A 257,721-nucleotide genomic window follows, 5' to 3' on the forward strand; every position below is an offset into this window, starting at 1 on the left:
CTGGCTTTTGGGGGCATTTTAAAAGTTTAAAACAGAATTTTGTTTTGTTTCTCAGATTCAAGGATCCACCCGGGATCCAGCATAGAGACCCACCGCCCTTGAGCTGTGAGAAGAGCGAGACGGCCTCCTCTGCATGAGTGTGGGGGAGAGCAGGTGGTGGGTTTTGCGTTGGTAAATTGCATTTCTCTGTTTGAGGAACTCCGCCGTAGCACTGTGGCCTGAGAGGCTCCAGCGCCCCGTCAACCTGCCGCCCAGGGCCTCTGCCCTCGCGGCTCCTGCCAGGTTCCCGGTGCCGGACGCCGGCGGGAGCCGCGCACAGTTATCTCCTTCTAAATTAAAATTGTAACTCGTTCGGTCCCATTTACACAAGCCCGGGCTTTGACACAAGCAATTACTAGGAACACAGGGGCGACATGATTGCTAAGGGCTCCGGAAAGGGAGTTTAATCAGAAAACACGGAGCTGTTCCAGCCGATTTATAATTCCACTGCTTGCTATTCCTTTATGTCCCTGCGTGTTCAGATAATTAGATACACTAGTTCTTGCTTCCCGAGAGGCCAGAAAGGGCAAAATTCCTATTCTCTTTACATTAAAAAGATTAAATTATAATATAGAAAATCTGTAACTTTGGGTAGAAATGACAAATTCACACTACATTAATTTCAGTGCTTACAAAATGTTACAAATAATTTGTGCGTTCTTTCCTCTCTTGTAGGTGCGTGCGAATTAATTACCTACCCAATTTCAATGTCTTTGAAGTCAGCTTTCCACAGACAACTCTGAAATTAAAAGAAAATAAGGTTTGATTTCCATTCTCCGAGTATATTGGTTTTAGATGTTTAACCGTTTAGGCCTCTGTACTCAGGCACCAGAACACAGACGTTAACAGATGTGCTCACAAACGCTACGCCGTGGGAACAGCAGCGACCTGGGGACTGGTAATTATGAAACAAAAGGGACAAATTTCAATCCAGATACATTCAAATAGGAGCATCTCGCTGTAACCCAAGAGGAGAGGCGGCTGAGGCCCCTGAGCCAGCAGACTGTAAAGGGGGCTCCTTGCCCAGGGCCCAAACTAGTGTGCCACACATCGGGGAGAGGGGTCCAGCTCCATTTATTTGTCCAAACCACAACCGATTGAGGGCCCAGCCGTGCCGGGCTCCACAGCAAGTGCTGGGAAGCAGCTCCCAGCAGACAGACGTGTGGACGCCCAGGTCCCCGTGGAATCCAGGGCACTGAGACACGATGACCCCTCCACCATGAGGGGAGCTCCCCTCTGGGGCAGGTGCCATACAGGCGACACAGGCAGCACGGCAGACGGCAGCTGGAGGGAGCCTGTGCCGGGCTGAATAGCGTCCCCCAAATTCATGTCTACCCAGAACCTGTGAATGTGACCCCACCTGGAAATAGGGTCCTTCAGATGTAGTCAAGCTAAGACGGGGTCCTACTGCCCTCCGCCAGGAGGACTGGTGTTCGTGCAAGAAGGCCATGTGAAGACACTGCTGAGGAGAGGGCCACGTGGCAACGGAGGAGAGACGGGATGGCTGCAGCTACGAGCCGGGAACGCCAAGGATGGCCGGCAGTGCCAGAGCTGGAAGAGGCAGGGCCGTCCTGCCCGGGTCCTGCAGAGGGACGGTGGCCCTACCAGCACCATGGTCCTGGACAATTCCTGTTGCTGGAAGCCACCGCCTCTGGTGCTCCCTCCGGCAGCCCCAGCAAACTAACGCAGCTGGTGCCCGAAATGAGGCGAGTGAACAGAGACAGCGACGCGCAGGGAAGGCGGACGAGGTGGAGAGATCAGGGACGACAGCCACATGGAAACAGAGGCAGAGACGGGAGGGACGAGGACACAGCGAGGAACTCCACCAACTGTCTGCAGCCACCAACGGCTACGGGAGGGGCCGGCATCCCGAGGTCGGGCTTCGGGCCTCGGGATCGGGGAGAGGGCACATACCTGTGGGTTTAAGCCTCAGTGTGCGGTGCTCCGTTATCGTCACAGGAAACAGACTTAACTCAGGTCTGGGGACTCAAGAAGGCCCCTCCCAGGACAGACACCGAAGCTGAGACCTGAGATGAGTGAGAGGTGCCCGGCGAAGGACCAGAGCGTGGCGCTGTGGGGGGCACATCCCATGCACAGTTGTCAGGCCCCCCCCCCACCGCAGTCCCTTCCCACATAAGAAGCACCTTAAAGCTTTATTTTTGACCGTGTCAATCTAAAGACAGACACGTTAATACGGCATATTAAAACCTTGTTTTGACGTAACAGCTCTTTTTTTTTCCTTATTCTAAAACAAATTAAAGCATTTTGGAGGTGGCCCTAAAAGTACCATGGGCCCCCTACCCTGGGCCCAGGGTTCCTCATGGTGAGCCGGTCTGCGCCAAAGCCAAGGCGTGCGAAGGACTGACTAGTTTGGGGAGAGAAAAGGCGACCCCAAGGGGACCCAGGGGATATAAGGAAGGGTTTCAAGAGGCGGGCAGACGCCTGAGTGCCCCGGACCTGCAGGCTGGGTGAGAGGTGATGGAACTGCAGTGGGAATCCCGTGAGGATTTTGTTTTCTTTTTAGGGTAACGTTATGTGTAGCACAGAAGATGGATTCGCCTGATGGTTTGTTCTTAAAAACACATGGTTCCAAAACACCAAATTGAAGTGAATTTTCACAGAAATATAAAAAAATGGACATAAGCCCCAGGAGATTTAAAGATGTCAGAAAAATGGGGGAAGGACCTGAACAGACGCTTGAGAAGAGAGGCCGTCCAAACAGACAGCAGATGCACAAGTCGCTCTCCTTCACAGCATCAGGGATGTGCGAGGGGACAGCCCCGGCACAGCAAGGGCGGCGTGGAGAGGCCGGGAGAAGCCTCGGCACTCACACCCCATAACCGTGGGGGAAACCGCCTGGCAGATCCGACAAGAGCTGACCATGCCCGGACCCGAGACCCAGCAATTGCACGCGCAGGGCCCCAGCTTGCGTTCATTTCCTGGGGCTGTTGTAACAAGTGACCCCAAACCTGGGCGCTTCGAAGGACACCAATTAGAGTTCTGGGCCCGGAAGTCTGGAATCAGGCTCACGGGGCTAAGTCAGGGTGTTGGTGAGGCGGCTCCCTCCCGAGGCTCCAGGGGAGAACCCATCCATGCTTTTCCAGCTTCTCGAGGCATCCACATTCCTTGGCTCGCGGCCTCTTCCTCCATCTTCAAAGCTGGCAGTGTGGCATCTTCCAGTCTCTCTGCTCCATCGTCACAGTGCCTTTGGCATCCTCTGCTCCCCTCTAAGGACACCTGGGACTGCCTCCCAGGCTGTATCAGCTCCCTGTGGCTGCCGTAGCGGTTATCACAACCGTGTGCCTTAAAGCTACAGGAATTCATCTTCTCACGGTTTCAGAGGCCAGAGTTCTGACATCTGTAAGTATCGACAGAGTCGGTCCCCTTGAAGCTGTGAGGGACACTGTCGCAGGCCTCTCCCAGCTTCTGGTGGTTCCTGGTCCTCTGGGCCATCCCTCGGCATGTGGACACATCACCCCAGTCTCCGCCTCCAGCTGCCCACAACCTTCCTCTCTGTGTTTCTGTATCTGTGCCTTCACGTGGCATCTCCTCTCTGGGTCTTCTTACAATATTGTGTTTAGGGTCCACTCTGCTCCAGTATGACCCCCTCTTAATTATTTACATCTGCAAGGACATTATTTCCAAATAAGGTCACATTCTGAAGTTTGGGAAGGACATGAATTTGGGGGACACTATTCGGGGGCCATTGCGATGAGCCAGGGCAAGCTTCCCATCTCCAGAGCCTTTCCTTAGTCCCAGCTGCGAAGTCCCTTTGCCGCGTGAGGAAACGCACTCACAGGTTTCAGGACCCGGACCGCTTTGGGGTCATTATCCAGACGGCCACCGTATGTGCCAGCAAACATGTGCACGTCTCCACAGCAGACACATGCTGGCAGCTCAGCGCAGCACCACTCTTCACAGCTGAGAGAGAGGCTCCCCAGTGCTCAGCAGCAGCAGCGGTTTGTTCACGTGGCTTGAAGGAAAGATGCCATGAGCTGGATGCCACGCGGAAGGCAGACACCCAGGAGCATGTGCAAAAGAAAGGGTCTTTATTTGCAAAATAAGCCCCAAACTGTCAGCCATGTGCCATCGTGCCAGAGACGGTGCTGGCCTTCAGCTGTGGGCACCTCACTCCCCTTCCTTCATCCCCAGGGTCCCCGCTTGGCTCCAGGCTGCCCTCACTGAGGTTCTCATGTGGCCGAGCTGCATCTGGGCCCTGGGTCTTTATGTGGGGACTTTGGGGACAGCACTTGATGGTCCCCGGTCACAATTCCTGAGCCCACAAAATGTCATCTCCCAGGGCCACGGGACCAGGAAGTCACTCGATACTGCACAAGGGCAGGAACCTGTGGACAGGCTCTGTGGGGAAGGTGGCCCAGGTCCAGAGGCCACAGCTCAGCCCTGGGGGCAGGGTGGGTGTGGGCAGCGGACACGGACGTGGGAGGGTGGATGGGGTGGGGGGTGCATGAAGCTGGAGAACGCTCTCTGAGCCGACAATGTCTGCAGGGAGCAAAGGACAAGGATGGAGGTGAGAGCCGAACCCTCTCAACCTCTCTCTCTCCCTCTCCCATCCCTCCCCCTCCCTCCCTCCCTCTAACTCTCTTTCTCTCTCCCTCCCTCCTCCCATATCTTTGGGGCCCTAAGTAAGGAGCTCATAAATGAGGTGTGTGTTGGGTCCAATCCTCTTTAGGAGGGATGGTCTATGATCCTGTTACTGGAGGGAAACCCCCCAACCCCCCCCCCTCGTTCCCACAGAGCCAGCCGGGCCGTGGGCAGAGCGGCCACGGGCTGCCCACTGGCTGCCCAGATGGTCTCTCCTTTGCCCTCCAGGGGCCACAGCAGGTGGTGGGGCCCCCTGAAGGGAGCACAGGGTGGCAGGGCCCTCTGAAGGGACACAGAGCCTGTTTCTGCGGACGGGGCAGGAGCGGTCAGGGGTCAGCCTTGTTCTGGGTCAGTTCTTCTGGCCTCCATCGTGGGAGCAGGCAGGAGGGAAGGGGGACGTTAGTGACAGTGCACATGGCCATTTGCACATCCTGGCCGGGACGGCACTCGCTGCAGTTAACCAAGCCAGTCTTATCGCTCTGTGGTCAGGGCTGGGCAGCCCATCACACATTGGGACTTGCTGGTCAGGGCAGCCTCTGGCCAGTCCTCCCAGGGGCCGCTGTGCTGCCCTGCAGGCCCGATGTCTGGGAGGCCGAGAGAAACCCAGCTGGAATTCTCTTAGGCAACCGAAGAACTTATTTGTTGATAACTCTAGCTACTGATCTGCCTCTTGCTGCCTCGGTGGGTCAGTCTGTTTCCCTTCTGGGGGCGTCTCTAAGTGCATGCGTGTTCCTCTCCTCCCCTCTTGGCCTCCGACGCAGATAAGCTGCTTCCTCCAGCTCTGTTGTCTGGCTGGGCTCTGAGAAGGCAGCAGCCTCCGTGCGCAGAAGTGAAGCGGCACCAGAGGGCGCCGTGGGCTCAGTCACAGCCAGCGCTGACCGGGAACTGGGAACTGAAGCCAGAGCAGAGGGCGCGTCAGAAATCCAGGAACCGCGCAGTCTGTGCCTGGGGGGCAGCCTCTGCACTGCACCTGGGCTGCCCGGCACCAGCACTGCTCACTCTCTCCACTCTGGGAGACCTCCCAGGGCCTAACAAGAGCCTCAGCTGAACACAGAGCCTACTGTGGTCCCCGTGCCTCACACACACGCCGTCCCGGTCCCGTGTGTTCACACCCTGTCCCCCCGTACCTCAGGGTTGGCCTTCCCGAGTCCTGTCCACGGAAGATGGGTGGAGGGCAGACACATGGGAAAACATCATCTCTCTCCTCTGTGTTCCTCTCTCCAACACACAGGCATGCAGATACACACACCTGTGAATACACGTGCACACATGCACACACATGTGCATGCACAGACGAGTCACACATGTTCTTGCACACATGTATGCACAGGCATGTGCACACTGCCTCACACCCCCACCCGTTCTCTCATACAAACACCCTCCAAGGGCAGACACCCTCACCCTGGAGGACTGGGCTCTGGTGGAGGGACAAAGGCTGAGCCAGGAAAGCCAGCAGAGGCAGCCCCACACCCCACCCCAGGGCCTGTCCCTGTCCCTGTCCCCTTGGGGCTGGCATCAGCTTCAGGGCAGCCTTTCCTGGAGCCTGAGGAAGGAAGATCAGAGACTGCACTCCCTCTGCGCTGACTGGCGTCTTCACAGGGAGGGTGGGCAGCAGCCCCCAGGAATGTCCTGCACGCTGGGGCACCTCAGTCCTCCCCACTGCCCCCCCTCTCCCCCCGCCCTCCGGAGAGCCAGCCTGGACGCCGGAGCGCAGACACTGTCCACTAGAGGGGGGTGTTGGCTGCGGCACGGGGCCCGGGTCCAAGGCCAGGCTTCTGGCTGGGCACAGAGTCACTGCCTGCTCTGTGGCTGTCCGAACTAGGGAAACAGAACCTGCCTTTCGTGGCAGGACAGCCACCATCCTGCCTGGGAAGGTTGGTGCACCAGGCCTTGCCCCCCATAGCAGCCTAATTCTCTGTTATTGGAAGGGTGGTCCCTGCACATCCCACCAGGGTCCCTGGGCCTGGTTAAAACCCAGCTTCCTGGGCCCGCGCTGACTGAATGGGACTCAGGGACGGGGCTGGGAACCTGCCTTGACCACAGGAAGCCTGGGTGGGCCTTGGGGGTGGGCTTGGCACAGGGGGCTCCCTTCCCTGTCCTGGCACCACCCCCTCCACCTCCTGCTGGCAGGCTCCTCATCCTGAGGACGGGTGTCTGACCTCCGATGGCACAGTCCCCAGCCGTGGACACAGGAAAGAGGCCGGGGTGAGAGGTTCCCTGGTCAGGGTCCCCAGGCTTGCTGTCCCCCGGCTTCTGCCCTGGTCCCCTCTGGGCCTGTGTCTGTCCCAGCCAGACCACAGAGTATGGGAGGTGGCCTCCTCTCCTCCTGCAGGAAAAGCTGGGGCCTTGACAGCCTCCCTTACGGGCCCTCCAAGCCCGTGAGAACAAACAGTTAACACGCCCCCAGGAGCCAACAGGGAAGCGGCTGGCCCGGGACGATTGAGCAGTGGCTGCCGCAGGTCATAACGCCCGTCAGGATGGGCTTTGCAGGAGGTCAGGGCACGTGGCCTCAAAACACGCTGCTCTGGTCTAAGGACTGTTTTGAACTGAAGGCAATTGGGAAAAGCAGACACAGAGGATCTCCCTGCGTCCTGTCTGCCAGATGGCAAATCATCAATTCCCCTGTGAAGGTGCCCCCACTTCAGGCACCAGGCAGAGGAGAGCGACCTGGGCATGGAGGCAACGGAGGGTCTTCTGATGCGCCTGGCCCCTCGCCCGCGCCCTCCGCCAGTTCCCCGCACCCACTAGCCCACAATTCGCCATCCCTTTCCTCGTCTCCTAAAATCCCGGAAATTTATCCTCCTTTGTCCAAATGGAAAAAAATCCTGCAAACCTGGCCGTTACTTTGGGGGTTTCTCTTCTTTCCATGATGTGCTCGCCCCCAGCCTGGTAAAGCTAACGCAAACAAACGTGTGAGCCTGTTCTCCTGGGAATCTGTCTGTGCTCACTTTATCTTGCAGACCCAGCGGGGGACCCAAGAGGACAGAGGAAAGTCTCCCTCCCCTATGGCTTCAAGAAGGGGGCTCCCGGCCGGGCCTCGAGCAAGGAAGGCCGTGGACAGAGGGCACTGCGGCCCTAGCAGAGTCAGGATTGACAGGCGGCCCCTGGGAGAGTGGACGGGGACATCCTGGAGAGGTGGGGGCTGACTCCAGGGGTGCACCGATGAGGACACTGAGGCGGCAAAGACAAGACTCCCCGAGGAATCCCAGGACCAGGCCGAGAAAGGCCCAGCCTCCCATTCCAGCCCTGACACATTCCACGATCTGGTCTGTGCTGGGTAGTGTGGCTTTTTAAGTTATTGGCACTCATCTAAGTGGGGAAGAGTACTAATGCCAGGTGAGGTGCATCACCAGGAAGGGAGGGACGGATGGAAGGAGACAAGGATGGAGGCAGGAGAGAGAAGGAAAGCCCTCTGAGATTATTGCTTGTTAGAAAAAAACTATTTTATTGCATTTTTCCGAAATGAAACAAGCACTATAGACACATTGTAACCAGCCAAGCAATTCAGAGCCACATTTGAGCGAGGCACCCTCAGCGCCACCCAGCTGAGGCATCTGTGCAGATGGCTGTGTCCCACCTCATCTTTCTCTAGATCTGTGCAAACACGCGCTCACACGTATGTCAGCACGACACCTCACATCCCAGTGTCACACCCTGCCCACCACACCCCGACTCGGCTGTACACAGATGTCTCTGGGACGTCATGGTGGCATGTTTGGGGGGGCAAGGGACACGGGGACTGCTAGTCGGGGAGGGGTGGGCAAGGTCCGTCTGTGCTGCAGTTACAACATGGCTGACAACACTCGGAAGCAAAAGGGTAGTCTTTTCAACACAGGGCCTGGTCTGATTTGCAATAACGCTGCTCAGAGTTATTGTGTCAACGTTCATATCAGAATTATTTAGAATTTTTGCTTCTACAGTCATAAACAAAACAAATCTCACTCTTTTTTGTGGTCTCATAGTTGGGTTTTATTGCACAGAGTGGGCGTCCTCTGGGAACAGGGTCTTGTGGGCCCAGCCGTGCATGGCTGTGTGTGCGGGGAGCTTCTCCTTAGACAAGGAAGGGGCGCTGAGAAAGCTCGTGTATTTCACTTTGGGGGAAAAATAGAAAGTTTTAAAGAGAGTTCCAGAAAGCTGGCTGGCACTGTTACAGAGGGATCACTGTTGGTACTGCGGGGTTGGGGTGGGGGAGTGGGCTGGGTTAAATATGTATTTCTCATTTGACACCAGGGCAACTTCTGAGGCTGGATTTGCAAAATCATGCCTGTGCCAGAAGGAGAACAGGTAAAGAGAAGGCGGGGCCTTACCAGATCTCCACAAGGACACAATGGAGACCACAAGGGTTTGCTCCACAAGGGGACGGTGGACAGCGCTGCGGGAGGCCACTCGACCAGTCGGATCCTAACCCTCTTCCTTCTGGGGGATGGCGTTACTGGTAACTTTTATTCTTTTCTGTCCACATTCATATGCATCCCAAAATCCCAAAGACTGCCTTTATTAATTTTATAATTAGGACAAGAGGCGAAAGCAGCAAGACTTCCTTTCAAGGAATGGAGGAAAGAGTCATGCTGGCCCCAAAGAGGCAGCCGGGCAGGGCACTGTCCTGGAGCCAGAGGCCAGGACAACAGCCCCTGAGGCTGCTACCAGCCCAAACACAGGGTCCTTTACCTCCACGCAGGAGGGCCAGTAAAGAAAAAGCGGAAACACCAGGCTTGTGGCAAGGCAAGAGGCCTACAGTCATAAGGAACAAAGAGATGGGAGTTTGAACTCAGATCCACCTGCCCAAGGGAAGGAAGTAGGGGTTTTTATCTGGGGTCGTAGGTGGGGGAGGGGAGTGTGTGCATGCTGGTAGGTGGAGGGGAGCTTGTGCGTGGTTGTAGGGTTTGGGGAGCATGTGGCCTTGCTGGGGGCACCACTCCCCTGGCCAGCACTGCCCAGGCCGCATTTCCTTTTCCTCTGCTGTCTGGATTAACCGGTAGTTCTCGTCTTCAGCCTTTCTTTGGCCTTGTGAGGCTGAATCTTGACGTCTGGACCTTGACTTCCCGGGGAACGGCTCCCTCACACAAGAGGAAGGACAGAAAACCTGGCTCGTGTAAACAACAGCTATTGTGCACAGCTGCGTTAGCAAAGCTCGTCTCAGAGTTCTTTTCTTTTCCAAGCCCAGGAGAGATTTTTAACGTCTTCGTTCCTGGTTTCAAGGGGACCCCTTTGTGTACAGCCAGGATGGAAGGGTCTCTGTCACACGCTCCTCTTTATTTGTTGGCTTGTTTCTGCAATTTAAAGCTGTGCACACCCTGCCCTCCCAGCTCCCAGGAACCGGCTGCGGCTGCATTTTGGTGACTGGCCAATAGCTTGCCCCGTCCATCCCTCCCCACAGAGAGTCCTAAAGTGGAATTATTCTAGGCCGGAAGGTATGCACTTTTAAAACTTTTGATACATATTCCCAAATTCCTCTCTAGAAAAATTATACTAATTCATGCTAATTCTGATTCGCCCCCAGGCCAGAGCAGGAGGCCAGCAGGGGGAGACGGGGCGGGAGGTGCCCTGGCGCCAGCGGTGGTGCAATTCATTCCTGTACGTTCAAGGATCCTTCCGGCTGTTGGAGAGAGAGGAACAAACCAATTAAAATCTCAAACACCCGTTTCCCATCAAAACTCCAGGGTCAGAAGTTGCCTTGTTTTTTTACATGATTTCCTGTAAAATCTACGTTCAACCAAACGTGATGTGGGGACACTGACACAAACCCGAGCTAAGTGGCCCCTCGATCTGCACCCCAACGCTGGGCTTCCTCCTGCTATCCGGTGTAGCCTGTCGGCGGGCGTGAGAAACGGTCTCCTTCAGTCATTTCCCGACCACGGCGGGTGAGCAGTTTTGCCTATCGGTCACACTTCCCCTTCTGTGGGTTGTCTTCTCTTTTGCCAGCGGTTCTGGAAGATTCCGCAGAAGCTCTTGCTCTGCCCACCGTCCCAGGGTTCTCTTCAGCCGCTAAGCACTCACCTAGTCATTTTATCCTCCCTCTGCTCGACCCAGGAGCTGAGCTTTGAGGGCCTCTGCACCCACCCCGGGGGGTTGTTTGCTGGTCCTTGTGATGCAGGCTGAGCCGAGGGAACAGAGACTCACAGAGGAGATGGGGGGGCGCACCCAAGACTCGCCCAGACGGCAGGCTTTCAGCAACCAGCATATTGAAAATCAAGCCCCCAGGTAATATCAGCTCCTTGTTGGGACCACAGGAGGGAACAAGCTCGGGGTACAGGTGGCTACTGGTCCTGGCCACGCTGTTGACTGGTTTTCTAGAAACCAGCAGACCCAAGCTTACTTCTCATCCTTGACTCCACATGCCACGCGGTGGCGCTGCGAGCAGGGTTTTCCCCAAGATTTCAAGGTGCATTCCGGGCAGGTTTCTTTCTCAGACATGGTTTCAAGTGGAGATCAGTTAGGACGTGTTGACCCCCCAACAGAGAAAAAGGAAAATCAAAGAGTGAGGACCAGTAACGACAGTTGAAGCTCTGTCTCAAATCGTGAGCTTCATTTCCAGCACCATGTTGTAAAGCTGCCCGTAAACGCCGTGTGCAGACCCGCGTTTGACGGCCCGGAGAGACGCTCTCATTCATCTTGGGGAGGAAACTGCAAGTTGGAAAGTAGAATGGACAGCAGGATCCTGTTCAAAGATTTTACTTAAAAACCAGTAAAATCGGTGGCTGGCAGTGTTCTCTGGGTGGAGGAATATGGCTTGGTTTATTTTATTATTTTTGGAAATTTGCATGTATGTTCTCCAGGGTTTTTTACGATGACTGATTTTAGCAAAACCACTCTCCTCTGAGTCATGGACCCCCAGGCGTGGGCCAAGGGGACATCCCCAGGGAGGCTGTCCCTTGCCAGGGTTGACTGTCCCATAGGGGTCCTCTGGTGGGCGGCTGGGAACCCCGGTGTCTTACTGGAGGCCATGTGTTTCCTCTCCACTCGTGGCTGATTTGCCTGGGCTGCCTGGACCCCCCAACCCCAGTGTCACCGAGGAGTGTTGAGGTTGACAAGCCCCAGTACCTGACCTGTGAGCTTTGTCCCCAGGAGCCTGGGGAAAGGCCCACATCGGCTCACCCCACAAGGGCTGAGTCAGAACCCGAATTCTAGCATGGCCCCTGTTGACTCAGGGCCACGTGGACGCTGGGAAGGGGCCCTGGCTGGGGTACTCCTCAGAGGGCCAAGTGACACATCCCCTCCCTGTGAACTGGTGGCAGCTTCCTGACTGGAGGCCTCTGTGGACCAGACCTCACACCCCACCCAGCCCCCTGCTTCCTGCTCCCTGCAGCATCTGAAAGATGCTGAGTTCACGGCTATTTTGAAGTGAGATCCAACCAGGAACCCAGAAGTTCAGGGCCCCCACCTTGACCTTTCTGCCTGACACCGCCGCCCTCATCCCTCCCTTGGAGGCATCAGTTCCAGGCCTCAGGGCCAAGGGGTGTGGAGGGCCTGAGAGAAATCGCCCTGGCTGGTCTGCTCCCCTGGGTGCCATTCCCATGTCCTCGGGGCAGCATGACCAGCCTGTGAGGGCTGGTCAGGCGTGTTCCAGCGCGACCTGGGGAAGTCGCCTGTGGGGACACTGGGGGCGGCGAGACACCCCGGCCTCAGGAACTCCTTGATGGCACTCAGGCCACTGGAGGCCGCCCCCAGGTCTGCCAGCGCTGACCGTCTGCTCCTCAGGCCTGCCCCCCATGACTCACCCTAGAGCCTCCTTCTCTGTTTCCTCACCAGCTGGGTCAGGGGTTGGATGGTGTCCCCCAAACTTGTATGTCAGAGTCCTAACCCCAGTTCCTATGAATGTGACTGTGTTCAGAGATGGGTCTTTCCAGAGGTCGAGTTACGAGGAGGTCATTAGGGTGGCCCTAAAGCTATAGGACGGGTGTCCCTATAGAAAGAACGTCACGTGAAGAGAGAAGGGTGCACAGAGGCAAGGGGATGTGAAGACACAGGAGACGGCCGTCCTCACGCCAAGGAGAGAGGCTGGCACAGTCTCCCACACCTCCTCCGAGGAGCCTGGCGCCCGACAACTGAGCTTGGACTCCAGCCCCAGAGCCGTGCATCGGCGGACGCCAGGTGACTAGCGTCCAGTCCAAGGGGCCAGCACCATGGCCCCGGCCCACTGACCTGCCCGCCTCCTATGCGAGCCCTCACAGGAGGGCACTTGGCACAGCAGCGTTAGTACCATGCTCGCGCTCCTGCCGCCCTGCGAGACCCCGGCTCCCCGAGGACAGGGACCAAGCCGTGCCCACCTGGGCACCAGGTCTGTATGCTGGAGCGAAGGCGTAGGGTGGGGCTCAAATGCCCCACTGGCCGCCAGGGTCGTGTTTCCGTGGCTGTGGCCGGACACTCCCAGCCTTATTCATCCTCCCGGAAACACAGGAGCAGCAGACAGCGGAGCCGGGAGCGCAGAGGCGTCCCGGAGGCGCAGGCCCAGGGCGGCGTTCTCTTCCCCGACGGCCTTGGCCCAGGGCCTTTCCTCCCGTCTCAAGCTTCTTGACTCTGGGGAGTCAGGCTCAGCCACAGGGAATGGGCACGCTGCCACTGAGCCAGCTCCTGACCTCCAGACCTGGCCCAGAGCCTGCACAGAGAGCCTTGCCGTGAATGCCCCACCTGGGGCTTGACAGGGAACCAGCTGGTGGCAGGTGGGCACACTGAGAGCACGTTCATCTGCTCTCCGCCCTCTGCGAGGGTCTGCCCTGAGACTCTGCACCCGGTCCTGTCCACTGCAGGAGCATGGACACCCCCCTGGGTCTCTCTCTTGCACACTGGAGTGGGCAGCAGACCTGCACATGTGGGCACATTGTGGCCGCCTTTCCATCAGCATCCTGTCATGGGGCCCAACCCCACCGAGTGTTCGAGGTTCCTGACTCCTGTTCAGGTTTCTGATATCCGGCAGGAATCCAGGGGGCAGCACCCCCAGCTCCCCAAGATGTGAGCGTGGTTTGAGTCCCAGCCTCACCCCTCGTTAGGGATTGTCGGCCTCCACGGAGGGCTGGGACGGTGGTGGTGGAGACGCCTCGCTGGCCTGCACACAGACGCTGGTGGCGTGCTCCCCTGGTGAGGGGCTCCTGGCAGCCGGCTCCGTGACCCACGAGGCTGTGATCATGGCCCCCGGCAGTGGGCACGTCCAATGGCTGGCCTGAAGAACTTTGCCAGTGTGGATGTCCCCTGCGTGGGGGTCTCCATCCTCTGTGAGATGCTGACTCGCACCTGGAGCAGGAGCACAGCCCTGAGGAACAACCATGCAGACGGAGCACGTTGTCCTGTGGATGTCTGAGCCCACTGTGGGGAGAGAGCACATTGAAATGCCGGCACCTTCTCCTTCCCACTGCAGCTCTCCAGGGTCCAACACGGCAGCAGGTCCTCGGTCTTCCCGGGAAGGACACTGATGTCCCCCAGGTGCTGTGAGGAAATTCACGTGGGAACAGCAACCACGTTGTCTGCACACTCACCAGAAGCCTGCCCACATCCCCCTGAGCACGTAAGATGCCATGGGTACCCCGTGAATCCCCACTACAGCTCTGGAGATCAGAGCCATGGGGTACCCCTCTTACGAAGAGGAAATGATGGAGAGTTTACACAGCCCGCCATGGCCGCCCGCTAGGACAGAGGCCCAGGAGGATGGAGCCTGGCTGACCCAGGCCGGAGCTGCAGCGGGACCCTGGGGGGTATGGGGTGAGCCTGTGGGCCGTGGGGAGAATGCAGAGGGGCGGCGCGGCTTCCCCACGTGCTGTGCAGCTGACCTCAAGCATATTCCCCGCCCGTCGAGTGCTTGAACCTGCCCATCCGGCCAGACTGAAGGACCACACCTGAGGTAGGGCCTGGCTGACCGGCCTCTCAGATCAGCTCCTTTCTGCACATGGGAAGAGGCTACTCCAGGCCCTCTGCACGGAGAGGCTGGTCTGCAGCTCCAGAGACCCACCCACTGCGTGGCGTCCCCCTTGCAGTGCCCACCCTCGCCCATGTGGCCCCATGTGGCCACACTCCATCACCAGCAGCTTCCTTCCTCCCTGAGCTGCAGGCTCCTGCCACTGAGGCCCAGGCACCTCTCCTGGGCTGCCCCCACTCAGGGCATGGCGCAGGGTGCCGTGTGCTCGCCCTAGGACCTTGTACTCGGGCAGCCCCTGCTCTGCTTCCGCGCTCCGCCCGAGTGCCTTAAGGATGCTCTCACGGTGACGCAGCCCTTCAGGAGCCTCTTCGAGGAGGGGTCACCACTCCTGTTCTTTCCTTCTTCCGGAAGTCATTCAGGAAGGGGGAGCAGGGACCTTTTGCAGGCGAAGCCCGGGGTGGGGTGGGAGCTGGGGAGACAACACCAGGGCTGGCAGCTGAGGGGTCGTCCCATCGCCTGAGTCCTGCCTCGGCTCCCTGCTGTGTCTGTGTCAGGAAGCCTGGCTCCTGTCTGGTAAGAGGCAGAGGCCAGAGAGAACACATTCCACATGAGGGCCACCCCACAGCCCCATTGCTTCCCTCACTTCCCTCTGCTGAGCCGTTTCTGCAGCTGTGCTCCCCTCCTGGGGCTGTGACGCATGACAGTGCCTGGCGATGGTCGGCAGAGGCGATGCCATCTTTCACCCATGTGACGGTCCCCTCGCTCAGCGCTGTGGGGGGACCAGCCGGCAGCAGGGAAGCTGGCGTGTGGCCACATTTGCGGAGGACGGTCAGCGCCAAGTGCCCTCAACCTGGCCTAAGTAAACAAAGGGGCTGTCCACTCACAGCTGAGTCCCCAGACGCCGTGCCTGCACCCCCTATGCCCCGGGGGTCCGCTGCTCTGAGGGGCCGCTCCTGAGCCAGAGTCAGGCCAGAGCAGGAAGAAACCAACACCAATGGCCACACCGACCAACGGGGCCTGCATCAGGCCTGAGGCCTGTGAGCCATCTGCCAGGTCCAGGGGTCCCTGCTGGCTCTGCGTCCTCAAGCCCAGGGAGCAGGTGACAGAAGAGGGAAGAATGGGCCCTGGCCAGAGTGATGGGAGAATAAGCATTCAGAACCACCAGACCTTATCCTCCTTGACCTCCTACTGTGCGCCAGGCCTTTACAGTTAGTCAGCAAAGGTCTGTGAGGCGCCTCCTGTTTGCCGGCCCTCCTGGAGGTGCTGGAGACCCAGCAGGCAGCAAGTCGCATCCTCACCTTCGTGGGGACTCCATTCCCCGTGACTCGGTTGGCGTGAGGTGGGCAGAGCCCCGTCCACAGACACGTGGCCCAGTGGCGGGGGAGCCACACCTCTCTGCTGCCTGCTGGATGGCTCACCTCCTCTTATTTATTTTGGGAAAAGCTTGCTCAGGAAGGGCCTTCAGACCTCAGACACGTCAGGGACACAAACGCCCAGAGCAGCTCCAGGGGCGGATTCGTCACAGGTCCTTCATGGGAAGAACGACCTCAGTGCCAGGAGGCCAGAGGACGCCGGGTCAGCTCCCGTGCACCCAGGGGAGGGCCGAGGGCCAGGGCACAGCCAGTGAGTCCAGAAGCCCCTTCGCAGCGGCTCCCGTTGACTACGGAGGTAAGAAGAGGTGACCGTGGACGTGAGCTACCCTGAAGCTCCAGGGGAGGAAGGTCCTGATGACAAAGTGGCCAGTGGGGCAGAGAACACTGGTACCAGGAGCTTCCGAGGCCAGGGGCTGGGTGGAGACGGGGGCCGCATCAGCCTCTCTGATAGCGCCATCCCGCCCCTCTGGACCTCCGGGGGACCCTCAGCATCTCGGGGTCCCTGCTGCCCCCATCCCAGGAGCGATTCCCCCAGCAGCAGGGGCCCTGGGCTGTGGGCGGGGTCTCATGACTTTGAGACAGAACAGTGGCTCTGGGTCCTGGGCTGGAGACCGTGGCCCAGTCGGTCATCTTCACTCCAGCCGTGGGCTCCCCGTCTTAGACCCACCACTAGCAGAAGCTGCTTCACCAAGGATGCGTGTGGCCAAGGAGCCGATGCGAGAGCACAGACCTGCATTCACATCTGTGGGGGCTGGGCTCCACCCAGGTGCTCCAGGTGAGATGTCCCCGGGACACCCTGTGCCTCCCTTTGGTGGTGGCGTTTGGGTTCCCATATGCAGCTGCTCCCCGACAGCATCCTCACAGCCTCCTTGTCGAGCTGACAGATGCACGTGGCATGTTAGGGCCCCGTTCCCAGCGCCCATTCCCTCTGCATCCCCAGTGCTGCAGGGGCGGCACAAAGTCTCGGGGTTGCCTCCGTGCTGCCCAGACATCCCCTGCCCCCTCTGGGGAGGCATGCACAGCCTCGGGGGAGCGGGCGGTGGTGGGCATCACTGGTCACTCAGGATCCAGGTGGGACGTGCACAGAGGGCACTGGGAGTCTGGGCTCTGGGAAGTGGAGTGGACCAGTCACACAGGGGGCTTCCAGGGGGCTGGTATCCCCTCCCTCATGCTCATTCTGCCCCATGGTCACGGCTGAGCCCCTCCCAGCAGGGAGATCATGTGCCACTACCACAGTCACTGCTGGTCTGAGATGGTACAGCAGAGTGGGACCAACCTGGAGGCAGGTTTGCAGCTGGGAACAGGAGAGACGGACAGGGACCTCTGGCTGGGGGGCGGGCGGGTCAGCTCAGGGGAGCGGTGGTGCCTCCCCCAGCAGGTGAGGCTGGTTCCCCAGGGCCTGGGGCTGACTCCCAAGGCCTCCCATCCCCCCCTCACTCTGGTTATCTATAGAGCGCAGAGCAGGCTCCCGTCTGGCTGTGAACTTCTTGGGGCCTGTCGCCCCTCCCTGGTTTGGTTTCTCAAAGGTCAGCAATCTCCCCAAGCAGAACCAGAAGTGTTTTCTCACAGATTTAAGAACTATGAAAAGAAAATGAAAAAGCCCATAAAAAGTGACTGAATTTAACTACATCTGAAGATCAAAAAAAAATATGGCACAGCAAAAGGAAAGAAAATCAAAATTAGAGACAAGTGAGAGACTGGAAACAATACCTACGGAGCATGGGAAGGGGCGATGTCAGTAATACCTATTTTTTACAACTCTTACAAACCAGTGAAAACACTTCAAACTCAAGACAAGATATAAATATGTAATTCAAAGAAGGAAATGCAAGTGGCCAACAAGCAGATGAAAAATTGCCTGACGTCACTGGCAACGGGAAATGCAAACCGAAAGGGAGGCCAACCTGACAATCAGGTGGGCACACACCAGGTGGTCCATCCCCAGGACGGTTCTGGTCCCAGCAGAGAGGTCCGGGGTGTGAAGGCCTTGATGCAGCTCAGTGGCCCCCTCTCTCTTTTCCGTACACTTCTGTGTGCTGCCTTAAAAGTCTTTGTGTGTGTGTGTGTGTGTGTGTGTGAGGAAGATTGGCCCTGAGCTGACATCTGTGCCCATCTTCCTCTCCGTTATGTGGGACTCCGCCACAGCACAGCTTGATGAGTGGTGCTAGGTCTGCACCCGGGATCCGAACCTGCGAACGCCAGGCCACTGAAGCAGAGCAAGCAAAATTAACCAGTACACCACCAGGCCAGCCCCTTAAAAGTCTGTTTTGAGTTGACTTTGAGTCTGGTTTCCAGGGACAAACGATCAGAATCCATAACTTCATGACAACGGGTCCCTAGGAGGCCCAGGTGGCAGGGTCCTCCTTCTCCCACTCTTTAAACAAAATCCTCAACAGGGGTGTGGCAGAGAGTGCCGGCTGCTCAAAAAGCCAACGTGACCATAACTCAGAGGGATCCAAAAACAATAAAAGTCAACAAGGATACGCCATGGGACAGAATGGGAAGTGGGAAGTCCCACCTTCTGCTTCCTGGGGGCACGGAAGGGGTTTCAAGGGGCAGGAAACACTGAGTCAGATGCCCCCAAATCATGGGAGTCCCTACACTGCCGAGACTCTGGAAGTGGGGTCAGGCGAGGACTAGTGTCTAGACCCCACGGAATGAAACGACAGGGCAGTCATTGGGAAGACGCAGCGGACGGTGTCGGACTCTCGCTCCAAGTGTAAGACGGAGTCTGTGACTGCACGTGGATTCCTTCTCAGTTTGGGGGAAAATAGCCCTTGGGGGCCTTGGCAGAGCCAAGAGCCAAGGTGTCCAGATGTGAGGACACAGACCAGGAGCCCGGCTCAGCCCATGAACTGGGACCCAGAGGGGGAGCTGGGAAGTCTGAGGCCTCGCAGGCCCTCGTGGAGGGGTCAGGAGACGCCCCGGGAGCCGTCTCTGGGGTCCCGTGACATCAGGAGGGGCTCCCCATGTCATGAAGAACAGATGGGTCTGCCGCGGTCTGTCCACGGTGGGCTGTTTCCTCCTTCTCTGCCCCTTCCTAGAAGGCAGGGAGCAAAGCTGTGTAATGTTTACAATTCTGCAAGAACGTCTTATTGGTGTAGAAATCCTGCCTTCTTGTTTTTTAACTGTTTCAGTTAAAAAATAGAAAAAACTGCTTACCTCATATCAGCCTAGAGGGTCTGGTGCCCAGAGGACCCAACGACCTTTCTCCTCCAAAGGGTCACGGCCCAGCCAGTAGAGGTCCCGTTGCAGGGCACAGGGACCCAGAGGACGGGGCATCTCCCCCGAGGAGGAGAGGAGGATGAGGGAGCAGAGCTGCCAACAGCCGGATTTGGTGGCCCGCATTTTGCAGGAGACGAAGGTTTGCCCCCTTGTCTGGAAGCCCTGTGTCTTTACAGAACCAACCCTGAGCCGGCAGCAAAGGTTAGGCAGGCACAGGTGCGTCCCTCACACAGCCTGCCGTTTCTCACTGCTCTGCTATGTGAACGCCCCCATCTGCCCACCTGCCCCCACCTCCAGTCGGGTCACCGACCCTCACAAAATGGTGTGTGTGTGAGCTCCTGGGCATGGAGAAGTTGTGGCGCCGGGTTTGGGGTCTGGGCCTTCGTGGAGCAGAACCGACCCAGGGGAAGAGACAGGGGCCTGGGATCAGGACGGCATGGAGTCCTCCAACTTCCTGAGGTCACAGGAGCCAGAGGGGAGTTGGGGGTGTCTAGCCAGCGTGGGAACCTCAGGGAACCCCGTGGCAGCCAGATGGGAGGTGTCAACGAAAATAATCCATAACCAAACTATAAATGAAAATTTAGGGGAGTTTATTCTGAGCTTAAATCTGAGGATTATAACCCGGGAGAGTCTTTCCACAAAGGAACAGAGCACTCCAAAGAAGTGGGGGGGTATACAGGGTGGTTATATACCCTCAAAGAGGATGTTTCACATATGATTGAAATGTCCCTTTTACAATAGTCTCGAGGCTGCTCTGTCAGCACAGCAATTGATGGAAACAGCAGATAGGCCTGCAGTCTCGGTGAACCCCGCAGGGTGGCAAGTCTGTTGCCTCGAGCTGGGCGGTCACAGATGAGTGGTGCAATCAGTTCCCAGCCAAAAGAAAGATGCTTAATCTTTAAGGAGATACCAACGTTGGGAGGGGGAGGGAAGTTGCACCTTTAAATCAAAATGTCTAAGCAGATATACAATGCATGCTCAATGGCCACAGTCAGGCCCTTTTGGAAAAACAAAGTCAGGCCGAATTAGGTTTATACCAAATGGCTTCCTCATATACTCCAATATATCCTATTGCTTGCCATTTTTACTTGTCAGCCTGTTGAGGAAGATTAAACGGCAGAGTGGAAAAGCCCGATGCCCATCCTTCCAGCACGTGCCCCGAGGTCCAGGAGTGGTGGGGAGTGGGGCTTAAACTCAGGAGGAGCAGGTGGGGGACATAGAGAGAAGAAAAGTACCTGGAGTGATGAGGATTTTTAGGCTGCTTAATTTTAAAATGGTTTATGATGAGGATTTTAGGCTGGTTACTTTTAAAACTACAGATGAGAAGCAGGCTCCGAGGACTGGAATTTTGCCTCCCCTTCTGAGAGACATTTGCGTTTGTGAAGGAAGGGGGGTGACCTTGTAGGGACCGGAAATTGGCCACCCCAGGATATGTCTCTTTGGCATCAGGATTGTTTTGGGCTGATTGCTTTCGATAAACTGGGACAGGGAAGGAGGCTCTGGGGAATGGAACTTGCCCTTGTTGGGACACATTTACATTTGTAAGGTAAATCTCTATCTGTAAAAGGTGCCTCCCTCTCTGTACCAGGAAGAAGAGGAGAGATGACCTTGTCCCTAGAAGCTCTTAATGGGGAAGGCAAGAACTTAAGTTGGTTGCTGTCTGGCAATCTCATGTAACTGATTTAGGGTGGTGGCATCTAACCTTTCTAACCTTTACTTAATCCGATTTGATTCTTGTCTAAAAGTCATGGGATCACCCAATGACCAGACCCCACCTGCACTGATACCATTTTAACTTTTTTTCATGTTCTTTCCTTTGTCTTGTAAAGAGATGAATCATATACCTATGCCTTAAATTTAGCCCTAACCCTCAACTCGGGGCAGCAGCAGGAGCTCTGACTGCCCATGGGTCCTGTCCCCATGCTACACTATTCTCTAAATAAAAGAGCACTACTGCCAGATCTTAAGAGTCTAAGAAATCTTTCTTTCGACTCGACTCCTCGGCTCACCGACCCCGCATCATGGAGGACCTTGGCCAAGCCCCCCCGAGGCGAGAGGGGGCAGAGCAGCAGAGCAGGGAGTGATCCAGGAGAGGGGCGGGGCAGGGCTCAAGACACCCCAGAGGGGCAGCACGGGCTCTGACTCCTGCTAAAGAACCGAGTCTCATTGGTGGCAGACTTCCACATCCACAGCCCTCATGGCTCTCACAGTCCCAGGTGTGGGACCCCCCCGAAATAAACATCTGTCAGGGAACGTTGAGAAAGAACTCAAAACGGTGTAAAACAGGTTACTGGTGCCCTGTCTAACTTCCCTCCGGAGTTCTCCTTGTATTTGAGCAATTTTGCATCCCTTTGCTTGTAGAAACTGATAGTGATGCAAATGCCTCTCATCTGTAGAAATGCAAAAGAATTTGTCTGGCGAAGATGCAGTGATCCTTGCCCTCTGGGTGCCAATCGACCAGTCTTTCATCTTTTAATGAATGTATTTCAACATCCCTGATTGGATTCTCCTTCAAGCCAGTTTTCAATACCTTAATGGCTCTCTTATTAATCAAAGAGTTAAATAAATTCTTTGATACTTTATACTTTTTTGAGAAACATCTTTTAATACATGCTTTTCTGCACATGGTTCTGGACAAATTAGAAACAAGTCGTAGATGGAACCGGGACAGCACGTCCGTCACTGACAAAGCAGAGTTGAAGGAGGTGGCTCCGCATCCAACAGACTCACCTTCCAGGACGCCTGTGCTGATCCAGCTGCCCTCCTAGGAGAGGGGTCTGGGAGCTCACTTTCCCTGGAGAAGGGCCCCTCCCAAGAGCACGAGGTGCAGAGGCCAGATGAGCAGGCACCATTTCCAAACCCACCCGCCAGCTAAGCCTCTCCTGGTCTCCAGGGGGAGGAAGTAAGTGGCAAGAGATTGTCACAAGTTGAGGCATGTGGGGTAACTATTTGGATTCAAAACTGATTCAGCTTGAACGAAAAAGGTTGACTTACAGCCTGTCAAACACACGTTTGATATCTGCTTAACCACTAAAGTAAAGAATCCTCTCCGAGGATGAGAATGCAGACTTCCCCTCCTACGCCCTATTGGTAACACCCTATTCCTGATGCCCTATTCATGACTCCTGGATTAGTCTCTCTCCTGGCATCAGGGTCACGTTGATATGCTAATTTGCAACTGAATACGTCTTTGAAAATGCTTCCTGGGTGTGTTTAATGTATGTTCTTTGTTCTAAAAAGACGTAAGCCTGTAGTGAAACTCCTGCTTCTCTGGAGGCCTTCTAAGGCCTTCCAGGGTTATGATCCTCACTCTGGCTCATGATAAACTCACCCCAATTTTGATTTATAGCTTGGTTATGGATTATTTGCATGGACGTAAGAGGCCAGGGTGGGGGAGCCTGCAAGATGGGGCTCCACCCACCTGGAAGCAATCAGGAGTGGGAAAAAATTTCCCTCCAGACAAAGGACGCTCACTACCTGCAGCATCCGAGGTGGAGATGAGGGCTAAGTGGCCACTTGTGACAGTGGGTGATGAGGATTATTTTGGGCTGGTTACTTTTAAAAACTAAAGACAGGAAGGAGGCTCTGAGGAGTGGAATTTGCTTGCCCTTTGATGAGAGACAGTTGCATTTGTGAAGGAATTCTCCATGCCTCCCTCTCTGCACCAGGAGGAAGGGGGATGGCCTTATCTCAGGAAACTCTTAATGGGGAAGGCAAGGACTTAAGTTGCTTCCTGTCTGGTAACCTCATGTAACTAACACCCACCCCTCTCCCCCCTCACCCGGCAACATCTTCCTTTGTCTTTAGCTGAGGATAATATTTAAGGTGGTGGCTTTAGCCATTTACTTAATCTGGTTTGATTCTTATCTAAAAGTTATAGGACCACCCAGTAACCAGACCCCACCTACCCTGATACCATTTTAACAACTCTTTTTATGTATTCTTTATTTTGTCTCATAAAGAGATAACTCACATACCTATGCCTTAAATTTAGCCCTACCCTCAACCCATGTTTGCAGCAGCTCTGCCTGCCCATGGGTCCTGTCCCCATGCTATTCTATACTATTCTCTAAATAAAAGAGCACTACTGCCAGATCTTGAGAGTCTAAGAAATCTTTCTTTCGACTCCTCGGCTCACCGACCCCGCATCAGACAGGACCCATGGGCAGTCAGAGCTTCTGCTGCCGCCGCTTCTGCTGCCCCCAATGGCATGGGGACAGAGCCCATGGGCAGGCAGAGCCGCTACTGCTGCCCCCACTGGCATGGGGACAGGACCCATGGGCAGGCAGAGCTGGTGTGTGGGGACAGGACCCACGGGCAGGCAGAGCCGCTGCTGCTGCCCCCGCTGGCATGGGGACAGGACCCATGGGCAGGCAGAGCTGGTGCGTGGGGACAAGACCCACGGGCAGTCAGAGCTCCTGCTGCTGCCCCGAGTTGAGGGTTAGGGCTAAATTTAAGGCATAGGTATATGATTCATCTCTTTACAAGACAAAGGAAAGAACATGAAAAAAAAGTTAGAATGGTATCAGTGCAGGTGGGGTCTGGTCATTGGGTGATCCCATGACTTTTAGACAAGAATCAAATCGGATTAAGTAAAGGTTAGAAAGGTTAGATGCCACCACCCTAAACCAGTTACATGAGATTGCCAGACAGCAACCAACTTAAGTTCTTGCCTCTGGCATTGATTAAGAGCTTCTAGAGATAAGACCATCCCCCCTTCTTCCTGGCACAGAGAGGGAGGCATCTTCACAGATAGAGGTTTCCCTTAGAAATGTAAATGTTTCCCAACAAAGGGGCAAACAAATTCCACTCCTTGGAGCCTGAATCTCATCTGTAGTTTTAAAACTAACCAGCCTAAAAATCCTCATCATAAGCCATTTTAAAATTAAGCAGCCTAAAAATCCTCATCAATACCAGTGGAAGACAGAGCAGGTCCAGCGCTGTTGCAGGTTGGGTAGGTTAGCAGGAGGAGATATAGTAAATGTTGTTCTACCTTGCATCTAGATGAAGCCTAGGGAGCATCGTACAATCCATCCAGATGGCAGCCAAGGCCATAAGTTGGAGCCACATAACCACTGAGTGCCATTAGGGGCTAACCAACGTATGCTGGGCCATCTATCCCAGTCAGTCCCAAACCAATCAGTATTTTTAAGGCTATGATATGAGAACACATGTAAGGGGAAGTTTGTCCCATAGGTCGGGTGCTATTAGGCCACGTATCACAGGTGTGATCGCTTTGTTCCCCAACATGGAGTGGCCTTTTGACTGAGTTGACCACTAGTAAGAGTGAGCCAAATATATTCATCCCAAATTTTATATAGTCCATCTGGTGTGTATTGATATGTTGGGGACTTTACCTTTGGAACTTGTTGTTTACGATCCACCTGTGACAAGGCAAATCTAGTTGTTATTTGGGAAATAAAGTTGAAGGAAAAGCTTTGATTGCAGCCAGGGAGCTCCCAGGTGTCAGAGACAGATGGCCACAAGGAGACATTATTATTAGTAATAAATGAATCTTGTAGAAGAGAAGAGCTAGAATCTAATATCCATGAATGTGTACTATAGTTTCCACTGAGACATAATTTTTCTCTCTAAAATCACCCTCGTTTTTATAAAGATAGTCAAATTAAGATTAACTGGTTTGCAAGATAAGTGTAGTTTCAATAAAACTTGGTCCAATTATTTACGTAAGTGCAGCAAGAATAACAATTGATCATACACGCTCTTTTAAATCTGCTTTGCTGAAATCTTTTTGTGAGGAATCTCAGATGGAACTTGAAAGCCTCTTGAGGCCAGAAAAGCCAAGCCAAGGACTTGCCATCAGATTCTGCCTGCAGTACCTCCAGATTTGGGTGGATTCCTCTCTTCTCAAGGTCCCCCAAAATATTTCGAGGTTCCTTGCACCTGCCAGATAAGCAAGCTTCCTTACTTACCAGGTAAGATTGGCAGAATCTCTGTAAACAAGGTACCAGGCCCATATTTCCAAGTGGCTTTATTCCGGAGAGTCCAATCTTTGTTCCTGAAAGTCTGTCTTGTCATATCTGAGCCTGTATGTTTCTCTCAAATATGACATTCCAGTCAAAGCCTTGGTAGGATAACCAATGTGTCCTGTTATAAGGAGAACAGATTCTTATTGAACTTATGCAAATAACTAGATTGCCACAAAATAACCGTACTCACTCACAAAGAGTTTCCAAATTTTGGAAGGATCAGGTAGGGAGAAAAAGATAAATGTTTCAGTTCTGCTCACAAAGGTATAATTTCACCAAATTGCTATAAGTCGTAGTTAGCATAAGAGAAAAGAGAAAAAGATTTCCTTAAATCTGAGAAAACAAAACAAAACATCAAAAAATCAACACTATTTCAAACAAAAGTCATAAAAATTATAAGCATCCTCATCAGTTAATACAGTCCTGTGTAATTGGTTCTTGATCTTAATCTTCTGTTAGCAGTTTTATGATCAGTTTCTCCATTAGCATTCTGTAATTTCTTACCCAGTTCAGTTTTATCATCTGAAAGTTTATCAGAAACCTGTATTCTAGAATCCTGTGTCAGAATTCTTTCCATGAATTTCTCTGAAGATGAAACATATTTGCAAAAGCAAAAAGCATCAGAGTAAAACACCAACTATCTGCAAATGACAAAAGACTCAAAAGGGCAATTGACAAAGAAACTTGGGTACTTCTGCAACATACAACACCTCTAGACAATAACTAAAATTATGGTTGACAACCAGGACAGATCAGAATTTTAGGAATGCTATATAATTTTAAAACATTTATATCAATAGCATTCACCCACATAATACCACCTAAGAAAGTTTATCACCACTTATTTGACAATGCTTCCCATGTAAGTTAATAGACCAAATAAGCCTAATTAGTTTAGTATTTTCCTCCTTATAGGAAGAGAGAGCAAATTTCTCTGAGAGGTCTCAGTGTCCCTCTGAAAATCCTCAGAGAAATTTTCTTCCTTCTACCAGGTCAAAAGAAAGTCTTCATTCAGGATTTGAATTTTTTTTTTGGAGGGAGAAGTTTGTCAAAAATATCAAAAGCTTTTAAAACACTCGTTCAAATAGGAAACAATGCTCACTGTGAAACACTGCTCAGGTATCTATTCAAAATGACAACAGAACCAGTCAAGAGCAGTTAAAATGGTAAAAAAGTCTTAAGAGACCTCTTTCTTTCTGAATCTAGGAAATTATTTTAGCAAAACACAGGTTTTCTGTGTTTTAGGTAGACTTAGAGCAGGCCAAAAGCTCAAGAAAATTATCCTTTTGAGAGAGCACTAAATTTTAATTTTTGCACCAGCTTATTTTTAATATTAAAACTCATTTAAGGGCCAGCCCTGTGGCCGAGTGGTTAAGTTCATGCACTCCACTTTGGCGGCCCAGGGTTTCACTGGCTCGGATCCTGGGCGCGGACATGGCACTGCTCTTCAGGCCATGTTGAGGCAGCGTCCCATATGCCACAACTAGAAGGACCCACAACTAAAAAATATACAACTATGTACCAGGGGGCTTTGGGGAGAAAAAGGAAAATTAAAATCCTTTTTTAAAAAACTCATTTATTTAATTGGATTTACTTTAATCTTAGCCAACTTGACCAGGCATAACTTGACCTTTCTGAATTTCTCTTTCACAAACCTTCTACTACTTTCTTTTTGCATTCAGAATTTTTCCCCTGATTTCTTTCTTCCCTTCTAGTACTTTAAGACAAATTTATCTTTTCTAACCCAGCAAACAAAAATACTTTCATTCTTTATACCCTTTTTACTGAAAACATACATTCTTACTTTCCTTGAATACAGAGCTGTTTTCCTTATTAATTTCCAGTAGCTTTAATTACATATATTAATTGGAATTTTTAAACCCTTACAGACCCTAGTAAAAACTTAAAAACTAAGCAATTATGAACCACCTTTTATATCAGCATTCTAAACTTTTTTCATAATTTCTAGGAAACATGCTACATCACAGTAATAAAACACAGGCATGTTTGCTAATAGACCCAGACAACCATTAGCCTCTCTGCAATAAAAAGCCAAAAGTAGATAAACTTAGATACACTTAGCAATATTGTTTCAGTGTTCCATCCTATCAAAAAATGATCCAGATACTCAACAGATTTTTATCATTTAACTTAACTTGGCAAAATTCTAAAGTTTTAAGTTACCGAAAAGTATTTGGAAGCTGTTTTTTCCCCAAGTATACAGACCATAAAACATAATTATTGTACCCACAAACTCTTACCCATTCTCATCTATCTAAATCATTTGTTTCCAGCAATTATCTTCATATTACCCACGAAAACTTCACAAGAGGTTAGACAAAATTAGCCATGATTTAAAGCTATTATTTTGCTGATGAATTTCTAACAGACAACGTAAGCTTATTTGACTAGTAAACCCAGGCTGCACGTCTGCATCATGTCCAAATACCGACAACTCTGAGGACAAGACTATTTCAATCAAACCAACAATTTAAACAAGCTTTCATTTATCAAAGGTTAGCTCACATTCACGTTAACTTAAAAGACATTGGGTTAATTTTTATCACATTTAGAATTTACCTAAGTGTTTACTTTAGGCCAATTAAACAGAGCTCTTGATTTTGGCCACACCATCCAGAGGTAAAATATCACACACATATAACATACCTACAGACTCACATACACAGAATCTCCAGAGCTGTTGTTTTAAAATTACTGCCATGAATCAAGCACAGTGATACAAAGCTCACTAGTTATGAATCCAAATTTTGCTTTGAGCCTTTTACTGATATTTGTGGAGAAGACACTCAAGATGGTAGATTTTTGGTGCAGATACTCTTATGGCCGTTTTTTTGGCTTTTTCTCCCCACCCCCCCCCCCCCCCCCAGTCTTAGGAATTAGTGATGGGCTAGATATTGCCCAGAAGGTTTGCAAGCTCTTTGAGATGAGGGAAATGGGTGGAACCTGAACGGCCTCCAGAGCTGCTTTTCCAGTCTTATGAGGATTTCCCAAGGACAGTTGCTCTTGGTTTCTCAGAAACTGGGTTATGACTCGAATGACATTATAGGTCCAACTGCATCATAAAGGCACAGAGAAACCCCTCAAGTTTTCTCCAAGATGGAGTTTCCGGGGCATAACCCATCCAGTTGAAAGTGTTTCCAATTAATTAAAATGCACCCCAGGGGTGAGCCTTCGCGGATGCTTGGGGCGTTCCCCATACCAGTAAAGCCAGTGCCTGCCTGACAGCAGCTGGAGAAGGGTTCAGAGCCTGACTGAGGGCATCAATACCGTTACAAGATTTAGTCAAGTCCCGCTCAGCTGGGGCACTCAGTCCCTGAGCCAGCACAAGGCGAGCCAGGAAGCAGGAGGCAAAGGCCTGGAGCTGGCTGGGGGCCAGGGCTCCTAATGCTGGAGCTGAGAGTTAAGTCCATGGCAAAAGGTTTAAGCTTTCGGTTTTACAGAAGGTCCAGGTTCTGCTCAGGTCCAGTCTGAACTTAACCCCGACTTGGTGAGAACAGAGGAGGTGATGAACTAGAGAGACAAAGAAAGGAGAAGAAGAGATCAAGCCTCGCCCTCACAGCCTCTTCCCGAGGGTGATCAAGACGAGGGTCACACAACAGTTCCCATGCCAGGGCACACACCCCTGGCAGGACAGTTCACAGAATGAGTCACAGGTCTCCTACCCTCATAACCGACTCAGTAGGGGCCTCAAATACTCAATAAGTCAACGGCCAAGAGCGGGTACCCCACTTGTGGTCGCCAGGATGATCAGGCCCAGAAACCAGAGTGGAGGGGTTCCCAGGGGTGGAGGTTTTGACTCTTTAAAGATTTCTCTGTTTCTTGGTTGCAAAGCTCAAATGGAGCCCAAAATGGCCACTGTAACATGAAGAGAGATGAAAGAAAAGGGTCCATTACCTTGAAAATCCCCCCTGAACCTAGGGCAGCGTCCTACCCATTGTTCCTCCTGTTGGGTTCCTATAGCAAGGGGTGATGGGGGCGTCCCCCTGCATTGCATCCCTTGTATACCTTCCCTGTTATGCCTGGCAGTAACAGGTGCCTGATGAATGGTTCCAGAGATAAAAGAATAGAGAAAAACAGTGAGGAATTTTCCGCCAGTCTGGGGGACATTCTACCCAATTGTGTCCTGGAGCCGTTCTCCCAAGAAGGGGTTCCCCTACTCTACCAAAGTTTAGAGTTTCGTACTTTCCTTGAACCGGAGTCCAAATTGGGACTTTCCCGAGGTTCAGAGTGTGGTCAGGAGCCATAGGGAGGGATTCCAAGCCAGTCTTAGGAAAAGAAACCTGTCACGGGAGTCTTGGAGTTTGGCGACCGTGCTAATGACTTAAGTGGTCAACCAGCGCCCATGTAAAATTTATATATTAGAGCTAGGATAGGAAGGAATGGATTAATTCGTTCTCTATCACCCTCAGGCTTAAGGTACTGATTCTCTTCAGGGTGAATGCCATGGTTTGCCCCATAGAGTAGCCATGGGCAGCAAATGTGGATTCATACACCTGTCCGAGAAGGTTCCCAATGAAGAAGTGAATTTAGATCTATCCTTGAAAAAGGGGAAGCACAAGGAAGAAAAGGGCACTTGCCAGAACTTCAGCACACAAGCTGGTGAAGCAAGATCCCCGTATGTGGCCACCAGAAGAAATGATGCGGGCTCGGCAAGCCGAGGAGTTGAAAGAAAGATTTCTTGGACTCTCAAGGTCTGGTAGTAGTGCTCCTTTATTCAGAGACTAGCATGGGGACAGGACCCACGGGCAGTAAGAACTGCAATGGGTTGAGGGCAGGGCTAAATTTATAAGGCATAGGTATGTGAGTTATTTCTTTACAAGACAAAGGAAAGATCATGAAAAAAATTGCTAAAATGGTATCATTGCAGGTTGGATCTGGTTATTGGGTGGTCATATAACTTTGGATAGGAATCAGGTCGGATCAGATCAGGATGTCCTATGCTTCCAGGAGGGTGATGTAGATCGGTATGTAGGGCAGGATGCCTTGGGGTTTTCTCCCTGGGGCAGGCTTGATCCTCATCAGAGACCACTGGCATTCAGTGGGTGGGGCCAGAGTCTGCTGGACAGCACCCAAAAGGCCAATATGGTCCCTTGAGAAAGGCTATGATATGGTCACATACAGGGAACCCTGAATCTAAGAGCCTTCTCAGTGAGTCCTGGTACCTTGCGCTCCGGATTGTCTTCTCAGGGAGGGTGTGGCTCAGACAAAAGCCAACAGCGAGGCTGGTGGAATTAACGTGGATTTAGTTTTGATGACCTCAGTATGTGCCCTGGATGCACCACCTACTGCGGGGCCACCGAGTCTGTTTACTCCTGAGAAAACAGTGGGGACAATAACAGCAGCCGTGGAAGGTGCACCAGGCACGTTACAAACGGCAGATTCTGCAGAAATGCCACCACCTCCTTTCTTTTAATGATGGACGTATACACCTGTCCCGTTGACAACTAGAGGTTTTCAGGAATGCAGCTGAGCATCTCTGCAAATTCCCTTCATCAACTGTGCCTGAATAACCATGAGGTCGTTTATCCCCAAGGAAAAAATAACCTCTCCGGGGTCAGCCTTTGACTCCCGGAATTCTTATCAGACACAATCATCCAAGCTCCCGTCCTCCTAGGACCTGGAAAAGAGGCCAGGCCCAGGTGAGGTGTGTGAGCCCATCCGATGCCCCACCTCACCTCCTCCCTCCTCTCATCCCCAAACAGGAGTCCCTTGACGCCCCTCAGTCACATGCAAGGGAACCAGTTCCCACACGGAGTCAAACAGGGGTGTCTTCCGTCCCCATATTTGCTCAGACGCGGCCTCAAGCATCTTAGGCCAACCGAAGAGCAGGAACAAGCAGATCCAGCGACTGCTACGAACCACACAGGGCACAGGGTTGCAGGCAGTTTTCGTGACAGAAACACCACTTATAGCGAATCTGCAGCTGAGTATCAACCACATCCATGTGGAGTGAAGCAGGAGCTTCATCACGTCACCAAGTGCCATGTCAACGAGCACCAGTCACACAACACTCAGTGCTGTGTTTCTTGCTCCCAAAGAACACCAGATCTTTAGATGATTGCCTCGGTCTGTTGGGGCTGCTTTAACAGATTACCACAGACTGGGCCACTCATAAATGACAGACATTTATTTCTCTCCATGCCCGAGGCTGAAGTCCAAGGCCAGGGTGCTGGCCTGGGGCTGTAAGGACCCTTCCTGCTTGCTGGCCTCTGCGTGTGTCCTCACATGGCAGAAGGGCCGCCTTTATAGGGACACTAATCACTAACCCCATCCACGGGGCTCCACCCTCACAACCTAATCACCTTTCCAAGCCCCACCTCCAACACCACCACCCTGGGTGCAGGCTTCAAAATATGAGTTTGAGGGGACACAAACATTCAGTCCATAGCAATTATTACCAGTAAAAATAAGGACAGACACACAGAGGACGATGGCTTTCTCCAGCCCTTCCCTTTCCTACCAGAGAGCTGGGATTCCTCACCAGGGATGGTGACCACAGAGGGTGGGGTGCAGGAGAAACAAGGACCCATCACCAACCGGAGCGAGGAGCCAGCTTCCCACCCTTCTCTCTTCAAAGACCAACGTTGCCTGTCCTCTTCTCTCTTTCTAGAGCTCCAATGGCTCGTGTGTTGCATTTTCTCCTCATTGCCTCTGTCTCTTCCTTATTTTTCCTCCTTATGTCCCCATGATTCACTTCGGATATTTTCTTCTAACCTATTTTCCAGTTCATCAATTCTTTTTTCAGCTATGTCTAAGTGATTGCTAAAGCCATTCGCTGAGTTTTAAAATTTTGCTTATTGCAAATTTTTTTGGTTTTGAGATTTCTTTTTCTTGTCATTTTTAATTCCTTGTTGAAATTCTTAATCTTGACTTGTGGCGTTTTTTGTCCTTGCACGATGTCACAATGTTCTTTTGAAACCCACCTCCAGGAAGTCCTGTATCTGGACTCTTGTGTGGAAGGTTTCTCACTGTCGTTTCTCCTTCTACTCTCACACTGCCATCCCCCCACGTGTGCCTGGTTATTTTTTATTTTTTGCCTGTCATTCTATTTGCAATGTTTTGGAAGGGGAATTCGAGGCCAGAATGATGTCATGCTCCTCCAGAGAAAACAGGAGCATGAGTGAGCTGACAGCCCAAAAAGACAGAAGCCAATGGGGGCCCCGATGTGATCGTTACTGACTTTCTCTCCGCTTGTTATGTTTACTGAGAGACAGCATCGCAGGTGTGAATTCTCAGGGGCAGGCAGGCTTCTCTTTTGACAGTTTAATAGAGAACGTCAATTGCTTTGGTCTAGAAACATCAGATCAACAGCCATGTCTCCATAAGAGAAAGCGTTAGGGGAGGACACACTGACCTGTGAAACGGTTCAGATCCCTGACACCTGGTGTTCTGGGGTCACATGTGCCTGGGGCCACTTCCTGTGGACAGAGCAGCCCAGGGGAAGGTGAGCATCACACACCAGGCCCCAGCGAAAATGAAGAAAGAGGTGTTTCTCCTCTTCATGACATCCTGGGGGAGAGCGTTGAGGGTGGGGGTTATTTGCCCTGAGAAAGGAGCCGCCTGTGGCCGACTGCCCGGTCTAGGAGAGGAAGAGCTCCCTTCCCTCAGAGGAAGTGGGGAGCGTCCCCAGCGAGGCAGCCGGCTTCCAGAGAATGTGACCCATTGCACAATGCCCACCTGGTTTCAGCTGAATTAAAAGCCTTCAGCTCCGGTTCTGGACTTCCTCCTCTCCAAGACTTCCTGGAACACGCAGCCCGTCATCTCAACCTCCCGCTCTTGAGGCTGGTGAGCCTTAGGGCAGAGCACCTGCCACCAGAGGAAACGATGCTTTTCTCACCCCTGGAACCAGGGGCTGAGCTGGTGGGGCCAACCATCCCAGTGTGCTGGGACAGAGCGGTTTCCCGGGACACAGGACTTTCCTGCAGAAACCAGGACAGCCCTGAGCAGAAGGGGCCACCCTGTGTCTGTGAAGAACAGCTGGGTCCTGTGGGATCATCATCGGGCCCCGGGTTCTGGCCTTGCCTTCCAGGGCACGCCAGGGGGCTGTGGTTCCCACGTCCTCTCCAACCTGCTCTGTGTCTCTGTCACCTGCCTTTTCACTGATGAACACCACATTTCTCATCCCAGGGATTCTCAGAACAGAATTCTCTCTGCGCTTCTCTATCCTTTAGAAATTACTCCCTTGTGCGGGAAAATATCCCACCACGCTGGGCTAGGTCTGCAGCCCAAAGTCTCAAAAAGCCACCAAATGGCTCCAAATTGCTCTAAGAAAAATCAGAAACAGGCGAAGAGCAAGCTGGCAGCAGGGACCGGAGGCGTGGGGGTGGAGGCTCAGGAACAGTGGGCAGCTCCTGTCTTGCAGATAGATTGCCATCAATTTTCAAATTTACATTCAAAAGCTTCATGATTTCCTGACACCCTGAGTAACTCTAGCCTAAAATGCGTGGATGGTCTCAGACCAGCTGCTCAGCAAAATTGTATCCATGTGTAAATGGACCGTTCCTTGACACTTCCCATCTGCGAGTGGGAAGAAAGGTGAAGATTTTCAGGGGCGGACATCGCTGCCCTCCCGCTGCAGAGCATCTGGTCTCCGGCCAGCTCTGAAGCGTGCATCGTGGGCAGAACCCACACGACATTGTCCGCAAGGACGAGGATTCAGAACCGTCTGGCCTTGCTATTGTCTACTTGCTCGGTGAAAGACTCGTCTCCCAGTCAGAGCCTCAGGGACCCTGACGCGAGGGGCTCGGCTGGAAGGACTCAGCTGACACGTCTCTGTGAAGAACTTTCTGAGACACGATCATCTCCTTTCTTTAAAAATACAGACTGTAATTTATAAAAACACCCCTATTTCAAAAGCCCTGGATGTTATACCCTCTAATTTATTATCGTTTCTTCTGATTTATCTTAGAAATAATCAGAAGTGCCCACTAGGTTTACATAGAAAGATGTTTATTGCAGACTTCTTTAAAATAAAGAAAACTTGTAAATACTCTAAGTGCCTATCTGCAACACTGTAATAAGATGAGCACAGTGAAATATCACACAGCTATATTTAGCGCTTATGAAGCTTCATAGACATCGTAAATGCCTCATCGACAATTTATGCAGAACTTTTCTCTTTGTTTTGTATATATGGTAATGATTAAATGAGTGCAAGTAATGAAGAAAATGACCAGATAATTTAAAGTAATTTCTTTCCTATTATATTAATTCTCACTAAAGGCAATACTTCTTCCCCTCCCTTCCTTGGAGACAATTCTTTCTTTAATTGGCCCATCAGTGCTCATTGTAATGTTACAAAGTGCTCTCAGCTGCTGCTACAAATTAAGGCAGCCCCAGCACCAGCACCGGGTATTCTGTTCTCCACACGCCCCCTTGCCTTCAAGCTGCACCCTACAGAGGAGGGGCGGTGAGACGGGAACCGTTTCCTCCTGTCCCCAAGGAGACCCTGAGGACCAAGGCCCCACTGTGCCCCATGCCCTACTCCACTTAACATCCCACCCCTGCCTAACTCCTGTCTTCCCAGCTCTTTCTCTGGGGGCCCCCACCCCTATGATCCTTCAACCCCATCACGACCCCAATGCACCGAGAGGACAACTGTCCTACTGTCCCACATGCTCCCCAAAGGCATCCACCTGGCAGGCCCAGTGGGGCATTTCAGGTTCAAGCCCGGCAGGGGTCCTGGGGCGGGGCTGGTTGAGCATCTCTGGCGGGCGGAGAGGGGCTCCCCACAGCCCCCTCCCCAGTGCGGCCCTGACATGCACCACACAGAATGGCTGATAGTCAAAGGACTGACAACACCAAAAGTGGATGATTTCCACCTAATGGAAACCCACATTGATGGTGGGGACAGAAAATGGTGCATCCTCTTCAAGAAGTAATCTGTTGGTTTCTTATAAAATGAAAGGTACACCGGCCCCGTGACCCAGCGAGTCTACTCCTAGGCATTCGCCCAACGGGGAGGAGAGCATGTCTGCACAAAGGCAACAGAAGAATGTTCATAGCAGCTTTATCTGCAATAGGCAAAAATGGAAGCTACAAGTGCCCATCAAAAGTAGGATGGATGAGAGGCTGACCCAGTGGCACAGCGGTTAAGTTCGTGCACTCCACTTCAGCAGCCCGGGGTTCACCAGTTGGGATCCCAGGCATGGACCTACACACTGCTTATCAAGCCATGCCGTGGCAGGTGTCCCACATACAAAGTAGAGGAAGATGGGCATGGATGTTAGCTTGGGGCCAGTCTTCCTCAGGAAAAAAAGGAGGATTGGTGGCAGATGTTAGCTCAGGGCTGATCCTCCTCAAAAAAAACAAATAAATAAGAATAAAAAATGAAGTAGGATGGATGAACAAAGTGTAGTTTATTCCCACAGTGGAAGATGCACAGCAACAGAAAGAACGGACCACTGATGCGCGCAGCCGCAGAGAGGCGTCACACACATGGTGTTCAGTACTGGATTAGGTATTGATTTGCTGTGTAACTAATTACCCCAAAACTCAGTGGCTTAGAACAACAAACACTTAATCTCACGTACTTTCTGGCGGGTCAGGAATTTGGGAGTGGCCCAGCTTGTTGGTTCCAGTTTGGTGACCCTCATGAGGCTACGGTCCAGATGTCAGCCAGGGCTGTGGTCACCTGACGTCCTGAGTGCACTGGAGGACACACTGTGGGCAGGGACCTAGGTTCCTCATCAAGGAAAACTCTGGGCTCTTCAGTCACTTCCATTTGGTACAAGGGCCAGCTGGCTCAGTGTGGGAGAGACTTCAGGGCGTGAATACCGGGGACAGGGTCACTGGCGCCACCAGGGAGGCTGGCTGCAAGCACAGGTCATGAGACTGTTCTATGAGTTCAAGATCATGCAGAACTGAGCTACGGGGACAGAGTTGACAACCAGGGCTGCTCGTGAGGGTGGCGTTTGACTGGGTTGGGGTGGAAATTCTCTGCATCTGGACTGGGTGGTGAGTGGGTGGGTCCACATCTACCGGTGAAAACTGGGCTGAACACTTACGATTTGTGCACTTCACTGGCTGCAAGTTGGTTACACTTTGATAAAAACATAACAATCAGAACATTCAGTGTGATAATATTGGGACATTATATAAGGAATTTGGAATATTGGAAGAGCTAGGAGGGTTTGTCCACATCTGTGGAGAGACTGGACACCAGGCTGTGGGCTCAGCGACCCTCCTGGCAGGCGGCACTTGGGGAGACCACATGAGGAGGCCCTGAGACCATATAAAGAAACTGAGATGCCTGCCAGGCCCTGAGGCCCCACTCCCCACACCCTGACCCTCCCAGCTCAGCCAACATCTGACCCTGAGCCACGTGAGGCCCTGAGCCAGAACTGCCCGGAACCTTCTGGGATTCCAGACTCACAAATCCATGAGTGACATCACATGGTTGTCAAAAGCCACCAAGCTTGAGGGGCTGGCCCAGTGGCACAGTCGTTAAGTGCGTGCTCTCCTTCAGCAGCCCGGGGTTTGCTGGTCCACATCCTGGGCACAGACCTACACACAGCTCATCAAGCCATGCTGTGGTGGCATCCCACATACAAAATAGAGGAAGATGGGCACAGATGTGAGCTCAGGGACAATCTTCCTCACCAAAAAAGCCACTGAGTTTGGGAAGCTCCCTGGAGCTCCCACCCTCCTCCTCCTCAGCCTCCATCACTCTCCTTTGACAGCGCAGTTGGAGCCCACACAGTCGAAGGCATCCTCTGCTGGGAGAAATATGGCGATCTGACCTTTTGAACCCACTTTAAGTGTATCAGGACCGTCTTTAAATGCTCAAAATGAGAAGAACGCTTCCTGCGTGCACCTGTCAGAAAGTTAGGCTGTGGAACCTGAGTCTCGCTGGAGTTGTCAGCCATCCCTATCTTATCTTGAGAAGTGAGAGGCCTCCGGGAAGAAGGGAGGCGTCTGGTCTGGCTGCCAGGAAGCTCTGCCGATTGCAGGAGCGGGGCTGGCCGGCCGCTGGGCCCGCGTGCTGCTGTCTGTCCCTCCAGCTCTTAGTGAGCCCGTTTTCACCCCCAAATCAGCGTGCTCAAAAAGCAGGCCCTGGTCCCCTCTGAGCAAGGACCCTTTGGGGTGCGCAGCAGGCACGGCTCTGAGCTCACACCAGGACCAGCCCCTGGCCTCCCAGACAGGCACGAGGACAAGGATGCAGATGGGAGTGAGGAAGTGGCCAGTCGGGTGGCTCCTGAGCCCGGAGCAGAGGAGTTAGAGGAGGCCTGGGGACAGGCAGGCCAACACCTGCATTTGGCTTTGTCATTCTCAGGATGACAGCATGTCGTCACCCACGTCCACAGGGAATTGCATTGAAAAGCTGCCAGGCTGACTGGCATGCAGGACCTTGCAGGCTCGTTCACCTCGAGGGGGCCCTGAGCAGTCACCGCCTGCTGTGTGCCGGGCAGGCTCTCCAAAGGCTGAGGTCTGAGTGTCCTGGGGCCGCTGTGACAAATAACCACGCACGGGCAGCTTAAAACAGCAGAAATTTATCCTCTCACGGGTTCTGGAGGCTGGAAGTCCAACATCCAGATCCCACTCCCTCCAGAGGCTCCAGGGGGCGTCCCTTCCTGTCCCTTCCAGCTCCTGGTGCCCCAGGTGTCCCTGGGCTTGTGGCCGCGTCCCTCCAACCTCTGCCTCCATCTCCGTGTGGCCTCTCCCCACATGTGTCTAATCTCCTCTCTCTCTTCCTCCTAAGGACACCTGTGATGCATTTAGGGCCAACCCATTACCCCAGGACAATCTCAAGATCTTTGACTCAATCACCCCCCCTGGGTCCCCTTTCTCCTGAAGAAAGGTTACAGTCGTAGTTCCAAGTGGATACGGCAGCCCATGGCAGGGAAGGTGTGCCAGCTTTCAGAACAGCGTGCCTGTCGGTTCCCCGTGTGAACAGTGGGAAGACAGCTCTGCCCCAGCTCAGTGCTCGGGCCTTGGGGAGAACACCAGGTGTCTCCAGTTTTCCAGGGAGTCTCAGAAAGTGGGCACCAAGGGAAGGCAGGAGACCAGAAACCAGCCAAGGTCTGGGCCCAGGAGCAGCTTGGGCAGGGGGATTGCCTCAGCCACTGGACCCTGAGAGCCCCCAGTCACCTGGCCACCCTTCCCTGGGATGGATTCTGCTCTGCACCTGACTGTCGGTGTGTGTGGTGGGCCCAGCAGCCTGATGCCTGGGGAGCATCAGGTGGGATGTGGTGGGAAGCCCCAGATGGGGGCTTCCTGGGCCCTGTGAGTGTGCAGCCCAGACAGTAGGAGACGTGGGAGTACACAGGTCAGGGGTAAGTTGTTGATGACGCAGCATCCCTCGATGTAAGGAATAAAAGCCCAAGGATATGAAGACCCAGGGACACCTCCCCTGCGGGACCCCAGCCATGAAGGAGGAAAGCAGCTAGAGAGGGAGAGAGGGCTCCAGGGAGTGGACCCTCCTGGCCACTGCTGGGTCCTGCCCCTGGTTTGCCTGGCTTTATCCTTTCCCAGAGTTCATGTCTGCGTGTTTCTCTCCTGCTGACTGCTGACCCACAGGAGTCTGAACGGCAGGGTCCTGGGCGGTGAGGTCCAGGACCAGCGCCCCAGGGTGCGCAGAGCACGTGTCTGTCGTCCTGGTTTCCCCGGGGCCGGGATCCCCAAGTGCAGGATGCAGATCAGATGCAAGAAAGCCAAAATGACAGAACCATCTTCTGCAGGTGTCGCGGCTCCACCTCCAGGCTCCCACGGAGATAGGAGGAACCCGCGCGTGAGGAAAGTGTGCCCTCCTCTGTGGCTCCCGCGTCACACACCCCTAGTGGTTGCCATCGTTTCGTTATGATAGTCTCAAAACTCTTGTCCCTTTCTCTTCGTGTCCCTGGGTATTACCACCTTGAGGCCTTGGAAGTAAAGGACACCTGTGTGACAGGACTGAGCCGGGACCCGAGACTCTGGGCAGCCCCAAATCACAAGGGACAAGGGACAACAGACACGTGGACCGTGGGCAATTGTCACCTTGTGTGAAGGGGCCGCTGTTCTGTCGAGTTCGCCTCCACAGTCCCTTTGCCAAACACAAGTCACTCTTTAATTTCAGTTCATGTTTTTTCTGTCTGTTAGTGAAACGTGACAGAGCAGTGAAGCTCCAGGACACAAGAAACACTTAAATAACTGGAGGAACAGACTGCATTCATGGATGGAAATACTCAATTTTGTAAAGTGTTAATCCTGTAAACTTATTGTGATCCTAATCAGAATTCCGATGGAATCAGACCTCAAAAATTTACGAAGAAGAATAAACTACAAAAGTAACCAGGAGATAAATAGTTGACCAAAGGAAAAAAAAGGAGAATGATGAGGGCATATTCCCTGCCTAGGATTAAGAAATATTATGCAATTATAGCAAAGACAGTGAGCTCTCAGCACAGGCTTAGTCACATACAACGACAGAGCAGATCCACGGACTTACGAGAAGTTGTTATACGATTTATGTGGTTTCCACATCCATGGAGAAAAGATAAGTTGTTCAATAAGTTGTATTTGGACAAATGAGTGTCCATTTGGAAAAAACATGAAATTCTACCCCAAAGACAAATTCCAAACACTGAAAGACGTGAACACTGAAAAATGCAAATGACGAGAAACAAACGTAAGACGACGGACTTATGATCCTTGGGAATTCGGACCTTCCTAAACCAAATGCTAAAAGCAAAATGGCTGGTTAAGATGACCACACCAAAATTTGAAACTTCTAAGTTAAGAGACAGTAAGTATACGGACTAGGAAAACTTACGACGTGTGCTGCAATCAGAACCACTGTCCAGCATATACAAAAAGCTGAGAAGATCCAACAGCAGACAGACATGCAACAGGAAAAGAGGCCACAAGCAGGCAGTCCTCAGGGGAAATTCTGAGTAACAACTGAGAAAACACTCAAACTCTATTAAATAAGAGAATGCAAAATTGAAATAATTTTCATGGCTCAGAGTGCAGTCTTTAAGGTTGGGTCTTTTCTCGAGGGAAGGAGGGGGGGCGTCTGTGGCACACCCTCAGTGGTCCAGCAACACGTCTATCCCGGCATCTACACAGCCATGTAGAGTCTCCTGAGCGGGAAGGGAGGACGTGCATCTCCAGGCGAGTGACCTAAACGAGGGGACGCGCATCTTCCTTCTTATCAGCCGGTTTCTGGTGGGACGTGAGAGCCAGAGCTCAAACACAGAGATGGACCCACCAACTGAGGACGGCCACAGAGTGAAGGAGTCGGGGCCCTGCCTGACCTGAGCCTTCACTGCAGCCTGGATTTTGTTTTTACATCCCTGCTCTTGTCGGTTCTCTGCCCACTGCAGCTGAAGCTGGTCCTCAGCGCTGCGGGTTCTCCCGTCGCTGTTGGCAGGAGCGTACATTTGTTAGCCACTTGGCAGAGTCGCCCAGGAGACAAGCAGACCTGACCATGGTCCAAACGCCTGTGGTCAATTAGGCAACAGCGCTGGCCGGATGGGAGCCTAGGACCCGGCTTGCACACCCTCCACATCAACACCTTCCTTTGGCTGCGGTCAGTGGCAATGGCGGGTGTTGAGTTGGTTTTCATTTTAAATGGTCACTGGAGTATTGCACAGTGCCTTCAAAGCAGCGCCCGTGTGTGGTCAGCGGATGGGCTGGGTTGAGCTGTGTCAACCCAGAGCACAGGGAGGGGTTGCAACGAGGGGTGCTCCCACCCATGCGGCCCCCACGGAGATCACATGAGGGAGCCAAGCCGGGTCATCCTCTCCCAACTGGAGCAGACCAGCCTCGGATCAGGGCGCCTCTGGCATCCCCCTAGCCTGCTTCCACAAGGAGGGTGTGCAGACAAATGGGTCTGTACTTGTTCCCGTGCCCACCCTGGGCATTGGTGACCAGCACTGACCTCACTGAAGCGGGGAGAAAGCTGGTCCAGGTCTGTGTTGCCGGGTGTATTTTGAGGCAGGACAACTGGATAATTTTCCGCTGAACTAACGCTTGAGATAGTTCAGGTCAAAGGGGCTCTTCTCCTATACAGAGCGAATTGCTGACACCTTGTTAATTATGGCGGAGTTCAGGGGCCAGGACCAGCCCCAACAGTGGGACACAGGTCTGAGGCCTGGCTGGCTGCCGTCTGTGCTGACTCCACGTGGTCCAGCACCAGGCCACTCATGGGCACCATCACCTGCGGGGCCCACGCCTCCGGGGTTTTGGCAGGAGCAGGCCAGACAGTGACTCAGCTGCCGAAGCCTGAACCATTTGCTCCATGGACCGGCACCGTGTTCAAGAGGAAGCCAGAGCCAGCGCCGAGGCCTCGCCAGAGAAGTGGGCGTCGATGGGAAAGGCAGCTGCAGGAGGCCGAACAACCTAGCAGCTGGAGTGGCAGCCGGAGCGAATGCTCACCAAAGGGCGGCACACCGGCTGCGTTAGCTTCTTAGATTCTGGCCCCTCTTTTGGAAAGATTACCAGATCCAAATAAAACACTCAATGCCACTAAAAATTCCTACAGGACTTCTCTTGGGACCAAAAAAAATCTCCCTGCGTCCTCTCTCCTCCCTTTTCTTCCTGTTCTCATCCAGTCCCTCCGGCCCCAGCGCCGCCCCAGGTGCGGGGATAGCATCAGCAGTCAGCTGTGTCTGCACAGAGCTCCAGGTCTCGGGGCCAAGCCGACACATCACAGCCGAGGCACATGGGGACAAGGCCAGAAGAGAGGGGGTTAGAGGGCGCGGACGGCTCAGGAGAGGGGACAGTCCCTTCCATTTGGGACAGGGGCTTCCTGGAGGGAGCTGCATTGTGAGACACCAGTGGGTTCTGAGGGCCCGGCCATTGGTCGGCGTGGCTCTCTCGTGGCTCCCAAGTGGAGTGGATGTGTATGTGACGAGGTCGAACAGGTCGGGTCAGAGACCGGTCACGAGGACCCCACGTGCCCAACGATACATATGCACTGAGCGTTCCACCTGCAATCTGAGCCCAGGCTTGTAAAGACCTTTCCAGCAGCACAATGAGCACGTCTCCCACTGAGTCAGTGACGGTGACAACCAGGCAGGAGTCGGGGGCGGGAGACGGAGGGGAGGTCAGAGTGAGGGGGTGGGAGACTGGATGGCCCTGGAACCTGCACGTGTGGTGGTCCAGGTTGTCCAGGCGGTGGCTGCAATGCCCTGAGGCGCTCATCAGATGCACTGGACGGTCTCGGATCTCTCCCGAGACGACATTTGAGGGCTTCTACAGAGGCGTCTTTCCTCCAGGTCACAGAGACCAGCAGCACGCTAATTGTTTCACACTAAGCAGTGATTCCACGCGTGTGTGAATTTACAACTCGACTCCTCTCTCTCCTCCCAGGATAGTAATAGGGGCTCGCACATCCTCCTTCCACCGGGGACGAGAGGCTGTGACGAGTCTGTGCCGTCACAGGGACAGAAGTCACGTGCACACCCAGTTCTGTCCTGAGTTCTCCAATTTGCGTGACTAGTTGTAACTGAAAGACTGAGAACCAGGAAAAATAATTCCCCCTGAGTATTTTGCCCATTGGCGCCGTGGCTCTGCTCCAGGCCACGGCAACCTGGGGATGACTCGACCCTCATCGGGAGAGATTGCAAAGCCATCTCGCAACTGAGCCTTGTCGGAGCTCTGGCCGGGAAGCGGGCAGCGGTTAGAAAACAAAGTGATTCGACAGCTGTATTTTCAGGGACTCTGGGTGATTCAGGTTCTATGGAAAATGAGGGTGAAATTGCCAAAAATTCACAGAGGCCTCCGTGAGTGGGGTGGAGGGGCCTCAGTGTGAGCAGACACCGTCCTGGAGTGTCACATGGGAAGGTGCTTGCCAGCCGAGCCTCAAGGCATCTGCCCTTGACACACAGAAGCTTGTTCAAGCAAAGAGAAAACACTGGTTCAGAGCTTAGCAGATAATGCAGACAGCTTTACTTTCTCCAAGAGTCCTTTGAAAGCACGGTGATTTTAAATTACCGGTTGGTTTTGAAATGCTTATTTAGTTGTTATGAGTGCATTTAAGTGCAACTGTTTTCAAAACGTTATCGGGTTTGTAAGAAAACTTTTACGACGTGCGACAAAGAGTACAGAATTCCATACATTTTGTGACCACGGTAATACAATCAGGACGCAGATCCAGACCAGAACACTGGTAGCCTCCACTGTCTAGCCAGTACTCGACCCTAAAGGGACCCCTGTGCCCACTCAGACACGCCCATTGGCTTTGCCCAGTTTTGACTTCCGTGCCCTCGGCAGAACCCAGAGTGCAGGCTCCAGTCTGGCTTTGTCCTCCCTGTGTCCTGCTTGGGAGAGTCTTCCTGGCTGTCGAGCGCATTTACAGTCTGTTTATCCTCATGCTTGACTGGATCTGCTGTGTGGACACCACTGTGTCTTTATCCGCTCTGCAGTCAATGGCACTTGGGTTGTGTCCAGCTTGGGGCTGGGAACACAGCGCTATGAGCGTTCACACTCGTGTGTTCGGTGAATACACGTCTGCATTTCTGTCGGGTCTGGGCCACGATGCTCCCTCCACATCCTCGCCAGTGTCTGTTGCTGTCGGTGTTGGGGTTTTATCCATCCTCAGGGGTGTGCAGTGGCGTATCACTGTTGTTACAGTTGATTTTTTCTTTTTAACTTTTTTTTTTTAAAGATTTTATTTTTTCCTTTGTCTCCCCAAAGCCCCCCGGTACATAGTTGTGTATTCTTCGTTGTGGGTTCTTCTAGTTGTGGCATGTGAGACGCTGCCTCAGCGTGGTCTGATGAGCAGTGCCATGTCCGCGCCCAGGATTCGAACTAACGAAACTCTGGGCCGCCTGCAGCGGAGCGCGTGAACTTAACCACTCGGCCACGGGGCCAGCCCCACAGTTGATTTTTTACATTAACTTTGGATCCAGTGAACTGCAAAATGTTTGGGGTTTTCTTCTTACACAATTATATCATCCACTAGTACTGGGAGTTTTCTTTCTTCCTTACTAACTCGTCTAACTGGTTCCTTTTTCTCTCTCCTAATTACACTACCTAGTGTAACCCTGAACAGACATTTCGCACAGTCTTGGGTGGGAGGATGTCATGATTTCACAACTGAAGAGGAAGTGCGCTGAAGATGTTTGAACGTAACCTTATCAGACGGAGAAAGTTCCTTTCTCTTCCTAATCTTTCAGAAGTTTTTAAAAATCTTTTTTAGCCTAAAAGTTACTGAAATTTATCAAATTCTTCTTCAGCGTTTATTAAGATATGACTTTTCCCTTTTTCCTGTTAATGTAACACCTTACACTGATTTATTTACTCCCATCTTGCATTTTTGGAATAAACTTGACCTGCATATGGTATGTGTCTCTTTTTTTATGTATCATTGTGTTCAGTTTGCTAAGACTTGGTTTTCATTTTTTGCATCTTTGTTCATGAGAGAAATTTTCCTCTCATCATATTTCCGTCAATTCTACGATTAACATTATGTGGGTGGAAAAAGACAATCCTGTAAGTTGCCTGTCCTTTCGCATTCTCTGGAAGAGTTTCTCTAATATGTGTGTTCTTTCTTTCTTAAGTATTTGGCGGATCATACCAGTGCACTCCCGTGGGCATGTCGTTTCCTTTTTAAATATAGATTCAATTTCTCTAACAAACACAGGATCATCCAGATTTTCTCTTTCTTCTTATGTCAGCTTTGCTTAATTGTGCTTCTCTGGATATTTGCCCAGTTCAGCTACGTTTCCAAACCGTAAAACCTCTTCTTCTATTTTCAATGTTGAATACTGCCTGTGCTTTCCATTTTATTGATTTCTGCTCTGTTCTTACACTTTACTTCCTTCTATTTTCTTTGAGTTTTCTTTTCATCTTTCCAACTTCTTCAGATGGATACTCAGACTATTGGTTTTCAACCTCTCTTATTTTCTGTTGCTTTTAAGGATATAAATTTCCCTCTAAGCTTTAGGTGAACCCCACAATTTTGTTGTTATTTCCTGTATCACTCAGTTCCAAATAGTTTTAAATTTCAATTGTGATTTCTTCTTTGATGCATAGGTTATTTAGAAAAATATTGCTTGATTTCCAAATATTTAGAGGTTTGGGGGTTTTTTGGCCATTTATTTTTAGCTTAATTCTATTGTAGTCAGAAAACATTTTGTGATTTTAATTTTTCTAAATATATTGAAACATGTTTTACGGGTCAGCATCCTATCAATGTTAGTAAATGTCTAAAATGCAATTGAAAAGAGTGCATATTCTGCAGTTTGGGGAGCAACATCCCGTAGATGTCGGTTGGGTGGGCTTCAATAATTGAGTTACTCTGCCACCGAGAAAAGTGTATTAAAATGTCCAACTCTGTTTGTGGATTGATCTGTTTAGCTGGTTTTGTCGAGTTTTGCTTTATGTACATCTGAGGTGAAGGTGTTAGAATTCACGATCGCTGTGTCACCCTCGGATGGGTCCCCGTCATCGGGCACCATTCCTCTGCGTCTCTGGTGGTGTTTCTGGCCTCGACACCTACTTAGCCTGGTTTTATTCCAGCTGCACCTGCTTTCTTGGGTTGAAGTTTGCTTGGTACAGCTTTTTCCATCCTTTATAACCGTCTCAAGTCTGACAAGCCCAGCGTTGATCCAGTTCGCCTTCGTGTGGTAAAGTCACTGACGGAATCCTGTCCACGTCCACTCTTGGGCTCAGCTTTCTCCCTACACCCCTGGCACCTGTTTCTTCACTTTCTCTTTACTGCTTCTTTGGGGTTAATCAAGTATTTTCATCATTTTACTTCTCTTCTGTAGCCTGTTAGTCGACGGACTGCCTTACATAACGACTGCTCAGTAACAATTTTGTCCACTGGCTCTTGAAAGTGTTATTACTGTTTTGATGGTAATTTTCTCAGGTTGACTTTGGTTAACTGTGTTTTTTGTTGTTGTTGTTTTTTTTTTAAAGATTTTATTTTTTCCTTTTTTCTCCCCAAAGCCCCCCGGTACGTAGTTGTGTATTCTTCGTTGTGGGTTCTTCTAGTTGTGGCATGTGGGACGCTGCCTCAGCGTGGTCTGATGAGCAGTGCCATGTCCGCGCCCAGGATTCGAACTAATGAAACACTGGGCCGCCTGCAGCGGAGCGCGCGAACTTAACCACTCGGCCACGGGGCCAGCCCCTGGTTAACTGTGTTTTTCTATTTGTCCATCTCATCTACATTTTCAAATCATTATGTCCTCAAATTATCTTGCAGTTATTGTTTTGTTGTTGTTTTGTTTTGTTTTGTTTTGCTGAGGAAGATTGGCCCTGAGCTGACATCTGTGCCATCTTCCTCTATTTTGTACGTGGGACGCCGCCACGGCATGGCTGATGAGTGGAGTATGTGAATGCCCAGGATCCGAAGCCGTGAATCTGGGTAGCCAAAGCGGAGTGTGCCTGACTTAACCACTGCGCTACAGGGCCAGCCCCCGGTTATTGTTTTATTGCTTGGTTAACAACTTCTTCACCAAAAAGTGCTCTAAATAAATATGAGAGAAGAGGTGACATTTTGACTTGGTTTCAGTAAAAACTTGGTCACTGATTTCTCAACACGACAGCTATTACTCAGGAGACACACGGGGAACAAGGGAACAGGACCCTGTGTTTTGATGAGCCGTGCTTTTCACTTTGTGAACACACATCAAGCGGGGGAAGGGGGCAGCAGCCATTGTGGACCCTTGTCCGCAGGTGTTCATGTCGTCTGTCCACCAGGTGTGTAGATGCACCGTTTCCAAGCACAGCCTGTGACCTCGTGTGTTCTCTCTGCCACGGCCTTATTTTCAAGTGCACTTTAACTGCACAATAACCATGAGCTCCAAAAAGAAGGAACGACTGGTGAAGAAAATAGTGCAGGAAGAAAAAGAAAGAATGAAAAAGCTTTGACCATTGAGCGATGGTGCGATGAGCAGCTTTGGGAAGAGAGCCGGCAGGATAGAGTAAGATCTTCCCGCAGCACTAAGTGTGCAAACCTCGAGAAGGTGAGCAAGGGCTCCGAGTCCTGTGGGTCTGGAAGGGGGCGGCACCAGGATGCCGGGGGGTGTGTGAGGAAAGTCAGCCTGTCGTATCTCACCCAGTGGACAGAGAACCAAAGTGACTGTGGATGACCATTGTCAACTCTGATGAGGCAGCCGAGGGCCCATCGATGTTCAAAGAACTGAAGAAGGCGGGCGAGACGCCCGGCACAGCCAATCTCAGTGCGTGGGTGGTTTCAGAAGCGCCCGTGTGCGGGGGACAGGATCACGGGAGATGCAGCCTCTGCTGCTCTGGAGGAGCCCCGGTGCTGGAGCCTGCTGGATGCTGCCAGTCACGTCTCCCCTGAAGTCAGCGTAGGGCCGTGCTCCCCACCTGGCAGCTCCTCCACCAGCTCCAAGTCCACACCTTTTTTTTTTTTTTTTAAAGATTTTATTTTTTCCTTTTTCTCCCCAAAGCCCCCCAGTACATAGTTGTATATTCTTCGTTGTGGGTCCTTCTAGTTGTAGCATGTGGGACGCTGCCTCAGCGTGGTTTGATGAGCAGTGCCATGTCTGCACCCAGGATTAGAACCAACGAAACACTGGGCCGCCTGCAGCGGAGCACATGGACTTAACCACTCAGCCACGGGGCCAGCCCCCAAGTCCACACCTTTGTACCCGTCGTCCGCTGTGCCCTGAGTAACTCAAAGCTTCTGCAAAGTCTGTGTATTAAAGTGCTTGCAATTCACCAGGATTTGGGCTCAAGCTGTGATGCCCCCCAAGTGGTGTAAGCCCCTCCCAAGCAGTCCCCCAAGAATGGCCTGGGGATGACTTTACAATGCAGACCCCCAACCCCACCCGCAATTGGAGAAGGTGGTCAGCAGGGCCAGAAACCATCTCCCAAACGCAGCTGCTCCGGGGCTGCCCCTGAGAACGATGGGTCAGAAACCCCGTGTTGAATAGAGTATCGGGTTGGGCAGCAGAGCAGGAGCCCATGAGCCCCACTCACCGGAGCAAACGGCTCTCGAGTTTTAAAGCTTTTGTTTTTTGCATGAATAATTTGTATTATAAAATAAATGACCCACGAAGCTCTTCACTGAAACCGACCCCACAGGAATCCTCCTTGGACGCACTTGGTGACTTCTCGACGCCGTCCGCTCCGTGATGTGGAGACGCTGACCTGTAGCTCCTCGCACGGACTGTCCGATTCAGACTCTTCAACCATGAAAGCCGTTCCCCAGTCCTCCCCAGAGCAAGGCTTTAGGGCAGCTTACAGCAGCATCAATCGTGCGTAGTCAGCGTGTCTGAATCCCTCCTCGTCTCTGAACACTCGCTCGCAGACTCAGCTTTCCTGACTCTGAGCCGGGCAGGATCCTGGGACAAACCACATCCCGCCATCGGGGAATGAATACCCTGGGCAACAAGAAAAACAGCGAGAGACTGAGCACACTCAGGATGCTCAAGACAGGTTGTGCCAGGGAGTGTGTGCCAGCTGTGGTGTGCAGCAGGGCGGGGGGGGGGGGGTACACTGCCGGGTGCAGGCCCTCAACTGATTTGTCAGTGTCCCATCACACTGGGGCGGGCCCTCTGCTTTACTGAGCCTGTGGATTCAAATACTAATCTCATCCAGATACACCCTCACAGACACACCCAGCAATGATGTTTGACCACAGGTCTGGCCCATGATCCAGCCAAATTGACCCATAACACTGACTGATGTTTCACGGGGAGCTCTGGCTTCCGTCTTGAGGATACGCTGTCAGACGGGGCAGGAGTGGAAGCTGGAGACACTTGGGGCCGCTGCAGTAACCCAGGCCGGGACCAGCCGCCCCGTGTGTCTCAGGCTTCAGCCAGTGTCATGGGCCGACCAGCTTCCTGGTTTTGGCGCCTCCCCGCTGGGTACCCACCTGCAGGATCTGGTGGGGGCTCCCAGAGGGGAGGATTTGGGGCCTCTGATGCTACAGTCTCCTGGAGGGCCCTCCCCATCCAGGCAGGACCAGGCTCCCCTGGGTGGCTGCAGGGGTGATCATCTGTGCTCTGCCGTCCCACTGTCTTCCCCATGCTCGTCAGGCAATGCCTGGAGTGCTAGTCAGAATCTGGTGCCCCCATCCACATGGCTGTTAGGAAAAAGGAGCAACCCAAATGGGTCACAGGAAAAGTGGAGTTTTCAGAGCACCTGTGGCTTTGAAATGCAGGCCCCAGGGCAGGGGCAGGGCAGGGGGGTGGTGGTGCGAGGTGGGGGGGGGGGGTGGCGCGCTGCTTGTAAACGTTAGCGGAGGCTCCCAGACGCTTGGTGGGAAAGATCAGCCTCAGGAGCAGTCAGCCGAGGCCCACGCTTTCCCTGCTTTGGAAACTGATGCTCAACTTGCTCATTCGAGTGGTTTTACAGAGGAAGGAAACGTTGTTCCTGTGAAAACCTTCAGTGCTTGCTTCCAACAGTACGGTCGGTTCTCGTTATGCGCAGTAGCTATGTTCTGCGAAGCCACCCGAACGCTGAGTCAGCCAGCACTGAGCCGCTGCTCCTGGAGGAAGCACAGGGCCAGGTTCCCACAGCCTCTGGTCCCGACATTTCCCTCCGCCCATTGGCACACGACCTCGGTTAGTGTGTGCTTCTGTTTACAGACGCCTTATTGAATACTTACAGTTGGTTCACTGACATTGACCTCTGGGCACAGAACTCGGGCTGAGTGAAGATTCTCTCACACACTTTTTCTCTGTGAGGCAGATCACAGCCTCCCTGAAGGCTGCAGGCCACACATCCATCCAGCTCTGTGTGCTGGAGATAGCCATGCCTGCAACCCACCTTCAGGACAGCACTTCAGCACTATGCTTAGGGGCATTTTAAGCAGCAAAATCACCTAAAAGGAAAAACCACAAAAGTGCAAAAAAATATGGCTTTTATAGACCTTGAAAAGGCCACGTGTCCCCAATACAAGCTGAGACAGACAGGAAGGCACAACCTCAGTTGGAAACATGCATGTTGGGTGACTCAGAAATTTCACCACACTGGCATGTCCATAAAAGACGGTGAGGGTGCCACAAATATTCATTTAAGGTTACAAATGAATTTTCATAAACAGGTGGACTGAAGTGAGGAACCCGGGAACAATGAGGACCGGCTGTCACTGCGCTGTGTTCCTCCCACCGTCCAGGACCAGTCCTGCACCCGGCAGCTTCCAGGCTGTGACAGGATGGCACCTCTCAGTCAACGCATCCCAGCTGTAAACACTCCCAGGCCGGTGCGCGAGTCACTTAGCACAAAGGGATGTGGATGGGGAACAAGAGGTCACCAGGGGGCACACGAGGCAGGGCCAGGACCTGACACCCCGTCTTCCAGGGGCCACACAAGACAGCCAGGGGCACATCTATACAAAGCTTTGCAAACCAGACAGACGTCCAACCTGGCCCGGTGCCTGGTGTTGCGTGGTGACAAACAAATGGCAAGCAATAGGATGGAGTACACGAGGAATCCATCGGTGGAAAGCTAATTCGGCCTGACCTTGTCTTTCCAAAAGGGCCTGACGTGGCCCTTGAGCATACACTGTGTGTCTGCTTTAAGCGTTTGCTGTGTCCCAGAGGCAAGAACAAATGGCCTTAAGATAAAGATGCAACTCCCCCCCCCACCCCCCCCCCCCCGAAGCTGGCATTTCCTTAGGGATAAGCATCTCTCCCTAGGCTAGGAACTGATTGCTGTGCTCACCTGTGACCACCCAGCTCCAAACAACAGATCTGCCACCCTGCTGTGTCCACCAAGACAGCAGACCTACTACCCGCTGTGTCCGTCAATCGCTGTGCCGACAGAGCAGTCTCATGATATTGTAAAAGGGGCATTTCAGTCATATGTGGAACATGCTCTTTGAGGGCATGTAACCACTCTGTGCACCCCACTTCTTTGGAACGCTCCATTCCTCTATGGAAGGACTCTCCTGGGCTGTATGGTCCTCACATCTGGCTCAAAATAAACTCACCCCAATTTTGATTTATAGATTGATTATGGCTCATTTGCATCGATGGTGGGCATTCTGTAAATAGTTGTGACCTGACCATGAACCCCAAGGGGCCTGGGAAGAGGAGCTCTCATCCTGGCCTCGTGGCACTGCTGGCAAGAGACCCATGGACGTGGAGCCTGGCACACAGTGTGTCACCATCCGGCAGCAGGGCCACGGGAAAATGGGCAGTGAGGGTGACACGAGCGCACATGCCGCCCTGCTCACCCAGGTGAGCAGTGCAGCCGGGATTCATCTGGACTGTGGGTGCTGGGGAAAGCCATGTCTGCAACCCGCTTGTGTGGCAGTCATACGGTCCCTGCAGAGGAAGCTGGAGAGGAAAACAGAGGGGCTGAATAGGGCTTGGGGGGAAGGCCCACCGAGGTGTGGAGGAGGGTACCAGCCAGGGTCCTGCCTGGGGGCAGACCCCCTTCCCTCTGTTCCTTTCAGCAAGTGGACACATCAGGCTTTCTGGGTTTCCAGGTGTGATAGTTTTGTAGAGTATTTTCCTTCTGCCAAGGAACTTTCAACCTTAATTTGCTAGAGATGTCTTACAGCCTCGTCTCCATCCATTCACATATTTTAGGGGAATTAAGATAAAACTTTCCACTTTCTGTCCTCTTCTAAGGGATTTATTCAAAGGCTTCGATATTCCAAGCACTGTTTTGATTTTATAATTCACCTTACTGGGCAAGTTGGCTTAAGGAGAATTTCTGAAATAGACCAGGAGATGGGCCTGGCCACACCACCTCTGAGCGCCACATGACGCCCTTCAGATCCCAGCTCCTTGGCCTGAGCTGGGAGCCACTGCGGGTTTCCCCTCCAAGAGCCAAGCCCCCTCACCTGTGAAGCAGGTGACACCCCTCCCCATCCCGCACTGTTGGGGGCCAACAAAAAAGATCACTTGCAAACTCTGACCCGTTGATTGTCATGGCATCATTGTTGCCATTGTGTTACAGGTAAAGCTCTAATAAAACAGAACAGACTAAGTGGAGAGCCTGCGGTATTGTAAAGGTAGGAGTAAAAAGCAGCCATCTAAAATGGTCAAAATATAGGAGGTACCAGAGTTTTCTAAATTCTAATATTTAAAAAATCTATTTTGTCTCGGAAATTACTTCTCCGGATTGTCGTGTATTTCACATTCATCTTCAGCCGGGAGTAAGGATATTCAGCTCTCCAAACTTCCGGCATGAGCTTTGGGGAACTGGCCATGGCCAGGCTGCCAGGGACAGGAGGGTCACCCCGATGCCAGCCTGCTCAGGCCAGTGTCTCAGAGGAGAGCGTGGCTGGGCAGACACAGTGGAGGGATGGGGTTTGCCCGGCCAGCCCCCCTGCCCGTCCTTGTGTCCTTGCTCCCTTTGAGTGGAAGAGACTGGAGGGAAGCCCCACCCCAGAAAGCCAGGGCCTCCTGGGAAGCTGGGTGAGCAGAGAGGGGGCTGGGTCCTGAGACCCAACCCCAGGCCATGGGAACAGGCGTGAGTCAGCTCCGGGCAGCTAGGCAGGTGCCAGACACATCTCGTGACTTCCACTGCAGCCTTGGAAAAGGAACTGAAGTGGAGGGACTCACTCCCAGCCCCTCTGCAAGGAGGGAGGGAGCCAGGACGGGGAGGGTGGGAGCTGGCAGCTGGAGGTCTGCCCTGAACCCTGTCTCTGAGTCCCCTTGTCTGGAGAGGCCCCCAGGGGTGGGAGAAGTCAGGAGGGGCTTCTGGGATGGAGTGTCTGCCACTTGGCCTGGGTGCTGGTTTCCACCGGGACTGACCCACCTCAGTGCACCGATGCTGGGTGAGGTTGTGCAGGGGCACCCCTGGCATGGGGTGGACAGCGAGAACTGTGTGAGCTCCCAGCCAGGAGTGCACGCCCGGCTCTCTCATGGGGCCCGTGTGTCCTCGAGGTCGCCGAGCCCTGACCTGCATGTCAAGCCTGGTGTCTCAAGGGGAGAGAAGAAACCCAGACAAGGAGGGGGTCTGGCCAGAGTGCCAGGACTGGGAGCAGAGCTGTGGCCCTAGCTTAAGCCAAGAAAGCCCTAAAAACTGGCTTTCATGGTGATTAATGCCAGGGAACTGGGTACATGGTCCAGTTGGATGAGCCGGAAGCTGAAGAAGCCGACAGACAGACAGATCTGTGTCCCAGACTTTCTTGTAAGTTTGTTGGTTGGTATCCACCGTCACGGGAGAATAAGGATGCTGCTGGACAGAGGGCCCTAGACATTCAGGCCGCTTTTCCATGGGCTCCACAGGCAGGTCTGGAAAGCCCCCTCGGCCCGCACCTCAGCCGGCAGGGCCCCCAGACTCTGCTGCTCCAAGAGCCAGCCGGTCCTTCCCTCTGCTCAGGGGTCTGCCCAATTCCTCCAAAGCCCCGTCACACACAGCCCCACCCCAAAGTCCAGAGTCTTATGATTCTCCAGCCAGACGGGGACACCCAGGCGTGTCCGGGGTGTGAGAGACTCCTCGGGGACATGGAGTCCCCGAGAGTCGGCTCAAGCAGAACTCCCAGACACCTACGGTGCATTGTCCCCGAGCAGATGGGTGAGCCTGGGAGGGTGGAGTGGGCCAGCAGACGGCCCCCGTCTCCATGCCCCACCAGGCTCATGGTGTCCTAGAAGCTGGGCCCTGCTGCCTCACGCACCCATGAGCTGCTCACGTGGAGGAGTCGGCCGACGTGTCATGGGGAAAGAAGTCCCTGTCTGCAGTGACCCCAGGACTCAATGCCCAAGACACAGGAGGGGAGAGAGCGGCAGGGACGTCCCCTCCCACTGCGGCCCCGCAGACCCCCACAAGCTAGAACGGCCAGTCACGGTGGCCGGGCACCGTCCCCTGCTCAGCTTCAGTCCCCCTGAGGAAAGCCTGTGGTTGTGAAGAGCTCCCACCCAGAAAGGGGCTGTCTGTGGAAACACTGATTCTGGGGGCTTCATCCAGAAGTACCCTCAGCACCCAGAGGGGCCCCTTGCCGGGCAGAGCCTCAGTGCTGTGCTCCCCACTCTGAGGGTCACAGGCGCCTTGGGAGGCCCCACAGAGATGAGACCTTCCTTCCTCCTGAGAGTAGGGCACAGACACACACGCCCCAGCTTCAACGGCAGGATGGGGCGTCACGGACACTCATTGGTCTGGGGTGTCCCAAAGCTTCTGCACATGAGGGGCTTTCCCACCCCCACGGAAGAGGAAGAAACGGGGGAAGGGGTCCGTCTGCCTGCTATGAATTGATTGATGGATTCATCGATCGCCTGCAGCCTGCTGCCTGCGTTCCTGCCCGAAGCTCAGAGTCTAAAGCTCCCACTGGGTCCCTCAGCTTCAGGAAGGGGCAGAACTTGAACTCTGATCTTAACTGGCCAGGTCACTCTCCCACCATTAGCAACCATCACAATGATGACGTTACAAACATGATTCTGTAAGATCATCCAGATTATAAACCAAACCGGCTGCTCTCTGCTCCCATCTGGGGAACTCAAGGTCATAGCCTTCAACTCTGGCCCCAGCACGGCCCTCCTGGCAGGCTTCCTGGCCCCTGGGTCTGAGTTCACAGCTGACACTTGTACAAAGAAACCGGCCTCTTTCCATTTAGCCCAGGGCCACTGTCTCCCGCACGTTCCATGCCACACCCTCGAGGACACCTCCCCCAGAGGATTACAGACCTCCTGAGGCCTGACGTGCCCAAAACACACGTCCACTGTCCTGTGGTTCGGCAGCCTGGGGCCTCGGGAAGCGCCGGCTTCAACGTCCCCATGCTCTCCGAGCGTGGCCGGGCAGCAGGCAGCCTCCCTGGGACCTTGTCAGAGAGGCAAACCCCGTACCTCTGCCCCCACCACTCCCACCTGTGCATCCATCCGAGCTCAGGCTCAGAACCACAGCCCCAGGCAACCTGCATCTCGCCACCACCTTTGCCACATCAGGGCAGGTGGCACACGATTTGTCCTCGTGGCCGAGATCTGGGCCTGCTGCCCATCCCGGCACGCTGTCCTCTGTGCCCCTCACAGCCCCAGCGCTCAGTTCCCATGGAACGCCAGCCTGGTGCCCCGGGGGCGTCAGGGTGCGCATGGGTTCTGCAGGGTCCTCAGGAGGCCGAGACCACTGAGCAGCGTTCACGAGGGTCCTGTGCGTCTCCCCGGCTAGCTCGCACGCCCTTGCACGCTGGAGGGACGTGCGATGAGCCCCCACTAGCATCAGGGGGAGTCAGCACCCTGTGCCTGTGGCTGGCGGCCTGCCTGCAAGACGCTCCTGCCGTCCCGGGAGCTGGTCCAGAGTCACTGCTAAAACCCTCAAGACGGAGGACAAAGATGGTTTCTTCTCCAGCAGAGAGGGTGGCTGCGCAGAGAGAGACGAGGGAGACGGCCGCCTCTCCAGGGTGCTCTGCACATCCCTGGCAGCCCCCAGCAGAGCGGCACGGGATGCTCAGGCTGGAGGCCGTGGGTGTGTGCCTCCCACAGAGACTGGGTGAGGTGGCCTCTTCCAACCAGCTTCCATGTCCGAGCGGCTCTCCTCTTGCGGCTACTGCAGGCTGCCCCCGCAGGTCTCTCCAAGCTTTCCCCTCTCATCCCCACTGAGCACGGACATCCCAGGGGAGATTAAATGGGCATTCTGCAAATAGCAAATTGATGGTGGAAATTTCCTTTTTTGCTAAAATTTTAAATATACCTTGGAAAAAAGCTAAACACGTGTCCATAGTCACACCCCTTGTCACGAGAGTTGGTGTGGGGCAGGTCAGGAAAGGTCAGGAAGGAGACACTCGAACAGGGTTCTGAGGGATGAGTAGGAGTTCCTAGGGGGGAGGAAAGTCGTTCCAGAACAGGAAGGTACAAAAGCATTTGGGAAGGGGTGGGAGCCAGCCACCTACTGCCTTCGGGAGGTCCTCACCCACCGACCTGCAGGGCCAGGCAGGTGGGCAGCGTCCTGTCTAGCGCAGGTGGCTGTGACTCACCTCCCACCAGGTGGGGCCTGTAGAAAATGCAGCCAAACCTTTTGAGTTCTTTCGAGAAAAGCAAAAATACAGTTTTTCATGTGAAATCTGCTTTAAATGTTTATCTTAAGAAGGAAAATTCCCCTCCACCTGATGTTTCCTTAAATTTGAAAGTGCTCAGTAGATGCAACGGGAAGCCCCTCTGAGCCCCATTTCTTATGCCACACAGATTACATAGCAGTCAACGTTGGGGCAGGACAGGCATGTCTGCCCCCTGCAGACTCTGCCCAGTGGATGGAGGCTGTTCCTCCCCCCGGCAGACCCTGCCCCACGGCGGCCTGGCAGGGTCAGCCTGCCCGGGGCCAGGGCTCCCCTGGGCCCTCACCGAGACAGTCCTGCACCCCACCAGCTGGCTCGGGCCCCCTGTCCCCCACTGGCACCAGCTCTCACCTGCGAGCCGACTCTATGGTTCAGGGGCCCCTGTCCCCTCCCTCCTGCGGTTTCTGGTGAGGGGCTGCCACCATCTGCCAGCCAGGACCCCCCTTGTCATAATGGATCCCCAACTGAGGCCGCCAAACTTGGTCTGTGCAGGGCTGGACCCCGATAATTTGAGGCTCCACAGAGCCTTGGGTCTGGGCCGCAGCTGCTCATCCTGATGCTGCATCGAGACGACAGCCACAGCTACTGCGTAAACAGTTGGGCACAGCCGTGTCCAGTAAAGCTGTGTCCACAGACACCTGCCCCTGGGCCGCAGTGACCTATCCCGGCCCCGGGTCCTGCTCACACCTGTGAGATGGGACCTGTGGGCATCCTTCCCCACGGAGTCCTGGCTGCTCGGACGACCAGGCCCCCAGAGCCCTCGCCTGGTGCCAAGTGGAATGTGAGGCTGCAAATGGGCTCCTGGCAGCCGTAACAGGCTTGTCCTGGGTCTGGATAGCACAAGGGGCGTCCTGACCTGGCCAGGTGCACAGGCCCCGTGACACCAATGGGTGTCTGCGGCTGGTTGCTGGCTTCTGTGGCCTGCAGGCCACCCTACCTTTGGGGCTTGGCCAGTGCCTGTGGCTTTGTCCACAGGAGGAGGCTATTTCCACAGAGCCCCTCCGCCCGGTGGGCCTTCACCAACCCCAGGGAGCCTTGGGATTGGGGCTCCTCAGCGGAGAAGGGGGGTCTCTCTGATGGGAGGGGCTCTCTTTGCACAGCCCAGGTCGGGGCTGTGGCTCCATTGAGTGCCCAGTGGGGTGTGAGCAGCGGTCCCTGAGCTCAGGGACTCGCTGCCCCTCAGAAGGGCCGAGCCTGGTGGCTCCACATGTTCCTGCCTTCAGGGCGGAGGAGAGGGGCACAGGGAGCAGGCCTTGGACTCACATGACGTTTCCACAGGCTCAGGAGAACTGCCTGGCCCCTGGTAAGCTCCAGACTAGACACGTCCCAAGCCGGCCGGGCGCCTGGGCCCTGGAACAGGAAGCCAGCATCACGGGATCACCTACGGGGAGGCGGGTCCACCGTGTGTCCTCCGGGGAGGCACGTGGACAGAAACCTGGAGAGAAGGCAGCGGCCCTCGAAGACTTCCCACGAGGACCCCGTGTGCCTAGGGCATCCCCCCTTGTGTGTGTTAGGGGCCACACTGTGTCCCCCAAGGATGTTAGAGTCCTGACCCCAGGACCTCAGAATGCGACTTTATTTGGAGACAGAGTCCCTACAGAGGTCATAAAGCTAAAGAGACATCACTGGGGTGGGCCCTGATCCAGTAGGACTTGTGTTCCCCCATAAAGGGGAATCTGTACGCAGATGCAGACATGGGGAGCAGAAGGCCGCGTGAGGAGGAAGGCAGAGATGGGGAACACGGCCAAAAGTCGGGGAATGCCAACGATAGCCAGGGGCCGCCAGAAGCTGGTGAGGAGCGTGGACAGATGCTCCCTCGGCCTCAGGAGGAACCAGCCAGCGGCATCTTGACCTCGTGCTTCCTGCCTCCAGAACCAGGAGAGAACGCACGCTGTGGCTCCTTGTTCCCGAGCCCCGGGGCCTGCCCACCTGGGCCCAGGCCCATCCTGACAGGAGGTGCCTCCCACTGCAGGTGAGTGCCCACCCTGGAACCCGGCACCCGTGTGGGCTGGTGGCCGCTGGACGGGCTCAGCCAGAGTTTTTCCAGAAGTTGAGCGCAGGACCCAGAGCTCAGAGCAGCTCCCATCCGACTCACAGTGGCTTTTGCCTCGTTGCTGCTCAAGAACGACTCTCACACCCAGGTCTCCCCCGTTTGCAGACTGAGTAACCTCGGCCCACCCGGACGGGGCCGTGAGAAACCTTAGGAAAAGAGTCACTGAAACAGGTTCAAAGTCAAACAAATACCTAGAGGAGATCTTAAAACTCTGAACCTGCACTCTATGACGAACATGATTTATTTCTTATTTTCGAAAGCAACATCTGCTCACCTAGAAAAGTTGGAACAGGCAGAGAAGTAAAAAAGAAAATTTAAATTTCTGCCACCAACCTTCCAGGGCTTTTTAAAAATCTGTATTCACACATATTCAGGGTTTAGGTCATAAGTTTTCGTCATAGCGTGTCTCATCATTTCCATGTAGTAATATTTTCTTAAGACTTCTTCATTTCATGAAAGTTCTGCAGAAGCATAGTTTTGAAGGAGTGCACAGCATTTCTTCACATTGGATTTCCTTCATTTATTCAACTGTCATCCTTGCTGGCCAGGTTCTTGCTCAATGCAGGGTGTGTAGCTTCCATCCTGGAGCCATGGGACTGCCTCCTCACTCTTCAACCTCACCTCAGGGCGGCCTCCCCTGAGCAGGTCACCCCCCTGGGCATCTCCAGAGATGCCCGTGGTCCCCTCCACCCATCAGTGGTGTCCAGGCCTGGTCAGGAGGAGCTAGGTAGGGAAGCCACATCCCCCATTAACGGTGCCCACAGCTGGGGCCCCCATCCGACACGGGCTTGGCTCCCTGCACAGCGTGGATGAGATTCTCCAGTGGCTGGTGGAGAGCGGGCACATGCATGTGTTCAGGATCAGCCACACGCAAGGAAGCACAATGCTGCCTGCATGTACAAGGGCCATGCTCTCCGGCTGCCTCCAGCCAAAGGGCAGCAAGTTGGAAAAATGCTCTCCTTACAGCTGGATTTTGGTCAGGAGTCGTGTCATGAGTTCCTCGAGAGCACAGCCCTCGGTCTGGAGAGGGTGGGTCCCAGGGGTCACTGGAGGGCGGGGGGAAGGCTCTGGTCTGCAAGGTGGCCTCTCAGACTCCAGCAACAATTCTGCCTCCTCCAGTGGCTTCCTTGGGATGACCAGGTCACCTCCCTGAGCCTCGGGCTTCTCATCCTGGAAGGTGCTGGAAACGTGCCCCTGGACCCTGGTGGGCCGTTCTGAGGTTACACAAGACCCTGTTGGAAAGCGGGTTGCAAGCGGACCCTTGTGCAAATCGCCGTTGAAGCCGTGCTTGTGTCAGCGAGAAGGACGAGCTGGTGTGACTTCTGGACAAAGTCACTGTCTGCACCCCCTCATCAAATGTTCTGTCCCCAGCTCACCCCACGGGTGGCTGCTCGCTCATCGCAGGCCGCACCTGGGTCACAGCTTGGCAGTGGAAATATGCCTTTTCCACCATGCGGTGGCGGTCCAGTCGGATGGCCGCAGTCCAGACCTGTCCCCTACATGTGAATTCCTCAGGGTCCCAAGTCACCCAGAGCTTGAGCGTGTCCTTGCAGTGCCGTGACCCTCCAGTGCTTTTCTTCACTTCATTATGAAAACACAGGTGAGGCGGTGATTTGCACAGTTCATCATAAACCGCTGGTTGACTAACGGACAGCGCTTGTCCGTAAGAGCTATCCTGACGTGATGTGGACCCGTGGGGCTGGCACACGCAGCTCCTCACGACTGACCTGGCCTCTGCCTCCTCCTCCGTCTCCAGAGGCTGGGCCAGCCCTCGTGCTCCCCACAGGCGGACGCGAAAGCTGGGCAACAATGGGGGGGACAATAAGGGCCGGAAAGTTCTATCTGGAGCAGGGGAAGTTTTGTGGGAAACTGAAGGAGGAATCGGAAGCTTGGTGGTGTTTACACAGAGAGGGAAGTGGGAGACGAGGGGAGATCTTGACGTGCTCTTACGCAGTTAAACACCTGAGAGATGTTTTCAGGAAGGAATCTAAATTCAACAGCTTAGCAAACAGTGCACAGGAGACAACACCCTGAGGGCTGGATGCGGAGCTGGACACCAGCCAATTGTGGACTAGGTTCTGCCAAGGTCAGCCTGCGCGGAGGTGGGGGGAGGGCACCCGCCCACAGGCAGAGCCTCAGGGACCCCCAGCAGCACCTCGCCACAGGGTCCCAGGCAGCCCCAGCCTCGGCCTCCTCAGCGGGCCCCCTGGAGGCAGGACCACCGTGTGCACTGGCGGGCTCCAGGTCCATGCTGTCTCTGGTGAGTCAGGGAGCAAAGGAGCCCTTCATCAGGCCTGCTGAGAACCCAGACGCTGCCGCCCACATCCTCGGGCCGTGTGTAATTGGAACCACTGAAATTGTGCAGAAAGACAAACGCCGCACAGCAGCTGCTTCCCACGCCTAACGGAGGAGGTCTTGCCGTCCAGACGCGGCCAGACACTTAAAGGGAGCACTCACTCAAAAAAAGAAGCTTTAAAACTAAGGAATCGTTCCTGTGAGGCTGAATAATCCTCATGTTAATAGAAAAATCGGTTTCCAAATTAATCTGTCTTATATTTGAAATCTTTATGTATCGAAATGTCTTGGAGCAAAGTGCACCCACCGTGGCCCCCATGGCCATGTGATCAGGACACCGGGACATGGTTAATCGGCAGCCACAACAGCCCCGGGCTTTCTGGGTCCGTTCCCAGCGCCCAGTTTTATGGGATGCTTTACCAGGGGTCTGGGTGAGCCTCAGGGTAAGACTTGGATGAATGTGTGTTTACTGTAGCCTTGAAAACACAGTTAAAATTCTGAAAACTTGTCATCCCACAGAGGAGGAGGCAGAGGGCCCGAGTGCCCAGCCTCGACCAAGGACACGCAGTGACCCGGGATCGGCCTCCAGACCTGCCCGCTCCCACCCGCCTCACGTGCCGCCGGCTCTGGAGTTTCTGTTTGGCCCACGGACCCTGCATCCGTCTCCTGCCTCCAGAGCCTCCTGCCCTTTCCCTGCCTCGTGCTGCAGAGTGCAACCCCGCCTGCTCCCAGAGCACCGCGTAAAATGTGTGCGCGCGTGAAAGTGTTTGAAAACCGCACAGAGCAGCACCACACGCGGGCGCGTTCCGGAATCGGGGCATGCTCGCCTCCTGCCGCACATGAGCTCCTCCGTCCCCGTGAGAGACAGGTGGCCCCTCGAAGCCCCAAGCTGCCCTGTGGGATGTGGCCCAGGTTGCCCACACGGCACCCGTTCCTTCTGCTCTCTCCTCCCTGCGTGTCCAGAGGGCTCATCAGAAAATGGAGGGATGGGGGCAGAGGGGCCGATGCATAAAAAGATCAGAGGGCGTCGTTGCACCCGCCGTCTGGACATTACATCCCTGGGGCCAGCGTTCGAGGCCAGAGGCCTGAAAGTGTGAAAGCAGCTTCAGAAGCTTGGCTGCAGAGAGGAGAAGGGGGCCAGTGGGGTGGGGACCACCGTGGGGAGCCACTGGGTGGCAGTGGGTCTGTCCAGACCCAGGCTGGAACCCTTGACCTCCCCTGCTCTCTTGGCTGACTTCCAGTGGGGGTTTCAGCCTGTCTTCTGCTCCCAGGGGTCTGGCCAAGTGTCGCTTTAAGGATGGTGCCCAAAACGGGGAGGGAAATGTGTCGTCTTCGCTCATTCTGTCTGCTGGTTTCTGGAAAGGGAGTCCAGTGGCTTCCGGATGCTGAGATTTAGGGCTGTCACTTAATGGGAACCTCAGTGCTCGAGTTGAACACTGAGCCGACTTAAAAGGACCACACTGTGGCCGGCAAGACCCCTGAACCCCAAGCCCTGAAATGTCAGATGCCCCCTCCACATCTCAGAGTCTCAGGAGCATCTCCAGGCCCGACCCTGAGGCCCCGCCCTCTCCAGATGCTCCCCTCGCAGCGGGAAAGGCTCCCACCAGCCAGTTCCCCCACCAGCAGACCAGCTGCAGCCCACCTGGGGCTCAGGCTAATGGGTTTCAGGTCCCTGCCAGGCCGCAGAATTATTCAGCCAAGCTCGTCACACCCTCCCACCCTGGGAACAGCGGTCGCCTGCCCACGCTCGCCACAAAGCCTGGCCCGCAGCCCCTGCGTTTCCTGCCATTCCTGGCGCAGCCTTGTGTGGCCCTGTGCTGTGCGGGGTCCTCCTCGCAGCTGTGAGCACCCGGGATGGGTCACCTGCCGGCAGTCTCACCCATCCAGGTCACTGCATACCGCTTAGGGTGGGGTCCTCCCCAACAGGGAGAGAGCAGGTGATCAGAGCGGCCTCTTTGGCTGCGTTGACCCAGCATCCAGGCCCAGGGAGAGCGCCCCAGGACCCCCATCTCCTCGGTCACCAGGCGTCAGGGAACCCCTCCCCCTTCCTGGAACCATCCACACAGCTCAGGTTTCAAAGCCAAAAAAAAAAAAAAAAACAGGACTGAGAACTGAGTACACAACCCCACAAAATCTGCATGAAGGGAGGTCTCCTTCCCGGAACCCGGAACCGGCTCCAGTTTCTGAGTCGTGGGGCCTCTCACTGACGGCAGGAGGGTGCTGACGGCCAATGTCCACGCCCCAAAAGCTAAAAACAGGATCCTTGCACGTTAGGAAGCAAAGAAAAGGTGGCCATGAGCGTCAGCAAACTCTTAAAGTTGCCCGAGAAACTCGTGGGATGGGGTTTCCTCCAGGTTCACCCACTGAGCTGGAATCGGGGGGCCCTCTGATCCTCCTGGCCTAATTACAGAGCCCTCCCTCGGGCGCCCATCTGTGGGACCCTCTCTGTTCACAGCCCGTCGTGAATGGAACAGAGGCCTTTTGTTGTGCTGAGATTTCCAGGGCTGAGCTGGCTCCGTGTGCTGAGTGATCCTGTCCTGTAGAGGGGGGACGCCTGGCCTGCGTCCAGCGGGGGACAGAAGGGATCTGTGTCATGCTGGGTCCACATCACAGCGCAGTGACGGTGGGAAAGCGGGGCGTCCGTTCACAACTGCTGGACTTGCGTGAATGAGCTTCACTTTTCCCAAGCAGCCAAACTGTCGCTGCGTGACGAAAGTTCCCTGCCTGCCAGGGTCATCGCATTTAGGTTTAAATAAAAGTATGAAAGAACCAGAAGGGATGGCAAATTCTTTTTTCTTACTCTCCTTCAGCAAAGCTGAATGGAATAACTGAGAGCAAATCCTGCTCTTCAAAACCGCGTTTGGCTGAGCACTGCCTGTGCCGCGCGCCAGCCTGGATTAATCCTCCCATTATGAGCCCCGTGAAAGACCGGCCGCCGCAGAGGTGCTGATGCCGCCAGAGCACAGCAGGCGGGTGAGACGCGAGCTCTAATTTTATTCTGAGAGCGTACGGGCTTGGCTGCCGAGCTGCGTCTAAAATCCAGAGGCATGTAAGTGATGTCAGCAATAAAACGAACGACTGTTAGGACAACAGTTACGCTCTCAAACGAAAAACAAAATTCAAACCTGAAATTAAAAATATAAAATGTCATCCTTTCATGATCAAATCAAATGAAACTGAACACCTAAATGCAAACTCGCAATCAGGCACCTGTCGGCCTTCTCAGCGTCAGCCCCGCTCCTCCGTCCAGTTCCCGCTTCCCGGGCCTGAGACTCCACCTGGACTCAGGCGCCACATTGTTCCCCACACTGCCCGGCTCTGTGCCCACTCTCAGCCACAGTGGGTTTATTTATGGGGCTGCTTCAACCCTCCAGATGGCGTTTCGTCACCTGCCGTCTCTGCTTGTAGAGATCCCCTCCTTCTCTTAGAAGATCCTGAGTCCCCATCAGGCGATGCCGTGGACTCCGCCTCTCGCTCTGTGTCTCTTCTTGTCCCACATTGTGATTATTTCAGGGCTTCTAAAAAGTCCCCACTCAACCAGGGGCTCGGGGCTGTGCCTCAATGTGACTAATCCTCGTGGGTGCATGTGGTTCCGGTTACTAACTCGATGCAGTTTGGCACTCCCCACACGCCTACGAACACTTTACTGTTGCTTCCCTCCATGATGGGCATTTTCAGTTTCTCACAATCCCCAAGTATAAATGATTCTCACATTGAGATTTCTCGGGGATCTATTCCGAGGAGCGAGGTTCCAGGATCACAGGGCATTGCTTCTTGACTCAGCGCATGTTCGAGGGCTGCTCAGCATCACCACGTGTCTCCCAACGCTCGGCCCCATCAGACCCCCTCGCACGGCGGGGGGGCTCAGGAGCCCAGGTGCAGCTCTCTGGGCTGTGAGCGTGTTTCCAGCATAGAGTGAGCACCTGCATCTTTCCCTCTGTTTTTCTGTGTGCGGGTGGGTTTCCTCCTCTGAGAATTGCTTCTTCATGCACTTTGCCCATTATTTGGTTGTTCTGCTTTCTTAGAGCCACGTAGAAGCCTTTTTTGTTGCACAGAGGCTGATCTTTTCCTCAGGACATTCTTTGTAACTATTTTTTGCCCCGTTTGTGGCTTATATTTTCAGTCGGTTTATAGAGAAACATTTACAGTGTTATCTTACTAAATGCATCACGTTTTTCTCTATGGCTTGTGATTTTGGTGGGCTTATGAGGAAATCCTTTCCCATCCCGAGGTCATGAAGGTAATCTAGTATTTTTTTAAGCTTAAGTTTACACTTTCCACATTTAATCACTCATTCTTTAGCAGTATTTTTTATTGTGGTAAAATATACATAACATAAAATTTGCCATTTAAACCATTTTTAAGTGTACGATCCAGTGGCATCAATGTCTTGCCTCCATCAGCCAAGCTCACTCCTCGCCCCAAACAGACTCACTCATGTTTTAATTGATTTCTTCCACAGATCCTCACTGAGCACACACCACACGCAGCTCTGAGGCAAGGGAACAGAGTCGACACAGTTCCCCATCTGCAGGGCCGGCCTCGAGTGTGGGGGGCTGACAGACACAAGGGCACCACAGACAAGTGGTAAGAAACGTGGACTGGCCAAGGAGAGCCAAGGCGGCTTTTCCCAGGGACCAAGATTTGTCCCCTGGGGTCAGAACCCACCACCACCTGTGAGGTGACGTGTGGCACCCTGGCCCCGGCCATGTGATCGGCCCAATCACACAGGATGCCGCTGCACGTCCAAGGACTTTCCTCAAGAGAGAGGATTAGAGTGCTCAGCTCTGTGGGCTGGGGTCTGTGCAGGCAGGTGCCGAAGCCCCTTAGTGTGAGGATTTTGTTCTTCCAGGTGTGGACAGGAGGCCACAGCTCAAGCAGGACACAATGGCCTGGCAGCCACGATGGCCCTGGTGTGAGCTCCCAAGGCACCCAAGGGCAGCCATGAGACCAGGTGTCTGGAGAAGGGGCAGATGGCTCGGCAGAGAGGTGCTTTCGGGGTGTGGATGGACGAGGTGCCAAGCCCTGGGGTGGGGCAGTAGGAGGGGTGGAGGAAGGCCCCATCCTCGGGGTCCCGGGGGCTCATGTCCCACTGGGGCTCAGCAGCGGGCTCCTGGCAGCCTCTTCACAGGTGCAGCTGGAAGGGACAGGGATGAGCTCAACTCTGGCTCCCTCGGGATTTGTTGTGGGGGAAACCCTGGCTCAGAACTCACCCCTGGATGAACGAGCAGGACGGCAGGGTTAGGGCCACACTCACGGCCCTTGGTGGGGCATCTCAGGGCCAACTCATGGTGCTAGAGAAGACCCACAGGCTGGACCAGCCATGGCAGCAAGTCAGCGCCTGTGCCCAGCCCTGGCGGAGCCCAGACCAGACGGGCTCCCCGGCTCCAGGTGCTGCTTCTCTCACACTGGCCTAGAGCCCACGTCCAGCCTTGTCCTGACTCTTGTCACCCAGGCCACCCCCGTCACCGCCATTTTTAACATGCCTTCTCCCCAGGAGTGAGCCACCTTGGACCTTGGTGACAAAGCTGTCAGGGAGACGTCCCCAGAATGGGTGGCCGAGGCAGGCAGGTCCCACAGGGAGAAAGCATGGGGGTCTCCTCGGGCACCTGCAGAACTCGCCTGGGGCGTCCTCCTCCAGGCGACAGTTAGAAGGTGGCCTTGCCTGTGGGGCTGGAGCTTATACAATCAGAGGTGCTTTCTCTGGGAAAAATATACAAAATTGCCACAACAGACCGACCTGTGACTCTGAGTATCCATTTAGAATGTGGAAAGAAGAGGCAGCATATTACCAGCGTTTTAAAGCCGTGTGTCGAGATGCAGAAGGTTGTCAAGTGCAGAGGCCCGGCTGGCACCGCTCTGCCCGGGGGCCACTCCGTGGATGGAGAGGACGGGCCCCAGCTCAGCCTCAGGCCACGGGCGGCAGCGTTCACTGGCAGTTTGGGGAAGTTTCTTTCCGCTTTGCAGTTACTCACCCTAGGTTGGGGGCCCCCTGGAGAAGTCCTGCCCTTTGACCTCACTGGTGCCATCGTTGCAGACCCTGCATAGCCTCTGAGCCCCTTGGCCAGGCCCCGGGTGCCCCTCGGAGAGCTTGCCATGTGTGGCTCCTTCCCCTTGGGATCACAGGGGCCCATGTGAGTGCTGGGCCTAGGCTCCCGGGGCGGGGAGTGGCCAGGCGCCACCCAGGACCTCACCCGGGGAGGGGCACCCCCCTCCCCGCCTCCTGCACCTGCTGGAGCCGCCATTTCCCCCCACAGGTCCCGGAGGACCCTCTGGAAGGGTCACGGAAGGAGGGTGCGGGGGCTCGAGGGGGAGGCACCCCAGTTCCTGGGTGAGGCCGAGGGTCGTTCTCCACAGAGTGGGTGCCTGTGGCTGATGGGCAGGAGCGCTTCCACGGCACAGGCTGTCAGCCAGCCCTCCCTGACAGACGGACGGACGGACACGTCACTGCAGGAGCATCTCCAGTGCGGTGGACGCCGCCATGGTCAGAGTGTCCTGGCAGAAAGAGGGAGGACGAGGACGTATTTTCAGGACAGGTTGACTTTGTTACGGTCGTTCTCATGTGTGAACAGTGGCCACAGGGCAGCATTGGGCCCTCCAATGCCTGTGGACTGTGGACGACCCCGACGCCGTAGCTATCATCACCTCTACAATGGTCTTGGGCCCCTCTTGCTGCCCCCTCATCCTGCTCTGTGGCTCCCTCCCTCTGCTCACTCTAACGGGACCTGGGGGCCGCCCCAACCCCTGTCACTTCCCTCTGTCACTGTGATCCCCTGAATTCTGATCCAGTGACCTCCAGTGACCTACCCCATCACCCCGCCATGGCCTTCTCTCCCTCTCTTTCTCTCTGGGGCTGCGTCTCCTCCATGAAGGCTGCCGTCAGCGTTGCTCCACTCGTATTCCCTCCCCAAGCAGTGCCAGCACATCTGGGCATCCCTTACATGCTTGGTGGACAGAAAACAAATCAGCTTTGAGGATCTGAGAGGGAATTCAGCCCAACAGTTACAAAGAAAATGGTTGGATGACCCCCAGACAACAAAGATTCGAACATAAGGAACATGTGGATCCCAAAGATGCTGCTGGTTGTTCGACGATCAATACAATAAGAATTGGCAATGCTAATCAAATGATAGCTCGTCCACAGATTTTATTTTCTACTGAATCTCCTGCCACCAGAAACTTTCTTCACTACTGAGCTAAAACATTAAAAGGATTCTGAGAAAAAGATTAAGTTGGAGCTTAAGAAACTTGTCACATACAGCTTGAGGGATTAACCAAAAAAAAGAAGAGGTCATTGCAAAAATGTGACAAGTGTAACTACGCAAGTCTGTCTGCCCCCAGATTTCACGAGAGTTTTCTGTCTTAAAGCTCTGGATGCACCTTCTGAGAAACGTTTGCCTCACGTTGGGTCATGGTGTGTCTTTACATTTGACTGGATAAAGTAGATGATACTGTTTCACATGGCACCTGGTCCCGAGGATCCTGTAACAGGCAAGTGGCCTGACTGGGGATTCGGCCTCCCAACCCATCGACTGCAGAAAGCCCCCCGCCCCCGACACCAGGCGTCCCGTCCTGTCCTCTCTGAGCCCCAACCCTGAGAACATAACAAACTAGACAGCAGGGCGAGCAAATACCTGCCTTACATCAGGGAAATTTAAACTTACTCTGCACCCTTTAGGGCTGATCCATCCAATTTCCCAATGCGGGTTCCTACGCAAGGAACTCATCTCCACATTTCACCCCCTTACATGCAACCAGAGTAACCGGGGGAGCAGACGCAGGGGCTACACGCATGTTCCTGCAGACTCCGCCGCACCTGCTTCAGAGAATCAGGTCTCTCCTCACCTCCCGCCTGCTGGGGACCTGCAGGAATTCTTCGTGACGTGTCCTGGCTGCCACGAGCCAGGAAGCTCCTGACACCATTTTATTGACGTGATTTATGAGCCATAGTAACAGCGTACAACAATAAGCAACATCGTAAATACTTTATGAGTTCCCCTAAAATCAGACTGTTTTGCTGTATGCAGCATTTTCCCATGTTTCTTTTTTTTAGATGAAAAGATGGTTTCCTTAAATCATAGTGCCTATTGATGCATGATTTAACGTCGTTGGTTTGATATGGGCGAGCCGGGGTCTCCTGGTCTTGTGTCAGTGGCTCTTGAACTCCTGCCCATCCCCGCTGACTTCCCTGGGCAACAGGCCAACATAGAAGTGGGACAATTCACTTAGTTATTTTCTTTGTAAACCTCTTTGGACAATGATCACGGAAGAAACAAGATCTGGAGGCAGTTCTGGGAGGGCCCACAGAGCTCCAGGGAGCAACCCGCAGACGTAGCACTCAGATTTAGACCCGAATTGCCTTCAGGGCCTGGTTGACTAACTCTCCACCAGAGCACAGCATCCCTGAGGTGGTCAACGTGTGAGTTAACACTCTCTAATAAGAGGAAGCAGGAAACCAGCTGAAAAACATTCTCTGATTTGGAATAATAATAATAATTAATAATATAAAAAGACAGCAGAGCATCAGCTCAGCTTCTCCCCAAGAGAGTACGGGGTGGACGTGGACCCACCGGTCATGAACACTGAGCAGACCCCCGAACCAAAAAAAGGCCACAGTCTTACACCTCATGGAGGAAGAAGAGGACAGTCCATTCAGTTGGCACAGCGAGTGAGAAGCTGCAGAATTTTCCATTTAGGGGAGCGAAGGTGGTGCACTCTTTTCGTGCTAAAACTGACAGCTACGGTTTGTCCAGAGCTCTCCACAGGCCCGGCTTGGCACTAAGGTTTCACAGCAGGGTGCTATTTGCACTGACCCTTGAGATGCTGGTCTCATCAGCCCCTTTTCATAGATGAAAAAGCCAAGGCTTAAAAGTGGTAATATTGGGCCGGCCCCGTGGCCGAGTGGTTAAGTTTTCGTACTCCCCTCTGGCGGCCCAGGGTTTTGCCAGTTTGTATCCTGGGCACGGACATGGCATCACTCATCAGGCCATGCTGAGGTGGCGTCCCACATGCCACAACTAGAAGGATTTACAACTAGAATGTACAACTATGTGCTGGGGGGTTTTGGGGAGAAGAAGAAGAAAACAAAGAGGATTGGCAACAGATGTTGGCTCAGGTGCCAATCTGTAAAAAAAAAAAAAAGGTGGAAATAACCCTCTAAAGTTCCCCTTAGGGTCCACGTTGGTGCCAGGTCCTAATGCACCCGCCATCCCCAGCTAGGGAGGTCTATCCAGAGAAATGTGTGTGTTTTAAGCAGTTACCAACTCAAACTGTCAAAATGAAGAACGGAGGACACACCGTCAAAGTTGGACCCACGTGACCGTCCATGAATGTTAAGAAATCATTTGTTCAACGAGAAGGTGGTGAGTTGCCCCAGACACAACTGCCGTCTCTTTCTCGAGGAATCAGAAATACTCAAACCTGGAGTTCTACAGAAATAAACTGACTCGGTGGCCCTCTTTCATCCTGGTAGTCTAGTTGGTAGCTGAAATCACAGTAGCTTTTTACAAAATCCCGTTTGCAATCCAGGATCCAGCTCTCAAGGAACTGTGAGTAATTCCCAACTTTCACAAAAGTCAACATTGTCCATCCCCCCGCTCATGAAATCAGACTCTGCTGAGAATTCGGGGGTTGCTCTTGTCCACCCCAACTGCCCCCTTGTTGGTGGAAAGACTGCAGACCCCAGAAGATGAACGCCAAGCACTGGGTAAGACAGCAAGGGCTTAGGGAGCGGCTGTCGGGTGCCACGCCGACCCGGGCACCCCACCTGCATTCACTCTCTGAAGTTCACAGGATCCCTCGGGGGAGGTGCAACTCTATCCTGATTTTACAGATGAGGAAGGAAATCAGGGCAGAGAGAAGCCATCCCCCACCCCCCACCGAGGTCGCCGGTGCTGTAGCTCTGCCCTGTGGCTCTGTGGGGTGTCACTCACACAACAAAACCAGACTCGAGACCTGGGTCAACCCGCCCCAGCGGCAGCATCGCTGTTGGTTGACACTGGATTTTTAGGATAATGCTGTTGCTCTGAGCAGGGAGGACGGAGAACACTGTTGGAAACGACATTGCCTCCTCGAAGCTCTGTCTAAAAGAATGGCTGAGCCAGATTGAAACCAAGCGTTTCCACGTCAGATGGGGTTGGGCAACTGAACAGTTTGCAAGGAAATATTTCATTTTCAGCTTGAAGAATAGCACTGCCAAGGAAATTCGGTTCATTCGGGGTTATCAACGGGCATGTTCTAAATGGGGATCCTTCTAAAAATGCACGATGAAGTGAAACGTGCCATTCAGTTCTGACTAATCCAGCATTCCGGGACTCAAGGACGCACATCTAGCCCTGCTCAGAACGTCCTTCCTCAAATACAAATGCTAGTTCCCCTCTTCGCTGTAAGACATACGCACAGTTTATGGAGTCTTTAAAATCAAACCACTTATAAAAAGGCCTTTGATCCAATAAGAGTTCCTGGCCTGGCCTCATCAATTCAAGTACCAAAAATATGTACAAGGATCCTCTTACCACAAATATCCCGAAGCCAAAGAGCCGGGTCACGTGACTCTAGCACCTGTTACCAGACACGAGCTTCCACTCAGGAGGACTTCCCTGTTTGCTGAAGCGAGAACTGCTTGTGCAAAGCAAAGCCCTGGGCCACCACAGCTGGGGCATCAGCACAAGTGTGCGGTGACACGGAGAGGGCAGGTGTGCGTGGAGAGCAGGTGTGTATGTAGGGGCAGGTGTGCATGTAGGGCAGGTGTGCATGTAGGGCAGGTGTACATGGGGGCAGGTGTGCTTGGAGGGGCAGGTGTGCATGTAGGGGCAAGTGTGCATGTAGCGGCAGGTGTGCATGGTGGAGCAGGTGTGCGTGTAGGACAGGTGTGCATGGAGGGGCCGATGTGTGGTTAGGGGCTGGTGTGCATGCAGGGCAGTTGTGCACGTAGGGCAGGTGTGCATGCGGGGGCAGGCTGTGAGCAGACACTCAGGGTCACCTATGGCTCCACGGCCCAACTATGCACACTCGCTGAACACACCTCCAGGGGTGAGTGAGGGATGTGAAAACACCCAACTGTGTGAGAGGCGCTGCCCAGGAGCCGGTGCCCAGCAGCTACACCCCTGAGAGAGAAAGAAGGGAGAGGAGCAGGCTCAGTAACCTCCCCCTCACAACGTGAACAAGGTGCTTCCACCCAGCTGGGCCTCCACTGCAGGGGACCGCATGTTCGCCTCCTCACTCACTGCTTTCAGGGGCCTCTTTCCAGACCTCCTCAAACGCCCCCTGCTCCTCAGAGGCCTTCCTGGTGTCCCAGCAGGCGGTACCCCTCTCCTCCTGAAGCCCTGGACCTGTCCTGGTCCCCCTTGCCCTACATGCCTCCCACAGGGCTCACCTGTGGGAGCAGAGCGCCCTTCCCTCTGCGTGTCCCTCTCCCAGCCAGAGCGTAGGACGTCCTCAGGGCTGTTAGATGGTGAATAGGGGGATTCCTGCCATGACATCCTTCTGGAATTACACATTTTGATTCTCCAGATGAGTTTATTCTCTTTCCTTTTTCAGACAGTGAATATCATACAACTAAAATGTCTCAGGAGTTTAGAGCCAAACTGGCCCCTTGAGAAGCTTGTCCTGATGCCCTGAGATGTCCTCGGGCTTCAAGAAGATGAAGAAGAAGGTGCCGAGGGTGGCACTAGAAGTGAAACAACCCTGGAATGGAGGATGAAGCCACAGAGGTGAGTCAGAGGCATTTAAAGGGCTTTCTAACCCTGCCTCCAGGCACGAAAACCAGCTCAACATCGCCTCGCCTTTGCTCTTTCATTCCTAGTGGCTTGCATATTCATTAGGATTATGTTCACTTGTAAGTAACAGAAAAACCCTAAACAACAACAGCTTAAACAAGATAGAAGTTTACTTCTTCCCTGCCATCAGGAAGGCCAGAGGTAGCCAGCCCAGGGTTGGGAGTACCCTCCATGGGGACCAGGACTCGGGCCCCTTCTCTCTGATTGCTCTGCTGGCATTGCTGTCATTCCCAAAGTTGTTTCACGGTCCAAGATAGATGCTGTAGCTCCAGCCATTGCGTTCACCTTCCAGCCGGCAGGAAGGCACCCTCTCCTTAAGGCACTTCCCAGAAGTTCCACAAATCATGTGCTTGTGTCCCCTTTGCTGCCAGAACTTAGATGACCGCGGCTAGCTGGCAGGCAGGCTGGGGAAAGCAGTCTGTACCCCAGATGGCCGTACTTCCTGCTGAACATGTGGTTCTATCACTGAGGAAGTGAAGACAGATGTGGGGAGAGCCAGCGGGCTCCCTTTGCCCTGGCCACTGCTCCCTTCCCTCCGTGCATCTCCACCTTCAAGAACTTGCCCTGCTCTGGGAGAGCGAGGGCTCTGTCTTCACAACTTTGCAAAAACAATTTGACACAGTGTTTCTCAAAGCCAGTTGGAAAGAATTACTGTAGCAATCTTTCTATAACGCATCACTCCTTTGAGAATAATTGTTTTTATATTTGTGCTTTTTTCGACGTTTTAGGAAGCAAAATTACATGCAAACATTTGTTCTGCAAACCCAAAGTGTGAAGAAAGTTGGGCTCAAATACTAGAAACAAGCTCCCTGCCTCTGAATTTCAAAATCTTCTTCGTTTGCATAAAGGCTCACAGAAGAGATCGGCCTCTCAGCTGGTCTTCTCCCTTAAGGATCGGCTTCTCACGTCAAGGAAAATGACACAGACGACTCTAGTAAGGTGGGTGCTGTGTTGGTGACCTGTATTTCTGTGACAGCGGCTTCAGACTGCTGGCTTTGTGGTCAACATTACTGTCATATGTGTTCTAAATACTTACTTAAATGGTAGTGATATCATTAAATATTAAATGATAGTCGAAATTTATAAATAATAGATAAAATAATGTCAAGTCTCTAGATCCTTATTTGATGTCAAATGTCTGCATATTTGAGGAAAATGGTTTTAAGGGAAACCAAGTGTTGTGAAAATAGGACCTCCCCCTGCAAGGCCACTTGCAGAAGTGGATGACCATGGGGCGACGTCCAGCAGGAAATCCTGACACGTGAGCAGAAAGAAAGACCCCCGGAAACGAGGCCACAGCCTCACTGGCCCTGGCTACCATCTCGGTCACAGTCCTTGTGCCTCATTTTCCCCATCTACAAGATGATGGTACTTCACCCACGCAAAGTAGAAAGTCTTCCGACGAGGTGGGTGTTGCAGGGCGGCCCAGGGAGGGCGGAGCCTGACCCATTCCTCTGACCTCCCCAGGCTCCCTTGGGCCGCAGCCAGGAGAGCAGCCAGGCAGAACCTGGAAGACCAGCCCGGCCACCGGAGCTCATGGGTGGGGTGCAGGGCTGGGACCAGGGTCACGGCAGTGGGTGGCAGGAGAACCAAGTCCTCGATGTGCCCTGAAGCTCTGTGTCAAGCTCGTCCTTCTCTTCTGATGTTTTGACACCCGGGGCATTGCAGACCCTGGAGGACAGCCACCCACAGAGAGCCAGCAACTCACCCGAGAGCACGCCTTCCATGGGCCCCCACCCAAGCCAGGGCCCACGCCGGCCACCTCCCCCACGCTCCTGCCTGCAGCCCCTGTCCCCACCCTAACTCCCACAGCAGGGACAGCCCCACCCCCAGAGCGGCTGACTGCTCACAGCGCCATCCTCAGCCTGCTCACCTGGCTACTCCATCCCTCCCGAGGAGACCACAGAAAGCTCAGCCCTCCCTGTCCTGATTCCTCCTGGGGAGCTCGTGGGATGTGCCAGGCCCTCCTCTGGGAGCTGTGAGGAGCAAACCACCTTTCAAGGACAGTCGTCTCCTGATCTGCTGGCCTCACTCCACCTGAATAATAAAACCTACACTTTGAAACAAGCTCTCACCTTCAGAAAATGCTGATGGATGTGAGGGGTGGGACAGAGAGGGGCCAGGATGACACCCAGGTCTCAGCCTGAGCAACCAGAGGGTGGGCTGTGGACAGGCACCTGTGGATGAATGCCCGTGGACGGGCGTGGGGCACAGGTGTGGGAGGAACTCGGAAGCTCAGCCATGGACTGGACAGGTTGAAGTATGTGTCCGACCCTGCTGTGGGCTGAACTGTGCCCCCGCATTCACATGTCGCAGCCTGACCCCAAGGGGAAGTGGTCTTTGGGAGGTGCTTAAGGTGAAACGAGATCACGATGGGGGTCCTCAAGATAGGATCCACACCCTCCTGAGCCCCCACAGGGGCCATCTCTCGCCTCCCGCATGGGAGGACCAGCGCCAGGGCGGCTGGCTGGCTGCAGGCCGGAGGAGGCTCTCCCCAGAACCCAGGGCCAGTACCCTGCTCCCAGACTTGCAGCCTCCGGAGCCATGAGAAGTCAGTCCCTTGGTTAAGGCCCCATCTGTGGTGTTTTCTGTGGCCGCTGGAGCTAACTAACGCAGACCCCCAAGTGGCACTGACGTCGGACGTGTGAATGTGGAGCTCAGGAACGAGGTCCAGCTGCAGACACAAGTCCAGCATCACCCATGTGGAGCTGCTCGTAAAAGCCCAGGACCGAGGAGAGCGGGGTGGGGCCAGGGGGCACTGTGGAAAGCACATTCGGAGGTGGATCAGGCCAGGAGACACCACCGGCCAGGACAGGGGCTGGACAGGAAGCCTGAGGGAGAGCAAGGTGACCGTGGCATCTGGAAGCCCAAGGAGAAAGGTTTCTCTCAGGTCTCACTCACGTGTCACCTTGAGGGCCTGTCTGCTGGGTGGGGATGGCCGTGCCATCACAGGCACGGCATGATGCTGTGCAGACTCACGTGTCGCCGCCACGGCCGTCTACAGCGGAGGTGCTAGGAAGAATCAGCGCCCTACGTGGAACTGGTCGCCTGTAACAGGGACTTCTCACAGGTGGTGTCCTGGCCCCTGCGAGCTCGGGGAAGGGGACAGGCCCTGGAAGTCACCCTGGTGCCCTAGAATGGCCTCCGTGTTCTGTTAGCCGGGGAAGCCGAGAAGCACGGTCCCAGCCAACATGCTGATGTTCGGGCCTGTGAACGATCCACAGAAGAGAGAGCTCCTCTGGGGGCCGATAAACACCAAGAGCCTGCAAGTCTCATTAAGAAGCCACATAATGCCAACTCTTTAGGGTATAAAAGCAACATTTTCTTCATGTTTCCACATTTGATAGGGCACTTAAAACGAAGTTGAGCACAGGGAAAATGACCCTTCCCTGTGTTCTAGATAAAACCCGCCCAGATGTGTAATAACTTTCAGCTGGCTGACATTTATCAGTGTTGTATTTTGACACGTTGAAGTATCCAAGTAGGTGCTTTCTGTCTCCAAATTGGCTCAGTGTTGAGCCGACTGAGGAAGCAACACGGGCACCCTTCATGGCGCTCACTCTGCTTTCTCCTGCAGACGCGTCCGCCCGCACGACCCCCTCTTGCCCAGGTACGCGGCTGTTCCCTGCTCTGGGGGGTAACCCGGTGAAGGACATGGACACCGCAGCCCAGACTCCTCCCTCGGCAGAGCCTCTGAAGACGGGGTGACAGCAAGTGACCAGAGCTGCTGCACTCCCCGCCGGGGTGTTGCTGCCACAGTGGGCAAGACAGACCCCGAAGGGGCAGAAATGGGTCTGGGCAGCACCCCAAACTCTCCTAAACCACGGTTTTGGGGGGACTCCTGAGAACAGAAAGCATGGGCGGCAAAGTGGCCTTTTTATGACAAATTTGTACAGAAGGCTCATCGAGGCTCATCAAGCAGGAGCAACAAGAGTGAAGAGGCCACGGTAAGACCAGGTTGGCATCAGCGATGCCGCCAGAGCCACCGCAGGGCCGGGAACAGAGCACCCGTGGGGCGGGCCTTCCTCCGGAAGCCGTCCGTCCTTCGCAGAGGCGGGCCAGGCGGCTCTCTGGAAGTGTGCGTTTTGGCCCAGCTCCTCCTTCAGGATGATCAGAGAGCTGCTGCCACCAAGGCAATGACCGCTCAGCCACCTGGACGGGAGCCCTGAGCACCAGCCTCCGTGGCAGGGTGGAGCGAGGCCAGGGGCGCACATGAAGCTCACACAGGCTGCATGCGATCTTTAACACCTATTCATGGATTTTGCAGAAATTGCCCAAGATTAGCTGGCTGTAGTGGGCTGGGTTGTGTCCCCAAAAAACACGTGTCCAAGTCCTGAGCCCTGGAACCTGTGACTGTGACCTTATCTGAAGACGTGGTCTTTGCAGAGGTGATTAAGGTAAGAGCTGCAGACGGGGTCATCCTGAATTAGAGAGGCCTTAAATCCAGGGACTGATGTCCTCACAAGAGAGAGAAGAGGGTGGTTGGAGGCCCCCAGACGCTGCTCTATGTCTATTAAAGAAATCTAATTTAAGTTAAAAACACTCCCAGAAAGAAAACCACACACCCAGATGGCTTCACGGGAAATACCACCAAACATTTAAAGAAGAAATAATTCAATTCTACACAAACCCTTCCAGAAATTTCCAGTGAAGAGAGTGATCCTGGCTTATTCTGCAAGGCTAATATTGCTGAGAGCAAAACCAAACACAGATGTTACAAGAAAAGAAACTACCAGGCTAGACTCCTCGTGAGCACAGAGGCAAACACTCTTTAAAAATGTTTGCGAATAGAATCCAACATGTGAAGAAAGGATCATCCGTCACACCCACGTGTCAAAGACAGGTGTGTCCTTCCCGCCTCTTCTCTTTAAAAGTTTCCCCAAGATGCTAGCTGGTAAAATCAGGCAAGAAAAGAAACAAAGGACCCCAGATCTGAAAGGAAGAAGTAAAACTCGCATTGCAGACAGCATGGTTTTCTACCCAGGAAATACAGAACCTATGAGAAAGCCGTTAGAACTTGCAAGTGAATCTAGTAAGATGTCAGGACAGGAAATCTATACTAGAAATAGTTTACATTTGTATATACCAGCAACGAACCATCCAAAATGGACATGTCTGAAAGTACCATGTACAATAGCACCAAAATATTCATTTAATTAATTAAGTCTGACAAAAGATGTACAAGATTTGTACACTGAAAACTATAGAACATTGTTGAGAGAAAGCAAAGAAAACCTAAATAAATGGAGAGATGTACCCTATTTGTGGATCAAAAGACTTAACACTGTTAACATGTTATTTCTTCCATCCCAACAAAATGGCAGAAGGATTTTTCCCGTGGAAATTCACAAGCTGATTCTAAGATCCATATAGAAACGGAAAGGATCGAGAATAGTTGCAAAAACTTTCAAAAAGAAAAACTAACTTTGAGGACCAATGCTGTCTGATTTCAAGACATATTATGAAGTTATAGTAATCAGGTTGGGGGAGAACTGGCATCCAAGTGGATAAATCGGTCAATGGGACAGAACAGACAGTGGAGACAGAAGGACACATATGCAGTCCATCAATTTTTGACAAGGGTACAGAGGTAATCTGTGGAGAAAGGATAGTCTTTACAACAAACGGTCTGGAACAACTGTATATCCATAGGCAAAAAATAAAAAGCCTTTCATCTATACCTAACATCATATAAAAAATTAGCTCCCAAGAATAATAGACCTAAATGTAAAATATGAAATTATAAAACTTCTAGGAGAAAATGTTTGTTGGGGCCAGCCAGGTGGCATAGTGGTTAAGTTCCCTCCCTCTGCTTCGGTGGTTTGGGGTTTGTGGGTTTGGTTCCTGGGTGCACATCTACACACCACTCATCAAGCCATGCTGTGGTGGCGTCCCACATACAAAATAGATGAAGACTGGCACAGATGTTAGCTCAGAGACAATCTTTCTCAAGCAAAAGGAGGAAGATTAGCTACAGATGTTACGTCAGGGCCAATCTTTCTCACCAAAAGAAACAGAAAAAAAGGAAGAAGAAGAAAATATTTGTGACCTTGAATTAAGCAAGGATTTTTAAGATATAACTCTAAAAGCACAATTCATTTTAAAAATGATAGATTAAAAACAACCATAAAAGGCAGAACTAAAAGTAAATATCCTGCTATACGATCAAGTGGGGGCTTGTCCAGAAAAACAAGGTTGGTATAAGATTGGAATATCAATCAGTTCAATTCAACATATTAACAGGATTAAGGAGAAAAACTATATGACAGGTTTTTGACAAAATAACAAAAATTCCCAGCAAACTAAGAATAGAAGGGAACTTCCCCAACCTTATTAAAGATGTCTATGAGAAACCCAGCACCATTTACCACAGCACTGAAACAAAATACTTAGGGACAGAATTTTTAAAAACATAGGTAAGACCTATAAATTACAAGTAGATACTTCTACAACAGGATATAGGAAGCATGATCCATAAAAGAAATATGTTGATAAATTGGACTTCATCAAAATTTAAAACATCTGCCCCTTGAAAAGATGCTATTGATGCTTAACAAACCATGACAACACTTAGTGACTGAAAATCACAACGATTTATTGTTTCTCATGATTTTGTTGGTTTCCTAGAAGGTTTGTCCACTGCACCTGCTGGGGACCCTCATTCCACTGCATCCAACCTGAGGGTGGAACATCCACCTTGCGCAGGAACGGCCAACACGGCCTGTCATCCCCCACACTCTGTCTTCACACAACCTCCACAAGATCAACACGGCCAACAGCGCTCCTCCATATGAGCCATGAACAATTAGAAAAAGTAACAAAAATGTAAGATTATTTTACCATGGCAAAAGTATAACCTCTCCAGGAATTAATCTAATAATAACGTGGAATCATTATGTAGAACAATTTTAAACACTTTCAAAGAATGTAAAACAAGACCTAATAAATAGAAGAATAACTATGTTGGTGAAAAACAATGCTCAAAATTCCCAAGTTTCTGTGTTTTCTATATGAATCATGCTTTTGATTTCCTGTATTTTCTGGTGCTGTGACATTTTGGGGCCTCGTCCCTCCCAGGGATCCTTACTGGGCAGTAAGTCTTTCAAATGCAAACCAGCCTATGCAGAGCCAACCCCCCCCCCCCGTCCCCCCTCCCCTTCCTCCACCAGCTCTCACACTCAGGGCCATGGTCCCCATTTCCTGATCACCCCAGAGCCAGGTGCCAGACAATCAGGGACAGCGCCTAGGCCCCAGAGCACCCTGAGATTAATCAAACTGGCCAATTCTAAGCCTGCTGACCCTGCCTGGCCAGTTCGCTCCTGTGGAAATCACCATAAAGGATCCTGCCCAATTTCCCCTGGCTCCCATGCTTCCCTGTACGGCCCCCGTGGCACAGCATGACTCCTGTTTCTAGGGATCTGTGAGCAAAACTTCCTCCTTCAGGACAGTCATGGCCGTGACTCTGTCTCATCAGACCACATCAAAGCAAATCCTGGGGACCCTGACAGCCACTCTTCCTAAAGTCACCTGCACATTTAACGTAATTTGAAACAAAACCTCCAGTGGGAATTTTTAGCAACTGGACAAACTGATTCTACGAATTGATTCTATAATTTGGAAAAACGAAGTTCTCTGCCTCGCTAAGACAATCCTTGAAAAGAAGCGCCAACCGGAATTCACCCTACTGGTTGCCACGGTGCGTTTACTCCAAAGGCATCGAAGTGAGAGCAGTGTGGGACCAGCACAGGAGCAAACAAGCCAGTGGAACAAAACAGAGCATCCAGAAATAGCTTTATAAATACTTCTGTTCCTGCCGAAGAGGAACCACAAATGGGAGAGAGAGATTGATAAGTGGGGGCGAGAATATTGGGTCACTATGAGGAGAAAAAAAAATCTTTACCTGCATTACAAACAACCCTGAAAGGCAGAACTAAAAATAAATATTAGGAGAAAATGAAGGACAACATCTCTTTCTCTCCTGTAAATAACTCTAAAATGCAAAAAATAGACAAACCAAAAATACGCAGCCCCACCGGAATAAGCAGATACCTTGTGTTCTCAGTTCATTTGGAGTTCATTTGGAGTTCAGAAACATTTCTCTCTAGATCTATCCTCTTAGCACAGGAGCAGAATGAGAGCAAGGAGCCGCGGACACGGGGCACGCACCCCAGCACGGAGGATCTGTGTTCCGGGAGGGTCCAGGGACCGGGGCCCAGGTAGAGGTCTCTCCAAAACCAAGAAACTAAGTCCTGGAGATGAAAGGAAGTCCTTCCGCCTCTACTGAAAGAAACTGCTTATAACCCTGGGCCCCAGACCAATGTCTCTGAATCAAGCTTCCAGAACCCTCTGGGACTTCCAGAACATTCCATCGCTGCATTAAAACTGAAGCCTGCGTGAAGGGCCAGGGCAAACCCACGAACTTCCCAGCCTCTCCTCCCACCCGCCAGCCCCCGACGAGTTCCTCTCAGGCCTCAGGAGAAGACAGACCCCCTCACAAACCAGGGGCCTTCATCCCCAGCCGTTAACTGTCCAGCTTTGCAGCCGGAGCAGGGAGGGGGCCCCGCCCCTGGTCCCAGCACACCCCTTCCCCTGAGGTCCAGGTCCCTCAGGGCTGAGATCCGGCCACCGCCACCCCTCTCTCAGGGGGTTTCCACTAATCCCGTGAGGCAGCGCTCTGCCACCTAAGGACAGGCCCTGGGTCCCCTCCCTAAAGCAACTGTCCTGGATCCTACCATCCCTCGCGAGCCTCCATTGTGGCTCTGGACGGCCTCCCAGTTCTCTCCCGGCCGGTCCTCCCAGTGGGCAACTCCACAGACTGCCCCTTCTGGCCCCTCGGCCCTGCTCTCCTGGCCATCTTCTGCCTCGTCACCTCTGAAGGTGCACCACAGCTCTGCTGGTCGTGAATGAGTGGAGCACCCCTCCCGCTGGCTCCCTCCTCTCTCTCTCTTTCCCCTCACTCCACGCTGCCCCTCACACTGACCCACCAGCTCTCCCAGCTGGCCTCACGTGTCTGCGGTCAGAGCAATTGGCAACTGAGTGCCCAGGAGGTGAGCTGTGGGCTGAAGGCCTCAAAGGCGAGGGAAACAGAACCCACGCACGTCCACCAGCAAATAAGCTGCACCACAGTCACGAGGACTTCCATGTCATCACGGCACAGCCGAGAGGGCTGGCACCGTGCCCGTTGCCTTTTACAGGCGTGACAACCAAGGGTCTGAGGAGATGTCACTTGCTCAGGTCAAGCATAAGGTTCTGAAGTGTGTGGGACCCGCCCTGCATGTCCCTTTCTGTAAGGACCACACCGCATAGGAAGTCGTAGACTGAGTGGAACCACCGGCCTTTCTTTTGTCCCCCGGAACACCCCCCCCCCCCCCCATTTCTCTTTCTCCATGTAATACAGAAGGGCTCTCTGCACATAGCAACATTGCCGTGTCAGCCAGCCAGGGTATCCGCTGGGCGATCAGAGGGCCAGCACTCCCTGGCCTGCTGCCCAGGCAGGGAGGAGGCTGGGGATCCCCAGGAGCCCAGGGCTTTAGAGAGGTCCACTCCCAGCCCCAGAGCAATTCAGGGAGGGCTGCCCTGCGGCTCCCCAGGGCTCCACTGCAGCTGGGGTGCTGGACCCTGTGGGTTGTCCTTCCTCACACCCGGGGGCCACTGCCTGCTGGCGTCCTCCACCTCCTGCCTGTGGGGCCAGAGGAGACCTGCAGAGCACTCGGCTGTTCTCGCTACAAAACGCTTGTGGTGAATTTCTGAAACTCACACATTTTGACAAGGGAACTATTTTGCCCTTGCCCAGTTAATACTGCGTCACAAACTAGGGATCCCGCGTGTCCCCTTCCCCGCAGGAGTAACGCCAGAACTACGCAACTAGGGAGTGAGAAAGCATCGTAGGATTCACAAACCGCTGGCCCGGCCCACAAATGCCCGGTCTCACCATCTGGGTGGGCCCTCTGGTCTGAGCGGACCCCATGCGTCCGGGGCGGGGTCCGCCCACACCTCGGTGGGCACAGCCCACAGCCGGGACTGCACCGACTAGACCAAGGAGCAGCGTAGCGAGGACCCCTGCCCCCACCGGCCGCCTTCCAGGGTCCCCAGTCTGAGCGAGGACCCGCGAGAGGGAAGAAAAGCAGAAGGAGAGCCGCGGGGAGCTGGGTCCCGGGCGGGGTCCTAGTGCAACCGGGACCGAGTCCGCAATGGCCTCTCACACGTGCGGCCTGGCTGGCCCAGCTCCTCGTGTCCCTCGGGATTTGGGCGGGCGGGCAGCGTGGCGCCGGGATGCCCAGCGGGCTCAGCATCCGCGCCCCGGGGTGCGCGCGTGCTGGGCGCGTGCCCGCGCCTTCCCCTGTCCGCGTGTCGCTCAGGGCTGGCCGCCGCGAGCCGCGTCCCCCGCGCGCGCCGAACGGCGGAAAGGGGCTACGTGGCGGGCCTGCCCGCGCTGGTGACAGGACCTCCCTTCTCCGGGAACTAAGCCCGGCCAGAGGTCCCTGGGCCCTGCCTCTGCGGGAGGGGCTCAGCCAAGCCTCGGCGCCCCTCCGTCCTCCGGGCCCCCCACGGACCACTGACTCCTCCGGCCCCCCAGTCCTCCGGCGCCCCGGCCCCCCAACGCCCGGGGCCCCCCACAGGCTCCCACGGCCCCCTGCTGCCCTCCCCGACTCCCCTGGTCCTCGGAGTCCGTGGGTCCCCCAAGGCCCGTGCTGGCCCCCCAACTCCGGCCCCCAGCGCGAGCCTACACCCGCGGGGGCGCGGGAGGCGGGGCTCGCGCGGACGCCCCGCCCTGGCCCCGCCCCGCGGGCCCCGCCCCGCCCACGTCACGCCGCCGCCCCTCCGGCGCCTGCGCGGCCGCGCGCCAGGCCCGCTCTGCCGCCGCGCATCCTCTGCCCGCGCCCGGCTCGGCGCCCCGCTCCCCGCACCCGCGCCCCGCGCCCTGTGCCCCTCGCGGCGGGCGGCGCGGCCATGAGGCTGCGGGGACGCGGTCCCCGGGCCGCCCCCGCCTCCAGTGCCGCCTCCAGCGCGGGGGCCGGCGACGCGCGGCTGCTGGCTCCCCCGGGGCGGAACCCCTTCGTGCACGAGCTGCGCCTCAGCGCCCTGCGAAAGGCCCAGGTGGGTAGCCCCGCGCCTGGACCGCCGCGGTGCCCTGCGGCCAGCAGCCCTCAGCCATCCTGCGTCCCGTAACCCTGGTTCCCGCCGCCTGTGCCCTGAACCGGCCCCTCATCCCGTTACCCCCGCACCCGGAGCCTGGCCCCACCCCCTTTCCCTGGATCCCCGCACCCCCTTTCCCTGGATCCCCGCATCCCCTTTCCCTGGATCCCCGCACCCCAGGCGCCGCCCCACCCCCTTTCCCTGATCCCTGGCCCCCCGCAGCCCGTCGTTCCGCGCCAATGGGTCCCCTGGTCCGGGTGTCGGCTCCCGCCGCGTGCAGGCCCCGCCCGGAGCGGCTTCCCTGGATGTGACTTTGTCACCTGATGAGCTTCGTCTGTGGGGACCTGGCTGGTCATTTGAGTCAGCGCCGGCCACAGTGGGGCGCGGGCTGTTGGGGGGGCTCCCCTGAAGATAAAGGGCAGGAGGATTTCCGCCTCTGGGTTTGCGAGTTGTTTTCCGGGGGGCGTGCAGGGGTTGGCCTGCGGCAGATGCAGGTTTGTGCAGCCTCGGTTCCAGCGCGGAGGGAGCAGTGTGCGCCCGGCTTCCGTCACGTTTTGTTCGTGGGGTGGTCTGGTCCTGGCTGAGGGAGGGGCGGCCGCAGGCAGCAGCGCGGCCTCCACACTTGCCCCTTTCCTTCCCTCGCGTGGCTTCCGACCCGGCGGGATCCGTCCAGGGCGGTGTGCGGTCTGTGGTTGGCAGCCTCTGGTTGTGTGTTGTGTTTGCGTTTCTGTAAGATCCCGCGCAAGATGGCCTTTCTTTTCACCCCGGAAGGGTCCAGAGCGGAGGCGCAGCTTCAGGACTTGGTGGTTGTCCAGTTGGTGGGGAGTGTTTTTCCTACTGTGACAAAACTTTTTGCCTGGAGACGGACATCTTTTCACGCGTAAAGTAATGATGATGTTAAAGAGAAAAGTTCTTGGAGTCAATCTGAAGTCCTCACTTTCCCGGTCGCCTGCTTTTTCTCTAAGCGCCTTCTGGGTGGGTTTGGTTCTCATGGATGGGAGAGGAAGTTGTGGGCAGAAAGTTGAGAAGAGGGGAGAGAATGGAGCGTGGCATCCCTTCTGGTGACAGGAAAGGGCAGGGCCGTCCCCAGTTGGCTCCTGGGCCTTGTCCCTTGTCTCTGTGCTGTCCCAGCCAGACGCTGGCATCCTCCTGCCCAATGGTCTGCTGTGTTCATTTACTTGAAGACTCACTGTGCCAAGTGCCATAGGGTTGAGACGCACAGTCGCTTCCTCTGGGCTCCTGAATGGGCCCCCAGCCCCCAGCACCCCTCCCCTCACTCATGTGGTCCAGGGGGCCTTCCTCCCCCCTGCTCGCTGCTCAGAACCCTCAGGGTACCCCTGGGTCAGGTGGTTTCCAAGACCCTCCTTGGCCCTGCCCTACCCCCAGACTTGGTGCCCTTGGCTCCAGCTGCCTGGGGGCTGTCCTTCTTCCTGCCCCTGCCCACTCTCTCCTGGCCTCTCTGCTCCTCCCTCAGATCTCGGGTGAAATATCACCTCCAGGAGGAAGACTCCTCTTCTTGGAGGTCCTTGGAGAGCCTCCTCTGCATCCCTGTCACATTCGCAGCCCCTTGTTACTGTGGGTGCCTGGGGGCCAGGCCTGTCCTGCCCGGGTGAGACCCACCCAAGAGACTTGGCTAATTGTTGAGCGAATAAACAAGTGAAAGGGATGAATGTCAGAGTCCGAAACCCCCAGCCCCCTGGAGCAGGGGTCACGTGATTGGAAACTGGAGCTTCGGAGCAGCTTCTGCGGGTTGTTTGCGGGTTGTTTCTCAGTGAACGGTTGATGGGAGTCCGAGATTTTGGTTTTAGATGTTGGCCTGCGCACCTGGATGGCATTCAGAAAAAGAACAGGTGGGTGGGATGTTTTAGCCTCCCAGAAAGGAAGAGATTCTTTGTATCCACCTCGTTGCAGTGTTTCAGAGGCCATGTCAGAATAAGGGTAGTGTATTTGTAACAAAGTGGTCATTACTGCTCTGATGTCTGCAGTGTGTGGTCGCGGATGTGTTGCTTGTGAATTCTCTCCAAGTTGTGAGTCCACTCTGCAGAAACATTTTGTTTTTCACCAAGCAGTGCTCTGCAAAGCTTTCCACCTTTACGTAATGTACTATGGTAAAGTTTCTACAGACTGAACTAACCCTACCCAAGCAGAGAAGCCTGCCTGGCCAAATCAGTAAGTGAATGGACCCAGCAATGACTGAGACACCTGAGGGACACTCAGAAACTCGCCTAAATTCTGAGTTCACCTCAACCAGCAAGGGTGCCTGCTTTTTCCTGTTAGCATCTGCTGCCCGGGAGGGGCTGCCACGTGTCTGCGGATTAATGACCAGTCCATCTGTCATTTAACTGCAGATTTAGCAAGGAGCTTAAGCATCTCTTGGACAGAAAACAACACGTTAAGATCTGAAAACCGTGAATAGTATAATACTGGGTAGTCTCATGGAGATTTGTTGCTTTCGGAGTCAAGAGATGGATTTCTATCACCTGGGTTTTTTTGGTGCTTCCAGTTGGAACTCACAGGGGTGAGCACATCTCACCTCCAGCTCCGATGTTTCCCCATTTCTGAGCTCCCTGTGGCCGGTGCCAGTGAGAGTTTACTTCCTGGAAGGTAGGCTGGCCTCCTGTACACCTTGGAACTGAGTCCTTGGAGGAAGGAGCTGCTGCGTGCACCCCTCCCCCAGCCTAATCCTCGGAGGATTACCATGAGGGTTGAAGCCAGGGACAGACTCCAACCCACCAGTGTGTGCTGTGCTGTGGCCTTCGTGGAATTTAATCACCCAAAAGTGTGGGGGGAGGGGAGGCGATCTTCTTCTCAAAGTTCTTATCCCAATGCCCGAGTTTTGATAAAAAAGCAACAGCGGGCACAACCCAACTCGGCCTGGATCCTGAGTTAGGTGTGGCCATTCTGGCGCGGGGAATCCCACCGCCTGGTGCTTCCAGGCCACAAGTGGGGAAGGCTGCTGACTGCGTCCTGGTCTCGTGCACTGCCCGCTGGCCTCAGTGTCTCCCACCATGCACGCACACAGACCAGGCTTGGCTTCTCTCCTTCTGCTCTGACCTGCCAGACTCCTGGGGCGTGCTCTGGCCCCTCACACCCCATCCACTCCCTCTGCCCTTGTGTCTGGTGTTCCATGCATGAGGCTTCATAGTGAGCAGTTCTTTACCCAGCCCCTTCTGTGACCCCAGCACTCTGCCAGGGGGTGGGGGAGGATGGATAAACAGGGAGGTGTCCTGACCTGAAGCTGATGGGAAGCCTGAGGATGGAGGATTTCCCAGAAACCGTGCAACCCGTAGGAGGGCACAAAAGGCTGAGGCCCCAGGTGGATGCCAGGCCCCATGTCTGGCCACCTCTATGACCTGGGAGCCTAATGGTCCTGCCTCTGTTGGTGCGTCTGTAGCCCAGCAAAGTCCAGGGGTAATCCTCAGTGTCCTTGCCACGGTCACTCAGCACGGCCCTGGGAGGCAGGCGGGCGGGAGGTCAGGTACCGTATCCTTGCATTCCAGGTGAGGAGACCGAAGCCCAGGCACTGTGCCATCCCCAGAGTCCTGGGCAGAGTGAGCTGGCTCAGTGCGGACATCTGACCCAGCCTCACAGGGAGCCCGGCCCTTAGGAGGTCGCCTTCCCCTCGAGCTCAGCCAGAGCCTCCTGTAACCCCATTCTGATTCCCTGAAGGGCCACGTGGGACTTAGCTGTGGCCGATGCTGAGGGGTGGGGAGGGGTCCAGAGGGGAGAGACTTGGCTTCTCAGTTTTTATGCTCTTCTGTTCTGAAATAGGGGTTTTCAACATGTGTTTATATGTTTTATATATGTGTATATGTACACAGACTCATGCATATACACATAAGTATATACACACTTATTACACATATGCATGTACACGTAAGTATATACACACTCATACACATATATACATACACGTAAGGAAATGCGTACGCATATATACACATAAGTATATACATATACATATATATACACTCACACATACACATGTATACACACATAAACATAAGTATATGCATACACACATACACACATGCTATGTAAGAATATATACACATGTACACATAAGTATAGCACATGTATATACACACACAAACGTGTACACCCATACACACATGTATATACACAGACATATATACACACATATACACATAAGTATATGCACACATGTATTTACATTCACACACATATGCATAAGTATATACACACATAAGTATATACACACCTGTATGTACACTCACACACACACATGTATATACACACATATACACATATTCTACATAAGTGTATACACACGTATATACACACACATAGGTATATACACATGCACTCACACACATATACTATGTAAGTATATACACACATACATATAAGTATACACACACGTATCCTACATAAGTATATACACACATACACATAAGTTCACACATATACTATGTAAGTATATACACACATACACATAAGTATACACATATACTATGTAAGTATATACACACATACACATAAGTATATACACACACACATATACTATGTAAGTATATACACACATACACATACGTATATACACACACACATATACTATGTAAGTATATACGCACATACACATACGTATACACACACTCACACACATATACTATGTAAGTATATACACACATACACATAAGTATATACACACACACATACTACATAAGTATATACACACGTATATACACATACACATAAGTATATTCACACACTCACATACACACATATACTACATAAGTATATACACATATATACATACATACACATAAGTATGTTCACACTCTCATACACACGTTACTACATAAATATATACACACATGTATATACACACATACACATAAGTATATACACACACATATACTATGTAAGTATATACACACACGTATACTACGTAAGTATGTACACATGTATATACACATATCCACACAAGTATATACACACACATATACTACGTATGTATATGCACTCAGTTTTGTTTCACAACATCTTTAATTTCTTAGTACTGAGTAAAGCACAGTCAGTCTTAAGTCTCATTTTAAAAAATCAGGATTTTGTCCCTGAAACAGAAGCCGTTCAAGAGCCGTGCTGCAGGAGCCAGGTCCTGCCCGTCCCGCCCGTCCCCATGGCAGTGGGCCCTGGGAGGGCGCCCCAATGGGGAGGGTGTCTAAGCGGGGCCTGGGCTGCGCTGCCTGGGAGCGTCTGAGCAAGGCTCCCACACTGGGTGTCAGGAATTCTCGCCCCGGCCTGCTGACCACTCCGCTTCTCAGTCTGCCTCAGTCTGCCGCTTCTCAGTCTGCCGGCTCTTCATCTAACACAGCCAGATGGCCCGAGGCTGTGGCATGCTGGGGCCACCTGACCTTTCCCGAGTTAGCGTTGTCCCGTAAACCTGTAGTCTGGTTGGGAATTAGTTTGAAAATGAGCCCAGAGGAACATGTGTGTTTGGAAATAACGTTATATTTCAGTGTGATTGTTGGGTTTGTCCTTCCAAGGTACAAGTCACCACATGCCCTCAGTGCCGTGTTTTGCAGTGTTAAAACTAATCCACAGGTTCTGTGGCCTTTTAACCATGGTGCAGCCTCTGAGCTTGGGTGTTTCAACGTTGTCAAGTGCTGTTCATACTCGCACACAGGACAGCCGGCTCCTGTCCTCCTCCAGGCACAGCCTGTCCTCGGCTCCTCCACAGCTGCCACGGACTCCCGTGTGCTAGAGCCGGGACATGCCGCAGGTGCCTGAGGACCACGGCCTGTTCCCAGCACAGATTTTATTGTGAAAAGTTGTATTTCCATCTTAGAGCCAGAGGAGTGATTTATTTTCCCCAAAAAGTTATTTGCAACATAAAGCTTTTTAAAAAACATCTTCCAAAATGTTAGTATGTCAAACCCCTAGGATAGGGACACAGAGCTGGGCTTTGCTGTGCTGTGTCTCACGTAGGGTCCCTGAGATCCGGAGGGTGCAGACCAGCCTTTGCCACCAGTGGGCCCTGCTGCCTTGCCCTGGGGCCCAAGCACACTCAGAAGTGACCTTGGTGCCCGAAACAGCCACCCCAGCTGGGGGGTCTTTTATATCAGGGTCCACTTTCTCCCAGGCCACCCCTGGAGAGAGGATGGCTGTCCCACGTAGAGAGCAGGTGACAGAGCCCCCACTGGCTGCCCTGCCCTGGGCCCTCCCATTCCATCCTGGCTGCACCTGAGCTGTGGTTCTCAGGAGCAACCAGATGGGTCACCTTCATCCTTCCCTACTGTGCTCAGAGAATTGACCACCCTGGCCAGGGGGACAGACCACTCCAGGCTCCTCTCCACGCCTGCTCCTTTGACAGGCACCACAGGCCTGGGGGCAGGCCTATCCTGGCTCCACAAATGTTACTGGTGGGCAGGGGCTCCCTGTACCTGTGGGACAGAGCCAGGATGCTCTGGGAGAGGTCCCTGCAGCTGGAGGCAGAGCCAGGATGTTCTAGGGGAGCTCCCTGCAGCTGGGGGCAGAGTCAGGATGCTTTGGGGGAGCTCCCTGCAGCTGGGGGCAGAGTCAGGATGCTCTGGGGGAGGTCCATGCAGCTGGGGGCAGAGTCAGGATGCTCTGGGGGAGGTCCATGCAGCTGGGGTCAGAGTCAGGTTGCTCTGGGGGAGCTCCCTGCAGCTGGGACAGAGTCAGGATGCTCTGGGGGATCTCCCTGCAGCTGGGGGGGCAGAGCCAGGATGCTCTGGGGGAGCTCCCTGCAGCTGGGGGCAGAGCCAGGATGTTCTAGGGGAGCTCCCTGCAGCTGGGGGCAGTCAGGATGCCTTGGGGGAGCTCCCTGCAGCTGGGACAGAGTCAGGATGCTCTGGGGGATCTCCCTGCAGCTGGGACAGAGTCAGGATGCTCTGGGGGAGGTCCATGCAGCTGGGGTCAGAGTCAGGTTGCTCTGGGGGAGCTCCCTGCAGCTGGGACAGAGTCAGGATGCTCTGGGGGATCTCCCTGCAGCTGGGGGGGCAGAGCCAGGATGCTCTGGGGGAGCTCCCTGCAGCTGGGGGCAGAGCCAGGATGTTCTAGGGGAGCTCCCTGCAGCTGGGGGCAGTCAGGATGCCTTGGGGGAGCTCCCTGCAGCTGGGACAGAGTCAGGATGCTCTGGGGGATCTCCCTGCAGCTGGGACAGAGTCAGGATGCTCTGGGGGATCTCCCTGCAGCTGGGGGGCAGAGCCAGGTTGCTCTGGGGGAGCTCCCTGCAGCTGGGGGCAGAGCCAGGATGTTCTAGGGGAGCTCCCTGCAGCTGGGGGCAGAGTCAGGATGTTCTAGGGAAGCTCCATGCAGTTGGAAGTACAGGATGTGGCCATGGGTGTCCTTGCAGCTGGAGGAGGACTCCTTGCAGCTGGGGTTTGGGGGGCGGTGTCGGCAGATGGTGGCCTAGACCCAGAATTTCAGTGGGGGGCCTCCTCTAGTTAGGGGTGGGGACTGAGCCTGATGTTCTTTCTGTAATACTCTCTGTATCTGAGGGGGTTGGGGTAGGAGGTACCCAGGTTGGGGTGCTGCCCCAGCTGGAGGTCTTCCCCCAAAGCTGGTGAGCCCTGGACAGCCCAGGATGGCCCAGGGAGGACTCCTCCCACAGGGGGACTCAGGCTGAGCTCTCCTCAGGCCCTGCTGGCTCTTTGCAGATATTTGCTGAACAAATAGAAGCAGCTAGAAATGCGACAGTTCTTGAATGTCGAGATTCTTTTCTTCAGACTATGCAGCCAGGCCCTGGAGGTAAGGAATTTCCTTGGGCCACAAGACCAGAGTGAGTCTATCTCCAGGACGTGCCCTGAGCTGCGGGGGCCTATCTGTGCACACGTGAGCTGTTATTGTTGGGGTTCTCACGGTCTCCTTGGTCCATACCCCCCACACTCCTGCCCCTGCTGACTGTCCCCATCGGCTGAGGTGCACCCCTGGCGCAAGACACCAATGAAAACAGAATGCTGCCGGCGAACCCAGAGTCTGCCGCCGTGGTGGGCTGCACCCCGGCTCCATACAGAGTGGAATGGTGTGCACTCAGCAGCAGGGCTGGCCGGCCTGGACCCTCCCTGCTTTCTCACCAACTGCCTGGGCGCCGAGCCCTGAGGGCAGGCACGGCCCTGTCCTGTGCTCAACCTGGGCTAGTAGGGGCCGCTGGATGAGTGGTCAGTGAGCAGACGGCCACTTGACCCCCTAGTGCTTGCAGCAGCCCCTATTCAGACAGTCCCTCTGGGTGCCGCCTGGCACCACTTGCCTTCTGGCCCTGTGGGTGGTGTCACTTGCTCAGTAGATCAGCACACGGCCTTCTCTGTGCCTGGCCTCTGCCCCCTGCCCCCCCTTCCTCCTGAGTTTCTCACCCCCTTGGATGTGGATGTTCCCAAGGACAAGCCAGTGCCTCCTGGGGTGGCCGTCACATCCCTGCCCCTCCCCAGGCTGCCTGTGGTGAGGGCCTGCTCCCCTGGACTGCCCGTCCAGCCTCACTCGGGGTCTGAGCTTCTCCACCCATCTGTGGGACTCGCAGCCTCCTGGGTCCGTCTCTGCAAGTGGGAGCTCCGTGCCCTGCAAGCCGCCTCTCCGTGGGCGTGTTCTATAGGGTGTTCTGCGTGCAGGGGGACGGCTGTGGGAGTGGGTCAGGTGACCTTCTGCAGCCTGGGAACAGGGGCCTGGAGCCAGCTCCTGCTTCTGAGCCTCATCCCCAAGTGGGACGTCCAGCCCTGAAAGCTGCTGCTTTCCAGTGTTTCTGTTCTTCCTCCCCACTGCCCTGCCCCGGTCCCTTCTCCTGCCCCCCTGCCCAGAGCTGGGCCCTGCTGGGTGCTGAGTTCTTGGGGGTGACTGGGCAGCCGCGGAAGGGCCCAAGGTTTGGTTTGTTGTGGAATTTTCCTCTGGAGGCTGCAGGTCGCAATCACAGGGGCCTCAGGGACAGAGCCCCGGTCTCCAGCTGTGGGGCCCTGGACCCCTGGGGAGATGAGGTTCTATAGGAAACTGAGTGAGGAGAGAGTGCAGGCAGGACCCGGGGGCCAGCCCAGCGTGCCAGCGATCGTCCAGAAGCCATGTGCATCCCCCGGCGCCCTCTCTGCCCTTGCCGCCTCTGTGTGTGGGATGCCCCCCCAAGCTCCCGGTGTCCCCTTCAGTCTTTGCTTAAACCCCACCAGTTACTATAGAGACCTTTCTGAACTTCCCTGGAGAACAGGTGTCCCCCGCCCAGACGTGCCCTCCTCACCGGGACACCTGTCGCCTGCCCCAGGTGGTCTAAGCCAGAGGTGCTGCGCTGTCCATCAGGCTGGGGCTTCGCTGTTCTCGGCTGCTCCCCAAGTCCGGAGCAGAGCTGGCCCATCCAAGCTCTCGGTGCCTGTTTGTGGAATGGATGCGCTTGCTCTTTCTCACACGCCTTTCGTCCAGCTCCTCACAGACGAGAGTGGTGTGCGAGCCCCGAGCTGTTTGCCGGGCGTCGTGCTCTGTGCTCGCATGATGTGAGTCTGGGCTTTGGGGACCCCCAGTCCAGCCAGCGCCCACCCTGATGTGGGGCGGGCAGGAACTGGGGAAGAGCCGGGGATTGGGGGAACCACATCTGGCTGGGGGGCTGGGAGCAGCCGGCACCCCTGGGGCTGCCAGGAATCTGTCACTTTGGGAGTTAAAGGTCGAAGATGTGGCACTCCCTGGACATCCAGCAAGCTGCGTCTCTGGAAATGACCGGGAGGGTCTTGACCAGAATGCGGGGCTCCGGGTCCTGGACGCCCAGGGCGTTGAGACTGTGAGTTAAGGTGACAGATGTAGGAAAGGGGTCTTTTATCGAAGGTGCGTCGTGCAGCCCCCCCCCCCGACTGTGTGCTCTTGGGGTCCATACCCTGTGACCCTCTGCGTGCCTGCAGGGGGAACATTGCAGCTGAGGTGACTGTGTCTCCACAGAGAGAGAAAGGTGTCCGGGCGGTGGCCCCCGGCAGAGACTAGCAGGGATGCGGAGTCCTCCTGGCTCTGCCCCGATCCTGTCCTCCCACAGCACCCTCGTTCACTTCTGTCTGTGATCCTGGGCAGGCGCCGCCCTGAGCCTTCCCACACCCGACCTGCCTCTTCTCCAGCTGCGCTGGGCCCCCTGCCCCTCCCCTGTCTTGGGGCCCAGCCTCTGGCTGGAGGGCGCTGTGGTCGGTGTCTCCCTGGTAGTTTTCCCTGGGGACCCAGAGTCCACATGGCAGGTGGCTCCTGATGTCCCCAAGGGTCCGCCCCCCTGGCCCTCAGGTGGATGCTCTTTTGTTTTTTAAGGTATGCCTTTTTTGATGAGGAGGTTTGGTCTGTTGCCAATCTTCCTTTTTTTCCCCTCCCCAACGCCCCCATACATAGCTGTATATCCTGGTTGTAGGTCATTCTAGTTCTTCTATGTGATGTGTCGCTGCAGCGTGGCCTGACCAGTGGTGTGTAGGTCTGTGCCCAAGATCAGAACTGGCGAACCCTGGGCCACGGAAGTACAGTGTGAACCTAAGCACGTGACCACAGGGCTGGACCCGGGTGGAGGCTCCTTTGCTCGTCTGCTGGCGCGTGCCCTCAGGCCCCAGCGCCCTTGAACATGGACGGAGAGCTCAGGCCGGCCACCGGGGCCCCCAGTGCTGGGGTCTCTGCTGAGTCCACCTGGAGGCCCCAAGCTGCTCCTTCGTGCTGAGCGCTGACCGTGTGGTTGGCTTCACACCTCCTTCCCCAGCTGGACCGTGGGCCCTGCTGCCTCAGGCTGCCTGGTGCCTGTGACCCGTCAGCACTGAGGGACGGAGCTGGACACTGAGCCGGGCAGGGTCAGCCAGTGTGGCGGGCTCCAACCTCCCACTGGAACCTCGGGCACGGCTCCAGGGCAGGCAGGAAGGACTGTCTGGTATTGGTGGGTTTCCCTGTGGTCCCCCTGGTTGTAGGACGTCAGGTGTAGGGTTGCCTTAGACCAGAGGGGTTCTGGTCCCGTAAAGAACTGCATAGATGCTTGTCGTTGCCTCACAAACCTTTACACACCAACCAGGGTGTGTTGACAGTGGGAAATACGGTCGTCTGGGGGAATCCCTCTGCCGCTGGGCCACGGGACAGGTTTGTAAATTCAGAGAGAATTACTGAAAGACACGCTCAGTTTGCAGAAGCCTGCAGATTGGGCGACACATTGAGTTGAAAGCCCTGGAATAGAGAAGACGGGGACGGTGAGGAAGTTGGGGCTGCCTGCGGGTTTGAAAGAAAAACATCGCTGTTTTAGAAAAGCTATATTTAATTTTAGACTCGAGTGGGAGAGCTGAGAAGAAATAGCTTATCTCTAGCAGTGAGCGTGGCTCTGGAAGGACCCTTTCTTCGAGTGGAGGTGCCGTTATCCTTCTGTCACCCAGGAGGACAGAGAGTGTCAGGATTGATACAGCTGAAGCCTAAGGTCAGGACCACCAACATTCACATGTTAGTAAGAAGACCTGTGAGTCCTGTGTGAGTTTGGGCGCAGGGTGGCCGGTCACACAGAAGCCAGCTGCCTGATAAAACGCTCATGAACAGAAAGATGCTCCTCTGGCCTGACCTGCACTCCCCCGTCCCCAGCCCCTCACTGAGGATACCGTGGAGGCTAGCCACGCCGCGTCTCTTCTGTCCATCAGAGCAGCTGCGTGTGCGACAGGACAGAGTGACAGCGACGTTCAGAATGACACATTTTCCTGTTTCACTTTTGCTTTGCAGCAATTTCACCGTTCAAGTTAGTTGTGAAACAACTTTATTCCACATTAAGCACAGCACATGATTTGGACCAGAAGGCATTTCATGTTTAAGGAAGGTGTTGGCCGATGGGGGGGAGCAGAGAGGACGCGTCTTCTCCGGTTCATTTGCTGGTTTGCCTCTGGGAGATGGCGGGCCCCGGCCGATGCTCTCTGCCGTGCTTGGCAGCTGTTGGCCCACTGGTTCTGTGCTGGGGGTGTTCCAAACGGAAGCACCTGGTTGTGCCAGCTGAGGGGACCCGTGTGAGAATCGCTGTGCTTTTTCTAAGTTGCTCTCTCTTTGAAAAGAAAATATAATAAAATTAGATGTATCCTTTTCCTCTCGCTACGTCAGGAGAGACTGGCCCCGGCAAACGTCAGCCGTCTCCACGTGGCTCTGTGGAACCACCTCCTGTCTCAGGTGTTGGGGCCACACACTGCCCCAGGGCATCAGGTGTTGACCTCCCAGTTTTAGAGTCTTCTGTCTATCCTAAATCAGGATTCTCAAAAACAGCTTGTTTTATTTATTTTTTTTATAAGTAACAGCAAAAACAACAAAAAAAGGATTGGCTTCCTGGGCCAGATTCTTCCCCTCCCACCGTTGATCCCACGGTGCCCTGGAGATCGCTCGGCAGAATTCGTGCAGTCATCTCTCATTCGCTCCTCACAGGACAAGCTTGGAGGTGACCAGGACCAGCCACCCAGGGTGGTGTTTGAGGGCTGCACAAGACCCCGCCCCAGAAACCGCTGCTCCCTGTGCTTCTGAACCCTGGTGCCTGCTTCTTTTCGAAAGATGCGCCCTTACTCTCCCCACCCTGGACTCCGGCTGATCTGCCAGGTGCACGTTCGTGCTCCTGTCTCAGAAATGCTCCTGCATGGGGGAAGGGTCGGTGCACCTGTCTGCCTCCATGACTTCTCACCCCTCTGCAAGTTGGGCGTGGGCCCTTCTCTCTGGCTGCGGGGTGAGCGAGGGTTCTGGAGCCAGCCCTGCAGAGAGTTGGGAGGGACCCGCCTGCAGAGGAGCTGGGGCAGGGTGCGGTATGGTAAGAGACCAGAGGGAGGCCGGGGTGTCTAGCACAGGCCGGGCCTGGGGACCTGGGGTCGCGGGGTGACCCTGTAGCCATGCAGAACTCTGAGCACCAAGGTGTCTAGTCTGGCTGTGCCTGGAGGGCCAGGGTGGGAGCTCCCATGTTGCCCCTCAGAGGGAAGGGGGCGCAGACTCTGGACTTTTTTTGGAGAGGGAGGCAGTAGGAGTTGGTAAGAAAGGGAGGCAGCAAATTTGATTCCAAATTGTGTGTCCATGGACCAGAGGGACGGAGCTGCCCCTGAGCGGAGCGGGGCGGGACGGGCCAGGGGCTCAGCGTGGGTGTTGGTTGTGCCTGATGGTGGATCGGCTGTTGATGGTATGTGTCTGGGGCCCCAGGCAGCAGCCCCAGCTGGGACGGCAAGGTAGGAGGCATGTCCCCGTGTCAGGCCGATGCCCAAGGGCGTGAGGTGCACAAAGGAGGGACGGGCTTCCCCCCCACACTTCTCTCCCAGGGCAGCCCCTTCTCATCTCAGCTGCCCCTCAAACCTTGGCTTTTGCTCTGACCAGCCAGCTGACCTTGGGAAGCTGCCCTCCCTCCCTCGCTGGGCCTCAGTTTCCCCCGATCCAAGCCCATCCACAGTGGGTGTTTCCTCTCTGGGGTGTGGACTGCACTTGCATCCCTGGCAGGATCGTCTCTGCCTCCCCCACCACGGCTTCATGTGCAGGGTGGGCAGCCAGACCCTGCTGTCTGCATCTCGCTCAGCCATGTCTAGCGCTTGGTGCACATGCCGCTTGCGTGGGTTGGCTGATTCAGGGTAGTTGATGCGTCTGTCATGTTCTTCCTGGAACCACTTCCTTGCAGCCCCATGGACCCTTCCTTCTGAGAGGCATTCGTTCCCTTGAGCTGGTGAGCAGTTCCCGTTAGTTCCTGCTTATGTTTTGGGTCCCTCTGCCCCTCCCGGCCTCTGGCACTTCCTATCAGTGGCTGGCAGGTTGGCCCCCGCACCACTGTGCCCGGGGGTCCTGTCCTCATGGGTGTGGGAAGACCCACCGGTAAGAACAGCTTCTGTCCTTTGCATTTTGGATCTGAGGGCCCTCTGTGCCAGCTCAGTGACCCCCGAAGCCCCTGTGGGTGCTGTGGTTGCAGCACCCCCCTGATGCAGACCCCACCTGCCCCCCGGGCCCACACCCGCTAGTGATCTGCCCGCTGTCCCCATGCTTACCTGGGTCTGCCTGCCCCGAAGAACACCTCCACGGATGTCATAAAGTGACCTGACAGCATGCAAATGTGAGTCTGGCTTGTTTCTTATCTTTTTCACTGATCGTCTCCTGGGATTGTCTTCGGTGACCCCTGTAACTCACTCTCCTCCCTCTGCTGACCCCTGGCATCTGACTGTCATGCAGGCGACCTTCATCTCTCTGGTCCCCTGCTGGTCCCCCTTTGGTGGCGTCCAGCTCTGCTGCCACCACGACGCTGCCATCAGCAGTCTCTCAGTGCCTGCCCATGGGAGCAGCTCCCCATGGGGCCAGGCCTGGGCCTGCCAGCTGGCCAGGTGCACACGCCCAGGCTCAACCTGAGTCCTCACCTGCCGCCAGAGGCTCCAGCACCGGAGCTTGAACCATGGGAATTCATCATCTTCTAGTCCTGGAGGCAGGAGGTCTGAGATCCAGGTGGCCTCCTGAAGCCTCTCCTCTGGGCCTGTAGATGGCCGTCGTCTCCCTGTGTACTCACGCAGTCCTCCCTCTGTGTGTCTGTGTCCTCATCTCCTCTTCTAAGGACACCCATCCTATTGTATGAGGGCTCGCCCACGTGACCTCATTTTACCTTAATCACCTCTTTTAAAGACCCTATTTCCCAATGTAGTCGCATGCTGAGGTCCTGGGGGTTGGGATTCTAACATATGAATTTAGGGAGACCACTTCAGCGGCTGACACCAAAGCAGAGAAAGTGGAATGAGCCCCGTGCCCCCGGCCCCGGCCATCACCAGCCTGTGGCCAGTCTGGTCTCATCTACCCCTCTCTCCCCCCGCCCCGGGGACTTGGAGGCAGAGCTAGCCTCCATCAGTGCACTCGGAAACATGCTGGCGTGCATCTCAAGGGGAAGGGCTCTGAGTAGCCCCAGCGCAGGCCATGTCATACCTGAAGGCACCAGCAGCCCCGTGTGGTGGTGTTCATGGGAGGTGGTTAAGCAGGCACCCCGCTGGCCCTCGCCCGTGTGCATCTGCCCCGAGCCCACATGGTGCCACACTCCGCACACATGCTTTCCTCCGAGCTCCCCTTCTAGCTCCTTGTTTTGACTTCTTTCTTACCGTGTGTCTGGGGCATTTGTCCCAGAGCGTTTCCTGGTCTGCATTTTGCAGATTGCATGCCCCGTCGTCACTGGCTGTGTTCCTCTGTCTTCGTGTTTTCCGGAAGCTGGTGGCTTGACCTAGAACTCCGTTTCTGCTGGGTCGTCGTGTGGCTCCTCCACGCAGGGCCCAGCACACCTGCTCGCCTCCATCTGGGCAGGACCCTTTGTCACATGGGCATCTCGAATGGCGCGGTTCTGGAAGCTGGTGTTGATCCCTGGTTGGCACGTCCGGGGGGGCACGCCCTGCTCCACCGCTTGGCTGCCTGAAGGATCATCTCATGGGACGGGCAGCACCAGGCCTGGTTCTTCCCGCGCTGGCCAGCTTCACAGTCAGGAGCTGGTTTCCTAGTGTCTCTGGAGGCAACCAGGGAGGTTGGGGTGTGTGCGTATGACTGCATGTGAGTGAGTGTAGATGCACGCGTGTGACGGGGACTCGGGGCGCTGATCGACTCATGGTGGTCAGCACATCTGAAGTTCCAATTGTCTCATTGACTGTTCTCACTGATGCTGAAATCGCTCCATCTGCCCCGGGGGCTCCTGAGTCCAGGACCTTCGCCAGCTTTCCTGATTTGGGCTGATCCATGATGTTCCTGGTTCATCGTCTACGCCTCTACCCCTGACCTGGAACTGGCTTCGCCCAGGAGCCCTGGGTCCCATTAGCAGGAAGTGTTTAGAGCTGTGGGCAGCTGCCCAGTTCTCCTTGTACCTGGCGGGTCACCACCTGGACCTGCTCTGCCGGTGACTCCTGATAAGCGTGCCAGTTAGATTGGGAAATTCAGCTTCAAGCCAAGTGTAAAGCGACTGCTTGACGGCACGGTGTGCTGGGGTTTGCCGTGTCCCTGTCTGCCATGTTCAGTCCCTTTGGTGGGAGAGTTTACTGCAGCCAACTTGCAACCACTTTAAACCATGTGCCTCGGCTGGGCACTCTCAGCGTGGGTCCTCGCAGGACTGCGTCATACACCCCCTTTAGATCCCAGGGCAGCAACTCCGGAGTTCATTTGACCTGGCACTTTCGAGGGTGGCTGGGACTCCTGACAAGGATGGGCGGGCTGCAGCTGTTGGCAGCTTCTCGGGAAGGACACAGGTCCTAGCATTTCCAGACTTTTCCGTCCCTGGTCCATAGCCTTCTCCACAATATGCTACTGCTTCCTCCTCCTTTGTCCCTGGACCCAGACCATTCATCACCTGGGACTTCGGACAACATTCTCTCCGAGGCGTCCCTCTCCCACTGACCCGGTCTCCAGCCCATGCCTGCCCGAGCCCTGATGCCTCATGCCTGCCCCCATCTCCAGGGCTGTCTCCCCACCCACACCCCACCAGTCTCGTCCATCCCTGCCTGCTGCCTGTACGGGTGTCATCTGCCGGCTGCCTCACCACTTCAGGGAGCGTGGCAGCTCTGAGAGGGCCTTTGGTGGGAGTGGGTTCTGGGTGCCTCCCCTGCTGCTTCCCTGTGCTGGGTCTCTGAGGCAGTGTCTCATTCGGGGCAAGGGGAGTGGAGACCGACCCTCTCCCCAGGAACCTCCCTGCCTTCCTGTGTGCTCCTGATGGGGGACAAAGCCCGAGGACCCCTCGAGCCACGGGCTCACCCTCTAGGCTGGCTGAAGAGAGCAGCACAGACGGAAGTGCCTGTGGCTGCCCAGGGAAGGAGTTACCACGTCCAGCCTGCCACTGGTTCCAGCACATTCCACGTGTGCAGCCAGAACTGCATAGAGACAGCACATCCGCTCACTTTCCCCAGATGCTCTTTGTTCTGTTGGTTTTCTAGTCCAGCTGGGACTTCCTAGGAACGTCTTTGTGGTGACACCTCCCTTTTCTCAGCGCCCACCAGAGTTAGGAGTGTCCACGTGGCTGTCATGGCTGCTCCAGTCATCTTCCCTGTGGCTTCCCACAAAAGCACCGAGTCTGCTCAGGCGCTGGCCGGGCTACAGTGAGGGTGCAGGAGTGGGGTGGCCGGGCCTGGGATACGCATAGGCGATGGGGCCTGTGGAGAAGAGAGGTGGGTCAGAAGGTGCAGGAGGATGGCAGGGTCTGACCAGGGGGCAGCCTGGAGCTCAGGACAAGTCATCAGAGCCCACAGAAGGTTCTAGAAGGAGCTGCAGAAGGCCTTCCAAGTCCTGCCCCCCCAAGGATGGTTTCTGCCTCCTATGGGACTGGTCTGGGCCTGGCACAGAGCACACAGGCGCAGCGGTGTGCCAAGGTGAAGGCAGGGCTGTGGGGACCTGGCCAAGGAGCCCTGAAAACATGTGGGCTTTCAGCCCAGGAAGCCAGATCCCTCTTGCACCCAGCGGCTCCCAAAGGTACCTGCCCTCTTGAAGCAGCTTACACAACACTGCATGCACACACGCACACACATGCGCACATGTGCACAGGGGCACACGTGCACACACACACACACCCCCCCACATGCATGCACACCCCCACATGCCCCCATAGACACCTCTCTCCCTGTCCTCCAGGCAGAGCCAGAGTGGCTCACCGTGGGCCAGTGGCGCTCTATCCCAGACCACAGTGTGTCTCCACCCGCACCCTCCTCTCAGTGGAGGCTTGTCTGTGTGCTGACCTGCAGCCTTTCCCTGTTTGCTGCAAAACACGGATGCCAGGACCGTGTTCGCCACGCTGCACACAAGAGCCGGCGTGAATACATCATCCAAGGTTTAAGTGCGATCACACATGGCGTCCCGCGGGAGGTGGCCAAGTGCATCCCGTGGCCGCTGGCCAGCCCACAGGAGCATATGTTGCTAATTAGCCCAGCAACTTGAACAGCAGACTCTGAGCCCTGACTTTGGCGGTGGGCAGGCTCCACCACCCATCCAGCTCCCCTCAGCACCTCCCCGTTGGTCTGACGGAAAGGGGTGTTCCTCCCCGGAGCGCCTCGAGCCCCTGTCCTGGTCTGCAGGTCTCAGATACACCTCGTGGGGTGTGGAAACCGTGTGCTCTTTCTGGAACCCCGTGAGAGACTATTGTCATTCCACTGTTTGTGGCAGAAGCCATCCTGAGAACGGAATGTGGCTTGAGAGTAGCTGTGTGGTGCAGACACACATTGGAGAGGGACACCCTCCAAGCCACGCCGTCTGCGTGGGGTCGACTTTCTGAGCTTTCCTGTTAACGCTCTTTGCTGCCTCTTCCTTTCCTCCACGGTACAGCCACCAGGCCTTAAGCTCGATTTAGGGGATCAAACAGTCAAGTGTCCAGTGGCTTCACTTCTCTGCAAATTGGGAAGATTTTAACAGGAGCAGGAATGTGGAGCTCCCGGGGCAGTCTCTTCGGAGCCGGGAGCCCCAGACAGTGGGGGCCGCCTGAGGGGTGGCCGAGAAGAGCACCACGGTGGGCGACACATTGGGACCCAGAGGCAGCCTCGTCTACAACTGCCGTCTTCCCTCCGCAGCAAAGTCACAAGATAATCACAAAGGATGGACAAGAACGTAATGTGCTGACTGGGTTTTAAAAGGAAAGGAAAGGCTACATTTTAAACTTGTGGGGTTAAGGTGGTGCTTAGAGAAAGCTGCGCGCTCTCAGTGTGAATATTGGGGAAATAAAGCCTTTCTGAAAATAATGCTCCAGGCTTTCACCACAAGAAGTTAAAAAGAGTGTTGGAGTGAACTTGGAGTAGAAGACAGAGACTCCCTAAGAGCCAAAGTTAATATGATTGAACAGCAATGACAGAGGCAATGAACAAATCCAAAACTGGTTCTAGAAACAGATTAATAAAAGAGAAAAACATCTGGCACTATAGGCCAAAAAGTTTTAGAAGGCACAAATAATATTAGCACTGCAAATATAAATCAGGGCAGGGTTGGTGTCAATTCTGAGAGGATGTGACGGGTGCTCACTCAGTTATCACAGAAACACACACGCTGGGCATTTGGTGTGGAAGGAACATCTGCTGAGGGTGCCCAGAGAATTCCTCACTGACGAACACTGAAATGAACTCAAGAAAAAAGAGAAAATTGAGGTGAACGGTCTTAGAAACGCTGAGAAAGCACTGAGCAATCTCCGTAGAAATCGCTCTGAAGAGGCACTGGCTGGCGCCTGACGTGGCTGCAGGATCCGTCCAGAGAAAGGCAGCGCGAGGGAAGCTGCGGGTCCCGCTCCCCCGAGAACCGGCCGAGACTGGGTCCCAGACACGTGTTAGCAAACAGACCAAGCGATTCCCTAAAAATAGCGTGACAGGAGGCTCCCAGCGCTGGGCCCAGGGTGTGACGTTAGAAAAGCCGTGAACGCTCCACATTCACAGGCTGGGAACAGCGCATGATTATCTCACTACATACGGGAAAGACGTTGGCTAAAATGAGGATCCAGTCATGATTTCAAGCAAATCAAAACTCGTAGGAGCCCGGGGGTGGCCAGGTATGTTCTCCTCAATAAAGGATGTTTACTGACAGCTGAGAGCAAGTGCCGTCTCACAGGAAGCCTCGTCACCACGTCAGCCACAGGACAGCGCATCTGTTGTCGCTGCCTCTGTTCAACCTCTTGTGAAACTGGAGGTTCCAGCCAGCGCGATAGCCAGTCCCGGAAAGAGGAGGAGAGAGAGAGGCAATTAAAATTGCTGTCATTTGCAAAGCACACAGTTATCTAGATCCACGCTGTCCAACAGGCAGCAACAGGCCGCACATGGTTTTTGGGCGCTTAAAATGTGGCAAATTTGAATTGAGATGTGCTGTACGTGTAAAACACACATTGGATTTACAAGACCTTATGAAAAAACTGTGAAGTGTCTCATTCATAGTTTTGTACTGAATACATACTGAAATGATAATGCTTCAGATATAATGTGGCCACTAGAAAATTTAAAATTACACATGTGGCTTGCATTGTGTTCCCATCGAGCGGTGCTGGTGTTGATAGAGACCCCAAGAGAACCTACGGAGAGACCATGGGGACAGGCAGGGGCACCCAGTCGCAGGTAGCAGACACCCGACAAGGAGAGTTGGGGGTGGGGCCACCCAGGCTCCGTCAGCCGGGAAGCTTGGAGATGGCACTGCAGACGTGGGTCTCTTTTCCTGTCTTTTCTGTTCCTATGCACCAAAACCAGAATGTTTGAGATGTGTATTATTGGAAATAATGAAAAACTGCATCTACTGGTTGTAAAGCTTTTTGTAAGTCTTAAGTCTAAGCCCTGTGTTCTAATTGACCACCGAGGTCAGGTTCCTCCCAAGACTCATTGCTGAGTGTCTGCCCTCAGGTGCAGAACCAGTACGTCTGACTTGTGCATAAAACCGCTTCGATTTTAGTTCCAGCTGCCCGTCCTCCTGCGCCTCTCCCTCGCTCAGCTGCTCTGCTGAGCCCCACGTGTCCATCCTCGCCCCACCCCGTGTTAGTGGCTGTGCTGTTTCACCTGCAGGGCCTGCCCCTCCCCATGGAGCCCCAGCCCACCTTCCACAGTGTCCTCTCCACCAGACCTGTGGCGGCATTCGATGCCCCACCCAGTGCTGCTCCTTTTAAGGCCAGACTGAGCTGCAGCGCCCCCACCCCCACCTTGTTCTCTGCTGGGCTCCCACCCTGTGGCTTCCTTGGGCTGAAAGTCACCTGACTTCCCAGTCTTCCTTGTGGTCCAAGGTCCAGGCTCGTGAGCACCGTGCCTGCTCCTCACTGCTTCACAGATGGCAGCTTAGCCCCCGAAAGCATCCTCTCATTGCGTAAGGACTTGGGGGAGCTAGGAAGAGCAGGACTGCCTGGTGGGGACGCTGGGGCTTGGGGCAGAGCACTGTTGACTCCAGGAGGGAGTCCCCCACCCCGTTCCTAGGCCGCCCTCAGGGGTGACTTAAGGACAGAGTGGGAAGAGGGTCTAGTGACCAGTGACCCTGGGGATGGCGTCCTGGCTGCTTGTCCCACCCAACTGTCCATGGGAGGACAGCGCCAGGCTGCGGCAGGTCCAGTGCCGTCTGCTGGGCAGCTTCCCACTCCAGGCCCGAGGAGCCGAGACTCGTGGCAGTGCTTCTGGAGTGACCGCCCCTGTCTCCCCAGGTCACCCTCATGACGCTGACGCTCTTCCCCCTCCGGCTGCTGGTTGCCACCTTCATGATGCTCCTTGCCTGGCCCATTGTGCTCGTGGCGTCACTGGGATCTGCAGAGCAGGAACCCACGCAGCCCCCCGCCTTGTGGAGGAGGTAAGTGGCTGGTCCGCGGGCTCTCTGACGTGGGGGCTCACAAGCATCCTGAGCTGCCTTCGTTCTCATGGTTTCTCGTGTCCACCCAGTGTGGCAGGCTACCTTCCCCTTCCTGCCCAGGGCGCCCAGGGCTGCCCTCCGCTGGGACACTGCTGCCTCCTGCTCTGTCCTCCTTTGACGACGGCTGGTTCCTCCCCAGACACAGTCCTGCTCTGACGCTCTTTCTAGAGTTCTGCCAGCCACACAGTGGCTGATTCCCTGTCCCGAGCACAGAGATTCCCCATGATTCTGTGTACCCAGCACACGGATCCCGCATGATTCCTTGTCCCGAGCACTCGGATCCCCTGTGATCCCATGTGCTCCGAGCACGTGCATCCCCGTGATTCCATGCCCTGAGCACGTGGATCCCCCATGATTCCCTGTGCTGAGCACACAGATCCCCCCGTGTTTCCGTGTCCCGAGCACACAGATCCCCTGTGATTCCATCTCCTGAGCACGTGGATCCCCCGTGAGCCCATGTCCTGAGCACTGAGATCCCCCACATTTTGTGTCTCCAGCCCTCCGAGGCTGCATGTCAACGTCTGTCCCACTTGCTGCCCCTGGTCTGGCCTCCGTAGGGTCGAATGTCCTCTTGCTTTTACACCTTGAATATTAATAAACCACAGCGATCTGTAAGTAGACGTGTTACGAATACATTTTAACTGCAGATCCAGCATGAACCTCCAGGAGTTAAATTGAATCACAGCATTTCTTATTTATTTAAATACCTAAAGCTATTCTTTAGCTCAGTGTATACGTTAGTTAACGGTGATGTGGAGATGTCCGAAGGATTTGATATGTACTTCAGCGTCTTAGGAGTTATCATTCTTATCATAAAACCAAAGTGCTGACAACCTCTGTCTCAACATCTCTCTCGATCATGAGGGGTCCTTGAATGGTTTAGTCAGAATAGAAACAGTATTAGTTTAGTGTGGTTGTTGGCGAAAGGGCCCACAGGCCAAATCCAGCTGCCACCTGTTTTATAAATAAAGCTTTATTGGAACCCGGGCATGCCTGCTTATTTGGATGCCTCAGGGCTGCTTTCACGGAGGGTGGATGGTGGCAGAGGCCACACGGCCCACAAAGCCTGAAATATTTGCCACCTGGTCCTTTACGGGTTCGAGGGATGGGCTCAGTCCTCCTCTTTCCTTTGGAAAGCGTCTGAGCTACAGGCACATCTGTGATGCCTGTGAGAGGCATATGGGGACGGGCATGTGTCCTGAACACATGTTCTCCCCGATGCCCACGTGCCATGGTCAGACACAGCATCCATGCGGGGGGAGGATGGCCAGTGAGGTCCAGGGGTTTCCTGAGCGTGGCATGGCCAGGCGCCCTCTCACGGGTCTTCATGCTCCCCTCCTCACGGTAGTTCACATTCTCTGTTTCAAATGAACCTTGGTCTCCTCTTCCCCAGTAGACACGAGGGCAGGCCCGTCTGTCCCCACCACAGCACCTGGCCAGGGTGTGCTGGGAAGCACTCCTGAGTGAGGGGCTGGGTGAGTGAGGGGATGGGTGAGTCAGGGGATGAGTGAGTGAGTAAAAGGGCAAGTGGATGTGTAAGAGAATCAGTGAATAAATGGTGAGAGTGAATGAATTAATGAGTGAGTGGGTGGGTGAATGAGTGAGGGAGGGAAGGAGTGAATGAGTGAATGAGTGGGTGAATGAGTGAATGAGTGGGTGAGTGAGTGGGTGAGTGGATGAGTGGAGGACTCAGTTGGTGCTGCCAGACAGGGGTGGCCTGTGGTCACCTGGGCCCTGGGCACCACTGGCTTTGGGTCTTTCATTTCCCCCTGTTGGATTTTCTAGTTTATCCTTGAAAAGCGCTCTTTACTGTGACGGTTTTTTATCTTTAACTGTGAAATATGAGTTAGTATCAAATATGTAATCAAACAAAATGCATCTAGACCAAACAGGAGTCAGGATTTCAGTTTTGCTGGGTTCAGAAGCCGCAGTGAGAAAGCGGAGGGTTGGTGTCTGATAGATTGCGAGGGATTTGATCAGAGTTTGGGGCTTTAGCGCTGGCGGGTTTGTGACCCTTCCTGGCAGGTGTCATCTCAGTCCCTACTTCCGCTCTGACCTTGGCCTGGACTCCCGCCCTCCTCCGTTCTCTCCCCCGACGTGGGAGTCCTCACACAGCTGCAGATTCTGTCTTCAGAATCGACCACCCCAGGCCAGTTCCCCTTCTCCGGGCCAACTCCACCTGGCTTTTCCTGTCCCTGAATATCTTACTCGGCCTCATTGGGTAACAAATGGACCGCAGCAAACTGCAGTTCCTGCAGCCCGCTTCACACGTGCCTCAGATGCATGTGACATGCATGCAAAGCGTCTGCACAGGGAAGGGCAGGGTTCTTACGAGTCCCAAGCGCTCAGGTGTCTGGGTCCACGGAGGATGACTGCGTGTCGTTCTGTGTGTATGCGCACATGTGAGAGAGTGTGTGTGTACATGTGTGAGTGTGGCATGCGTGAGAGTGTGTATATGTGTGCTACACATGATGTGTGTGTGTGGTGTGTGTGTTCATGTGCATGTGTATGTATGAATGTATGTGTGTGTACATACATGTGCAAGCATATAGGTGTGTATGTATGTGCGATGTGTGTGTAAATGTATAAAGACAAGTGTGTATTCGTATATGCAAGTATGTGTGTATGTGTGTGAGTGCGTGTATGAGCACTGTGTATGTGTGAAGCACGTGTGTGTACATGTGCATGCATGTACCATGTGTGCTCGAGCTGCACACAGCCCCCGGGGTCTCCACACAGCAGTGTTGATGGAGAGCTGGCTCAGTGCACAGCCCTGGGCTGGGTCTGGTGCTTGAGGGGAAACGAAGGGTGGGGACCTGGACACCCCGAAGGATGCACAGTGACAGGAGCGCCTGATCTGGGGACACGGGAGATGGAGGAGGCGGGACTCAGCGTGTGCCACACTTTCTGCTCAGGGTCGGCGTGGAGTCAGCTGGGAGCGACTGTTCCAGGCTCTGCACAGCCCGGGTTTTGAGTAGGTTGACGTTAAAGAGGACTTTTGATGTACATATGTTAGTGTCATTCAAACCTTCCTAAAATAAAAACCCTGGGTTTTCAATGAAGAGGAATGACAACTTCACAAAAGACACTTATTCTCAGTTACTTTCAAAACGGTGTCATAAGAACCAGAGCATCTTACAGACCCGAGCAGGGGCTGAGGCCAGAGCCGGGCCAGGCGGGCAAACGGTGACGGTTGGTCCTCTGGCTGCTGCTCCTCGGCCAACTCGCGTGGTTTGGAAAGCGGGTGTGTTGGGCCACTCGGGCGCCTTCACTAAGTACACAGATGGGGCTCAGCCGCAGACACTCAGTTCTCATGATCCTGGAGGCTGGATGTCCGAGCGCAGGTGCCCGCACGGCCGCAGGCGGCGCCTTCTGTGTGCTCGTGGGCGGTGAGCTCAGGTCTCCCCTCCTCTTCCAAGAGCTCGAGTCCTGTGGGCTCAGAGCCCCACCCCTGTGACCTCATTTCCCCTTATCTCCAAACACAGTCACTTTGGGGGTTGGGGCTTCAACACGGCAATCTGGGGGGACAGGATGCGGCCGCCGCAGACGGACCCTTTCCTGAGGGCTCCGTGTGGGGACTTCGTTCCCATCTCTGTGATGACTCTGGGTGCCGTGTGTACACTTGGGGTCGGAGCCTGAAGTCAAACTTGGCTTTAGCTTCTCTCCTCTGTCCTGGAAGCCGCACTCCCACCCACACCCCAGCCCGGATCAGCCGGGCAGCCTCCACGCCCCTCGGCGTCTGCAGCCTGGCGTTGCCTCCACCTGCTGCCCGGGGATGGCCCCTGCTCCCAGCCAGCCTGTCCCAGCTGTGAGCACGCCGCTCCTCACGGCTGCATCCCCAGGACCCTCGTCTGCACCATCAGGGGTCGATGCTCAGCCCCGGAGGGTCCCAAGAGTGCACAGGCTGTCTGTCACCTCTGCCATTTCCAGCTCCCACCCACCTCTGGGCTCCCTCGCACGGCAGAACCATCAGAAACTGCAGATCCGTGCTCTCTGCACTCTCCCAAAGACCCGGGCAGATCCAGCTCTCGCCCCTGCCTCACGGGCCTGGGTGTTCAGGGTGCCAAGGCCTCGGCGGTCCGTTCCAGGGTTGGGTCAGGATGTCCCCTCAACTGGACGTGCCGTACCCCCTCCTGGTGGCCTCTTCCCCTGTGTGCCCTTCTCGGCCCCTTCTTGCCCCGACCCCGACTCCCTCCATGGTCCTTGAGCCCTTCCATGAGCTCATCTCATTCTGGGGCGTTGACGACTGTCCACAAGCCTGCGGCTCCCAGACCTGTCCTCCAGCCCGAGCCCCAGAGCTTGCCGTCAGTAAGTGGTGTCCAGCTCCACACACCCAAACAGGACCTCTGGGCTCCCATCTCCCCACCCGTTCTAGCCGCAGCCCCCTCGTCTGTGGATGGCGACCATCATCCTTTGTGGCCTGGGCCAGGCCCTGGGAGTCAGCGCCACCCTTCCACTTGCTCACACCTCCCATCCATACCAGCAGGAAATGTGCTGGCTCCACCTTCAGGACACACTTGACCCCTCCACCTGGTCCCCCTTCCCTGGGGCCCTCGCCATCAACGCTCCCCTGGTCCTGGGGATAGCCTGTCACCTGCTCTCCTGCTTCTGCGTCTCAACACGGCAGCCACAGGGTCCCCTACAAATGGAAGTCAGAGCACAGCTCTCTGCTCTCAGCCCTGCAGGAGCTCCCATGTCTGCGTCCCCCGGAGTAAATGTCTCGTCCTTTCAACCCCTACAAGGTCCTCATCATCTGCCGTCCCTCCCCCATCCTCCTCCTCCCTCCTCTCCAGCCACCCAGCCTCCTCACCACCTCCCCAACACTCAAGCACCCTCTTGCCTCAGGGCCTTTGCACAGGCTGTCCTCCCCAGAGTATGCATCACCCAGATGTACACGGGGTTGACTCTTCTTCCCATCTTGCCTTCACTCATCGCTTCCTCCTCTGCTGCTCCTGACCTTCCTCACTTTGCCCTCCTTTTATTTTTATTTTTCATGGATGATATCCCTTTCTGATTTACTCCATAATTCACTAATTTTTTAAAAATCCTTATTTCCCCTGCTAGAGACTGAACTCCAGCAGGCGGGGATCCTGGCAGTGTTCGCTGATGTGTCCCCAGTGCTTTCTAAACCCGTGCCTGGCAAAGCGGGTACTCGGGAAGCGGCGGACGAATGGGTGGATTTTCCTCGCGTCCATTTTCTTGGTTTTATCCCAGTAATACGCGTGTGGCATGAAAACAAAGCCATGAAGGAGAGCGGCTGCTGGAAAGCTCGTCTGCAGGCCCGCCCCGCCCTCCCGCTCTGCTGCAGGGTCCGCGGTCCCCGTCTGCCTGTGGCTTCCCGCTGTGGGCTCCGTGGTCCTAAGGAACGAGCTGTCCATCATGCACAGACCCCAACTGCCACCCGGTGCACCTGCACACCGCAGGGCCTCCTGGTGGAGCACGCTCGTCATGGGCACGGACGTCCTCACCCCACGATTTCCCATGTTCTGTGCCCCCAGCGTGCCTCATGTTTCAACTGCACTTCCTAATGTTTTTTCCTTCTTTACACAATTTCTAAATACCTCTCATGTTGCTGTTACAAAAAGAAGGGTGACCCTGAGTGTCACCTCAAGACGCTCCACCCTCTTGGTCACGCAGCCACTGGATGGGGTTGCATTCTGCTCCCAGAGGGTCCTGGAGCCCCTACTCCACATCCCGCAGCCGCGCTGTCTGCCAGGTTCAGTGCCTTCCCGCTGCACTGGGGCATGGTCTGCAATTTCCTGGGCCCGTTTTGTTGTGGTTTTTTCCCCTTGTTTTTTGCCCAAGACTTCCTGGAATTTCGGGTTCTTTTCTCGGCAAGAGGATGTGCAAGAGGAACATGGGCTCACTTTGTGTCTGAAATGTCTTTGCTCTCCCCACACAGTTGATGGATAGCTTGACTGTGCAGCAGCCTCCAGGCCCAGAGGTTCCACAGCCCACGTCGTCTGAGCTCTGCAAGTGCGAGTGCGTTGCCTGCCGACAGCCGCGACTTTGATGCTGGAGTAATTGTTCGTTCCTCTCTGGGAGGGCTGAGGGTCTTCTCTTTGTCCCTGGTAATCTGGAAAATTCTCCAAAGAAATTTCTCAGGATGAGACCTTTTTTTAAATTCATTCTGCTCAGCAGCTTGACATGGTGCTGAAGATCTGTGTCTATCCCAGGACACTGCCTTCTTCGAAGAGCGCATGGTTCTGTCCTTTCTTCTGTGTGTTCTGGGAGATTTCCTGCCCCTCCCTCCTAGCCTGTCCAGGGGCCTGGTCATTTCTGCAGTGCAAGATTCGATTTCCAAGAGCATTTTCTTTTTCTTACTCTCTGTACCTTTTCAGAGCAGCTGCTCTTCCCGACTCTGACCGCACTGAAGCGGGGGATGTCCAGCCCCCCGGTGCATGCACTGTGGGTCTCCTCACCCCGCAGTCTGCTTTCTCCCAGGGCTGGTTCTGCTCACACATCTCAGATCCTCAGGTGTCGTCCCCAGTGACGAGTGGAGGATGGTTCTCATGGACGTGGATCTGTCTTCAACTCACTTTCTCTAGGAAAGCTCCGGGGCCTCAGGCTGGCCGCCAGCTGCCTTTGCCTTGGGGTGAATGGTGTTGGGCCCCAACTTTGCACAGTGAGCAGGGCTTTGCTCTGACCGTGCGCCCATGCAGCCTTCCCAGTGGGTCGTTTGACTTAGGATGGCCTCTCTCCAAGGTCTTTAGGGAATTGTCAGGGTTAGTTTGTTCCCTCCTGGTACAGATCTGTTGAGTACTGTTTGGACTTTTGACCTGAGGGGTGGGTTGTGTCTCTAATAGAAAGGTCAAGATTATATCCTCATTTTTTACCATCTCTCCTCTTCCTCCTGCCTCTGGACCTGCCTTCCCGGGGCCAGCTCCTCTTCCCCGTGCCACCTCCCTCGCAGCCTCCTTTCTTCTTCTCCACAGCCTCCTTTCTTCTTCCTTATGCATTAGTGGGCATCTGTTGGCTTTTATTTTTGTACATGTTTTTATTGTGAAAAATAACATGCCTGCAGAAAAGCGCATGTAAAAATGTGCAGTTGAACAGATAATTAAAAAGTGTGTAGCTGTGTAACGACACCCAGCTCCAGAAATGGAGCATCAGAGTTTGGTCCCCGGCATCTCAGTGTGGACCTGGCAGTCCCTCTCTGCCGTCCAGACAGCGGTCTTTGCAAGGTGCTCCTTCAGGGCCTCCCTGCTCCTCCAGCCGCTGGCTGCTGCTCAGATCTGTCGGGACTCAGCTTCTGGAATTCTCTTGAGAGGGTTTTTAAATCCCTTGGGAAGTCAAGCTGGTTAGGTTTGAGGCTCCTGTGTTTCTAGGTGGTGATTTTACCCAGTGATTACCCACGAAACCCAGCAGCCGAGTGAGAGGGAGGTGGCTCTTTGTACAGGTGCCTCCTTCTCCCCCGGGGGCCGGCGCGTGCGGCCATGCACCCCGTGTGGCTTCAGGGACGTGTTAAATCGTGATGCAGTGTGGAGCTGTCAGAGATTCCCATGAAAGGGCATGTGTAGGTTTAAATGCTTAAATTCCCTCATATTTTAAAAGAATAAATAGGAAACAAGTTCAGTTAATCTTGGCTGACTTACTTTATTTTTCCGATTTACTGCCCATCTAATTTCATCCAGAAGAGGCTCATTTTCGTAACGTGACGTCTGACTTGGGAAACCTCAGGCACCTGGGGGAGGTGAGACGGGAGGGGGGCGGGGGGCCTTTTGCACAGCTGTCTCTGCTGCTGAGCTCAGGTCTGGATTTCACTCTGGATTTCAGTATGGATTGTTGGTGTTTGACTTTTTATTTATTTTAAACGTATGTACTTAGAATGCTAATAAATCATTTCCTAGCATGAAGGTACCGGCGTCTTTAATTTTGCACGTGAGCCTTCTTCTATTATATTTGGGGTCCCGTGCTATCTTCATACTGCTGTGTAATGTGGCAGAGCCGGCCCCTCGGTTTTCTCGAGGAGACAAATGGACAGGCACCCACTGCACGTTGCAAGGGAAGGAAGAGAGCACGGCGTCCTTTTCCTTTCCCCGTCGCACGTCTCTGTCACCCGTTGCAGGTGTGTCAGCTTGGGCTGCACGGAGGTCACAGAGCTTGGGCTGGGATCCCAGTGGCGGTGTCCATGCACTGGCAGTGCCCTCGTGAGGCGTGGAGAGTGCAGGCTGTGACCGCCAGCTCAGCTCCATTTGACCCCAGCGTCCTCTTTTGCAGGGTCGTGGACTTCCTGCTCAGGGCCATCTTGCGCACCATGTGGTTTGCTGGCGGCTTCCACCGGGTGATTGTGAAGGGGCGGCAGGCCCTGCCCACCGAGGCAGCCATCCTCACCCTGGCACCGCACTCGTCCTATTTCGATGCCATCCCCATCACCATGACGATGTCCTCCATCGTGATGAAGGCAGAGAGCAGAGACATCCCAATATGGGGAAGTAAGTGTCCACCCCAAACCCCTGGACTGAGTGAGCCCCACTGCTGGGAGTGTGTGAGCCCCCCAATTCCATGGGACTGAGTGAGCCCTCCCTGCTTTGAGTGAGCCCCCCAATCCCATGGGACTGAATGAGACCCCCCCCTGCTGGGAGTGAGACCCCCCAATTCCATGGGACTGAGTGAGCCCCCACTGCTGGGAGTGAGTGAGTCCCCAACCCCATGGGGCTGAGTGATCCCCCACCGCAGGGATGGAGTGAGCCCCCTGTCCTACTAGGAGTGGGTGAGCCCCCAGCTGGCCAGTGCAGGTCTCGCCCACGTGCACTAGGCACCTGGCCCTGCGTCCCTGACTTTCCCTGTTGTAATTTCCTCCGTGATGTTAACTGTGCTGACCTCCATGTTTTGTTAGCACACAGTGCCCTCAAATATCATCACTGGCTCAAGTGCTTCTTCAAGTTCTGTCCAGCATCACACAGGATGCTGGCGGTCTGGGGCACTCAGTCACTCTGTCCCGGGGCGTTCGTTGCTGTTCCCCACACCCAGGTTTATGAATGTCTGACTCCCTAGGACGGATTGCAAGACTGGTATCTTACAACGGCAGAAATTTGCGCTCTCGCTGTTCCCGAGCCAGGTGTTGACATCAGGTGTGGCAGGGCTTCACCCTCCAAGGTTCTAGCGCAGGATTGTTCCTGATCTTTCCAGCTTCTGGTGGCTCCCGCGTCCCTGGGCTCGTGGCCACATCACTGCAGCCTCTGCCTCGGTCGTCACACAGCCTCCTCCCTGTGTGTCTCTTCTTCTCCTCTGTGTGTCTCTAAGGACCCTTGTTATAACCAGGGTGATCCCATCTCAAGATTTTAACTAACTTCGTCTGCAAAGACCCTTTTCTCTAAATGTTGCCTTCATGGGTTCCAGGGTTAGGACATGGGCACATCTTTTTGGGGTCACCACTGAGGGCGCTGCACCGTTGCTGTCAGATAATCCTGTAAGGAATCCTGGGCAGTCTGCCCCATCCCCTCGCTTTAAGGATGAAAACGCCTTCCCACACCCAGCCTGGCCAGCCCAGCCGAGCACAGTCCAGGCGCCCTCCCGGGCTGGTTCTCAGTGGTTCTCAGCCCCATGGTTCTGTCTCTAGCGATCACCACCTGGCCCCGCTCCTACTCCGGCAGCTCCGCCCTGGCCCCGTGTCTGCTGCTCACCTCCTCACCCACCAGCCTCTCCACCTTTCCAGCTGAACCATCTCGGATCACCCGTGCTTCATGCTGAGCACATCTGCGGCGGATTCTGGAGCAGGGCCGGTCCAGGCAGGAGGTGGGCGGGGCTGGGGCAAGAGCTACGGGGTGGAGGGTCCCCACTCCATCCACCTTCTCTGAGTTTCCACCTGGCACCTGACAGTGTTCACATACAGAGAACGTTGTGTATGTTTTATTCTGTCCTTCTGATAAGAGGAATGTTATGAGAGAGGGTGTAAGGATTGTGCGCTGTTGGCGACGTGGATGCTGACCAATGTTTCCTTGGTTGCATGTGGACCACGTGGCGTCTGTCACAAAGTAACGCAGACCAGCAGCTTCTACACAACAGACGTTATTGCTCGCAGTTTGGAGGCTGAGTCTGAGCTCAGAGTGCCGGTGTGGTCGGGTTCTGGCAAGAACCCCCCTCCGCCCTCTTGCCGTGTCCTCACGTGGTGGAGGAGAGAACGGTGGAGGTCTGGTCCCTGGGAGTGGTGTCACATCCTTCACAGACATAATGGCCTCATCCGAGGTGGTTTCAGTGACGTTGGTTAGAAAACAAAAGTGGAGAGAAGGCAGGCCCGTGGGGCAGGCAGGGGCAGCCCGCTCACCCAGCTTCCTGCAAAGGTTCGCAGAAGCTCAGGACGGCCGTGGCCATGGCGGCCCAGCAGCTGAGCCTGGATTTCCAAAGAAAGGGCTTATACACCATGTACCTGAATAGTCGGGTTAAACTCCAAGAGTTTCTGAAAGCCAGGCAGAGACCGTGACATTGGCAAGTTTGTGGCTCACTTTCATGCCTCTGGAGGTCTCCACAGATCCCTACTGTGAAGGAGCCTGGTCCCTGGTGAGGGCCCGGGGAGCCCTTTGGGGTTTTGCAGACATGATGCTTGTTCTGGTGTTCTGTTTTCTGTGGTGTTCTGAAGTTTTAAGCTTCAGGCTGTGGCGTGTCGCATTCTGGGGAAGTTCTGGGCTTGGGGAGGGTGGCATCTCACTGTGCTTCACGGACAAATTACACAGAACCCTCTGGAAACCTCGGCTTCCATCACAGCTCAAGTCACACCCGTCCGTCCACATCCCAAGTTCAGGGTGTCTGAAGCTCCTCAGCTGGAAGTGCTGGGGCTCCGAGGTCAGAGCTGGGCCCCAGGCCCCCACCTGCTGACCCTAGTCTCGGGGTCAGCAGGGAGGGTCACCAGCACATCCTCTGTGCCGGGGTCCTTCATACAGACTGTAGATTTCTCAGACCTTTTATGGATAATTGACAAGTGAGCGGAAAGGGATGATGACACACCATTTTATTACAAATTTTGATTATAATTCAGAAACAGCACATCCCAAACTATGCTCCCTATTTTCCTGGTTTTGAAGGTAAATATGCAGCTCACAGCCCATCTCTTCGGGCAGAGCAGAAGGGAGCTGAGAGGCCGTCAGGATCGCTGACGTCGCTGTCGCCTCGTCCTTCTAGGCAGCTCCCTCGTTCCTCCCTTTCCTTCCCGTTGTCCTTTTGAGCAGAGTCAGGAAGCACCGGAGAGGAAGGCTGGAACGGGTCCCAGAATGGTGGAAAAGCAAAACGTTTCAAGGCAAAGGAAGAAATCTCGCTGAGATCCACGTGCATCTTAGACCTTCGAGTCCCAGGGACCCAAGTGGATAGAAGTTTTTTAAAATAAATTTGCTCTTTGCTCTTCGGAACCCCTCCAAGAACTCATGAAATATTATTCCTCACAAGCAGTAAAAATGCTCAGAAAAGAAGCTCGAAGCTCATCTCGGGTCCCGCGGGGACTGACCTTGGGGCAGAGCAGGTGGTGCCGCAGACTTGCCCGACTCTCGGGGTGATGGGCTGTCAGGGCTCCGGCCACCGTTTCCAAGAAAGGAAGTTCCTGCTGAGGGCAGTCTATTCTGAAGTGGATTCTCACTTCTCCCTTCTAAGGAGTTCTCCCTTCTCTTCCACCTTTAAATCGTCCTGCGAGAGCACCACCGTCTGGTCGAGGGAGCCCTGAGCGTCCATGCCTAACAGGAGGCCGTGCTGCCCAGTGGTTAGAGTCGGCACTTATGAGTGTCCTGGGGCCACCATGGCAAAGTACCACAAATTGGGGGCTTGAAACAACAGAAGTGTGCTCTCTCACTGTTCCGGGGCCAGAAGTCCAGCATCAAGGTGTCGGCAGGGCCAGTTCTGAGGGAGAATCCACTCCATCCTCTCTCTAGCCTCTGGTGGCCCCCACAGTCCTTGGCGCCCCTTGGCTGAGGCCACAGCACCCATTCTCTCCCTCCATCACCACTGGCATCCTCTCCACCTGCATTTGCTCCCCCTTGTCTTGCAAGAACACCTGTCATTGGTTAGGGCCCAGCCCAAAGCAGCACCAACTCGTCTTAACTTGATTATGTCTGCAAACACCCTGTTCCCGAATGAGGTCACAGCCACAGGGCCCAGGGTCGGGACGTCAACCTGCCTTTGAGGGACACAGTTCAATCCACAGCAGGGGCTGGTGGGGTCCGAGCCATGTGCCCCAGGCCCTTCTGACCTGGGTCCTTTGACCCCTGCCCCCTCAGCTGTTAGCAGTGGTGACTGAAGGCTCTGCTCCATGGATGGGTCAGCCCCCCCGTTCCCTTTCTCGGCTTTGTCATCCATGGACACCCGGTGTGGTTACTTTGGGTCTTGAAGGTTGTGGGGCTTTCCGCTGACATCTAAGTTCCCCAGAAGCTTTAGTAATTTTCCTGATTCCCTCGTGGTCAGGCTTTGACTCACCACCCACCCTATGGCTCAGCTCTCGGGGCGACTCTAGGGGGCTCACCACCAGCCGGGCGCCGTGGGGCAGCCCCTGTTGGCCCCCGCCCCCCAGTCCTGCCCACAGCAACGCCCCCTCTCTTTCAGCTCTGATGCAGCACATCCGGCCACTGTTGGTGTCGCGGTCGGACAAGGACTCCCGCAGGAAGACGGTGGAAGAGATCAAGAGGCGCGCCCAGTCGAACGGAAAGTGGCCGCAGGTAACTCGGTCCCCCCCTGCGTTTTGAGTGGATTTATTCCAAAAGATGCTAACTTAGAGATGGAGTTGGGGCAACAGAGCGTCCCGAGCTCACCTCCCTGGGGCTGGATTGTTTCGTTTCATTTTATCTTTGATGAGTTTGCAAGTCCAAGAATGTGCTGAGTATCAGGTACTTTTGGTTCTGGAGTCTTAAAGTGAAAAGAAATAAGGAGAGGCCGGCCCGGTGGCTCAGTGGTTGAGTTCGGCGTGCTCCACTTCTGTGGCCTGGGTTCCTGGGTTTGGATTCCAGGCGTGGACCACTTGTCAGCCATGCTGTGGCAGCGACCACATATAAAGTGGAGGAAGACTGGCACAGATGTTAGCTCAGGCTGAGTCTTCCTCAGCCAAAAAAAAAAAAAGAAAGAAAGAAGGCAAAACAATTCTTATATGCATCTCGAGTCATCTTTATTGAAAATGAATTTTTTCGAAGTTCTAGGTCAGAAAGAGCTGCTGACCTGCCCTCAGGGGTCAGCACAGTCTCGTGTCTGAATAGTGCGTTAGTCTATGGGGTGTCTCCTTGCTTCTAAAAACCCTGGACTGGGCATGCTTGCACGTTTGTGGTTCCTGGGATGTGAGGAAGGCCTGGCCCAGGCTGTGAGGTGGGGGCCTCGCCCATGTTGGCCGTGGATGTGTTTGACCCACGCTGCATGTTTTTCTTTTCAACTGAGCTGACACTGAGAAGCTGGACATCCCACAGGACTCCCTGGGTTCTGGCAGCTCAGGAAACACTAGAATGTCTGGCCCACAGCACCCATGCCCTCAGGGTGCCCTGGTTGCCACCCCCACAGCCAGGGGCACCCCCCTCTCTGTTCAGCTAACCTGCCTGGTCCTTAGGTGCCAGGGTTGGACCCACACTGGTGCAGCGCTGGTGGAGTTGAAAGCAACCACACGGGCTGTGTTTCCAACAATGGGGGAGGTTCAGGTCACACTTTCTGGCTGGAAGTCAGTGAACTCAGAGTCACTGCGGTCCCAGTGGGGAAGGCATTTCTCTGGCAGCCCTCACCAAGCCGCCCAGCCTGGGGCCCTCCGTCTGTGCCGTGTCCTGCCCCGTGCACAGTGCGTCCTGTGCGCTGTGCCTGGTCCTCACGGCAGAGGGTGGGCACCAGCAATTGCCCGTTTACAAACCCGCTGTCTAGGAGGCATGCTGATTGCATCCTTGTGTTGCTTCCAGCTTTTAGGGAACCCACTGTTAGAGAGGGAGTCAGCAAACCTTCCATGGTGCGTCTTAACCCTTCCGCTGAGTATGGTTCAAGGGTCCACGTGACCTCAGAGCAGAGAGGATAGACTGACAGCTGCCATGTCCCTTTAATGCCAGCCTTTTCATTTTTCCATTTCAAGATAATGATTTTCCCCGAGGGCACGTGCACCAACAGGACTTGCCTGATTACCTTCAAGCCTGGTAGGTAGTTTTCTTAGTTATTTCTTTTTCTTCTCGAGAAATCAGGAGAGACCTGCACTCCCACCTGTGCCCTCGGCCTGCAGACGCTCCTGTCTGTCCCCTGCTGGGCAGGGCCACGACCTGGCATTTTCTGTGCATGTTCAAGGGCAGCACAGAGGTTGGGAAACCCTCCAGGCACTGAATGACCATTAGCCAGGAGGGCCTGGCAGAAAAGCCCGTTTTATTCTGAGGCTGGCATGAGGTGCGCAGGCTGAGAACCTGCTGCCTCGGAAATGAGTTGCGTCCTTTTCTCTGCAGGAGCCTTTATTCCGGGAGTCCCTGTCCAGCCGGTGGTTTTACGGTACCCAAACAAGCTGGTGAGTGTGTTTTCCTGGGGGCTCATGTTAAGGTGAATTACCTGGGAATGAGGAGTGTGGGGTGTTTTAATGTACTGTTTCTAATCGACGCCAGTATTCCAAAATATTCCTTAGAATTCACCCACAAAGCCCCTCTGTCGTAGGTCGTGAACTTGCAGCCCTTCCTCACGTGGGATCCATCCACATTTTGGTGTGAGACCCCTCCCGCCCACATCCTCAGCAGCTCTCACGACCCCGTTCAGACTCCAGGAAATTTTTAAATTAGGAATATTTGAGTTCTGGAAGCCTGGAGGCAGCAGGAGAGAAAGGAATTAAGTGACTTTACGGTTGATGCGCCTTTCTCGTGCCCACTTCAGGTGCAGAGGTTTTGTTTGTTCTAAAAGAGCAAAATAAAAGAGGTCCTGGGTGATGTTGACAGACCCCTGGCTCAGAGGGGCTGGACAAGGCGTCAGCAGGTTCTGCCAGGTCCCGCCGTGGCCTCGGCCTCCGAGTCTGTGAGGCAACCATGGCTGGCCTTCCTCCCACGCGCCCTGAGGATGCCCTGCCCCCTCAGACACAGTCAGCCCACCTGCTCAGGGCGGGTGCCAGGCTCCCGTGTGCCTGCTGCACCTCACTTCTGCTGGAACCCCGTCCTGGTGGGCGTCCTTGCATGGTGGTAGATGAAGGACTCTTGCAGCTGAGAGAGGTCTACAGGGACCTGTGTCCCCTGGCCCTGCCTGGGTGCTGGGCGCACTGGACTATTTCTCGATGGAGGACACAGGAGGCAGATTCATTCATGACACTGAGCTTTCTCCCTGTTGCAGCATCTTTATGACACAAAACAAGACACTGGCAGGTCATGACACGGTGGGGTCTGGAGTCGCTGGTCCAGATGGCAGAATTACGTGTGACATCTGTGAGCATGAGGGCTGCCAGGCCAGGCCTGCAGGCTCCAAGGTTTGCACACTGGACTCTGTGCCTGCAGGTGTGGACAGGCCCAGCAGAGGCTCTCTGAGTGGCCAGTAAATAAGTGTCAGTCAGAACCAGTAGCCACGCAAACTCACAGATAACATTGCTCTTACGGTACGTAACTGAAACTCTGAGGAGTGGTGTTCGTTAGCCAGTTTCTAAGAATAAGAGAATCTGTCATCGGTGTGTAGAGCTCTAGATTTTCCAGTTTTTAAGTTGATTCCGTCAGCTTATCTTAAGCAGGGTGCCCCTACTGGGTTCTTAGATCCAGCTTAGTTGTCAGAGAAGCAGAACGTCTGCCTTGTGCTCGTGTTTCATCAGCTGCAGGGAGAACAGAGCCACGCAGGGGAGGGAGCTGGGGGGGGGGGGGGGACGGGCTGAGGGAGGCCGTGTGGCAGGTGGGTTTTTAGGAGCCCCTGAGCGGGGTGCAGGTGGGTGTCAGGACTGCAGAGGAGAGAAGCCCATGTGAGTGACCAGGGTCAGGGTAGAATCAGGGCTTGTGTCCCCACCTAGGTGGCTCATGCAGCTGCTGATGCTGAGGCTGGAGCGCGTCTGAGATCCCCCCATAGGTGGGGCCCTGGGCACACAGTGGGCGGAGAGGCAGCCCCGACAGTGGTTTGTTCTGCCCCTCCCGAGCCTGGGGCTGACCTGCTGGAATGTGTCTCTGACCAAGAGTCAAGCCGAGGACCTTTAGGGGTACAGGCGGGTGTGGAGTTGGAATGAGGCTGCCAACAGCACCATGTGGCTAGGTGACGGTGACGGGCAGGGCAGGTCTTACAGGCCCTGCTTGAGCACATCTGAGGGAGCCAACAGATAGAGCAGGTGCCCACATGGGGGACTGAAGTTGCCAGGGGCACCTGGAGGGGGGAGGGCAGAAAAATGGAACAGGGACGAGGTCTTAGGCAGACACTGGAGTTGGTAACCGTGGAGCTGTGGGAAGATGGATGAGCCTTCCTGGGGAATCTGGGTCCCCAGGGAGCACCCACCTTCTCCCTGCCCTAGAGGGAACTTGAGAGGAAGGGGAGGCTAGCGTCCGGGGTCAGAGGTGGGCTGGGATGGGGGTGAGGGCAAGAGCCTGGAGCGGGGCCAGGACAGGCAGGCACGGCTGTGGAGGGAAGAGCCTTTCGGCACATGTAGGGACTTGTGGCACCAGATGTCCAGTTGTGGCTCATTCTCTCCTTCTTGCCCCCAGGACACCATCACATGGACGTGGCAAGGCCCCGGAGCGTAAGTCAGACGCCGTGTTGTCTTGTTTGTCCTGTCCTCCTGGGAAAGCCCGGGGGCCGCTCAAGAGACATGTGTACTCCAGTTCCTTTAGCAAGTGTGAAAACTCTGAACCCTCACCTGGGGCCCTTTGACAGCTGCTGGCCTCAGCCCATTGTGGAAACTCGATATACAAATCGGGCAGTCCTCACTCGTGGATTCGGGACTTAATGTCTCCACCCAACGGGAAGGTACCCGCAAGAACTCCTCTCTTCCCACCCGTGTCTGTCAGCTCAGGGGTTCCAGCACGTCATTGACCTGGGGTCCCTGGTAGAGAAGGAGGCAGCTCCCGGGGCGACCTCCCCTTGCACAGCTACAAGGGGGGCATGGGGTTCCAGGCACACTGGGCCTGCAGGGCCAGCATTGAGCTGGTATTTGGAGGTGGAACAGAGTGGTGAGGCCAGGCAGAGCCCCCCCAGCACCCCCAGGCCTTGCCAGGGGGCTTGGAACAGGGCTCTGGGGAGGTGCCATGAGGGGCAGCACATCTGAGGAGAGGCGATAATATTCCCAAGGCTGGAGTGCAGAGGGTGGATGGCAAGAAGTGAGGTGGAAGCTGGGAGGAGGCCCAGGAAGGGCTCCTTCAGGGTCCTGTGGCCTGAGCTTGGAGCTGGCAGTGATGAGGCAGAAACAAATGGGTGCATACAAAGAGAATTAAGAGGGAGACTATCCATCTGGGGGAGTGAGTGAGGGCCCAAGAACAGGGGACCCAAATGGCTCCCCGTTTCCGACTCCTGCAAATAGAAGGATGGCAATGCTGGTTCTGAGGTGAGGAACTCCAGGAGCCAGGCTTGGGGATGGTATAACTTAGGGCCTGTCCAGTGAGTGCTCCCAGGGGACAGCCAGGGTGGGGACAGGTGTCAGGTAAATGAGGTTTCCTGAGCTGGAGGACAGACTTGGGAAATGGTAGCTTGCAGGGCAGACCAAAGCTACAGGCGTGGGTGTCTTTAATGAGAACAGTGAAGACTACTATTTAATAAAATTAGCCTTGTCAGTCATCACTGTGTTTTAAGGTTCGGATTTAGGCTGAGGAAGGCTAAGTGTCTGCTCCTGAAGGAGAATTAACTGCCTGCTGGTGCCCTGTGCAAGGAAAGGGGTCTGGAGACTTGGCTCCAGAAGTGGAAGTGATTTAACTAAAAGGAATTGAGAATCTTTTAACCAATGCTGTAAATCTGTTGGTTTTTAAGGTTGAAAATCCTGTGGCTCACGCTGTGTCAGTTTCACAATCAAGTGGAAATTGAGGTTTGTATAGATATAGTGTCACAGAGTTACATTGGGGTCTACATAGATACAATGTTATACAGTGTTGTATTAAGATCTGTGTAGATGACATTTTATGCAGTGTTATATTGGGATCTGTATAAATACAATGTTATATTGTCAGTGTAGATACAATGTTATACAGTGTTGCAGGTACAGACACAATGTTGTGTTTTCTATATAGATACAATGTTATATTAAGGCTTGTACAGACATAGTGTTATACAATGTTATGTTGGGGGTCTAAATAGGTACAATGGTATACAAGGTCACATTGATGTCTGTACAGATACAATGTTATATGTTGTCTGTCTTGCTTTGAACTCTCCATTTCTCAGGGCTCCTTAGAGATGCTTCCGGTGGTTTTTGCATCAATGGCTTTGTGTCTCTTGCATGATTTTGAATCCATTCAGATAGGATTTTTTTTAAAGTCAACAAGGAAGCTAAACCCCTCATTCTTTTATTATGATTAGCATAGCTTAAGGGCATATAGAATTGGCACATATACAATGAATTGGTTTTTGGGCTTTTATTTTTACCTGATTCTAATACTGCTAAATTTGTCATGCTGTTATCCTCTGTTTAATACTTGGTTAGAGCTGTAGGCTGCCTCCCAGTTTTCAGCCCATTTATGTCTCTAAAGTCCCAACACCCATCCTCTCAGCTAAATCAAATACAAGTCACATTTGTGCAGCCTGTAAATTTTATCTGAGTGGATGAAGAATAGAGTTTATTTTCTTCAAAAGGGAATTAATGTGCTACTCCCGCACCTGAAAATTAAAGATGAGTCATGGGCAACTTAAATTATTTAATGAAACAATTAGCTACCCTCTGATAAATTTTACAGAGTAACACTGAATTTACAAATGAGCCCAGCTTTCAGCCAGGATTTTCACTTCGGTAGAATATAAGCCACTTAATTACAAAGAACTGAGCTGAAAGAGCCCTGGCCTGGGCCGAGGGTGGCAGGCCTACCACTTAGGATGTTTCACGTGGCTCGTCTGCAGGTAGCCAGGAAGCCCCAGGGGAGTGAGGCTCTCAAGAGGACATGCCGGTGCTGCCCAGGCCTCCCAGTGTGAACGGCTCCATTTCAGACCTGGTTTCTAACTCTAAGAGTTGAGAAGAAACCGTATGGCTTTGTGAAGTCACTCTAAATGTCTTTACTCATGTTACTCCTACAAGATACCAAAGCTAATGTGAGAAACGGTTGCAATTAACATAGTTTTTAAAAATGTAGCAGTAAGTGACAGATTAGAATTATACGATGAGAATTGATAGGGTTTCAGGATGTTCCTGTATTCCCAAATACCCATTTTAAAGAAAAAGGGCTGGGTGATGGTCTTCTCTGCACAGTGAGGTTGGCACCCAAGTGTGGGACTTAGTCACTTAAAACGCTGTGTAAGCATTGCCCACGCAAAGATGTGTGTTCATGGGTCACCATATTGTAATCTCAAAATGCAGTAGATGTCAATAAGCTAAAAAGTCTATCTTTCAAGTAGAAAAAATTGGTTGTGCTTTCTACAACACAAAGCTGAGACCTTTAGAAATGGAAGCTCACAGGTAGTTCTTTGCATCTAAACATTAAGCCCCTGTGTGAAGTTGGAAATACAGTGCACAGGAAAGCAACACCTTCTGTCTCGGTGGAGCAGGCCCTGCGGGTGAGGAATGCTGGGTTGTGAGTTTTCACACAGGTGTGTGTATGTGTGCATGTATGTGCACATGTGTGCATGCATGTGGGTGCAGTGCATGCATTTTGTGTGTGTGCGTGTGCCTGTGACAACTTCAAAGACAATTCTAATAGAAAGTGCTTCGACAGATCTTAATTTTGTCAGACTCAGGGTTGTCACCTGTGGTGGCCTGGGTAAGGTAGGTGTCTTGTGATGCTCATGGAAGTAACGCATCCTTCTCTGTGCTCAGTTCCTCCCCGTGTACAGCCCTTCAGAGGCGGAGAAGAAGGATCCTGTGCTGTACGCCAGCAACGTGCGGCGCGTCATGGCAGCGTGAGTGAGCACCCTCCTTCCTCTGTGGCTGGGATGCCTAGGACCTGGACTTCCCTAAGTATTGCTCAGGACTCTTGCTTGCCTCCTGTTTTCCGCCTTAGGGCACTGCCAATAAAAAGAAGCCAGTAGTGTTAGGAAACTGGGCTTTTGCAAAAGCGAATGAGCCAGTGTTGACTTGCATAGTAGCAGCTGTGTGCTTGGCCCTGTGCTTTGCATCTCCTGTCTCTGTCAGGTGACATTTCTGCTTGCTCAACAATGGGAAGGTGTTTCATTGCCACTTAGTTTTACAAAGTTCGGACGTGACCATAGTCATCAGTCACCTGAGTGCCATGTCCGTGTGCGCCCAATGGAGACAGGCAGTGGAGCTGTGGGCAAGAGCGCCGGCCCCAGGCAGACGAGGGGATTGGGTTGGCGTGTCCTGGAGCTTGATTTTGTCCTCTCCCCATATAGTGTTTGTTAATGTTCTTGTTCCGTCTTACCGAGTTAAGTATGGTATTTGCACACTCACTCTGGTGTATGACTTGTGCTGCGTATTCAGTGAGCGTGTGCACTTGGCAACAGTCTTGCTTCCCACTTGCACACGATTCCGGTTGCCTCAGCGAGCAGTAGTGTCAGCCCGCACCCCTCCCCTCTGCCCGCCTTCCTCCCTCCGGGTCCCATCCTCTCCCCTCTTCTCCTGCTTACAGGCTGCAGGGGCTGCCTCTGAGTTTGGCCACTGCGGTGCCAGGAGGGGGTCTCAGGGCTCAGCGGCTCTGGGATTGAGCGTCCCTGTGGGGGCGTCTGCGTGGCTGCAGAGGGGTTCTGATGGTGCTGTTGCTGACCTGGTGTGACCGAGGCTCCTGAAATGAGCTCCGTCTGGACACGTGTCATGACCCCACTTCACTGGGTTCTATGGGACCATGTTGAGCAAAATCATGCATTCACCTCAACACTAGTGAGCTAAACTCAGCCCGGTTTAGGCTGTCCACATGCTCCTCAGAAAGTTAGGCACTAGGAACAGTCCATGGACACTCCCCTCTCCTCTTGGGCACCCACCCTCTGGACTTCCATCTCCCTCTTCTCGGAATCACGCCTGGGGACCGTATGGAGCTGCCAGTGCTCAGGATGCACTTCATCCTCTCAACCTTTGGGAGGTCTGGGTGCTCAGTGACATCCTCGTCCAAACTCTTGATAAAGAAATAATATCCACAGAATTGCAGGCTTCACAGGTTAGGTGTAATTTTTTTTAGTATGCATTCAAATAAATTAACTTTTTTTTTTTTTGGTGAGGAAGATTGTCCCTGGGCACACATCTGTGCCAGTCTTCCTCTATTTTGTGCGTGGGATGCTGTCGCAGCATGGCTGATGAGTGGTATGTAGGTCCGTGCCTTGGATCTGAACCCAGGAACCCCGGACCGCGAACTGGATTGCGCAAACTTAACCCCTACGCCACCAGGCCAGCCCCAAATAAATGAACTATTAAAATTTTTAAAAATGTGTGTCCTAAAGAGACTTTCGTGACGTCAGCTACTCCCCGCGTTGGTGGAGGAGGAGCACCATATATTTGATGGAGAAGGGCAGCTGTTCATTAGGCGCCCCCTTGCCTCAGCAGCCACAGTGGGATTCTGGAAGCCTGGAGGTGGGCGGTTACCTCCCTGACCCCTAGTCCCCCTAAGTGCCTGGGAGGGGCCAGGACCCCCGGGAGCTTTGCAGGCAGTCCCTGAGCTGGCCTTGTCCCACCTCTCCATGGACCAGTCTGAGACACTGCTGGTGCACTGCTGACTTCTCTCCCCACATGTTTATCCCCAAGTTTTCTGAGGGGGATTCTGAAAGCCAAGAAAGACGTCTGCAAGTGCCTGTTTCCTCGTTCCGGTTGCACCCAGTGTTGCTGTGGCAACAGGGAGCTGCTGTGGAAGTGACTGGCAGCCCAGGCAGTTCCGGAGGCTGGGGGCGGGCTCCATTTCTCTCCTTGGCAAATCTCCTGCCATGAATGTGTGTTCTGTAACAGTCAGGACGGGGCTATTTTTTATGGCATATGACGCAGCTGTGTAGAGGAGCGCCCGGCTGGGGCTGGGGCTTCGGGGCCGCATCGCCCCTCCTGCCTCCAGATTTCCTGGCCAGTCCGTCCTGTCCTGCAGGCCCCGCAGATGCCCATTCCTGAGGGGCAGACTTCCTGTTGTCACTGGCAGGTGGGCGCAGCTCAGGGAACCATGCCTGCCCTCCTCCAGTTAGGAGGGGGAGAGGCTGTGAGCCTTTAACCCAGCGGGCATTGAAGGTGGGTTCACCCTGCTGTCCTCGGCCTGTTCCTCCCGTTGTCCCGGGCACTTTTCCCTCGCCCGGCATGTTCTCTCGAAACACTGGAAACCCCTTTGCTATGAGGACAGGAGTCTGAAGGGGTGACTCTCGGCTGCATGATGAGCCCTGAGATCTGGAGTCTGGAAGGCTTCACCTGTTCCTCAGGTCTCTTCACGTATTTGGATGTTTTAGTCCAGTTTTTAAAGGTTTTAGACATTGGCTTCATTCTGCTGCCACTGGCCTGTTCTGCTTCCCCGGGCTCTTTCTCTGGCCGAGCACTATGGCCGCACCGGGGGCTTCCGTGGCGAGCCGCTCACTTCTCCAGCCGCCCAGCACACGTCAGCGGAGTGACGCCGTTTCTCCAGAAACAACTTCTTTCCCTGACTTTCACTTCCACCTTTGACACCACCTGTGCTCAGATCAGTTTCTCCTTTTAATATTTAGCTGAAGTCAGTTTTACAGGGGCTCCAAAACTAAACACTGACACCTCAGGACAGCGTCATTTACCTGAGACAGAGGATGTCTCAGACCCCACGCGGGAGGGATCCCTTTAACACACGTGTTCTCGTGGACAGATGGCCACGTGGTGCGCACCCCACTGGGCTCCCAGAGCAGGACGCTGGACTTGCAGGAGCACAGATTTCTGCCATCGTCGCTGACTCTGGCGAGACCCCCGGGAAGGGCCTGTGCAGGGGCCTGTGTTGTTCAACGGCCTTCGCCGGCTCCTGCTGCACCCCAGTGGTCCTCTGTCATCCCGAGGGACTGGGCTGATGGCGTGCGCCCTCCTCCCTCTCTTGCAGGGCCCTGGGCGTCCCCGTAACCGACTACACATATGAGGACTGCCAGCTGGCCCTGGCGGAAGGACAGCTTCGTCTCCCCGCCGATACCTGCCTTCTGGAATTCGCCAGGCTGGTGAGGGGCCTGGGGTGAGTTCTCTGGTTTTTCTTACTCACGAGCCTTGTGACGGGTGTGAGGCTGTGGGTGCCAGTGACAAAGGTGACAGACACCGAAGCGCGGTTTGTTGACAACATGGGGAGTCCTGAGGTGCGCAGCTGAGACGCATCTTGCAGATGGAGGAGCTCTGGCCCTCTCGGGTGTCCGCCCTGCACCTGTTGGCGAGTGGGCTGGAGGTGGCGGGCGCCGAGGGCCGCCTGCAGAGGGTCACAGTGCTCATCCTCAGCGTGCTGGGGTTTCCAAATGCCAGCGTCAGTCCACACGGAGCTATCCTAGAAGCCTCATGCTTGGCGCCACCTGTCTCTCTGGATGCCCCGGGAGGACCCCCCGGCCCTCAGACTGACCTGCTCGAGGGTGGGGTTCCACACGTGCAGGGGCGTAAATGGTGGCAAAGATACTTAGACAAACACACCGTGCACGTCCCAAGAATGAGAGCACCTCTTCCTGACAGTGAACTGGCTGCTTGTTCGATGAGCGAGTTTAGTATTTCGTTGGGTCTTCAGACAGGAACACCCTCCTGTTGTTCGCATCCCGTCATCGTGTGGAAGAACCGTTCCTCTTTTTTTGTTTAGCCTAAAACCAGAAAAACTCGAGCAGGATCTGGATAGATACGCAGAAAGTGCGAAGACAAGGCGAGGAGAGAAGATCCGTCTGGCGGAGTTCGCGGCCTTCCTGCAGGTCCCGGCCTCGGCCGCAGTGGAAGACTTGTTCTCCCTGTTTGACGAGGTAGGGCTGTCGCCCCCGAGGGCACTGGGGGGAAACCTGCGACTTGTCCAGGGTTACGTGGTTTTCACTAGAACGTAGGTGGAGAAGTAGAGTGGCCCTCACTGCCCGGCCCGCCCGGCCCCGTCGCTCGGGGCATTTTCTCCCACGCCTTCAAGTGCACATACAACTCGACATTGAGGTTAAGCTTTGCTGATGAATGTGCCTGGCGCTTGGGGTGTTTGTAAAGCGAATTGCTCGAAGGCCCACTGATCCCACACTGCGATGCTGGCCTGGCCCGTGGCCCCTTCCACAGTGGCCTCCGCGACCCCGCTCAGCCAGGCCTCGCTCAGCCATCAGCCTGGAGGCCCTCCGCGGCCTCTGTCTGTGTGGGGGGTTTCTCCCTGGTGTAGCACCCGCCCCCTCTTCCCTCCACCCCTGTGATGAGGTCAGACGTCTGGCTGCACGAGGAGTCCACGTTCACGTCACCACAGCCCTGGAAATGCAGGGTGGCCTTACGGGGCCCGGGGAGGGTGGGAGGCAGAGCACGGGGCAGGGCGGGTGCCCCTGTTGGCCAGAAAGCCCTGACACTGCTCCCTCCTGGGGGTTTGTGTCGCAACGTGGACGCCTGTGCGGGGGGCCGGCAGGTGCCGGTCACACCGCAGGGCTTGTTGAGGGCGCTCTCAGCCACGAACATGTGTGTTCTCTGTGCACCACATCCTGTGTTTCGTGTGGACAGCATAGCGTGTTCCATGTGAACAACACAGTGTGTTCCGTGTGACAACGCTGAGTGTTCTGTGTAACAACATAACGTGTTCTGTGGGACAATATAGCGTGTTCGGTGTGGCAGTGAGGAGCAGCCTGTCTGGCCTGTGCCAGAACTGGGAGGATGGAGTGAGTCACGCGGGCGCTGACATTGTGCGTGACGAGCTGTGAGCGAACCCTCGCTGAGCACTGGCACCTCACCACCATGTGCGGCTGGTTGTCATTTTCTGCTGGTTCGAGGGCACAGTGGTTTTCTGTGGGAGGAACTTCTCTGCTTCACGGAGGACCTCTGACCCCAGAGCAGAACGGGCAGGCCTGGGGCCTCATGGGACACGCCCTCTGTGGCACCCGCGCTCCTGCCTGAGACCACTGCCCATGCCCACACCTCAAGCATGGGGTCTGGGGCAGCTGTGGGGAGGCTGGCATTTCCCCTCAGGAGACACTGGGTGCCTCCCCCACCCCAGCCCCATAACCTGTGGCCTGTGGTTGACACGGAGCTAGACAACTGACCAGAATCTTCTCTCTGACCAGGGGTCCTGCCTCTGCCGAGGTCCTCCCCACCTCCTCCTCTCTGACCAGGGGTCCTCCCTCGCCCCAGGTCCTCCCCACCTCCTCCTCTCTGACCAGGGGTCCTCCCTCTGCCGAGGTCCTCCCCACCTCCTCCTCTCTGACCAGGGGTCCTCCCTCTGCCGAGGTCCTCCCCACCTCCTCCTCTCTGACCAGGGGTCCTCCCTCTGCCGAGGTCCTCCCCACCTCCTCCTCTCTGACCAGGGGTCCTCCCTCACCCCAGGTCCTCCCCACCTCCTCCTCTCTGACCAGGGGTCCTCCCTCTGCCGAGGTCCTCCCCACCTCCTCCTCTCTGACCAGGGGTCCTGCCTCTGCCGAGGTCCTCCCCACCTCCTCCTCTCTGACCAGGGGTCCTCCCTCGCCCCAGGTCCTCCCCACCTCCTCCTCTCTGACCAGGGGTCCTCCCTCACCCCAGGTCCTCCCCACCTCCTCCTCTCTGACCAGGGGTCCTGCCTCTGCCGAGGTCCTCCCCACCTCCTCCTCTCTGACCAGGGGTCCTCCCTCACCCCAGGTCCTCCCCACCTCCTCCTCTCTGACCAGGGGTCCTCCCTCGCCCCAGGTCCTCCCCACCTCCTCCTCTCTGACCAGGGGTCCTCCCTCGCCCCAGGTCCTCCCCACCTCCTCCTCTCTGACCAGGGGTCCTCCCTCGCCCCAGGTCCCCCTCACCTCCTCTACCAGGAGTCCTCCCTCTGCCCCTGTGACCTCGCCCTCCCCCTCCACCCCACTGGCTCGCCCCTGTCAGTACAGCTGCCTGCTTATTCAGAGCCACTGCCTGTCCCAGGCTGACCACCTGCCCCACTGAGAACCCTCACATGGTGCACGCTGGGTCTGCAGCTAGCCTGGTGCTGGGGGTTCTGCACGCACAGCCTGGACTCACCTTACTCTGCTTGCTGGTTGTTGACTGCTAGCAGGCGAGGTTCCTGGAGCCCTGATAGGAGCATTGCAGTTTGCTGCTCTGTCTTAGCAAAGCCTTGGCCGGTGGTGGCTGTGACCTCACCTGCACTTTCTCGAGAAACCTCCGGGGCAGGTCATCCCCATGGAGGTTAATTATAACAATCTCAGAGGCGCACGTGGTGCAGTTACCTTGGAGAAACCCGTGGCTTGTCAGTGTTCTTCCAGAGTGCTCTTCACGTCGGCGGGCCGTATCGAGTCCGGGCGGAGCTCAGCTGCAGCTCCCGGCGGAGTGGAACCCCGTGCTCCACTCTCGGGGCTGGGCTGTCCCCTGAGATGTCTCTGTTCTCTTCGGCAGAGCGGAGGTGGCGAGATGGACCTGCGGGAGTACGTGGTCGCCTTGTCTGTCGTCTGCCGGCCATCCCAGACCCTGGACACCATGCAGCTGGCGTTCAAGGCAAGTGTAGAGCGGGCGTAGGTTGACTTGTGGGATAGCACGACCCGGCTGCCATCAGACCTCTGCCAGGATCAGTCTCCCTTGTCGTGCCGGTAAACTCCCTCTGCCTCACGGTACTTTCACTTTGGTTCCTATCGTAAGAAGGGCATGGGGTAGGGTCTGGCTCTGTCCTGGGCCGCCTGAGCAGGGCTGCCGACCCCGTGCTTATCGGCGCTCCCAGCATGGCCTCCGCATCAGCCTCCTGACCTGGGACAGCCGGGCTTACAGCGTTGCCCAAAGCTGGGCCATCCACCACGGGTGCAGAGAGTCTGGGGAAGGCCCATGATGGGGTCCCAGCCCACCTGCAGATTCACCCGGCTGTACTCAGGGCTGGCCTCACCAGGACACTGTCACTGAGGATGGAGCTGGACAGGCTTTGCCCACCTAGAGATGATTTTGTCAGAGTCTCAGAGAGGGTGTGTCTCACAGGTGCAACTCACATTAGCCAGACTCATGAGAACCTGATGTAGAAGTCAGGAGGCCACTAGTCTGACTGCTTGGAGAACCCCCTTCTTGCTTCTGACCCCAGCAGACCCTCTCCACAGCAACACCAGGGAATCCTCCCAGTGCAGGGTGGCGTCTGTGGTCATGCTGGGGGATTCACAGGTGATGGTGATACCTGACCCCCCTGTCTAGGAAAGCCTGGCCCCTTCCTCCAGGCCTGGGCAGGCCGTATCGTGGGCTCCTTCCCCACACGCTGTTCCTGTGGGCCCCCACAGGCAGCTTCTCTGAGGACACGCTGTCCAAGCTGGGACAGAACGACCAGGGGGGAGGCGCTCGGCTTGCTTCTCAGCGTGAACAGCCGAGCCCGGAGCAGGACGTGCTCTGATGGCCCTGCCGAGACTCTCACCCAAGGGGCAGACATAACGGGTGCAGGAGGAGGGGCCGCCAGAGGGAGGTTGGCCCCCACCTGTGCCCACCTTGCCGTAGCGCCTGCTGGATATAGGGCACGTGGCCCACTCGTCTCGGGCAGCCCTCCCTCTCGGGGGCGCACGCAGGGGTTACAGCTCTGCGGCCTGCAGGGACCACACCATCTCTCCACAGGTGCCCTGGTGAAGTGGGCGGCCGGCACCCTGCACCCCCAGTGCCGCGTGTGCTGCCTCGAGCCGACGTCCCAACCTCAGGTTTGAGGTCTCCAGGTGACTGGCCTCGCTCTCACCTGGCAGGGCACGTCCCTGGTGTTCCTGCCACAGCCCTGAGGCACCTCCCCGAGCCCACGGGGCACGGCCAGGGCACAGCCGCTCAGCAGGCAGCCCAGACCCGGTGGGTGGCAGATATGCCACGCTTCCTTGTCCGCAGCCGGACCTCGTCCTGGCTGGTGGTCTGGCACAGACTGAGTTTACAGTGGCACAGACACACGAGGACACGCACAGGCCACTGCACCCCCTGAGGGCGCTCGCGCACGTCCGTGCTGGTCCTCTCGAGTCCCTTGTTTCTGCTTTCTTTACCATTGTTACGATTCCATCAAACCTCAAGGTGTGGTCGTGGCACAACTCTTGGCGGCTCCGACGGGGAGAACGGACTCGCAGGTCTCCGCCCGCCCCGTCGTGAGCCCGGCCTCCAGGCAGGTTCTCACGCAGCCTTGGAAATAGTTTTCTGAATGTAGAAACACATGGTCCTGTCCGTTGTCAGTGTCACGGCTTCCGACTCTGAAGCCAGGTGCTCACACCTGTCGGCTGCCGGGTGGGAGGTGCCCGCGGGCATGAGCGGGAGGTGGGGAGGCCGGCTGGGGTTTGGCTCAGCCTGACTGTGAGGCTTCCCCGGCGCCAAGGGGATTAGTCTGCAGATGCTGGAGTCAGCGAGTCTGGAGGTAGGAGGGAGACGAGGCCAAGAGGAGACTCAGAAGTGTCGGCGACGACGGGCGCTGGCTGCAGCCAGGCATGCGGGGGAGGGAGGGCGGGGGGACAGACACCTGGAGGGAATGGCCCAGGCAGCCCCCCAACACGGGAAACCAAACAGAGGCCATCAGAGAGAGGATGTGGTCCGGTGGGTCACCGCCTCCCGAAGGTCAAGCAAGGTGGCAGCGCATTCGTCCCACTGACAAAGGCCCGTGAGCACCCACGTGTGCCGGGTGAGGCCAGGGCAGGCAGCGGCCCTGAGCGGGCAGGTGAGCGTCCCACATGGAGCCCCTCCGGGTGGAGGCAGGGTGAACATTGGGAACAGTTTTGGGGTCGGGGGCAGGTCTGGGGTCCGGGTCACAGAGTCTGCGTGAAGCAGGAGCTGCGGAGTTGGGGGGAGCCCACAGATGGGCCGGCTGGAGCTCAGGGGCCCCCCGCTCTCCTGCAGCCCCGTCTGCACATCCACGAGGCCGCAGGCTGTAAGGGGTTGTGTGCCCGCCTAGCCTGTGGGCAGCCGCGCTGTGGCTGGACCGGCCCCTGTGGGTCGTCCTCTGCAGGACGCCAGGGAGATTTGACAAGATGAGGTTTGTCACTCGCAGTCCTGGGGGGACACGGACTCCTGGGCCACACAGCGAGGTCGCGGGAGAGACGGCGCATGGGGTTCTGCCTTTGTTGGGTCAAGGGCGGGGGCCCGGGGTTTCATGAGCTCACTTTGTTGGTGAATTTAAAATGTAAGAGTGGGAATGGGGGCGCAGGAAGGGAGAGGGGGCCACTCAGGCCTTTCTGAGGGGGCTTTGTGGGTGGGCTGCCTGGTCCTTTATCCGGGGGTCTTGCTAGTGGCCGTGTTGTACGGCGGGTGGCGTGTCCATTCCAGGTGGACGCCTGGGCAGTCAGAGGCTTTGAGTCAGGCACTGACAGAACGATGTGTGTGCCCCTCTTTCCTGGTGAATTTGAAAGAGAAGAGCAGGCTTTAGAGCTTCCATGACCCGTGAGCTCCCCCTAAGGATGGTTTGGCGCCAGTGGCGGCAGCTCTGAGCAGTGGGATCAGGGCCTGCTGGAGAGCCGGGGTCGCCAAGGAGGAGCCGGCCACCCTGGGCGTGGGGGCTGGCGGGGGCGAGGACAGAGGGCTGGCTGCAGGGTGACGTGGGCCTCTGGTTTGCAGATGTACGGGTCTGAGGAGGACGGCAGCATAGACGAAGACGCCCTGTCCAGCATCCTCAAGACCGCCTTAGGGGTGGCCGAGCTGACCGTGACCGACCTTTTCCGGGCGATCGACCAGGAGGAGAAGGAGAAGATCACGTTTGGTAAGTGGGCCCAGCTGTGCAGGGAGGTGTCCCCAGGAGATGAGCAGCAGCCACAAGTGGAGTCCCTGCCCACAGGGCTCACCAGGCCGCCCTGCCCTCGTGGGGCACAGACAGACGTTCTGGGGAGGAGGGTTCCTCCCGGAGCCTGGCGGGGGTGAGTGGGAGCCTCAGGTCTCATTTCTGCACAATTCCTAGAAGCGGATCCCAAGCCTGGCTGTGGAGCTCAGGGCCCCACGAGAGATGCTGTCCCTGGGGCTGCAGGCGGCCTGTGCGAGGCCGGGCTGGAATGGGTGGCCCACAAGCGTCCACGATCAGGGTCCTTGAGGAGGAGCAGACCTGACCCCATCAGGACTGGCCTCTGCAGGGGTCTCCTCTCCCAGGGATGTTCTGGCTTCCTCACCTGTAGCCACACAAGGCAGGTGGCCGAGATCCCCAGGGACTCAGACCTGAACCCTGGCTGCGGGCAAAGGAGGAGGGGCTGGGGCAGTGGGACCCCAGGAGGCGGCCCCCTCGCCCACCAGCAGGCACGCACATTTCAGAACCAACACGTGTCCTCGCTAAAAACAGAGCCGACGTTTGCTCAGGAAAGGTCACTGCTCACGTCTTGCTTGAACGTGTTTTTAAAATTGCGCCCAAATGTCAGACACGGGTGTGTGTGTTGGAACAGCTGTGTGCGCGTGTGTCTGCCTCGGAAGCCAGCAGTGCGCCTGCTGCCTTGGGCTTGTGGCTAACCCGCTGCAGACCTCCTCCTGATTCCTCCTGGCGGAGCTCAGCGTGTCTCCCACGGCCACCGGAGTCCACAGTCTCTGTGCCCAGGCCCTGAGTGTCACCAAGCTCTGGGGCCCTGAGCGCTCTCCACCCCAAGGCCACCGGGGACGCACAGGCACAAAGCCAGTCAGGCCCCACAACCAGCTCGGAGGTGGCGCCCATGCGTGCCTCGTCTCCCCTGAGCATGGCCGTGTCCATCACTAGTGTCTCAGAGAGTCTCAGGTCACTGCCTGGGTGCTTCATCCAGCCCCTAAAGCAGCTCCTTTGATGAACGGCACCTCCCCCCCTCACGTGCCGAGTACCCGGATCAGACCCGTGAGTTCAAAATCCCGCTGTTTCTTTCCATTTCCCCAAAGCGGGAATTGCTGAAGTGCGCAGCAGCCGCTCCTCTGTCTGCACAGCGATTCCGTGCACAGCAGAGCTGAAGTGCAGGTGCCCCCTGCCCTCCAACAGCATCCGCAGAGTCCAGTCCCCCTGGAGCGGGTGAGGCGACACCCACACGGTCCGGGGAAAGAGCCCACGAATTCCAGACGGGGCCCCCGATGTCCCAGTAACCAAAGGTGCCTTTGTCTTTCCAGCTGACTTCAACAGGCTGGCAGAGACATCCCCCAACTTTGCAGAGGAGTACCTGTACCCCAGCCAGACGCGCCCTGACAGCCCCGCCCAGCCCCCGCCGGCTCCAGCCCCCAACGGCTTCTGCGTTGACTTCAGCCCTAAAAGCTCGGACGCTGGGGAGAAGCCTTTTCATAAGAAACTGGACTAGGACGGAAGGTTCTGGAGAGACGAGGCCTCTCCTGCCCCAGTGCCGGTGCCACCCCACCACCACGTGGCGCCAGTCCCGTCTGCCATGCCAGCCCTGGGTTCTGCTCTCCCACAGACGCCGCGTTCACGTCCTCAGGCCCGAGTCCTGGGAGACCCAGGCGTGGTTCTGACCCTGTTTCTTTGTGAAGAGCCCGGCATGTGGGAGGGCCCCGCTGCAGAGCCATGGAGGGGACCCGCGCATGGCCTGCCCTGCCTGCCTCGGCCGGCTCCACGCACCCTCCCTTCCGGGGCAGGCGGGCAGGCAGGGGGCTCGGTGTGGCTTGTTCTCCCTGGGCCCCCAGTTCTCAGTGTCCCTCACGGTTCTCCCTCTGTCCTCCTGGGTCAGCCCTCCGTCTCCGCGTGCACAGCAGACGGGTCCCGGGCGTGTGATTCCGGCACAGAACCATCACCCACTGCGTGGCGTCCGCGTGCAGAGCCGCCCCTGGTTTTTAAAGTTTCTATATTTGTGGGAGCTCACAAGCATTTTATAAACTTCATTTAGATACTTCAGGAAACATTCAGCATTTTTTTAAAAAACAAAAGAGATTGTTTTTCTACACTTCATTTTCGTTTGAGGGTCAGAGGACATCTGTTTATGGGCCTGACTTTGAGAGAAGCTGTCCGGGCTTCGACTCCCTTCTCTGCAGCCCCTGAGCTGGGTCCACGCCGGCGTCTGGGCCCCACGGCGCCGGCCGGCCGCCCTCTACCTGCCCGTCCTCCTAAAGCCCCTGTTTATACACGTGACCCGCTGGGTGTTGGTTTCTGTGTCACGTGATCTGCTTCGCTGTGCGTGGACTCGATCAACGCGGGGTGCTGGGGAGCGGCTGAGGCAGGGTGCGGACAGCCCGCCTGCTTCTTGGTGGTGGATGTGGCTTGGCTTGGCACGGCAGATCCTGGTGGGAGGCAGCCCATTGTCCCCTTTGCTCGGGTCCCGGGTAAGATCGGGCGCAGCGGCCGCCCCCGTGCGTCTGGCTGACGTGCCTCTGAAGACAGAGGAGCCGTGTGGAAGGGAACGGCGTGGGGAGCACAGGAGCACACTGAGGGTGTCCAGTGACAGCCTCGTGCCACGGTGACAGGGGTGGCATCGACTCCATGAGACGTCTGTCTGCAAGCGTGGGGTCGGGTCCCCTCTCTGAGCCTGAGGTGCTCCAGGCACGCGGAAGGTGACACTCGTCACCTGATTCATGCCTCGTGACATCGCTGGCACGTGTCTTTAAAGCACAGTCATTGCCACAGACTCTGGTTTGTTCCTGAAACAGCCTCTAGGTCTGTTTGGGGAAAAGACTTATTTTGAGTTTCTAAGACGAATTGGATTTTATATTTAGGGCGTCTCAGTAGAAAGCAACCCCCAGGGCTAGAAGTGCGGGGAAAAAGTCTGCTGCCTCCCCGAGATGCACGACACCCACTTCTGCCCCTGGACCTTAGAAACGAGGTGTTGGCTTCCAGGCACGGTCCCTCCGCCTCCTCCCAGCGTGCACCTGCCAGGCGGGACAGGGTGCTGGGTTGATTCCAGGGCCCTCGGCTCCTCGGACACAAAGGCATCCAGTGCAGCCCTGGTAGCTAGAAGTAACTGATTTTATAATCATAGATGCATAAAGAGTCATTTTTGAAAGAGAAAAACCTGCAAATGACCAATGAAGGGGGTGAACAAACTAAGATATTCCGGGGGAAGGAGCCGACTGGCCTCCGTCCTTCATGTCTGCGGATGAAGAGCTTTTTGAATGAAAAGCTGCTGCATTTTCAGGAAAAAGTCTCTGAGAAGCAGACTGGGAATGGATGTTTGTCCCTCCTGATTCTTTCCCCTTCCTCAGCAGCGCGGCATCCGCGGGCCGTCAGAGCTGTGAGTGTGTAGTTTGAGTTAAATCCCTTTCTGTGAGATGAGGACAGACGGGCAGCTGCGGCCGGCCCCCCTGCAGGGTCCCACTGGGCACGAGGTCGAGGGTGGGTGCGTGGCGGGGAGCCGGGATGTCAATGGAATGAATAAAACGTACACTTGAGGATGCATTTTATGTGTGTGGTTTTTTCTTATAAAAACAACAACAGACACGTCCTAGGCAGCAGAACCAGTCCAGGTGAGCTTTCTAGTGCTTTTCTATCATGTTTGCAACACACAACAGTTGAAATTTTATAGAAGACCCTTTTTTGACAGCAAGGAAAGGTCTGGACTGTTTGATGTCCTATCGACAGCGGCGGGCGTCCTGCAGAACTCTGACTCGCGCGGCCGCCTGCCTCCCTGGGAGTTGATTTCTGTGGTTTCTCTGATTTAAACACACGATTTAGACACACTTTGTCATGCAGAGAAAATGGATCTTCATTCATCCTCCTATTAAATCAGTAAAGGATCTAGAAATGAAAGTGAAAGAAATAGAGCTGATGTATTCCAAGTGGAAATCAAGGTTACCGAGCCAAGGCTGTAGGGATAGACTAACACTCGTGCACGTCCACAGCGGTGAGTCGGAGAGACGAGCCACATGAGAGGGTGCATCCTGGCCCCACGTGGTCGGAGGGGAGACGGATGCGCACCAGACGCAGTCGTTCACGCAACTGTGGCTTTTATTTACTTCTCTGTGCTTTTAGGCATTTGCCCTTTTTAGTGCAACCTATGGGCATTGCCTTTGAAATTGGTTAAATTGGGGTTTTTTGAAGAAAAGAGTTGAAGCAGAGACGGGATCAGATGTTCCACACCCAGAAACCCCCGGCACTGGGTGGCCCGGCCGTGTGGTAAGGGGGGCGCCGGCCGCTGCAGGGTCTGCTGTGGGGTTTGCCGTGGGGCCTGCCGTGGCCTCTGTGTGTGCTCGGTTCTCCGTTCCAGAGGGGAGCAGGCTTTGCTTAAGCGTGTGCCCTGGGGATGCCCTCAGAAGCAGAAGCAGGTCAGCCCTGCCCACCTGCCTGCAGCCTCCACCCCGACCCCCATCTGCTGACCCAGCCGAGGCCGCTGCAGGAGAGTGTCGGCCTCAGCCCCGGCTCGGGGAACGGACCGCCGTCCACCCCTTCCGCCATTCAGTGTCCATACTCACCCTTCTCCCCGAATTCACGTTACGGACATGTTTCCTCCTAACGTGATGCTTTGCCTTCTCCCAAAAAGGTAAGGAGCCCGTGAACCTTCACCCCTGTCCCCGGCTCATAGTACTTCTTCTAATACAGTCACACACCCCCCTGGATACCTGTGACATAAGAACTGAGTTACAAAGTTCACCACTCTCCACCACTGACATCCATCTACAGAACAACAGGGGCGCCAAGAAGTGGGAAAGATGAGTGACGGGTTAACAAGCTGGCGTACAGGCTCGCACACACATGTACACGAGCAGCAAACTCACCAGGCCAGGAAGGCGATCCGTGCAGTCGGCACCACCCTAGTCTGTAGCTACTTACTGGGTTGTGGCCAGTGTTTCTGACCTCCTCCTTCCGGTCCCCACTCCCTGCTCCCTGGGCTCCAGCCTCCACCTCGGAGGCTCAGGGCTCTTTGCCTCATGAGAGGGTCCAGGTTTCTACTCCGCAGCCTTGGAGCCTTTGTCGGCTTGTCTTTACCACTCCCAGTGTCAGTGTGAAGGAGCCCAGAGGACCCGTGGGGTTCAGACACACCAGCCCCTGCCCCATCTGTTGGCAGCATCAGGAACGCTCTCCTTGCCCTGTGGGTTCAGTGCCAGGATCTCTCCAAATAGCTGGTGACCGTCTGAACTTTCAGTGCAATGGCTCAACTGTGTCCCCAGGGAGCAGTGTCCCATCCTTGGGAACTGTGACCTTTAAGGCAAGAGCCCAAAGTTGCAGAGAAGAAAAGCAGCCAGCAGGGCTGATCTGTGCTGCAGTAACAAGGCGAGCCGCCGAGGCTTGGGGGCAGCAGGTAGATTGCTCCTCACCCCCCTCCTAGGGCGGGTCGCTGCAGGTCTGCCGGGCATTATCTTCTGGGTCCCTATCTGAGAGTGCAGCCCTCTCCTGGGAAGGACACAGGGAGCAGAGAGGTGACAGACCAGACACGGATGTTGAATCCTCCACGCAGAAGTAACACGTGTCAGTCCAGAGGGATCCCGTGGCCACAACTGAGTTCAAGAGGCAAGGACGTATGTCCTGGAGACAAGACACTGTAAGGAGGGACAAGGGACGTTTTGAACAGTAACGCAAGCCCAAGTAATTCCTGGGTGTGAGAGAGAAGCCGTCCCACTGCCACCCTGCAGTCACAGACGTGCGTTCTGCTGTGACACAGCACCGCCCTGGTCCATAGATCGGTGCACATCCTCTACGTGATGGACATCACACCCATCAGGACCCCACAGGCTGCCACCCCCCACGGGCAGCCTCCCTGGAGCTGCAGAAGTCATTCCTCATCCGCCAGGCCCGCTGCTTCTGGGTGGGGGCCTCAGCAGGGGGTCAGGAGCATCCTGTCGTGCAGCTTCCTTTGTGGTAAAACAAATCCTTTCAAGGTGGAATACGAGATGGGCGATGCTGAGGAAGCCGTGTGTTACGTCCGCAGATGGTGCTGGCAGAAACACCGAGGGCAGAGAAGACACATCCCTCTCTGGGATAAGTGTGTTAAGACGAGGACGGATATTTCCCCTCAACGGTGAGGCCAGTGTAATCAACCTGACGCCTGGGGAATAGAGCCACATCAGGGAAAGTACTGGACCTGCTTCTGACAGGGGGAGTCCAGTGGTCCCCACACCAGCCTGGCGTGTTCCTGGGGCATCAGGGCTGTGTCGTTGACCTGTGCTTCCTCTCGCTCCCTCCAGGGCCACTTTGGGCAGGAGTCCATTAAGGAAAGAGGGAAAGAGGCAGGTCGACGTGGGTCGTACCTGGATGGGGTTACGGGAGACTAGACGCTGCGGAGAAAATGTCAGTGAGCCTGAATGTGCAGCAGCGTGTGGTCCCAGTGAAGCACAGACGGGAAAGAAAACTGACAGAAAGAAGACGTATCAAGTGCTCTGTCATAGAGATTAGAGTCCCAGAAAAGGGGAGATCAGGATAGAAAAATTATTTGACAAAATAATGGCCAGAACTTTTCCAAATCTATAAACTCAGACGTCCAAGAAGCTCAACATGCCACACGCAGAAGAAACAACAAAAATACAGCAAGGCACATCACAAAATTCTGAAAGCCACTGATAAAGAGAAAGTCTTAATAGCAGCCAGAGGAAAAGAAAACATCATTGAGGAACAAAGATAAGAATGAGAGCCGGTTTCTGAAGACCCTGGTGGCATCTTCAAAGGGATTGAAGACTAAAACCGTCAACCTAGAATTCTGCGCTAAAAGCAACATCATCAAAAGTCAAGGCAAAATAAAGACGTTTTTCAATAAGAGAAATCTGAGCTAGTTTGTTGCCAGCAGAACATTATTGCCAACAATGTTGAAAAGTCTTCAGCCAAAATAATAGAATGCCGAGTGGAAATCTGGGGCTGCAGAAAGGGTTCATATCATTTGAAGGTGGACTGGGATGTTAAAAATGTATATTGTAGATGCCCCAAAGAAAACACAACAAAATAACAAAAAACAGAGAGGTGCGAATAATAATCCAATAGTAGAAATAAAATGGGATATTTTTCAAATATTGCTTTTATCCAAACTAAGCAGGAAAATAAGAGAAAAAGAGCAAAGGACAGGTCACGGAAACGGAAAACCACCAGCAAAGGGTGAACTTGAATCCCCCACATGAGCAGTGACAGTCAGTGTAGATGAGGACTCTTAGATGGCAGTCACTAGACCAACGAAAATTCAGCACCTCACTCTGTGCTGGTTGAACCCACATGGAAAGTGGAAGAGTGGGGTATAGACGCAATCGGCAAACAGCCATGAGAGCCTTGCTGTGGCCGATTAACACCACACAGCGGGACCTTTGAGACAGGCGCGCGGCCCGTGCCAGAGACAAACATGGCGGAGGGTTCTGCTCAACGGGAAGACAGAATCCCGAAGGGGTATGTACCTGACCCCATAGCATTAAGACAGTGAGCCAACACGCACAGGGTTAAAGGGAGAAATAAACAAACCAGCCATCACACTTGGAGATTTTAACACAGTTCTCTCAGTGATCAATAGAACCACTGGGGAAAGAAAAGAAATTATGTAGAAAATTGGAACGACCCCATTTACCAAATTGACTTAATTGCCATTTCAGGTGGGCATGAAGCAGTTGACAGACTGGACCAAATGCTTGGGTACAGAGTAAATCTCAATAAATTTCAAAGTATTTGAATCACTTGGTGAGTATGTTCCCTCATCAAAATGAAGCCAAATAACATGCTTTCTGCCCATATTCCAGCCCAGAACCGAGCTCCAAAGCCCGCATCACTGCACGGGGACTGGGGGTCTGCTGAGGACGACAGCGGAAAACCCAGTGCTGACGAGCCATACGAGGCCCCCTGATCTGCAGTTTCGATTTCCACGGTTTCAGTTACCCGTGGTCAACAATGGTCCAAAAATACTAAATGGAAAATTCCAGAAATAAACAATTCACAAGTTTTAAATTGCCCACGTCACTCGCCTCACTTCGTCCCATCACGTAGGTGCTGTGTCATCTCACGTCATCGCAAGAAGGGCGAGTGCAGTGCAGTCAGACGTTTAGAGAGAGAGACCACATTCACGCAGCTTTTACTGCACTGTGTTGTTATAACTGCTCCATTTTATCATCAGTTACCGTTGTTAATCTCTCCCTGTGCCTAATTTATAAATTAAACTTTATCATACACATGTATGTGTAGGAAAAAACGTAGTATATACAGGGTTCAATGCTGTCCATGGTTTCAGGCATCCACGGGCGTCTTGGAATGGATCCCCCATGGATGAGGGGGCGTGACTGTATTGTCAAGAGCTGGTTAAGTTCTGATTAATTCTTTTAAACTTAGTAAAGGTGAACGAGTCCACAGTTTGCTCTGTCGAGATGGAGGAACAGATTGTGGATCTGCCCTCCCTCCTGAGACACAGGTCATCAGGTGCAAAACTCCGACAGGTTTTGCCTCAGCAGCGAGGAAATATTAACCCTAGACGAAACACGACTCTGGTCCAGCCAAACAAAGCTTGAAACAAGACCTGACCAGACTGGTTAGAAGTAACTTGCCTACCTGCAGCCCCAAACAAAGTTCCAGAATATTCCCGGGAAAACAGGCACCTGCACCCCGTGGGGTGGAATCCACAAAGCCTTGTATCCAGTCAGAAATCACCAGGATGAAAAAAAAAAAAAAGGGAAAGATCTATAATCAACAGCAAGAGAAATGACTCAGGCGATGGAATTAGCGGAGGAGGACACTGACGACGGGCATACAGTGTAGCCATTCCATTGTGCACGTTACAAGCGCTAAAGCAGCTACTACAGTAACAGCAAAGAGATATCACTAGTCATGCGACAAAAGAAGGGGAAATGGAAATTCAAACAACCTACTCGACCCAAAAGAGGGCAGAAAAGGAAGGAAAAGGGGAGAGAGAACAAGCTGGAAAACTAGAGAACAAGTAGCGGATGGCAGAGTCAAATCCATGTTGCCAACATCCACATCAGTGCAGACGGTCCAAACACCCCCGGCAGACAGCAGAAACTCTCAGACTGGATGTAAAAGCCAGACCCAACTAGGTGACGCCAGTAAGAAACCCAGAGATTCCAAAGACACAAAGGGGCCAGGGGGAGAGAATGGGGCCAGCTCTAACCTAAGGAAAAGTGGAGTGGCTGTCTTCACATCAAAGTGGATTTCAGAGCAGAGGTCGTTAGCAGGTCCAAACAAGGTCACCCATGATAAGGACCAGTCCAGGAGGACATCCCAGTCTTGAGAGTGTGTGTGCCCTGACAGCTGCGCTCAGCGTGAACGAAGCAAAGACTGATAGTCCACACGCTCACACTGGAGACTACTACGACTTTCTCCCACTAATTGATAGAACGAGTGTCCAGAACCATTGTGAGCACGTAGAAGATTTGAAACCGGGGCAAACCAACCTGACCTATCTGATGTTTGTAGGTAGTTCACCCAGTAACAGCAGAACACTCATTCTTATCAAATGCATGTGGGAAACTTACCAAGGTCGACCATATTCCGGACCATAAAGTGAGTCTCAATAAACTTAAAAGGATTCAAGTGATAAGAAGTATGTTCTCTAATGAGAAAGCAAATAAATCACGTGCCAATGTAAGAGATATATCCAGAAAAGAATAAAAAAGTATATCCAGAAAATTCTCACATATTCAGAAACTAGTTAACACATGCGTAAATAACAGTGGATCAAAGAAGAAATCAAAAGGAAAATTAGGAAATATTTTGAGCTGAAGGTAAACAGACACAATATATCAAACTCTATGGCATCCAGCTAAAGCAGAACTTAGGGGAAATTTATAGCACTGCTGCCCAAATTAGAAAAGAATACAGGTCACAAATCGATGCCAGCCTCCCCCTCAACAGATCCCAGCTGGCTTTTTTTGTAGAAATTGGAAAGTTGGCTCTAAAATTCATATGAAAATACAAAGGACTTGGAATAGTCAAAACAGCTTTAAAAAAGAACAAAGTTGTCTGACTTACATCGCCTGACTTTAAATGCCTTTCAAAACCACCGTCATCAAGATGGTGTGTGTTAGTCAGCCCCAGCTGCAAAAACAAAATACCACAGAAAACAGAAACTTGTTTCCTCACAGTTCCAGAGGCTGGGTGTCCAAGATGGAGGCGCTGGCCAGTTTGGTTTCTGGGGAGAGACGTCTTCCTGGCCTACAGACGGCTACTGTCTGGCCGTGTCCTGACATGGCAGAGAGAGAACGAGAGGTCACTTCTTCTTCTAAGGCCGCAGTCCTATCAAATTAGGGCCCCACCCTGACGGCCTCACTTTGTCTTACTTATCTCCTAAAGACCCTGTCTCCAGATACAGTCAAATCGGGGGTTAGGGCATCTGGGGGACGGACACGGTTCAGTCCATCAAAGTAGATGATAGATCAAGGAAACCGTCCAGAAATAAACCCACACAGGTGGGTCAACTGATTTTTCAACAAAGGGGTAAAGGCATTGTAGTGGAGAAAGGATGTCTTCTCAACAAGTGATACTGGAACAACTGGATATTCATATGTAAAATAATGGCCTTTCACCCACACCTTACACCAGGTTAATTGACAGTGGATCATGTACAGAAATGTACAACCTAAAGTTTGAAAAATTTTAGAGGAAAACATAGGAGAGCATTTTTGTGATCTTGGGTTAGGTAAAGATTTCTCAAACACAACACCAAAAAGCAGGATCCAAAAAAGAAAAAAACTGATAAATTAGGCTTCCTCAAAATTAATAACTGCTGTTCTTTGAAAGACTCTATTAAGAGAATGAAAAGACAGTCCAAGATTGGGAAAAATATTTGCAAAGCACCTCTCTGAGAAAGGACTTGTGTCCGAAATATGTAAAGAACCCTCAAAACTCAAGAATAACATGACAACCGAAGTGTGCAGCAGATCTGAACAGACACCAGATGAGAAGCTATCCCGATGGCAGCCACACACACAGGAGGTTGCTGAAACATCTTAGTCATTAGAGAAAGGTGCATTTAAACCACAACAAGACACTACTACACACCTATTAGAATGGCTAAAATTAAGACGACTGGTCATACTAAGTGTTGATGGGGATGTGGAGCAACTGAAACTCTCGCACACTGTTCACGGAAACGTGAAATGGTCTAATCACTTTGCAAAACAATCTGACAGTTTTCAAAACAGTTAAACACACATCTACCAAATGACCCAGCCATTCCACCACCAAGTGCTTACCCGAGAGAAATGGAGGCGTATGTCCATGGAGACTTGTACACAAATGTTGAGTCATTTTATTTGAAAAAGCCAAGTGTCCACCAATAGACAAATGGACAGACTCTGTCACGTCTACACAGTGGAATACTACTCAGCAATCAAAAGGACTTTACTGACTCGTGTAACAACCTAGACTCACCTTAAACACGCTGAGTGGGAGAGAACGCGTCTGAAAAACAGTACTTACTGTATAGTTCCATTTATATAAAATTCTGGGGAAAATGAATCTGTAACCGGCAGATCACTGGTTTCCTGGGGGTGACTGTACAGGTGGGTTACAAAGAGGCATGAGGAAAGTTTGGGTGGTGACCGTGTTCGTTATCCTGACTGTGCTCATGTTTCCGTGGCCACATAAATAACTCCCCAGTTGTACACTTGACATGTGTGTCGTTTGTTGTCAATCATACCTCAATAAAGCGGTTTTTAAATAGAAGACACCAAGGCAAGATAAAGCCAGAAACAATCAAATGAGTTTCATTAGGATGGTGGATTGTGAATGATGCTTCCTGTGTCCCCCAACTTAGTTCCTCTCTTTCAAGACTTTTTTGGCTACTGTGGCTCCCTTGCATTTCCATATACGTTTTAGAACTGGGCAATCTCTTCAAAAAAGCAAGTCAGAATTTTGGTTGAGATTGAGTTGAATCTCTGTATCAATTTGAGAAGAATTAGCATCCTAATAATATTGAGTCTTTCAATCAGGAACATGGTCTACCTCTCCACCTGTTTAGGCCTTTTTAGTTTCTCAGCACTATATCCTAGTTTGCAGCATGTATGTCATACACATATTTTAAGCCTAAGCATTTTGTCTGGACGCCATTGTAAACGAAATTACTTTACATTTTATTTTACAGCTACGGTTGATTCTGTCATATCCTGTGACCACGCTAAATCCTCTTATTAATGCTAGTAGATGTTCTGTAGATTCCTCAACATTTTCTGCATAAGTAATCATGTATCCTGCCAATAAAGATCTTGCCGTCAATTTCCCAATTTTCTTTGAAGTCTCTTACTATATAGGCAAGCCGTTAGCCTCTGATTCAGTTGAGAACTTCTCTCTGACCATCCCTCCTCTTGGCTGGGGAACACCTGAGGCACGGCTGGGCCATCTGCCCCCTGGGGAGACTTCTCCACACGGTGCCTTCTGAGTGTGGCTGTAATGCACAGCGTCCAATTCCTGGTGGGGTGGGTATATTGTGTGCAACATACAGAATCCATATGTTTCCCCCATCAGATGGTCACATGACACTCCCATGAAGCCACAGTGTGGGTTGAGGAGGTGGTACCAGTGCAACAGGAATTCCTGGGGCTGAGTGTGTCTTCAGCAGCTGCTCGAGCCTGGTGTTGCATACATTGCCTCCATCCGATGATGGCACAATGCTGCCTGTACCAAACGTTACGCATGGCAGGTTCATTTGTGATGGGCTGCTCAGTTACATGGTAACTCGGAGTTCCAGGAGTTTCCGCTATGGCTCAGTGCCATACGTATTCAAAGGAGAACAAGTCTTTTTCAGAAGAACGTTCCGCTGTTCTCCAAAACTCTAGCGTCTGCCCCGTGAGTCGCCTGCAGGGGGTGGCAGTGGCTCCACGCGACCTCAGACCGTCCAGGATCTTTCACACTCTGCGAGACCCATGTTTCTCAGAGCGCAGTCCCTGCGCCAGCAGCATCAGCCGCACCCGGGAACTTGTTAGAAATGCAGCTTCTCAGGCCCCAGCCAGACCTGCTGAATCTGAACCTCTGACAGTGAGATGCAGAAATCCGGGCTTTCCATGCATGCTGACTTTATTTAGGTGATTTCAGTGGGCGCTGAAGTTTGAGATCTGCATGAGGTCTCTTGGGAGAGCAGCTTGCTCACAATTCCACCTGGTACAGGACTCTTTTTCTCTGGGCTAGCCTCAAAACCAAACACGTCACAAATAACTCAGTAAATGGGCCAGAAAACATTCCCAATGTGGGAAACCCCTAGGCCCCAAGAGGCTCCCCACGTAAGGTGGTTCTTTCTTAGGAGCAGGATCGTGAGACGCGTGAGTTACCTTCCACTTCGGGTGTGTGTCATAGCCAGTCCCTGACCCACAGACCCGTGGAGATGTCACCAAGACGGTGAGCCCTAGCGTGGTTTATTTTCTTTTCTCCAGTCCCTAGCAAGCATGTGTCTTCCCGAGGCGTCTTGATGTCTTTACTTCTTGCTCACCAGGCTGACTCCCCACGATGTCGTCAATGTAGGGGACCAACGTGATATGCTGTGAGTGACCTGACGGTAACGGTCTCTGTGACTGGAAATGACCGCCAGCTGGACAGCTGAGGGAAGAGCCGAGATAGGACAGTGAAGGGTGCTGTTGTCCCTGAAACGTGACAGGAAACTCTCTATGGTCTTTCCTAACAAGTACGGGGAGAGGGTATTGACTGCATCAAGAGCTGCAGAGACCAGGATGGCGCTGAGTTACTGCTGTCAGGAAATCAGCAGCTGAACCTGGAGCTCAGTGTCCCGCGGCCGCTGCCTCAGGCAAAGCCGGCTTTCTGAAGAGCTCACAGGAGCCGCTGAGAACTTCCATGTCCAGCACCGCCGATGCACGCCTCTCCTTCCACTTCCCGATCACACGTGATGGGCTCTCATTGGTAACTCTAACCCAGTCCCACACAGCGAGTGGCAGAGGAGATCTGAGAAGCTGTGGTGCTGATGCCAAGATGACAAAAATGCAGCTCACGTGGGATGCTAGAACTGAGGTACAACCAAGGAAAGCGTTTGAGAGCGTTCCCAGGGCTGCCGCGATGGGAAACGCCAGGACAACATCAGGGCAGCAGGACCGAGGGCGAGCTGCTCACATCGGGGTGAGGAGGCAGACGGTTCCAAGCAATAACAATAATAAAACAACAACCATAAGAACAGACATCTTGCCCTGCACCTTAGTGCACCTAGGGGAGACTTACACTTCTGTCGGAGAGTTTGGAGACGAATTAATGATAAAAACATGGAAAATAAACCAATGAGAAAATAAGCAATTGTTAACTCAAGGGAAACCAAAAAACTTCCAAGAAAGAAAGTGAAATCCTAGGACGCCATAGCTCGGTTTGCATAATACGAACATCTCAGTCTGGAGCTGTCACGGCCTGAACGTCTGTGTCCTCTAAGAGTCCTGTGCGGAGGCCCTGGCCCCAGCGGGGTGTTCTGGGAGGTGGTTTGGTTTAGATGGGGTCATGGGGGTGGAGCCCCAGCTGGTCTCAGAGCCCTTGTAAGGAGAGACCGGAGAGTGTTCCCACTCGCTCCCCGTCACCCCCATCTCACCTTCCTCCCCCACGTGAGGACACAGTTCCAGACCTTGTCCTGCTGGCACTCTGATCTTGGTCTTTCAGCCTGCAGCCTGAGAGAAGTCCGTGTCTGCTGTTTAAGCGGCCGGCCTGTGGCATCCTGTTACAGCAGCCCAAGCCGCCAAGATGGGAACACAAGCCACTGCACAAATTATAGGTGGGATATAATACAGAGAATTAGGTTAAAAATTGCTTGATGGGGGGCCAGCCAAGCGGTGTAGTGGTTAAGTTTGTGTGTTCTGCTTTGGCGGCCTGGGGTTCGAAAGCTCGGATCCCAGGCACCGACCTTCACACCTCTCCTCAAGCCACGCTGTGGCAGCATCCCATATAAAATAGGAAGATGGGCATGGATGTTAGCTCAGCAACAATCTTCCTCAGCAAAAAGAGGAGGATTGGTGGTGGATGTCAGCTCAGGGCCAATCTTCCTAAAAAAAAAATAAAAATTGCTCGATGGTTTGGAGGGGCAAAAGGTGGGAGGGGTGGTGCCACCCACTTGAGGTGTTGCAGGGACCCTCAGTGAGGCCCTCCTGCACCGCCTGTGGCTGCCCCACTGCATGGGAACTTCTGCCTCCTCCTGAGGATGCAGCAGGGTCCCGGGGGCCGACCCTGGCCTGAGCCCTGCTCCCGGGTGCCCAGCCACCGTGCTGTGGGGAGTGCCGTGCTGCAGCATCCCCCACCCACCGGGGCAGCCACAGTGACACAATGGCACAGGGGTGTGGTAGTCAGCATCGCTCAGACCCCAAAGAGCCTACGGCTTGCAGACAGCAGCTGACTCCTCTCTCCGGAGCAGCAGCTGTGCTCCTGCCCCACTGGTGCTCCTCCTCACGAGGTCCCCACTCAGGACAGGCTCCCTCTGCAGCCCCTCACTCCCTCCTTCACGAGCCGGGTGGGGCCGCACGGGGCTGTCCGAGGGCAGGCGGCTGCCCGGCAGCTCAAGGACCGCGTGCTGCCCATGAGGTTCGTTGCTGAGGTGACGGCTATTTCAGTCCTTGTCACATGGTGTGAGGGTGTCAGCAAACAAAGGGAGCGGCCGACAGACAGTCAAGGGGGCGAGGGAGCTGCGGTGGAGGCATCCCCACGTGGGTTCGGAGCCCAGTGCCCTATGAGGGGACTGGTGCCACCGTTCCGATTGTCCCCTGCATGTACAGCAAAGATGGCTACCTCAGCAGGTGCACTAACAAGGGAGCACAGCCCCACTGAGCGTCACCCGTCCCTGCCCAGTGCCTTAGGAAGTGCGCACCGAGTTCGTCCTCATCCCTCCATCAGCACCACCACCTAGAGTCCCCTTTCCCCTTGGAGCCTCAGGACCCCCCTCGTGCCCTCCCCTCCGAGTCTCTGCCTGTCCAGAGGAGCTGCCCAAGCTGCTGTGGCCACGTGTCTGTCACATGGCACGGTTTTAAGGCACTGCCTGTTCTAAGCGGCTCCACTCAGGAACAGGCCTGATAAGCTTCCTCTTTGTTATGGGTTGAATTGTGCCCCCAGCCCCAGGACTTCAGAATTTGGAGACATGGTCTGTGCAGAGGTGATCAGTTACAACGAGGCATTAGGGTGTCAGGGTGGCCCCAACCCGACAGCACAGGGAGAATTTGGACACACACGCAGAACGCCGCGTGAAGAGGAGGGCAGGGATGGGCTGAGGCTTCTACAGCCCGGACACCGGCAGATGACAGAAGCCGGAGGGGCCTCCTGTCAGAGCCTCAGAAGGAGTCAGCCCTGCCCACACTGGCCTCGGACTTCTGCCTCCAGAACCGAGAGAGAATAAGTCTGTTGTGTAAGCCGCCCTGTCTGTGGCACTTGGTCACGGCAGCCCCAGCACCAATCCATCCTGAAGTTGAGCCTGGGACCGACCACATGACAGTGTGGCACCATGAGCTCTCCGGCTCATCCTAACAACTCAGGGATGCCGAGGCCCCCTCTGCAGCTGCACGCCCGTCGGTTGACACTGATCTGGGAGGAGCCCGCGCCTCCACGTGTGGTTCCTGTGTCTGGTTGTTTGCACTTTCACTGGAACAACCATGACACTCGGATCTGCTCATCCCGACCCACTGATTCCACCCTAACCCTGCAGACAGCTTTCTGAAGCTCAGACAGAATCCCGTGTTTATCCATCCACAGCTCCGGCCTCTGGGGAAGCCAGCAAGCAATACCTGACACCTCATGTGGCCTTTGTCCCCTCACGGAAGTGGCACCATGGGAAGCACCCATGCTGCCTTCCAAAGCAGGGGTGCAGCGTGCTGCCCAGGACAAGACACAGGGCAATGTCCGGCAGAGGCCTCCTGGGGGTGGCACCCGGGTGAGTGGCATCACGGGCAAGGCCACTTTGGAGGCAGCTATCTGCACCCAGACCCGTGGCTCGCCAGTGGCCCACCCAAGACTGTCCCCCGGCCCTCTCACGGGCTCTGCAGCTGCAGCTGGTCCACGGCAGATGTGCGTGGCCATGCTCCACGCTCTCCCTGCAGCCATCCCCGGCTGTGAGCCAACAGCAGCAGCAACAACGAGGATAGTAAAGCCGGCCAGGCACTTGGGGCAGAGGTCCAGGCCTGCCAAGGTCAGCCCTCTAATCAGCTCTTAACCACATGTTGTCTGCCTGTGCAGGCGCAGAGGCGGCGGCCCTGATGGGGAAGGTGCAGATGCAGGAGCCAGCAGCTCTGCCTTCTCCCTGTCCTCTGTGGGCCAGGCTGTGGGCCCAGCTCCCTGGTCGGTCTGCTCTGAGAACATCCTCAGGGGCCTTTATCCTAATTCCCGTGGTTCCGGAGAGCCCAGTGGCAGGGGCGGAGGCTCCCAGATGCAGGGGCTTCTCCTTCTTGGCCCAGGGCAGGCACAGGAGTGTGGTACACTCCACAGAGGAGGCTGCCCCCTTGCAGCTGTGTCCCCGTCACTGCTCCTCCTGTCACTCTGCTGGGCTTACATTCCTTCTCAAAAGTTTTCGTTTCGTGTGGTGTGTTTTTAATATTATATATTTGGACTCAGTGGTTCTACCTGTGCTCTTTTATGTAAAGAAAAACCTTTCTTTGGTGGCATGTGTGTCCTTGGCCCTATTGACTAAGGTCCCAACATCGGAGCACTGTTTTTTCTATTCTTTTTTTAAATTTTATTTATTTATTTTATTTCTTGAGGAAGATTAGCCCTGAGCTAATATCTGCACTAATCCTCTTTTTACTGAGGAAGATGGGCCCTGAGCTAACATCCATGCCCATCCTCCCCTACTCTACATATGGGATGCCTGCCACAGCACAGCCTGATACACGGTGCGTAGATCTGCACCCGGGATCCAAACCGGCGAACCCGGGGCCGCCAAAGCAGAACATGAGAACTCAACCACTGTGCCACCAGGCCAGCCCCAGCACTCCTTTTTCTTGACGCCCGTGTTGCTGAGTTTCTGTGGGGAGAGGCAGCCCTCATGTGACGGCCATCGGTGCATTACAGATTCAAGGTGGCACGTCACCGTCTTCTGAAATCCCTGTCACCCACCTGAGTACTATGGACTGAACTGTGTCCCCCCAGATGGTCGTGTTGACTCCTAACCCCCTAAGTGATGGCACTGAGAGGTTAAGGGGTGGGCCTCTGGGAGGTGATTGGGTGGTGACGGCGGGGCTCTCGCAATGGGACTGGTGCCCATGTGAAATAAGAGGCTCGAGAGAGCTCCCGCCCCTTCCGCCATGTGAGGACACAGGGGTGAGAGGACGCTGTGAACCAGGAAGGGGGTCCTCGCCAGGCATCGAGCCAGTGCCTTGATCTGGGACTTCTGGCTGCCAGAACCGTGAGGAAGGAATTGCCGTGTTCATAAGCCGCCCAGTCGTGGTGTTCTGTGGCAGCAGCCTGAGTGGACTGAGACCCTGAGCCTGGGGTCCTCCCCGCTTGGTCCTAATTCAGCCTGAAAGGGCAAGTCCTGCTGCCTCCTGGGTACCAGCCCCGTCCTTGGCACGGCCCGTGGTCAGGAGGCTGTGGGAAAGGCAGTGAGGCTGGTCCTGGGCAGAGGCCCCAGCGAGGAGGGGAAATGGTGCTGAGGAGCCAGGGTGCTCTGAGGTCCCCTGACAAAGGGACACTGCTTCTGTGACACTGCCGAGCAGGGACCTGCAGCCCAGAGTGCAGAGGGCAGGGCCTGGTGTGGATGGCACTACAGGGAGTGCACTGGGGGAAATCAGAGGATGCCGGGGAAGGTTAGTGCCCCCAGTTAGTCCCCAGGGCTCTGTGACTCTCCTGGACGGCCCTTCGCACCTCCGTGTCCAGGGCCTTGCTTGGTGGTCTGGGGACTCCATTTCTCTGCATCGTGAATGAAAAATCTTGCCAGGGGCATCTCTGCAACAAAGATTCCGAGTCGGTTCATCGGAGCGCTGGTATCAGGAACCTTTCCAGACCCCCCCCCCCGCCCCCCCCCGCGGAAATCATTACCGATGTGAGCGGGATTCGAGCTCCTAGTTCCAAGCGATGCACGCTCCACGCGGGCAAAGGGCGGCGACGCTCTGCTCCTCGCACCGACGCCACCGGACACCCAGTCCCGCGCGAGGGCGATGCTCGGGCCACAGAAGGACCCACGTCTCCACAGCCCGGACCCAGCCGACGATCGGGGACCTCGGGGCCGGAGACCGGGGCTCGAGGCCCAAGGAGCGAAGGCAGAGCCCCAGGGCCAGGTCCTGAGGCTGCTGGTCATCGCAGGGGCAGGGGACGCCCCCCCCCCCCCCCCCCGACACCACCCGCCCGACCCGGGATCCGCGCCCCTCCGGCCTCCCCAGCTCTGCGTGCGGCTGGGGCTGCGAGACGTCCCCAGGCACCGGCGTCGGGAGGTGCGGCCGCAGGGGAGGAGTCGCTGGAGCGGGTGGCTGGGGAGAAGGGTCGGTGCAGCGGCTGGGGAGGGGGTAGCGTGGCCCGGCTCAGCCTGGCAGGTTCCCGCGCTGCGCCCCGCGCGCCCGCCGCCCAGCTCCCTCCCGGCGGACTGCTCCTCCCGGACTTCGCCGGGCCGTACAGTGGGTGGGCCACGGGAGGCCCCAACCCCACCCCAAGGCAGTTGCCAGTGCGCACAGCAGCCCCAGGGGGTGAGGGCGAGGGTGGGGAGGAAATCTGGACCCTTCCCTCCGGGAAACTGCCCGTCTCGGTCCTGCGACGCCTGGGACCCTGAGATGTCGCCGCTCCACGCGTCCAAGTGTCCAGGACGCACAGACCTCGGGCAGAGCGCTCTGCTGGCCGCAGACCGGCGGCGACCTCCTCCTCCCAGCTGTCCAGGTCCCAGGGGCGGGGTGAAGGGGCGCGGCAGGGCTAGTCCTCCGCCCACCCGGGGCGGCGTGGAGGCGGAGCCAGGGCCGGCGGGCGTCCCTGACTGCGGGCGGGGAGGAGCAGGGCGGGCCCCGCGACAGAATAAGAGCCCGGAGGCCGCGGCCGCCCAGCGCAGCAAGACCCAAGCCGGAGCTTTCGCGCACGTTTGGCGGCAGGACTCCAGCGCAGAGCCGAGGCTGGGCGGGCAGGTAAGGCAGGCGCACCCCGTGGGCGCCTCCCCGCACTTCTCTCTGCGGACCCCAAAGGCCGTGGCTGAGGGGCACCAGGTTGGGGCGATCACCGTCGGGGGCGCCGCGTCCGGTGGATGGCAGCGTCTCGAAAACTCGCCAACAGTCAGGGGTGCACAGTGCGTCCCGAAAGTCCCATTCGCGACCTTAAGGCTGTCAGTGGCTAAGAGATGTGTGCACAAGAGGGAGTTGCAGGGCTGATGTGCGCCCCCTTGGCCCTGGCCCCGGTCCAGCCTCAGGCTTCGGATGATGGGGACACGGGAGGTCGTCCCCAGAGTCCCTGCCGCGCAGGCACAGGTCGGGGTGGGAGGGTGGTGCGTGGCTGCTTGTTGCTGATTCCCTGGTGTTGAACCAGATGCGGTGCAAGGGGAGGCGGACCTGGGCAAAGTGGACCCCAAGTTCGGTCGGGGCGGTTTTCTCAACCAATGCTTCATCTCGCAGAGTTCATCTGTGATCTCTAGGATCTGTGTGGGCCTGCGGAGCTGCGGGCCTCTGTGCGTCCAGGCTGATGGTGGGGGAGAAGGGAGCGAACCACACTTTATCAGCCAGCTCTATTTCTCCTTCTGGGCTCAGTGAGGAAAGACGCTTTCTAAGAGGCCGTGTTTTGCTTTCTGTACCCAAACCTGGCCTTTGAGGGGGATTTCAGCAGTGGGGTGGGCTCACCCCCAGCGCTGAGGGTGGGCTTCCGGGCAGGTGTCCCCCATGTGCCTGCAAGGGCTGTGGTCAGAGCAAGATGGCTGGGAAAGGCCATCTGAGTCTCCAGCCCTCTCCAACTGGACCCCACTGCAGGCCAGGCCCACCTGCTCCGCAGCCACTGCCACCGCTTCTGGGCTGTTCTCAGGCGTCTCAGGAATGTGTTGTTGGGTTTGTCACGGGGGGGTGAAGGGGCCACAGAGAAGTAGCGCATAAAATAACTTTTGTGAGTGTTTGTTCAAACTTGGTTGCAGAGGAAAATTATCCCATTTGGCTGCCACCTCCCTTCTGCTTTAGCCAGTGTGTGCGTGTGTGTGTGTGTTTATGCACGTGTGTGTACATTCGAAACAATGCTGATGGATCCAAATGCCAGAAGTCATATTTGAAGCTGCTGTTGGCTGGGACCGTGTAATTTCTTCTGTTCTCCTTGATTGCATTACTCCTGGTTTAGGAAAGTGATTTGAAAACAGTTTCCCTGGTAAAGTTGCTGAGTACAGGAGCTAGCCTACCCCTTGGGCAGATCCTGACAGGACGCTCCCATCTCCCCTCGACTCTTCCACGTGGGGCTCATGAGTCGCAGGTGGCGGGTGGATGTGGGTCACACAGGCATTCCTTGAAGAAACCGTTGTGATCGTTATATTTAAACTTTGAATTACCGTGGCTGATTTTGGTTATAGAAAATTTGCTCTTTACTTTTATTGCTGAGTGTAAAGAAAGCATATGTGCTGTTATAAAGACTCATTATTGAATGCTGTTTGAAGTTATGAAATTACTCCCTGGGAATGTGGGGGAGGGCGGAGGTGACATCTTGCATGATTATTAAAAGCAAAGTTAGAGATCACACAGCATTTCACTTTGATGGGCATGGAGACCGACGCTGGGGAAAGAGGGCACAAAGCCGAGTCTGTCCTAAGGTTTCCCCGGCTGGTCTCCCCTTGTCCCCTCAAGGAGAACGAGCTTGTCTCCAGCCATCCTCAGCCTCGGCTGTGTCATCTTAGGTGCTTGCAATGTATTTGTTCCACCTGAAAGAAATGAACGTAAATGCCTCAGACCTCTCAGATGGCTGCTCTCGCCACTGGGCACATCCGTGGTTCTGCTGCTAAATGGTTGCATTCCTGTGTGTGTTTATTTTTCATGCTGGCTGAAGCCCAGGAGGGAAGAAGCGCAGGATCCTAGGTTCCAGTCTGACCATGAATAGAAGCAAATGCTCTGTGGGGCTGATGTCCTCCGCGGTGGCCCCAGCTACGGAGCCCAACGCCGTGGGCCCAAAGGCGGTGGAGCTCGTCCTGATCAAGGAGCAAAACGGGGTGCAGCTCACGAACTCCACCCTCATCAACCCCCCGCAGACCCCCGTGGAGAACCAACAGCGGGAGACCTGGAGCAAGAAGGTAGACTTCCTCCTCTCGGTGGTCGGCTTCGCGGTGGACCTGGCCAACGTCTGGCGATTCCCTTACCTGTGCTACAAAAATGGCGGGGGTGAGTCCAGACCCCGCCCTCCCCAGCCCCTGCTGAGCTAGAGCCACAGGCGGCTGGAGGTGCTTTCGAGAAATGCGCACTCTGGCGAGATAACTGCTTTCTTAGGTGGGATGGGGCTCCTGACTTAGCACTAGGGGGGGTGCAGGTTCCCCCAGACAGATGTCACAAAACTGTAGGTGCAGCAGGGGGTAGAGCTCAAATGACGTCCTTCCGTGTCTGTACCCTAAAGTTGGGGACATGGGGGCCAGGGAAGCAGACGCTGGAGTTAGTGGTTGGAGGTGCCATGGCTCTGCCTTCTGTTTCCAAAGGTCATTTTCATTCCAGAAAGAAAACTCTCAAAGGCCCAAAGAAGGGCATCTTTGGCAACTTCAATGGTGTTTACAAAGTGTGCTTGTGAGGGAACTTGGAGTGGCAGAAGATGCCCTGGACATGTGCCCTTCTGCCTCCATGCGCTCCCACTGCTCCCTGACCTCAGCCAGACCTAGGACCACGGCTGTCCCTGGACGCAAGGCAGAGAACTAAGATAAGGGGCAGGGTCAGCCCAAAAGTTCCAGTTGAGAAGCCAGTTAAGTTGGTGCTCATTTCCCATGAGCCCTCCTGACGCCTCCATGTCCCCTTCCGGTCCTCCATGCCTCGCTGGTCACTGTGCTGCAAACCTGGAGAACCTTGGGAGATCTTCTTGGGGAGGGCCTTCCAGCTGCCGCTGAGTGGTAGGTTGGCATTACTATGCCCGTCATGAGGCCTAAGCAGGCACAGTAAGTTGCCCAAAGACAGACTGAGCTGTGGGGCCTCCCCATCCCAGGAGGAGAGCCATGACAAAGCTCCCTGTTATTTGAGGCAGAGCAAGAGGGCTTCAGAAGGCAGAGTCCAGGGCCCTGAACTTTGTGCCCAGGGTGGGGCACAGCTCCAGGAGGCTTGAGGTGCTGCCCTGGAGGAACTCTGGCCCCTCGGGCAGTACCTGTCAGCAGATGGCTTCAGCCGTGGCCTCAGTGGGGGCAGGCTGAGAAGGCCAGAACCCTTGTATGGCCAGAGTTGGGAGCACAGATCCCAGAGGATTCAGAACTCAAGAGGGGCAGACATTTCCACAGGGGGGCAAGCGGGGCAGAGGCCAGGCCTGCTGGGCAGGCAGGGAAGGGGCTGCACCCTGGAGCAGGGCTGCAATGTGGGCGAGGCCTTACCTGCTCTGCTCTTGAGATGAATTCATCACTTGGGGGACTGGTTGGGGGCTTCACTAGGGATGTGTCAGGGCACTGGTGACAGTGGGGCCAGGCTGGAGGTAAGGGAGCACCCCGTGCAGCCTGTGACTTTCCTTTGGAGGGTGGCCACGCTGGGGAGCTCCAGGGAGGAGCAGAGAGTGGGGCGGCATGCACGGTCAGCTGTAGAGACGGCAGGGCCTCCGCAGCCCCGGGCTGAAGGTGCTGTCCTCCCACAGGTGCCTTCCTGGTCCCTTACCTGCTCTTCATGGTCATCGCGGGGATGCCCCTCTTCTACATGGAGCTGGCCCTTGGACAGTTCAACAGGGAGGGGGCTGCCGGCGTCTGGAAGATCTGCCCCGTCCTGAAAGGTAGCCTGCGCCTCCTAGCACCTGGGGGGAGGCGGCCCACGGCGGTGGCCCTGGACCAATCCTGTGCATCCGGTCCTGCTTTGCTGGATAACCGTGCACATGGGCCCACCATTTTAATTGTGGTCCTCCCTTTAAAGATCTGTAATGACCAAGGATTCTAGAATGTGTTCTCTCGCGCCCAGCTGAGGTCTCCTGCAATTCATCAGCAGTGCTATTTTGTTAAAGTGGTAGATAAGATAAAACATCCATCTATATACCCATCTACTATCTATCATCTGCCTATCCATCATCTAGCTCCCTATATCCACATCTGTCTGTCTATCTACTTAGCATCCACATCTATTTATCTTCTATCCATCATGTATCTCCCTATCTACCTATCATCCACATCTGTCTGTCTATCTACCTATCATCCATATCTATTTATCGTCTATCCATCGTCTATCTATCATCCATGTCTATCTATCCATCATCTATCTGTCCATCATCTTTCTACCTATCATGTATCTATCTATCTACCTATCATCTGTCTATCATTTACCTATCTATCATCTGCCTATCCATCATCTGTCTCTCTATCTACCTACCTATCTATCATCCACATCTGTCTGTCTATTTATCTACCTATCTGCCTATCATCTGTATCTATTTATCATCTATCCATCATCTGCCTATCCATCATCTATCTCTCTATCTACCTATCATCCATATCTGTCTGTCTATCCATCTACATATCTACCTATCATCCGTATCTATCTATTTATCATCTATCCATCATCTGTCTATCATCCATGTCTATCTATCTATCCATCATCTATCTACCTATCATCTATCTATCTATCTATCTATCATCTATCTATCAATCTATCTATCATCTATCTATCATCTAACATCTACCTATTATCTATCTACCTGTCATCTATCTATCTGTCATCTATCTAACATCTACCTATCATCTATCTATCCATCCATCCATCCATCCATCCATTTGCATGAGTTTGCTAGGGCTGCCGTACAAAGTACCACAAACTGAGTGGCTTAAACAATACACATTTATTGTCTTGGTTCTGGTGGCCAGAAGTCTAAGATGGAGGTATCGGTGAGGTTGGTTCCTTCTGAGGCTCTGACGGAAAATCTGTTCCGGGCCTCTCTCCTTGACTCGTGGGTGACCATCTTCTCCCTGTGTCTTCACACCATCTTCCCTCTATGTGCATCTCTATATCCAAATTTCCCTTTTTGTAGGGAAATCGTCATATTGGACTAGGGCCCACTCTAATGACCTCATGTTAACTTGATTGCCTCTGTGAAGACCCTGTCTCCAGATAAAGTCACATTCTGAGGTGCTGGGGGTTAGACTTCAACAAATGAATTTTGAAGGGACACAATTCACTGCATAACACTATCTATCATCTATATATCCATCCATCAATCTATCCCTCTATCTAGCTATCGTCTGTCATCCATCTATTTATCATGTCTCCAGCAACCATCTATCACCTATCTATCAATTATCTATTATCTACCTGTCTATCATCTATCATATCTATCTATCTATTATCTATCTATCATGTATCTATCAACCGTCTATCATCCATCCATCATCTATCTACCTACCTCCCCATGGATCTATCATCCATCTAACTATCTAGTTATCCATTGAGCTTTCCCTACTGCTGAGGCAACGCCACGGTGCCATGGGGCAAACACAGCTCGTGCCGAGCCCGGTGGCATGCCTGGTGACTGACCCTCCCATGATCACCTCACTCCTCCTCACGAGAGCCCTGGGGAAGCCCACGGCATGCTGTCCCCGTCTCAGAGGTGCAGCACTGAGGACTGGAGGCACTGAGTGACTCGCCCATCGCCTCGACAGGGGCGGGGTGGGATTCGACCCCACAGCTGTCTAACTCCCCAGTCCAGCCACCGGGTCACGCCTGCCCACTGGGCCAGCACTGCATCTCAGGAGCTGGTGGCACAGCGAGGGTCCAGGCACTTCCTCAAAGAGACACAGGGAGGCGCCTGCTGCAGACAACTGGCTTCATTAAGAAAATGGCTTTTAAAAAATCATTCTTTGGATTTTCTGGGAAGTTCTTGCAAAGTTGGTTCTCTTGAGAAAAGCGGAAGCCCCAGCGGTCCCCAAGGACGTGCTCTGGGTGGGTCAGTGGGTTCATGATCAGAGACAGCAACTCATCCATCCTTCGGGATGAGAACATCTCACAGCTGCACGGTCGTCTCTGCGAGGAGGACACGGCCCTTGAGGCGGCGGAAGCGCTGAGGCTGGCCAGGCGTGAGGGCTCCTCCCGGTCGCTGTCTGCTTTCCTTCTTGATGGCCTGCTTGGTGACTCTTAAGATGTTAGCAATTTTTTCCTGGGCTAGCTGATTCATGGGCCCACCTTAAAATGGAGCTACAGAGAGACCTCCCTCCCCACCCCCCACACACATCTTCAGAGCCAGAGAGGGACAACTCTGGGTTCAGGAGCCAGGAGCTGGCATCCCCTGGGTGGGTGTGCATGCAGAAGTCAAAGCTTAAATGCGTTGCCTGAGGCTCGGCTGGCACCGTCGTTGTTTCTGGATGGAGGAGTGCGGTGGTAGCTGCAGGCACCAGGCACCTCTTAGCGACAGATGCGTGTGTCGAATCAGACATTTCAGCGTCTGTTGGCTGGCACAGTGTTGATCCGGGCGAGGGCAGTGAACCCAGACTAACAGTTCATGACACAGATGAGTTCATCATGTTCTCCTGGGCTCCGCCGGGCAGCGCTAACATGTCACGCAGTCATCCGCTGTGACGAACCAGCGCTCTGGGGTCAGTATTTCCATAGCATTAAAATGCCAAATCAGAAATTAAGCGTCCCCACCCTCAGGTGACCGTTCTGGGGAAAAGTTGAGGAAGGATGCCTCCACACACAAATTCGCACCTCTGGACTTCCGAGAGTCGCCCCTCACATCTGGAGTATGTCAGGTTCTTTAGTGACGTGACCCTGTGCCACCTCCCACCAGGGAGTCCAGTGCTGACTCACAGGAAATCCGCTCCTGCCTGTGATCGGCAGGGCTTGGAGGGACCTGAGGGGAGGGGACAGGACGACGACCCCAAGGGTTTTGTGTTGCCGTCTATAAAATGTCAATCAACGATTTCCAAGGATTTCGAAGCACTACTTAGTCCTAACAAATTTGCATTAAGACAGAAAATCTGACTCCAGTAGGAATGAATATCAGCCCCACACTGTAGAGGAGTGGAGACTGTAGACGCGGGCGTTTCTCCACGCGCCCCCAGACACCGCGTCCACGCCTGGAGGGAAGGTGGGCAGACATGCGTTAGTCCAGGCATCTACTCCTCATCCAGCCCCACGTTCACACTCTCGTGTCCCGTGTCAGCTTTTGTCCATTTCTGAAAACTCATCCACGAGGAGGACTGTGCCAGGGCCGAATAAGGCCACAGGAAGAAATGCAGTGTGGCCCCTGTGGGAGAATCTCGGTCAGAGCCCAGTCACCCCACACACACCCTGGAAGTTGGGTTATGGGTCGCGGAGAGCCAACCGTCAAGCTCTGGAATCTTTGTGTAATCAGCACAGGGCTGTGTGTTTGCTGAAGAGATAAGCGGATCGGGGCAAGGACACTAGACCTTTGTTTTTGAGGAAGAGACACCTGGACAAGTTTAACACCCTAATCGAGCTGCAGGTCCCAGCAGGTGTTTCCCACTTGGTTAGCTTATATTTTATCCACACGATGCCCGTTTGGTAGGAGTCTGTCGTTGCTCCGCTCAGGTCCTAACCACGCTGTTCTGGATGCCCTGGCACAGTGCCTTCTCTTCCCTTGTCTTTTTTAAAGAAATTAATTCATAAAATTTCATGTCCCTCCATATGTCATTGAAGAAGGGTGCTGCATGGTAAATGAAGACATCAGTTAAAAACCCAGATAGTCATTTGGGGCTAAAGGTCATCCAGTCCTCATGTCCGTGCCGCTGTGAACACCTTCTCCTGTAGACACTGAGCTGAACTCTCCAGAGAGCCTGCGTCCCCATCCCTTCCCTCCCTGGGACCTGGGAGCCGTTCCTGTGCCTGACTGGCACTGAGGCCCCGAGACAAAGCCAGGTGGCAGCGTCCACAGGGAGGGTGAGCTGCTACAGAGCCCAGGACTTACTCGGTTCTCTGTCGGTCTCTCCAGAGCCCTCAGGTGGACACGTGGCCGAGAGGCGGCAGGTGGCCCTCAGCACCCAGAAGTGTCATCTCAGGGCCTGGGGAGAAGTCTGTCTCCCTCCCTCTCCCCCTTCCTCTCTGTCTCTCTCTGATGTGAGCACACATGCACACACACACACACACACAAACACCCCATCAGATACTGAAGACACCCAGACCAATAGCGCAGGAATTCTCTCCTGTTTTCTTCCAAATGACCTGCCGGTGACTCTCGCGGAGAATGGGAAAGCTGCTCCACCAGGGAGCGCGTTCTCGCTGGTGCTCCTGGAATGAGAGCTTGTTTATGGCACTCTCTGCTGAGCCGGCTTTGGTGGACCCTCTGGATCACACTGGATCTGGAGGGTGGAGAAGCACGGCTGCTGTGCTCTCCTGAGGCCTGAGGAGGCGTCTTCTTGGGTCATCCGGTCAATTGCCAAAGACAAGCCCGTTTTACCTATGCTGTGGAGATGCCGCTTCCTATTTTAAGGAATATAAAATAATTTATGATATTTTGTAGTCAATATTTTAGTGTGATTTATCCAACTCTTTCTAAAAAGAATTTTAGGTGACAAAATAAAACAAGACAAAATACGCACAAGGTAATATAAGAAAGACTAAGAAAAATAGAAATTTAAGAAAATTGACGTTAAGAGCTGTGATTGAAATTCACATTTAGCCCTGAGCTTCCTGGGAGTCAGATAAAAGAGGAAAACCTCAAGTTTGCATTAATGTTTGCATCAGAAATATTAGCAGGGAGTGAGCCTGCCACCTTCTTGGGGGAGACAGATCCCTGTGGCACTTGATGAAAGAACTGTGTCAGTGGAGCTTTATTTAGAGGATATGATGATGTGATGAACACTGATCACGAGAACATTCTTCTAATGAACAGAGAAATGGCTTTTGTGTGGCCCAGTCTGAAGTGACACCAAGGAGGAACGTGGTGAAGGTGGCCCAGGCCTGTGGCTTTCTGTGGCTTTTCCTGAAGGGCAGAGCTTGGAGTGACCAATCAAATGGCTGACACTTGCACCCACCTTCCGAGGGGATCGTCCCTTTCCCTGGGGCATTTGGGGCAGCTGGAAAGCAGCACAGGAGAGGCGGCGGTCCTGGATGGGGGAGAGCCTGCGGGGCTGGTGTGCTGTGCTGCTGACGGGGTGAGCCCATGGGCTCCGGAAGCCACATCAGCCTGTGGCGACCGTGTCACTCTGTTGTGAAGGTTGAAAAACTTGGCCTGCCCCCGTGGAGGGCTATCCACACAGTGGTAGGTTCCAGAAGGACCAGAGGCAGTCAGCTCTTCCTTCAGACACAGAATTTGAACCTACTCCAGTGTTTAATCAAAGCCTCCTATAAGTTCCCAAAGTTTCAAGCTGAGGATTTGGTATACAAAGTTTTAACTTTGAAAAGATTTCCATTCAGGCATCCACAGTCAGCTCACTGCCAGGGAAAACCTTCTCTGATGCGCTTTGAGACAACATGGCTTCCTGACAGTGTGGCTTCTCGACAGCATGGCTTCTCAACAACATGGCTTCCCAACAACATGGCTTCTCAACAACATGGTTTCCCAACAACATGGCTTTCCGACAGCACAGCTTCCCGACAACATGGCTTCAGGACAAATGGCCTCTTGACAGCACGGCTTCTCAACAGCATGGCTTCTCGACAACATGGCTTCTAGACAACACAGCTTCGTGACAACATGGCTTCCCAACAACATGGCTTCCCAACAACATGGCTTCCCGACAACATGGCTTCAGGACAAATGGCCTCTACAGCATAGCTTCCCAACAGTATGGCTTCTCGACAACACAGCTTCTCAACAACACAGCTTCTCGACAACATGGATTCCCAACAGCACGGCTTCCCGACAACATGGCTTCTTGACAGCACGGCTTCCTGACAACATGGTTTCCCTGACAACATGGCTTCCCAACAGTATGGCTTCAGGACAAATGGCTTCTCGACAGCATGGCTTCCCAACAACATGGCTTCTCAAAACACAGCTTCCCGACAGCGTGGCTTCCCGACAGCATGGCTTGAGGACAAATAGCTTCCTGACAACATGGCTTCCCAACAACATGGCTTCTCAACAACATGGCTTCCCAATAATACAGCTTCCCAACAACATGGCTGCCTGGGCGATTTCACTGTAAATCACGGCCCAGCCTCTCTCCTAAGGAGCTCAGTGAGCAGAATTTCAATATAGAATTACTTGATATTGACCAATTCCACACTGGAAAAGTCCTCCCAAAGGAAACCATTTTGGTTTCATCATCTTTGCTACTAAGCACGTGTTCCAAGAGGGATTACACGCCGAGGCCTCTTTTCTTTTAGGCCACTCCTGATACCGGATCTGTTTAATACGTATACATAAGTAAATTCTTGTGCTTCTCTTTTTGTTTGCAGGGTAGGAAGAGAACTTTAATGAAGTGCCCTGAGCATGAAAATAGATTCTCCTAAGGGTTATACCCATAAAAAACAACCCAAGCCACTCTCTGCAAAAGTCAGCTTGAAGGCATGCTCCGCCCCTGGCCACAAGCAGGCAAGACAGGGCACAGCACCTAACCGGGTTTTGATAAAGTACATTAAAGTTATAGCCCAAGCTAATCCCACCAGCAAAGCTGAGAAGGAACATTGAAATAAAGGAACTCTGCCTGGAGCTTAATAAAGTCAACCACAGTAGCAGAATGTGGCGGTGCTTGTCTGGCATTGAATAAGGAAGAGCTCCTTGACCAATGGGAAGAGGTCTTCTAACTGCCAGACCTATTTGCCCACCATAGTCAGGATGACATCATTCCAAAGACTGCTCACCACTTTGTTCTGCTCCAGTTTACCAGGAGCAAGGAACCCCTCAGTAACTGATCCCAAATTCCAGGCTTTATGATCCTGGGAATGGTACTCTGAAAGGCCCTGGGTGGCCCTACTAGGCCCTGGATGGTCAAGAATAGCCCTGAGTGGCCCTAGGATACCCTGACTGATATTACATGGCCCTGGGTGGTCCTTGATGGTTTTGGATGGCCTTGGGCAGCCCTAGGAGGCCCTGGATGGTCATGTATGGCCCTGGGAGACCCTGGATGGTCATGCATAGTCCTGGGTGATGTTGGGTGGCTCTAGATAGCTGTTGATGAACCCAGATGATTCTGTTTGCCCTAGGTGGTCTAGAGGGGGTCATGAGTAGCTGTGGGTGGCCATAAATGGCCCTGGATGGCTCTGGGTAGCCCTAGTGGACACGGATGGTCTTGGATGGCCTTCATGGTCCTGGATGAGCCTGGGTGGCTGTGGATTGCCATGGAGGGCCTTGGTTGTCCCCCAGTGAATACTGATTACTCTAGGTGTCTCTGGATGGCTCTGGGAGACACTAGGTATTCTTGGGTGACCCTGGATGGCCTTCTATGGCCCTGTTGGCATAGGTGGCCTTGGATGTCTCTTGGTGGCTATGAAAGGGTGGCCTTTCTTGACTCTTGGTGGTGCTTTGTATCCTTGGGAGTCCCTAGATGGCCCTGGGTGGCCCTGGGTGGCCATGGCTGACTGTGGATGATTCTGATGGTTTTGCATGGCAACTGGCCCTGGAAACTCTGGGTTGGGTTGCCCCAGCTGACCCAGAGTGGCCCTAGATGACTCCAGTTGATCCTGAGTGGCTGTGAGTGGTTGTGGATAGGCATGGATGGCCCTTAGTTACCTGTACATCTGTGGGTGACCTAGTTGTGCCAAGGAGGCCCTAGATGACCCTACATGTCTCTGGGTGGATGTAGATGGCCACAGATGGCTTTGGAAAGGGGCAGCCCCTTCTGTGGTCACAGCCTGAAGTCTAGCATCTGCCCTTTCATGTCTTCCCTTGTGTGTTTAAAGACGTTGCCTGGTTTGGGGATGACAGCGAAGAGCTGGCAGAGGGTTGGAGATGCCTCCTGTAGGGAAGGTGGAGAGGGGCGCCCTGCTGACGGTGGCTCTGTGCTCTCACCTGCCCTAGGCGTGGGCTTCGCGGTCATCCTCGTCTCGCTCTACGTCGGCTTCTTCTACAACGTCATCATCGCCTGGGCGCTGCACTACTTCTTCTCCTCCTTCACCACGGAGCTGCCGTGGACCCACTGCAACAACACCTGGAACAGCCCCAACTGCTCAGACACCCGCTCCGGCAACTCCAGCTCCAGCCTCAACGACACCTTCAGGACCACGCCCGCTGCCGAGTACTTTGAGTAAGTGGGGGGTTAGTGCCTCTGGGTCAGTGACACTCCACTTGCTGTGTCTGCCTTGGGGAGGGGAGGATGCAGGGCTGGGCACATCAGCCACCCGCCCGTGCCACCCCACAAGGGTGTGGAGAGGACCAAGCCTCTTGTCCTATGCCCAAATTCTGTTCCTTCAGGTTCTTGTGGGGTGTATTTCTGAAAGACACTTCCGGTGGCTCAGCTGAGCTATTGTGGAGTGAGTCCACGGCAGGAATGGGACACTGGACAGGCCTGTGGCTGCTCCATCCTGCTCTCAGGAGCAGTTTTGGGTGGGAGAGGCTGGCCAGAGATGCCGCAGACACTGCGTGGAAGGAAGGTGCTGGGGCCCCGGCCCTGGGGGCTGCCGTGTCGCCTCCAGCGAGGGCTGGGCTCCGTGACCTCATCCACCCTCCCACTGCCCCTCCACCCTCCCCTAGCTGAGGCTGAGCTCTCTCCAGAAGCGAGGCCACTCTGAGCATCACTCAACCTCCATCCTCAGTAAGCAGACCTTGTCTCCGAGGTTCACCGACTGTCTGCTTTTCCTGAGATGCTCTTTCTTCTTACAAACACAGAGTTAATTCTTTCATGGTCCCCCCTCTGTCCCCATGTCCAGCAGCCAGGCTGGTGTCCTGCTCCTCCGTCCCCTTGCCTGGCCCTCCGCAGTCCACACTGCTTGACCCCACCACCTGCTGGTCCGTCCCTCTCCTCAAATATGTTCTCTGAATCCTTTCAGGCACTGTGTCAGCTCCTGCCCTTGCCCTCTTCTTCACCATGTGGTCCAGTTCAGCCTGGAAGGGCCGTCACTGCCCCGGGGCGGGGGGGGCACCATTTCCCCTTAGAACCCAGACACATGTGGGAGAGACACTCACTATGAGGAGCCACGCTCTGTCACAGGGCCGTCCCCTCCCCGAAGCGATTCTGAGCTGGGCTGTCACCCTGAGCTGAGTAACACACTGCAGTTACAGAGGCGTACAAATTCATAAACGTGAGCGGGGGGCCGTCCCAGGCCGGCCGGGGTTTGGTGGACCGGGGTAGTGTGCAAGGGCGTGAGTGTGTGCGGGCCCTGGAAGACCCTTCCCTGAGCCCCCCTGCCCCCTAGGCGTGGGCCCCTGGGGCTGGCTCTCCCGTCCTGAGGTGGCTTCTCTTAAAATGTGGTGTTTGTCTCGGAGATGAGCAGCAATTCCCATCGACTCCAAAATTTCACATTGACTGTGATGTTCCCACTTTGGGGCTGAAATCTTACTGTCTAGTTAGATCTATTCTATTAATGTTTGTGTGTTAAAGTAAGTCCCTTTACAACTTAGCCAAAGGAACTTTAACCAATAAAATAAAATAACTCAGGTTTTAGCAAGTAGGTACATTTGAAAAACTTGTTTTGAGTCGAAAAACAGTGAGGTTAAAACAAGATCAGGATCCGATGAGGGCAGGACCCGGGAGGGCAGGACCAGGGAGGGCAGGACGCAGGGAGGGCAGGACGCAGGGAGGGCAGGACCCGGGAGGGCAGGATGCAGGGAGGGCAGGACGCAGGGAGGGCAGGACGCAGGGAGGACAGGATGCAGGGAGGGCAGGACCCAGGAGGGCAGGATGCAGGGAGGGCAGGACCCAGGAGGGCAGGATGCAGGGAGGGCAGGACCCAGGAGGGCAGGATGCAGGGAGGGCAGGACCCAGGGGGGCAGGACCCGGGAGGGCAGGACGCAGGGAGGGCAGGACCCGTAAAGGCTTTGAGACACAGCAGGCCAAGCAGGGTGCCAGTGGTGGACTCCTCCTCCTGCTCTGGGAGTTCCGTGTCCCCGACCTCACACTGTGCAGCACACAGCACGAAGAGGCTCCTGTCACCTCGGTCGGTGGCTTGGGCTCCGTGGAGAAGAGAGGATGATGGGGACCGTGTGGATGGCACGGCGTCTGGGCCTGGCTGTGCCCCAAATGAGACGGGAGTCTGAGCTGGGCTCTCCATGCCGTCTCCACCTCCTCTACCTCAAGAGGTGGTTCTAGAGTTAAGATCTGACTTCCTGCCGTGCGGCACAGTGCCACCTGTGGCAGGTGGAAAGCTCTGGAAAGCTGGAGCCAGCTGCATCCTCCCACGTGTCAGGATTATTGCCTTGGGACCTCAGCAAATCCAGGCAGTGACGGCTCCTTTCCTGGCATGGCTTCTCCTCTTCCCGGCCCAGCCCTGGAGTCGGTGCCAGCTCAGAGCTGGCTCAGAAAGTGGCGCGGCAGGAGCATGCGGACACGATGGCGCACCTTCCCACGGGTGCTCTCAAGGATTCAACAAGACACTGGGCTGTCCCCGGCTGGCCCAAAGGGTGCTCCCCGCCTGCCGTTAGTTCCATCTCCTTTCTGCATGGCCTCATGTTCTGCCTGATGGTGGGTTCCCTCCAGGAGACGGGCTCCTGACACCCCGAGCAGACTCCTCTCAGTCTGCTCTGTGCTGATCCTCCTGGCAGCGGCAGGAGCTGTGTGAGCCGGTGTCGACAGCTGTCTCCCTCGGGGAACAGCACAGGTGTCCGCGTGTCCTGCTTGTGCAGCCTTGCCCCTGCGGAGGGCCCTGGATGGTCCCGTGGGCAGCAGTGGTGCACCATACCGCTGAGCACCTTCCCCTGGTTTCTGCAGTTCCTTTCCTTCAAAGACCCAAGGCGCCCCTTCCCTGCCCCAGCTCCAAAAAGCAGGGTGCTGAGGGTGAGGGGGTGGGGTGGGCTTCTGTGGGCTCCCAGCATGCTGCAGCTCACCTTCTCCACTCACCTGGAGGGCGGACCCTGCCTCTCAGCTGTGGGCCTGACTTCTCTGGTCCCGATGGGCCAGCTGCTTTCTGCCATGCCGAGTTGGGGAGGGCAGGTCTCTGGGCAAGCTCAGCTGTCCGGTTCCAGTTCTGGCTGGGGAGGCAGCACCCCTCCAGAACCCCCATCTCCCTCCCTCTCCAGGCGTGGCATGCTGCACCTCCACGAGAGCCGTGGCATCGATGACCTGGGCCCTCCCCGGTGGCAGCTCACATTCTGCCTGGTGCTGGTCATCATCCTGCTGTACTTCAGCTTGTGGAAGGGAGTGAAGACTTCTGGGAAGGTGAGGCTGCAGGCCTCGCCAATGGGGAGTGGACATGTGGCTGTGGTTGGAGAATGAACGGGGGGTCATGGTTGAGCTTTGGAGTGAATGGGGGGGGGCTGTGGTTAGATTGAGGAGCGGGTAGATGGCCATGGTTGGGTTCGGGAGTGGACAGGTGTCTGTGATTGGTTTGAGGAGCGGGTAGATGGCCATGGTTGGGTTCGGGAGTGGACAGGTGTCTGTGATTGGTTTGAGGAGCGGGTAGATGGCCATGGTTGGGTTCGGGAGTGTACGGGTGGCCGTGGTTGGGTTGGGGAGTGGATAGGTGGCTGTGGTTGGGTTTAAGAGTGGACTGGTGGACTATGCTTGAGGCGTGGACAGGTGGGCTGTGGTTGGGTTGGGGAGTGGGCAAGGGGGCTATGGTTGGATTAAGGAGTGGATGGGTGGCTGTGACTGGGGAGTGAACATGTGGTTCATGGTTGGGGAGTGGACAGGTGACCGTGGTTGGGGAGTGGACAGGTGGGCCATGGCTGGGAAGGGGACAGGTGGCCGTGGTTGGGGAATGGACAGGTAGGCCGTGGTTGGGTTGGGGAGTGGATGGGTGAACCACGGTTGGGGAGTAGACAGGTGCCCATGGTTGGAGAGTGGACAAGTGGGCTGTGGTTGGGTTGAGGAGTGGACAGGTGGCCGTGGTTGGGGAGTGGACAGGTGGCTGTGGTTGGGGAGTGGACAGGTGGCCGTGGTTGGGGAGTGGACAGGTAGGCCGTGGTTGGGTTGGGGAGTGGATGGGTGAGCCACGGTTGGGGAGTAGACAGGTGGGCCATGGTTGGGGAGTGGACAGGTGGCCGTGGTTGGGGAGTGGACAGGTGGGCTGTGGTTTGGGAGTGGACAGGTGGCCATGGTTGGGGAGTGGACAGGTAGGCCGTGGTTGGGTTGGGGAGTGGATGGGTGAGCCACGGTTGGGGAGTGGACAGGTGGGCCATGGTTGGGTTGGGGTGTGGATGGGTGAGCCACGGTTGGGGAGTGGACAGGGGGTTGGGGAGTGGACAGGTGGGACGAGATTTGGTTGGGAAGTCAGCACTTTGCTGTGATCGAGCAGTGGTATCAGGGGAAGCGCCCACAGCAGAGTGTTTTCAGCATGAATACAAGCACAACAAATTATTTTGTGCCAATTAAAATATTTTGGTTATTATCTACACACTGAAGCAATTTTGCCCCAATGTGCCTGACGCACCTGGTAATACCTGCAGTGATGTGCCAACACATGAGACCTTCCAGTAGTGACAGGGGCCTTTTCCCCCTCCCCCTGCAGCCCAGAGTCCATCTTCTGCCCATAAGCCAGGTGCACATTTGCACAATCAGTGCAAGTTCGCTCGCATCTCACTCATCAGAAATTCAGCCACTCCTGCCCACTGTGACAGACCAGAGGCAGAAAAGGAGTGCCCCTTCCTTGCCAAATTGTTCATGCTGTTTTAATCCCTGGGAAAGATGAGCAGGAGAGAAGGCATTTAACAGTCTCAGTCCAGCGAGCATTTGCTGAGCTGGCGTCCTCTGAATGTGGGGACATTGGGCTTCCCAAGCAGAGGCCACCTCTCTCTTAGCACAAACCATCGGGGTGACCCTGGGCCCACTCCCTGCCAGGAGGTGGCTGGTGCAGCCCCGTGACTTTGTCCTCTCCCCAGGTGGTGTGGATCACAGCCACCATGCCGTACGTGGTCCTCTTCGCCCTGCTCCTACGAGGAATCACTCTTCCTGGAGCCATGGACGGCATCCGAGCTTACCTGAGCGTTGACTTCCATCGGCTCTGCGAGGCATCCGTGAGTATGCCCTCCGCTCGCGGCCCTGCAGCACACGCAGGCTGGCAGGCTGCGTCCTGTGGGGCTCCTGTGTTCTGCGGCAGGAAACCCCAAAGACAGCAGCTCAGCCAGAGCTCCTTGCTGGCCCTGTAAATCCAGCAGGTGGAGGCTGCTCTGCCGTGCACCGGGCTTTGCAGGACGACCTGCACACCTGACCCCCAGCAGAGGTCACCATCTGGCTGAGAAGGGGGACATGTGGGCACAGCAAGCAGCTGCAAGGACCCGAATAAGGAGGTTAGGGGAGCAGGTCGCCTGCTCAGTCTCCTCAGAAATAGAGCAGAAGGCTGCGGCTGATCGGCCTCCTCCCCCGGGCCGTCCCGCTTCTTGGAGGAACGCTCTCGGTTCCTCGGATGAGCACCGACGGGGCAGCCCATCTGTGCTGGAGAGTGTTGGCGCTCACCTGGAACCAGGCCTGAGCCCTGGCACCGTGTTCATCATCTGAGCAAGGCTGAGACATGTCAGTGTGGCCTGAACCTGGGCCTCCTCCTGCGGAAGACACACCTCGACGGGGAGACACTGCTGGGCACTCGCAGCACTAGACGGCTATCGACATCGTGCCGTGTCAAAGACTGAGTCGAGAGTCGGGCTGCAGATTTCTCCAGCACAGGAAGAAGTCATTCTGCGTTAAAATACGTAGAGACAGCCGCCTGAAGGGAGGGGTCTTGGCCAGGCGACGGGACAGGGAGGGAGACAGAGGGGCTGCAGCGTTGCTGGGAAATGAGGCCCAGAAGGGGAAGTGGCCGTTGGCAGGTGGCCAGCTCCTCCAGGGTGATCCCTCCACGGGAGGTTCAGCTGCTCCCTCTCACCCTGCACCCGAGGCTGTGCAGGGGCAAGGTGGGTGCCCTGTCACCCAGTGGTCTCCACATCGCCCTGACTCCAGCAGGTTGTGTTTCGCTTTTAAAATGCTGTACTATCTTGGTCCAGTTCTTGTCCACACGCCCTCACCTTTCCCACGTGTAAGCTACTCTTGGTATGTCACCTGTGCTCTGTCAAGCGTGCACGCACCAGTGACTGAGCCACGGTTGAGCTTCACGGGCCTTTGCACGAGAGCTGCTGTGTGCTCACCGTGTGCTCATGTGTTTGTAATCGCCATGGGAAAGACATACAGTGGATATTAGTGAGCACGTGTCTAATCGAGGTATCAGCATCACTTAGCCTTTCAATAAATGAGTGCTGTCACAAAGGTGCGGACCTGACTCGCTCTCATCGTGTGGAGCACAGTCCTGCTGGCCCATGGGAAATCTAAACTAATGCACAGATGCACGCCGCCCTCTCTGGGCTCTTCCAGGCCCACGACACAGGAGGGTTATCCCTAGAGGGGGCGTTTGCCGCTGATCACGTTGTCAGTGCCATTTGTTTGTTGATGATGATGTTGGGTTCAAATTCGACTCTGTTCCCTGGAGCCCATGGAGGCTCAGCTGCAGATGCCATTGAGAGAGCTCGAGGGAGGACAGGAAGCTGCAGTGGCCATTTGCACAGTTGCCTTGTGACAGCTCAGCTCTCGGGCCGCCCTCGTCTCGGACCCGGCTCAGTCTCTCTCTCCCGGCTCTGCGCAGGTGTGGATCGACGCTGCCATCCAGATATGCTTCTCACTGGGCATTGGGTTTGGTGTGCTCATCGCCTTCTCCAGTTACAATAAATTCACCAACAACTGCTATAGGTAAGTCCTGAGCCCCCGATGCTGCTGGGTCTGCAAAATCAGGTGGGGGCATCACCAAGGCGGGGTGCAGCATTGACTCCTGGAAGTCACCTGTCGCTGGATGAAAGGAGAGGAAATAAGCTGTGCTGGCAAAACCTCCCAGCCAGAATGGCTTCCTGAATAGAAATTAAAATGAGGACGCTGCAGGCAGAATGCTGATTCTTGCTTTAGGGACGGCACTGAAACACGGAAGATGTTTGTCGCCTCCCTGGGAGGAAGACTCCAGGATTGACAGTGCAGCCAGATTCCCCCTAAGGGCCCCCCTCGCCCCCCTCCTTCATCCCCACTGGGCCCCAGCAGCCTCCTCCTCCCAGTGCTCTGGGTCAGGCTGGGCCCCCAGACTTACCCCACCAGGAAATGCCTGCGTGTGTTCCCTCCCGGCCCGCATGGGACCCTGGGCCCTGGTGGGTCTCCCAGACCTTATGCAGAGGTGTCCAGGTGACCCAGCATGAGGACAGGCAGGAAAGTGGCCCACAGCCCTCATGGTGTCTCAGCCACTGCCACCTGGCCCAGGATGACCTGAGCGGCCTGCAGCCACATGCTGTCCCGAAATCCTTGTAAAAACAGAAAGAGAATTTCTTCAGGGACCTGCTTCCTTTGACCTTCATGAGCTTGTATTTATTCTCTTTCACATCATGGGGATAAAAATGGGGTAAAAATACAAAGACAGTGTTGGCAGCAAAACGGCCTGACAGACAGTGGGACACACAGGGAGGTATCAAACGAGGGAGGACTCTGGATGGCAGGTCCTGAGATAGCCTCTACCCCCTCCCGGACCCGCCTTCTCCGGGCACTCAGGACAAAGCGCACGTCCTTCTGCTGGGGTGCCCAGGTGGCCTGACCCCACGTCCTCCCCACTCTGCTCTGGCCTTAGAGTAGGTCTGTGCCCCGGGAGCACACAGGGCACGCAGCACATGGGGCCCACAGACCCACCTGAAAGAACCTGCATTTTAACAAGGTCCCCAGGAGGCATCGGTCTGCCTGCAGCCTCCGCCGGGCATGGGTGGGGACTACCTGGTTGTCTGTTCTGCACCCCCAAACCCTGCCATTGCCCGTTGGGACCATCTGGCCTTCGGCACTGCATTGAGAGTCCCAGGAGCCTCTTGGTCCCCAGGCAAACTAGGCAGCTGGTCACTGTGTGGTCTCTGAGGGCCAAAGGCTGGACACGCCCAGAGCCTGGAGCCCCTCAGCCAGGAGGGCCCAGGTGGGAGGTCCTGTCCTTGTGAGGGCACCAGTCTGAGGACAGCTGTGTGTGGCTGCAGAAGGGGCTGGTGTGCTTGTCTGGGAAAGTGCCCTCCCAAAGCCCACTGGCCCCCAGACACAACAAATGAAGGGTAATGACTGGAAATCGCAGCTGCTCCAGCATGGGTGCTAGGCGGTGTCTTATCCCTGCAGGGACGCCATCATCACCACCTCGGTCAACTCCCTGACCAGCTTCTCCTCTGGCTTCGTGGTCTTCTCCTTCCTGGGGTACATGGCCCAGAAGCACAGCGTGCCCATCGGGGACGTGGCCAAGGATGGTGAGTCCCCTCAGGGCAGGCCCGGGGCCCCCACATCTCTGCCTGCACCTGTGGCTCTGGCTGCCCAGTTCTCTAAGTATTTTCCCTGCAAGATGGGAGGGATGGACGTGCATAAGGCCTTGAGTACGGTTCGTGAGAGGCGCTGACTTGAGCAATTGCACAGGTTCAAGCACTGAGAACCAGCCAAAGAACGAAGTAATTGGGAGCAGCCACACGCCTGCCACACCTCCCGCAGCCTCCCTGCTCCTCCCCTGTTGGGCCCTCCATGCTGGGACCACGTGGCCAGTGGCACCTTGCCCCTTGGCCAAGTGCTCCTTGCAGTGGCCCCTCAGGCTGCAGGTCGAGGATCTGGTTCCCGGTCTCTGGGTAGACACTGTCACTCACTGTGAGCAGTTAATTTGTTCCAAACCTTTTCCCTCCAAAGACCCATTGACGACGACACATTTAGATGGGATCTGGATAATAGCCAGAGAAATCCCTAAAGGCCGAGACCTGGTGGTCCGTGTTCCCAACCTGCTCCCCAGCCAGCCTGCAGACACCAGTGTCTGTGCGCCGGGCAGTGAGCGTGTAGGAGTGGGGCTGGTGGAGGCTGTGGGTTCAGGTGACACAGGGCACAGGCCTTGGCCCTGCAGGACGTGTGCCAGGCAGGAGAGAGCCAGGAGGGCAGGCACTGAGGGGATGCTGCAGCCCCCTGGGCATGTGGGGGGTTGCTTGGTTCTAGTACGTGAGTGGAAAGTCGTGACGTAGGCAGCCTCAAACTGGGCCAGTCCAGAGCTCCAGGGCTCCCCAGATCACTGCAACCCCTTGCCTGCCTTCAGGGTCTTTCTGGGCTGAGCGATGCAGGGTCATCCCCTGGAGACTGTCCCCGGCTCCAGGGCAGCTCCTGGCCGAGAGTGTGACTTGAAGGCCTCACCCCCTCGGGAAGTCCCCTGCTCTCCTGGACACTGCTCCTGAGACTCAGAAAGGCCCCTGTGGTATCACTGACTCATCTCCTCCTGGGTCTTTCTACTCTTGAGTTGGGGGTCTTGCAGGGAGGGCGTCGAGGGAGCAGAGGGCCAGCCCCGCCAGTGCCCTGAGCTCTCCCGGGTCCTCCCTCAGCATCCATCGGGATTCTTGGGGAGTCGAGCGTTAGGACCTCCCTCTGCCTTGGAAGTAGGAAACAGAGGTTCAGGGATTGCAATGGGAGGGCGGAGGCTGGCATGAGATCTCCGTCCATATTCTTTGCTCCAGGAAAAAAAAAATCCAGTAAAGGTGGGAGAAAGGGAGCATAATGCAAATACATACGCAGCAGTGAAATTTGCTCACGGTGCATTGATGCATGTTCCCCATTCCTTTTGCCCTTTATTATGATAAATAGCCATCGCTTACAAAAACCTTCATTAACCCCTGAAAGTAAAGCTGTGCGTCTTCTATGCGTTTCCACGACAAGCAAAGTAAATGTCACTTATAGCTCTAATTCTCAGGAAAACAGGGTGAAATGTTAACTGAGGCACAGAAATGAAAGGCAGGGGTGTTGACATTACCTTCTCCTGAGCTGACGAGGTCTTCCCGGGTTCGTGCTCACGGCGTTTAGACTTCAGAGCATCTCAGACAAGCTGCCCCAGCTCCTCCATTGGAAACCATGCCCCTTCCATCAGTGCATCAGGAACTGCAGGGAGCCGGGGCCTGAGAACAGAGCCCGTAAGGGACTTTGGGAGGTGGACCCTGCCTCTGGCCTTTGTTCGATTCTCTACAAAGATCAGTGAGTGCCCATCCCTATGGGCTGGCCCAACATAGGCCCTGCTGAGGCCCAGGAAAAGCAGAAAAGTTGTAAGTTACGTCTCTGTAAGCAGATACTCCAAGAATGTGCCAGTGAGCTAAGTAAGCACGTCTTTTAAAATTGAGTGTGAAAATGGTCAATTACCCATTTCCTGTGGGAATCTTTTCTACTTTGGCGTCATTCGAGGCCAAAGTGCGTAAAGTCTTGGTTGAGTCCTTCCCGGCTCCCCTCCAAGCCTACGGCCTTCCCCTCCTCCATCTGGGAGCCGGCCTGTCCTCCACCCAGCAATGGCACTCCCAGGACAGTTTCAAAGGGGATGAGCAGAGGAGGGCTCGTGTGGGAGCAGAGACACTCCCCTTTCCGGCAACGCATGGGGGGAGCATTCGCCAAATCGCAGTATCTCTGTACTCATTAGGTGGTTTTAAAAGGTCATACTTAGAGAAATTCATCGACACAGAAGACAATTTGTAGCAAGTGCAGAGTGAACCACAGTGAGTGTGAGTGTGAGCACATGCATGTGTGTGTCTGTGACACGCCCAGGAAAAACAAACTCGGAGGTGCCACCAAGTGTTGTCAGGGACGCAGGGCAGGACCCGGGAAGCCCTCTCGCCCTCCTCTGGGCTCCCTCCCCTGTGCTGGTTCTGCTCTCCCTTTTCCTCTCCCGGAGCCCCATGGCCGGGTGGACACAAGTGATTTGAAGGAACAAGGCCACGCGCAGGCGGTGGGGGCCGAACAGAGGCCTCCGACTCTTGTGGGCTTCCATTCTCTAGAGTCCTGGGCCAGGTGTCCACTGAAGTCACATGGGGGAGGGCTTTCCAGGCAGAATGATGGAAGGAAGGTGATGGAAGCGTGTGTGGTCTCATCCCCAGAGGCTCTTGAAGGGGCTGAGGAACAGAGGCCTCTGCAGGTGGGTGGGAGTGAGGGCGATGACGTGGGGACAACCACAGGGTCTGCTTTCAGGGCCCGGGCTGATCTTCATCATCTACCCCGAGGCCCTCGCCACGCTCCCGCTGTCCTCGGCCTGGGCCGTGGTTTTCTTCGTCATGCTGCTCACCCTGGGGATCGACAGTGCCGTGAGTCACCTCAGCGCTTTGCGTGCTCCTGGGACCCCACGGGCTCATTCTTGGCCCTTACAGGGCCAGGCAAGCCCCTGGGGCTCCCCAGGGTCCCCCAAAGTCCCTCTTACTCACACAGAGCCCCCGCAGGGGTGGGAGGGAGGCATCCCATGATCACTTGAGAGCCTTCCTAGGATGGGGTGTTTGGACCAACGTACCTCTCTTCTTTCACTCTGGGTTCCAGCTGTGCCCTCTGCCTGAGCCCTCCGGGGTCCTAGACACACACGCAGCAGGGCCGGCAATGAGAGGGCAGTGCAGGAAAAGTGGGTGATGGGACCACACAGGGTCACAGCAGGCCATTCCTGCCTCGTCACTTTCTGTGACCCCATAGTCCCCAGGAGGAATGGATGTGCTTGAAGGGTAGGGCAGCAGAAGGCCCAAGCCATGCCCAGGCCTGCCCACTGAGCATCTCACGTGTGGCTCTGCGTGTGCATGTGCATGTGCACGAAGGAGGTAGAGCGTAGGCCCACGTCTGGCTCTGGTCCTGCTGGACTTCCTCCAGCTCCTCCTTCCCCATTGCCTGCTTAGGACCAACAGTCAAGGTCTCATGACAGGCCATGGGTGTCTTGTTCACCTGAGCTTCCCGGAGGGTGCAGAGCCCGCAAGTCCCTCCCCATGTGAGCATTCGTCATGCAGTATAGCCCTCCACCTCCATCCCAACCAGCCTGGTCACCAGCCCACTGGGCGGACCACAGCACTTGGACCACAGGGCTGTCGGGGATGAATCCCATGAACACCACTTCCTGGGGGAGGTTTTTGTGACAGAGCAGGGCAAACAGGGTCCTCGAGCTGGCTGGCTGCCTTGGCAACCCCCATCCTGACAACACTCGGAGTCAGGAATGCTTCCTCACCGGGGACACAGCCAGTGCCCAGGCCAGGTCCTCCCTGGGAACAAAATGAAGCAGTGCTTGTGGAAGGGATGTTTCCTTGGACAAGTCCAGCAGAGCTGAGCCTTCACGGTGATGCAGTGGAGAGAGTTATGTCGCCACGCAGCACTTCACCCACCCGGGGGCTACAGAGGGGCTGTGAAAGTCCCCACCAGTGGAGAGAGCATCCACCTCTGGGTCCTCCCTCCCCAATGGCCATGTCATGAGAGAAGCCCTCGCCAGAGCTGTCTTGTCTTTAGGGCATTCTGCACCTGGCACCGTGCAGCTCCCTACTCTGTGTCCATCTCCCGGGTGTACGTCTGTTGAATTACGAGTAAATCGTGCCCAGGTATGGTGCAGCATGCCCCGCCCCACAGCGCATCCTGTGGTCTGTGTTGGCTGCAGATGGGCGGGATGGAGTCAGTGATCACCGGGCTCATCGATGAATTCCAGCTGCTGCACAGACACCGGGAGCTCTTCACCCTCTTCATCGTCCTGGCAACTTTCCTCCTCTCTCTATTCTGTGTCACCAATGTACGTACCTCACTCAGCTTCTCCTGATGCTGTCTCAGCATTCAGTGCTAGGCACCTGGTTGGTGCTGCCGGGCCACACAGAACTGCAGCGTTCCTAAGAGCTGCACCCCTCCCCCAAAAAGACACACCCTGACTTGTGATCATACGTGGGTAGCCATGCTCACACTCGGGGTAGCTGTGGTTGCACGGGGTAGCCGTGGTGCGTCTAGAACTGAGTCTGGAGTTACTTCAGCACCTGGACAGCTCCCTCGGCTGAGCTGCCTGCCTGTCGGATTTGTGGGGCTAAAGAGCAAGGGGGGGGTGCTGTCCATGGGGTGCAGGGGCCGCGGTCACACCCCTCCCCCTGAGGCTCTGCCAGGTTTTGCATTTGGTAGTTGCGCTGGGAGTCCTAGGAAAGGAGAGGAGAGGTCGTTGTTATTTTTGCATAATAGACATGTCCCTAAGAAGCTGCACGTGGATTGAATTTTAGTGTCTCAAATCAGACTGTATAGGGAGTCAAATAGCAAATGTCTGTAAACTGAATCTGCAGGCCAGGTTTATATCTTGCAAAAAGTACTTTCATGGGCAAGGTGTGCTGCACTGGGGCACCCCGAGTCCAACAGGTGTTCCCCTCTCTTCCAGGGCGGCATCTACGTCTTCACGCTGCTGGACCACTTTGCGGCTGGCACGTCCATCCTCTTTGGAGTGCTCATCGAGGCCATTGGAGTGGCCTGGTTCTATGGTAAGGGTGAAGCCTTGCTCTAGGGCTGGTGTGCTTCAGCTGGTGGAAGACCCAACCACTGTGCCATTTTTATGACCAGCCGGGCTGGCACCCTCTTGCTTTGTTGCGGTGCTGCTTCCTTGAAAAGAGGTGCGTGTTAGCTTCAGGAAGCTTCCATTGTGGTTACCACGGCATCCTCGAGGATGGAAGGCTCAGCAACTGCCTGTTCAACTGGATCAATGAAGACACCTGGCTGGCACCCCAAATCCTTGCTGTGGTCAGAGGTAGACAATGTAGCCACATAATGGTGCTGTGCAGACATCTTAATTGGTTCTTGAGAAAGCATGGTTCCTTGGATCTGGAGACTCTGACTGCTGGTGGATGTGAGGTCTCCGTGTTCAGCTAACCAGGAGTTGACTAGCATTAACTCGGCTGGCCCCAATCTACAGCCATGGCCCCCTGCCCTCCTGGGGCACTTATCCTGTTTCCTGGGGTATCCGAGTGTAGTTTTAACAGCAAAATGGGGCCATTGTGCTGGCTCACCTCACCTGGCTGGGTTTCCTTGAGGGATTTATAAACGTGTGTGATCCAGCCCAAAGCTAAAGGTCTGTGGTGGTGTGCCAACCCCAGTTTCATAGGGCCCCTACTGTCGTACAAGGAGGTCCACGTTCTGCACCTCAGAGCCATGGAAATTATAACTTTAAAAAATGCTCTGGCTTCAAGAGGCTTAACCTGACAAATAGTTCATAGTTCAAGAACGTTTTTGAAATTATATTTTCTTTACTACAGAGAAGGGAGATATCAAACTCTTTGTGCCTTCCATGGCACCTGGAGCCAATATTTGTCTGTCACTTTAAATTGTCATCTCTCCTCCTACCCCAAAAATAAAGCCTCAGAGGGAGAGAGAAAGCATGTCAACCGTATCCCCTGGCCGCAGTCTCTGCGCGTGGAGGCTGGAGAGAAGCCGGCCCTACAGCATCCACACGCTCCCCAAAGCCTCAGAAGACGGAGATCCAAGTTACTTCTCCAAACAGCAATTCACACCCCCCCTAATCTAAATGAAACAAAATCTGTGTTTCCAGTAAGATGGTATCAGGATACACCAGCCTTTCAGTGCACCGAGCTCCGGGTGGGTCTTAGAGCCCGTGACCCAGCTCAGGAGGAGCTGTGGGCTGCCCTGGGCCTGCTCACGGGGCCAAGTCCAGAGGGGACAAGGGGCCCTGGGGGATGCTCCCCTCTTTGCTAGCCTTTGGGTTCACCCTCCTCCATTCCAGTTTACCAGCTGCATCCATCTCCGTGTCCAGGGCTCTGATGGTGGCGTTGGAGTGTGAGGAGGGAATTCTCAATGGAGGCATCTTTCTAATGTGTCCCCACATGTCTACGAGACTTACCCACAGCTCAGCAGACCAGCTGCCATCGTATGACCAGAGGCCAGGCCAGATTCAGGGCGGGAGAAATCGCCCCTAAGATCTCCTGGAGAAAATATCAGTTCCTTAAGCTTCTGGAAATAGCTTTCCTTAAAAAGTAATGATTGTATACATAGAATGGAATATGTCAGCCTTAAAAAGGAAGGAAACTCTGACGCCTGCCGCAACGTGGATGAACACTGGGGACATTATTCTAAGTGATCTAAGCCAGTCACAAAAGGATGAATCCCATGTTTCCACTTATACGGAAGTCCCTGAAAGAGTCAGATTCATAGACAGAAAGCAGAATGGAGCGGGGGGCCAGGAGCTGTGAGAGGGGATGGGAGTTAATTTTAATGGAGATGCAGTTCCAACTTGGGAAGATGGAAAAGTTCTGGAGACGGATGGTGGAATGGTTGGTTGCACAACAGTGTGAATGTACTTACTGCCGCTGAACTGTACACATAAAACTGGTTAAGATGGTAAATTTTGTGTTATATATATTTTACCACAATTTCTTTAAGTAAAAAAATAATGCTTACAGGCAGGAGGCAGGGACAGCCGTGGGACACCTGGGCGGGAGGAGGGCAGAGGGCGGGCAGGAGAGTCACCAGGCCCCCGGGGCCTCCCTTGGTGATCATCAGGGTTGAGGAGCAAACGTCACCCAGTGTCACCCCAGGCTATGTGCCTGGGGACCCGTGGTCAGCAGGACCACTGGGCGGTCTGGAGTGGGGCTGGCCACCCCTGCAGGAGGCTGGGTGCCTGCGTGCAGCCTGAGCACGAGGTCTGCTGGGGCAGGGCTGGGGACCAGCGTGACCCTGGCTGGTGCCAAGTCAGGAGTGTGCTGTCCTGACCGCCGGCTCCTGCTTCCCCCTCAGGTGTGCGGCAGTTCAGCGACGACATCAAGCAGATGACCGGAAAGCGGCCCAGCCTCTACTGGCGGCTGTGCTGGAAGTTCGTCAGCCCCTGCTTCCTCCTGGTAAGGGGCCCCTGAGTGGGCAGGTCCCTCCTGGGCCCCACCTCTCATGCCTGCCCCAACATCCAGCAGTGGGTTTTCACTTGAGTGAAGTGAATGCACTTGAGGCTGTGGGACAGAGTTCTGCGCTGCCTGGAGACCAGGGAATAGAGTTGGTGGGTCACAGGCTGGCCCTAAAGTCCTCTCTGGTCTCCTGAGGGGCCTCCCCATGAGACCCACTGAATAACCTCACCTGGGGTCCAGGGAGACCTCCCGCCCCATCAAGGCCCATGTGCGTCCCTCATCAGCCGCATCTCTGCCTTGAAGGGGTGGCTGGAGATGAGTGAGGTTGTCAATGGACTTCTGCCCTAAGGACCAAAACACAGTTTAGACCTTTAGGGTTGACAAGTACTCAAATCCAGGGAACAAGAGTGACTTAGGTTCTGTCCCAGCACTGCCCTCAGCACCCTCCCGAGGCACGGCACCACCCACACAGCCAGTAGCTGCTGGCTTTTATTGTCTGGATCAGGGGTCTACTCTCTCTGGTGCTGGGGTCCCGCCCCGGCGGAGTCCAGGTTCCTGAGGGATGGACGGCGTCGGCGCAATGAGGGGAAAATAAAGGGGACGTGAGACTTAGGTTGGTGTTAGCAAGTCTGACTTTACTGTGCACAAGTGTCGTTTATATATTTTTCAGGATTAGTACAGAAATGGTTCTACAAATATTCTCAGAGAGATAAGGAAGTAAAAAAACAAGCACAAGAATATTTATTAGCATTCCATTCTATAGAGCATAAGGTTAATGATCGTCTTTTCCTCAACTAACTAGTGTTTGTTGTCTCTAAGCAAAAAGAGATAGGTACCTAGACACCTGTTGTAATTCATGGTAAAGTTAAATCAAAGAGAGAAGGTCCAGGCCTCCGGACAGGACAGCAGTCCATCTGTTTACATCCTGGGGGAGCCTCCCTGCCTCCCTCAATCATTTACGCCATTAGTGTAGATGGTTAGTGGGAACAAAAGGCGACTCCAGGGTGTCTTATCCCCAGGGCTATCGGCATTCTCAGCGGGCAGTTAAACATCTTTACATTTTCGCGCCTTTTAGGGGGTGAAAGCATTCCTTTGTCTTTTAGATTGTGGAGCTAACAGTCCCTTAAGCACACTGCTGGAGAAAGTATCATTTTGTTAGTAAAGTAAAGGGCTGAAAAGCCAAGCTAAACTATATATCTTCAAGAATAAAAAACAAAAATAAGTATAGACATAACCTTGATAGAAAGCATGCATATAATTCAGAAAATATCAGGGGTGTCGGCAGGCCATTCTTCACCAAGGGGCATCCCTGCACCCCTCGGCCCTTCTACTCATCAATTGTTTATTATTTATTGCTTTTAGGAGAAAACCTCTATAACATTTTAACAGAAAGCAGAAGGTCAAGAATAATATATAGATACTTCTTGATCATCCAATTAACCAGCAAACTTAGAAGGACGATGCATATGTATATATTTAGACAAAGAACTGGAGGGAGAAGGAAACATTAACCAGATGGAGGCCATAAACCTAATTCGACATCTTATCTGGGCAGGATTCCTTTCTGCTTGTCTCAAATGGGACTGTGTGCTCTTCCATTAATTAACTGAAAAATATCTTGAAAGTTACCTGCAGGTGGTCACATTCTCTTACTATATCTAATTTTCCTGGGAGGTAATGCCTCCCAAGCAGCCACCCAAAGGAGTGAAAACTGGAGGTTAAGAAAGGAAAAGGAATGAAGGGCAATTAGAAGCAGCACAGGTTTCAGAACTATGTGAGGGGCCGGCCGGTTGTTCTTCACCAAGGGGCGACCCTGCACCCCTCGGCGTTAATCGGCTGGACCCTGTCAAACAGCCGATCAAATGATGTAGCCACGGCTCCCGGCACTCTGGCCCATGGGCCAAGTCTACCAGCACCTGTTCTATTAGAACACAGTCCTGCCGATTCATTTACGGACTGTCCGCGGCCGTCTCCACACAACAGCAGAGACCCAATGGCTCATGCCCGGTCTGCACAGGTGACCCCAGACAGCCATTCCCAGGATGTCCAGGTCTGTGCAGAGAGACTCTTGAGCCACACACAGGGCCAAGCACCTCCCTGACACCTGGCCCTCCGCCCACCCCAGTCAGCCCAGTGGTCAGCCAGCTGTGACCGGATGGGGCAGGCGGCTCAGGCAGACCCCTTCCTGGGCCAACCCAAGAGCTAGTGAGAGAGAGAGACAGAGAGGAGCCGGAGGCGGCTCCAGACATCAGCAGGGTTTCTCGCTGAGCTGTGCCCCAAAGCTCAGAAGCCACTACTTCCTCCCCGCCTGGCAGCCGAGGCCTGTCTCTGACGTGTCTTCTCGCTGCACGGAGCCTGGAGGATGTCAGGTGTGTGACTCCAGACAAGCCAGGTGTCCTGGGCTCCGTTCACTACACGCTCAGGGCTCCTGGATGTGACAATGTGTAAGGTTTTCAAAGGACAGTGGAGAGAATTCCTGCCAATCAAACATTAAGAACTGAAAAGATGGGCCCCCCCACTGCACCATCCTGTGACAGCCCCCAGGGTCTGCAGAGCAGCTGCTCGCTGCCCGGCTTTGCCTCATCCGCAGGGCCGGGCTCCCTGAGCAGGCGTGGCTGGGAGGCCCTCCACCACAAAATGCTTGCTCCATCCCCCACTTCTGCCAGCCGAGAGCCACCACCTGATCTCTGTCCTTCTGTTCTAGTTTGTGGTCGTGGTCAGCATAGTGACATTCAGGCCCCCACACTACGGAGCCTATGTCTTCCCTGAGTGGGCCAACGTGCTGGGCTGGGCGATCGCTGTGTCCTCCATGTCCATGGTGCCCATCTACGCAGCCTACAAGTTCTGCAGCCTGCCTGGGTCCTGGAGGGAGGTGCGTACTCAGACAGGGCTGCTCACCCTGCCCTCTTGCCCGGTCATGTGGCCACCAGGTCAGGTGGTGTCCATGTCCCCGGTCTGCTCCCACCTGTTCATCTCTGACCAGCAGGAAGGGGTTGGAGGGGCAGTGATGCCAGTGGAGAGACGAGAGGCTGACCGGCCATGGGCTGGTGCGGGTGGAAGGGGGGCTGTGCCTGTGTGCGTGTCTGTGTGTGTGCCTATGCGTGGTCACCTGTGTATACAGGTGTGTCTACGTGTATGTGCCTGTGTCCTTGTCTGTGTCTGCGTGCATGTCTATTTGTGTGTCTATGCATGTGCACCTATGTGTACATGTGTCTCTGTGTGTCCTTATCTGTGTCTGTGTCTGTGTGCATGTCTGTGTATGTGTCTATGCATGTGCGCCTGTGTGTATGGGTGCATATGTTCTTGTCTGTGTCTGTGTGTGTGTCTACGTCTGTCTGTCTATGTGTGTCTGTGCACATACGCCTGTGTGCACATGTGTGTCTATGTGCATGCATGTGCGCCTGTGTGTATGGGTGCATATGTTCTTGTCTGTGTCTGTGTGTGTGTCTATGTCTGTCTGTCTATGTGTGTCTGTGCACATACGCCTGTGTGTACATGTGTGTCTATGTATGTGTCTATGCATGTGCGCCTGTGTGTATGGGTGCATATGTTCTTGTCTGTGTCTATGTATGTCTGTCTATGTGTGTCTGTGCACATAGGCCTGTGTGTACATGTGTGTCTATGTGCATGCATGTGCGCCTGTGTGTATGGGTGCATATGTTCTTGTCTGTGTCTGTGTGTGTGTCTGTGTATGTCTGTCTATGTGTGTCTGTGCACATAGGCCTGTGTGTACATGTGTGTCTATGTATGTGTCTGTGCATGTGCGCCTGTGTGTATGGGTGCATATGTTCTTGTCTGTGTCTGTGTGTGTGTCTATGTCTGTCTGTCTATGTGTGTCTGTGCACATAGGCCTGTGTGTACATGTGTGTCTATGTGCATGCATGTGCGCCTGTGTGTGTGGGTGCATATGTTCTTGTGTGTGTCTGTGTGTCTGTCTATGTGTGTCTGTGCACACACGCCTGTGTGTACATGTGTGTCTATGTGCATGCATGTGTCCATGCCTCTTTGTGTCCTCACATGTGCAGGTGTGCATGTGTACCTACCTGTGTGTGTGCCTGTGTGTGTGTCTATGTGTGTCTGTGTACACACGCCTGTGTGTACATGTGTGTCTATGTGCATGCATGTGTCCATGCCTCTTTGTGTCCTCACATGTGCAGCTGTGCATGTGTACCTACCTGTGTCTGTGCCCATGTATGTGCCATGTGTGTGCACACGTGCTCTATAATGTCGAGTGAAGGTGGGAAGGGCAGTGTTCTGAGGGTGGAGGTAGAATCAGGGGTGAGCCCTGCCCTCTCCTGGGGCCGAGTCCACCTGTGGCTGAGCAGGGCAGCAGGAGCCACCAGGCAGGAGCCTCCTGTGGGTTGAGGGGTTGCCCCAGGGCCTCGGAGTCGGGCAGCTTCTGTCACCTGTGAAGGAGGGGGCGGGAACCAGTCACAGGGGTCCCATTACCTCACATCCTGGTGCTGGGATTCCTGGAAGAGACAAAGGACAGGGTCCACTTTGGAAGGAACACCCCGCAAGCTTGCTCAGAGCTGCTGTCGGGAGTTCTCAGAGGCTTCTCTGTGCCCGTGTTCAGCCATCCTTCTTGGGAGCACGGACAGTGAAGCCCTGTTGCTGCACCTCTGCTGGCCCAGGGATTCCTCCTGGGGCCACACAGCATCCTTTGGGCTTGGAGGCCAAGGCAGGTGCCCCTCACAGGGCTGGCACTCAGCCCATCCCTCAGAAGTTAGGCGAGGCCTGGAGCAGATAGGCACAGCATGTGGCCAGGGTCACCGGGCCCTCTGACAGCCTAGGCCTCTTGTGAGGAGAGGGAGATAGCCCTGGGGCCCCATGGCCCCAGCAAAGCCAGATGGCACCATGCAGTGAAGACCTGTCCCACGACCCCCCTCACTGACCATCAGAGCCCAGCCTGGGGAACAGCGGGTGTCTGGGCCATCCCTGTGGGGACCCCTCTGTGCCACCCTCTGTGGAGCCTGTGTCTGTCCCTGACGTCCCACCGGGCAAACTCTGAACACAACCCACACACAATCTCAGTAGCTGAGACAGGTGGGGCTGCGGTGACCTGTGGGAGGGTCCCCTGGAGCCATGACACCTGGAGGGAAAATGTGGCCCCAGAAAGTCAGACACTGTGAGCTGCTGAGCCGCTGCCCAGGGGACCCCTGAGGAGCACTGCTCTGCTCTTTGTCTAGGCAGGGGGCATCAGCTGCACAGAAGGAAGGCCAGCTTCCCAAGGCTGAATGTAACCAAATCAAGCACCTCCCTCTCTCCAGTGACCTTCAGGTGCCGTAAGGCCCTGTCCTGGCCCGGGGGGAGAGTGCATGCCATTCACCTTCACCCTGAGCCCACCATGAGCTCGATGTAGACACAAAACCTTCACCACGCTGCTCATTTCCAGCCAGATGGACTCTGCTCCCAAGTTCAAGGGGACTGGGGGCTGTCAGCTTCCGTGTCCAACTCCGTGTCGACCACCTTGCTGAGCATGTGCCAGCGCCCACACTCTCTCCTTTCTTCTAGAAACTGGCCTATGCCATCACGCCTGAGAAGGAGCGCGAGCTGGTGGAGAGAGGGGAGGTGCGCCAGTTCACGGTGAGTGATGGTCTCCCCACTGACCCGGGGCAGAATTCAGAAGGATGGGAGGGCAACCCTTATGCCTGCACCACAGCCCCCAGACAGCCATGAGGCTGCATTCCCTCATTCAGGAAGCACTCTGTGAGCATGCACGCCTGCTGGCTGGTCCGGGTGCTGCAGGGCCCCCCTGAGGATCCTGCATGAGGAGGGGCAGGCAGCGGGCGAAATGTGTCAGGTGGAGAGGAGCACCAGAGAAAGAGAAAGCAGAGAGGGGAGGCGTGACCAGGGATGGACCCCCGGAGGAGATGGCATCTGAGCAGACACTGTGCGAAGGGAGGGGACTGCCGTCCAGGCCAAGAGAGGCGCTTCAGCACCTGGACAGCTCCCGGCCTCCAGCGAGGCGCTTCAGCACCTGGACAGCTCTCTGGACCTTGGCTGAGCCGCCTGCCTGTCTGATGGCCTTTGACAGGGTCACAAAGGCTGCTGGGAAGGTCGGAAGGGGTCGCAGAGGGCCTGGGGATGTCAGGGGAGGCCCAGGTAGGAGAGGGTGGGGCTCGCACCAGGGCTGTAGCAGGATTGATTCTTTCCCTTCGCTCTACATCTGGGAGCCATCGGAGCTTGTGTGCTTCACCTGTGTGCTTCGTGTGTTTTTCCCAGGCATTACAGAGCAGGTGTGGAAAGCGGCCCTAAGGTTGTTGAGAGCACAGAGGAAGCACGTGACCTGTCTTAATTACCACAACCCTGCAAGGAACGTCATTACGCTCTCTAGCAAGAGGGGGCCCCTGATGCACAAGAGGCTAAGGAACACCTCGTAGTCACACAGCTGGTCGGCGGGTGGGAGGTGACCTGGGTGGGCATTCCCTCTTCCATCACCCTGTGAGAAAGCCCCACTTAGTCGAGGACACTAACGTCAATCATGAATGCTGGACCACCTAACCCTTCCAGGACTTGGATGTGTTGACTCAAAAACCATCTGAGGGGCACAGTTTTAGGCAGAGGTGGGTGGGGAGACAGACTGAGGCAGAGAACTCACTCTTATACAGGTCGATGTACAGAGGATTGGTGCAGGCTCTCTACTCTCTGCCTTATCCATCTCAGCTCCCGTCTTTATTATTTCTTCCTCCTGCTTTCTTTGGGTTACTCTGTTATACTTTTGCTAACTTCTTAATTTAGACCTTGGACTGTTAATTTTTAACCTTTCTTCTTTTCTAATATAAGCATTCAAGGCTATGAATTTCCCTCAAAATACCCTGTTGGCTGCATTCCACAACTATTAACGTAATATTTTCCTTATTATTTAGTGTAAGTGTATTTTAATTTTCATTGTGACTTCTTCAACTCGTGAGTTTTTTAGAATCTGTTTTTGAGTTCCCAGATGTATGAGGATGTTTAATTCATCTATTTGTTATTAATTTCTAAATTAATGCCTTGTGCTCAGACCTCTATGCTACCTATTCTTTGAAGTGTGCTGAGTACTTGATCCACTTTAGGTAGTTGTCTATTCCCCACTGTTGATACACAATTCTTCTGTCCACTAGATTAGGCTTGTGACTGTGTGGGTATGGGGTCTGTGGATCCATGGTTGTTGTCAGTTCTGAGGACTTTGCAGCCACACCTTCAAATCCTGCCTCTTGCCTTCCTCTGTTTCACTTTGGGGCTCTAGGGTGTGAGGCTTGCCCTGGGTCCTCCAAGTCTCAAACTCTTTCAGAATTTTTTAAAAAGTTTTATGTCTCAGCTGCTCAGTTGTACAACACACTCTTGTCATTAGTGCACAGATGGCTACTTCTTGTTTTTTTTTTTTTTTTTATCTACAGGACAAAATAAACCCTGTGAACCACCACACGAAAACTGCACATTCATAGTAACATCCACCTCCCTGTCTGCCCCCTCCCATCCATCCCTGAAGTAAAGGACCTTCATCTAGATGGATCTTTCCTTTGTCTCTTTTACTATATAGTTTTGTGCATCTATGGACATTCCTATATTCCTAAAAAGTAGATTTCTTGGTTTCAGTTGCTTTTAACTCTATGAAAAAGGCGTCATGCCAATTGACTCTTTTGAGTTCGTTTTCCCACTTGCTCACATTACAGTACCTCATCCTCCTCTTTGTGTTTCCTATTCCCACAGTTCAGTGGGCCTTTGAAACTGTGGGCTTATAGTTTTCATCAAATTAGGAAATTTTTTGGCTACCATTTCTTCAACATTTTTTCTACCCACCCCTTCAAGGGCTGAATCGCACATACTTTAGGCCACTTTAATTCTCTTTCCTCTATCTCTTTTATTTTGTGTGCTTTCTGTTGCTTTTTGTTTCAGTTCACTAAATTTTTTTCCTCTGCAATGTTTAATCTGCTGCTAATCTCACCAGCATATTTATCATCTCATACATTATAGTTTTATTCTCTAGAAACTCAATTTGGGTCTTTTTATGTCTTTCATGCCTCTACTTCAGTTTTTAAACGTAGAGAGAACAGTTATAATCACTGTTTTCATGTCTTTATCTGCTAAATCTAACATTGGTGTCAGTTCTGGGTCAGTCTCAGTTGATTGACTTTTCTCTGGGGTTGAAATTTTGCCTCTTATTTGCAATTCTGGTAAATTTTTTTATTGGATTCCAGATACTGTGAGTTTTCCCTTGTTAGATGCTGGATATTTCTGCATTTGTTCCGGGATGTAGCCAAGCTATGTGGAGATGGTGTGATCTCCTAGGGACTTGCTTTTTCAGATTTTTTATGTGGGACCAGAGCGGCACTTAGTGTGAGGCTCATTATTCCCATTGCTGCAGCGAGACCTTCGTGAGTGCTCTGCCCAGGGCCCCACCAGCCATGACATGCTCAGTCTGCTAGAGGGAGCAGGTCAGCTCCCAGCCCTGTGCACATTTCATAGACTGTTCCCATGAATCTCATTGGGTGATTCTTTCCCGGACCTCGTGCACCCTGAGTATGCAGCTGAACGCCTGGGGGACCCTGTGCAGTTACTGGGGCTCTCGGTGCAGTTCTCTCCCCTCTGGACTCCATCCTGCGAGCTCCAGCTGCCGTGGTCTCCCCAGCACTCGTCTCCACAGAGTTCACTGCCCCTACCTGGGCTCCCCCTTCCCCTTGCTGCAACCTGGAAATTCCTTGAGGCAGCAAGCAGGGACAATTGGACAGCTCACTAGGGATCACTGTCCTTTGTCATCTGATGTCCTGTGTCTTGAAACCATTATTACACACACATTTTGATCATTTGGGGTTGATTCAGAGGGTAGAGTAAATTCAGTCCCTGCTACTCCATCTCGACCAGAAATATCTTTCTGTGTAATTATAGTTCATTCGCTCTGACGGCCACACAACATTTCATCATGTGAGGGACCACAGTCAGCCATTCTCCACCTCGCGTTCTCCACCTTGCGTTCTCTACCTCGTACCTGCCTTGTTGTATTACGCTTCACTGACAGCTGTATTTTTTACTTCATCTCTGAAAATTACATTTGGTCCACCTGTGTCTTGTGAAATGTGCATCCTTGTAGGTTGCATACATCACTTTTTAAAACATCTCTTACATAGCTGCCCGATAATCTGACAGTCACAGCCTCTCTGGTCTGTGGGGGTCTGAATTAAACTTTCTGGTTTCTGCTGACCTCACTTGGACAGAGCGGGCTGCCATCTGTTTCTGGGCTTCCTTCTTTTCAAGCTTATACCTTGGTCCTAATCTGTGAGAATTCTGAGAGGCCCCAAAGCATGCCTTCCTCCAGAGAAGTCCCCTTCTGCTGCTTTCCGTGCCAGGACAGAGGACCACTTCACCTCCAGGGGCTTGGGCTCAGAGCTGGGCCCCAAGTGTGGCTCCCCTGTCACCACTAGTCTGAAGTGGGGTGGTCACCACAGAGTTGATGCTCTCCGGTCTGGATACTGGACCCCTCCTGGGCTCCACCAGCCCCTTTCGCCTCGCACCACACCACACCTGGTTCAGCATGCACTGGAGGCCCAGTCGGTGGAGGGAGTGTGTCCTAACCAGGACTGGAGATGTCCCTGCATGTCGCCCCAAAGGGGTGTGACCAGCACAGATTCAGCATCTTCCCATCCCCGGTGTGGCTGTGTCAGAAGTCAGGCCTGCAGGCTCTTGTTTTGAAATGTTTGAAAAACACAGTTCTTGCCATTTAGTGTGATCGAATGGCGTGTGCTCAGAGTAGGCTGAACAAACAGCTGCATAATAGCAGAGATGACATTTGCTGGACGACTAAATAGCCCTCCTGTTGATCTCATCCATCCCCGGCGGTAAATGAGGCTGCTCCCGCGCCCGCCTGGGGTCACATGGAGCAAGACAGAACTGCAGGAATCTGAGGCCCCAGGAAAGTGCCGTGGGCACCAGGGGGCATCACAGGTCACATGCCAGCCAGCAGGAGTGCCCTCTGCGGCCAGCCTCAGGTTTGCCGTGCCCACTGTTGGTCCGCCTGGCAGCTGACATCACGCTGGCTGTAGCTGTGCTGGCTGACGTCTCTGTCAGCAGCAACTGATTGATATAATGGTAAAATGGGCTTCAGTCTGAGATGCCCCAGGAGCAGGGCGGGGCCAGCCCCCTGCTGAGCTCCCCGGTCGTGTAGCCACAGCCTTCTGCTCTGCCGAGGTGTCTCTCAGCTACAAGCTGGTCGTCGGCCCAGGAGCCACCTTCATCCAAGTAGTTTCTGTTTTCTGAATAATCCCTGTTTTCTTTCAGTTTCGCCACTGGCTCGTGGTGTAGAGGGGAGCAGAGAAGGACAACCCACAGGGCGGCTGTCCCACCGTGGGAGAGACACAGGTCAAGGAGGAAGCTCTAAGTCTCGAGAGAAAGGAGGGCTGCTTCCATTCTCACTTCTCCTCCACTGGAGACGCATGGGCTTTGCCTTCTGACTACTCACACCTCCCTGTGCTGTGGGAGAGGATGTGCGTCTGTCCCAAGTTGCTGTGATAACACACCGTAGATCTGTGCCTGTCCCCACAGGTAGAAAGCGTCCGAGTTGTGTCCTATCCGTGTCGAGCCGCCCCCTTCCCCCTCGCTTTACCCAGGGGCTGCCCAGGCACGGGTCTGGCGGCCCTCATGTGTTGAGGAGAAATACGATAATTGTAGACGCTCTCTGCTGAGAATCCTGCCATTCGCATAGCTCCCTGGACCATTTATTTTGCTCATATTAGAAAAGCCAAGTATCCTGTCTTGTCTAATTGTGGAGAAGGTGAAATGGAAGAAACCGTGCAAACGGCGAGAAAGTGGGCCACACGTCTCCGTGTCACTCACACAGTCTGTGCTGAGCCCCCCGGGTGGGTCCTGGTGTGAGTGATGGGGATGCTGTTTATTTCCTTGTAGCTGAGACAAACAAAACTCCATGGAATTGTGTGGGCTGCCACCTCTCCTGCCCACCAGGGGGGTCGCCATCAGCTCATGGTCAGCTCACCATGGATCCCCTGGCTGCAGGGGAAAGCAAGCTCCCTGCGAGCAGGAAAGCAGTCCCACCGGCTGGACCCTGACCACGCAGAGCCCCTGGGGCAGGCCTCCTGGAGACCCCACCAGGGCAGCCTCGAGCCCTGACCTGGGGAGGAAGAGCCCATCAGAGTTTTATTTCTCTCCAGCACACATCACATCAATAACACTTTCTGTGTTAGGGAATGGCTTTTTAAAATCTCATTTACCTGTGAATCAAAACCCATGCTCAGAGTGCAGAGTCGGTTTCTGACATTCTGTTTCTGACGTTCCGGGTTTTGTGGACGAGAACGTTAGCCATATGAGGTGAAGACTGTCGGCCAAGGGCTGCTGTCCCCAGCACACTGGCGTCTGTCCCCAAGGGAAGAGTGGCTGTTGGGAATCGGACGCAGCGCACCATTGAAGGTGCACCAGGAGCTCGGCTCTGTGCCCGCCACAGGGAAGTCGCGCTGCGCATGCTGCTGACACAGGTCCTTGGGGAACCTGCTCAGCCGTCCCCAAGGCGGACCTCAGCCCATGGCCCGTGGAACTGGCCACTCAGGGAAGCTTTAGCTTGTTGACCAGAGTTGTTTGCGGTTGTGGCCAAGAGGACTTGGTCTGCCCTCTCAAGGAGCATTGAGTACTCTGTGTAGAAAACCAGTGTTATCTGTCTGTCTGTCTCCATAGTCAGCATCTGTGTGGGTTACCACCACCAATAAAACCTATGTGGGAAAACGGCCGTGGCTGTGTGGACACTTTTTTGCTCGACCCCATTGGTCTGCTGGGCGGCTGCCACGGGCTCACAGCTCCCACCCCCTCACAATTTCTCCTTCTCTGGGCTCCTCCCCGCCCTGGGGAAGCACAGCCAGGGGTTCACCCGGCCCCTCCCCAGGGCTGTGTCTGCAGGTTCCACCTATGCACACAGCTCAGCACTATCCTGTCCTGCCTCTCTCGAGCTCTCACCTGCCCGACCAGCTCCCCTGCGGCCTCCCCATGTACCCAGACTCCAGCCCTGCGGTCTGACTACCACCACACAGCCCAAGCGTATCTCTGGAGATGTGCCACCAGAGTCCTGAATGGCTCCCTGCCCTTGGCCCCTAAGAGTGTCCTATCCACTCAGTGGCCAGAGGGGCTCTTCTAGACACTGGTCAGTTCAGGCCATGGACCAGAGACTTCTGTGGTTTATCGTTATAACCACAATAAACACTAGTGCCCCTACTGTGACTTTCATGATAGATACTAGTCACTCCCGCCAGGCCATGACCCCCATGATAGGACACTGGTCACTGCCCCAGCCCACATGATCATTCTCACCCCAGGTTCCCAAAAAGCATCCTCTTCCCTTGGGTCTCACTCTCCCAGGGACCATGGGAGCCACACAAAGTCCTCCTGTTGGCTCCACCCCACTGGCCATGCTAGTGAGCCACACCTCAACCATCCAGCACATCCTGGTGCTTCTTCCCTGGGATGCCCTCTGCCCCTTGGCTGTGGCCTTCCCTTCCCAGCTCCCGCAGGTGTCTCCATCTCTCTCAGCCTCTGGATGTCAAAGGGGAAGATGGAAGATGAGCCATCCCGACAGACCCCGGCCTGGCCATCAAACCGGCCCTGAGGGGATTGAGTGAGCTGGTAGGACCTCCATACTGCCAAGTCCTCTCTGCTCCAGGGCACCAGGGGCCTTGGGAGCAGAAGTCATCCGCTTTGACTGACTGTTTGTGGCCTCCGTGGGTGCGGGCAGGACCCTGACCTGTTCTGTTCCAGCTGTGCGCTCGTCCAGGTGTAGCGTGGGCACCTGCAGACCCCGGGAGGAGTTTGTGAAACGATGGCCTGATTGTGGCCACAGCCTGAAGGGCACTGAGGGCAGAGGCTCCATCTAGCCCCACATGGTAGCTTCCAAGTGTCACACACCAGGGTGGGAACAGCCTTGGAGTGGGAAAGATGTCCCACAATTCCCAGGGGCCCGGTTGTCCTTCCTTCATATCCCCTGGCCCACAGGGACACATGAGCCTGCGTGTGCACATACACACCATGCATGCTGCATATGTCACACACATACACACACAGACACTTATGCTGCACACGTCATACACACATGGACACACACACCACACCTACACGTGGGATCACCTACACGCACACATACACACAAGCTCACACGTGGACACATGCACACACCATGCATCTGCACACATCACACTTGAGCATGCATGTGCACACGTGCACACACACAGAGATGCTCTCTCACTGGGTCCACGCAATCAGCAGAGATCCTAGTGGTGAGCTGGGAACAGGCTTGGTACTCAGTGCCTCTATGGACAGTCCCAGGGAGTTGGTTCCATGGAGCCAGGCCACCCCAGAACTGCTGACAGCTCTTATCTCCGCAGCCCTGGTTACGACTGGAGTTTCCTTGGTGTCCTGGCCCCGAGTGTCTGGGCTGGGGCCTTGCCTAGGCAGTCAGCTGCACAGACAGCCACACACTGCCCAAAGCCGTGCCACATATGGAAGTGATGAAGGCCTTATACCCTGAACATGCAAAGAACTCCTACAAGCAATTTAAAAAAAGAGGGACAATCCAATAGGAAAACAGGCAGGAATCTCGAGCGGGCATGTAGCAGAGGATGCATGTCAACACGGTCGATGAGCCTATGAAAAGATGTTTGAACTCATTGGTGATCAAGGACGTGCAGGTAGTGGCTTAATACCTCCCACTCACCACACCAGCTGGAGTTGAGGAGTCTGTCCCCCGCCGCCCCCAGGAAGCCCCAGGATCTCTGATGCATGTCAGGTGAGAGAGTAAATTTCACAGCGGCTTGGGAAAGTGCTTCCACCGTCTGGGAAGTTGAACATCAGTCGCAGAGGCTGCTGGCGCCCCATCCCATTGCATGTGGTTTCCTGCCATCAGGTGTGAGCCATTCCCCACCTGTGCAGTTGTACCCTATCAGCTCACACCTGGACCACCCCAGGGACTTCCCTGGGTGACTGGCCCCTCACCCAGACACGCCTGGGACGCAGGCCCCAAGGGTAGTCTATCGCCATCGCTGACAGGTCCAAGTATAAGGCAGATCGTGCCCCAGGGCTCCCCATGGGTCAGGCTGGGCTCGACCTCCCCTGAAACGCCCGTCCTCACCCCGTTTCCTGTACTTCCTCCCCCTGTTCCCCTTTCAGCTCTGCTTCTCAGCAGCTCTAGCCTGAGAAGGGGCACATCCTCAAATGCAGCAATTCCACCTCCAATCGTGTGCCCAGTGGATCATCCACACACGTCTCAGGACACACGTGCAGCAGCGTTCCTGATGTGAACCCCGAAACAACAGGAACACCGGTCAGCGTTGGGGTGAGTATCTTTCAGCTCAGCAAGGGAGGACCTGTTAGCAGATGGCATTGGCTATGGGGTGGCATAAACAGGTTAATTTATGTCCCCAGAAAGAGAGAGTGAAGCCCTAACCCCAGCACCTCGGGAAGTGACCTCATTTGGAATATGTCTTTATTATTGTCTTGGTGTCACCTCAGAGAATATTCCAGAGCATCAAGTTTCTGCTGCCCCACATGCTCATCAACACAAGTTATCTTCTAAAGGCAGCTATTGTGGTGGGTGTGAATGGGTGTTCCCAGGCAGGAAATACATTTAACAGGACGTAACTCTTTAGGTTAAGCTGAGGTCATCTTGGAGTAGGGTAGCCTTAATCCATAGGATTGGTGACCTTATAAGAAGAGGAGAGACACAGAGACACAGAGGGAGCAGAAGGCTATTTAGAGACGGGGACACACTGGGGAGACGGCCGCAAGACGACCACGGGAGAGACTGGAGGTAAAGCAATCACACTCAGGATTACTGGTAACCACCAGAAGGTAGAAGAGAGGCTGGAGCAGACTCTCCTTAAGGGCCCTGCAGAGGGAACCAGCCCTACTGACACCTCGATTCCAGACTTCTGCCCCCAGAACTGTGAGAGAATGAATTTCTGTTAAGTCCCCTGGTTTGTGATGCTTTGTTACAGCAGCTCCAGGAAACCAACACAGGTGGTGAGTCTGTCCAGGATATCAGAGACAGTGGGCCACCCTGAGGGGGAGTTCAGGTCCCTGAGACCACACTCCAGCCTCCAGTCTAATAGGACACCTCTCCCAGCTTCTCATCTCCCTGCCCTGCACCTCCCACTTGTTCCCTTTGTCTAGAACACTCTCCTTTCCACTCCCACCCCCCACTTCCCAACCACTGACTCCCAAAACCTCTCCAGCTTCTCTTGGACATGACCTCTGGAAGCCTACTCCAACCCCTGCTTGTAGGTTCAGCCCCTGGTCAGTGCTCCTTGACCCCCCACTCTCCCCAGGTTTCCCCAGCAGGTGTTGCATGGAGGGGAGAGTGCTCATTGTTTCTCTTTCCAGTTTGTCTGGGAGCTCCCCAGGATCAGGGGCTGAGTTGGTCTCATTCATTTCTGCCAGTGTTTTGAGTAGACCTGGTACACAGTAGACAGTGGCACTTAGTATATATTTACTGATAGATGAGTTAATGGGTGGGTGTTTAAATGGATGAGTGAGTGGATGAATAGATGGGGGGTTGGTGTATTGGTGGATAGAAAGATGGATGGATAGAAGGAGGAAGGGGAGAAAGGAGGAAGGGAGGAGTATAAGAAAGAATGGTGGGTGGATGGAGGGATGGATGAATGGATTGGTGTGTGGATGGATGGCTGATGGGAGGGTGGTTGGGTTGATGGATGGATGGATGGGTGGATAGAGCCTCTGCCCTCAGTGCCCTTCAGGCTGTGGCCACAATCAGGCCATCGTTTCACAAACTCCTCCCGGGGTCTGCAGGTGCCCACGCTACACCTGGACGAGCGCACAGCTGGAACAGAACAGGTCAGGGTCCTGCCCGCACCCACGGAGGCCACAAACAGTCAGTCAAAGCGGATGACTTCTGCTCCCAAGGCCCCTGGTGCCCTGGAGCAGAGGAGACTTGGCAGTATGGAGGTCCTACCAGCTCACTCAATCCCCTCAGGGCCGGTTTGATGGCCAGGCCAGGGTCTGTCGGGATGGATTGATGGATGATGGATAGATGGGTAGACGGATGGATGGACAGGTAGGTAGATGAACAGTGGATGGATGGATATGTGGTTGGATGGTTGACGAGAGGGTGGTTGGGTTGATGGATGGATGATGGATGGATGAATGGATGGATAGATGGGTGGATAGACAGAGTGGGAGTGGGGTGTTTGAACAGGGGCATAGATGGTGGAAGGTCCTGTATTAGATCTAAAAGTCTGTCATTCTGGTCCAATCTCAAAACCCCCTGTGGGGCTAGACATATGAATGCTGTATTTGGCATTTGTTCCCCAAGGAGTCAGGCTCTTTAATACTGTTAATTTCAAAACACCTGCAGAAGTGTTCTCCTGCCGCGCTAACCTGGTGCAGAACCCGAGCTCCCGGGAGGGGAGAGCCTGCAGCGCCCCTTCGTCCTGGTGGTGGGAGCTCAGTCCCTCCGCCCACACTGCACTTTACCATCGGATTTGCACACTTCGCCCAGTGACCTTTAGACACAAAGTCTGGGTGTTAAAGCCCAGAAAAGCCGTGTGCTGTTTCCTTTGAGAGAAGCATTTTAATAAGGGTTCAGGAACGGTGAAATTGGTGAATTAAAGGCTAAACGGATTCCTCTATGTTTGGCTTTTCTTGTTTTCACTCAGCAATCCCCTGTAATCTCTGCAGATGCGTCTGACCAGCCAAAGCTCGAGGTCCGTACCTGTCTCCTGATTCCTGGCAGCAGAGGCAAAGGCCGCCTCGCCTGAGACAGTTAATTAGCAAGTGCTGTGTTCTGTGGTCCCCACGGAAGACGCTGCGATGCCCCGACCTTGAGGGACCTGCCTGCTCCCTCCTCCTCCCGAGGACCCGGGTCACAAACAGCCGACAAAGCCCGAGGCCTGGTGCCGCCCAGCACATCAGGTCCCACAAACCACCTGCCCGGGCACTGGGGTGTCAGCTGGCTGTGGGGAAGGCTCACCAGGAGCTGCAAAAACAAAACAAGAGCCCACAGCCGCTCACCAGCCCCGCTGCCCGGTGCACAGCTTCCGGGCAGCCCGTGAAGCCCGATGTGAGAGGCACCACCCGCGCCACGCCCAGCAGCGCTGGTGCCCTGACAGCGTGGGGAGTGTCAGAGTGCTGCAATTTAGTGAGTCGGGATTGACTTTTCTTTTAATTTCATAAAATAGAAAATATCCATCAGTGCCCTTGAGAAGAGCGGTTTTGTGAAACGTGTGTCGGGCGTGTGCATGTGTGTGAGACACAGACACAGACAGGGAGAGAGACAGGGAGAGAGAGGGGAGAAGGGAGGGAGGGAGACACAGGCCTTTGCAAGTGGGGGTCAAAGACTTAGGGGCCTTGCCTTGGGCAGGGTGAGCGACCACCCTAGTCTGCCCAGCTCAGCCCTGGACGGTTGGTCACCTTGGTCCAAAGCCCCCACAGCCCCTACTCTGCCCCTCGGCACAGGCTGGTGGCAGTTGGGGCCTTGAGTTTGGGAGGAGGGGCCCCTGTGTCCCAAGGAGGGAGATAGCGGGGGGGGACTTGAAGGCAGACTGTGCTTGTCCCAGTGTGTCCCTGGGTGACTGGAGAAGGTGGCAGCCACTGTGTGCACACACAGAAGGGCCCGGGTGTCCCAGTGAACTGGGGGTGCTGAGTTACCCTGTTTCCCTGGGCAGGACGCCTCACAAACTTTAGTGTGTAACCTGCACTGCTGTCTACAGTGGAATCAGGAGCCCAGTGAGGGCCAGGGCCACAGGTCATGGATGCCAGAGCAGCCAGCCAGTGTCGGCAGGTAACAGAAATAGGTCCAAACCAGCCCAGGTGTAGACAGGTAAAGGAAATGAATGCAGACCAGCCAGGTGTGGACAAGTAAGGGAAATGAGTGTAGACCAGCCCAGGTATAGACAGGTAACAGAAAAGAGCATAGACCAGCCTGGTGTGGACAGGTTAGGGCAATGAGTATAGACCAGCCAGGTGTGGACAGGTAACAGAAATGAACATAGACCAGCCAGGTGTGGACAGGTAAGGGCAATGAGTGTAGACCAGCCAGGTGTGGACAGGTAAGGGCAATGAGTGTAGACCAGCCAGGTGTGGACAGGTAACAGAAATGAACATAGCCCAGCCAGGTGTGGACAGGTTAGGGCAATGAGTATTGACCAGCCAGGTGTGGACAGGTAAGGGCAATGAGTATAGACCAGCCAGGTGTGGACAGGTAACAGAAGTGAGCATAGACCAGCCCAGGTGTGAACAGGTAAGGGCAATGAGTGAAGACCAGCCAAGGTGTGGACAGGTAAGAGCAACGAGTGCAGGTGCTGCTAATTTTAGAGAACTGTCAGATCTCACAGAAATGCGAGTCCAGCGTTGGACAAAACGTCTGATTTTTTTTCAAGAAGCTAGAAATTTAGGCTTTTATTGAAGTATGGGCAGCCGTATTAATCAGGATTCTTGGTGGCAGCAGTGGCAGTCACCTCTACCCGACCAGGAGGACATGGGATCACTCACAGAGGCCCCCAGGAACGGCTGAGAGGCTGGAAGGGGACACGGGGAGCCACCCTGGGTGGGGCAGCCCTACATCCCTCTGGCTGCCCTCTGACCACAGCAGAGGAGACCGGCTGCCCCCTCCCCACGGCCCCGGCCCTGGTCACAGCCATGCCTCCCACAGCCACCACCACAGCCTCGGCCACAGAAGCCCCCCCGCCGCCCCAGGTGCACAGGAGGCCAGTGGGCGCTGCTGGCACGTCCCAGCCACCTTCCAGGAAGCCGAGCAGGAAGGGTCCGCCCCCACCGCAACACCCCGTGACGGCTGCACTATGTGCGCTCTGCCAGCTCGCTGCCCCTGGCACTGGGTCCCGGGCAGCATCCCTTGCGGTGCTGAGGGCCCAGGGGACTTGTGAGGGTGGGGTCCTGGGCCCAGCCAGTCATGCTGTCGTTTCTCGTGGCTTCACCCAGCGGGCCCATCCTGGAAACACAGGACGGCTTGTTACACAGGTTTGTGTTTGAGCTCGGAGATGAGAGAACACGCCTCGGAAACAATGTGGTTCTGACTCTCTGACCCCCGCGGGCTGCACGTGTCCACCCACGCCCTCCTGGACCTCCTTCTCTTTCCCCTGCCTGGCCTCCCTTTACGGTCTCGGGGCGCTTAGATGAATGCAGGGACCGTCGCCACACTAGGGAATTCCGCCGAGTGGCAGTGCCCCTCTCAGTCGGGGTGACATAGGCGGGGGAGGGGCTGTCCCTGTGGGTACTCCAGCCCAAGGGTCCTCTGAGTTCACCCACCCAGCGGATAGATGACGTAAAGAAAATACTGAGAACGCTGTTTGCTCAGGAAACTTATTCTTCCAGATTGAATGCAAAAAGCCTACGTTTACATAACTGAACTTTACAAATCAAGCCAGTATTGACTCGTGCCCTGACCTATTTCTCTAGAATTTAAATAACTTTACTTATTCCAGGAGCTACGTCCCTGTTTCCTTAAAGTTATACGTTGTGTTGATGAAGGGTTCCGTCAGACAGAGCATTCTATTGGGTTAAAACCTGAATTGTGGACGTATTTACACGGCACCCCCTTTTCAACTGCCCGGCCGCAGCCGCCCGTTCCAGCTGGCAGAGCCCTGGGGTCCAGCCTCACCGTGAGCCCCTTCGGGGTCTGAATCAGGGTTTTTATCTGGAGTAGCTTTTCAATAAACATATTCAAAGACGGCGTTAGACCCCGTTAGCTATCAAACGTTCTACCTTTTAAGCCTTTAAGCCTTTTTCACACAGAGAACTAAATCTAAAATGTTCTGTTACACCGTGAGATGATCATTTTAAATGCTGAGAAGGAAAAAGTGCCCCGTAGTCCCCTCCCGAGGCAGCAGACTAAATGTTGGCCCTTCAAATGTGTTGCTGTGGCGTCTTGGTGCTCTGGGTTTCATCTCAGCGTTATGCTGCCCGGGAGGCCGGTGCTGTGCCCTTTGTCCCTCCCTGGGGTGGAGACTTTGGTGGTTTAAGGAGGAAGTGAGGGGAAGGACGGGCTGGGGCCTGGCTGCTCCGGCCAATAACTCTGGCTCTGCTATTTCCTGGGCAAGGTTCCGAACTCCCTGTGCCTCGGCATACCCACCTGTAAATAGGGGGCTCACCATCCCCACATCAGACAGAGGTTGTTGAAAGGATTAAATGAGTTAAAACATGGAAAGCTCTTCCAGGAGTCGGGTGCCGGGAAGTCCGGGGTGGCGACGCTGCGGGGGTGAGGCCGTTTCCAGCGACTCTTCAGGGCGCCCCAGTTAACGGGATCACGTCTCCCATTACACTGACCGATTGTCCCGAGCACAGAGAAAAGTTGTTTTTTAATCCAATTAGTAGTTTTTAGGCTTCTGATTTTCTAATCGGAAATGCACGTGCACCTGGAACCATCGTTGACCGTTCTTTCCCCGTCTGACCATGGCAGATGCTTTGGGGACAGCGTCCCAGCGTGACGGTCACTCGGACGCACTCGCTGTCACTTGGCTGAGGTGCCCGAGGCCCCACAGGTACCCCTGGGCGCTGGGACGTGGAACGCTCTGGGCTGGGGCTCTGGGGAGGTGGCTCAGCCTTTGTGGGGAGGGGCTGTGCCCCTTTCAGGAAACTGTCCCCAGCAGCCGACGGGAACTCCTCCTACTGAAGGCACGTGGCCTCCCAAAGGCTGGCACTCCCTGGGATGGAACGCCAGAGGCCTGCTGAAGGGAGGGCTTGGGGGCCCAGCTGTGGGGCCGGGGGCCCAGCTGAGCCCAGGGGCACACACGTTAGTGTTGACACTCCCACCCAGAGAGGCGATTTGCCCCGAGCCTCAACCCAATGCCCAGTTCCTGTGCAGACTGGTTTCCTCCTGGAGCAAAATGCTCCCCAGTGCTCTCCAGCTTAGGCCTCTGCTGCCCCCGTGCCCCAGCCTTCCCAGCAGGTTACAGTGCATTGTGGGTTCCAGTGACCGTCACGGCAGCGGCAGACAAACCAGGAGACCAGTGGCTGAGCAGGCTGGGACACGAGGTCCTGCCACAGCTCAGGGCAGACCGACTCCAGTCCCTCAGAGGAGAGGCCCCGTGGCAGGAGGGCCGTGTAGTTCGAGGGGCCCCTGCGGTGGCCCGTGGGCCTTCCTGTGTTCAGTTTCGGGAGCCAGCTGGGCCCCACGTGCCGTGAGGCCTTGGCTGGGGAGGACTTGGCGTGCGTGTGTTGAGTTGGGGCTGAAGAAAGTCAGCACGGCCAGGAGGCCCCAAGGGAGAGGAGGGGCAGGCAGCCCTCATGGCCTGGGGACTCCATGACCTCACCCGCACCCCTCATTCCTCTAAAGGCTGCATCTGGCCCCCCATTTGTAAGTTGAAGTGCTAACCCCCAGCAGCCATGAACATGCCCTTATTTGGAAACGGGGTTTTGCAGATGTAGTTAGCTCAGATGAGGTCCTGCTGGAGGAGGCGGCCCTGATCCAGTAGGACTAGTGTCCTTATACAAACAGGAAATTTGGACACACGACAGATGCACACGGGGAGATGACATGTGAAGACAAGGGCAGAAAAGGGGTGAGGCTTCCACAGCCCAGGACGCCAGCAGATGACAGAAGCTGGAGGGGCCTCCCGTCAGAGCCCCAGAAGGAGCCAGCCCTGCCCACGCTGGCCTTGGACTTCCGCCTCCAGAACTGTGGTCAGGCAGCTCCAGGATACCCACAAGTCTCCTCCTTCAGTGAATACACACGACCTCCCACCAAGGGTCCCGCCCCATGAGGTGCTGCGGAGACACGGCCCCCACAGACCTGACCACACCCCAGGGGTGCACAGCCCGCCCAGAGCAACTCTTGACTCTAATAACCGTACCTGCAGATTCGTGGCGCTGCTATGCTGGGAGGCCCAGAGCCTCGTGGTCTGAGCACAGCAGTTGGGATGCAGAAGAGAGGCTTCTGCTGTGATTGCAATGATGCGAAGAGCTCACGGGAAACGTGGGAGAGAAGAGGAAACAGGCTGGCACGTGCCAAGGCCCTGTGGCAGGGGCCTGAAACTTGGTGGGGTGTACAGGAGTGGAACCTCCCTGCCTGCTCTGGGGTTCCCGCCTGAAATGCGCAGACCACGTCCTTCCTTCGACAGGAGGGGTCGAGGGCAGCGTTTCCCAGCTGCAGGTCGTGACCAGTAGTGGATCAAGGGGTAATCCACAGAGTGGGTAGTGACTCTTTTTTCATATTAGGAAACACCACCGCATGTAACAAAGGTGAGACTTGTTTCCGTTCATGTATGCATGTTATGTGTGCACAGGACCGAGAAGTGAGCTGTGTTTCCTGTCTGAGGCTGCGAGTCAGACGACAGGAAGCAAGTGGCTCCCCAGGAACCAGATCGCTATGCCTGACTGCACTGTCGATGTCCTTCCCAAAGCAACGGCTGCACCTGGGCCCTGGGACGGCCCCAACGCCTCTCACCAGTGGCTGCACAGCGATCTGGGGCCAACACCCGTCATCTCCTCCTCAGCAATTGCCACAGGTCAGAACCCTGGGGGGCTCGAATCTCAATCCTCCTGCACCGAGGGGTGTGTACCCTGCTGGTGTTCCACATCTAAGCCTCCACGGGACCCAGGGCTGGCCCACGGCCTCCAGCTCTCGCATCTGGAGTGGGCAGGACGGCCACTGCAAAGAGAATCTCCCCCCCGTGCCACCAGTGTCACGGTCAGGAAGCCCCATTACACGTCAGAGGAGTGGGTCAGGTGTGCATATGCCAGTGCACGTGTGTATGTGCACGTCTATGGGTGTGTGTGCATATGTCTATGGGTGTGTGCCTGCATGTGTGTGTATGCATGTCTGTGCACATGTCTATCTGTGTGCGTGTGGGGGAGTGTGCACATGTCTATGGGTGTGTGTGCTTGCATGTGTGTGGAGGGTGTGGGCACGTGTTCACACACACCTTGGGGTGCCTGATTAGGCTTGAAAGGTGACTGGAACTCCTTCCCAGAGGCCCTTTCTTCTCCGCACAAGTGGATAGAGAATAAAAACGAGCCAGAGGGAGGGACACACAAGGATGCACAACCACCCCTCATCAGAGAAGTCTGGAGGAAGACAGGCATTGACTGAAGGCGAAATCCCCACGCTCAGTCCGCCAGAGCACATAGCAATGAGCGGGTGCTGGCCCGTGGAGCGGCCGAGAAGCTGGACACAGGGAGCTGTGCTTGGAGTGCCAGAGGAAATACGCAGCCTCAGGGCCGCCCCAGCACGTGCTGGCCGTCTGCTCCCACTGGGAGCCTCCCACCCGCCCAGGCACCGAAGCCCAGCCAGGGAGCCAACACTTCGGTGAGAGCTGGTGCTCACCCCCGAGGCCACGTCTGAACTCACCGCTCTGCACCTCCCTTTCCACCAGGAGCTACTCCGTGCATCCTCCTCCCTGGCGGGGCTCCCCAACCTGCATCCTGTGACCTTCGTCCTGTGCCCCATTAGGAGGAACACTGGGCACAGCCCTGGAGGAAGGGTCCTGTGTTTGTGCACAAAGCGCAGGTGGGCACCACACTACTGTGGTGTGTCAGGATACGACAAAATCACCCAACACGTACGTTTTTTGTTTTTTGGGTTTTCTTTTTTTTTTGAGGAAGATTAGCCCTGAGCTAACATCTACCACCAATCCTCCTCTTTTTGCTGAGGAAGACTGGCCCTGAGCTAACATCCGCGTCCATCTTCCTCTATTTTATGTGGGACGTCTGCCATAGCATGGCTTGACAAGTGGTGTGTAGGTCTGCACCCGGGATCTGAACCGGTGAACCCCAGGCCACTGAAGTGGAACATGTGCACTTAACAGCTGCGCCACCGGGCCGGCCCTCCAACACGTACGTTTTTAAAGAATGAGCTAACAATGAAATAAAGGACCATGAAGGTTTTACAGATCCTGCTAATGATGACAGTCCGTGTCGTCACAAGCTGCTCTTCCACGTCACACCTCTGGCGAGCTGTGTCAGCCACAGTAGGCGACAAGGGTCTCTACGAAGCTGCCCGTCGAGGGCTGGGGGTGCGTCTGGCCATTTGGATGGTCACTCGAGCCCTGACGAGGCTGCTGACGGGCTCGTCGTGGGCGAGGAGCTGGGGACAGCCTGTCCTCACACCATTCCAGTTGCCTTCTGTCTCTTTTCTTTGTGGGAATGACGCTAAGCTGCTGCCTCTTTTGTGAGGTTAGTTTAATTAAAACTGAATGACCTGTTTGACCAGGTGCAGATAAATACAACACACACGCCCACCCGGGCCACCTACTGGAGCCCAGCTCCCACTCCTGTCCAGCCACAAAGGGTCCAGTGCTCCTGTCACCTTGGCACCTGGGCTCCCAACCCCCGGCCAGAGCCCCCACCGAGCCCCTCCCTCTCCTGCCCTGCACTCCCCCTCCAACCTCAGCCCCTCCCTGCCAGGCTGGTTGACCATGCACTGGGCTGAGGGTGTGTCAGCCCAGCCAGGGTGAGACGGAGGGCCACCTGACCCCAGCCTGGCCCAGGTCTCTGGAAGACGGTGTTTTGACCCTGTGCTGTGAGACAGATGGGAGTGTATGCAGAGACTGTGCCCTACTTAGGAAATTTGTTTTCACAGATATGAGTTAGCAATCCTGAAATTACTTTGTATTTATTCTAGAGCTGAGCGAGCAAGCAAACATGTAGATAATCAGAACCAGCTGCATAATTTGTGGGCCCTCATTCAAAACTCATTAAGAGTTTCAGGATGGTGACAGCAGAGCATTAGGCCAAGCCCTTTGCAGTGTGAGGCCCTGTGGATAATGAGAGTCTTGCCACTGGAGAAAGGAGCAAGAATAAGGAGAAGGAGAAGCCACAGGGGACAGGGGTCTGCACAGGGGTCAGCGTGGACTCGTGGTTCGACGTAAGCACGTGCATAGACACGCAGGTGGCCGGACAGGATGTGTGCACACAGTGCATGTTCTCAGCCCTGTGTGCTGAGAAAGCAAGACATGGTGAGCACACCCAGAGCCCAAATCAGGGTTTCTAATATCCTTTTCTAATGAGAGGCATGGCAGCTCCTTGGATAAACTGCTGATTCCAGAGCTGAGGCCAAGAAGTGCTGGGTGAACCTGGAGCATCTTATGGGACCGCAAAAAGAGGATGTGCTCCAAAGGATGGAGTAGGTGGCGAGGACACAGAAGCCAACCTGAAGGGCTCCCCAAGGCCAATCGGGCACAATCTGAGCAATAAAATGATGGCAGTGGTGGATTATTGAAATCCTCCTGTCTTGGTCCAGGCTGCCACAGCAGAACACCACAGACTGGGGGATAAGGCAACAGACACCTCTCACAGTTCTGGTGAGAGCCCCTTCCGGGTTGTAGACGGCCGCCTGCTCACTGTGAGCTCACGTGGTGGAGAGGGAGACATCAGCCCCATCCAGCGGCCCCACCCACATGGCCTCATCTAACCCTAATCACCTCCCAGAGGCCCCACGTCCTAATGCATCCTACTGGGGGTTGGGGCTTCCCCACATTTGGGGGAGACACGAACATTCAGCCCATAGTGCTATCTAATAAATGCCCACAAGTCGTAACTAAAGAGGTAAGTGGGAAGGAAAGCTAATCACTCATCCTTTCAGTAGAATTCTAGTTAATAAATGCAGACAGAACGATGGAAGCAGAAGAGCCATTTGGCAAACACCGCAGTAATTGCTGTTTTAGGCAAGAATCACGAAGGGATATTAAAATTAGGCCAAGTTATGATGAGAAGTGGGATATTTGCTTAGTCTCCCCGCAAGATAATTAAAAAGAGAAGCAGTAAGTTTAGAGTGGAGAAGCCTGGCAGACACCCCCTCCCCAAGTGATCTGGGATAATACGACAGACAGCGGACATGCCAACAATGCACCTCCAGATGAGGGGCCCCGAGAAGCGCCCGGCATCCCTTCTCACATCCTGATGTGGTCGTGTGGAAACAGCAGACAAGCCCAAGCTAAGGACTGTGGGCTCAGCACTGGCTAAGAATGTCAAGAATGAGGAACTGGTCCCTCAGAGGAGACGCGGGAGACATGACGACAAAACAGAATGTGTGTCCTGGGTCGGGTCCTGGCCCAGAAGGGGTTTGGATAAGGCTGCAGACAGTTAATCGTGCTGTATTCGTGTTAATTTCCTGGTGTGAACTGTGCACTACAGTATTTGAGATGCTAGCTTTGGGGGAAGCTGGCTGCAGGTGGGCTGGGATTCTCCGTATGACTTTGGCAACTTGGTTGCCACACAAAATTGGGATTCTCCTACCTGGTGTGCATAAAAAAGCCAATTAATATAGCACCGGCTTTTGGGAGAAGAAAACAGCTTTATTGCTAGATCGACCTGCAAGGAGGTGGGAGATATATGCTCTCAGATCTGACTCCCTGACCCAGGGCTTGGGGCATGATTTATGGGATGAAGGGCAGGGCGGTCTGCAATGTGGAGACGATGATTGGAGGTAGGAGAAGGGAGGTCATTGGTGGTCTGTGCAAGCGTGGTCAGGCTGGATGGCTCTTCATAGGACACATGTTCACAGAACGGTGGTGTCAGCATGATCTGAGGTGGAGTCTTGCCCCTTGATGTCAGCAAGGTCACTTATCGGGCATTTGCATAGGCCCAGTCAATGGGTTGGTGGTCTCACCTGGCCTGAACTGGACAGGGGGGTCTCAGTTCCTGAAAAACACTCTTAATTACTCTGTGGATAAGATGTGGTCAGTTGAACTGATTCTAGGAGGCCCATGGTTGCAACTTTTTTTGTAAGTCTGAAATCATTTCAAAATGAAGTTAGAACATAAAAAACATTAAATCAAAAGACGTTCTTTTGTTCTTGAGTACAACCCACTAAGGAGACACAGTGTGAGCTGTGTTCAGAGTCACTTGCAGTAATGCTCTCATTTGTGTGCCTGTCCCTGCTGCTTTCACACACAGCTGAACTGTGTTAAATATTGTCCTGCAAATTCCTGTCCACCCAGACCTCAGAGTGTGGCCTTCTTTGGAAATAAGTTCTTTGCAGACGTAATTAGTGAAGATGAGGTCACCCCAGCATGGGGTGGGCCCTGAATCCAACACCCAGCGTCCTTGTGAGAAGAGGAGAGACAGACACAGAGGAAGAGGCCGCGGGAAGAGAAGCAGAGACTGGAGTGACGCAGCCATGAACCCGCGGACGCCCAGGATTGCTGGGGCCACCAGAGCTGGAGAGAGGGCTGGAATATTCTCCCTTGGAGCCTCCGAAGGAACCAGCCCCGCCCACACGTTAGTTGAAATCATCATTGACTTCTGGCTTCCAGGACTTGAGAGAATGAGTCTGTTATTCTCAGGCCCCATTTGTGTACTCGCTGGGCAGCCCTGGAATGCTCAGAGGAGAGTAATGTTGGCCTTGGCCTGTCTCTTTTTTCTGATGTAATTCTGTTATTCTGCATATGTGGAAGACTTCCTGACCTGAAGGGAGAGGACAACGCAGGACTCGCCTGTGGTCTGTCCTCTCTGCCCTTCTGCCTTCTAGACAATAGGCTGACCGGACTCCCTACTTCCTCCCCTGCGGCTTCATCCCCACAACAGAATCCACCCCTTTTCCCTTTTCCTTTAACAACCCTTCCAGGAGACAGCTGCCCGTAGGCATGAGAGAACTCCTCTATTCTTTTTTGCACGTGACTCAGTTGACACAATGTTTTTCCTACGCTGTGATATTTGAGAAGTTTCCAATCTTCTGTCACTACAGATGACACCACAGGGAATAACCTGGAGCGTGCGCCTTGTATGTTTTTCGGTCTCCAGGCCACGTTTCTAGCTCTCCCGTCTCGTTAGGTAAATGTGGTCACAGTTCTGTGGCTGCAGCGGCTGTCGCCTCCTGGGGTGGAAGCATTTCAGATGACCCCGTGTTTCCTCACAAGACTTAGAAACAACCCAAGTGATGGCAGCAGATGAATGGATAAAGAAGATGTGGCATATATACAATGGAATACTACTAAGCCGTAAAAAAGATGAAATCGTGCCATTTGCAACAACATGGATGGATCTTGAGGGTATTATGCTAAGCGAAATAAGTCAAATGGAGAAAGACAAACACCGTATGATTTCATTTACATGTGGAAGATAAACACATAGATATGGACAGCAGATTGGTGGTTCAGACGGGAAGGGGGTGGGGGGAGGGCAAAAGGGGTAGAGGCACACATGTATGGTGACAGATGGTAACTAGACTTTTGGTGGTGAGCACAATGCAGCCTATACAGAAGTTGAAATATAATGATGTACACATGAAATTTATATAGTTATAAACAAATATGAAATTAAAAAAACAAAAAAAAATTTTTAACAAACAAACAGAAAGATGCGTCAGGGCATGTTGTCAAAGTTCTGGACCTCTGCCAACCTGAGAGGTAGGACCCGTACTGTGGCGGAGCTAGGACTCCACTCCTCTTGTGAGGTTGGGCAACCTCACATGTGGTAAGAGCCGTGGTCCTTCTGTTTCTGTGAACTGCCTGATGGTCGAGGATTTTTTTCCATAGATAGCTGGGCTTTCTTACCATGATTGCTGACGCTCATCATAATTTGTAGAGGCCAGCCCTTTGGGGTACAGGTGTGAACACTTTCCCTACCGTGCTATGATTTTGTTCCTGGGGTTTTTGTTCATGCAAAACCTTATATTTCATTTTTAATAGACTTTAATTTTTAAAGCAGTTTTAGGTTCACAGCAAACCTGAACAGAAGGTACAGAGGTTTCCCATATGCCCGCAGACCCCCACATATGCACAGCCTCCCCCATTATCAACACCACTCAGCAGAATGGTCCATTTGTTACAATCGATGAACCTATGTTGACACATCATAATCACCTAAAGTCTATAGTTTACATTAGGGTTCACTCTTGATGTTGTACATTCCATGGGTTTGGACTAACATACAATGACCTGAATCCACCATTATAGTATCATACAAAATATCTTCACTGCCCTAAAACTCCTCTGTGCTCCACCCATTCATCCTCTACCTCCCACCCAACCCTAGCAGGTACTGATCTTTTTACTGTCTCCATAGCTTTGTTTGTTCCAGAATGTCATAGAGTTGGAATCACACAGTATGCAGCCTTTTCAGGAAGGCTTCTTTCATTTAGTAATATGCATTTAAGGTTCTTCCATGTCTTTTCATGGCTTGATAGCTCATTTCTTTTAGCACTGAATAATATTCCATCATCTGGATGGATCACAGTTTATTTATCCATTCACCTACTGAAGGACATCTTAATTGCTTCCAAGTTTTGGCAATTATGAATAAAGCTGCCATAAACATCTGTATGCAAGTTTTTATGTGTACACAACTTTTCAGTCCATTTGGGTAAATACCAAGGAGTGTGGTTACTGGATGGTATGGTAACAGTACATTTAGTTTTGTAAGAAACTGCCAAACTGTCTTCCAAAGTGGCTGCACAATTTTGCATTCCCACCAGCAGTGAATGAGAGTTCCTGTTGCTCCACATCCTTGCCAGCATTTGATGATGTCAGTGTTCCTTATTTTAGCCATTCTGATAGGTGTGTAGTGGTATCTCAATGTCTTTTTAACTTGCAATTCCCTAATGACATCAAATGTGGAGCATCTTATCATATGCTGTTTGCCGTCTGCGTATCTTCTTTGTTGAGGTGTCTGTTCAGATCTTTGGTCCATTTTTTAACTGGGTTGTTTGTTTTCTTATTGTTGAATGTAAAGTGTTCTTTGTATATTTTAGATAACAGTTCTTTATCAGATGTGTCTGTTGCAAATATTTTCTCCCAGTCTGTGGCTTGTCTTTTCCTTCTCTTGACACTGTCTTTTGCAGAGCAGAAGTTGTTAATTTTAACGAAGTCCAGCTTATTGATTCTTTCTTTCATGGACTGTGACTTTGATTTTGTACCTAAAAAGCATGCCCAAACCCAATGCTACCTAGGCTTTCCTGTTATCTTCTGGGAGTTTTATAGTTTTGTGTTTTGCATTTGAGCCTATGATCCATTTTGAGTTCATTTTTGTGAAGGGTGTGAGGTCTCTGTCTAGATTCATTCTTCCGCGTGTGGATGTCCAGTTGTTCCAGTATCATCTGTTGACAAGACTGTCTTTGCTCCTTTGTCAACGATCAGGTGACGATATTTACGTCGGTCTATTTCTGGGCTCTCTGTTCTGTTCCAATTATCTGTCTGTTCTTCCATCAATGCGACACTGTCTTGATCACTGTGGCTTTACAGTAAGTCTTGAAGATGGATAGTGTCAGTCCTCCAACTTTGTTCTTCTTCTCCAATATTGTGTTGGCTATTCTGGGTCTTTTGCCTCTCTATGTAAACTTTAGAATCAGTTTGTCAATATCCAAGAATAACTTGCTGGGATTTTGATTGGATATATTTCATTTTAAACAGTTGAATTTAATGATCTTTTCTCTGTTCTTCTGAGTTGTAGATTGTAGTAAAAAGGCTTTTCTCTCTCCTGGGATATCCAGGGCTTCACTGTTTTCCTCTGGAACCTACATGTTTCTTTTTTTTATATTTAGTTCCCTGGTGCTGTGGGGGTTATTCTGGTGTGGAGGATGAGATAAAGAATCCATTTTATCTCTTTGTAAACGGCTACCCAATTGTCCCAGAATACTCTTCTCAAAGCCCATCTTCTCCCCTTTACCATGTGCCAATTCTCTGTATGGATTTGATTCTATTTCTGGACTTTTATTCTATTCCTTTGGTCTGCCTGCCTGAAAAATAAAATTTCAAATATTTAGACCAATAGATGAATTTTCAGAAGGACTAATGAAGAAAACCTTCATCTCCTTATTTCTCCTTTCATCCGTTGGGTGCTGATATCCTGTGATCTGGGTGGTTCATGTTCTCCACAAAGAGCAAACACAGACGCAGGCAGAGTCAAGGCCTCCAAACATGATGAACACGTCCAAAATCCTGGAAGCCATTGAGGAAATGGGAAATCCATTACTTCCCAAGCCCAACCAGAAATCTCATCAATTAAATTGACTGAGCAGTAATCTCACATAGAGTTGACATTAACCACAATCCAGGCTTCTCTTTCAAGGCTTTATTTCTCATTTGTCACTTAGGTGAAGGGTCATTAGGACCAAAGCTCATCTTCTCCAGCAGATTGTCCTGACAGCTACCTGACCCCATTAAACTGGGATTCACTCGCCCTCAACGGGAGTTTAGGATCAGCATACGCTTTATTCCCCTTTAATTACAGGGAAGATGCCGAATCTGCAGGACAGAAGGACTCTAATGTCATTTTCTCACTTTCGATTCACGCACCTGGCTTCTAACAGATGTTTCTTCTTTCTGGTTTCCCTGAGTTAAAGAATTCCGTGGGAAGGAGCTGAATGTTGCCTCTAGGGCATCCCCAGCTGCTGTTGCTTCTCAGGGTGGCATATGCTTGGTGTCAACAGAGTAATCTCACACTTTCCTCCAGCTGGTAGCCAGAGGATATTTGCTGGGTATCAATGGTTCTCAGCATTGTCAGACTCCAAACCCTGCCTTTTATAACAAATATTTTATCATATCCTCTCGCTCTGCTGAAATTCAGAGACAATATTACTCACTTGTGCATACCATTTCAAAAAAATCAGTTTAATGACCTGTCATAAAAGGAGAAATAAAAGGGTAGTTAAGTTTACTAGCGCACGACATGAACTTTGACTTCTGAAAGTGCAGGCACACCTTCACTGCAGGACGTGGTGTGGGAAGCAGGTCCGTTCACAGAAGCTCGGGGCTGTGGCAGTGGCCAGTGCAGTGACATGTGAGGGCATGCTGTCCAGCTGCTGCGCACTTCCCAGTTCTCAACAAAGCTAAGTACCAGCCATCCTCAATTACCTTATCGCAAATTCTAGAAAAATCAGAGTATGTTAAAATCATGCAAAAATTGTGTGTTTATATGTAAATAGGTTGGAGTCTAGGTTCAAGCTGTTCACCGTGTGTCTGGCAAGACTTTCCCAATGTGCACAGGGGGAGAGGTAGTCCTTTGTTTGCTTTTCAGGGCATCCAGCCTCCAACACACCCCAACAGCCCGCCCATCATTGAGGCGACCAGTCACATGCCCTAAATGTCCAGAGCAGCACTGAGCCTGGCCCCACTGTGGGGAGGGGTCACGGCACCATAGGTGAAGACAGGAGGGAAGAAATGACAAAAAAGGAGTGGTGGGTTTGATGTAATGGGGCTGCCTGGACCCACAGCTGTGCGAAACCCACTGGTCAAGCGGCTCTGTGCAGGGCCCGAGCTTCCTTTCGCCTCTCTCATCCCACTGTTAGAGCCAAGGTTCCTCACCACCTTCCATGGAAACCAACTCGAGATCCAACATGTCGGCATCCTCACAACACCAAGTAGTATTTCCAGCACCGTGTCATGCCCCCTCCCCTCCAATGCGAACCCTGTGGTTCGGGTCATGAGCGCTTCCTGCAAGCATCCCTGACTCTTCTGCATCCTGCTCCTCCTTGGTGCTCACCTGGCAAAGCCTAATTGTCCACTGCCCCACACTCACAGTCAAGGCTCTCAATTTGCCTGAAACTCCAGCAATCGTCTCTTTAAAACTCTACCACCTGTGCCCAGTAAGTAACTCCCACTCACTCCCATCAACATCTCATGCTCTCCTACACGCCTGGCTGAGAAGATGGACGTCCCCAGAAGGGGCCCTCTGAGCCTGCAGCCCGCACTCTGCCCCCTCCTTCCACAGCAGATGACTGTCCCTGCTCCCGCTGGAGGCTACCCAGCACCCTGGGCTCTGCGATCCTCCTCCTCAGGCTCTCAGCGCTCTGCTTCGTGGATCCCCACAGCTCGGCAGCATTTGTCTTCTCCTCTCTTTTGGGGCATCCCACCAGCAGCCATACACCTGACATGGCACCTGCATTTGACACCGCTAACCACACCCGCTTCCTAGCCCACTCCCCCAAAGGCCCTGGGACTCACCAGTCTCCTCCTCCTTTAGATGTGGACATTGGGGACCATGCAACAGCCTAGGGTGACAGCACACCCCATGTCACCAGGAACCCTGGAGAATGCAACGGTGGACAGGGCCGTGCTTCCCTCCATGGTTCAAGGGTGGCCTGCAGGACTGTGAGGGCCCCACCAGTCGTTCTCAGCACCAGAGGCCACCTCTCTCCACAGGTGCACCGAGTTGTGGGGAGTCTGATGTCTGTGGCTCCATTGTCTGCCACGGTCTGCCACTGTCTCGGCCCCCTGCAGCCCACCCTCTCCCTGGGGCCATGTGACATGGTCCCTGTCTGTGTGGCAGGGTGTGAGGGAAGTGAGAGGGGCCATCCCACTGCACGTCCCCCTGAGGTCTGCCTGTCACCAGGCACGGGGTGGCTCCAGGTGGATGCTCATCAGCGCTCTTCAGTCTGCTGTTGCCTGTGCGGTGCCAGGGTCCCCAAGACCACCCTCGGGTTCAGCGACTCACTAGAAGGGCTCAGAGCTCAGCAAAGCTGATACACTCACGGTTACAGCTCACTAGCCAAAGGCACACACAACAATCGGCAGAGGGAAGAGATGCACGGGCAGGCCCAGGGGAGACCAGGCACGCTTCCCTGGAGCCCCGGACAGCACTTAATTCTCCCAGCAGCGACCGTGACAGCACACTCAGAGCACTGACGGTCAGGGAAGCCGGCCCGAACGGTGGTGTCCAGGGTTTTGGGCAGTCATGTGGCACGGCTGAGCTTAGTCTCTAGCCTGCCCAAAGGTTGGACTGACACCATGGGGCCCAAGGCCCCATATAAATCACATTGTGAGCACAGACCACCTGGTGTGGCCCAAGGCCCCAGGCAAACAGGGACACTGTCATCAGGCAGGACATTCCAGGGCCTTAGAGCATTCTAGGGGCAAAGGGCCAGACCTTTCTTGGGCAAGGCTAACCCTTTACTGCACAGGCCGGCAGAGCCCAGACACTGGGGCCAGCTCAGCTGTGGCCTCTGGGGCCAAGCAGGTTGGCTGACAGCCTCGGGTTCTGCATCATGCTGGTCTTGAAGAAGATGTACCAGAGCCCCGCGGAGACGGCGGTGTGGCCAGTCCTGGTCGGATTTTCAGTTAATTCAACTAGGGACCAAGGACGGCCGCAGAGCTGCTGCGCTTCTGGAGGAACGACAGCAAATTCTGAGACACTCAGCCTCACACACAAAGGACGTGGGGCCTCGAGTCAGCTTTAATGGAAGGAAACTCGAGAACAAATTTAGCAGAGATGTGGAAACTGGAAACCCTCAGTGTTCTGCTCAGGATGAAAGCAGAGACTTTGAGAGCAGACATCAAGGAAGAGAAATCTAAACACTGAGCTCCAGTCGGCCTGGTGGCTGTGTCAGAAGGTTCATCCCTGGAAGCCGCATCAGCTCGGAGCAGCTGCAACACAACGGCCTCGGGAGCCCATCAGGAAACAGACGGCGGTTGACGGCCTGGAAGGTGCCTGGAGGCACAGCAGGAAAGGCCAACTCAAGAAGGGTCCCTCCGCCAGCGCGGGATGCCTCCCTCTGCCCACACAGCTGAGGACAGAGTCACCCACAGATGAGCCCCTTCTGTGGGCAAAGGCGCCCTCCCCGAGGGTGCTCCCGTTTTCCCTCTATCAGCTTTACTGCCATCAGGTGAGCGATTATGCCCCAGCTTGGATGAAGTGTGACAGGAGCTATGCTCCTGGGAATGATGTCGTATCAAGGCAGTTTATTTAAACTGAGTCTCATGAGAGATTGTCTCCTGTTGTAGTTCTAGCTGTTGCAAAGGTGGAATCGTGGTTTGTATTCCTGCCCCCATGTTGTGAACTCAGAAAGAATTGGAACAAGCCGTCCATCTTGCAGTTAGAGACATCAGAATCTCAAAGTACACTTCTGCAGGCCGAGAGCTGAATCCACTCTGTGATAAGATACAAACGTTCACCTGGATAAAGTCAACGTGGAAGAAAAGCCTTCTGAGTGTAAACCCCACAGCCTCCCGGGACCCACAAGGCTGGGCCAGGGATGGTATGCAGATCTGCCTGGCTGAGCCCTGGCCCCCGGGCCCTCACCTCACTGCCCACGCTGCTGCCTCTGCTCAAACCCCTCTCCCACAGCATCCTCATCCACGGGTCCTGGATGTCACATCCTGGGAGAAGCAGTGACTGATCTCCCACCAGATGGTTCCTGTGGTTCTGCCCATCACCACACCCAAGTCGTCACCCGTCCTTATTTCTGTGATTTCATAATTGTGGGTGCCATCACTGTTCGATGCGCATGGCTGCTCACAGCTCCACGTGGTCACACCTGTGGTCCACTTCTTTCCACTGACCGGACCTAGGTTTGCAGGGTGTGGGAGGGCTGCTGACCACCCTTGCTGCTCCCTTGGCCCTTTGTGACACAGGGGTCCGGCCCAGCCCCTGTGGCCGACAGGACCTGAGGCACGCTGTTGGGGCCTCCTGCACACTGGGACCCCAGCTGCTCCAGGGAGGGGGGCGTGTGGCTCCTCTCATGCCCTCCACAGGATAGTGGGCACACAAAGAGCCCCGGGGGCCCACAGCCCTGCTCTCCTGACTCTGGGAGGGGGAAGCCCCAGTGCGCCAACAATCCCCCAAATAAGCCTTCCCCTGCGTCCTTCCTTACACACCTCCCCTGTCCCACCATCTGGCCCTTTACACACCGGCGGGGGAGCCAAGGGCCCTGAGGCCATGCGGGCCACGTGGGCAGATCAGGCGTTGGTTGGAAGCCCAGCCTCCAGCCCCAGACACTTGTAGCCTCAGTTTCCTCATCCGGAAATTGCTCCAACCTGGGGTGGGTTGTGGGCATTGCATTGAATTAATAGGCATTTAGGTTTCAGGACAGATGGCGTTTTATTCTTTTAAATCTTGACCTTGTCAGGCGCCCTGGGGCTGTAGCTCTGGTTGGAGGGGGCTCTCTGTGACGCGGCCCCGGCTGCCCGCGCACCTGCGGCAGAGGCTGAGGGGCCCACAGGTGCCCAGCGGCCCGGGCCCTCAGCTGCAAGCATGTCCTTGCTCCGGGGAGGCTGCACATCCTGGCACCTGGGTTTCAAGGGGGTAGATCCAGAGCTTTCATTCCTGCCCTCGGTCGAGGGGCCACTTATACCAACAATCCGAGCCCAGGGTGGGGCCTGGGCACAAGGGCAGCTGGACAAAGTAATACATGCGCCACTCAGAGTCGACTTCTCCTGCACGAAAAGCATTATTTCCATCAGCTTGTAGTGTGGCCCCTCATGTGCTCCAGAGGAGAGAATCTATTACTTGTTCAAAACCAGGTTTCCTGAGGAAACTGCAAACTCCAATACTGACAGTGAGTCACTAAAAGCTGTGTGGGATGGCACGCCTGGCGTTGTGCAGGATAATAACGGAGCCTGTGTGTTCTGAGGCTGAAGCTTGTCACCTCACCGATTCTCCTCCTGGGAAACTGGGCCATCAATGAGGGGAGGCCCTGCTGCACTGTCCGCACCTCGCTGAGGGCAGCGAAAGTGATGGGCCCGTCCCCAACACCTGCCGAGGCCACAGCTGCACCATCCCTGAGCGCCCACCTCCCGAGACCCTCATGACACGACCTCTCCCAGCACCCACCACTCCAGCACCAGCTCCCCGGTTCAGACAGGACGGCACGCACAGGCACCGTCCCCCCAGGTGCAGAGCTGGCAGTCAGAGAGGCAGAGGAGCACCAACTTCTGGAGCCTGAGTGCCACCCGACACCCCGGCTCTGTCCACACCTCCCTCCTTCCCTGACCGCATGCTCCTCCTCTCCCTCTCCTCTGACCCCAGAGCAACAAAGGTCACGGGGACGCTCGGGAGGATCCGCAGTGGAGGCGGGGTTGCTAGGGGACGAACCGCTTCCCTCCCGACTCGCACACTGACGTCCTGACCCCAGCACCTCAGAACGCGACTGTGCGGAGACGAGGTCTGCAAGGACGTCCTGACCCCAGCACCTCAGAATGCGACTGTGCGGAGACGAGGTCTGCAAGGACGTCCTGACCCCAGCACCTCAGAATGCGACTGTGCGGAGACGAGGTCTGCAAGGACGTCCTGACCCCAGCGCCTCAGAACGCGACTGTGCGGAGACGAGGTCTGCAAGGACGTCCTGACCCCAGCACCTCAGAATGCGACTGTGCGGAGACGAGGTCTGCAAGGACGTCCTGACCCCAGCACCTCAGAATGCGACTGTGCGGAGACGAGGTCTGCAAGGACGTCCTGACCCCAGCACCTCAGAATGCGACTGTGCGGAGACGAGGTCTGCAAGGACGTCCTGACCCCAGCACCTCAGAATGCGACTGTGCGGAGACGAGGTCTGCAAGGACGTCCTGACCCCAGCGCCTCAGAATGCGACTGTGCGGAGACGAGGTCTGCAAGGACGTCCTGACCCCAGCACCTCAGAATGCGACTGTGCGGAGACGAGGTCTGCAAGGACGTCCTGACCCCAGCACCTCAGAATGCGACTGTGCGGAGACGAGGTCTGCAAGGACGTCCTGACCCCAGCACCTCAGAATGCGACTGTGCGGAGACGAGGTCTGCAAGGACGTCCTGACCCCAGCACCTCAGAATGCGACTGTGCGGAGACGAGGTCTGCAAGGACGTCCTGACCCCAGCGCCTCAGAATGCGACTGTGCGGAGACGAGGTCTGCAAGGACGTCCTGACCCCAGCGCCTCAGAACGCGACTGTGCGGAGACGAGGTCTGCAAGGACGTCCTGACCCCAGCACCTCAGAATGCGACTGTGCGGAGACGAGGTCTGCAAGGACGTCCTGACCCCAGCACCTCAGAATGCGACTGTGCGGAGACGAGGTCTGCAAGGACGTCCTGACCCCAGCACCTCAGAATGCGACTGTGCGGAGACGAGGTCTGCAAGGACGTCCTGACCCCAGCGCCTCAGAATGCGACTGTGCGGAGACGAGGTCTGCAAGGACGTCCTGACCCCAGCGCCTCAGAATGCGACTGTGCGGAGACGAGGTCTGCAAGGACGTCCTGACCCCAGCACCTCAGAATGCGACTGTGCGGAGACGAGGTCTGCAAGGACGTCCTGACCCCAGCGCCTCAGAATGCGACTGTGCGGAGACGAGGTCTGCAAGGAGGTCCTGACCCCAGCGCCTCAGAATGCGACTGTGCGGAGACGAGGTCTGCAAGGACGTCCTGACCCCAGCGCCTCAGAATGCGACTGTGCGGAGACGAGGTCTGCAAGGACGTCCTGACCCCAGCGCCTCAGAATGCGACTGTGCGGAGACGAGGTCTGCAAGGACGTCCTGACCCCAGCGCCTCAGAATGCGACTGTGCGGAGACGAGGTCTGCAAGGACGTCCTGACCCCAGCGCCTCAGAATGCGACTGTGCGGAGACGAGGTCTGCAAGGACGTCCTGACCCCAGCGCCTCAGAATGCGACTGTGCGGAGACGAGGTCTGCAAGGACGTCCTGACCCCAGCGCCTCAGAATGCGACTGTGCGGAGACGAGGTCTGCAAGGACGTCCTGACCCCAGCGCCTCAGAATGCGACTGTGCGGAGACGAGGTCTGCAAGGACGTCCTGACCCCAGCGCCTCAGAATGCGACTGTGCGGAGACGAGGTCTGCAAGGACGTCCTGACCCCAGCGCCTCAGAATGCGACTGTGCGGAGACGAGGTCTGCAAGGACGTCCTGACCCCAGCGCCTCAGAATGCGACTGTGCGGAGACGAGGTCTGCAAGGACGTCCTGACCCCAGCGCCTCAGAATGCGACTGTGCGGAGACGAGGTCTGCAAGGACGTCCTGACCCCAGCGCCTCAGAATGCGACTGTGCGGAGACGAGGTCTGCAAGGACGTCCTGACCCCAGCGCCTCAGAATGCGACTGTGCGGAGACGAGGTCTGCAAGGACGTCCTGACCCCAGCGCCTCAGAATGCGACTGTGCGGAGACGAGGTCTGCAAGGACGTCCTGACCCCAGCGCCTCAGAATGCGACTGTGCGGAGACGAGGTCTGCAAGGACGTCCTGACCCCAGCGCCTCAGAATGCGACTGTGCGGAGACGAGGTCTGCAAGGACGTCCTGACCCCAGCGCCTCAGAATGCGACTGTGCGGAGACGAGGTCTGCAAGGACGTCCTGACCCCAGCGCCTCAGAATGCGACTGTGCGGAGACGAGGTCTGCAAGGACGTCCTGACCCCAGCGCCTCAGAATGCGACTGTGCGGAGACGAGGTCTGCAAGGAGGTCCTGACCCCAGCGCCTCAGAATGCGACTGTGCGGAGACGAGGTCTGCAAGGACGTCCTGACCCCAGCGCCTCAGAATGCGACTGTGCGGAGACGAGGCCTGCAAGGACGTCCTGACCCCAGCACCTCAGAATGCGACTGTGCGGAGACGAGGTCTGCAAGGACGTCCTGACCCCAGCACCTCAGAATGCGACTGTGCGGAGACGAGGTCTGCAAGGACGTCCTGACCCCAGCACCTCAGAATGCGACTGTGCGGAGACGAGGTCTGCAAGGACGTCCTGACCCCAGCACCTCAGAATGCGACTGTGCGGAGACGAGGTCTGCAAGGAGGTCCTGACCCCAGCACCTCAGAATGCGACTGTGCGGAGACGAGGTCTGCAAGGGGGTAATTCATGCTAAGCGAGGTCGTTAGGGTGGGACCTAACCCAACAGGACTGGTGTCCTCCTGAGATCAGGACACAGACACACAGAGCGACGACCGTGTGAGGACACAGGGAGACGGCCATCTATGCCGGGGGAGAGGCCTCAGCAGGAACCAGCCCTACCCACACCCGCATCTCAGACTTCCAGCCTCCAGACAGAGAGAATAAACTCCTGACATTTAAGCCGTCCTGTCTGTGGGAGTTGGTCACGGGAAATGCACAGAGCCCAGTGCCAGGCCTCCCTGATTCTTTGCCTCCAGCCGCCCTGCCGCTCTAAGAAATGACCACGTGGTGGCTAACACGGCTGCTCCTCCGTGGCCAGCACTGGGCCGGGGCTTTCTAGTCACGCACTCTTCCTGTCCACTCCACGAACAGGCACGTTACCCTGTTTCACAAAAGATAACACTAGGAGAGGTTACACATCTCATCTGAAAACGGAGTCCAGGGTCCAGGACTGACCAGTCAGGGCCTCCTTTGCTCTTCAGTGACAACAGCTGAAACACAAGGCCGACCTGACACCAGAGGAGATGCAGATGTTGGGCGCCCACCCCTAGCTGCCTCTGGGAACTGCTCTCATTATTTCCCATATTTGCACCTAGGTGGCGCATAATCTGCACTTTTCACAGTTTCCCAAACCCAGATTCACTTAATAGGATTTTATTTTTACTGAACAAATCCTGCAGAGCTCACATTGGAAGCAGTGAGATGAATGGATTGTGGTGGTTATTCCTTGAGCTCATAAGATACCCCATGTGCAGCACAGAATGACACACAGGACCACAGCTCCTGCTCCACACGAGGCCGGGTATTTTCCACAGTCAGAGAAATAAGGATGAAAACCACAGCAAGCTACCACATCTCACCCATCAGACTGACACAGCTCCACAGGCTTGGCACTGTGCTCTGACGGCAGAGTGACAGGGGACAGGCATTCTCACACTCTGTTGATAGGAATACACGCCAGACAACACCTAAGGCAGGAATGTGCCTTTATCATTTGATTCAACAAAGCACGTCTAAGCACCCATCTCAAAGACACACAGACAAAATAACACGAGAAACCGTGTGTTCCAGTTTGTTCACTAGAGCCCTGGTTTCAATCACTAAAGGCTGGAAGCCACCCAAATGTCTACCACATGGAGATGGCTGAACAGACTGTTGTACATCCACAAATGGAGAAACATGCAGCTGTAACAAGATACAAGGAATATCTCTATTTACTGTAGGCGTTTCTCCAGGGTATAGGAAAAAAAGAATACAAAACAATGGAACTTCTGGAGGAAAAAAAATAACATCTGAAATGAAAACTTCACAGGATGAGCTTAACAGCAGTTTGGAAACTGCAGAAAAAGATCTGTGAACTTCAGTACATGGTGTTAGAAAGTATTCGAACCCAAGCACGTTGAAAATAAGCAGCGCCTCACTGACACTGAGACAGCATCAGGCTGCTCATATACGCATGACTGGCGTCCCAAAAAGAAGAGACAGACAGAAACGTTTGCAGAAATTGTGGCTGCCACATTTTCAAATCTGATGAAACTCACAAATTGAATAAGTTCAATAAGCCTCAGGCAGGGGAAGCCGCACCACAGTACATCATCAGCTGACTGCTGAAAACCAAGGACTTTAGAAAATTCTCAAAGCAGCCAAAGAGACATGCTACAAAGAAAGACAGGAATAACCGCTAATTTCTCACCAGAAACAACACAAGCCGGAGGACAATGAAACAACATGCTTTATCATGCTGGAAGAAAAAGCACCCACCAACCTAGAACTCCGTATCTTCCAAGAAAAGAGGGCAAATTAAAAACACTGACATACAAGCAATGGTCAACAGAATTCACCACCAGGAGACCTGTGAAACAAGAAACACCAAAGGAAGTTACCGAGGCTAAGAAAACGAACACCAGCTAGGAGCCAGGATGCAAACAAAGAAGCCGAAAGAGCAGGTAAATACATGTAGACATATAAAATAACTCCCTGCTCATTTTTAACTTATTTAAAAGATAATTGACTGTTTAAAGTAAAAGCGATGAGGCGTGACGGAGTCCACGACACATGGACAAGTAAAACGCGGGAAAAGAGAAAAAGGAGCAGAAGGGCAGAGACGAGGCGTGACGGAGTCCACGGCACACGCACAAGTGAAATGCGGGAAAAGAGAAAAAGGAGCAGGAGGGCAGAGACAGAACTGTACTGTTTAAAGCTGTCACAACCAACGGGAAGGGGCACAATACAATTTGACAGCAGACTGTCTTTAGGTGAAGCTGCACACTGACAACCACAGGAAAACCACGAAACAAAACAAAAAAGGCCAAGCTGAGAGGCCAATAAAGAAGATATCTTTAAATCCTTAAAAACACAAAAATAAGAATGAGAAAAAGAAGGCAGAAAAAACAGGAAAAAGAACAAAGAACTGATGGGACAAATAGAAAACCACATTGATAACTGCATTACATTTAAATGACGTAATACTTGAATTAAATGGCAGAGACCATCAACCAGAATGAAAAAAGGAAGAACTGGGCAGCCCCAGCGGCCTAGCGGCCAAGTTTGGCGTGCTCTACTTCAGCTGCCCAGGTTCAGTTCCCGGGCGCAGACCTACACCACTCGTCAGCCATGCTGTGGCAGCACCCCACGCACAAAACAGAGGAAGAGGGGCACAGATGTCAGCTCAGGGCAACTCTTCCTCAAGCAAAAAAGAGGAAGAGTGGCAACAGACGTAAGCTCAGGGTGAATCTTTGTCAACAAACAAAGAAGAAAAAGGAAGAACTCGCTCTAAACTGTCTACAAGAAACACATCTTACACATAAAGACACAGACGCTAAAAGTAAAAGAGCAGAAAAGGACATGCCAGGGAAACATCAAAAGAATCAAAACTAAAGTTGAAGTAGTTACGTTACCGTGCAACAGAGCAGACTTCAGAACAAGGACTATCAGCAGGGACAAAGGACGCCTCACAACCACAAAGGGGTCAGTTCATCAAGAAGACGTAACAGACCCAATGACGCACCTAACAACGGAGCTTCAAAACACATAAAGCAAAAACTAACAGAAATGGAGGGAGAACACAAAAATCACTCATTGTTACGATGTGATTAAACTGGATATCATAAACATTCTACACTTTTGCCCTTTGAAAGACATCCTTAAGAATACAAAAGACAAGGAATACATTGGGAGGAAATATTCACGATACATATGTCTAACAAAGTACTCATATGCAAAATATACCCTGAACTCTCACAATCTAGGAAGACGAGAGCATACAACCCAATTTTTAAAATGGGCACAAGATTTGGAAAGAAACCTCATAAAATAGACGAATGACCACTAAGCACATAGAAATGCTCAACATCATTAGGAATCAGGAAAACGCAGATTAAAACTACACTGGGACATCACTATATACCTACTACAAGGAATACATTTGAAAGGACAGAAATTACCAAGTGTTGGTTTTAAAGCAACTAGAACTCTCAAAAGTTGCTGGCAACAGTGTGAATGACTCAACTAAAGTGGAGAATTGTTTGGCAGCTTCCTAAGATGTTACACATACACTTACCACATGACCCAGCAATTCTACTGCTGGGTATTTACACAAGAGAAATAAAAAGATATAACTATGAGAGACCTGCATTCGATGCTCATAGCAGACTTTTTCTTTGTAGCCGAAAATGGGCACATCCCTAATGTCCATCAACAGGTGAATGGTTAACAAACTGTGGTACGTCCACAGCATGGAATTGTACTCAGCAAGGAGAAGGCCCCTTGCTACACGCAACAATGATGAATTCCACAAACACCGTGCCAAGAAGCCAGACGCAAAAGATTGAATGATTCTGTTCATGTAAAACTCTAGGACTCAACTAATGCGCAGGCACAGAAAACAGATGAGTGTTGCCTGGGAGCTGAGCAGGGGGTGGGCACTGACCACAAAGGGGCAAGAAGGAGTTTCTGAAGTGACAGGAAAGTTCTCCATCTTGTAACCGGGGTTCATGGGTGAAGACATCTGTCCAAACTCACAGAAATGCTCTTAGAGTCTTTATGTAAATTACACAGCAGTAAACTTGACTTAAATGGGAAAAAAAACCTAGAGCTAACAACTAGGACATCCTTCCAAATGAAAATAAAACCACTACCAGGAGAATCATCACTCTCCTTGTCCTTTGCCAGCATCATGCTCAGAGAGAACTGAGGTTCTCTCCTCCCCTCTGACAGCAGCCCCTGCTCCTGAGAGCCCAGACCCCCAGCATTCATCCAGAGCAGCCAATAGTTATTCATCCTCAGAGCTGGTGGTGAGCAGTTCTTGGAGCCAAAAGATAAGGAAAAAAACCTGGGATCATACCAAGAGTCCCTTCGGCTTGAGGCTTACCAGGAGTGAAGTAAGGAAAGGCCCTTGGGGAGAGGGCAGGTGGGGTGGGCCACGGGGGAAGGCATGCCGGCTCCCAGGGGCCCCCGACGGGGCAGCCTCCTGTTCCTCTAGGTACCCCCACCCCGTTAGAAAGTGGAGGGCCGGCTCTGTGACACAGCCTATGCATGGTTGTGTGCACACGAGCTCTGATCCCAGCCAGCACCCGACTGACGTCGGAGGGGCCCTGAGAACGAACTGCACCCCACTCCGGAGGAGAACGGTGGCATTCAGGGCCCCCAACCGGACGCCCACATCCAACAGTAAGCTCTCCACCTACCACCTTAGGAAGCAGTCCCAGGGGGGCTGCTCGCACACGGGAGCTGCCCTAGGCAACTTCCCGACAAGGGAAACATCTTCTTGGGCGGGAACAAAATCCTGTGGGAGTCCCGGCCAGGAGGGCCAAGCATCGGACAAGTCCGGCGGCAGACACCCGGGATGACCGGGAGGGCAGAGGTCGGGCTGGTCACCGGGGTTTGCGGCTGACCTTCTAGAAAGCCCTGCAAGGCCTTTTCGTAGTTCCCAGGTGCACAAGGAGGAGGTCGCCCAGCTTCGCGCGACGGCTCTGGTCCTGGTCGACCGTAAACACCTGCACCCGGGACAGAACTCAGGGTCAGAACGCGGCCCGCGAGAGAAGGGGACGGGAAGCTGCGCCCGGACTTCGGGGCTCCGCAGCCCTCCCGGGGCCGCCCGTCCGCCGCGCTGAGGGTCGGGAGAGGTGGGCGCCAGGTGGGACCCGCCGCCCTCCCAGTGGGGCTCCACAGTGACGTCCCGACATCGGCGCTCTGACTTCCGCGACTCCACAAACTGCGCCTCTTATTGACGTCACCCCAGACTGAAAGGGCCTCCCGAGAGCGCTCAGCCCGGCGTCGCTCCGGCAGGCTCCGCGAACGCTGGCGTTCACCCCCTTGTCGTTCCCGCCGCATCCTCGGGGGACCCCGGGGACCCCGGGGACCCCGCCGCTCCACCGGCGAAGCCCTGCCACGCCGATGTCCTAGCACCCGCGGCCCGCGGGGCACGCCAGGAGCGCGGCGCCGGCGAGTGTCGTCACTCCGCCGCCGCCGCGCTCCTGGCGCGTACGTGCGCGTGTGCGCGGCGACGACAGGACTACGCTTCCCAGGGGGCCACGCGGCGCGCGCACTTCCGGCTGGGCCGCGGACCCGGAAGCGGCGGAGGGCCGGCGAATCCCGCGGCGACAGCTCGGCGGCGGCGGCGGTGGGAGCATGCGGGGCGGTCGGCGGCCCGGGGCGCGCGGCGCGTTCGTTCCCCCGCGGCGGTGGTGGCGGCGTGAGGCGGTTCTCGCGTGAGCGGCGGCGGCGGGGCGCCGGGGCCGGCGGGCGCCATGTGGAGCGGCCGCAGCTCCTTCACCAGCCTGGTGGTGGGCGTGTTCGTGGTGTACGTGGTGCACACCTGCTGGGTCATGTACGGCATCGTCTACACGCGCCCGTGCGCCGCGGACGGCAACTGCATCCTGCCCTACCTGGCGCGGAGGCCCAAGCTGCAGGTGAGCGGCGGGGGCATGGGGGCTGTCACCTGCGCGCGGGCCGGGCCGGGCAGGGGGCCCCTTCTCTCCGGGCCTCCGGGTCTGGGCTGGAGGCTGCTGGCCTGGCGCCTGGCCTGAGGGGTCGCAACCTGAAAACCCGGCCTGTGCGGTGCCCCTGACGGGCCCCAGCGCTGCCCCTCGTCCCGCTCGAGGTGTCCAGACTCGGCGTCCCCCCCGGGTCCCTCCGTATCTGTACACAGTAGCGCTTTGTCTCTGTGCAGCGGTCCTTCCACAGGTCCGAGTTCTGTCCGTTCGGAGAAAGTGAGGCCTCCGCCCCGGGCAGCTGGTCAGATGGTGCCCCCTCGGCGCAGCGGTGTGAGTGTGTTTTCTGCCAGGGCTAATTTTCTTGGCGCTCTTTCCAGCTGAGCGTGTACACGACCACCCGGTCCAACCTCGGGGCAGAGAACAACGTGGATCTGGTCTTGAACGTGGAGGACTTCGACGTGGAGTCCAAATTTGAAAGGTGTGGTTGTGGGACAAAGTGCCAGTGTTGGGGAAATGTTGTTAACTTTGAGATCGTTTGAAAGCGGGTGTTCTGTACGTAGTGAAGTTACCATTATGAAACAGGAGATATTACCTAGTGGATGGTGGAACATTTTAACCGGAGACGTGTGTGATGTGTACATAGTCAAACGTTTGTTGTACTTGAAGGTAGCAAATGACTTTGTCCCTTAGGAAGTAGCTTACACCAGCATCTGGGATGCACAGCCACCGGGACTTTCCAGAGGAGCAGGGGTTGGGGTGGGGATGAGCTGCTGAGGAACAGAGAGCTTATGTGGTTCCCACAGCAAACAATTGTCTCTCCCTAACGGAAGGAGCTTTAAAGTTATATTTAACATGTGGTTCTGGTTTTTAAGATTTCTACAAGCGTAATTTAAGAAACAGTTTGCTTATCAGGAGTCTGCCTCTCCCTCTGCGCTGTCTGGGAGGTATCGGGTGACAGTCGTGGAACCTGTGACAGTGGGCTGGACTAACCTGGCTCTAGCCAGCCTGCCCCATTAGAGGGCTGTGGGGGGCAGTGCTGTGGGCTGGGGAAGCACATGCTCTCGGGGCAGCCCCTGCCTGCTTGGCCACTTGAGCCTGTGACCTTGGCCAGTGACTGACCTCTCTGAGGGCCATGGCATGGAGGCAGGAAACGCAGACTTTCAGCTTTCGGGGTAGCTGCCCACTTTTAGGATGAGCTCTGTAAACTTCTGCGTTTAGAGCTTCAGGAAACTGGGCAGGTGGGTTTCATTTTTAGTGCTTTTTTTTTTTTGAAGATTGGCCCTGAGCTAACATGTTTGCCCGTCTTCTTTTTTGCTTCCCCTCTCTCTTCTTCTTCTCCTCAAAGCCTCCCAGTACGTAGTTGTATATTCTGGTTGTAGGTCCTGTTGGTTATGCTGTGTGGGATGCCGCCTCAGCATGGCCTGATGAGCGCCACCCTGTCCGTGCCCAGGATCCAAACTGGAGAAACCCTGGGCCACTGAAGTGGAATGTACAAACTTAACCACTTGCCCGACCCCTCACTTTTAGTACTCATAAAGCTAAAATCAGTTAGTTTGAAACAGCATAACTTATCAAGATGTTGAGTAGCCTCAGCCGTGTGTGTACGTAGAACACAACGTGGTTGAAATTGACATCTATTCTGTTTTAGGACAGTTAATGTTTCTGTACCAAAGAAAACCAGGAACAATGGCACTCTGTACGCCTACATCTTCCTCCACCACGCTGGCGTTCTGCCGTGGCACGATGGAAAGCAGGTGCACCTGGTGAGCCCTCTGACCACCTACATGGTCCCCAAGCCAGAAGAGGTCAATTTGCTCACAGGGGAATCAGCGACACAGGTGAGCCCCTCCCTCAGGCTACCAGCTGAAGGAAGCCCGTGCTTCCTCTGGAATTCACACCTGCATGTCCCTGTTTGTGGCCGCCTGCTTCTGCGGCTGGAGTGGCTATTGGAAAACAAAGCAATTTGTCATTATTCGCATACATATCTGTGTTTCAGCTGAATAATTGCCTATGGGTTTGCAGGTAAACGTTACATCAGATTAGTGACATGTGATTTAAGTAATCCACTGACATTGTTTGCCTAGATTCTTCTTCAGGCCGTGGGCCCTCTCGGTCAGCCCCCAGAGCGTGTGCACCCTGGGGGCATGCAGGGTGGCCCCTCTGCAGAGCTCAGCCACAGGCGCACACGGAGTGGGGAGACTCGCCTGCACTGTGTGTAGGACGGATGGGACAGCTCTTGAGTGTTTAGTCTAAGAGTTTAATTCAAAATTGTGAGGCAGGCCCATGTACAGATTGCATTTGTGCATCATAGAAAACTGGATGTACAAAGAAACCCCAGAAACCAGCTGAGCGGTCACTAGTGAGGCCGTGGACAGAGCAGAGGGGTTCTGCCCCTCGGGCCTGTGTTGATGGAAGGTGAGGTGACTGACAAACGAGGCAGTGGCTTTCCCAAAGTGTCTGTGAAGCTGCCCCATGCTGCATGTCCTTGGGGAGACCCCTCTTCTCCCTTCCCTGGGGACAGCACGGCCCTGCCTTGTGGGCCTTCCTAGGGCATCATGGAGGCGGGGGTTGTGAAAGGTGTGGAGGAGGCTTTGGAACATACAAATGCCGAATAAGTGTTAGCTGTTACTGGTATTTGGGAAACCGTTTTTAATATAAACTATTGTGGATAAACTGTATCTTTAGGCAGGAGATAGATGAAATGACACTGTTTCATAGAATTTATTAGTTAGATCTGAAATGAAGATTTTGCTGCCCATCGGTTTCTGAATTTAGCTGTGTTTAAGGTCGATGCCCAGTTGTTGGCACAGCTCCTTCCAGACAACTTGACGCACCTGGTTTGGAAGCAGTTCACCTGCACACCGCAGGGCTGTTAGCTCCTTATGCCTCCTGCAAATGCCCCAGGAACTCGCCCTTCTTGGATCCCTGAGAAAGGGCCTGCTTGGGCTGAGGACCCAAAATAGGAGTCAGTGAGATCCAGGACCACATATTGCAAAACTGCACCCCTCTGGCTTCTGTTGGGAGAAGGAAGTGAGGGTGCAGAGTCTGGAGGAACTGGCGGCCATGGGTCCCGTGCGCTCTGTGGGCTCTGCTTCCCGGTTGTGCTGTCTCGGCATGTGGGCTGTTCCCAGGTGGAGGTGCCAACCACTGCCTCAGACCCTCCCAAGCACGATGTTGTTGCCACGTTTCCTCTTCTTCTGCCAAGTCACTCCTGTCATTTAACAGCAGATCGAAGCAGAGAAGAAGCCGACAAGTGCCCTAGACGAGCCCGTTTCTCATTGGAGACCAAGACTAACACTGAACGTGATGGTGGACGACTTCATCTTTGACGGGTCCTCCCTGCCCGCTGACGTGCATCGGTACATGAAGATGTAAGTGCCGCTGGGCTGCCGGAGAGCTGAGGACCAGCACCGTCGGAGGGAGGCCGCAGGATGCCTTTACCTGCCCGGCCTCAAGCATGGCTCATTCACTCCCTGCGCTGACAGCATGGGGGATGACCACAGGGGTGTTGGGGGTGGAGGAAGCCCCCTGGGATCGTGGCCAACCGGAATCCAGAAACGGGTGGGGGTGCAGCTCGTTGGACCTTGAGCCAGCTCCCTGTGATGAGAGCCCAGAGCAGCAGGTGCCCCTGGAGCCCTCTCTTGGCGGGCTTGCTGGTCGAGGTTGCAGCAGGTACCCCTGGAGCCCCTCTCTTGGCGGGCTTGCTGGTCGAGGTTGCAGCAGGTGCCCCTGGAGCCCCTCTCTTGGCGGGCTTGCTGGTCGAGGTTGCAGCAGGTGCCCCCTGGAGCCCTCTCTTGGCGGGCTTGCTGGTCGAGGTTGCAGCAGGTGCCCCTGGAGCCCCTCTCTTGGCGGGCTTGCTGGTCGAGGTTGCAGTAGGTGCCCCTGGAGCCCTCTCTTGGCGGGCTTGCTGGGCGAGGTTGCAGCAGCGCATCGGACGGAAGGATGAGACCGGGAGGGAGTCCTCCTGCCCCTTGCTCTTGGCAGAGGCTTCCCCTGGAGAGAAGTGGGGGGCACTGATGAGACCGTGTCCCTCTGCACCCCTGGAGGTTTCGTCCTGTGTGCATATTGACTACCTCTGTTAGGAATCTCACAGTTTGTTCATCTTACATTTTTTAAAAATCTGTCTTTAGATAGTTACATTACTCTCACTTGCCATCGTTGATTAAGCATTACTGTTGAAATAGTTTGACCAACGTAGATTATCCTGCGTCTCCGTTCCTTGGGGAGCCCCCTGTTAAGATCTCGAGCTAGATAGTCACGTGGCACCTTGAAGTGGCTGTAATGAGAATAGTTTTCCTTTTTCACTTTTCAGTGGTTCCTAGGGTATCGTCACGAGATTTTGCCTTTTTAAAATTTCGCTCTTGTCTTTGAATATGTAATCCATGCACGCAGTTCAGAGTGTAGAAGGTACAGAGAGGTCACTGGGTGAAGAGCCCCTGCTGCCGTCCCCCAGCCCCCCTAAGGATGTCGCAGGGAGGCAGGCTTTCATTTCTGTTGTCACTGCGTCACCTGACCACACCATGTCAGTGCACAGAGGGGCCCGTCACTCTTTCTGCAGCCCAGATGTGTTCCACTGTGTGGCTGGGTCCCCGTTTGTTTCCCTACCTCCCTGGTGGCCACTGCACTCCCCGCCCCCCGCCCCCCCCACCGTGGCCGTGACAGTCAGGGAAGAGTGCAGCTTGTTAGACCCCGCTGCTTCTGCTGGGAAGTTGGTCCTGGGACTGTGACCCAAAGCAGCTGAAGGCGCTGGTGGGAGGCTTTCTGGATAAATCCAGCGTCGCAGGGCTGCATGTCATCCTCGGAAGGTGAAAGAGCTCGCGCTGACTCTAAAAACGGTGCTTCTGTCCCCCAGGATCCAGCTGGGGAAGACTGTGCACTACCTCCCCATCCTGTTCATCGACCAGCTTAGCAACCGAGTGAAGGACCTCATGGTGAGTGTCACTCCCTTCTGGACGCCCGCCACCTCGCGTGTGTGTCTGCCTCCTCGGCCCTGCTGTGGGCACTCATCCTGTGTCTCTGCCTTGGTGTGGGTCTGCTCCAGGCTTGCCGCTGGCCGGCAGTGGGATCCTGACGAGCCGGTCCTCCCCGAGCCCGTGCACCCTCGCTGGTGAGAGGCTCTAGGGAGGTCCTTTGCTGACTGTGTGGACAGTGGGCATGGAGGGGCCAGCAGCTTGCAAACGCTGCTCCAGTGGACCCGAGCTTTCTGACTCAAAGGCACAGGCCGATTCAGAAAGCGCTGGAGCAAACCGCCACCTCCAGGGCTGGCCCTGTCCTGTGTCGCCACCCACCCGCCTTGGAGCCCATGGCTGCCGAGGGCGGCCCGAGGGCCCGGCTGAGACACGCTGGTGCACAGGCACTCTGGCGCTCTGTCATCCGGGGTAGCGATGGTGCCTCCCCTCCCTGGTGGGCTGGAGGCTGAATGAGACCCGCTGATCTTCGGCCAACAGTGGTCACAAGGGTTGACTCTGATGTCACTTGCCTTGTGCCAGGCACTGCGCCGAGCACGAGATGGACGCTGTACAGTCCCGGTCCTGTCCTGCGGAGACGTCACTACTGGCCGTGTTTCACAGGGGGCTTGTTTAGGGTCACAGGGTGACCTGAGCAGCATTGATTAACCTCTGTTGTTGCCACCTGGTCATCTATGAGCGTTTGCCAGCAGCCAGGCCGTATCTTCTCTCCCTTGGCACTCTCAGCGTCTCTGAGGTGGACACTTTCCCTGTGTCATGGGCGAGAGGGCTGAGGCCTGGAGAGCGTAGGGGCCTTGTTGGGCCCCGAGCCCCACTCTACTGCCTCCTGCTGGCCAAGACACCCAGGATGGACCGTCACTGCACCGCTGTTCACTGGGGCCCCACCAGGTCCCTGAGACACGGGGCCCTCTTTTCCTTGGGGCCTCCTGCACCTGTGTGGCCTGCCAGTTGGGACGGGCAGTCACGGGCCTTTCTCCGTGTTTTCTGGAGTGTACTGTGGTGCTGTGTGCAAACCTCAGGCTGTAGCGGGTTCTGCTGAACTGCACAGATAGTGCTTTGTTGCCATCGAGGCTGCTGTGGTCGCTGTATAAGGCCCCGGTGCTCGCTGGCAGACGCTCAGGAAGTGGTGAGGAGGGTGTGGTGGGGCGGCGTCAGCAGGGCACCTGCCTTCCGCATCGTCGTGTGGGTTAGTGGCCACGTGCTGCACGGTTCCGTGAAAGGCCTGAGGGTGCCGAATGCCATTGTCTGCAGACACAGAAGCATGCGTGCAGGCAGCTCGCTCTCCCCACGTCCTCTTCTGCGTCACTCACCCTTCGTCTCACTTGGAGCGACATTTTGGAAGGAATGCTGTCTTTGGAGAACCACCAAGCCCGCTGGGGTGATGGGGCGCTGCCCACCGCCTGGGGCTTAGTCAGTGGCCTCCGTGGGAGGGGACTGACCTGTGGCCCGCCTGCCCTGAGGTCGGTGCCCTGCATGGGGTGACCCAACACCTGGGCCTGGTGTTGGGGTGATCGCCATGCTCTGGTTACCAGGCTTGCGACATCAGCAATGTTCACAGCATGGGGTCGTGGGGAGTGCGTTAGGGCTGGTGGGTCCAAAAGCATAGCCGTCACGTGATGTTGTGGAATGTGGTGCTCGTGTACCCGGGACCCTTGGGAGTGGGGGTCACTGTCCCATGTGCTGGGGGTGCCTCTCCCCACGGTGTCTTGGGACCTGGCCATGGTGGCCACAGTACCCAGACTCACATTGCTGCGGGCCCCTGTGACCTGCCTGGCTCCCTGAGGCAGCACCCCCAGTTCTATACGTCCTCATGAGCCCCCTCTAGTGCCGCCTCTCCCTGAAGCTGCCCACCATCCCGGATGAGCGTGACCACCCTGCCTGCTCTCCAGCCGTTGGCCTCTCGGGAGCATGCGGCTGTGGGTGCGGCTGGGCCCTGTCCCTCCCATGTGTCCAGCCCTCTCAGGCCGGGTGCTGCGGGTCCCACGCACACACTGGTGCTGCTGCTCGTGCTGAGGAAGGACAGGCAAGGGAGGGCCAGCTCGCAGGGCTGTGGTCACGCAAGACACTGAGGGATGAGAGTGTGTCCCTCAGGAAATGCCATGAGCATGTTACAGAGGGGGAGCCCCTGTCCTGGGAGGAAAGAAGCGTGGGCGCTGAGCCCTGGGGTGGCAGGTGAGAAATTCAGCCCCGTCTGACCCGACGGCCTGGGACCCAGAATGAGCATCTAGCCAGACTGGCCGTGTGGGCCCCAGCCTCTGCGTTCTGGGGCCTGTGGCTGGTGTGGAGCGTGTGGAGGGAGGTGCTGTCCATGCAACCTGGCCTAGGCTCTGCGGCACCTGGGGGCGGGGCTGTTGGCGGGCCTCTAACTGCCGTCCTCCCTCCAGGTCATAAACCGCTCCACTACCGAGCTGCCGCTCACTGTGTCCTACGACAAGATCTCGCTGGGGCGGCTGCGCTTCTGGATCCACATGCAGGACGCCGTGTTCTCCCTGCAGCAGTTCGGTGAGGCTGCCCGTGGGCCGTCCGGAGCCTAGTGGACAGAGCCGTTTGTTACCTCTCAGTCCACGTAGCTTTACACGAACTTGCGGAGGCTCTGTGCCTCCCGGTGCAGGTTCTTTCTTGTCACTCCCATCAAAGGGTCACTAGTGTCTTGTCTCCATTTTCTGACCTTGAAAACGTCCTTGTCGAGGACCTGAAAAAAGTTTGCTGTTTTCAGATCATGATATTCGAGAGGCCACCGTTTGGGTTGCCACCCTTCGCGGCTGGGGAGACAGACTCTTCCCTTCGGCAGCAGCTCTGTGACGTCAGGTCAGGTCCACCTGCCTGTTCACATTGTACGTTTTTTTGTGTTTCTTCAGGATTTTCAGAGAAAGATGCCGATGAAGTGAAAGGCATTTTTGTTGACACCAACTTGTATTTCTTAGCGTTGACCTTCTTTGTCGCGGCGTTTCACGTGAGTGGGTCACTGTGTTCTTGTTGACAAATGGTTGTGGCAGGTGCGGGCAGCTCCACGGGTGCCAGCGTCCTCAGCTGGGGGACTTGGGTGGCACTGCCCAGCTCGGTGGCCCCTCAATGTCCAGCAGACCTAAGACCAGGCAGGCTGTCGTCCTGGGGCCTTTCTCCCAGCTCAGAACGGGGGGGTCTATGACATCTGAACCTCAGGGCACTGGCTACCGTAAGGCCTTGGTGCTTTGTCTGCTGGTTGTGGGGGCCGATTTGAAAAGAACTCCAGAATCAGTGAGGTTAGTGAATGACTTTGAGGAGTAAGTGCCACATTGTATAAATTCTAGCATGGGGAATTTAACATTGAAAAACGAGCCCTGTGTGTAGTAGAGTCCCTCTTGGAATATGGCTGGGGAAAGCCGTGCCCCATGGGGCAGCCGTGCTGGACTCGGGGTCTGGGTGGGAAGGGTGGGAATCAAAGGCCACTGGAGCAGTGCTTCAGCCGGTGCTCAGAGCCTGGGGGTTGGTCCCCAGTCAGGCTGAAACCTTCCAAAACTGTGCCAGCAAACAGCAGTTTTATCAACAGGTCAGCATGTCAGAACCAGGCCGTGTGCTCCCCAGCGGGCACACTGTCTGCCCTCACTGGCAGCGCAGGGCGAGGGCAGGGAAAGGATGCTTCCAGACGTCCTGTGGGCCCCTCCCCCACACGAGCTTGTAGTCAGAGATGCCCGGGGTAGACGTGGCCCCTGTGAATCCCAGGGCGGTCGATGAGACACGTGGCTTCGGGCTTTCCAGACACTTGGGGTCCATCTTGATGTGTCCTTGCAATTTGGGCCCAGTGCACACTTGCATCTCATGGTGAATACAAGTGACGGGAACAACTGAGATGCAAATTGCTGTCCTTTCTACTTTTCAGCTCCTTTTTGATTTCCTGGCATTTAAAAATGATATCAGTTTCTGGAAGAAAAAGAAGACCATGATTGGAATGTCCACTAAAGCAGGTAGGGGCGCTCAGAACTTCGACCCATTCCTATGGCATGTGCTGCTGTTGGTAAAGTTTGTTTGGAAAGCTGGCATCAGGGACCCTCTAGGAGAAAGGCTACTTGGGACCTCAGCCCCTGCTGTCGTTCAGGAGAGGCCGCCCTAGACCATGCTCCCAAGAACCCGGGGACGGAGCTGTCTCAGGTCACAGTGGACGTCGTGGGGTCTGTGACCGTGGAGGACAGAGGGCCGTGGAGGCCGCAGAGCCAGGCCGGCCTCAGCAATACGTGGACGTGGGTTCTCAGTGCACATCTCTGTAGGTCAGGGGTTGGTTTGCCTGCCAACTGAGTCTCAAAAAGAGGCAGTTCTTTTTCTCCTGTGGAAGCGACACCTAAGTGGGTGGTCTGGCTGCTTGGGGCCCCCCCCCATGTCACGTGTCTCAGATTCCTCTGTCCTGCCCTCTGCTTTCCTCGGGGAGGATGGGGCCCCTGCTGGGTCCTCCCACCCCCTCCCCTGGCCTTTTCTGGGCCTGGGGGGCAGCAGATGGCTGTGGCCGTGAGTAGGGGGTGTGGGCCCACAAGTCTGTGCCCACAGAAGGCAGCAGCTTCCTTCCCCCGGAGTCCACCCGCCGTGAGCGCTCACGTGGAGCTGCTCCGCCAAAGGCGGCAGCAGGACACGCATGGTCCAGTCTCTTCTGAAGGACAGGTTGAGGGACAAAGCACAGCTTCTGAGAGATGGACACGGTTATCACAGACGTGGTGTAAAAATAGGAGGGCATGGGGGTCAGCCTGCTTGTGTAGTGGTTAGTTCACATGCTCTGCTTCAGCGGCCCAGGGCTCATGGGTTCAGATTCAGGCACGGACCCACACCACTCGTCAGCCATGCTGTGGGGGCGTCCTACATCCAAAATAGAGGAAGATGGGCACAGCTGTCAACTCAGAGGCCATCTTCCTCACCAAAAAAAAAAACCACAAACAGGCAAGTGCAGCATCACAGTACAGGAGCAGTAGTCTGCACGGTTCCAGTCAGAAGCCTGTTTTCTCGGCATCTTTTCTGTGCTTTTGTGTGTTTGCAGATAGAACTTACTCAGGTTTGCAGAGCTGAGAGTTCCTTCAGTTCTGTAGCCTTTAGTAGTCCTTTTGAAATGTTATCTGTGGCTCCAAATGGTCCACTGTCTTTTTTAATGGAGTGGAGGGAGGAATGCTTGAAGCTCTGTGTGCCTGCACGTGGAGGGCTGAGTGTCGGGGCGGGGCTGCGTACGCGTCGGGGTGTGCACGTGGTGCTGTGTATGTGGGTGTGTGCATGGGGGCTGCTTACATGCGTGTAGGGGTGCATATGTGTGAGGGTGTGCACGTGGGGCTGCATACATGTGGGGCTGCATACGTTTGGGGGTGTGCATGTAGGGCTGCATATGGGTATGGGGGGCTGCATACGGGTGGGGGTGTGCATGTGGGGGTGTATATGTGTGTGGGTGTAGGGGGCTGCATACATGTAGGGGTGTCCGTGTGGGGCTGCATACGTGTGTGGGTGCAGGGGACTGCATACATGTTTTAGGGGGCTGCATACGAGTGAGGGTGTGCATATGGGGGCTGCATATGTGTGGGGTGTGGGTGGGGGCTGCATACATGGGTGTGGGGGGGTGCATACATGTGGGGGTGTGCATGTGGGGCTGCATACATGTGTGTGGGGCTGCATAGGTGTGGGGGCCTGCATATGTGCGTGGGTGTGGAGGACTGCATACATGTTTGGGGGGCTGCATACGTGTGGGGGTGCACATATGGGGTCTGCATCCATGTGGGTATGGGGGCTGCATATGTGTGGGGTGTGGGTGGGGGGCTGCACACGTGTGGGGGCTGCACACCCATAGGCATGTGTGTGAGAGAGTGGGGGCCGCCAGCCCCCCTTAGCGTGGCCCACCCTCTCCTCCATTCCCAGTGCTCTGGCGCTGCTTCAGCACAGTGGTCATCTTCCTGTTCCTGCTGGACGAGCAGACGAGCCTGCTGGTGCTGGTCCCGGCGGGCATCGGAGCTGCCATCGAGGTGAGTTGGGTCGTCCCTCTGGGCAGTGGTCTGAGTTGTCCAGTCCTTGGGCCGAGCTCTCAGTGCCTCAGACCCTGCATTGCTGCCCGAGGAGTGACGCGCAGCTGCCTCGGCAGGCAGGGTAGGGCACCGCAGCCGTGGGCTCTTGCACAGAGCGAGAAGCGGGAGGGCGGCTGCTGAAGGCTCTCCGTTTCTCGTTATGAAGAGAAGCTCAGCTTCTCACGTCTGTCCACAGGACGTACTTGAACACGTCGGGCAGACTGCAGCGCAGCCTGTGCTGTGCTGGGTGCCGTAGGAAGCAGAAGTGTGCGGGGCCTCATGAAGCTCGTGCCCTCTGAACCCACTCAGGGAAGGAGCCCGAGGGGCCGGTGGGCTTGGGGCCAGGCTGTGAGGTGGGGGTGGGGCTGGGCCGCAGCAGCAGTGGAGGGGTGGCAGGCTCTGCTCTGTGAGTCCCAGGCCTCCTCGGGCTCCGTGCTGCCCTGACCAGGAGCCTCAGCTGTGGCCGTGTTCCTGCCTCCCGCCTGCGGGCGCCGGCTCACGTGGCTGTCGGGTCGTGGACCACGCTTGCACTGCTCGTCGAGGAGGAGTGCTGGTGGGGACCCTCCTGTGGCTACAAGCCGCAGTGTGGAAACTGACCTCAAAGACAGTCATGTTAGCATGACCACGTCCTGCAGCACGTGGGGTGGGTCCCCGAGAGACCCAGAAATGGCAGGGCTTGGGGCAGCAGCTTGGGGCCCATGGGGTGACTTTGCAGGCAGCAGGGTGGCTGAGCCAGCTGGGTGCAGGTAAGCTGGGCAGGGGACGGCCCAGGGGGGATGACCAGGCCAAGGGCCAGTTTCGAGGGTGCCAAGGGGAGGCCACAGTGTGTGCATGCTGGACAGGCTCGCTGGGCTGGCCTGGAGGCTGGGGCCAGACCTGGCACCTGCACTGGCCATGAGAAGCCCATGGAGGGCACAGCTGTCAGCCTGGGGCTGGGGCCTGGGCCGAGGTGGAGCCAGGTCCGAGCTGGCAGGCACTGTGGCCCCATCACTGTCCATGTCCTGAGTTCTGCCATCGTCTTGGTCTGGGCCTTGGCATCTTAAGTGTCAGTTTTTCTTTCCCTCAGCTGTGGAAAGTGAAAAAGGCATTGAAGATGACCGTTGTTTGGAGAGGCCTGAGGCCCCAGTTTCAGGTAGGAGTTTACGTTGTGCTGGCTCAGCCCGCTTCCCTCTGCGGACTCGTCTCCCGCCCACTCTTCTGCACCACTCTCACTCCTCCCTTGACCGGCCTGTCGCTCGCTGTGCCAGGTTGTCTGCTGATGCTTCTTAGTTGCACCCCAATCAGATGCGGAACCCTGGGAGGGAGGGGACTGTCACTTGATCCCGTGGCTGGCCTCCCGGCACATGGAGCAGCTCCTCATCAGCAGACGAGTGGGTAGGAACGCACAGGTGTCTGGAGGGTGGCAGACAGAGCTGGTCACCACCCTGGCAGCCCCGTCATCCCCTTGTCAGGGCCAGTGTCAGCTTTGTGATCACGACTAATTCCGGGTTCGCATGAGGATTCCCTAACCGTGGGCCTAGCAGTGACTTCCCACTCTTATAATGAGGCAGGACACAGGTCTCACGGGCTCGGTGTCTCGTCCGGGCCTCCGTCTGCCCCTGCAGGTACGATGCTGAGAGTCACACAGTTCACGCCAGAATCCCAAGTAGCCCCTGCGTTAGGGAGGCAGCTGCCCCCTTACTGGAGGTGGACGAGTCCCCCGGGCAGGTCAGGGCTGGGCCTGGTCGCTGGCTGCAGCTCTCTAGCTGTGAAGCTGCCTCTTCTTTCTGAGCTGGATCTGGGTTGAGGAGAAGCTTGGCGTTCGCGATGCCCCATTTTCCAGGCTGTCAGCAGATCGAGGACAGGAGACTCGGCAGATAGGACACAGCAGGCTGCACCCTCGGTTAGCCTGGCGAGGTCCCCTTCTCGTTAAGAGCCGAGTCAAAGTGTACTGTACAGTATGTTTGAAAACACAAGGGCGGTGTCTTCACTGTGGAAACCAACAGAATTGGGAAGAGGAAGCGGCCCTGGAGAGTCAAACACACGTTACTGGGCTTGTTTCCCCCCACGTAGCACAGTGTGGCCTGTGGGATCCAGGCCAGGGAGGCAGAAATGTTGTCACTGGGTCCTCTCTGGGCCCCGTCTCGACCATGGGCTTTGATGGAGGATCCAGAGAAACACCCTGGGGTCGCTGGGGTGCGGCTGGGCTGGGCGTCCTGTGGGTCAGTGCGTAGCCCTGTCACTCTCTCAGCCACAGCTATGCTGGGCTCAGACGCCCGCCTCGAGTCAGTTAATTAATGTGGTTGTGTCAATTTTTATAACAGTTTGGCACCTACAGCGAATCCGAGAGGAAGACCGAGGAGTATGACACCCAGGTGAGCAGCAGGGTGACTGAGGGGCGCAGGCAGGGGACGTAACCCGCCGTCCTGGGAGATGGTGCCCGTGCTGCAGCTGCTCACGGAGGGCTGGTGGCAAGTCATTGAGCCCAGTGCCCGGGTGAACAGTCTCCTGGGACATTAGACTCGGGAAGGGGGGCTGGGAGGGCTTCCCTGTGTCCCTGTCCTTGCAGGTGACCCCACGTCCGTGTCGTCCCGCGTGGTCGGGGGACATCTCTCTCCTCTGTAACAAGATTCCTCCCGTGTGGTTTGCTGTGGCTGTTGCAAGCTCACTCTGTGTCACCAAGGCTGGTGACCTGGGAGGGCCTGAGGCCACCCGCGGGAGCTGTGGTTCCCAGCCTGATCTAACATGCGTCCTGTACGAGCGCGATTCTAGTTTTGGTGGAACCGTCATCGGTTTGCCTTCGGTTTTCGTTGGGATCACAGTAAAGTTCAAATCAAGCAAAGACTGACGTGGCTGCGTTCCTTGTAAGGCAGCCCTGACACGTAGATCTGGGAGGGTTTCTTCAGGTTTCTCCTGTTGGCTCCTTCCTTGGTCAGTCGTGGTTTTGTTGTTTCTTGTGAGCCAGCGTTACTGCATTGTCGTTGATGTCCGTGGTCCACATCAGGCTCCACTCAGGCTGGCATGTGTCCCATGGGTCTGGACAGGCGTGCTGGTGTGTGTCCTGTGGGTCTGGACACGCGTTCTGGCGTGTGTCCTTGTTCCAGCATCACACAGACTAGTTCGCTCCCCAGACGTTGTGGGCGTTGTGCACTCTCTGTCTGTTTTCTGCCCCTGTCTGTTAGCTCTGGGCAGCGCCTCAGGTGGACGCCTGGGCTCTAACTGGAGGTGACTGTCCCTGCAGGCCATGAGGTACCTGTCGTACCTGCTCTACCCCTTGTGTGTCGGGGGCGCCGTCTACTCGCTGCTGAATGTCAAGTACAAGAGGTGGGTGCCACCCGGACCACACACCACCTTTCAACCGGGAGGCAGGGGCCTGGCCAGGCCGGCCCTGGGCCTGACCTCCTCTGCCGGGTAGGGAACAGTGGGGTGACCGTCCCATGGGGCAGGGAGTGCTCAACTAAGAATTGAAAGCACAGTGTGAGTGAGAGCCGAGGCTGTCACGCGTATCCCCTTGTCCCGAGTGTGGGCACGTGGAGTGGCCCCCAGCAGCACGCTGGTGTCGGGCCAAGGGTTGGAGGGAAGCGTGCTGCTCTATCCCGGGGCTGCAGGGGGCTGGCGGGGGCGGGACAGGCGGCCCACCTTGGCCTGCAAGGATGCAGCTGGGTGCCGTGCACGGGCCTCTGAGGTTTGCCCAGCTCCTTGGAAGTGCTGAAGGAAAACCTGTTGGCACAGTCTCCCGTCCCCCTCGAGCCCCAGCTCCGTGGTGTTTGTCCCTGTGGGTCTGTCCCAACCTGGTGCCCGGCATCCAGGCAGTGGGCTCGGCCCCTGGAATCCACGGGGCCGCGGAACTGTGGTTTGCAGACCCCACCTTGTGCGGGGCCAAGGGGCCCACGGCAGAATTATTTCAGTGGTGGTGACAGGGACACCGGGGCGCAGGCGTAACCCCGGGTGACAGTCCTCTCTGCATTTCAGTTGGTACTCCTGGCTGATCAACAGCTTCGTGAACGGTGAGTCCATGTTCCCGACTCGGTGGCAGCGTTTGTACGGCTGCCGTGGATCGCCCCTGCTCCTAACCCAGGGTGACCTGGGCCACCCGTCAGGCCCTCGCCCTGCCCCCCGGCTCGTGGGGCCCCAGGACACCTGTGTGCCTTGCGGTGTCCCTCACAGGCTGCTGGGACCTGGAAATGGTGCAGCGCGAGCAGTAACGACACTGTCGTGACACAGGGCTCCTTAGAGCAAACCCGAGTCCCAGACCCCAGCGCCCGGCACGCCGCGTGGCAGGCCACGTCCTCGGAGGAGCACCCGCCTGCCTCAGGCGGGCGTCACACTGCCTGCAGGGCTCGTCCTGCCGCAGCGCTGGCTCTCTGGGTGGTGAAGGGCCAGGGCCTGTCTCCACGGCACAGACGTGACAGGCTCCCGGGCTACGGGGTCAGGAGGTGTGATTCCCAAACAGCCACCGCTGCCAGGGTGGGACCGTGTGGGCAGGAGCCCTGTCCTCACAGCCCCCACTCGCTTGGCCCCACGGCGAGAGTTTCAGTGACTAACAAGAGGACGTTCTCCCTCAAGTCACTCTTGGCAGCTGGGAAGCCCCGTCACGTAAAGGCCAGCTGTCCAGGTGTCCGGGCGTCAGGTGGTCCTTGTGCTCTAGATGCACGGGTGAGGCAGGCGGGCGCCGGCTCTCTCCACACCCGGGTCTCTCTTCCTCAGGGGTGTACGCGTTCGGCTTCCTCTTCATGCTGCCCCAGCTCTTCGTGAACTACAAGGTAAGGCTGCGTCCCTGTCCAGACGCCCGCCCGTTTTCTGTGCCGCCTGGCACTGATGGGCACCGTGTCTCCCTTGTCCCCCAGATGAAGTCGGTGGCGCACCTGCCCTGGAAGGCCTTCACCTACAAGGTCAGTGCTGGCCCGCGCGGGGCAGCGCTTGGGGCCACGTTTCCCTTGGTGTGTATTGGGGCGTTTCTTTCAGACAGAAGAGCCACAGTAATGACTGAAAGACCTCGGTCCTTGGACCACCGTGGCCACGGGACACGCTTCCCTGAGTTGAAAGCTGTGTTACTTGGCAACTTGTGTCAGAAGTCAGATGCCCCTGAGCCAGTGGCCTGGTATCTGGTGCTGGATCCGTGTCCACCCAGAGGTCCCGCAGCTCAGGCTGCCCTGAGGCTTGCCTTGGCGCATGGTGGCCAGTCCCACGTGGGGGGGTCGGGACACGTGGCCTTCCAGTGCTTGTCGAGTCCAGGTGACTTGGCCATAAGTTATGCGGTGCGGTCTTCAGAAGACCACTGAGCTGAAGGTGTGTTTCAGTCTTCTGAGGTTAAACGACCCGTCCTGAGAAGCGACATGGTGTGCTCTGAGCCGTGTTTTCAGGGCCGTTCTTTGGGTTTCCCACTCCATAGACTACGGGGTCCATGCCAGGTGGTGCCAGGGGAGAGGCCATGCCCTGGGGCCCCCAGAGCCCTGCGTTTCCGTGGCATCCGCTTTTAGCTGTTGTTAGAGTCGCCTGCCGCCAGGCAACGAGCTAACTCAGTCGTCGGTGCGCGGGCTGGGCAGCTGGCTGGGCATCCGCTCACCTCCCACCTCCCACGCACAGGCCTTCAACACCTTCATAGACGACGTCTTCGCCTTCATCATCACCATGCCCACCTCCCACCGGCTGGCGTGTTTCAGGGACGATGTCGTGTTCCTCGTTTACCTCTACCAGCGGTGGTGAGTGCGCCGGGCAGGGCCTCGGGAGCCGTGCTGTGGGGCAGGGCGGTCTGCAGGAGGTGTTTCTGTGCTCTCTGAGCTAGCGCTCCAGCTGCCAGTGGTGGGCCACGGAGAGAGGGTTCCGTCTGCCTCCTGCTCTAGGGGAGCATGCTTCCGCCTGGGTGATCTGAGTGCCCTGCGAGCACAGCTCTCTCCTTGAAGGATGTGAGCTTTCAACCCAAGCGCTCTTTGGCAGAGCACAGAGGATGCTGCCCTGGCCCCTGGGCCGCGCCCATGTCGGAAGCCAGGATGGGGTCCCCTGGGGCGGGCCTTCCCCGGGGGTGTCTGGACCCCGTCTGCTTTGGCACAGCTGTCCTCGGCCTCCGACCAGTCTTGAGTGCAGAGCCCCAGCGTGTCCATTAAAAATAAAACAGCAGGAGGGCACGAGGTCAACCCCAAGTTCCTCTCCCACTGAACCTGGGATGACTTGATTTTCAGTCTCTGAGAACCGAGAACGAACGTGTTCTCCCTTCAAAAGCCGTAGCGCTCCAGGAGCTCTTGGTGTCGTTGCAGGCTTTATCCTGTGGATAAGAGCAGAGTGAACGAGTTTGGGGAGTCCTACGAGGAGAAGCCGCCGCGGAAACCCCGCGCAGACTGAGCCCCTGCTGGGGCCGCTCGCGGCTGCCGCCACGCAGCAAAGCCTGGACTGTTGGCTACTGAGTATTCTTGGACGCTTTTGGTGGAATTTCCCAGACATTTCATCTTCTGCATTGCCAAAATCTGAACATTTCTCATGCATCTCCTGAGTCCCCTTACGTTGTGTTGAGAGGAGCTGGCAGCACTCACGGTGCACCCCCGACGTGCAGCCATCTCCCGCGGTCACTGGGCTGCTGGGAGCACTCACGGTGCACCCCCGACGTGCAGCCATCTCCCTCGGTCACCGGGCTGCTGGGAGCACTCACGGTGCACCCCCGACGTGCAGCCGTCTCCCTCGGTCACTGGGCTGCTGGAGCCTGCGGCCCCTTGGTGGCTCCCGGTGCAGGAGCGTCAGTGTCGGCAGGGGCTGTGCCGTCACCCGGTGTCCCCGACTCGCAGACACCGAGGCAGGGAGGTGCGGATCTCCATTTCAAGGTGTCTGTAAGCGCTCCTCACGTGATTCACATGCCTCTTTAAACCAGTTCTGTAGACTCTGGGATCAAATGGCTTTTTTCCTTTTTGTTTAAATTTGACTATTTTAAAGCTTAATGTATGTATGTTTCTATTTTAAAATAAATTTCTCTGGCTGGAACGTTTCTCTTGGCCTCGTCTGACATGAAGAGTGTTTCAGATCCTTCACTTTATTCCCAGAAGCGAGCTCATGATGTGGGTTTGTGTTCGCTAAAAGGAGCAGCTTGAAAGAACCTCTCCTCGGCCTCGGAATCATGAGTGTTCTTGAGTATTTACGTCTGGCTGTGAAGACTGAACTATGATACGGTTTTGGCCACTCGGGTCGATGGCGTCTTAGTACAGGGATGCCCTAGGTCAACGCAGAGGGAGAGCGAGCGGGAGGCGTCTCCACGGGTGGGCAGAGACAGGCGAGCCTGCTGGGCAGCAGGGCCGGTCACGGGTCCCGTGAGGTCTGGCTCTTGAGGACCCGTCTTCTGTGTGTGTCTGGGTGGGCATGAGCACACACCGCGGCACCCTGTCGCTGGCCCGTCCATCTGTGTCTCGGCCCAGGTGGCATGGGGCCTGGCTGGGAATTGAGCCCTTCTCCTCGGTGGGGTCGTTTCTCTGCACTGTGGGCTTCCTCTAGGGGCAGCCCTGGCTAGAATGTGGAACCAGGCGCAGCCAGGTCACCGAGCCAGGCGTCTGGTGGCCTGCTCCTTGCGTCCTCGCGCACAGGCAGCACACGAGCACAGGGTGTTGGCGCCCCCCAGGGGCTGGCAGGTCTCTGCTGAGGGCTGTGTGGCTCACTCGTCGGGAAGAAAAGCACTTCGTTTCCAGTTGCTCTTTGTTAGTTCATCATCTGAGCACCACGCCATGCTCATTCTTGCCGCCGCTTAGCGAGGATCCCCGTGCTCGCTCGTATCTAGCCCTGTGCCCGGCCCACAGAAGGCGCTTGGTGGAGGTCAGAGCACCAGCGTCCCCCCTCCATGCCCACAGGCTCGAAACAGTCTGTTTCCTGTAGGGAGTGGAGGCCGGCTTTATAAGACACAGCCCTGGCCTCTCTGGGAATCCCTCCTGCACATCTGCATGCAGCCCCGACAAGCGTCTGTGAGGGGACCAGAACATTCCGGAGCTTTGCCAGGAGCGGACCGCCTGCTGTGTGACGCTGGCGCCTGTCCCCAATGGTTGTGTCATCGTGTCCCCTGCTGCAGTCTCCAGGGGGCACGCCACTGGGGCTTGGAACGCCTGGGCCCCGGCTCCGTGGAAAGGCCGTCTCATATCCCTGCTTCCTCACATTGGGAGCCCGGAGCCCGGCCGACTTGGCAGCTTCCCCGCAGAGGCTGTGCCCGCGCTCGGTTTCAGTTCCACATAAAGTCGTCGTCAGGAGGACTTTGTTTTCACCACGACCCTGCTCTTCGCTTCAGCTGGAAGGCTGTTGAGCGGCCGTCACTGGAGCAGGCCCTGGTGGACCTGACAGCGTGGCGGGCTTGCTGCATTGTCTGGAGGCGTCGTGCAGGTCCCCAGAGGCCGCTGCACTTGGGGCAGTGATGGCACGCCCTGCTGGTGGCTGGTGTGTTTTGGGGTCTCCGTGCCCTGGTTTTCAGCAGCCCTGCAGGTCCCAGACATTGTTTTCCAGGTTGCAAATTGCAGGACATGTGGACCTGTCCTCTCACGGGTGTTGAAGTCACGTCCTTGTAAAAGAAAAGTTTGATCAATAGTGAGTCATGGAGTGTTCCTTTTATTTACTTTATTTTTTGTGAGGAAGACTGGCCCTGAGCTGACATCTGTGCCAATCTTCCCCTATTTTATGTGGGACACTGCCACAGCATGGCTTGCTGAGTGGTGTTAGGTCCACATCCAGGATCCCACCCTGTGACCCTGGGCTGCCGAAGCAGAGCACACAAAATTAACCACTACACCACCAGGCGGGCCCCTGTTTCTTTTAAAAGCTACAGTCCTGTGCGTTAACAAATTACTCACAGGAGGTTGCTCGAGCGCCTGCCTCTCCCTTTCTCAAGAGATTAAAATACACCAGGTTTGCATGTGAGGCCTCAGAGCCCCTCTGGCTTCCGGACTGAGCACCTTGGTGACGCTCTTGACTCTCCTGGGCTAACGTTCCTGTTAACAGACAGTGTTTTCAGGGTGAATACGGCCAGGTTGTGCGCACGCTCCCTGCCTCTGAGTAGGAATCCATCTGAAACGCTTAAAGAGCCTGCGACTCAGTTTCTCCTGGTCAGGAGCGTGGCCCTGCCTTGACGCGTTTTCTCTTGAGCTTTGTCGATCTCTGCAACGTCAAGGCCACATCTTCTGTGATGATTGTGAAGTGGACTTCTAGACACACGTCATTCTTAGAATGTCTCGGAGCCCTTCGAGGCTGTTAAGGTGCCGACGATGGGCGATGCATCCCTGGGTCAAGGTGGAGGCCTGAAACCCTCCGGACCCAAGTCGCACAGCGGGAGGAGCTTCTGCTGGTCTCAGCCAGAGGGCTCCGTACCGGGCAGGCGGGCTCCTCCAGCAGGAAGCAGCCGCTGCCCAGAATGAGCGTGTGCTTCTGCATGTGCCGCCACGTTGTAGAAGAAGTGGTCTTCAGACTAGAGTTCATCCAAACAAGTGGATGAAACACCTGCACATGACAGCCCCACAGAACCCGGCGGGGTGCTGTCCAGGTCCTCAGAAAGGAGCTGAGGTCGTCTGCTCCCCCGGCTTGGGGAGGGTGCGGCGCGTGGCAGAGCGCGCTGGTTGGAGTGTCTGACGAAGCACGGGGGCTGCTTTGCAGAGTGGGCACAAGTGTGTGCGTAGTGAGCCAAGAGGAGGCCTTTGCAAGCCCACACCACGACATGCAGCTTCCCTGAAGGACGTAAGGACGTCAGGCTGGGGTCTGCAGCGCCCTGTGCGGGGGGAGGGTAGCGAGCCCCAGAGGGTCAGCCACAGGGCCCTGCGGGTCCTGGGAAAATACCCCTGTGAGTGTCCTGGGGCTGCTGTGCCAATGGCCGCACACTTACTGGCTTAAAACAACATAGATTTGTCATCTCACTGTCGGGTCTCGTGGCTAGAGTTCTGGGTGGCAGGCTGGTATCTCCTGGAGGCTCCAGGGAGAATCCGCCTTCTCCAGCTTCCAGAGGCACCGCGTTCCTGGGCTCGTGGCCCCAACCCTACGTCACTCCAGCCCTGCAACCATCCTCGCGTCTCCTCACTCTCAGCCTCCTGCCCCCCTCCCGTGAGGCCCTTGGTGGCTACAGCAGGCCCACCGCATAATGCCGGATGGTCTCCCCATCTCGAGTCCTTTGTTCAGGCGCATCTGCACAGTCCAGGGGCGGCCCATTCCCAGCCTCCAGGGATGGGCATGTGGGCACCTGGGGGCCTCTCTTCAGCCAACACACCTCATTTGTCCACCCTCCATGCCGTACCCAGTTCCTCACTAAATCCTACATTGCAGTGTCCAGAGTGGCTTCTGTTCTACCACGTGGACACAACGACGCACTGAGAGGGGAGCGCTTCTTACGGTGTAAGTCTTGACCAGCACGGTGACAGATGTGAATGTGCGGCTCTCAGTGACTTCTACACATGTGCACTCTTGTACCAACTGCCCCGATCGGCCTCCGTCAGCCCCCCGGTGCCTCCCATGGAAACCACTGGTGAACTGTGTCCCCATCGGGCCCCTTGCCCACTCACGTCAACAGAGAATCCTGCACTGGACTCTCGGTGCCCGGCGTCTTTGGCTCAGAATTCTCCCTGACATCTGTCCAGCTTGCTGCACGGGGACTGATGTGCTCTTCTCCTTCAGGGTGTCTTCCGTTCTATGAAGAAACCACAGGTTGTGGACGGTAGACAGATGTTAGGTGTCGTCTACTGTGGCTGTCACCATGCGTGTCTGTGTGCATGCCTCTGGTGGACAGCGGCCGTCACTTCTTGGGGCACACACCCAGGGGCGATCGATGGTGGTGGAGTATGGCCTTGCACAGAGTTTGCACAGAGCTCACTCCACTCGCACAGAGCTCACTCCTACCAGTTCACACTTCCACCAGCGAAGTCGAGAATCCACCTGTGCCCTGGCCTCGCCACGCTTGGCGTTGCGTCTGACTCACGGTTGTGCAAGCAGTGGGTCCTGCCGAGGTCCTGCCTGCATTTCTCTACGACTGTGGTGTTGAGGACCTTTGCGTACTCTTACCGCTTGGATGTCCCTCTCTGGTGACGTGCCTATTTTTTCTGTTTTCTGTTTTCCCCCACAATCACACGTTTCTAGTACTATTCTTGTTAGGTTTGCTTCCTGAAGCTGCCTTAGCCCCGAGAAGTGAGACAGAGAGCGTCTCCTTTTCTGTTCCAGAAGGTCGTTCCTTGCATGGTTTGTGACAGCCGGCGATGCCATCAGAGCCCCAGCTTTCCTCTGTTGGATACCCCTTTACCACTGACCTGATTTCTGCAATTGTTGTGGTCATGGTACTACGCTGGTATTCTATTTCCTCTTGAAGTTGATTGTTTTGTTTATTTAAAGAATTTGTCCACTTGATCTAAATTTTCAAGTGTATTGGCATGAAGTTGTTCATAACACCTCTTGCTTATTACGATGTCTGTAACAGTGTCTGCTGTTTCACTCCTGTCTTAGCTTCCTGTGGCTGCCTAACAAAGTCCCACAGACTGGGTGGAAAGCGGTTAGTTAGAAAGATGGCAATACCAAGTGTGGGCGAGGGGTGATGCAAGGGGACTCTCAGACTTCGCTGGTGGAAGTGTAAACTGGTAGAGATCCTTCCAGAAAACTGTTGGCTCAAACAACAGACATTGACCCTCTCCCAGTTCTGGAGGCTGGAGGCCCACAACTGAGGTGTCAGTGGGGCTGGCTCCTTCTGAGGCTGAGGGCAGCATCCGTCCCAGCCGCTCCTTGCTTTGTAGATGGCCGTCTTCATCTTCACAGGGTGTTCTCCCTGTCTATGTGCCTGTCTCCAAATTTCCCAATTTTATAAGGACATAGGCTTCTTGGATTAGGGCCCACCCTAATGACCACCTTAATCTGATCATCTGCAAGACCCAATTTCCAGAATAAGGCCACATTCACAGACCTGAGGGTTAGGATTGCAACACAGGAACCCTGGAGGAGACACAGTCTACCATAAAAACTCTTCACATAGTCATTAGTTTTTTCCTTTTTTCTTGATCAATCTGCTTTTGTCAATGTTATTATTATTATCTTTTCAAAAAGAGTGAAGGTTTAGCTTTGATTCTTTATATTTTATTTTCTCTTTCATTAATTTCTGCTCAGATCTGTACTGCTTGTTTCTTTTTACATACATCAGGTCTATTTTGAAATCTTCTTTCCTACTTTTGGAGATGGTCAATTAGTTCATTAATTTTTTCAAACAAGGCATTAAAGTTCTGTTTCAGGACCTACTTCTGGACAAAGAAGCAACAGGGGCTGGGTGTGCCCTCCCTCGGAAAGACGACACCTGCATGAGGTGCCTGAGCTGACAGTCCCAAAGACCCTGAGCATCAGACAGGACAGACGGTGGTCGCTGAGAGGCCAGGACCAAGGAGCTGTGTCCACAGTTCCCATGGGGAAGATCTTCCAGGCTCCAGTGTGTGTGCTGGGCAGCCTGGTGGTTTCCCTGAGGTGCAGAGATGGCGCTGGGGGGTCCCAGGAGGCCACAGCGCCCAGAGTCCTCAGGGTTGGCCCTGGAGAGAAGGCAGCTGCACAGAGAGAAATTTGGAGACCAGCAGAGCGTGGCCTGAGCACTCAGCTGGTTACCCATCAGTGCTCTTGCGTCAGGAAACCACCAAGCAGGAACCACCCGAGGGGATCTGAAGGACGGGTCCACAGAGCTCGCACACGAGCAGCAACAGTACCTGCTCCAACGAGCCAGGGTGGAAACCTCGCGCTCAGGGGGTGCCAATGAGAGGACTCGAAGAGCCTGGCCTCAGCGGTCAGGGAAGAAAAACTTAATTTCAGACTAACCACTGCTCTGGTCCCACCAACGGAGCTTTAAGCGCAAGATCAAAAGGATCAAGCTGTTTCCAAGGACTTTAAGTGTTTCCCAGTAAAAGCTAAGAAAATATTTAGAGGAAGACAAAAATATCCTTCACCCGACAAGGTGAAATTCACAATGTCTGCCTCCAAATTACCAGATATGCAAAGAAGCAAGAAAATACAACCCACGATGGGGAGAAAAGTCAATCAACTGGAACTGAACCAAAAATGACAAATATGACAGAAGTAGTAGCCAAGGATAGTAAAACAGTTATGAAACATATTCTACATGTTCAAGAAGCTGGAGGAAAGACTAAAGATGTCCAGCAGAAACACGGGAGACATGGAAAGACCCAATCAAACTTGTAGAGATAAAAACTGTAATGTCTGAGATGAAATATACATCGGACAGGATCTGTGGAAGTTTGACTTTGCAGAAGAAAAGATTTACAGGTTTTAAGACACAGCAATAGCAACTCTGTGAAATGAGACAGAATAAAAAGACTGAGAAAATGAGCACAGAGCACCAGTGAGCTGTGGGCAAACTTCGAGTGGCCGACCGTGTGTAAGTGGGGTCCCCGAAGGAGAAGAGGCTGGGGAAAACATGCTTGAAGAAACAATGTCTGGGAATTTGTCAAATTTGATTATATGTGTGTGTGTATAACCACGGACCCAAGGAGTTGAACAAACCCAAGCGCAAGAAACAGGAAGAAAGCTAAGAGGTACATCACAGTCAAGCTGCTGAAATCCAGTGACGGAGCAAAAGTCCTCAAAGTAGCCAGAGAATAAAACATGCATGACGTACAAAGGAACAAAGAAAATGATGCGGAAGATTTCTTGTAGGAAGCAGGGCAAGCCAAAAATTAAAACACTTAAAGGGAAAAATCTCCTAACAGGATTTTATATCCAGTGAAAACACATTTCGTAATATATTTGAAATTTAAAGACTTCTCCAGACGTACAAAAACTGGAAGAATTCATCCCAGCAGACCTGCTCTACAACAAACGTGAAAGAGAGCGCTTCCAGCAGCAGACGGTGGTGCCAGATGGAAATCTGATCCACACAAAGGAATGAGGAACACCAGAAATGGTAACCACACGGATGACTATAAAGACTCGTTTCTTACTACTTAAGTTATTTTAAAAGATAACGGGCCACTTCAAGCTGAAATAATAACAGTGTTTTGTGGGGTTTGTAACATACGGAAAAGCAAAATGTTCATGACGACAGCAGCACAAATGCCAGGCGGGGAGCCGCGGCAGAACGCTGCTGTAAGGATCTCATGCTGCACGTGAGGATGCGATGTAACTCAGGGCAGACTGCGATAAGTTAAAGATCTACACCAGAAACCCTACAGCTACCTCTAAGATAAAAGAATTATAGCTATTACACTGCGAAAGGAGATAACATTGAATCATAAAAAATACTAAATGCAAAAGAAGGCAGAAAAATGGGGAAAGAGGAACAAAGAACAGGTGGGATAAATTGAAAACCAGTAGTGTGTGCTATTATAGATTTAAACCCAGCCATATCAATAACCACTTCAAATGTAGGCAGTTCAAACACTCCCCTTAAAAGGCAGAGATTGCCAGACTGAACAAAAAGGCAAGACCCAGCTATGTGCTGCCTGCAGGAGGCCCACTCGAAACAGACACAAGTAGGTTAAAAATTAAAGCACTGAGAGAAGATTCACCCTGTGAGCACTCAGGAAAAGAAAGCTGGACTGACTATATTAATATCAGGAAAAGCTGATTTTAGAGAAAGAACATTACCAGGAAATAAAGTCTTTTCATAAAAGTAAAGGTATTGGTTCATCAGGACATAACAATCCCAAAGTTTCATGTGCCCAAAACAGAGCCTCAAAATACAGCAAGCAAAAATTGTTAGGAATGTAAGGAAAATCGTGGAGTCCACGATTATAGGGGATTTCAACAGCTCTGTCTCAGTAACTGACAGAAGAAGATAAGAAGCTCTGTGAGAACACAGAGGGCTTGCAGGACACTGTCAACCTGCAGGACCTGCTGACAGACACCCGCTCAGCATCAGAAGAACACACGTTCTTCTCAAGAGCACCTGGAACATTCGGCCACAAAACAAATCTGAATAAATTTAAAGTGATTTGAGTCATACAAATCACGTTCTCTTGCCCTAGTGGAATTAAACTAAAAATCAATTAACAGAAAGATCTCTGGGAAAATCTCCAAATATTTGGAAATTACACATCACATTTTGAAATAACCCATGGATCAAAGAAGAAATCAAAAGAGAAATTACAAAGCACTTTGAACTGAATGAGAATGAAAACAAAAATATCCAAATTTGTGACATCTTGATAGTAAAATGAAAGGAGAGCTGAAGCAGTCTGTAAAGGGAAATTGATGACACTAAAAACCTGGAGTAGAAGAAAAGGCTTCAATGTCCTCAACTTCCACCCTAAGAAACTAAAAAGCAAATTAAACCCAAAGAAATTAGAAGAATGTAGTAAATATCCGAGCCAAAATCAATATAACAGGAAAAAATACAGAAAATTGACGAACTCAAAAGGTTGTTCTTTGAGAAGATCAATAAAACCGACAAACCTCTGGCCAGACCAATTAGGAGAAAAGGAAAACTTGAATTACAATATCAGTTATGAGGGAGGTGACCTGACTACAGATTCTACACATGTTTAAAGAATAAAAAGATGATTTATGCCAACATAGTCAACATTTAAGACAAAATAGACAAATTCCTTGAGAGACACAAACTACCAAAGCTCATGTGAGAAGAACAGGTCACCTGAATAGCCCTCTTTCTATGGAAAAACTCGAATTTGTAGTTAAACTTTCCCGCAAAAGAAACCCCAGGACCAGAGGGCTCCACGGTGGATCCCGCCCAATGTCTAGGGAAGAAATGACACCCATGCTGCACAGACTCTTCCGGAAAACTGAAGAGGATGGAGAGTTCCCGACAGGTCCCAGGAGGCCAGCACCACCCCACAGCAAGAGCACAGGAAGCGGCCACCAGGACAGAACAGGCAGACGGCACTTTAGGACGCTGTCACTCGGAGCCACGCTCAAGCTTCACTGCCATTGTTGTCAGTATTGTGGCCTCGTTCTTCTTCGAACCTCATGTGAAATCGTCCTTTGACTTTACACATGAGCGTCCGTTTCCTCGCTTGGGTTTCTTTCTCACGTCACAGACCTTCCTTTATGGAGTACACCCTTCAGATCGTGCTGCCGCTAAGATCCCTCCAGGTTTGTCCAGATAAAACATCTTCATTTCACCTTCATTCCGGAGGCCATCACCACACAGACGGGGGGCCTCCTCCAGTCCCTTCAGGGGCTCTTCCTGTGTCGCTGTCGGGGGCGGTCATTCCGTGCGGGGTGGTCTCTCTTCTCGCGGCTGAATTTAAGGTGTTCTTGTTGCCAGTCGTGCAGCCCCTTCCCTCTCTGCTTTGGTGTGTAATGCACTGTGTCCCCACGTCCTCCGTCACCAGCAGGAAGTCAGCCGTTTTCTCTCCAACGGTGCCTCCTCCATGGTTGCCCCCTCTCCTGCATCGTGCTCCATTCCTGTCTCTTAATCTCTTCTCGTTTCCAGTCTCCTTGCTTCTCTGTGCTGAAGTCTGTAGTTTTTTCAGATACACCATTTTCCATATTACTAATTTTCTCTGCTTTGGTACTTACTTCATCTCACTGGATTTTTATCATTCGTTATTCAATCACATACATCTAATTCCAGACATTCCACTGGACTCCGAGTCCTCCTGGTCTATTTTAATAGTCCTGCCCTTTGTCTTCCCTTCCCTTCCCACTCTTGTTGTTAGATTTATAAAAACAAATTTGTGCTGTGCTATGAACCATTTCCAATAGCTACAGAGTCTGTGTCTGATCCCGCTGTTTTATTTCTGCCTCCTCCCATCATGGTGCTTGTTCCCTTGTGTGTTTGGAGGTTTCTGGCTGTGTGCTCATATTTGATTAAACTTGACCTCTAGGAACGCTGAGACCTAAAATGTCGATGGTTCCTTCCAGGAAGAATTAGACCTTGGTCGTATCCCAAGACCCTGGGCTCTGTGGACACGAGGCGCCCTGAGATCTCTCGAGGGCCCCTGCTACACGGGGCTGGGGCAGGAGAGCCCAGGTGATGTGGATTTCTGAAGCCAGAGTAAGAAGTCTGGACTTTATTCTAAGGGGCAATGAGAAGGCGTTAGTGGGTATAGCAGGATGTGACAGGCTCTTGCTTGTGCTTTTCAAAGGTCATTCCAGATGCTCCCTGCAGACTGTGGCTGGCAAGAATGAAGGAGCTAGAAGCCTGTTGCAATAACGCCAGAGATGACAACGGCTACATATGGCAGGTACCAGAAAGAGAGGAATTGGGTGGTCTCCTGGAACTGTGGCTTCCTCTTTCTTTTGTCTTAAGCAGTGACCAGGCTGTGTCTGAAGGAAGTTCAGTTCAGTCCCTTCTTCTGTGAAACTGCTGAAGCTCTCTGCTCAGGAAGACTCAGAAACCCTGGCTCCGTGGTCATTCCCTCTTTTCTCTCCCATCTTCCCTGCTCTTCCGAGGGAGCAGAGCCGCTGGCTCACCGATTTGCCCAGCACTGAGTTTCTCTGACGCTGGTGAGGCCCCCTCTTCTGAAGGGCTTCACGGGGGTGCCCTCCCGTGCCCTGAGCTGGGGGCCAGGCCGGGCGGGGCTGGGACGGGCTGTTCACAGAGGGAGCGGTCAAAGGACTTAATTCTGTCAGTAAATTCCACCTTTCCGCATCCCAGTGGATCACTTTATCTCACTCCTTTCTTAAATTTCATCGACTGACCTTCAAGAGTGCAGAAGCCCAGGGGTGTACAGCCAGACCGAGCCGTCTCCAAGGTGCGGGGACTGAGGACCCACATGCGGAGGGATTTGAGCCCTGAGCGCTTTTTATTAGTTTTCCTAAGGTGGTTTAAGGCACAAGAGAAGGTACACAAAGGCCTGGAAGTAGGTCAGGATGGATCAGCATGGCAAAGCCGCCAAGGGCAGGAGGTAAAGGCCTCGCCTGCTAAGACAGGGAAAGCATGGTGGTCTTCCCTGCGAGCTGCCAGACCCAGGGAGGCTCTGGTGTCTGAGCTCGGTGTTGACACAGGACCCTGATGACCGGCAGGGCCATGTCCCCAGAGCGTCCCCCCCCCACCTCCTGGCTGTGCTGCATCTCCCCAACACCAACAGGGTGCACTGGGGGACACTGGCCTTGGACTCAGAGAGTCTCAGCTCTGCCCCAAACTATCGGGATTTTCAGAAGCCACCATCTCTGAGCCTGTGACAACGGACGATGACACTTGTCCACCTGCTTCCCAGGGTTGCTCAGTGATGATGAGCTCGTGTGCACGAAATCCCTGTGGGGGTCGTAAGGCTCAGGCTCTATATAACTGGAGACCATTGTTCCTAGTCGTTTATATTTTCCACTAAGACAAACAAATGTTCCAGGAACCCCTTCAGGAATGACAAAACAGAGGCATAAACAACCACTGCTTCATTGTGCTCAGCGAGACCCACAGAACCAGGAGAGGAAAGAAAACGGGGGTTGACTTGAGACCCCAGGTTGGGGTGACGAATGCAGCTGGAGCCACAGGTCCCTTAGATTCAGAGGACCTGGGAGACAGAGCATGGACGCCGAGGGTCTGCAGGGCAGCTGCCCCGCTGTGGGACGTGGCCTCGGTGTCATCTGCTCCATCCCCTTCCCAATGGCACTACACAGAGGCCCAGCCCCTCCGCCTGCCCCTCCGTGCTCTCCAGAAAACCCTTCCTGAACCCAGGTCCCTAACCCTGCCGCACAGCTTTCTCTCCCCTCCCCACTCCGTGTCTAGTTGGAACAACAGTGCTTCCTACAAATGGGCGCCTGCAGTCCAGCGGGGGCCTCCCGACTGCCTTCCCCAGGTGAGCCCCATTGTCCACGTCCTGCCCACACTGTTGGAAATCTCTTCAAGTCGGTCCCCTCGTTTGTCACTGAGCCCCTGCCACACACGGGGGCCCTTCCTACTCCTTCAGTGACTAATGAGCATCAGGACAACTTCGTTTGGAAAGGCTGGTGTGAGGTGTGAAGCCCCCCATTGCCTTCCAGAAGACCTAGAAGGGGATTTGGTTGTTGTATTGATCCGAAGCCAACAAGATAATGCTTTTCTTGGAACATTTTTCATGTTTTATGCTGCAGGGATTTAAGACTATCACCAGCTTCTCAAAGACAGAATGACCATGCACGTGACACTGGAGGGGGCATCTGGGGGTGGACAGTTTCCATTCAGGCTATATATTGACACACTCTTCATCACTCGTGTGGTTTTCTGCCTCAGTTTCTCTATTCGTTTATTTTAATTGTTTTCTGTGCTGGTTTCTCCGGGTGAACCAGAGGAACTCCATTGTTGGAAAAGAGCAAATTTCCCAGAAGCAGCCCCAAATCCTCGGGTGGCAGAATGAGCAGTTCTCAGACGTGGCCCTGGGGCCTTGCCAGTGCTCGCTGGACGTACTTCTGTCTGGACCAGCAGCCCTGACCACAAGTCCACGCAGCCGGCAGACCCTAAGCAAGCAGACGAGTGTGAGACACGTCTGTCCAGGGCGGGAGAGTGGAGCCTGTCTACACGCCACACTGGGATGCTATTTCCTGACCAGGTGTCTCACCCCACAGAGGGCTGACATTTGTTCAGCCTGTTCCCTGTTGCCACAAGCCTCCCGAAACCCAGGAGTTTCCCCACTTCCCAGCGACTCACTCTTGAAGGTCCTGCAGTGTCTGGTCCGGGTGGAATCTCATTTGAGTGCCTCCTCTAAGCTGTCCTGTTCATGTGACCAGCCCTTGTCCAAACTGCCCTCCTG

At 54.7% G+C, this 257,721-nt stretch overlaps 3 protein-coding genes and 1 long non-coding RNA gene across 11 annotated transcripts; 3 read left to right on the forward strand and 1 right to left on the reverse strand.

The window, feature by feature from the left end:
- Positions 1 to 70,876: 70,876 nt before the first annotated feature.
- On the forward strand, positions 70,877 to 137,681 carry LPCAT1 (lysophosphatidylcholine acyltransferase 1). Of its 6 annotated transcripts, XM_070587253.1 has the most exons (17): positions 70,902 to 71,000; positions 71,828 to 72,000; positions 72,795 to 73,005; positions 104,219 to 104,361; positions 110,324 to 110,441; positions 112,642 to 112,856; positions 116,944 to 117,056; positions 118,433 to 118,493; positions 118,791 to 118,849; positions 120,990 to 121,024; positions 122,245 to 122,299; positions 124,235 to 124,317; positions 127,392 to 127,517; positions 128,118 to 128,271; positions 130,829 to 130,927; positions 133,967 to 134,108; positions 135,455 to 137,681. In XM_070587253.1, the coding sequence occupies exons 5-17, from the start codon at positions 110,434 to 110,436 to the stop codon at positions 135,637 to 135,639; spliced, it is 1,335 nt and encodes a 444-aa protein (XP_070443354.1). In that variant the 5' UTR covers positions 70,902 to 71,000; positions 71,828 to 72,000; positions 72,795 to 73,005; positions 104,219 to 104,361; positions 110,324 to 110,433; the 3' UTR covers positions 135,640 to 137,681. The 6 variants fall into 6 exon arrangements, 5 of the variants coding, with proteins under 5 accessions (XP_070443350.1, XP_070443354.1, XP_070443351.1 ...); XM_070587249.1 differs by lacking the exon at positions 110,324 to 110,441 and having other exon boundaries at positions 70,877 to 71,000; XM_070587250.1 differs by lacking the exon at positions 110,324 to 110,441 and having other exon boundaries at positions 70,944 to 71,320.
- A 16,342-nt stretch (positions 137,682 to 154,023) lies between these two features.
- Positions 154,024 to 193,509, forward strand: SLC6A3 (solute carrier family 6 member 3). 2 transcript variants are annotated; one of them, XM_008544183.2, is made up of 15 exons: positions 154,024 to 154,189; positions 156,069 to 156,397; positions 157,830 to 157,961; positions 166,092 to 166,317; positions 169,245 to 169,383; positions 171,045 to 171,179; positions 172,775 to 172,878; positions 174,313 to 174,437; positions 177,157 to 177,269; positions 178,583 to 178,711; positions 179,333 to 179,432; positions 181,696 to 181,796; positions 184,501 to 184,668; positions 187,311 to 187,382; positions 192,054 to 193,509. In XM_008544183.2, the coding sequence occupies exons 2-15, from the start codon at positions 156,112 to 156,114 to the stop codon at positions 192,075 to 192,077; spliced, it is 1,854 nt and encodes a 617-aa protein (XP_008542405.1). In that variant the 5' UTR covers positions 154,024 to 154,189; positions 156,069 to 156,111; the 3' UTR covers positions 192,078 to 193,509. The 2 variants fall into 2 exon arrangements, with proteins under 2 accessions (XP_008542405.1, XP_070443355.1); XM_070587254.1 differs by having other exon boundaries at positions 154,037 to 154,189; positions 156,074 to 156,397.
- Positions 193,510 to 210,346: 16,837 nt separating this feature from the next.
- LOC139077886 (uncharacterized) lies at positions 210,347 to 226,455 on the reverse strand. The gene is made up of 3 exons (XR_011530493.1): positions 225,925 to 226,455; positions 213,371 to 213,536; positions 210,347 to 212,608 (listed from the first exon to the last, which is right to left on the reverse strand). It is a non-coding gene; the product is annotated as an uncharacterized lncRNA (long non-coding RNA).
- A 328-nt stretch (positions 226,456 to 226,783) lies between these two features.
- Positions 226,784 to 245,093, forward strand: CLPTM1L (CLPTM1 like). Of its 2 annotated transcripts, none has more exons than XM_070587255.1 (17): positions 226,784 to 227,148; positions 227,550 to 227,650; positions 228,821 to 229,010; positions 230,398 to 230,543; positions 232,025 to 232,103; positions 234,524 to 234,641; positions 234,998 to 235,092; positions 235,999 to 236,083; positions 237,999 to 238,102; positions 239,208 to 239,273; positions 240,445 to 240,495; positions 241,362 to 241,444; positions 242,093 to 242,127; positions 242,828 to 242,883; positions 242,968 to 243,012; positions 243,707 to 243,822; positions 244,375 to 245,093. In XM_070587255.1, exons 1-17 carry the CDS (start codon positions 226,987 to 226,989, stop codon positions 244,457 to 244,459), a joined length of 1,617 nt encoding a protein of 538 aa, XP_070443356.1. In that variant the 5' UTR covers positions 226,784 to 226,986; the 3' UTR covers positions 244,460 to 245,093. The 2 variants fall into 2 exon arrangements, with proteins under 2 accessions (XP_070443356.1, XP_070443357.1); XM_070587256.1 differs by having other exon boundaries at positions 226,794 to 227,148; positions 230,401 to 230,543.
- The last annotated feature ends 12,628 nt before the right edge of the window (positions 245,094 to 257,721 follow it).

Source organism: Equus przewalskii, chromosome 20 (genome assembly GCF_037783145.1).
Source record: "Equus przewalskii isolate Varuska chromosome 20, EquPr2, whole genome shotgun sequence".
Classification (NCBI taxonomy): Eukaryota; Metazoa; Chordata; class Mammalia; order Perissodactyla; family Equidae; genus Equus; species Equus przewalskii.

Bases quoted from the DNA above. Each gene is read 5' to 3' on its own strand.
- LPCAT1 (XM_070587248.1), top strand. From the start codon at position 83,017: ATGAGGCTGCGGGGACGCGGTCCCCGGGCCGCCCCCGCCTCCAGTGCC. The intron at 127,518-128,117 runs GTGAGTTCTCTG...TTTTTTGTTTAG, and splicing joins AGGCTGGTGAGGGGCCTGGG to CCTAAAACCAGAAAAACTCG. The intron at 134,109-135,454 runs GTAAGTGGGCCC...TTGTCTTTCCAG, and splicing joins GAAGGAGAAGATCACGTTTG to CTGACTTCAACAGGCTGGCA.
- CLPTM1L (XM_070587255.1), top strand. From the start codon at position 226,987: ATGTGGAGCGGCCGCAGCTCCTTCACCAGCCTGGTGGTGGGCGTGTTC. The intron at 232,104-234,523 runs GTGAGTGTCACT...TCCTCCCTCCAG, and splicing joins ACCGAGTGAAGGACCTCATG to GTCATAAACCGCTCCACTAC. The intron at 240,496-241,361 runs GTGAGCAGCAGG...CTGTCCCTGCAG, and splicing joins CCGAGGAGTATGACACCCAG to GCCATGAGGTACCTGTCGTA.
- SLC6A3 (XM_008544183.2), top strand. From the start codon at position 156,112: ATGAATAGAAGCAAATGCTCTGTGGGGCTGATGTCCTCCGCGGTGGCC. The intron at 177,270-178,582 runs GTGAGTCACCTC...TGTTGGCTGCAG, and splicing joins CCCTGGGGATCGACAGTGCC to ATGGGCGGGATGGAGTCAGT. The intron at 184,669-187,310 runs GTGCGTACTCAG...CCTTTCTTCTAG, and splicing joins TGCCTGGGTCCTGGAGGGAG to AAACTGGCCTATGCCATCAC.